Source organism: Ranitomeya variabilis, chromosome 4 (assembly GCF_051348905.1).
Source record: "Ranitomeya variabilis isolate aRanVar5 chromosome 4, aRanVar5.hap1, whole genome shotgun sequence".
In the NCBI taxonomy this organism is placed as follows: Eukaryota; Metazoa; Chordata; class Amphibia; order Anura; family Dendrobatidae; genus Ranitomeya; species Ranitomeya variabilis.
In genome coordinates, this window is record NC_135235.1 from 499,141,912 (window position 1) to 499,430,269 (window position 288,358).

Consider the following 288,358-nt stretch of genomic DNA (forward strand, 5'->3'; position numbering starts at 1 on the left):
TCGGCTCCGCTCTGGGTGCACGGCTCTGCTCCGCATGGGTCTGCTCCACACGGCTCTGCTCTGCACAGCTCTCTCCTCAGGCAATGGGGGCTCCTTCTATATGGCCCGTCGCCAAGTCAGTCCTCTCAAGTGGGGGATGCAGAGTGCACCGCTCTGCGAGCTGCTCTCTGTGCTGCCCTCTTGCTGCTCTGTGCTGCCGCCAGACTACTGTGCTTTGCATGCTTTCCTCCTGTTTTACTCCTTTGCTGCAAGTGCTTTTTGAGCTTTCCCTGACCTCCTGGGACAGCAGGAAGCTCCGTCCTGCTCAGGCTTCCCCCAGACAGCAGGGGAAGGTCCGCCCCATTCAGGCTTCCCCCCGGGAACAGAGGATGCAGCCTTTTTAGTTCCGATCAGCAAAGCTTTAATTATCAGTCAGAATAGTGAAGTTAAAGTGATACAAAAACTTAAAGATGGAACTGCAGCCACCTTACAGAGACGTGTAAGTGGACCATGGAAATTAACACCTAAACAGCCTCGATGATCTTTGGATGAAAAAGGTTGAAGAAAACTTATTTGAATTATTAATTTTGTCTAAAATCCTGATAAAAGCACAATGTTCATTGAAGAGAGAAGAACAGCAGCCATACTGTGCATAATTAAATGACATACGTCAAAACAAAACTTCTAATGTAGTGGTCTCTCAGGCTAAAAACACACAAAATTTGTCAGATAGCTTGATTGTTCTTCCCATAGGATTAATTTGAAAGCTAACAGTATCAATCAAATCTGGGACATTTAACACACTAAATTGTTGTTTGCAACATTTGAAAAGATATACAGATGTAGCAAATGCAATAATTTAAAGTGCTTTTCAATAGCCCTCCCCTCTCATTTCCAAAACCTATTTGTCTGAATGCAGTAAATTTCAATTTGTGCATTTCTGTTTTGTTCCCTGTCTTATAAGAGCCATAACTTTTATTTCTCTGAATGATTCAGAAAAAAATAATGCGGCACTCACCATGGCAGCTTGAATGAAAAGTCCTTTATTTTGTGACTTTCATATTAGATGGTAAGGTGCATCAGCAGGCAGAGGTGTGAAGGGAGAGAGGAGAGAGGACGACGGCCGTTTCGCGTTACCACGCTTCAACGGGTCCAGCATGGATTTTATGCTGATAAAGGCTCTATAATCCGGCTCAACTCCTCTGTACAAAGGATTATATGTTTTAGCACTGGTGCTGCTATTCACATTTCTTTGTAGCTTAGAAATTTTTATTTCTCTGCTGACATTGCCAAATGACGGCTTGTTTTTGGCAAGGCAAGATGTAGTTTTGAGTACAATCATTCGCTTTACCATACAATTAATGGCAAAATGGGAAAAAATTCCTACTGAAGAAAAGTGGTGAAAAAACACAGTTCCAACAATGTTTTTTGGGCCTTAACGGCATTCAGAGTACAGTAAAATGACTGGACAACATGATTATCCAGGTTAGTGCAATAAATGTGATAACACATATATATTTTTCTACTATTTTAGTGAAATCTAATTCTAAGCAATCACATATTACTGTTTGGGGGTACATTTGATTTTTTGTTTAATAGATCAGACTTTTAAGGACGTGCTAATGCTGAATTTGTTTTATTTTTTTTAACTTTTTTAATGTCTTTATTTTAACTGAAGAAAAGTGGGTGATTCAAAATTTAATTTTTTTATTTAATTTAAAAAAAATCATTTTCACAACAGTAAAAATAGTATAATAGGGACTGACAAGTCTTCCACTACACCCACTCCAGAAGATGGACCCCCAACCAGGAGTGTTCACATTTCCAAAAATTATTGGCAGACACCACCAAAGTGGCATAAATTTCACCACAGCATAGATAGTATAATAGGGACTGACTGGTCTTTCACTACACCCAATCCAGCAGATGGACACCCAACCAGGAGTGTTCATATTTCCAAAAATTATTGGCAGACAATGCCAAAGTGGCATCAATTTTACCACATTAGAAATAGTATAATAAAACAAGCCCAAAATAGGAAAATAAGTTGTAAAGCTCCTCCACATACTCACAGCCACAGTGGGGGAGTCAATCAGAAGGACAAATTTGATAAATTTAGGACACTCCCAAAGCCAATACAAAAAACCAGAAAAACGGAGTTTATGTCCAAGAAAAATACAAAATATTTTATTAAATTACAAGACATACTGATAAATAACAAACAACATGTAATAATACACTACAATATATATCAAAGTGGTAGAAAATGGTAAGTAGCACAGATAAAAAACAGTGCAGCACTCAGGCTGATGCCATGTACAAAAAAATATATATATCATCTGCGTTATGCATAGTAAGGTGCAGGTATTCAGCCAGGGGGTATAAGTAACACTATGTGGAGAGATATCAAGAGCCCTGTACACTGGCTCATGTCACGCCGAAAAAAGGAGCATAAGTCCCCACCCTGGATTCTTACCCACACACTGGCACCAGGACCGGACCGCACTGAACGCCCCAACGCGCGTTTCGCGTCGGCTTCTTCGGGGGGCGGTGCTGCTAACTACCCGGCGCTGTATTTTATGGGGTCACTGATTATATTAATACCGCCCACCTGTGGCGGCGCATATCCACGTGCAATCCGGCCGGGAGCTGCATCACGAGCGGCATCAAAGATGGCGCTGCGGTTCAACAGTGCGGTCAGGTGACCTCACTGAAACGCAAGCGTCATCAAGCGGCGCCGCCCACAATGCCCCGGGACTAGGACGTCACTGGGCATGCGCACGGTGGATCAGGTATCTATTATACTACAATGAGGAACAACGGATCGCATAGTGCCTATCATAGAAGAGGAAGAAATACAGAAAACAGGGGCAGGACCACAGAAATAAAAGTGAAAAATGGAGATACAACACATATAAAAAAAGGGGTATAAAATGACTAAACCAGGACCACCACGTTATTTGAACTCAATTAAGAGAAAAGTACCAAACCTAAATACAAATTCATATATTGAAAGTGACCGTGATATAAAATACAAGAATAAGGGCACAAATATATATAACCGATGAAGTGACAGATGTGAATAGTCATTTAGTGAAAAAAATACTTAAAATGAAATGAAATAAACAATATATATATATATATATGGTGCTGACAACGTCCAACTTCTTTTATGATCCCAGGATGTCTTGTGAATTGTGACACACCAACGTGAGCAAGATATGAGATAGACGCTCATCATTCCTCAGCATGATCTACGGACCATCCAGACCTTCAGCAGTGGAACAACCACAACGAAAGCGCCACAACCTAACATGAGGTACTATATAAAATCAAATCAAAAAATACAAATTAAAAAAATATAAAAAAGACAGACAGCAACACATGCAAATCACAAAAAACAATTTAAAATAAAGGAGAAAAACTTATCATAAAAAGGAGCTGAAGCTCAGGCTTTCATTCAAGCCAGCAGGGGCTATAGTATTCAGTACCGCTATCCAGCGGCACTCCCTTTGAGCCAATTTTTGTTTTGTTTAGCGTCACCTCCTCTTATGCCTACACGAATCCTCTCAATCCCCCATGCTTTTAAATCTTTGGGGTTGCACTTATGATGTTTCCGAAAGTGTTTCGGGATTGGTTTCAAACTTTCTACATCCTCAACATCACGTGCCCCTATTATATCTCGTACATGTTCGCGAATGCGAGTGCGTAACTCCCGTGATGTTAAGCCTATGTAGACAAGTTTACAAGTACACACTGCGTAGTATACGACATGTGTAGTATTGCATGTAATGTATTGATTTATCCGAAATTGCCGCCTCCCATCTGATGAGGAAAAAGTAAAAGTTCTAATGAGGTTCTTACAGGCAAGGCAACCACCACATGGGAAAAAACCATTCTTTTGTTTCCCTGCCTGGAACGGATCCGGTGTTTTGGCCACATAGTGGCTATGAACAAACATGTCTTTAAAATTATTGCTCCTCCGAGCAGTCATTAGAGGTTGGTCAGACAAAAATCTACCCAGCAAGGGATCCGTAGCAAGAACTGGCCAGTGTTTTCTTAGGATATTTCGCATTTCATCCCACTTGTGATTAAAGGTAGATATGAATCTTGGTTGTTCATCCCAAGATTTTCCCTGTGTTTTCCGCCTTTCCACCAAAAGGTCACTCCTCCTTGTTTTCTTGGCCCTTAGATACCCCTTCTTTATTGTACGGCCACTGTAGCCACGCTGTCTAAACCGCTCCCCAAGGTCCACAGCCTGCCTCTCAAAAAGTGTATCCGAGGCACAGATCCTCCGAGCCCGAAGGAACTGGCCGATGGGGATGGCTCTTATCGTAGAAATAGTATAATAGGGACCGAGAGACCTTCCACTATGCCCAATCCAGCAGATGGACACCCAACCTGGAGTGCTCACATTTTAAAAAATGAGGGCCTGACACCACCGAAGTGGAATAAATGTCATGAGAATAGAAATAGTATAATTGGGACCGACACATGTTCCACTACAGCTAACCCAGCAGATGTAGACCAACCATGACTGTTCACATTTCCACAAATTTGTGTTAACATTAGCAGCAGCAGCAGCCACTGCAGGCAAAGAAGCCACACTAAAGATATTACAGAGAGCAGTTACAGGACAATAATGCATCACACTAAAAAATGCAATATCATCTAGTCTGTACAGTCTGCAATTGGGGTGCAAAAGTCCTTGGAGATCCATGACTTGTTCATATTGATGAAAGTTAGACAATCTACACTCTCAGGGGACAGCCAGCTGCGCTTATCCATCAGGACACCACCAGCAGCGATGAAGACATGTTCTGAGAGAACGCTGTTTGCTGGGCATGATAAAACCTCCAAGGCATGTGAGGCGAGCTAAGGCCACTCATTCATTTTGGAAGACCAAAATGTGAAAGGGTCCAAACCCTCCCTGATGGTTTTAATATTCAGTTCTAGATACTCCTGCACCATCCTCTCCATTTGTTCACCACGTGTAAGACTTGGACTCTGCTGTCCTGCTGCACGAACTAGTCAAAAAAATGTGTCAAAGGACTCACAGAAATTGCTTCTTCCACATACACTACTGCTGCTGCTGCTAATGTTTTGATGAATTGACGTGTCGGAGGTTGAAAGTCTAGAGCTGTGAGTGACGCGAACTGTGTGCTTCACTGCTGTCTTGGGGAAAAGCTCTCTTAAGATTGTGTAAAAGCGCGTTTCAATACTATAGAATGAGCGGGTCCCTTTTCAGGGTGGGAAGCATCTGGCAAAATTTGGTTTTATAATGTAAATCTAACAGAGTGGCAACAGAGTCAGCAGTATTCCTAATCATAGCTATGCTAGGATCGTGTTGCAGATAATGCAGCAAGAAGGCACTCATATGTCGATCTCTACCATGAGGTTTAAGTCCCTTGGCACCCACCTGTGTGACAACAGTCTGGAACTTAGAGACAATGTTATCCCTTCTGCATCCTCCTCTGCTTCCTCCTCTTCTTCTGGGACCACTGTTATGATCTGGTGGCCTAGGAGCAGCATGGACGAGCTCTGGAGTAGGTGGCCTCTATACTGACCGCAGACCCCGAACTTAACACCGCAACTATAAGTAGCCGTGGGATGTTCCTGTCACTCCCTCGACACCTCGTCACAGCCGGAGGACTAATTACCCCTAAAGGAAGAAACAGGAAAACTATCTTGCCTCAGAGAAAATCCCCAAAGGAAAAACAGCCCCCCACAAATATTGACTGTGAGAGGAGAGGGAAATTACAAACGCAGACTGAAAACAGAATTTAGCAAAGGAGGCCACGCTACCTAGAAAGAAAAGACAGGACAGAGTACTGTGCGGTCAGTATTAAAATACTACAAAAATCCACCACAGAGAATACAAAAATCTCCACACCTAACTAAAGGCATGGAGGGTAACTCTGTTATGAACTGGTGGTTCAGGAGCAACATGGGACGTGCTCTGCAGGAGGTGGTACCTGTACTGACCGCAGTTCCTGAGCTTAACACAACACTAGAAGTAGCCGTGGGATGTTCCTGTCACTCCCTAGACACCTCGTCACAGCCGGAGGACTAACTACCCCTAAAGATAGAAACAGGAAAGCTATCTTGCCTCAGAGAAAATTCCCAAAGGACAGACAGCCCCCCACAAATATTGACTGTGAGTGGAGAGGGAAATGACATACACAGAATGAAACTAGGATGTAGCAAAGGAGGCCAATCTAGCTAGATAGATAGAACAGGACATAATGCTGTGCGGTCAGTATTAAAAACTAGAAAAATCCACCACAGAGTTTACAAAAATCTCCACACCTGACTAAAGGTGCGGAGGGTAAATCTGCTTCCCAGAGCTTCCAGCTTAACTGAATAAATCCATACTGACAAGCTGGACTAGAAAAAAAACATAGAATGTGCTGAACGATTAAGCCCACAACAAGTGGAAAGCAAAAGAACAAAGCAAGGACTTATCTTTGCTGAACTGGTCAGAATATCAGGGAAATCCAAGAGAGATGTGAATCCAAGCAGGAACCATTGACAACTGGCACTAGCTGAAGGATAGAGCCAGGATAAATAGCCGAGCCAGAATAGACGATCAGTGGAAGCAGCTGCTGACTGCTAAATCCAAGGAGCAGCAGTTCCACTTAAATCCACCAGAGGGAGCCCAAGAGCAGAACTCACAAAAGTGCCACTTACAACCACCGGAGGGAGCCCAAGAGCGGAATTCACAACATAACTCTGCGACTCAAGAGCTTCCAGCTTGGCTGAATAAATCCTTACACAGACAAAGCTGGACAAGAAAAAACATAGCAATTCACTGAACTATAAAGTCCACCGCATGTGGACTGCAAAAACAAAGCCAGGACTTATCTTTGATGATTTGGACAATCCAGCAGGAGAAACCAAGCAGAGATGTGAATCCTCCAGAAAAACAATGGACAACTGGCACTCACTAAAGGGTGAAGCCAGACTAAATAGCCCCGTTCAAAGTGGAAGCACCTGATGACTGCTGTGAAGGACAAACAGCAGCACTACCACTTATAACCACCGGAGGGAGCCCAAGAGCAGAACCCACAACAGAATTCACAACAGACCACCATCTCCCCGCAGGCTATTCAAAGTCTGCTCCAGCATATAGATGCCCAGAATAGTGATGCTGATGATGGCATCACATCATCAGCGCTAACCATCTTAGTAGCCATTTTGAAACTGTGCAGAAGTCCTTAATCTGTACCCACTCTGTAAACGTGATATGCGCCACATCCATACTGCATTGGCAAAGGCTATACGACATGACATACTGTGTCAGGGCTCATTGCTGCTGCCACAGTCACTGCAACATGTGCAGAGTGGAATTCCACAGTGTCGGCACATCGCATATCAACCTACTAACTGGCATGGACAAAGACCTCTGTATCGATGCAAGTCGATGACCTGAGGGTTGCCAATGGTGGAAATGAGCACAGCATAATTGACTGCCTGATTGCGGTGAGCCCTGGCTGTACAGTATGGAGGTGGTTGTGGTTCGCTAGGCACTGTTTGAATGCGTGTCTCATGAAGGCAGAGGTTGAGGGCTCAGTTGGAGGCCCTGAGGAGATAGAGAAAGCAAAACAGTGGAGGAAGTGTTAAATGTAGAGGTTTGTCCTGCAAGCTTTGGGGATTCCAAGACTTGTGGAGCAGAGCCTGTCCCCACAGTCACCCATAGCCCAGTCAGTGAGATGTAACACCCTTGACCATGCTTACTCGTCCAAGTGTCTGTGGTGAATTGCACCCTGGCAGACAGAGATTTTGTCAAGGAACGGGTGATGTTGTCTGCGACATGCTGGTGTAACACAGGCACAGCTTTCTTAGAAAAGTAATTGGTTCTGGGGGGCTGTGACGGTCATCAGCTTTCGGAAGCCATCTGTATATACCAGGCGGAAAGGCAGCATTTTTGTGGCCAACAGATTGGAGATGGTGGAGTTCAACCTCTTAGCTTTGTCATGCGTAGGAGGAAACAATCTTTTATGTGACCACAGCTGTGGAACTGTGGGCTGGCTGCAGTGCTTAGAGAGGGTGGAATACAGTGAACCAGATAACTGCTGGACCGTGAGAGAAGTGCAGGCAGTGATGTTATGGTGGATTGAGAAATTTGTGGTGTGCTCATTCTCTGATATCGGTCAAAAACAGCAGGCATGTCTGCTTCAGTTACAGCTGATGGCGAGCTCTCAGTCAGTGTGACTGGACCAGGTAAATAACCCGAGGTTCTGCGGTCGAAAACCTGTGTCTCAATAGTTGGCATGGTAACAGAAGAAGAGGAAGAAGCAGCAGATGCGATCGATGGGGTGGCTGATGTTTGTTGAGGTTCGCTGGTGCGCATTTTTGCGCAGTGGGATTCCCACAGTAACGCATGTTGATTGCGCATGTGAAGGTTCATACATATTATTGCACTTTTTACCTCTACCAAGTTTTTTTTTGCAAAGTTGGCAGATTACGTCAGTTGGCTCATCCTTTGCAATATCAAAAAAGGCCCAGGCTAGGCAAACCTTACCACCCCTGTGAGCTACAGACCCGCAGATGCTGCTGGCCACAGCCGCAGTTGTGGCTGAGGATGCATTGCTCATCGTGGCTGCATCACTATGTGTCTGCGACCTACGGCACAATGTCTTCCTCCACAGATGACCTATTCAACTGTGTGCCTCTATGTTCACGCCAACTGGGATCTAACGCCTCATCATCATCATCCTCTGTGTTATCACATTCCTCGCCCTTGAAGTCGCCCTCCTCCTCTGCCTGCCCTGACAGTACAGTACAGTCCGCTTGAGCCTCAGATATCTGAGTCTCATCAGGATCACCTCACCCCCCAGGGGTTAATGTCTTATGATGACGAGGGTCAGGATGCTGTTTGGACCCTACTTCGTCCTGTCCTGGATCCAAGCTACAAAAATTTTGGGCATCGGTGCAGATGATTTCCTCCTCTTGACTCAGTGAAGTACACTTCTGAGGAGCATGGCATAGAATATGTGAACAGCTTTTCAGACTCACCCATCTGTGGTTTCGCACAGTCAGTTGTACGGTTGGAGAGTTGGGACACGGGGAGAAGCAAGAGGAATTTGGGTGCCACCTCTGTGGACTGTATTGGGTGTGATGTTGAGGTAGAGGAAGAGGAGGAGAGGCCACTTGAAGCTGCGCTTGCCATCCACTCGAGCAAATGCTCTTTCTGGGCCTAATCAACAAGGCGTACCACTGTGCGTCTGCCAAAGAAAGGTAGTGGAGTAGCCCATCCAGTAACAGAAGTTGTCAGATGTCTTTGCATAGGATGTATCATTGTTGGTTCACTAGTGCTGCTTTCACTAACCTTACCACCTACCCCACGTACACCAAGCCTAATTCCCCTTTCTCCACGGCCTCGCTTTTTCCCAGGCACGTTGCTCAGATAGTGTAGTAGGAGCACAGAATTTGCAACAAAAAATTAGTTTTTAAACTCTGCATCACCTTTGCAAACAGTTGAATTTTACCGACAGTAAATTCCAAGATGAATTGCTGTATTGCGTTAGTCACAGAAGAAAGAATTGCTTGGATGAGGCCTGTGTGACAAATAAGATATGCTACAAACAATTTGAAAGTCAGATGTCCTCTACTGTATGACGTTAGGAACACAAGAATTTTTTGGTGGCCTCTGAATCAGGCCTCGATAACACACTAGATGCTACAAACTATTTTAAAGTCAGGTCCCCTACTGTATGACGTTAGGAACACAATCATTTTTTGGTGGCCTCTGGATCAGGCTTCTATAACACACTAGATGATACAAACTATTTAAAAGTCAGGTGCCCTACAGTATGACATTTAGCAAAATAATTTTTTTTTTCGTTACGTGCGTGAGATCTGCAGACAGCCTAATTTCAACCCAACAAAATGACAAAGTGTGATACGGCGGGCTGCCTGACTTTTTGCAGCTGAAAAATTATTATTTTTTTTTAATGTGTGTTAGGTCTGCAGACTGTTTCAAATCACCACAGCACTAAATGACAAGGTGGGATACAGCAGGCTGTTTCACATTTAGCTAGTAAAAAAAATAGTATTTAGAATCGAATTTACAATAGAAGCAGTGCACCACACACTTGTAGAACATGTGCCCTGCTGGCTTTGTCTATGGACCTCAGTAATGGCAACAAAAAAAAATGCTGGAAAGTAAATTTAACAGCCACGCTGGAAACTAGTTAGGCCTCTTTCACACTAGCATCATGCACTGCACGTCGCTATGCGTCGTTTTGCAGAAAAAACGCATCCTGCAAAATTGCGACGGTTGCGTCGGACCGTCACCACCAAAAAACTTTGCATGGAACGTTTTTTGGTGCGTCGTGTGCAGCATTTCCGACCGCACATGCGCGGCCGGAACTCCGCCCCCACCTCCCCGCACATCACAATGGGGCAGCGGATGCGTTGTAAAACTGCATCCGCTGCCCCCGTTGTGCAGCGCTTTCACAGTTTGCGTCGGTGCGCCTCAACGTCGCATTGCGACGTGCAGTGCACGACGCTAGTGTGAAAGTAGCTTTAGCTACACTATCTGACTGATATACAACTGCAGTGGTTGTCTTTCACTTACCACTGGCTTATCTTATCTTGCACTGGGCTGAGACACCTCTTGGCTGGCTGCTGTTTTCTATGTCTGTCAATACTCTAAACTTCCATATTTTTAATTTATTGTAAATGGTCACATTTTTTGTGGAAAACTGTGGTCTGCTGTCAAAATGAGAAATGAATGATTAAATTAACTGCATCTAAACCATCTAAAAACCATAAACATCCAGGTCATCTGCTTTATACTGTGCAGTGATGTTCTAAAATGTCACTGCATTGTAAGGCAGCTTCCCGCGATCATACAGCTGACGGAACAAGGAGTTGGCTGTACGGCACAGCCTAGCTCACCATAGGGAAGGCACAGATAGTTTATAATCATTTAGTTTTTTCTTATTTTTGTATACATGGTGCAAAACTAATGCTGTGAATAGAGTAGTAGGATAGCGCTTCTTCTTCCAGAACTAGCTGTCATGTGATCACAGAGTGTAAGGGGGAGCAGGAGCTACTGGGTCCTAGGTGTCCCAGTTTGCTCTGCTTTGCAGCCAGGAGGCTAAAATTCTATTTTAACTTGGAGCCAATATACCAGCCCGGGTTACATGTCTGACATATAAAAATAATTGTTAGGGAAATGGGAACAAATTAAAAAATTTATTTTAGTGGTTATTTGTGCTCATAGAAAAATATTCCCACCGATATTGGGAAAATAATGTTTGTATATGTTAATGAGATATTTTATGGCTCCTTACACTACATGTATGAAAAAAATCTGAAAATGTGTTGGGCCAGGAACGGGGGAGCTTTGAGAGGTAAATGGCTAGGACTAGAACTGGTTAAACAATAAATCTACTCACTATTATTACAAGATTCTGAATCAGCATGTTTTCCTGCAGAAAACACCAAGTTTGATCTGCTGTTGATTAGTTGCATCATAAGCTTTATTCAGAAGTCTGTGTTTTACTTACGTGTTCCATCTGTATTTTTCACAAATGCAATACTTGCCCATTATAATTTATGCTGCAATACAAATTACTGTATTTTTGCATGGACCGTGTCTGTGCAATGATCATAGAGACATGTTAGTTGTTTTTTTCAGCAGCACAGATGAAAAGTGTTAATACAGGTCTATGAAAAAGACGGACGGCACATGTAATGGCATCCTTGTGACATTTGTGATTTGTCCATATTTCACATTGCAAAGGAGGAACATAGGAGAAGATATATAATTATCCATATGTGAAAAACATTGATGAAACACTGATGACACACTGACCAAACACTGATGATCACATATCCAAAACAATGATGATCACATTACCATTTTTTTGCTTAAGTGAAAAATACTGACATCTGAATGAGGCAGATGACTGACTGAAGTGAAGCAAGTCAAGTCCCCTTGCCATGCTTGCACCGCTAATCAATCTTTTGTTCTACTTCAGAGCGGGCACAACTGGGAGATTTTTGCTGCAGCTAATTGCCTTACAGCCAAAACAAGACATAATATAGGGAAGGACAGGGCTAATCTGCTAAGAAAAAGGGAATTCCTATGTCTTTCTAGGTTTTAATTGCAATATGATCTAAACTAGGATGAAAAAAATAGAACAGAAGGGAGTGCTAAGATATGTTTTGGTATTTTTGTGCACAATGTGTGTTAAAGGAAATCTGTCAGCTGGATTTCATCCCCAAACTATTTATATGCACATGTACTGTAGCTTTACATGGCCAATAGATTCCTCCATTACTGAGAAATCAGTGTTATATGTGACATGCAAATGAGGCTGTAAGACTGAAGCTTGAATCTCTGACAGTGTCGGTCACTCCAGCTCTATTCTATGCCCAGGGCTGCCTCCTTCTTGACTGCAAATAAAGATAATTCAGAGTGCATTTGATGTCAGTGTGATGGAGGTGCAAGTAGCTCAGCGTGGGACCCTAAATTTTACTGAACACTCTCGGGATGATGCAAATAAGAAGATCTTTAATTAGTGATTCTACAAGTTTTGTAGAGATAACTCAGTACTCCAATCAAGTAGATGTACCAATGTTTTGACTCACTGTGTTGCAATTAAATCGAAGATGTGACTGCTATGGAGCTCCAGGGGAAATATGGAGATTGACACTGCCTCGTCTGGTAGGTGGCAAAGATTCGGGAGAGTCAAAACATTTCTTAAATCTTGTTTCCCACAGTACTGGATTTTTATCCATATTCCTTGTGGAACCACTAAATAAAGATATTATTATTTTCACAATTCTTCTGCTTGAGTGACAGCTCCTTGGCCTGAAGTCACACAGCATAGAGTCAGTCGGTCACGATGGAGGAAGTGGTGCTGGGCTGGAAATAGAGCTGGAGTGGCAGAGGCTTCAGATCTTTAGCTTAATTTGCACATCAATTCGATCACTGATTACTCAGTAATGGAGAAATGGGCTGGACATGTGTTAAGCTAATCACAACGCATGAACAGGCCTTGAGTCAAGCAAGCTCAGACATTCCAGGGTCAATACCAAAAGAGCACATAGTAAACCAAGGAAAAATAAGAAGTCGCAAGTCAGGTCACATTCTAGGGTCAGAATATGTTGTGAACTGTGTTTCTGGGCTCCCTCTGGTGGTCACTAACGGTATTGTGTTAGGTATGTCTTGTTGCAGGCCTGAGCTCCAGCTGTGTCGTTAAGCAGCGGGTGGTTCCTATTTGAGTCTCCTCTGGACTCAGTCTCTTGCCTGGCATCGTTGTATCCAGACCTATTTGGTCTCCTCCGGATTCCTTTCAGTCTGCCTCATGCAAGAAAAGCTAAGTCTGTTTTGTACAATTTGGATCGTTTGCATTATTCAGTGTTTTTGTCCAGCTTGCTTTACATTTGATTTTTGACTCGCTGGAAGCTCTAGGGGGCTGATATTCTCCCTCCACACCGTCAGTCGGTGTGGGGGTTCTTGAATGTTCAGCGTGGATGTTTTGTAGGGTTTTCTGCTAACCGCATAGTCCACTATCTATTTTCTGCTATCTAGACTATTGGGCCTCACTTTGCTGAATCTAGTTCATCTCTACGTTTGTGTTTTCCTCTTGCCTCACCGTTATTATTTGTTGGGGGCTTTCTATATCTTTGGGGTTCAATTTCTCTGGAGGCAAGCGAGGTCTTATTTTTTCCCTCTAGGGGTAGTCAGTTCTCCGGCTGGCTCGAGACGTCTAGAACCAACGTAGGCACGTTCACCGGCTACTTTTAGTTGTTTGTGTCAGGATCAGGTATGCGGTTAGCCCAGTTTCCACCTCCCTAGAGCAGTATTTATATTTTTGCTATCTTGCCGGAATATCAGAGATCCTCTGCCATTGGGATCATAACAGAATGCCAGGCCAAAAGAAAATGTTTAATGCATCGCAGAAGCGGGATTAAAAAGAAGTTCTGAGTTTTTTTTTTTTGTTTTTTTTGCTGCAGTTTGCCTAGCTTCTTCCATCCCCTTTTTCTCTGAGTGGCTGAAACTCTGCTGCAGATATGAATGTCCAGACTCTGACTTCTAGTGTGGATCAGCTTGCTGCTAGGGTGCAAAGCATTCAGGATTTTGTTATCCATAGCCCTATGTCTGAACCAAAAATACCTATTCCTGAGCCGTTTTTTGGAGATAGATCTAAATTCCTGAATTTTAGGAATAATTGTAAATTGTTTCTGTCTCTGAAACCTCGTTCCTCTGGTGATTCCGCTCAGCAAGTTAAGATTGTTATTTCCTTCTTGCGCGGCGACCCTCAGGATTGGGCCTTCTCTCTGGCGCCAGGAGATCCTGCATTGGTGAATGTTGATGCGTTTTTTCTGGCACTTGGTTTGCTTTATGAGGAGCCTAATCTTGAAAATCAGGCTGAAAAAATGTTGCTGGTTATCTCTCAGGGTCAGGACGAAGCTGAGGTATATTGCCAAAAATTTCGGAAATGGTCCGTGCTTACTCAATGGAATGAGTGTGCACTGGCCGCAAATTTCAGAAATGGTCTTTCTGAAGCCATTAAAGATGTGATGGTGGGGTTTCCTATCCCTACAGGTCTAAATGATTCAATGGCTCTAGCCATTCAAATTGATCGACGTTTGCGGGAGTGCAAATCTGATAATCCTTTGGCGGTGCTGTCTGAACGGTCACCTGATTCTATGCAATGTGACAGAATTCTGACCAGAGCCGAGCGACAAAATCATAGACGTCAAAATGGGTTGTGTTTCTACTGTGGTGATTCAACACATGTTATCTCAGCATGCTCTAAACGTTTAAAGAAAAAAGTTAATCCTGTCGCCATTGGTACTTTTCAGCCTAAGTTTATTTTCTCTGTGACTTTAATTTGTTCATTATCTTCTTACTCAGTTATGGCTTTTGTGGATTCTGGTGCTGCTTTAAGTCTGATGGATTTGTCATTTGCCAAGCGCTGCGGTTTTGTCCTGGAGCCTTTGGAAAATCCTATTCCTCTTAGAGGAATTGATTCTATGCCATTGGCAGAGAATAAACCTCAGTATTGGACGCAGGTGACCATGTGCATGACTCCTGTACATCAGGAGGTGATTCGTTTTTTGGTACTGCATAAAATGCATGATGTTGTCGTTTTGGGTCTGCCATGGTTACAGGCCCATAATCCAGTTTTAGATTGGAAAGCTATGACTGTGTCTAGTTGGGGGTGTCAGGGGATTCATGGCGATTCTCCATTGGTGTCTATTGCTTCTTCTACTCCTTCTGAGATCCCTGAGTTTTTGTCAGACTTTCAGGATGTATTTAATGAGGCCAGGTCCAGTGCCCTTCTTCCTCATAGGGACTGTGATTGTGCTATAGATTTGATTCCTGGTAGTAAGTTTCCTAAGGGACGACTCTTTAATTTATCTGTGCCAGAGCATGCCGCGATGTGGAGTTATATAAAGGAGTCTTTGGAGAAGGGACATATTCGCCCATCCTCGTCCCCTCTTGGTGCAGGATTCTTTTTTGTGGGCAAGAAAGACGGGTCTCTGAGACCTTGTATTGATTATCGTCTTCTGAATAAGATCACTGTTAAATTTCAGTATCCTTTGCCATTGTTGTCTGATTTGTTTGCTCGGATTAAGGGATCCAGTTGGTTCACCAAGATAGATCTTCGTGGTGCGTATAACCTTGTGCGCATAAAGCAGGGAGATGAATGGAAAACGGCATTTAATACGCCTGAGGGTCATTTTGAGTACCTGGTGATGCCTTTCGGATTATCTAATGCTCCTTCTGTGTTTCAGTCCTTCATGCATGACATCTTCCGGAAATATCTGGATAAATTTATGATTATTTATCTGGATGATATTTTGGTTTTTTCTGATGATTGGGAGTCCCATGTGAACCAGGTCAGGATGGTGTTTCAGGTTTTGCGGGAGAATGCTCTATTTGTGAAGGGCTCAAAATGTATCTTTGGGGTACAGAAGGTTTCTTTTTTGGGTTTTATTTTTTCCCCTTCTACTGTGGAGATGGACCCCGTTAAGGTCCGTGCCATTCATGACTGGACTCAGCCCACGTCTGTTAAGAGCCTGCAGAAGTTCTTGGGCTTTGCTAATTTTTACCGTCGTTTTATCGCTAATTTCTCCAGCGTGGTTAAACCTTTGACGGATATGACCAAGAAGGGTTCTGATGTTGCGAATTGGTCTCCTGCGGCCATGGAGGCCTTTCGGGAGCTGAAGCGTCGGTTTACTTCAGCGTCAGTCTTGTGCCAGCCGGATGTCTCTCTTCCCTTCCAGGTTGAAGTTGATGCTTCTGAAATTGGTGCAGGGGCTGTTTTGTCGCAAAAAAGTTCTGATGGCTCCGTGATGAAGCTATGCGCCTTCTTTTCAAGGAAATTTTCGCCTGCTGAGCGGAACTACGATGTTGGTAATCGGGAGTTGTTGGCCATGAAGTGGGCATTTGAGGAGTGGTGACATTGGCTCGAGGGAGCTAGACATCGTGTGGTGGTCTTGACTGATCATAAAAATCTGATTTACCTCGAGTCTGCCAAGTGCCTGAATCCTAGACAGGCCCGTTGGTCGTTGTTTTTCTCCCGTTTTGACTTTGTGGTCTCGTACCTGCCTGGTTCGAGGAACGTGAAGGCTGATGCACTTTCTAGGAGTTTTGTGCCTGATTCTCCGGGAGTCTCTGAGCCGGCTGGTATTCTCAGAGAGGGAGTAATTTTGTCTGCCATTTCCCCAGATTTGCGACGAGGGCTGCAAAAATTTCAGGCTGATAGGCCTGATCGTTGTCCACCAGAGAGATTGTTTGTCCCTGATGGATGGACCAACAGAGTTATTTCTGAGGTTCATTCTTCGGTGTTGGCGGGACATCCTGGGATTTTTGGTACCAGAGATTTGGTGGCCAGGTCCTTCTGGTGGCCTTCCTTGTCGCGGGATGTGCGTTCTTTTGTGCAGTCCTGTGGGATTTGTGCTCGGGCTAAGCCTTGCTGTTCTCGTGCCAGCGGGTTGCTTTTGCCCTTGCCTATCCCAAAGAGGCCTTGGACGCACATTTCCATGGATTTCATTTCGGATCTTCCGGTGTCTCGGAAGATGTCTGTCATCTGGGTGGTGTGTGATCGTTTTTCTAAAATGGTCCATTTGGTGCCCTTGCCTAAGTTGCCTTCCTCCTCTGATTTGGTTCTTTTGTTCTTTCAGAATGTGGTTCGTTTGCATGGCATCCCTGAGAATATTGTATCTGACAGAGGATCCCAGTTTGTGTCCAGATTCTGGCGATCCTTTTGTGCTAAGATGGGTATTGATTTTTCTTTTTCGTCGGCTTTTCATCCTCAGACTAATGGCCAGACCGAGCGAACTAATCAGACGTTAGAGATTTATTTGAGATGGTTTGTTTCTGCTGATCAGGACGACTGGGTCACCTTTTTGCCACTGGCCGAGTTTGCCCTTAATAATCGGGCTAGTTCTGCCACCTTGGTTTCACCCTTTTTCTGCAACTCTGGTTTTCATCCTCGTTTCTCCTCGGGTCAGGTTGAATCTTCTGACTGTCCTGGGGTTGATTCTGTGGTGGATAGGTTGCAGCAGATTTGGAACCATGTGGTGGACAATTTGAAATTGTCACAAGACAAGGCCCAGCGGTTTGCCAACCGCCGCCGCGGTGTGGGTCCCCGACTTCGTGTTGGGGATTTGGTTTGGTTGTCTTCTCAGCATGTTCCTTTGAAAGTCTCCTCTCCTAAGTTGAAGCCTCGCTTTATCGGTCCTTATAAGATTTTGGAAATCCTTAACCCGGTGTCTTTTCGCTTGGACCTTCCAGCGTCTTTTGCTATTCATAATGTGTTCCATAGGTCCTTGTTGCGGCGGTACGTGGTGCCTATGGTTCCTGCTGTTGAGCCTCCTGCCCCGGTTTTGGTTGAGGGCGAGTTGGAGTACGTGGTGGAGAAGATTCTGGATTCTCGTATCTCTAGACGGAAACTCCAGTATTTAGTTAAGTGGAAAGGCTATGGTCAGGAGGATAATTCCTGGGTTGTCGCCTCTGATGTTCATGCGGCTGATTTGGTTCATGCCTTTCACGCTGCTCATCCTGATCGCCCTGGGGGTCTTGGTGAGGGTTCGGTGACCCCTCCTCAAGGGGGGGGTACTGTTGTGAACTGTGTTTCTGGGCTCCCTCTGGTGGTCACTAACGGTATTGTGTTAGGTATGTCTTGTTGCAGGCCTGAGCTCCAGCTGTGTCGTTAAGCAGCGGGTGGTTCCTATTTGAGTCTCCTCTGGACTCAGTCTCTTGCCTGGCATCGTTGTATCCAGACCTATTTGGTCTCCTCCGGATTCCTTTCAGTCTGCCTCATGCAAGAAAAGCTAAGTCTGTTTTGTACAATTTGGATCGTTTGCATTATTCAGTGTTTTTGTCCAGCTTGCTTTACATTTGATTTTTGACTCGCTGGAAGCTCTAGGGGGCTGATATTCTCCCTCCACACCGTCAGTCGGTGTGGGGGTTCTTGAATGTTCAGCGTGGATGTTTTGTAGGGTTTTCTGCTAACCGCATAGTCCACTATCTATTTTCTGCTATCTAGACTATTGGGCCTCACTTTGCTGAATCTAGTTCATCTCTACGTTTGTGTTTTCCTCTTGCCTCACCGTTATTATTTGTTGGCGGCTTTCTATATCTTTGGGGTTCAATTTCTCTGGAGGCAAGCGAGGTCTTATTTTTTCCCTCTAGGGGTAGTCAGTTCTCCGGCTGGCTCGAGACGTCTAGAACCAACGTAGGCACGTTCACCGGCTACTTTTAGTTGTTTGTGTCAGGATCAGGTATGCGGTTAGCCCAGTTTCCACCTCCCTAGAGCAGTATTTATATTTTTGCTATCTTGCCGGAATATCAGAGATCCTCTGCCATTGGGATCATAACAGAATACCAGAGAAATAGCAGATAAGCAAAGGGGCAATAACAAACAGGTAATCAGAACACGGTCCAAAGGTCAGCAGCAGAAGATCAGAACTTACAGCCCAGGGATCAGGCAAACACAAACCAGAGAGCATAGGCTTTTGACTAGGATGACAGAGCTGTCCATCATTGAGTCCAGACACTCTGAGCAGAGGAATCCTGAGACCATGTAAAGGCATTGCTGGAATTATCTTTGTGTCACAGCGGCAACTCGCACAAGCAGTAAGTGCCACCCTACTCACTGCATGTAGCTGCTCTGCTCCTCCCAGCTGCTGCAGGCCTGGAGACTGCTCTGGAATGGTACCTGATGGCTACCTGCAGCAAAGCCTATTCTCACCATCAGAGGCTCTGGTAAATATCAGGCAGTCACTTACTTGCGCCCGGCCAGTGGCGCACTGGGTCCACATACATCCCTGTTACACTGTGAAAGAGCTTAATGCGCATATATATTTAGTTTGGGGTGAGAAATTCTGCTGACAGGTTACCTTTAAGTGCTTTTTTAATGGCACATTGAAACAATGGTTTTACTTATAAAACTGCACATCTTTTAACAATTTGACAACTGAGTCAAAAAGCATGTCAGCCTGGTTTCCATCTGCATTACAGTGGCATCTCAGCTGCCCAGCATACACTACTTGTGTCCACACCCAGCATGTCCATACTTTTTAACATCTGGATTTAATGGAAATCCCCTATCTCTGTTGTAACTTCCTGCTGACCTTGTAAGTAAGCACAGCAATAAATCCGAAATCTGCAGGTCGAAAATAGAGAATAACGGAACCTTTAATGAAGCAAAATGTGGATTACTGACTTTTCAGACTCTGTAGGCACAGAAGCTAAACTGAAGTCACACATTCAACACCTGTTCTAATGTGGCTCAGGTAAAAACCTTCAATTCGTACCTTAAGGATATGTGCACACGTAGAAAGGTGCTCTGCGGATTTTTCCACAGCGGATTTGAGAAATCCGCAGGTAAAAGCCACTGCGTTTTACCTGCGGATTTACTGCGGATTTACTGCGGTTATTATGCGGATTTTGTGCGGATTCCACTTGCGGTTTTAGACCTGCGGATTCCTATTATGGAGCAGGTGTAAACCGCAGCGGAATCCTCACAAAGAATTGACATGCTGCGGAATGTAACCCGCAGCATTTCCATGCGGTTTTCTCCGCAGCATGGGCATTGCGGATTGCGGTTTTCATAGGTTTACATTCTACTGTAAACGCATGGAAAGCTGCTGCGGACCCGCAGCTGCAGATCTGCTGCAGATCAGTAGCAAAATCCACAAAGTGTGCACATAGCCTCATGCCGGAGTCACACTAGAGAATTTTACAGACGTATGAGAGGCGCAAAAACTACGCATTGCACACGGACCATTGATTTTCTATGGGGCAGCTCCTATCTGCCGTATATTTCTCTGCCGTATTTTAAGGCGTAGAAAATTGCAGCATGCTGCGTTTGTCAGCGTATTGCGCATAAAATACGCCAATGAAAGTCTATGGGGGTGAGAAAAATATGGATTACACACGGACCATCAGTGTGACTTGCGAGAAATACGCACCGGTGTTCTAGAGAAAAGCCGGCAATTCAGTGGGATGTACAGTAAAATCACACTGACAGGTTAGAATAGAATAGATCAAATAAATGTCCTCACATAGTAGTATTTTCATGACTATGAAAATTGTAAATTCACACTGAAACTGAAGGCATCAAAACTATGAATTAACACTAGTGTTGAGCGATACCGTCCGATACTTGAAAGTATCGGTATCGGAAAGTATCGGCCGATACCGGCAAAGTATCGGATCCAATCCGATACCGATACCCGATACCAATACAAGTCAATGGGACTCAAGTATCGGACGGTATCCCTGATGGTTCCCAGGGTCTGAAGGAGAGGAAACTCTCCTTCAGGCCCTGGGATCCATATTAATGTGTAAAAGAAAGAATTAAAATAAAAAATATTGCTATACTCACCTCTCCGACGCAGCCTGGACCTCACCGAGGGAACCGGCAGCGTTGTTTGCTTAAAATTCGCGCGTTTACTTCCTTACGTGAAGTCCCGGCTTGTGATTGTGATCATAAGCCAGAACGTAATTTTAAAATCCTGAAGGACCTGAAATTACGTCACGGCTTGCTGTGATTGGTCGCGTCGCGGCCACATGGGCGACGTGACCAATCACAAGCCGTGACGTCACGGGAGGCAGGACACGCACGCATTTTAAAATGCGCGCGTGTCCAGCCTCCCGTGACGTCACGGCTTGTGATTGGTCGCGTCGCCCATGTGACCGCGACACGACCAATCATAAGCCAGAACGTAATTTTAAAATCCTGAAGGACCTGAAATTACGTCACGGCTTGCTGTGATTGGTCGCGTCGCGGCCACATGGGCAGCACGCGACCAATCACAAGCCGGGACTTCACGTAAGGAAGTAAACGCGCGAATTTTAAGCAAACAACGCTGCCGGTTCCCTCGGTGAGGTCCAGGCTGCGTCGGAGAGGTGAGTATAGCAATATTTTTTATTTTAATTCTCTCTTTTACACATTTTTACATTAATGTTGTTTCAATACCGATACCCGATACCACAAAAGTATCGGATCTCGGTATCGGAATTCCGATACCCGCAAGTATCGGCCGATACCCGATACTTGCGGTATCGGCCGATACCCGATACTTGCGGTATCGGAATGCTCAACACTAATTAACACATGTGGAATTATATACTTAACAAAAAAGTGTGAAACAAGTGAAAATATGTCTTATATTCTAGGTTCTTCAAAATAGCCACCTTTTGCTTTGATGACTGCTTTGCACACTCTTGGCATTCCCTTGATGAGCTTCAAGAGGTAGTCACCGGAAATGGTTTTCACTTCACAGGTATGCCCTGTCAGGATTAATAAGTGGGATTTCTTGCCTTATAAATGGGGTTGGGACCACCTGTTGTGTTGAGCAGAAGTCTGGTGGATACACAGCTGATAGTCCTACTCAGGGGTGGGATTCAGCCGGTACGACCCGGTACGGGGCAGCCGTTTACTAAAATTTCTATCTGCCAGCGTTCCGGTAATTGAAAATGCCCCCCCCCCCACCCCCGTCGCCGCTTATGCCTCCTGCTCCCTGTCTCATACTCACCTCACCTGCTCCAGCGGTGCCGGCTGGTCTGCTCTCAGCGACTGCACGACTGCAGCTCGCCCTGTGTGAGCTGTCACATGGTGCCGCCTCATTAAGGTGATGAATATTCATGAATATTCATCATCTTAAATGACCGTTACCACCTGACCGCGGCGCTCACACAGGACGAGGAGGACGGTGCAGTGCTGCGCAGGGACAGAGCGAGGTGGAGGATTCCGTTCCTCTGCTACGCGGTGTGTGAGCCTGTGAGGTGACTCAGGTCACGGTGAGTATGAATCATTCCAGCCAGGGAGGACGGGGGAGCCGGCGGGGAGGAGGAGGTCCGCGGTGGACGGCCAGGACGGGGAGCCATGCCCATGAATGATACAAGATGGGACTGGGAGCGTCGGGGAGCCGGCGATGAGCCACACATGGGGGGGGGGGGCGGCGGGATGAATCATGAATCATTCCAGGCAGCCAGGGAGGATGAAGGGAGCCGGCGGCGAGCATGTAGGAGGTCCGCGGTGGACGGGGAGCCATGATACAAGATGGGACTGGGGAGCCGGCGATGAGCCACGCATACGCCGGGGGGGGGAGATGAGCCAGTGCGTGGCTCATCCCCCCCCCCTGTATGCGTGGCTCATCTCCCCCTCCTGTATGCATAGGTGGGTCAGGCACTGGCTCATCTCCCATCCCCCCCCTGTATGCGTGGCCCACGCATACGGGGGGGGGATGGGAGATGAGCCAGTGCCTGAGCCACCCATGCATACAGGGGGGGGGGAGATGAGCCACGCATACAGGGGGGATGGGAGATGAGCCAGTGCCTGAGCCACCCATGCATACAGGGAGGGGGAAATGAGCCACGCATACGGGGGGATGAGTTACCTATGCATATAGGGAGGGGGAGATGAGCCATGCATACATGATGGGAGGGGGGCCATTATACAGTATGCATGGAGCATCATATGTGGCCTTTATACAGTATGGAGCATCATGTGTGGCCATTGTACAGTATAGAGCACTATGTGTGGCCATTATACTGTATGGAGCATCATATGTGGCCTTTATACAGTATGGAGCATCATGTGTGGCCATTGTATAGTATGGAGCATCATGTGTGGCCATTGTACAGTATAGAGCACTATGTGTGGCCATTATACTGTATGGAGCATCATATGTGGCCTTTATACAGTATGGAGCATCATGTGTGGCCATTGTACAGTATGGAGCATCATGTGAATCGTGCCACTGGGCGTGGCTTATTAGTATGGGCGGGGTTATTGAAAATGGGCGTGGCCAAAATTCCGGCCGCCGTGACTTAGAGGACCTGTTGTTAAAAATTTGAATCCCACCCCTGGTCCTACTGAATAGACTGTTAGAATTTGTATTATGGCAAGAAAAAAGCAGCTAAATAAAGAAAAACGAGTGGTCATCATTACTTTAAGAAATGAAGGTCAGTCAGTCCGAAAAATTGAGAAAACTTTGAAAGTGTTCCCAAGTGCAGTGACAAAAACCATCAAGCGCTTCAAAGAAACTGGCTCACATGAGGACCGCCCCAGGAAAGGAAGACCAAGAGTCACCTCTGCTTCTGAGGATAAGTTTATCCGAGTCCCCAGCCTCAGAAATCGCAGGTTAACAGCAGCTCAGATTAGAGACCAGGTCAAATGCCACACAGAGTTCTAGCAGTAGACACATCTCTACAACTGTTAAGAGTAGACTTTGTGCAGCAGGCCTTCATGGTAAAATAGCAGTGGTTTCCTAGCAGCTAAGGACAGGCAACAAACAGAAGAGACTTGTTTAGGCTAAAGAACACAAGGAATGGACATTAGACCAGTGCAAATCTGTGCTTTGGTCTGATGAGTCCAAATTTGAGACCTTTGGTTCCAAACACCGTGTCTTTGTGCGACGCAGAAAAGGTGAACGGATGGACTCTACATGCCTGGTTCCCAGCATGAAGCATGGAGGAGGAGGTGTGATGGTGTGGGGGTGCTTTGCTGGTGACACTGTTGGGGATTTATTCAAAATTGAAGGCATACTGAACCAGCATGGCTACCACAGCATCTTGCAGCGGCATGCTATTCCATCCGGTTTGCATTTAGTTGGACCATAATTTATTTTTCAACAGGACAATGACCCCAAACACACCTCCAGGCTGTGTAAGGGCTATTTGACCAAGAAGGAGAGTGATGGGGTGCTATGCCAGGTGACCTGGCCTCCACAGTCACCAGACCTGAACCCAATCGAGTTGGTTTGGGGTGAGCTGGACCGCAGAGTGAAGGCAAAAGGGCCAACAAGTGCTAAGCATCTCTGGGAACTCCTTCAAGATTGTTGGAAGACCATTTCCGGTGACTACCTCTTGAAGCTCATCAGGAGAATGCCAAGAGTGTGCAAAGCATTCATCAAAGCAAAAGGTGGCTACTTTGAAGAACCTAAAATATAAGACATATTTTCAGTTGTTTCACACTTTTTTGTTAAGTATATAATTCCACATGTGTTAATTCATAGTTTTGATGCCTTCAGTGTGAATGCACAATTTTCATAGTCATGAAAATACAGAAAAATCTTTAAATGAGAAGGTGTGTCCAAACTTTTGGTCTATACTGAACGTTTAAAAAAAATGGATTAAATTAGTCACCCATAGACTTTAACACACTGCTTAGTGTTAGATTATGGCTGTATATGAGACTCCAAAGAAATGTTCAACATTATTTTGTGGATTCAGTTAGACATCCATGCACTTTAATGTTCTGCTTGGAGTTACATTATGGTGCTATATAAAACTAAAATAAAAGTTATGAAAATAAATGGTTTGTCGTGCTAATATGCTTATGTATATTGGATATCAACCAGGGGTGGCTATTCAGAGGACACAATTTAAGTACTTTGCATTCACCACTTGTACTAAGATAGTTGCAATGAAAGTGTAACACAGATGCACAATATGTACTAGTTGGTACTTTAGGAGTGCAGTAAATTTAGTAAGGCTTGAGTTTATCAGATGCTCAGATTGTAAATCTTCAATCTTATACATTGATAAAACATAATATTCAATGATTAACATGTGGCTTTGTAACCTACCCTGCTGCACCGCTCAGACGTGATGCTGTATGGCTGCTTGGAAAAACTGACTTGATGGTGCTGTGCAAAAGTGGCAAAAGATGGGGTGTCCAATGCGATGCGGATCAAGGGATGCACGTGTAGAGCCAGGAACGCTCTGGCAGGAAGCGTACCTGGATACCGGGCAGGAAGAAGATGGCCAACAGTGCTGGAAACAGTGTGTGATGTCACAGGGGGTACGAAGTGTGTAAGACACCAAAAATCTAACCAATGTGTTTCAGAGAATCCACGGTTCCCCGTCCTCAGGGTAACTGTGTATAATAGCACAGAATGACGCTTTATATGCTCGTACCCCACCTGTTTCTCCCAGCACATGTTGATAAAGATCTCCCTTGATCCACCAATGTCTAAATAATGCACATTGTACACTGTTCTTAGTATAAAGCTTAGTGTAAAGTGCTGCGGAATATGTTGGCACTATATAAATAAAGATTATTATTATTATAGTATGATGGGACCTAATGCAGAAAGTTGCAGATTATATGAGCCTCTTTTCCTCCTTTGTCTTTCAATTGTAAATTCTACTAATAAAATAGTATAGTAGGCTAGTCTAAGGTTTTTTCCAAATTTCTTTATTAAATATATGTATGACTGGAAGGAAGAAAAGAAAAGGAAGGGCAAAAGGAAGGCAGGGAATGGGGAAAGGGGGGACAGACGAAAAGAGGACAGGGTATATGGTCTGGTTAAAAAAAGGGAAGTGTGTGATGGCCAACAACAGTTAAAATAGATATAAAACATATTTTACATTATACTTCAATTAACTTAACCCCTTAACGACCGCCGATACGCCTTTTAACGGCGGCCGCTAAGGGTACTTAAACCACAGCGCCGTTAATTAACGGCGCTGTGGAAAAAGTGAATAGCGCCCCCCAGAGTCAGATTTTCTCTGGGGTCTCGGTTGCCGAGGGTAGCCGAGACCCCAGAGAACATGATTCGGGGGGTTTTTACCGACCCCCGAGTTGCGATCGCCGGTAATTAACCGTTTACCGGCGGTCGCAACAAAAAAAAAAAAAAACGCGATTTGCCGTTTAATTTCTCTGTCCTCCGATGTGATCACACATCGGAGGACAGAGAAATGTGGTCCCCGATGGCCCCCAATAGCCCCCCGATACTTACCTACTTCCCCCGGTGCTCCTCGTGTCTCCCCATGGGCGCCACCATCTTTTTTCCGGGAAAAAATGGCGGGCGCACGCGCAGTGCGCCCGCCGCCCGGCACCCGGCAGATCTTTGGGGTCTCGGCTGCCGGGGGTAGCCGAGACCCCAAAGAACATGATCGGGGTCTGTTTGCACCGACCCCTGTTTTGCGATCGCCGGTAATTAACAGTTTACCGGCGACCGCAAAAAAAAAAAAAAAAAGCGATCTGTAATTCTCTGTCCTCTGATGTGATCGCACATCAGAGGACAGAGAAATAGGGGGATTCGGGGACCCTAACATACTCACCCGGTGTCCCTGGGTCCTCTTCTGTCTTCTCCTGCCAGCCGGCTTTTTCATCATGGCGGGCGCATGCGCAGTGCACCCGCCATCTGCTGCCATCTGCCGGCCGGCAGGAGAAGACGAGTTGGGGCTAAAATTAGGGTTAGGGTTAGGGTTAGAGTTAGGGTTAGAGTTAGGGTTAGGGTTAGGGTTAGAGTTAGGGTTAGAGTTAGGGTTAGGGTTAGGGTTAGAGTTAGGGTTAGGGTTAGGGTTGGGGCTAAATTTAGGGTTAGGGCTAGGGTTAGGCTACATTTCACACTAGCGTTTTTTGGCTTCTGTCGCAATGCGTCGTTGGAGAAAAAACGCATCCTGCAAAAGTGCTTGCAGGATGCGTTTTTTCTCCATTGGCTTGCATTAGCGACGCATTGCGACGGATTGCCACGTCGCATCCGTCGTGTGACGGATGCGTCGTGCTTTGGCGGACCGTCGGCACAAAAAAAGCTACATGTAACTTTTTTGTGCGACGTGTCCGCCATTTCCGACCGCGCATGCGTGGCCTGTACTCCGCCCCCGCCTCCCCGCACCTCACAATGGGGCAGCGGATGCGTTGAAAAAACAGCATCCGCTGCACCCGTTGTGCGGCGCTTACAACGCTAGCGTCGGTACGTCGGCCCGACACACTGCGATGGGCTGAGTACGACGCTAGTGTGAAAGTAGCCTTAGGCTTCTTTCACACTTGCGTCGGTACGGGGCGGTCGCAATGCGTCGGCTCGACGTACCGACGCACGTTGTGAAAATTGTGCACAACGTGGGCAGTGGATGCAGTTTTTCAACGCATCCGCTGCCCAGTCTATGTCCTGGGGAGGAGGGGGCAGAGTTACGGCCACGCATGCGCGGAAATGGCGGACGCGACGTACAAAAAAAAGGTTACATTGAACTTTTTTTGTGACGACGGGGGCTAAAGTTATGGTTAGGGTTGGGGCTAAAGTTAGGGTTAGAGTTGGGATTAGGGTTAGGGTTTGGATTAGGGTTGGGATTAGTGTTACGTTTGGGATTAGGGTTGGGATTAGGGTTACGTTTGGGATTAGGGTTAGGGGTGTGTTGGATTTAGGGTTTTGATTAGGGTTATGGTTAGGGTTGAGATTAGGGCTGTTTTGGGGTTAGGGTTGTGATTATCGTTAGGGTTGTGATTAGGATTATGGATCGGGTTGAGATTAGGGTTAGGGGTGTGTTGGAGTTAGGGTTGGAGTTATAATTTGGGGGTTTCCACTGTTTAGGTACATCAGGGGGTCTCCAAACACGACAGCCAATTTTGCGCTAAAAAAGTCAAATGGTACTCCCTCCCTTCTGAGCTCTGCCGTGCGCCCAAACAGTGGTTTACCCCCACATATGTGGCATCAGCGTACTCGGGATAAATTGGACAACAACGTTTGGGGTCCAGTTTCTCCTGTTACCCTTGTGAAAATAAATACTTGGGGGCTAAAAATCTTTTTTGTTGGAAAAAAAATATTTTTTTATTTTCACTACTCTGCATTATAAACTTCTGTGAAGCACTTGAGCTTTCAAAGTTCTCACTACATATCTAGATAAGTTCCTTAGGGGGTCTAGTTTCCAAAATTTGGTCACTTGTGGGGGGTTTCTACTGTTTAGGTACATCAGGGGCTCTGCAAACACAACATAACACCCACAGACAATTCTATCAAAGTCTGAATTCCAAAATGGCACTCCTTCCCTTCCGAGCTCTGCCGTGTGCCAAAACAGTGGTTTACCCCCACATATGGGGTACCAGAATACTCAGGACAAATTGGAGAACAAATATTGGTATCCAATTTTTCTTGTTACCTTTGTGAAAATAAAAATTTGGAGGCTAAAAAAATCTTTTTTGTGGGAAAAAAAATATTTTTTATTTTCACTACTCTGCATTATAAACTTCTGTGAAGCACTTGGGCATTCAAAGTTCTCACCACATATCTAGATAAGTTCCTTGGGGGGTCTATTTTCCAAAATGGGGTCACTTGTTGGGGGTTTCTACTGTTTAGGTACATTAGGGGTCTGCAAACGCAACATAACGCCAGCAGACAATTCTATCAAAGTCTGCATTCCAAAACGGCGCTCCTTCCCTTCCGAGCTCTGACGTGCGCCCAAACAGTGGTTTACCCCCACATATGGGGTACCAGCATACTCAGAACAAATTGGACAACAACTTTTGGGGTCCAATTTCTCTTGTTACCCTTGTGAAAATAAAAACTTGGGGGCTAAAAAATCTTTATTGTTAAAAAATATATATTTTTTATTTTCACGACTCTGCATTATAAACTTCTGTGATGCACTTGGGCATTCAAAGTTCTCACTACACATCTAGATAAGTTCCTTGGGGGGTCTAGTTTCCAAAATGGGGTCACTTTTGGGGGGTTTCTACTGTTTAGGCACATCAGGGGCTCTCCAAACGCGACATGGCGTCCGATCTCAATTCCAGTCAATTTTGCATTGAAAAGTCAAATGGCGCTCCTTTGCTTCCGAGCTCAGCCATGCACCCAAACAGTGGTTTACCCCCACATATGGGGTGTCGGCGTACTCAAGACAAATTGTACAACAACTTCTGGGGTCCATTTTCTCCTGTTACCCTTGGTAAAATAAAAATTTGGAGGCAAAAAGATCATTTTTGTAGAAAAAATGCGATTTTTTTTTATTTTCACGGCTCTACGTTATAAACTTCTGTGAAGCACCTGGGGGTTTAAAGTGCTCACCACACATCTAGATAAGTTCCTTAAGGGGTCTAGTTTCCAAAATGGTGTCATATGTGGGGGGTCTCCACTGTTTAGGCACATCAGCGGCTCTCCAAACGTGACATAGCGTCCGATCTCAATTCCAGCCAATTCTACATTGAAAAAGTAAAACGACACTCCTTCACTTCCAAGCTCTGCGGTGTGCCCAAACAGTGGTTTACCTCCACATATGGGGTATCGACGTACTCAGGAGAAATTGCACAACAACTTTTGTGGTCTAATTTCTCCTGTTACCCTTGTGAAAATAAGAATTTGTGGGCGAAAAAATCATTTTTGTGAAAACAAATGCGATTTTTTATTTTCACGGCTCTACGTTATAAACTTCTGTGAAGCACTTGGGGGTTCAAAGTGCTCACCACACATCTAGATAAGTTCCTTGGGGGGTCTAGTTTCCAAAATGGTGTCACTTGTGGGGGGTTTCCACTGTTTAGGCACATTAGGGGCTCTCCAAACGCGACATGGCGTCCGATCTCAATTCCAGCCAATTCTGCATTGAAACAGTCAAACGGTGCTCCTTCACTTCCAAGCTCTGCGGTGCGCCCAAACAGTGGTTTACCTCCACATATGGGGTATCTCCGTACTCAGGAAAAAATTGCACAACAAAATTTGTGGTTAAATTTCTGTTTTTACACTTTTGAAAATTAAAAAAAATGGTTCTGAAGTAAAATGTTTGCAAAAAAAAGTTAAATGTTCATTTTTTTCTTCCACATTGTTTTAGCTCCTGTGAAGTACGTAAAGGGTTAATAAACTTCTTGAATGTGGTTTTGAGCAGCTTGAGGGATGCAGTTTTTAGAATGGTGTCACACTTGGTTATTTTCTATCATATAGACCCCTCAAAATCACTTCAAAGGTGATGTGGTCCCTAAAAAAAACATGGTGTTGTAAAAATGAGAAATTGCTGGTCAACTTTTAACCCTTATAACTCCCTAACAAAAAAAAAAATTGTTTCCAAAATTGTGCTGATGTAAAGTAGACATGTGAGAAATGTTATTTATTAACTATTTTTTGTGACATATCTCTCTGATTTAAGGGCATAAAAATACAAAGTTTGAAAATTGCAAAATTTTAAAAATTTTCGCCATATTTCCATTTTTTTCATAAATAATCGCAAGTAATATCGAAGAAATTTTACCACTAACTTGAAGTACAACATGTCACGAAAAAACTATCTCAGAATAAGCAGGATCCGATAAAGCGTTCCAGAGTTATAACCTCATAAAGTGACAGTGGTCAGAATTGTAAAAATTGGCTCGGTCATTAAGTACCAAATTGGCTCTGTCACTAAGGGGTTAATTTGATAAAATAAAAACATGTAAAATAAAATAAAAATTGAAAACACAAAACAAAAATATTTTTATAATAAATTGTATATTAACTAATAAATGGGGGGAGAAGAGAAAAGGATTAAAAAGCATGTAGTCCCAAATCATGATTCAGACCTTTTGGAGCTAAACAATTTAATTTAAAAAAAAAAATCCATTTAGATTCTGCCCGTGTCATTTGATCTATATAGTTTCCACCTCTCTAATGTTTATGTATGATTTGGATACCAAAAAAGTGAAGACCCTTACAGGATTGGCTGTGATTTTCTTTTAAGTGTCTTGACAGAGGGTGTCCTAAAAACCTTTTTTTAATGTTAAGATGTAATTTTATTCTTTTTGACAATTTTCTTTTGTCCGTCCTACATAAATTTTATTGCATGAACACTTAATTACATAGATAGCCCCCCTAGTTGAACAAGTGATGATGGTATCTCTAATAAGGAACTTTTCAGTCCCTTCTGTATTACTAAAATTCATTATGTTTCTTCTACTATTAAGCTATGTCTCCACGTTCAGGATGGCCGGCGGTATCGCCGCAGCGGCGAAGCCGCTCGGCGCTAAGCCCCGCCCCCTTTCTGGGACGCGATCATGCCGGATGTGTTAACTCTTCACATCCGGGATGATCGCTCTCTCCCATAGGGCCCTGTTATATGCCTTGCGGGGACGCTGCGTCCCCGCAAGGTGTACGGACATGCTGCGATCTGAAAAGACGCGCAGCATGTCCGGAGTCGCAGGGCCGCCGCGTGCGGGTTTCCACGCATAGTGGAGACGGGATTTCATAAAATCCCCTCCACTATGCTGGAACATCTGGACGCTGCTTGTTTGACGCTGCAGCTCTGCGCAGCGTCAAACAAGCAGCGTTTCCTGACCGTGGAAACATACCCTTAGAACACTGTCTGCAGCATGAACAAAAACTACATGAAATAAAACCACCTTGTCTTAAAAGGCCAGGTTTCCATTTAATGGCTGGTAAATTAATGCCTTTATTAGTAGGGGAAATCTTTAAGCCCAAAGTGGGCGCATGTCTGTATACAAACTTATCGTGTGATGGTAAAAAATCTTCTATTTTGTTATCTTGTTGGAGGATATGCCAATATTTACATATTATATTTTTGAAGGCCTTATTGCTTGTATGGTATTGAGTGATAATAGGAATTTGAACAATTTGTTCTTGCAGATTTAATGATTTTGATGGTAATTTACTGTTATAGATTAAACTGTTTCTAGCTGTATTTTGGACCTCCTTTATAGTGGCTTCTAAAGAATCAATATTATAGCCTTTGCTTAAACATTCATTTTGTGGAGGAAGCTCAAACGGTGAAAAAACAGAGATTTTGGTACAGTTTTGTCTAAGACGGGTAAATTGACTTTTTGGAATATTTGTTAGCCAGGATCAAAGATGGCAGCTATTAATGGGAATATAACAATTAGAGTCAACTTCCTTTAGAAAACGTTTAGTGATTAATTTCCCTTGATCAACCATGATGGTTAGATCTAGAAAGTTGATGCTAGTAGAACTGATTGTGGGGGTAAAGATTAATCCAAAGTCATTGACATTTAAATTAGTTAGGAAATCTGACAAAGTATCATGAGAGCCTTCCCAAATAAAGATAATATCGTCAATGAAATGATTCCACAGAACTAACCCTGATGTAATTGTCCTTGATGGTAATGGCCATCTCTTCCCATCTACCTACATACAAATTAGCATAGCTTGGTACAAACTTGGTGCCTATAGCTGTGCCCCACATTTGAGGGTAACAATTCTGATTATAGGTGAAAAAATTATGGGGCAGGATAAATTTGGATGAATTGGATTTGGAAAGGAGTATAAATATCCTTTTTTTTTCCAAAAAGAAGTTAGCCGCTTTGCACCCTTTTTCATGTTCTATGATTATATATAGAGAAGTAATGTCTAGTGTGCCCAGAATGTAGTTGGGTTGCCATTTTTCTTTCTCCATTATTTGATAAGGTGGCATGTATCTTTTATGTAAGCTGGCAAGAGGGGTACACATTGTTGTAGGTGGTAGTCTACATAATGTGATAGATTGGCAGTAAGGCAGGTGATGCCAGAAATAATAGGTCTTCCAGGTGGATTGTTATATCCTTATGGATCTTGGGTATATGTTAAAAGAAAGGAATACTAGGAGTTCTATTCAGAAAGAAACTTTTGTTTAGCATTCCTTTACATCTACCCATATTAGCTAATTTGGTCATTTCCTGTAGAAACATAGTAGTTGGGTCTCGCTTAAGAATTTCATTAATAAAATACCTCTCCCTTTATCTGCAGGACGAATAATAATTTGATGGTTCTGTCGGAGCTTAATGATAGCCTGTTCCCTGGTCGATAGGTTATATCTATGATGGTTGTGTTTTTAATCCCATTTTTAAATTTTTCTAATATCCTCTGTCACCATATTTTCAAAAGTGATGAAGGCTTTCGAGTATTCATTAATGGGATGTAATTTGGATTTATTTGTTAGGTGGTATGAATAAATTCTGATTGTTCCAATATACCAGTTGGTTTACTAGATTGTTTGATAAAATGATTTTTAAGGGCTAAATTATGAATTTAAACCAGTAAACAGATGGAATTTATTTGAGACTGATTTAGAAGCGAATTTTAAACCTTTTTGCAGTAAAGACTCCTCCGTTGTGGATAGTCTATAATTGTTAAGAATAAATATTTTTTGAGGGTGTGCGAGATTGCTACTGTTTATTTTCCTTTTGGGGAGTTTCCTACCTCTAGGTAGGAAAGTGAATGCAAAGTTCTTAAATTGTATCCCCTGAATAGCCACCCCAGTTGATATCTAATATATAAGCATATTAGCGCGACAAACCATTTTTTTAAATGTTTTTTTCTTTGTTGAACCATTGGATTTGTCACACAGAATACAAAGTTTGTCTGCAGCTTATTGCTTTCCTGTTTCTCCTGTATTATTTCCATAGTAAGGGTGCTAATGTCATTTTTATTAGTCTTTTTTTAAAAAAAGTTCACATTTTTTTCTTCTGGATTCATTTAGTAGTGATGGGCGGACTTCTGACGAACATTTAAAAAAGTTTAGTTCTGAATTTCAGAATGGTACTCGAATTCGAACCCGAACCCGGACTCCATTCAAATGAATGGAAGGCCCTGAACATCTGTTATTTCCCAAGCTGTCATCTGTGTAACAGTTTGAGAAACACTGGTTCTGATGGGTGGCAAGTTCGTTACCGCTGGTCAGAGCGCTGGAGTTCCCATGCTGGCCTACAGATGACAGTGTGTGATACAGAAGGCGGTAAAAAAGGTTGACACGTTTCGACTGCACTATGCAAGCTTACCCATGACTCTTTTGTATGCACTATATTTTCTTTTGAAAAAAAAAAGGAAAATCCAATCCTGTTGAGCCGGGCTCCAATTTTTTTCTATTTTCCTTGATGTGAGGCCAGGGCGAGGCCGGTGTCTGAGCCCCAGGTGGATGAGCATAGAGCAACTGGGTGAGCTGGAATCAAGTTTCAATAATTGTTAAAAAGGTTACAGCTGGTCAGAGCGGTGCGGTTCCCATGCTCTCATAAAGGTCACAGTGTGGGAGCCAGCAGATGTGACCAGCAGTAAAAAAGTTACCGCTGACACAAATGTCGACTGATAAAGAGTACAACTCTCATCATCATACACCTGTTCTCGCTGATAGCAGCGAGGGCAGGCGTGCGCTGATGAAAGTTTACACGAGCCAGCGCCTATGCATAAAATAAATAAATAAGAGAAAAAAATGGTTTGGGAAACCTCTACTTTTGCTAACCAGCACAGTTAAGCTGTCAGCTTTATACTGGCTGGTTATCAAAAATAGAGAGGTCCCCGTGCTGTATTTTTTAATTATGTAAGAAAATGATTGAAAAACAGCATGGAGTCCCCCCATTTTTTACAACAAGCCAAGCTAAAACAGACAGTTGGGGCTGATATTCTCAGACAGGGAAAGGGCCATGGATATTGGCCCTCTCCAGCCTCAGAATTGCAGCCGCCCCAGATGAGCGCATCAATCAGATGAGCCAATTCTGGCACTAAGCCTGACACTTGCCCTGGTGTAGTGGCAAGTGGGGTAATAGTTGTTGGGTTGATGTCAGCTGTTTTATGGCCGCTGACATCAAGCCCAGGGAAAAATGATTGGGAGGCATCTATTGGACTCCCCCAATACTAGCCCCATAGTCAAATGTAATAAAAACATACACAGAGTAAAGTCCTTTAATTGAAATAAAAACACAGACTGCTTTATATGAAGCAAATACTGTATGCTGTATGTAAAATGCTGTAAAATTAAAAATAATAAAACACCATATTCCTCACCTCTCTGATGATAATCGATATGTCCCACAATGTAGTCCAACTCTGCTACATCTGGATTGCATGGCTGAGCAGTGGCATGATGTGACCACTCACCCGTGAATCCAGGAGACACTGAGCTGAGCCTGAGAACTCAATTTCAGTGCCAAGCACTGACGTCAAAAGATGACCGGAGTTCAATGACTTTCAACAAACTTTGTTCTGTCTGCCGAACCCGAACGGTAGCACAGACTTCCTGGAGAAGTGTTCTGGGTCCGAGCACGTATACTAGGTGTTCGGTATGTCCATCACTATCAATTGATCATCCATACAGTTTAGCATGGTTAGTGATCCATTAAGATGATATATAAAACTGGCAAAAACCATTCAGAATTTTTTTCAAGATTCAATTAGTCATCCATACAGTTTAACGTGCTCCTTGTAAAATTACAGTGGTTTAAAATTAAAAAAACGCTTGGCCTGCTACAGTTTACCACATTTTTTTGTTCTAAAAATTGGCTATTGTCATAGATACAGTTTAACCTGCTTTGTGTAAAATTACCGTGGTTTAAAATGTTTAAAAACTGCTTGGCCTGCTACAGTTGACCAAATTTTTTGGTGGATTAAAACAGTTTTGTTTCAATTAATAAAGGAAACTTGGTTTCCACAGCCCTATCGATTCGAAAATGCATAAGGCATGCTGTAACGGACGGGGAGTGGAAGTGCTGATGAAGGTGCATGCTGAAATCGTGGAAGTAGGGCAGGTGTGACTACGCCTGTTGCTGGAGCACAAGAAACATGCCCATCTACGACACATAGCTTCCTGTCCCACTTTGCAGGGAGGCACGGGACACTGTTGTGATTCGGTTCGTGGGCTCCCCCGGTGGTCTCTTGTGGTACTGGTGTCCTGCAAGCTTTGCCTTCTCAGTTCACCTGTTCCTATCAGGATGTGGGAGTATCCTATTTAACCTTGCTCCTCAGTCATTCTAATGCTGGCCATCAATGTATCCAGAGTGATTCTGTTGCATGTTCCTGCTCCCAGTTTTCTGCTCAGCTAAGTTGGACACTTTAGTCCTTAACCCCTTCCCGACCTTTGACGCATACGCTGCGTCATGAAAGTCTGTGCCAATCCGACCTGTGACGCAGCGTATGCATCATGGAATGATCGCGTCCCTGCAGATCGGGTGAAGGGGTTAACTCCCATTTTACCCGATCTGCAGGAACAGGGGGAGTGGTGCTTCAGCCCAGGGGGGTGGCTTCACCCCCCCGTGGCTACGATCGCTCTGATTGGCTGTTGAAAGTGAAACTGCCAATCAGAGCGATTTGTAATATTTCACCTAAAAAACTGGTGAAATATTACAATCCAGCCATGGCCGATGCTGCAATATCATCGGCCATGGCTGGAAATACTTAAGTGACCCCCCCCACACCCACCGATCGCCCCCCCAGTCCTCCGTTATGGGGTCCGGTCCCCTCCGTCCGCCTGCCGGCTCCCCCGTCCTCCTGTCCGCTCCCTCCTTGTTTGTATTCACCCCCCCTGTGGTCCGATCACCCCCCCTGTGCTCCAATCCACCCCCCCACCACCCCTTCATAGTTACCGATCCTCCCGGTGTCCGTACGACTCCTCGCTGGGCGCCGCCATCTTCCAATATGGCGGGCGCATGCTCAGTGCGCCCGCCGAATCTGCCAGCCGGCAGATTCCTTACAAGTACATTTTGATCGCTGTGATAGGTTCTATCACAGCGATCAAAATAAAAAAAATAATAAATAACCCCCCCCCTTTATCACCCCCATAGGTAGGGACAATAATAAAATAAAGAAAATATATATATTTTTTTTTTTTTTCGTTTTCCACTAGGGTTAGGGTTAGAACAAGGGGTAGGGGTAGGGTTAGGGTTATGGCATGTGCGGATTTGGCTGCGGATTGGCCGCGGATCCGCAGCGGATTGGCCGTGGATCCGCCCCGGATTTGGCTGCGGATCCGCAGCGGATTGGCCGCTGCGAATTCGTTGCAGTTTTCCATCAGGTTTACAGTACCATGTACACCTATGGAAAACCAAATCCGCTGTGCCCATGGTGCGGAAAATTCCGTGCAGAAACGCTGCGTTGTATTTTCCGCAGCATGTCAATTCTTTGTGCGGATTCTGCAGCATTTTACACCTGTTCCTCAATAGGAATCCGCAGGTGAAATCCGCACAAAAAAACACTGGAAATCTGCTGTAAATCTGCAGGTAAAACGCAGTGCCTTTTACCTGCAGATTTTTCAAAAATCGTGCGGAAAAATCTCACACGAATCCACAACGTGGGCACATAGCCTTAGGGTTAGGGTTGGAATTAGACTTAGGATTTGAAATAGGGCTTGGGTTGGAAATAGGGTTAAGATTAGGCTTGTGGTTAGGGTTACGGATAGGGTTAGGGGTGTGTTGGGGTTACAGTTGTGGTTAGGGTTGGGATTAGGGTTAGGGTTGGGATTAGGGTTAGGATTAGGGTTAGGGTTGGAATTAGGGTTACGGGTGTGTTGCGGTTAGGGTTGTGGTTAGGGGTGTGTTGGGGTTAGGGTTGTGATTAGGGTTATGGCTACGGTTGGGATTAGGATTAGGGGTGTGTTGGGGTTAGTGTTGAAGTTAGAATTGAGGGGTTTCCACTGTTTAGGCACATCAGGGGTCTCCAAACGCAACATGGCGCCACCATTGATTCCAGCCAATCTTGCGTTCAAAAAGTCAAATGGTGCTCCCTCCCTTCCAAGCCCCAACGTGCGCCCAAACAGTGGTTTACCCCCACATTTGGGGTACCAGCGTACTCAGGACAAACTGGGCAACAACTGTTGGGGTCCAATTTCTCCTGTTACCCTTGCAAAAATAAAAAATTACTTGCTAAAACATAATTTTTGAGGAAAGAACAATTATTTTTTATTTTCAGGGCTCTGCGTTATAAACTTCTGTGAAGCACTTGGGGGTTGAAAGTGCTCACCACACATCTAGATAAGTTCCTTCGGGGGTCTAGTTTCCAAAATGGGGTCACTTGTGGGGTGTTTCTACTGTTTAGGCACATCAGGGGCTCTGCAAATGCAACGTGACGCCTGCAGACCATTCCATCAAAGTCTGCATTTCAAATGTCACTACTTCCCTTCCGAGCCCTGACATGCGCCCAAACAGTGGTTTACCCCCACATATGGGGTACCAGCACACTCACAACAAACTGGGCAACAAATATTGGGGTCCAATTTCTCCTGTTACCCTTGTGAAAATAAAAAATTGCTTGCTAAAACATCTTTTTTGAGGAAAGAAAAATGATTTTTTATTTTCACGGCTCTGCGTTGTAAACTTCTGTGAAGCACTTGGGGGTTGAATGTGCTCACCACACATCTAGATAAGTTCCTTGGGGGGTCTAGTTTCCAAAATGGGGTCAATTGTGGGGGGTTTCTACTGTTTAGGCATATCAGGGGCTCTGCAAACGTAACATGATGCCCGCAGACCATTCCATCAAAGTCTGCATTCCAAAACGTCACTACTTCCCTTCCGAGCCCCGGCATATGCCCAAACAGTGGTTTACCCCCACATATGGGGTATCAGCGTACTCAGGAGAAACTGGACAACAACTTTTGGGGTCCAATTTCTCCTGTTACCCTTAGGAAAATAAAAAATTCTGGGCTAAAAAATCATTTTTGAGAAAAGAAAAATTATTTTTTATTTTCATGGCTCTGCGTTATAAACTTCTGTGAAGCACTTGGGGGTTCAAAGTGCTCACCACACATCTAGATTAGTTCCTTGGGAGGTCTAGTTTCCAAAATGGGGTCACTTGTGCGGGAGCTCCAATGTTTAGGCACACAGGGGCTCTCCAAACGTGACATGGTGTCCGCTAATGATTGGAGCTAATTTTCCATTCAAAAAGCCAAATGGCGTGCCTTCCCTTCCGAGCCCTGCCGTGCACCCAAACAGTGGTTTACCCCCACATATGGGGTATCATCGTACTCAGGACAAACTGGACAACAACATTTGGGGTCCAATTTCTCCTATTACCCTTGGGAAAATAAAAAATTCTGGGCTAAAAATCATTTTTGAGGAAAGAAAAATTATTTTTTATTTTCACGGCTCTGCGTTATAAACTTCTGTGAAGCACCTGGGGGTTATAAGTGCTCACTATGCATCTAGATAAGTTCCTTGAGGGGTCTAGTTTCCAAAATGGGGTCACTTGTGCGGGAGCTCCAATGTTTAGGCACACAGTGGCTCTCCAAACGCGACATGGTGTCCGCTAACGATTGGAGCTAATTTTCCATTCAAAAAGTCAAATGGCACGCCTCCCCTTCCGAGCCTTGCCGTGCACCCAAACAGTGGTTTACCCCCACATATGAGGTATCGGCGTACTCAGGAGAAATTGCCCAACAAATTTTAGGATCCATTTTATCCTGTTGCCCATGTGAAAATGAAAGAATTGAGGCAAAAAGAAATTTTGTGTGAAAAAAAGGTACTTTTTCATTTTTGCGGATCAATTTGTGAAGTACCTGGGGGTTTAAAGTGCTCACTATGCCTCTAGATAAGTTCCTTGGGGGGTCTAGTTTCCAAAATGGGGTCACTTGTGGAGGAGCTCCAATGTTTAGGCACACAGGTGCTTTCCAAACGCGACATGGTGTCCGCTAACGATGGAGATAATTTTTCATTCAAAAAGTCAAATGGCGCTCCTTCCCTTCCGAGCCTTACCATGTGCCCAAACAGTGGTTTACCCCCACATATGAGGTATCAGCGTACTCAGGACAAATTGGACAACAACGTCCATGGTCCAGTTTCTCCTTTTACCCTTGGGAAAATAAAAAAATTGTTGCTAAAAGATCATTTTTGTGACTAAAAAGTTAAATGTTCATTTTTTCCTTCCATGTTGCTTCTGCTGCTGTGAAACACCTGAAGGGTTAATAAACTTCTTGAATGTGGTTTTGAGCACCTTGAGGGGTGCAGTTTTTAGAATGGTGTCACTTTTGGGTATTTTCAGCCATATAGAACCCTCAAACTGACTTCAAATGTGAGGTGGTCCCTAAAAAAAATGGTTTTGTAAATTTTGTTGTAAAAATGAGAAATCACTGGTCAAATTTTAACCCTTATAACTTCCTAGCAGAAAAAAAATTTGTTTCCAAAATTGTGCTGATGTAAAGTAGACATGTGGGAAATGTTATTTATTAACTATTTTGTGTCACATAACTCTCTGGTTTAACAGAATAAAAATTCAAAATGTGAAAATTGCGAAATTTTCAAAATTTTCGCCAAATTTCCGTTTTTTTCACAAATAAACTCAGAAATTATCGACCTAAATTTACCACTAACATGAAGCCCAATATGTCACGAAAAAACAATCTCAGAATCGCTAGGATCCGTTGAAGCGTTCCTGAGTTATTACCTCATAAAGGGACACTGGTCAGAATTGCAAAAAACGGCAAGGTCATTAAGGCCAAAATAGGCTGGGTCATGAAGGGGTTAAGTCTATTTTTGTATGTTTTGTCCAGGTTGCACTTATGTGAATCTCTGCAGCTGGAAGCTCTTGTTGGGCTGAAATTACCACTCCGGTGTCATGAGTTGTCACATGAGTTAAGGTAATTTCAGGATGGTGTTTTGAAGGGTTTTGCAGCTGACCGCGAAGTCCTCTGTTGTATCTTTCTGCTATTTAGTTAGCGGGCCTCTCTGTGCTAAATCTGCTTTCATACTACGTGTGTCTTTTCATCTGCTCTCACCGTTATTATATGTGGGGGGCTGCTATCTCCTGTGGGGACATTCTCTGGAGGCAAGCCAGGACTGTGTTTTCTTCTACCAGGGGTAGTTAGTTCTCCGGCTGGCGCGCGGCATCTAGAGACAACGCAGGAATGCCCCCTGGCTACTTCTAGTGTGGTGTGTAGGTTTAGCATCGCGGTCAGCTCTAGTTTCCATCACCCGAGAGCTTGTCCGTTTATTCTATGCTTCTGATGTTTCCTTGCCATTGGAAACCATAACAGTATGGCCAGCCTGATGTTTCTCTTCCTTTTCAGGTGGAAGTTGATGCTTCCGAGATCGGAGCGGGGGCGGTTTTGTCGCAGAAAAGTTCAGATTGTTCAGTGATGAGACCTTGTGCGTTCTTTTCTCGAAAATTTTCGCCCGCCGAGCGAAATTATGACGTCGGTAATCGGGAGCTTTTGGCGATGAAGTGGGCATTCGAGGAGTGGCGTCATTGGCTTGAGGGTGCTAAACATCAGGTGGTGGTCTTGACTGATCACAAAAATTTGATTTATCTTGAGTCGGCCAGACGTCTGAATCTTAGACAGGCGCGCTGGTCGTTGTTTTTCTCCCGGTTTAATTTTGTGGTTTCGTATCTGCCAGGTACTAAGAATGTGAAGGCGGATGCCCTTTCTAGGAGTTTTGAACCTGATTCCCCTGGTAGATTGTTTGTGCCGGATGAGTGGACCAATAGAGTCATCTCGGAGGTTCATTCTTCTGCGTTGGCAGGTCATCCGGAAATTTTTGGTACCAGAGATTTGGTGGCTAGGTCCTTCTGGTGGCCTTCCCTGTCTCGGGACGTGCGTACTTTTGTGCAGTCTTGCGATGTTTGTGCTCGGGCCAAGCCTTGTTGTTCTCGGGCTAGTGGGTTGTTGTTGCCCTTGCCTGTTCCTAAGAGGCCTTGGACACACATCTCTATGGATTTTATTTCTGATCTCCCTGTTTCTCAGAAGATGTCCGTCATTTGGGTGGTGTGTGACCGCTTTTCTAAGATGGTTCATTTGGTGCCCTTGCCCAAGCTGCCTTCCTCATCTGAGTTGGTGCCCCTGTTTTTTCAGAATGTGGTTCGGCTGCATTGGATTCCGGAGAATATCGTTTCCGACAGGGGATCCCAGTTTGTGTCCAGATTTTGGCGGGCGTTTTGTGCCAGGATGGGCATTGATTTGTCTTTTTCGTCTGCATTTCATCCCCAGACAAATGGCCAGACGGAACGTACTAATCAGACCTTGGAGACTTATTTGAGGTGTTTCGTGTCTGCTGATCAGGATGACTGGGTCTCCTTTTTGCCGTTGGCTGAGTTTGCCCTTAATAATCGGGCCAGTTCTGCCACTTTGGTCTCCCCTTTCTTTTGCAATTCAGGGTTCCATCCTCGTTTTTCATCTGGTCAGGTGGAGTCTTCGGATTGTCCTGGAGTGGATACCATGGTGGATAGGTTGCATCGTATTTGGGGGCAGGTGGTGGACAATTTGGAGTTGTCCCAGGAGAGGACTCAACGTTTTGCTAATCGCCATCGTCGTGTTGGTCCTCGTCTTCGTGTTGGGGACTTGGTGTGGTTGTCCTCCCATTTTGTCCCTATGAGGGTCTCTTCTCCTAAGTTTAAGCCTCGGTTCATCGGTCCTTATAAGATTTTGGAAATTCTTAACCCTGTGTCTTTTCGTTTGGACCTCCCAGCATCCTTTGCTATCCATAATGTCTTCCATCGGTCATTATTGCGGAGGTATGAGGTACCACTTGTGCCTTCTGTTGAGCCTCCTGCTCCTGTGCTGGTTGAGGGTGAATTGGAGTATGTGGTGGAGAAAATCTTGGACTCCCGTATTTCCAGACGGAGACTTCAATATCTGGTGAAATGGAAGGGCTACGGTCAAGAGGATAATTCTTGGGTTACAGCTTCTGATGTTCATGCTTCTGATTTGGTCCGTGCCTTTCATAGGGCTCATCCAGATCGCCCTGGTGGTTCTTGTGAGGGTTCGGTGCCCCTTCCTTAAGGGGGGGGTACTGTTGTGATTCGGTTCGTGGGCTCCCCCGGTGGTCTCTTGTGGTACTGGTGTCCTGCAAGCTTTGCCTTCTCAGTTCACCTGTTCCTATCAGGATGTGGGAGTATCCTATTTAACCTTGCTCCTCAGTCATTCTAATGCTGGCCATCAATGTATCCAGAGTGATTCTGTTGCATGTTCCTGCTCCCAGTTTTCTGCTCAGCTAAGTTGGACACTTTAGTCCTTAAGTCTATTTTTGTATGTTTGTCCAGTTTGCACTTATGTGAATCTCTGCAGCTGGAAGCTCTTGTTGGGCTGAAATTACCACTCCGGTGTCATGAGTTGTCACATGAGTTAAGGTAATTTCAGGATGGTGTTTTGAAGGGTTTTGCAGCTGACCGCTAAGTCCTCTGTTGTATCTTTCTGCTATTTAGTTAGCGGGCCTCTCTGTGCTAAATCTGCTTTCATACTACGTGTGTCTTTTCATCTGCTCTCACCGTTATTATATGTGGGGGGCTGCTATCTCCTGTGGGGACATTCTCTGGAGGCAAGCCAGGTCTGTGTTTTCTTCTACCAGGGGTAGTTAGTTCTCCGGCTGGCGCGCGGCATCTAGAGACAACGCAGGAATGCCCCCTGGCTACTTCTAGTGTGGTGTGTAGGTTTAGCATCGCGGTCAGCTCTAGTTTCCATCACCCGAGAGCTTGTCCGTTTATTCTATGCTTCTGATGTTTCCTTGCCATTGGAAACCATAACAGGACACCACTTCAAAAGTCACACCAGAGCGAACAGGTGGTCGGTTGGATAGCAGGTAATGCTTCCATCATGCTTGCCATCACAACCCAGTCTCCCATATGGTCCAGTCTCACGGTCCAGTCTGAATCACATAATTCTCACCCTGATCCTCCTTCCACCCACCATGTTGAGTCCCAGGAGTCCAGTGATCTCACATTAAGAAACTCCGAGGAGCACTTTACAACATCATTTCTTGATTGTGGACTCTCATCCTGCATGTTCCAAGAGAGTCAAGAGGAGATGATGTGTAGTAATGCACAAAAGTTAGAGCAGCCACAGCCACAAGATGACATTGGGGAACGGTAAATTTTGTCTCGGGAGGTAGCTGATGATGAGGCACAGTTGCAAAAATTAATTGTCAACTTTATTAATGTGACAATACACAAAGACAAAACAATGATAAAATACAGGGAGAGAACAATGACCTCCAAAGGAAGGGGGCTGCATAGAAAAAAACTGAGTTGCCTCAAATACATGGAGGCAAACTGCTATAAAAACCATATATGCTATAAATAGAATACCCATATATCAAATGAGCAAGTGATCAAATTGAATATAGCTGCATTATATGGAAGCCACCTATAAATATAAGTAAAGTTCTAAGTGCCTTGGACATTGAACTTGGACATTAATAGAAACTGTGCAACTGATAACATATATTTACAAAGGCAGTAACTACTGAAAGGCATCAAAAGCTGATAAAGAAATTAGGACTGATCGAATAAGTCTTTGTTGTTGAGAAAGGATGTGGAAATACATGCAACAATCTACAAACTTATTATACGTTGGAGGAGTTACATTGCTGTGTCAGTAGATGGCGCTGTTGTAGCTGTTGATGCTTAAAAATATGTAGTGTATCTAACTGTTTCTCTTGTTTAAATTGCCACTCTACAGTATAGCAGCCATTTTATGATAGGTCTCGTTTTTTGTCTCCATTGATGATTTGTACAGTTCCTGTATGTTTCAAGTAAACTATTGCTTGTCCCACAAATGCTTGAGTGCTTTTACTTTTGCTGAAGTCGAACTAATTTGCAATAGGATCTGTGGGACCCCTGGCTGCATATTCTTGACAATTGGTGGCAGTGGTGGGATCTGTGCGACCCCTGGCTGTTATCCTTGACAATATTCTTTTGTCTAACGATAAAATTAAAGGGAACCTGTCAGTTGTTGCATGCTACCCAAACCATGGGCAGCATGACTGCAGCCAGGTATATTTCCTTCTGAAGTGCTATAGCTTATCAGACAAAGCATTGTTTGAAGAGGTGGATGGAGACCATAGGGAGATACCAGACTAGTCTAGCTCCAGCACCCTTCTGGCTTCTCCCAACACAGCTATAGTTCATTGTAAGGTATCCTCCGATTTTATCCCTTGGTAAAGATCTAATCAGAATAGTTGCAGGGAGAAGACGGCTGGTGGCTGGCGGCAGCGCTAGACTAGTCATATCTCTGTAAAGTCCATGGCCTCTTCAAAGTACGGCCTGGCTGTAGTCGTGTAGTCCTATACATGGTTTTGGCAACATATATCAACTGAGAGGTATCCTTTAGGCCATGTGCACACGTTCAGTATTTTTCGCATTTTTTTCGCGTTTTTTCGCTATAAAAACATGATAAAAACGCGAAAAAAACGCTTACATATGCCTCCCATTATTTTCAGTGTTTTCCGCATTTCTTGTGCAAATGTTGCATTTTTTTAGCGGAAAAAAAAGCGACATGTTCATTAAATTTGCGGAATTGTGGGGATTCCGCACACCTAGGAATGCATTGATCTGCTTACTTCCCGCACGGGGCTATGCACACCATGCGGGAAGTAAGCAGATCATGTGCGGTTGGTACCCAGAGTGGAGGAGAGGAGACTCTCCTCCACGGACTGGGCACCGTATAATTGGTAAAAAAAAAAAGAATTAAAATAAAAAATAGTCATATACTCACCTTCGATGGCCCCAGGAGTCTTCCCACCTCTCAGCGGTGCATGCTGCTGCTTCCGTTCCTATAGATGGTGTGTGTGAAGGACCTTCGATGACGTCGCGGTCACATGACCGCGATGACATCGCGGTCACGTGACCGCGACGTCATCGAAGGTCCTGCACACACCATCTATAGGAACGGACGCCGCTGAGGAGATCGGCTGTCTGCAGTGGGTAAGTATAACCATTTTTTAATATTTTTATTATTTTTAACATGATATCTTTTTACTATTGATGCTGCATAAGCAGCATCTATAGTAAAAAGTTGGTCACACTTGTCAAACAGTATGTTTGACAAGTGTGACCAACCTGTCAGTCCGTTTTCCAAGCGATGCTACAGATCGCTTGGAAAACTTTAGCATTCTGCAAGCTAATTTCGCTTGCAAAATGCTAAAAAAAAAAACGCGAAAAAAACAGGAAAAAAACGCAAAAAAAAATGCGGATTTCTTGCAGAAAATTTCCGTTTTTCTTCAGGAAATTTCTGCAAGAAATCCTGACGTGTGCACATACCCTTAAAACAGGATGTGACATAGATATCGTTAGGCTCTGAATAATTCCTACATTTATCTCCTTTTCTTTGTACCTAGGGATATGGCTGCAGCTAGCAACAAGCAGATGATATAACTGATTACTACGAGATAGATTCCTGTACAGTGATGAGTGCATTTGCTCGGAAAACAATTCAGCATGAGTATGGCACATTCGGATTCGTGATCAGAAATGAGCAAAATTTAATAAAATCTGAAAAAATCTGTAACATTTTCTAAAAAGTGTGGGAAAATATTTGCGCTGCCACAAAAGTATTTTCAGCACTTTAGCAACGATAATGGTGGTGTATTATGAGCGTTTGGCACATGTTTGATGAGGGGAGGGAGTTTGCAGAGCTCAGAGGCAGAGCGTTCTTGTAAACAGTATTTTTTTTCCCTAACTTTATGTGTGCACATTGTGGCTAGCCGATAAGGGCGCAGGAAACACCTACAATGTTCTGACACAACTGCTTGTGTTATTGGCTGCTGAAATCACATGTCCATCTCCATATAAAGAACAAACATCTTATTTTAGTGCCATTTTGACAATATAACAGCGCAGAGGCTGCTCCTGATGCTGGCACTGTAGGCAGCAAGATTTTAGCTAGTTAGCTAGGCAGTTGAATATCAGTCACATAGTGTAGCTAGCTAGTGTCCAGTGTGGCTGTCAAATTTACCTTCCAGTATTTTTTTTTTGCCATTACTGAGGTCCACAGACAAAGCCAGCAGGGCACATGACGCGCCCACAGGGCAGTGGGGTACTTGGTACCAGGTCCTGTGTTCAGAGGGGGATGTCACGGTGGCTGCGACCCGGTCCGTGGCCCTGGGCATCAACGTTAAAAGGGGAAAGGTCTTTAAAGGGAATAAAGTTTATGTTCATGACGCCACCTATGGTATTCGGTCAGTGGGGACCGACGCTGCTTTAAGGGGTCCTCTGGGGTGATGTTACAGCAGCTAGATGGTATAACTTCCCACAGGTGAAGTATATCCCCAGGGCTCCCGGTGTGTAGATGGAAGATGGTGAATGGCGCAGTAAAGAGTGAGGACACAGGTTTGCAGTCTCTTTACCTTGTTTACTGAAGTCTTCAGGCAGCCACAGTCCAGGGCACTAGATCACAGGGCAGGCAGGGTCCATCCGGCTTGGAGGCAAGTTAGGAGTCCCCTTATCCAGGTGAAAATCAAAGCCTTCCTCTAGAGCCGTAGTGTTGTAGTCCCTTACTGCCTAAGGCTTGAGATAAGGTCCTCACAGATGTTCTCTCTCTCTGTCCCCCATATAGGATAGGACATAACCCGTATGACTGGTGACTTGAGTCTGTTTATAGGGACTCTAGCACGCCCCGGGCTCTGAAGGTGTCACCGTGTCTCCTGGGTATTAGGGCGGACAGGTAATGTGAAGTTCAGCTGTCCTGCTGGTCTCTGATGTAAGTTGTAGAGCTCCTTACAACCTCGGTGTTCCAGCTACCGGTTTCTGCACCTCAGAAGGAGGCAGCCTGCTCGGGGCTGGTCTCCCCCTGGTATCCTCTCCTGTGCTTTGCTCTCCTGCACGCTCTCTGCAATCAATTCGGCTTTCTGTATAATCTCTTTCCGGGAACTGCTGCACTGTGGCTAAACAATTCCGTAAACCCTCTTCTGCCTCAGACTGATCCAGTCTGTTTCCTGGCAAGAACTGTTCTGACCTTTCCCTCCAAAACTACCTTATACAGGTCCTTCTCAAAAAATTAGCATATAGTGTTAAATTTCATTATTTACCATAATGTAATGATTACAATTAAACTTTCATATATTATAGATTCATTATCCACCAACTGAAATTTGTCAGGTCTTTTATTGTTTTAATACTGATGATTTTGGCCTACAACTCCTGATAACCCAAAAAACCTGTCTCAATAAATTAGCATATCAAGAAAAGGTTCTCTAAACGACCTATTACCCTAATCTTCTGAATCAACTAATTAACTCTAAACACATGCAAAAGATACCTGAGGCTTTTAAAAACTCCCTGCCTGGTTCATTACTCAAAACCCCCATCATGGGTAAGACTAGCGACCTGACAGATGTCAAGAAGGCCATCTTTGACACACTCAAGCAAGAGGGTAAGACCCAGAAAGAAATTTCTCAACAAATAGGCTGTTCCCAGAGTGCTGTATCAAGGCACCTCAATGGTAAGTCTGTTGGAAGGTAACAATGTGGCAGAAAACGCTGTACAACGAGAAGAGGTGACCGGACCCTGAGGAAGATTGTGGAGAAGGACCGATTCCAGACCTTGGGGAACCTGAGGAAGCAGTGGACTGAGTCTGGTGTGGAAACATCCAGAGCCACCGTGCACAGGCGTGTGCAGGAAATGGGCTACAGGTGCCGCATTCCCCAGGTAAAGCCACTTTTGAACCATAAACAGCGGCAGAAGCGCCTGACCTGGGCTACAGAGAAGCAGCACTGGACTGTTGCTAAGTGGTCCCAAGTACTTTCTTCTGATGAAAGCAAATTTTGCATGTCATTCGGAAATCAAGGTGCCAGAGTCTGGAGGAAGACTGGGGAGAAGGAAATGCCAAAATGCCTGAAGTCCAGTGTCAAGTACCCAGTCAGTGATGGTGTGGGGTGCCATGTCAGCTGCTGGTGTTGGTCCACTGTGTTTCATCAAGGGCAGGGTCAATGCAGCTAGCTATCAGGAGATTTTGGAGCACTTCATGCTTCCTGGCACCTGCTCACAGTGCCAAAACCACTGGTAAATTGTTTACTGACCATGGTATTACTGTGCTCAATTGGCCTGCCAACTCTCCTGACCTGAACCCCATAGAGAATCTGTGGGACATTGTGAAGAGAAAGTTGAGAGACGCAAGACCCAACACTCTGGATGAGCTTAAGGCCGCTATTGAAGCATCCTGGGCCTCCATAACATCTCAGCAGTGTCACAGGCTGATTGCCTCCATGCCACGCCGCATTGAAGCAGTCATTTCTGCCAAAGGATTCCCGACCAAGTATTGAGTGCATAACTGAACATTATTATTTGATGTTTTTTTTGTTTGTTATTAAAAAACACTTTTATTTGATTGGACGGTTGAAATATGCTAATTTATTGAGACAGGTTTTTTGGGTTATCAGGAGTTGTAGGCCAAAATCATCAGTATTAAAACAATAAAAGACCTGACAAATTTCAGTTGGTGGATAATGAATCTATAATATATGAAAGTTTAATTGTAATCATTACATTATGGTAAATAATGAAATTTAACACTATATGCTAATTTTTTGAGAAGGACCTGTATATGGGGAGTCACCTAGTAAATAGGATCAAAAGCTCCCCCTGGTGGCCTGGAGTGTGAATGTGTTGCATGCTTGTGTTTACCTGGTTACAGTTGTCTCTTCTTGCCTTCAAGCGTAACGTCACTCTCCCCGTGAGGAAAGCAATGCTACTGTGATGACCAGGACCCTGGGGCACCACACACGTCATGCAAGTGTGTTGTGCACTGCTTGTATTGTGCTCTATGCATGAGTATAACATTCTAAATAATATTTTTGCACTACCTAAATGTGAAACAGCCTGCTGTATCCCACCTTGTCATTTAGTGATGTGGTGATATGAAACTATCTATAGACCTAGGCACATAAAAAAATTATAATTTTTCTGATTTGAAAAAACTTAGACAGCCCGCCGTATCACACTTAGGATTTTGTTGGGTTGAAATTAAGCTGTAGAGGCCTGATCCAGAGGCCACCCTAAAATTCTTGTGTTCCTGGTGTCATACAGTAGGGGACCTGACTTTAAAATGCTCTGTAGCATCTAGTGTGTTATAGTGGCCTAATCCAGAGGCCACAAAAAAATTATTCTGTTCCTAGTGTCATAAAGTAGGGGACCTGACTTTAAAATAGGTTGTAGCATCTAGTGTGTTATAGAGGCCTGATACAGAGGCCACCAAAAATTCTTCTGGTCCTGGTGTCATATAATAAGGGAACCTGACTTTAAAATAGTTTGTAGCATCTAGTGTGTTCTAGAGACCTGATCCATAGGCCACAAAAAAATTCTTCTGTTCCTAGTATCATACAGTAGGGGACCTGACTTTAAAATAGTCTGTAGCATCTAGTGTATTATAGAGGCCTTATCCAGAGGCCACAAAAATGTTTTCTGTTCCTAATGTCATACAGTCTTTCAAATTGTTTTTATCACATTTTCGTTGTCATACTGGCCTCATCCACACTCAAACAATTATTTCTTCTGTGACTAACACGATACAGCACGCCATATTTCACCTTGGAATTTACTGTTGCTGAAATTCAGCTGTTTGCAGAGGTGGTGCAGAGTTTGAAATCTAATTTTTGTTGCTAATACTGTGCTCCTACCACACTATCTGAGCAATATGACTGAGAAAAAGTGAGGCCGTTGTGGAATGTCAATTAGGCTTGGTGTTCAAGGTGTATATGGTAATGTTTGTGAAAGCACTAGTGAAACAATGTCACATCCTATGCAAAGACAACTGACAACTTCTTTTACTGGACGGGCTACTCCACTACCTTTCCTTGGCAGACGCACAGTGGTATGCCATGTTGATGAGGCCCAGAAAGAGCATGTGCTTGAGAGGATGGCAACTGAAGCTTCAAGTGGCCTCTCCTCCTCTTCCTCCACCTTAACATCACACCCAGTACAGTCCACAGAGGTGGCACCCAAATTCCCCTTGTCCCAACTTTCCAACCGTACAACTAACTATACGGAACCACATATTGGTGATTCTGAAAAGCTGTTCACACATTCTATGCCATGTTCATCAGAAGTGTACTTCACAGATCATCAGTGGGTCTGCAGCTCACAGGGGTGGCAAGGGTTGCCTAGCCTGGGCCTTTTTTGACACTGCAAGAGATGAGCCAAATCACGTAATCTGCCAACTTTGCAAAAAAAAACTGTCATGGTAAAAAGTACAATAACTTGACTACTATGTGTATGAATATTCACATGTGCAATCAACATGCGTTACTGTGGGAATCCCACTTCGCAAAAATGCAGACCTCAACAACCATCAGTCGCCCCATTATTATTATTATTATTATTTATTTATATAGCACCATTAATTCCATGGTGCTGTACATGAGAAAAGGGGTTATGTACAGAGTTATAGATATCATTTACAGTTAACAAATTTACAATGACAGACTGGTATAGAGGAGAGAGGACCCTGTCCTTGCGGACTTACATTCTACGGGCCGTCAATCTTATCTGCTGCTTCTTCCTCCTCCTTGGTTACTGTACCAACTATTGAGATGCAGGTCTTCGACCGCAGAACCTCGGGTTCTTTACCCACTTGAGTCACACTGACTGAGAACCAGCCATCAGCTGTAATGGTAGCTGACATGCCTGCTGTTTTTGACCGATCTCAGAGAACGAGCACACCATAACTTTCTCAATCCACCATAACATCTCTGCCTGCACCTCTCTCATGACCCACAGTTTGTCTGGTTCACCATACTCCACCCTCTCTCAGCACTGCAGCCATCCCACGGTTCCGCAGTTGTGGTCACGTAAAAGATTGTTTCCTTTTATGCATGATAAACCTAAGAGGTTGAACTCCACCATCTCCAATCTGTTGGCCACAGAAATGCTGCTTTTACGCCTAGTAGATGCAGACGGTTTCCAAAAGCTGATGGCCATCGCAGTCCCCCAGTACCAATTGTCCAGTCGCCATTACTTTTCTAAGAAAGCTGTGCCAGCACTGCACCAGCATGTCGCAGACAACATTACCTGTTCCTTGACTAAATCTCTGTCTGCCAGGGTGCGTTTCACCACAGACACTTGGATGAGTAATTATGGCCAAGGGTGTTACATCTCACTGACTAGGCACTGGGTGACTCTGGTGGTTGTGGGTGCAGGCGCTGCTCCACAAGTTTTGCAATCCCCAAGACTTGAAGGACAAACCTCTACATTTAACACTTCCTCCACTGCTTCTGCCTCCTCCTCTATCTCCTCTAGGGCTTACACCTGCACCCTCAACCTCTGCCTTAGTGAGACGCACCTTCCAACAGTGCAGAGCAAATTCCTACCACCTCCGTACTGCACAGTGAGCGCTCACCACTATAAAGCAGTATTAAAATTGATATGCCTTGGAGATCACAGTCATACAGCTAAAGAGTTGTGGACAGCTCTCCAGGCTGAGTTTGATCAATAGCTGTCTCTGCAGGAACCTGTATCCAGGGAAGGCCATGTCTGTTAATGGTGTGATCCTGGTGGCAGCCCTATGGTGAGGCAAGCTCACACATATGCCTTGCATGGCTCACGTCCTCAAAATGGTGGTACAGCGTTTTCTCCACCACTATCCTGGCCTGGGTGAGCTGCTCCAGAAAGCACATAAGCTGTGTGCTCATTTCCGCTGTTCGCACCCCTCAGGTCATCGACTTGCATCAATACAGAGGTCTTTGCCCATGCCAGTTAATAGGTTGATATGCGATGTGCTGACATGGTGGAATTCCACTCTGCACATGTTGCAGTGACTGTGGAAGCAACGAGCCCTGATGCAGTATATCATGTCGTATAGCCTGGGCCAATGCAGTACGGACGTGGCATATATCACGCTTATGGAGTGACCACAGATTAAAGACCTCTGCACCCTTCTGCCAGTTTCAAAATGGCTGCTAAGATGGTTAGCGCTGACGCCGCCATCATCAGCATCACTATTCTGGTCACTTATATGCTGGAGCAGACTTTGAATAGCCTGCAGGAAGGGGATGGTGGTCCCAGAAGAAGAGGAGGATGCGGAGGGGATAACATTGTCTCTATATTTCAGAATGTTTTCACACAAGCAGATGCCAATGGAGGGTGGATTAATGCTATCAAAGTGGGCTAGTGATAAAACAAACTGTTATCGAAGGTGCAAGATCCGAAGAACAAATGGAGGAGGAAGAGGTGACGGGTGAGCAACTGTCAGATGAAGAGGATAATCCTCCCATTTTTGTTGTTCATGGTTGGTGGGAGGGGATGAAGGAAATTAACCTCATTGTTACCCGGTAACCAACACATTATGGGCTTGGACCTCATGGTAAGGCCTGACATATGAGTGACTTCTTGCTGCACTATCTGTAACATTATCCGTGCATAGTTATGATTAGGTATACTAGTGCTAACTACTGGGTTGCCACTCTGTTAGGTCCACGTTATGAAGCCAAAATTTGCTAGATGCTTCCCACCCTGGAAAAGGACCCGCGAATGCTGGCGTATTAAAATACGCTTTTACACAACCTTAAGAGAGCTTTTCCCCAAGACAGCAGTAAAGCACACAGTTTGCATTTAGCTTTATACAGGAAAGATATATACAGTCATATGAAAAAGTTTGGGCACCCCTATTAATCTTAAGCTTAATGTTTTATAAAAATTGTTTTTTTTGCAACAGCTATTTCAGTTTCATATATCTAATAACTGTTGGACACATTAATGTTTCTGCCTTGAAATGAGGTTTATTGTACTAACAGAAAATGTGCAATCTGCATCCAAACAAAATTTGACAGGTGCATAAGTATGGGCACCCTTGTCATTTTCTTGTTTTAAATACTCCTACCTACTTTTTACTGACTTACTAAAGCACTTTTTTTGGTTTTGTAACCTCATTGAGCTTTGAACTTCATAGCTAGGTGTATGCAATCATGAGAAAAGCTACTTAAAGTGGCCACTTGCAAGTTGTTCTCCTGTTTGAATCTCCTCCAAAGAGTGACATCATGGGCTCCTCAAAACAACTGTCAAATGATCTGAAAACAAGGATTATTCAACATAGTTGTTCAGGGGAAGGATACAAAAAGCTGTCTCAGAGGTTTAACCTGTCAATTTCCACTGTGAGGAACATAGTAAGGAAATTGAAGAACACAGGTACACTTCTTGTTAAGGCCAGAAGTGGCAGGCCAAGAAAAACATCAGAAAGGCAGAGAAGAAGAATGGTGAGATCAGTCAAGGACACTCCTCAGGCCACCTCCAGAGATCTGCAGCATCAACTTGCTGCAGATGGTGTCACTGTGCATCGGTCAACTATACAACGCACTTTGCACAAGGAGAAGCTGTATGGGAGAGTGATGCGAAAGAAGCCGTTTCTGCAAGCACGCCACAAACAGAGTCGGCTGAGGTATGCAAAAGCACATTTGGAGAAGCCAATTTCTTTTTGGAAGAAGGTCCTGTGGACTCATGAAACCAAGACTGAGTTGTTTGGTAATACAAAAAGGCGTTATGCATGGTGGCAAAAAAACACAGTGCGCTGTATAGTTGACCGATGCACAGTGACACCATCTGCATCAAGTTGATGCTGCAGCTCTCTGGAGATTGTCTGAGGATTGTCCTTGACTGATCTCACCATTCTTCTTCTCTGCCTTTCTGATGTTTTTCTTGGCCTGCCACTTCTGGCCTTAACAAGAACTGTACCTGTGTTCTTCCATTTCCTTACTATGTTCCTCACAGTGGAGATTGACAGGTTAAATCTCTGAGACAGCTTTTTGTATCCTTCCCTTGAACAACTATGTTGAATAATCTTTGTTTTCAGATCATTTGACAGTTGTTTTGAGGAGCCCATGATGCCACTCTTCGGAGGAGATTCAAACAGGAGAACAACTTGCAAGTGGCCACTTTAAGCAGCTTTTCTCATGATTGCATACACCTAGCTATGAAGTTCAAAGCTCAATGAGGTTACAAAACCAAAAAAGTGCTTTAGTAAGTCAGTAAAAAGTAGGTAGGAGTATTTAAAACAAGAAAATGATAAGGGTGCCCATACTTATGCACCTGTCAAATTTTGTTTGAATGCAGATTGCACATTTTCTGTTAGTACAATAAACCTCATTTCAAGGCAGAAACATTACTGTGTCCAACAGATATTAGATATATGAAACTGAAATAGCTGTTGCAAAAAAAACAATTTTTATAAAACATTAAGCTTAAGATTAAAAGGGGTGCCAAAACTTTTTCATATGACTGTATCTTGTTACCGTGTTAGCCAGTAGATAGAAAAATATTTAGAATTGAGAGTCCTCAGTGGTTGATACCTTTTAATGGCTAACTGAAAAGATGGTAACCAATTGCAAGCTTTCGAGACTGTAGTCTCGAAAGCTTGCAATTGGTTACCATCTTTTCAGTTAGCCATTAAAAGGTATCAATCACTGAGGGCTCTCAATTCAAAATATTTTTCCATCACAGCTTTAGACTTCCAACCTCCGGCATATCAATTCGTCAACGCCAAAACATTAGCAGCAGCAGCAGTGGTGTAAGTGGAAGAAGCAATTTCGGTGAGTCCTTTGACACATTTACTAGTTCGTGCACAAGGACAGCAGAGTCCAAGTCTTACACGTGGTGATCAAATGGAGAGGCTGGTGCAGGAGTATCTAGAACTGAATATTAATACCATCAGGGAGGGTTTGGACCCTTTCACATTTTGGTCTTCCAAAATGAACGAGTGGCCTTAGCTCGCCTCACACGCCTTGGAAGTTTTATCATGCCGGGCAGACAGCATTCTCTCAGAACATGTCTTCAGCGCTGCTGGTGGTGTCCTGATGGATAAGCGCAGTTGGCTGTCCCCTGAAAGTGTAGACTGTCTAACTTTCATCAAGATGAACAAGTCATTGATCTCCAAGGACTTTTGCACTCCAATCGCAGACTGTACAGACTAGGTGATATTGTATTTTTTAGTGTGACGCATTAATGTCACGTAACTGCACTCTGTGATATCTTTAGCATGGCTTCAGTGCCTGATGTGGCTGCTGCTGATGTTAACACAAGATTTGTGGAAATGTGAACAGTCATGGTTGGTCTACATCTGCTGGGTTAGCTGTAGTTGAAGACGTGTCGATCCCAATTATACTATTTCCATTCTCGTGACTATTATTCCACTTTGGTAGTGTCAGGCCCTCATTTTTTAAAATGTGAAAACTCCAGAGTGTCCATCTGATGAATTGGGCATAGATGAAAACCTGTCGGCTCCTATTTAACTATCTATACTGTGGTGAAATTGATGCCACTTTGGTATTGTCTACCAATAATTTTTGAAAATGTGAACTCTCCTGGTTGGGTGTCTAGCTGCTGGATTGGGTGTAGTGGAAGATCTGTTGGTCCCTATTATACTATTTCTACTGTAGTGAAATTGATTCCACTTTTGTGGTGCAAGGCCCTCATTTGTTTAAATGTGAACATTCTGGGTTGGGTGTCCATCTGCTGGATTGGGCGTAGTGGAAGACCTGTTGGTCCCTATTATACTATTTCTACTGTGGTGAAATTGATGCCACTTTAGTGGTATCTGCCAATAATTTTTGGAAATGTGAAAACTTCTGTTTTTTTGTCCATCTGCAGAATTGGGCATAGTGGAAGACCCCCTTGTTGATCATTCTCCCTCAAGAGACCTGTCAAGACCTGAAAACTCTCAATGTCCTCTGTTATGATCCTTATTGGCTGAGGATCACAGATTGGACTAGCTAAGTTACTGAACATAGAACAAGCTCTAGGGAGGTGGTAACTGGACTGACCGCAAAACCTGATCCTAACCAAACACACTAAAGGTAGCCGGTGAACGTGCCTAAATTCCTGGACGTCTCGACGCAGCCTGAGAAACTTGCTACCCCTATAGAGAAAGTAAGACCTCACTTGCCTCAGAGAAATGACCCCAAAGATATAGGAAGCCCCCAACAAATAATAACGGTGAGGTAAGGGGAAAATACAAACGCAGAAATGAAAACAGATTCAGCAAATGAGGCCCACTAATACTAGATAGCAGAAGACAGACGGGGAACTGTGCGGTCAGTAAAAAACCCTATACAAAATATCCACGCTGAGAATACAAGAACCCCCACACCAACTAACGGTGTGAGGGGAGAAACTCAGCCCCCTAGAGCTACCAGCAAGCAAGGAAATCACATATTAGCAAGCTGGACAAGGACAAATAAATAACCAAGAAACATATTGATCTCTGATGAGCAAAAAATAACCAAACAGAAACTAGCTTCTCTTGGCGAGACTGATAGCGAGGGAATTCAGGAGAGATCAAAATAGCACTGAATACATCGACAGCAGGCAACAACTAATAGTCCAGGTGAGCTAAATACGAAACCAGCTAACAGATAACGAGACAGCTGATCCAGCCTCAGACCTGCAGAATGACACAAAGAGCCACCAGAGGGAGCCCAAAGCCAGCACTCACACAGTACCACTTGTGACCACAAGAGGGAGCCTAAAAACAGAGTTCACAACAGTCCTCCTCAGATAAACCCAGCCATTTGCATTGCTCTAAATCATGCTGTTGAAAAAAGCGCTTCCACTTCAAATTAGGTCCAAATAAATGTAAATCTTTTACCCATCTAAAGCAGTCAAAGGAATTTGCTGGCACAAAATTAAGACCCTTCCACAGAACAGGAAAATCATAACCAGATAGCACATATGATGACAAATTAATAATCTGGCCCTGACTTATAATGGCCTTCTCCTCAAATCGTATCCCACTGTTGGTCCTCTGTCCAAAAAAGATTATGACGATGATGAGGATGACGAAGGTAAAGTCCTTGCCAGATTTGTTTGGGCTTCCCTTCCATTCCCCCTTTGCCTGTATTGATTCCTGGATGTACGCCATTTGCCTCTAGTCTGCCCCTACCACGATGGTTAAAAAAACTTTTAGCACGTTCGGTATCAATAACAGATGAGGATACCTCCACGGTACCCCTAGGCTGGTAATCGTATGCCCTATTGTCTTTGAATTCACTAATATCCACTGTGAATTGTGTGTGTTTACGATCTTTAACATTAGTTTGAAATTTCTTGATGATGTCTGTAAAATATTCTCACGTCTCACAAAGTCAGGGTCAGACTTATGCTTTTGTACCTTCTCAATAAGATTATTAAAGGGAACCTACCACCCCGTTTTTTAAAAATTAGATAAAAATAGTGTGAAATAGGGGCAGAGCTGGGCTTTACATTAGGGCCTTTTCGGTGCCTTTACACCCCCGTTAGGCTGCCCAAATACCTTTGTGAAGTGGCCGTTTTCTGCTGTCACTCAAGTGGGTCAGGTCGGATGGGCGTGGTCACAGCGCTGTTTGTCCCCCAGGATCCTGCTCATCATTACGTTGGTGGCGTAGTGGTGTGCGCATGTCCAAAGAAGATCCACTGCCCAGGAGATGAATAACGGCGCGGTCTTCGCTATTCAGCCGTTTACCGGTGGGCGCGGCCATCTTTCCTGTGGCCGCGCCTGCGCAGATGGAGCGCTCTGCTGCCCGGGACTTCAGGAAAATGGCCGCGGGATTCCGCGCGTGCGCAGATGGAGATCGCGGCGGCCATTTTCCTGAAGTCCCGGGCAGCAGAGCGCTCCATCTGCGCAGGCGCGGCCACAGGAAAGATGGCCGCGCCCACCGGTAAACGGCTGAATAGCGAAGACCGCGCCGTTATTCATCTCCTGGGCAGTGGATCTTCTTTGGACATGCGCACACCACTACGCCACCAACGTAATGATGAGCAGGATCCTGGGGGACAAACAGCGCTGTGACCACGCCCATCCGACCTGACCCACTTGAGTGACAGCAGAAAACGGCCACTTCACAAAGGTATTTGGGCAGCCTAACGGGGGTGTAAAGGCACCGAAAAGGCCCTAATGTAAAGCCCAGCTCTGCCCCTATTTCACACTATTTTTATCTAATTTTTAAAAAACGGGGTGGTAGGTTCCCTTTAAGTTGTTTGGACGATTCTTCAAATAGTTTCTGCTCCTCTGTGAGGAGAAGCTGCATGAAGCGAATTGAGGCCTCAATAGACTCCTTCGTCCAGGCTGCTAGAAAATAGGGATTAGCTGTACAGGGTAATGGTTGTAAATTAGGACAGAGACCTTTCAGAACAATTTTATTCTTTTTATAATTCTCCAAGCCCTTTATCTCCCAACTAGGACTTAATATTTTCTTTGAAGCCCAAATATAACTCCGTAAAAAGTGTCTTTAAAGACTATCCGTAGCAGCCCTTATTGAGAACTTGATTTGCGTCCTGTGCCCATGAATCAACATTAATGGGGTTTGACAAAAACTTCCCATATTAGAAGGCTTTCAATATATTCGTACCAAAATCATAAATAGAATCAAGGAATCAAATCAAAAGAAGTGAGCATATATTCCCTTAAAACTAATCTTTAATAATCCAATATTAAAAAACACCTACCCAGTGAACAAAGTGATAAAATACCAATGATATGAAAAACAACCACAAAAAAAGCCTACAAAGACCCTGCAATAAGCCTAGCTCAATGCCTGCCTTGCTGTGGAGGTTGGCACCCTAAAAACGAGTTTGGCGCCCCCACGCAACAAGGACTATCCCTCACTCCCCTCTCTCACCCTAACAATGAAGGTGGGAAAACAATGTTTATATAGGGAAGAGATGAAAAAAGCAGGGAAAATTATAAAAGAGCTTGCAGGTATATTGTAGACCGTAAGATATAGATGAAAACAATACTAGATTGTCATCCCACACAGTGATTAGGGCTCCAAAGATATCAACAATGGCATCTTAATGATTATTGCCTAAACCATAGGCCAGATACAGTTGATGCATTGGCAAAGCATACTATGATGCCACAATACAGAAATGCAAAGTTTAATTATCGTGCACAGGATGCGCCCCAACGCGTTTCCCTACTGTAACGGTTTATCAGGAGGCCACAATAGCGAAATCAGAGATGCCGGATGCCATGATGAAAAAGCATAGCCGGCAGTCAGAAATGGGTGGACTTAAAAAACCCAATCGATTGAAAGGCACTGATATGCTATGCCCCCCGATGGGCGGCGGAATATTGAAACTGGGTCACATAAATCCATATACACATATCACATACCCCAATGTATCAGGTCCAACATGTAGCTGCAGCGCGTGTCCCTATACTGCGCGTGACCGGAAGTACCAGCCCTGTCACCTCCGGCTGCTCATGCGTTCCATGATGTTGAATGCTGTAGCTGGCCATATGATTTATTAGCCCGGCATGCGTTCCAACACTTGGCGCATGACCGGAAGCACTTAGTACCTCACTTCCAGCTGCTCAGTGGAGTTTGCGTTCCACTTTGTGGAACGCATCAGCCAGCCAAATGTCATTTCCAGATAGTAAGACAAATACCGGATAGTGGGACATAAGGAACATCAATTGTGGGAATAAAGGGATAGCCCGATGACAGCATAATGACCCTCAATACCGTATAACATGAGCAATTCCTAAACAGTGCTATTATAACCAGATAAATTGTATTAAATAAGGACCTATAACAGGTAGTGATTATGAGTAAAGGTACCGTCACATTAAGCGACGCTGCAGCGATAGCGACAGCGATGCCGATCGCTGCAGCGTCGCTGTTTGGTCGCTGGAGAGCTGTCACACAGACCGCTCTCCAGCGACCAACGATGCCGAGGTCCCCGGGTAACCAGGGTAAGCATCGGGTTGCTAAGCGCAGGGCCGCGCTTAGTAACCCGATGTTTACCCTGGTTACCAGCGTAAAAGTTAAAAAAACAAACAGCACATACTCACCAGCGCGTCCCCCAGCGTCTGCTTCCTGACATTGACTGAGCTCCGGCCCTAACAGCACAGCGGTGACGTCACCGCTGTGCTTTCACTTTCAGTTTAGGGCCGGCGCTCAGTCAGTGTCAGGAAGCAGAGGCTGGGGGACGCGCTGGTGAGTATGTGCTGTTTGTTTTTTTAACTTTTACGCTGGTAACCAGGGTAAACATCGGGTTACTAAGCGCGGCCCTGTGCTTAGTAACCTGATGTTTACCCTGGTTACCAGTGTAAAATATCGCTGGTATCCTTGCTTTTGCTGTCAAACACGGCGATACACGGCGACCTAGCGACCAAATAAAGTGCAGACCTTCTAGCAGCGACCAGCAATTTCACAGCGGGATCCAGATCGCTGCTGCGTGTCAAATACAGCGATATCGCTATCCAGGTCGCTGCAACGTCACGGATCGCTGGCGATATCGCCTAGTGTGACGGTACCTTAAGATAAAATTGAAAACAATGTAGATAACACAAATTCAATAGAACAATACAATCCTTCAATGTGGAACATGTGAAAAACATGTGGTAATATGCAAAAACAATAACCCCCCCCAAATTTTTAGAGCACTGACGCAAGAAAAGCTCCAACATATAAATAACCATGGACTCTGACCACCGATTAGATAAAACATGTATAAGATGACACTTTTGTGGTGTCTGCCAATAATTTTTTGAAAGGTGAACACTCCTGGCTGGGTGTCCATCTGTTGGATTGGATGTAGTGGTATACCTGTCAGTCCCAATTATACTATTTTTACTCTAGTGAAATGTATGCCACTTATGTGGTGTAAGGCCCTCATTTGTTTAAATGTGAACACTACTGGTTGGGTGTCCATCTGCTGGATTGGGCGTAGTGGAAGACCTGTCGGTCCCTATTATACTAATTTTACTGTGGTGAAATTGATGCCACTTCTGTGGTGTAAGGCCCTCATTTGTTTAAATGTGAACACTCCTTGTTGGGTGTCCATCTGCTGGATTGGGCATAGTGGAAGACCTGTCGGTCCCTATTATACTAATTTTACTGTAGTGAAATTGATGCCACTTTTGTGGTGTCTGCCAACAATTTTTGGAAATGTGAACACTCCTGGTTGGGTCTTCGTCATGTGTGTTGCCTGTAGCAGTAGGCCTCCGAGACTGTCAGGCTTCCACTTCTTTGGACTCAACTACCTGTTTTACTATCCTTAAATTTTTCTGACAATGGTAATCTACAAAACTGATATTTATGCCACCTGAATGGTTCAACATGAAAGTAGGTAGAGGTGTTGCATGTGGTATTATTATTATTATTTATTTATTTATATAGCACCATTAATTACATGGTGCTGTACATGAGAAACAGTTACATCAACATACAAATATCACTTACAGTAAACGAACTAACAATGACAGACTAGTACAGACAGAAGAGGACCCTCCCCTTGCGGGCTTACATTCTACAGGATGATGGCGAAGGAGACAGTAGGTTGCGGGTTGCAGTAGCTACGATGGTGTTGAGGTAGCCGTGTGGTCATTACAGGTTGTAAGCTTCTTTGAAGAGATGGGTTTTCAGGTTCCATTTGAAGGATCCAAATGTGGTGGATAAATGGACGTGTTGAGGCACAGAATACCAGAGGAAGGGGGTTGTCGGGAGAAATCTTGGAGGCGATTGGGTGAGGAATGAATAAGCGTGGAGGAGAGAAGGAGGTCTTGGGACAACTTGAGATTAAGTGAGGGAAGATATTGAGAGATTAGTTCAGAAATATATGGAGGAGAAAGGTTGTGGATGGCTTTGTAGGTCAGTGTTGGTAGTTTAAACTGTAAATGCTGGGAAATTGGGAGCCAGTCAAGGGATTTGCAAAGAGGGGAAGCGGGAGTATAGCAAGGAGAGCGATAATGTGTACAAAACTGTAAAGCACTGCGGAATATGTTAGCGCTATATAAAAATAAAGATTATGATTAATATTATTATTAATTAGTAGGCAGCAGAGTTAAGGACGGACTGGAGGGGTGTGAGAGTGTTAGCAGAGAGGCTACAGAGGAGGATGTTGCAGTAGTCGAGGCGGGAGATGATTAGGGCACGCACAAGCATATTGGTAGACTGAGGGTTAAGGAAAGGACAGATTCTGGGAATATTTTTGAGCTGGAGCCGACAGGAGGTGGCGAGAGCTTGGATGTGCATTTTGAAGGACAGGGCAGAGTCAAGGGTTACTCCGAGGCAGCGGAATTTGGGGACGGACAGGGGACAGTGTGATTTCATTTATTTTGATAGATAGATCAGGTAGGGAAGTTATGCAAGATAGGGTAAAGGTTATTAGTTCAGATGTGTCCACATTGAGCTTGAGGAAGCGAGAGGAGAAGAAGGAGGATATGGCTGATAGACACTCTGGGATTCTGGAGAGCAGAGAGGTGACATCTGGGCCAGAGAAGTAGAACTGAGTGTCATTAGCATATAGATGGCACTGGAAGCCATTGGACCTTATGAGTTGTCCCAGGCCGAATGTATAGATTGAGAAGAGTAAGGGTCCTAGGACAGAGCCTTGAGGGACAGCAACAGAGAGGGGGCGAGATGAAGAGGTAGTATGGGAGTAGGAAATGCTAAATGTGCGGTTGGTAAGGTATGAGGAGATCCAAGATAGGGTAAGGTCTTTGACAAAAAAGGAAGAGAGGATCTGTAGTAGGTGGCAGTGGTCAACTGTGTCGAAGGCAGAAGACAGGTCTAGAAGGAGGAGTATAGAGAATTGTCTGTTAGCTTTGGCTGTAAGTCGTTAGTAATTTTGGTCAGGGCAGTCCCAGTGGAATGGTGGGGACGGAAGCCAGATTGTAGGTTGTCAAAGAGAGAATTAGATGCAAAGTGAGAGGAAAGTTCAGCATGGACGTGCTGCTCAAGGAGTTTGGAAGCAAATGGGAGCAAAGATATGGGGCGGTAGCTGGACATAGCACTTGGGTCAATGGATGGCTTTTTGAAGATAGGTGTGATTGTGGCATGTTTGAAAGCAGAGGGGAAGGTACCATAAGTTAGTGATAGGCTGAAGAGATGGGTTAGGAATGGGATTAGTGTGGTGGTGAGGTTGGGGAGGAGGTGTGATGGGATGGTGTCAAGCGCAAAAGTGGTGAAGTGTGATTTGGAGAAAACATGAGCAAGCTCCCCTTCAGTGATTTTGGAGAGGGAAGTTATGGGGTTAGGGCATTGGTCTGGCATACAAATGGGTTGTGGTGGTTTGACAACAAAGACTTGCCTTGTTTGGTCTATCTTATTTTTGAAGTGCGTGGCAAAGTCCTCGGCAACAATTAGGGAACTCGGAGGTTGCAGTGGTGGGTGGAGGAGGAATTTAAAAGTGTTGAACAACTGTTTGGGGTTGTGGGATAAAGAAGATACGAGGGATGTAAAATAGGCCTGTTTAGCAGAGGTGAGAGCTGATTTGAATGCGAGTGTTGCTTGTTTGAGTGCAGTGAAATCATCTTGCGAATGTGTTTTCTTCCAACGCTGTTCTGCAATTCTGGATACTTGCCGAAGCTGGTATCAGGGCTCTCAGCAAAGGAGGCCTACACCGATCCCTCACCAACCTCCCAGACCCTGATACCTCATGCATGGAGACCACTGAGCTCTTAGTTGAGTACTACAGAAATTCTGTTGTAACCTTGACCAGATCTGTGCCTTGCCACAATTTTGTCTCAGGGCTTCTTGGTCAGTTCATTTGACCTCATGATTCTCATTTGATCTGACATGCACTGAGAGCTGTGAGGTCTTATATGGACAGGTGTGTGCCTTTCCAAATCAAGTCCTATCAATTTAATTAAACACAGCTGGACTCCAAAGAAGGAGTAGAACCATCTCAAGGAGGATCACAAGGAAATGGACAGCATGTGAATTAAATATGAGTGTCTGAGCAAAGAGTCTGAATACTTATGACCATGTGATATTTCAGTTTTTCTTTTTTAATCAATTTGCAAAAATGTCTACATTTGTTTATTTTCAGACAAGATCGGGTGCAGAATGTACATTAAGAAAAAAATGAACTTTTTTGAATTTACCAAATGGCTGCAATGAAACAAAGAGTGAAAAATTAAAGGGGTCTGAATACTTTCCATACCCACTGTATATACAGTATATATACAGTGCCTACAAGTAGTATTCAACCCCCTGTAGATTTAGCAGGTTTACACATTTGGAATTAACTTGGCATTGTGACATTTGGACTGTAGATCAGCCTGGAAGTGTGAAATGCACTGCAGCAAAAAAGAATGTTATTTCTTTGTTTATTTTTTTTTAAATTGTGAAAAGTTTTTTCAGAGGGTCATTTATTATTCAACCCCTCAACCCCCCAGAATTCTGTTTGGTTCCCCTAAAGTATTAAGAAGTAGTTCAGGCACAAAGAACAATGAGCTTCACATGTTTGGATTAATTATCTCTTTTTCCAGCCTTTTCTGACTATTTAAGACCCTCCCCAAACTTGTGAACAGCACTCATACATGGTCAACATGGGAAAGACAAAGGAGCATTCCAAGGCCATCAGAGACAAGATCGTGGAGGGTCACAAGGCTGGCAAGGGGTACAAAACCCTTTCCAAGGAGGGCCTACCTGTCTCCACTGTTGGGAGCATCATCCGGAAGTGGAAGGCTTATGGAACTACTGTTAGCCTTCCATGGCCTGGACAGCCTTTGAAAGTTTCTCCCCGTGCCGAGGCCAGGCTTGTCCGAAGAGTCAAGGCTAACCCAAGGACAACAAGGAAGGAGCTCCGGGAAGATCTCATGGCAGTGGGGACATTGGTTTCAGTCAATACCATAAGTAACGTACTCCACCGCAATGGTCTCCGTTCCAGACGAGCCCGTAAGGTACCTTTACTTTCAAAGTGTCATGTCAAGGCTTGTCTACAGTTTGCTCATGATCACTTGGAGGACTCTGAGACTGACTGGTTCAAGGTTCTCTGGTCTGATGAGACCAAGATCGAGATATTTGGTGCCAACCACACAGGTGACGTTTGGAGACTGGATGGCACTGCATACGACCCCAAGAATACCATCCCTACAGTCAAGCATGGTGGTGGCAGCATCATGCTGTGGGGCTGTTTCTCAGCCAAGGGGCCTGGCCATCTGGTCCGCATCCATGGGAAGATGGATAGCACAGCCTACCTGGAGATTTTGACCAAGAACCTCCGCTCCTCCATCAAGGATCTTAAGATGTGTCGTCATTTCATCTTCCAACTGTTGTGAATTCCGTTCTCGGGCTCCCTCCTGTGGTCATGAGCGGTATTGTGTGAGTTTGTTCTGGGGCTCCCTCTGGTGGCCTTTAGCGATATGGCTGGTCTTGGCTGGGCTCAGCTTCTTCATTTCCTGGGGATTTGGTATGGTTGTCTTCTCGTTATGTCCCGATGAAGGTTTCCTCTCCGAAGTTCAAGCCTCGTTTCATCGGTCCTTATAAGATTTTGGAAATCCTCAACCCTCTGTCATTTCGTTTGGACCTCCCAACATCGTTTGCCATTCATAATGTGTTCCATAGGTCATTGTTGCGGAGATACGTGGTGCCTGTGGTCCCTTCTGTTGATCCTCCTGCTCCGGTCTTGGTCGAGGGGGAGTTGGAGTATGTGGTGGAGAAGATCTTGGATTCTCGTATTTCGAGATGGAAGCTTCAGTACTTAGTTAAATGGAAGGGCTATGGTCAGGAGGATAATTCCTGGGTTATCGCCTCCGATGTCCATGCGGCCGATTTGGTTCATGCCTTTCATTCGGCTCGTCCTGATCGGCCTGGGAGCTCTGGTGAGGGTTCGGTGACCCCTTCTCAAGGGGGGGTACTGTTGTGAATTCCGTTCTCGGGCTCCCTCCTGTGGTCATGAGCGGTATTGTGTGAGTTTGTTCTGGGGCTCCCTCTGGTGGCCTTTAGCGATATGGCTGGTCTTGGCTGGGCTCAGCTTCTTCATTTCCTGCTATGCTGAGGCCTATTTAATTCACCTGGTGTTATGACCCCAATGGCGAGGGTCTCAGAGGAACGTGGAAATCTGCAGAATACAAAAATCCAGCTCATAGGGCAGTGGTAACTGGGTTGACCATATATCTACTCCTAACGCCAACACTAGAAGTAGCCGGGGATCATTCCTACGTTGATTCTAGATGACACGCGCCAGCCGGAGAATCTAGCTACCCCTAGTAGAGGAAAACAAAGACCTTTCTTGCCTCCAGAGAAGGGGACCCCAAAGCTGGATAGAAGCCCCCCACAAATAATGACGGTGAGGTAAGAGGAAATGACAAACACAGAAATGAACCAGGTTTAGCACAGAGAGGCCCGCTTACTGATAGCAGAATAAAGAAAGGTAACTTATATGGTCAACAAAAACCCTATTAAAATCCACACTGGAAATTCAAGAACCCCCGAACCGTCTAACGGTCCGGGGGGAGAACACCAGCCCCCCTAGAGCTTCCAGCAAAGGTCAGGATATAGATTTGGAACAAGCTGGACAAAAATACAAAACCAAAACAAATAGCAAAAAGCAAAAGGCAGACTTAGCTGATATAACTGGAACCAGGATCAGTAGACAAGAGCACAGCAGACTAGCTCTGATAACTACGTTGCCAGGCATTGAACTGAAGGTCCAGGGAGCTTATATAGCAACACCCCTAAGTAACGACCCAGGTGCGGATAAAAGGAATGACAGAAAAACCAGAGTCAAAAAACTAGTAACCACTAGAGGGAGCAAAAAGCAAATTCACAACAGTACCCCCCCCTTAGTGAGGGGTCACCGAACCCTCACCACGACCACCAGGGCGATCAGGATGAGCGGCATGAAAGGCACGAACTAAATCGGCCGCATGAACATCAGAGGCGACCACCCAGGAATTATCCTCCTGACCATAGCCCTTCCACTTGACCAGGTACTGAAGCCTCCGCCTGGAGAGGCGAGAATCCAAGATCTTCTCCACCACGTACTCCAACTCGCCCTCAACCAACACCGGAGCAGGAGGCTCAGCAGAAGGAACTACAGGCACAATGTACCGCCGCAACAAGGACCTATGAAATACATTGTGAATAGCAAACGACACAGGAAGATCCAGACGAAAAGATACAGGATTAAGGATTTCCAATATCTTGTAAGGCCCAATAAAACGAGGTTTAAATTTGGGAGAGGAGACCTTCATAGGAACAAAGCGGGAAGAAAGCCATACCAAATCCCCAACGCGTAGTCGGGGACCCACACCGCGGCGGCGGTTGGCAAAGCGCTGAGCCTTCTCCTGTGACAACTTCAAGTTGTCCACCACATGATTCCAGATCTGCTGCAACCTATCCACCACAGAATCCACCCCAGGACAGTCAGAAGGCTCCACATGACCCGAAGAAAAGCGAGGATGGAAACCAGAGTTGCAGAAAAAAGGCGAAACCAAGGTGGCGGAACTAGCCCGATTATTAAGGGCAAACTCAGCCAACGGCAAGAATGTCACCCAATCGTCCTGATCAGCAGAGACAAAACACCTCAAATAAGCCTCCAAAGTCTGATTGGTTCGCTCCGTCTGTCCATTAGTCTGAGGATGGAAAGCAGACGAAAACGACAAATCAATGCCCATCCTACTACAAAAGGATCGCCAGAACCTGGAAACGAACTGGGATCCTCTGTCTGACACAATATTCTCAGGGATGCCGTGCAAACGAACCACGTTCTGGAAAAACACAGGAACCAGATCGGAAGAGGAAGGCAGCTTAGGCAAAGGAACCAAATGGACCATCTTGGAGAAGCGATCACATATCACCCAGATAACAGACATGCCCTGAGATAGCGGAAGATCAGAAATGAAATCCATGGAGATATGTGTCCAAGGTCTCTTCGGGACAGGCAAGGGCAAGAGCAAACCGCTGGCACGAGAACAGCAAGGCTTAGCTCGAGCACAAGTCCCACAGGACTGTACAAATGACCGCACATCCCTTGACAAGGAAGGCCACCAAAAGGACCTGGCCACCAGATCTCTGGTGCCAAAAATTCCCGGGTGACCTGCCAACACCGAGGAATGAACCTCGGAAATGACTCTGCTGGTCCACTTATCCGGGACAAACAGTCTGTCAGGTGGACAAGACTCAGGCCTATCAGCCTGAAATCTCTGCAACACACGTCGCAGATCCGGAGAAATAGCTGACAAGATAACTCCATCTTTAAGAATACCAACAGGATCAGCGACTCCAGGAGCATCAGGCACAAAGCTCCTAGAAAGAGCATCGGCCTTCACATTCTTTGAACCTGGTAAATACGAGACAACAAAATCAAAGCGGGAGAAAAACAATGACCAGCGGGCCTGTCTCGGATTAAGGCGTTTAGCAGACTCGAGATACATCAGATTTTTGTGATCAGTCAAGACCACCACACGATGCTTAGCACCCTCGAGCCAATGACGCCACTCCTCAAATGCCCATTTCATGGCCAACAACTCCCGATTGCCCACATCATAATTTCGCTCGGCAGGCGAAAACTTCCTAGAGAAAAAGGCACAAGGTTTCATAACAGAGCAACCAGGGCCTCTCTGCGACAAAACGGCCCCTGCCCCAATCTCCGAAGCATCCACCTCAACCTGAAAGGGAAGTGAGACGTCAGGCTGGCACAAAACAGGCGCCGAAGTAAACCGGCGTTTCAACTCCTGGAAAGCCTCCACGGCAGCAGGAGCCCAGTTAGCTACATCGGAGCCCTTCTTGGTCATATCCGTCAAAGGTTTCACAATGCTAGAAAAATTAGCGATAAAACGACGGTAGAAGTTAGCGAAGCCCAAGAACTTCTGAAGACTCTTAACTGACGAGGGCTGAGTCCAATCAAGAATAGCTCGGACCTTGACTGGGTCCATCTCCACAGCAGAAGGGGAAAAAATGAACCCCAAAAAGGGAACCTTCTGCACACCAAAGAGACACTTTGAGCCCTTGACAAACAAAGAATTTTCACGCAAAATTTTAAAGACCAACCTGACCTGCTCCACATGCGAATCCCAATTGTCAGAAAAAACCAAAATATCATCCAGATAAACAATCAAAAATTTATCCAGATACTTCCGGAAAATGTCATGCATAAAGGACTGAAAAACTGAAGGCGCATTGGAGAGCCCAAAAGGCATCACCAAGTACTCAAAATGACCTTCGGGCGTATTGAATGCGGTTTTCCATTCATCACCTTGCTTAATGCGCACAAGGTTGTACGCACCACGAAGGTCTATCTTGGTGAACCACTTGGCACCCTTAATCCGGGCAAACAAGTCAGACAACAGCGGTAAAGGATACTGAAATTTGACAGTGATCTTATTTAAAAGTCGATAATCAATACAAGGTCTCAAAGATCCGTCCTTTTTTGCCACAAAAAAGAATCCCGCACCAAGAGGGGAAGAAGACGGACGAATATGTCCTTTCTCCAGAGACTCTCTTCTGCAATGCATTAAACATTTAATACTGGCCTGGCAAACTGTTATGACCCCAATGGCGAGGGTCTCAGAGGAACGTGGAAATCTGCAGAATACAAAAATCCAGCTCATAGGGCAGTGGTAACTGGGTTGACCATATATCTACTCCTAACGCCAACACTAGAAGTAGCCGGGGATCATTCCTACGTTGATTCTAGATGACACGCGCCAGCCGGAGAATCTAGCTACCCCTAGTAGAGGAAAACAAAGACCTTTCTTGCCTCCAGAGAAGGGGACCCCAAAGCTGGATAGAAGCCCCCCACAAATAATGACGGTGAGGTAAGAGGAAATGACAAACACAGAAATGAACCAGGTTTAGCACAGAGAGGCCCGCTTACTGATAGCAGAATAAAGAAAGGTAACTTATATGGTCAACAAAAACCCTATTAAAATCCACACTGGAAATTCAAGAACCCCCGAACCGTCTAACGGTCCGGGGGGAGAACACCAGCCCCCCTAGAGCTTCCAGCAAAGGTCAGGATATAGATTTGGAACAAGCTGGACAAAAATACAAAACCAAAACAAATAGCAAAAAGCAAAAGGCAGACTTAGCTGATATAACTGGAACCAGGATCAGTAGACAAGAGCACAGCAGACTAGCTCTGATAACTACGTTGCCAGGCATTGAACTGAAGGTCCAGGGAGCTTATATAGCAACACCCCTAAGTAACGACCCAGGTGCGGATAAAAGGAATGACAGAAAAACCAGAGTCAAAAAACTAGTAACCACTAGAGGGAGCAAAAAGCAAATTCACAACACCTGGCCCTTCATTTGTTGCCTGCTGTCGGTGTATTCAGTCCTGTTTCTGAGAGCTCCTGAATATTCCTTGTGACCAGTCTCCTGCTGGAGAAGTTAAGTTGTTTATTCTTTTTGCTCATTATTTCCTTGAAAACGTTTCTCTGTACATGATGAGTTCAGTCCAGCTTGCTTATATGTGAACTTGCGCTTGCTGGTTAGTTCTGGGGTGCAGAGTGCGCCCCTCACATCGTGAGTCGGTGTGGGGGTTCTTGTATTCTCTGCGTGGTTTATTTTTGATAGTTTTTGTACTGACCGCACAGACTCCTATCTATTTTCAGTCTATCTAGTGTTAGCGGGCCTCATTTGCTTAACCTGTTTCATTTCTACGTTTGTCTTTTCCCCTTAACTCACCGTTATTATTTGTGGGGGGCTGACTAAATCTTTGGGGTTGTTTCTCTGAGGCTAGTGAGGTCTTTGCTTTCTCTCTAGGGGTAGTCAGTTTCTCAGGCTGTGAACGTGGCGTCTAGGATTTTAGGAACGCTCCACGGCTGCCTTTAGTGTTTGTGGATAGGATCAGGATTGCGGTCAGTATAGCTTCCACCTCCCCAGAACTGGTCCTATATTCTGGTCACATGTGTCAGGTCAGTTTTGAGATCCTACCACCGGATCATAACACCAACAAGACAACGAGCCAAAGCACACAGCCAAGAAAACCAAGGCCTGGTTCAAGAGGCAAAAAATCAAGGTGTTGCAGTGGCCTAGTCAGTCTCCTGACCTTAACCCAATTGAAAACTTGTGGAAGGAGCTCAAGATTAAAGTCCACATGAGACACCCAAAGAACCTAGATAACTTGGAGAAGATCTGCATGGAGGAGTGGGCCAAGATAACTCCAGAGACCTGTGCCGGCCTGATCAGGTCTTATAAAAGACGATTATTAGCTGTAATTGCAAACAAAGGTTATTCCACAAAATATTAAACCTAGGGGTTGAAGAATAATTGACCCACACTTTTATGTTTAAAATTTATAAAAATTTAACTGAGCAACAAAACTTTTTGGTTTGTAAGATTTATGCATCTGTTAATAAATCCTGCTCTTGTTTGAAGTTTGAAGGCTCTAACTTATTTGCATCTTATTAAACCTGCTAAATCTGCAGGGGGTTGAATACTACTTTTAGGCACTGTATATATTTTTTTTCATTGCTGCCTGTACAATACACATACAGCTTTGCTGCCCCTATACACAGTCCCACCGTCTGCTTGTTATACAGACAGACATACCTTACTGTTGACTCCACATTATTTGCACACAGCTCTGCTGTGTACAGATTGCACTCACACTTCTGCTTCCTATAAACAGTTTTTAGTGTTCAGACTGCTAACACAGCTCTGCTTAAATTAGTGTACATGTATTCCAAATTTTGCCAACAAAGGTTTATATTATTGTATATTATAAGAACACAGCAGAGCTGAGATATCTGCATATAGACAGCAGAATATTGCACATAGCTCTGTGCACTGCCCTGAACACTGGTTGTATTAGTGAACCAGTAAATGTTAAAGCTCAGACTTCTCTCTCTTCCAGTCATGAGCATTGAAAACGGACAGCAGCTGGTGTAGATTGTTTCAATCTCTATTCAAAGTTCCTCAGTCACTCACAGGCCAGTAAAACAAGAAGGACAGCTACAATATTCCTTCAGTCAGCCCCTTCCTCCTGACTGCCAACCCCTGTCCCACCGCTAAAACAAGAGAGATCTCCCTGCTGAGAGGAGTTTAGGTCACGTCTCCTTCTCCTGCTCTTGAGCTGAGCCCATCCTCTCACTACAACATAGGGGTTTCAGCAGAGTGAGGGGTCCACAACAGGGAGCAGCCCCTCTGGCAAATGCCAGAACTGCCAGATGACCAGTCTGGCCCTCCCTTTAAGGTGTTTTTTTTTATTTATTGGATTAGTTAATAGATACAATACCATTGCACTATTTTTGCTGATAAGGCGCTTAGAGGACAACGGCACTATTAGTACACCAGGTGGAATATGTAGCGGTGAGAAAAAAAAATTAAATCCATCCCAGCAGAGAAAATCACAGGAAATCCTAACTTTGGAGAAAGTTTTCCTCTTTTTACAACCACTCTCTATTAGTAACTAAAGGTACCTTCACACGAAACGACATTATAACGATATCGCTAGCAATCCGTGACGTTGCAGCGTCCTCGCTAGCGATATCGTTTCGTTTGACACGCAGCAGCGATCAGGATCCTGCTGTGATGTCGCTGGTCGCTGAATAAAGTCCAGAACTTTATTTGGTCGTCCGATCACTGTGTATCGTTGTGTTTGAAAGCAAAAGCAACGATACCAGCGATATTTTACACTGGTAACCAGGGTAAACATCGGGTTACTAAGCGCAGGGCCGCGCTTAGTTACCCGATGTTTACCCTGGTTACTAGCGTAAAATGTAAAAAAAACAAACAGCACATACTCACATTGCGTCCCCTGCAGTCTGCTTCCTCCTCTGACTCAGCGCCGCAAAGTGAAAGTGAAAGCAGCACAGCGGTGACGTCACCGCTCTGCTCTCACTGTACGGCGCTCAGTCAGTCAGGAAGTGGACGCAGGGGGACGTGAATGTAAGTATGTGCTGTTTGTTTTTTTTAGATTTTACGCTGGTAACCAGGGTAAACATCGGGTTACTAAGCGCGGCCCTGCGCTTAGTTACCCGATGTTTACCCTGGTTACCAGGGGACCTCGGCATAGTTGATCGCTGGAGAGCGGTCTGTGTGACAGCTCTCCAGCGACCAAACAGCGACGCTGCAGCGATCGACATCGTTGTCGCTATCGCTGCAGCGTCGCTTCGTGTGAAGGTACCTTTAAGCACCACATATCAAACTTGTTATCTGAAGTTATCTCTCTGTAAAATGTAAATCCTTCTAATAGCTGATAGTATATTTGCCTTCACTGCAAAATCCAAACTAATCTCTGATGTAATGAGATTCTAAAGATTTGATTCTGCTTGTAAAAACTTAAATTCCCAATGCTCAGTAAATGTGCCCATCCCTTGTTAATTTCTCTCAAGCAAAAGGAAGTGCCTGATCGCCGGTTATATGCACACGTCTGTGTCCGGACAGATTCGGGAAATTGCTTTCCTTCTAACACACACTAAAAGGATATATTCAAGATTAACTCTTTCTTTAGAAATGACACTTTCAGGCGACATCATACAAAACTAGAAATCTCTTATCTCGCATATAGTCTGTACCAGAAGAAATGGATATGTCAATTAAAGTGAGCCATGTCCATTGTCACAGTTTTGTGAATCAAAAAGTGAATCTGCGATATGTGGAATTTAAAATTTCCTTTTACCTAATAGATTATTACTTGCAAATAGTGATGGGTGAATCCGAACAGTAAAGTTCGGGGTCCGTACTGAACACCTAGTGTCCAAGCACTGACCATGAACACGGACTTCTCCAGGAAGCCCATGCTACAGTTTGGGTTCAGCAGCCCAATCATTGGGTGTTTCCCATGTTGTAATTTGTATGACAGCAAGAGAAACACTAAGACCACAAAAAACAAAGAGACAGCGCCACAATGGATGGTGAAAAAATAGGAGCTTACATTTATTCTGCCTCCTGTAGCGACGTTTCGGTCAACAGACCTTTATCAAGCTTGATAAAGGTCTGTTGACCAAAACGTCGCTACAGGAGGCAGAATAAATGTAAGCTCCTATTTTTTCACCATCCATTGTGGCGCTGTCTCTTTGTTTTTTGTGGTCTTGGTACTGTCTGGGATGGGCTCCCTGGTTTTGGACGTGCACTCTTGTGTCCGCTGAGACCTTCAATCTTTATATAAAAGGGTGCGGTTTTGACTTTCTTTTGTTTTGAGCAAGAGAAACACTGGCGGCTCTGATCGACGGTAAGTTCATTACTATCTGTCAGAGCTTTGTGGTTCCCACGCTGTCAGATGACAGCATGTGAGCCAGCAGCTTTGACCATTGTTAAAAATGTTGCTGCTGATCACAAGTGTTGGCTGATGAGAATACTACTGTAGCAGTGAGAGCAGGTGTAAGTTTGGGTTCAGCAGCCCAATCATTGGGTTTTTCCCATGTTGTAATTTGTGTGACAGCAAGTGAAACACTGGTGGCTCTGATCGACGGTAAGTTCATTACTATCTGTCAGAGCTTTGCGGTTCCCACACTGTCAGATGATAGCATGTGAGCCAGCAGCTTTGTCCAGTGGTGAAAAGGTTACTGCCGATCACAAATGTTGGCTGATGAGAATACTACTGTAGCAGTGGGAGCAGGTGTACTATGATGAAAGTATTAATTACCCGATGCCTGTGCAAAAAATAAATTTTTACAAATGCCATGAGTTCCCCTCTATTTTTGATAACTAGCACAGGTAAAGCTGACAGTTGTGGATGACAACCCCCACACACGTCAACTGATAAGAGTAGAACTCTCATCATCATACGCCTGGTCTCGCAGATAGCAGCAAGAGCAAGTGTGCTCTGATGAAAGTATATACCAGCCGGCACCTAGGGATAAAATACATTAAAAAAAATAAAAAAATGGCATGGGGACCCTTCTACTTTAGCTAACCAGCACAGATAAGCTGTCAGCAGTTATCAAAAATAGAGGTCCCCACCATGCTGTATTTTTTAATTATCTAAGGAAATAATTTAAAAAAATGCATGGGTTTCCCCCATTTCTGACAACCTGCCAAGCTAAAGCAGACAGCTGGGGAATGGTATTGTCAGACTGGGAAGGGGCCATGAATGTTGGACCTCCCCAGCCTAAAAAAAGCAGCCCACAACTGCCCTAGAAAATTAAAGATCAAACTTTTACTGTAAACTTCTTTATTAGCAAATAGGCACTAAATCGAAGGTGAAGTTAATTACCCTTAGGGCAGACTGATGTCTCCAGCCCCATACCAGCAGCACATGGCTCAATGGAAATGCAGTGTTTAGCTATCACCCATGACAGCACCATAAGAGAGGGGATCTGCGCACCAAAAACAGGAAACCTAAAGGCTAAAAAGGTTGGCACCTCTCTCCTGCATCAGTTTAACCTGATACAGGTTTACCTGTGAAGATTGTTGAAGATTTCTTGCAAGCCTAACTGACCTGTTCAGGCAGGGGTCCTTTCTCTGCCTCAGCTGGTGCAGGACTCATAGAGGTGTCATGGTGGGCTCAAAGGGGCTTGCACATGTGTGCAGTCACAGAGTAAGCAGCGTCCCTTGCAAGGGGACAGCGGCTCTGGCGTGGCTTATGCGGCAGGTGTGTTGTGCCTGCCATGCCTTGCATTTCCTCACAAGTATGAGGTGGTCATAGCAGGAAGTACCGCACTTCTAGCAGAGGGGTGGGCGGAGGACGAGAGGCTGGTGCCGCGGCCAGTGACTTCATCGGGATGTGCACTTGACGTGACAGGTGATGCGCCCAGAGGTCACACCTGAAACATTGGAGATAGCGGAGAGGCCTTCTCCGCTGAGAAGAGACGGATGTGTAGTCCTGATAATGATGACCCGGGGGGGCACCAATAGGGAAGATTCTGGAGTTTCTACACAGGGGCATTGAATTAGGATTATCCACCAGAACCCTAAAAATAAAGGTGCCGACTCTCATGGCTCTGTATAGCTGTGATTTGGAGGGTAACTATTGGGTGTCAGTAGACAGTGTCATCAAGGATGGCCGGCAGCGTTGATTCTGTTAGTTGGTGCTGTTCGCTGAATCGTAAGCTCGGGTTAGCTACATGAAGTGTATCATGTGGGATTTGATATGCTTAGGGGAACCCCATGCTGGGCTTAGTTGAATGTACGCCTGAAAAGCAAGGATTTGGAGACCACAGATAGACCAGGCTTCTGACTGAGATATCAGACTGTCTCAATATGTGGCCTGTATTTTTTAAAAAAATTTTAACCACAAAATACTATATAGACCAAGGGTAGCAGACAAAAATATTTAATGTATGCCTGAAAAGCAAGGCTTTGGAGACCACAGATAGACCAGGTGTCTGACCAAGATAACAGACTGTTTCAATATGTGGCCTGTATTTTTTAATTCTTTTTAACCACAAAATACTGTATAGACCAAGGGTAGCAGACAAAAAACTGGAATGTATGCCTGAAAAGCAAGGATTTGGACACCACAGATAGACCAGGCGTCTGACTGAGATAACAGACTGTTTCAATATATGGCCTGGATTTTTAAAACATTGTTTAACCACAAAATACTGTATAGACCAAGGGTAGCAGACAAAAAACTGAAAACTGGAATGTATGCCTGAATACAAGGATTTAGAGACCACAGATAGACCAGGCGTCTGACTGAGATCACAGGCTGCTTCAATATGTATTTTTTAAAATATTTGTAACCACAAAATACTATATAGACCAAGGGTAGCAGATGAAAAACTGGAATGTATGCCTAAAAAGCAAGGATTTGGACACCACAGATAGACCGGGCATCTGACTGAGATTAACAGACTGTTTCAGTTTGTGGCCTGGATTTTTTTAAAAAAATTTTAACCACAAAATACTGTATACGCGAAAGGTAGCAGACAAAAAACTGGAATGTATGCCTGAAAAGCAAGGATTTGGAGACCACAGATAGACCAGGCATCTGACTGAGATAACAGACTGTTTCAATATGTTGCCTGGATTTTTTTTTTAAAAAATGTAACCACTAAATACTGTATTGACGAAAGGTAGCATACAAAAAACTGGAATGTATGCCTGAAAAGCAAGGATTTGGAGACCACAGATAGACCGGGCGTCTGACTGAGATAACAGACTGTTTCAATATGTGGCCTGGATTTTTTTAAATGTATTTAACTACAAAATAATGTATAGAACAAGGGTAGCAGACAGAAAAAAGTGGAATGTATGCCTGAAAAAGCAAGTATTTGGAGACCACAGATAGACCAGGTGTCGGATGGAGGTAACAGACTGTGGCCTTGATTTTTTTTGGCCCACCAAACTTGTGTCAATAAGTAGGCTATGACACTGAAAAAAGAAATTGTAGTACTAAAATTGTAAAATATTTAGCGCAATGGTATGCGATGCGTGTGGCGTACAAATCACAATGATAAATATAAGAACTGTAGTTAAATGTTTTCGGGCCAGATACAGATTTTTTGGTCAGCAAAATGGTGTCCAAAAATGGTGTAAGACACTCCAAAAAATACTATAGTACCAAAAAAAAGGCCAGAATTTTCTGCGCACTCACATCTGATGCCAGGGACAACATTTTTTTTTTTAAATTGTTAGATTTTCACACTCTTGTATAATAAAATTAGCAGGTATAAGGTGCAAAAAAAAAATCCTAGCCACGGATACCTGAAGCTACCTATCTATAAAATACACAGCAGCAGACAATAATGGAGCTTTTTGATGTATGTAGTGAGATCTATATACTCACATACAGTGCCTGCATGCCTTGCACTGATGTGGATATGTGCACATCGACTCCCCTGCCTACCTAGCCCTGCAATCTATGTACCTCCGCATTAGCCCTAAAAAGGACTGTTGGTTTATCATGTAAATTGCCTCTTCTGAGAAAAAGAGGACTTAAACTCTATAGCGCCACCTGTTGGTAGTAGCAATCCTACAAGTCACAATCAACCCTTTAACGAGTTGTGCAATATGACTTAGGATAAAAGCCAAATCAGTATCTCAATTCGCAGACACGGTGTTTCGGGCTGTTGGCCCTCGTCAGTGTGAAGCATGAGAACTGATTTGGCTAGGTGAGAGGCTCTGGACTGGGGTCTAAGGGGTAACGTTTCTCCTTAGGGAGAGTGACATAGCAGCTCTGGCTTGTCAAGGTAAGGAGGCTTATTCGCCGTGCAATGCTCCTCTGGGAAAGTAAATATGCAAATTGCCTCTTCTGAGAAAAGGAGGACTTAAACTTTATAGTGCCACCTGTTGGTAGTAGCGATCCTACAAGTCACAATCAACCCTTTAACGAGTTGTGCAATATGACTTAGGATAAAAGCCAAATCAGTATCTAAGGTCTAAGGGGTTGGTTTATCAGAATCTGACCCTATCTCAGCAGCAGCTCTCCCTACACTAGCTGAATCTGGAGCAGAATGCGGTGAGCAGGGAGACGCCAAGTCTCTAAGGCTACTTTCACACTAGCGTCGTTTTGAATACGTCGCAATGCGTTGTTTAGGAGAAAAAACACATCCTGCAAAGTTGTCTGCAGGATGCGTTTTTTCCCCATAGACTTACATTAGGGACGCATTGCGACGTATGGCCACACGTCGCATCCGTCGTGCCAAAAAAGAGTTACCTGTAACTTTTTTTGTGCGTCGTGTCCGCCATTTCCGACCGCGCATGTGCGGCCGGAGCTCCACCCCCTCCTCCCTGGACATTACAATGGGGCAGCGGATGCGTTGTAAAACTTCATCCGCTGCCCCTGTTGTGCTACTTAACACACTGTCCATCGGTACGTCGGGTGACGGTTTGCGACGGCCCATACCAATGGACTAGTGTGAAAGAAACACACTGTGCCCTGCTGGCTTAGGCCTCTTTCACTCTTTCCGTCTTTTCAGATCCATTTAGTTAGTCTGTAGATCTCAGTGATGGCAAAAGAAAAAGAAATGCTGGAAGGTAAATTTAACAGCCCCACTGAACATTAGCTAGCTACACTATCTGACTGATATACAACCACCTAGCTAACTAGCTAAAACTTGGGATACAGCAGGCTGTTTCACATTTAGCTAGTGACAAAATATTATTTAGAATGCTATACTCGTGCATGGAGCACAATAGAAGCAGTGCACAACACACTTGTAGGACATGTGCCCTGCTGGGTTTGTCTGTGGACCTCAGTAATGGAAAAAAAATGCTGGAAGTTAAATTTAACAGCCACACTGGACACTAGCTAGCTACACTATCTGACTGATATACAACCGCCTAGCTAACTAGCTAAAATCTTGCTGCTAACAGTGCCAGCATCAGGAGCAGCCTCTCTGCGCTGTTACACTGTCAAAATCGCACTAGAACAAGATGTCCGCTCTTTTTTTGGAGAGGGACTTGTGATTTCAGCAGCCAATGACACAAGCTGTTGAGTGAGGACATTGTGGGTGTTTCCTGCACCCTGATTGTCTAGCAACAATGTGCACACATAAAGTTAGGACAAAAAATGACTGTTTACAAGAACGCCGCGTCTCTGATCTCTGCAAACCCCCTTCCCTCATCAAACATGTGCCAAACGCTCATGATACACCACCATTATCGTTGCTTAAGTGCTGAAAATACTTTTCTAGCAGCGCAAATATTTTCACGCACTTTTTACCGAATGTTACTGATTTTTTCCGATTTTATAACATTTTTCTCGTGTTTCCAATCACAAATCCAAATGTGCCATATTCATGCCGAATTTATGTTCATCGATCGTTTTCCGAACAAATTCCCCCATCACCATTAGTAATGGACTTCTGCCACCAGAGAAAGTTTACGTACAGTTGTGATGTCACACATTACAAGCTCTCGTCTTCTCGACCCTGTGGTATGACAGCCACGCTACTGCATGGAGCCCTGATATGGGTAAAATATTGGACACCATGTTGACCCAGTTGCGCACCTTGCATGAGACACTATGAGCACAATTACACTCAACACTATTATTATTAGAAAATTGACTGTGGATACCGAACCCCTAGCAAAACCACTCACTGCAATTAAAGGTAATTGCCTGACATAATTGCATATGGTATTTTCTGTGGATTAGTATTTTTATTATTATAATTATTAATTATTTATACAGCACCATTGGTTACATGGTGCTGTACATGAGAAGGGGTTACATACAAATTACAGATATTACTTACAGTAAGCAAACTAACAGTTACATACTGATACAGTGGGGCGAGGACCCTGCCCTTGCGGGCTTATATTCTACAGGATGGTGAGGAAGGAGACAGTAGGTGGAGGGTTGCAGTAGCTCTGGTGTTGGTGAGGCGGTAGCTCCGGTAGTGGTGAGTAGACAGCGTGCTCAGTGCAGGCTGTAAGCTTTCCTGAAGAGGTGGGTTTTCAGGTTCCATCTAAAGGATACGAATGTGGTTGATAGTCGGATGTGTTGGGGCAAACAATTCCAGAGGATGGGGGATATTTGGGAGAAGTCTTGGAGGCAGTTGGGTGAGGAGCGAATAAGTGTGGAGTAGAGAAGGAGGTCTTGGGAGGACCGGAAATTACATGAGGGAAGATATCGGGATATTAGTTCAGAGATATATGGAGGAGACAGGTTATGGTTGACTTTGTGGGTCAGTATTAGTAATTTGAACTGGATATGCTGAGGGAATGGGAGCCAGTGAAGAGATTTGCAGAGGGGTGAAGCGGAGTAGTAGCGAGGAGAGAGATGAATTATTCAGGCAGCAGAGTTAAGGATGGACTGGAGAAGTGCATGGGTGTTAGCAGGGAGGCCACAACTACAAAGGATGTAGTAGTACTTGAGGCGGGAGATGATGAGGGCATGCACAAGCATTCTAGTAGATTGACGGTTGAGGAAAGGACGGATTCTGGAAATATTTTTGAGCTGGAGGTTACAGGAGGTGGAAAGAGCTTGGATGTGCAGCTTGAAGGACAGGGCAGTCAAGGGTTACTCTGAGGCAGCAGACTTGAGGAAGAGAGAGGAGAAGAAGAAGGAAGATATGGCTGATAGACACTCAGGGATTCTGGACAGCAGAGAGGTGATGTCTGGGCCAGAGAGGTAGATCTGAATGTCATCAGCATAAAGGTGGTACTGGAATCCATGGGACTTTATGAGTTGTTCCAGGCCAAGTGTATAGATTAGGAAGAGTAGGGGTCCTAGATCAGAACCTTGGGGGACTCCAACAGAGATAGGGAGGGATAAGGAGGTAGTGTGGGAGTGGGAGACGTTGAATGTGCAGTTGGAAAGGTATGAGGAGATCCAGGATAGGGCAAGGTCTTTGATGCCAAAGGAGGAGAAGATCTGTAGTAGGAGGCAGTGGTCAACTGTGTCGAAAGCAGAGGACAGGTCTAGAATGAGGAGTACAGAATATTGTCCTTTAGCTTTGGCTGTAAGTAGGTCGTTAGTAATTTTGGTCAGGGCTGTCTCAGTTGAGTAATGGGGGCGGAAATCAAATTGTAGATTCTCAAAGAGCAAGTTAGATGAGAGGTGGGAGGAAAGTTCAGCATGGACGTGCTGCTCCAGGAGTTTGGAAGAGAATGGGAACAGTGATATTGGGCAATAGCTGGACATAGCAGTTGAATCGAGGGTAGGCTTTTTAAGGATAGAAGTGATTGTGGCATGTTTGAAAGCAGAAGGGAAGGTGCCAGAAATTAGTGATAGGTTGAGGAGGTGGGCTAGGCATGGGATAAGAGTGTCGGTGAGGTTGGGGAGGAGGTGGGATTGGATAAGGTCAAGCGCACAGGTGGTGAGGTGCGATTTGGAGAGGAGACAATTAAGCTCCCCTTAATTGGATTGTAAGTATTTATGATTTTATGAATAAAAAGTCTGAAATGTGCCATGTCTGTTACAGACACTCATGCTGGATAATAATATGGGGTATATTTAGATATTTTGCTTGATTTTATACCAACTCTTATTTGGCTTATTTTGTGCTACTTGTTTATCCTGAATGCGTGCATAATTTGTCATCCAGTGTTAAGCCATGCTCCTTTTCTTCTAAAGGTACCGTCACATTAAGCGACGCTGCAGCGATAGCGACAACGATGCCGATCGCTGCAGCGTCGCTGTTTGATCGCTGGAGAGCTGTCACACAGACCGCTCTCCAGCGACCAACGATGCCGAGGTCCCCGGGTAAACAGGGTAAACATCGGGTTACTAAGCACAGGGCTGCGCTTAGTAACCCGATGTTTACCCTGGTTACCAGCGTAAAATGTAAAAAAAACAAACAGTACATACTTACATTCGCGTCCCCCGGCGTCCGCTTCCTGCAATGACTGAGCGCCGGCCCTAACAGCAGAGCGGTGACGTCACCGCTGTGCTGTACTTTCACTTTCACTTTACGGCGCTCAGTCAGTGTGGGAAGCAGACGCCGGGGGATGCGAAGGTGAGTATGTACTGTTTGTTTTTTTTACATTTTACACTGGTAACCAGGGTAAACATCGGGTTACTAAGCGCGGCCCTGCGCTATGTTTACCCTGGTTACCAGTGTAAAACATCGCTGGCATCGTTGCTTTTGGTGTCAAACACGACGATACACGCCCAAATAAAGTTCTGAACTTTAATCAACGACCAGCGATATCAGAGCAGGATCCTGATCGCTGCTGCGTGTCAAACACAACGATATCGCTATCCAGGACGCTGCAACGTCACGGATTGCTAGCGATATCGTTTAGTGTGACGGTACCTTAAGTCCTGTCTTTTGTCAAACAAGCTAAAAAAAAACACATTATAAATTGCTCTTAAACTAAATTTGAAAATTTTCAATGCAATCCATTTACGTCAAAGCTCATTCACAATAGTAAATCTGCCCTATTGTACGGAAGGTGAGTGACAATTATCATGTACTGAGATACAAAACAATATATCCACAGAGGAAAGATTTTTATCTGAGTAGACATCCATCTATAGATCAACATATGGAAATTATATTCACTAGGATGGAAGCTGAATTCTCCAGTGTGTTCTGTGACCTCATCTTATCTCATAAGACACTGCAAGTATTACAAGGGTTACAAGAGTTTTCGCTACATTGCAAACTTTTGTAAGACTGAGCACTAAAAAGGTAATTTTACAAACAAAGCTTATGAAAATGTGGGGTATATTTTCATATGCACAAATTTAATCTCTTTTTAGGTTTCTCAAGCACAAATGTTAGTGAATACTTTGGAAATCCGAATACTGGCATAAGTTACATTAAATAATTAATAGGTTAAAAGGCAATGAATCTAAGACATAAAATATAGTACTTGCTAGGTAAGTACTTAAAGGGAGTTATCCAGGGCTTTTGTGCTTATTGTTAACTATGAGGCTATTAAATTACTGTCAGGTAGGGATCAGCAAACCCGAAATGTAAAGTTCAGGTTTCGTACCTGACACTTAGTGTCCGGTGCTGAACTCCGAACACAAACTTTTTTCCAGATGTCCGTTTTACTGTTCGGGTTCGGTGCTAAATAAAGTTTGTTGACAGGTTGCAGCCAATCAACATGCTTTTTGGCTGTGGGCACTTCTGGAGCTATCATACCCATGCCAAATTTTGGCATGGCTGTAATTGGCTGGCACAACACGTGACCTGAATAAATGCTGGATCACAGGTTGTGCTGCCATTTTAGTCTCAGCCTGGGGCAGAATGCCATAACAGCATGGTGTAGCATGTTTTATCAGCCTAGTCCAGTGTACTCTAACAGCCTGATGCACAGTGCCATAACAGCTTCATACAGAGTGCCATAACAGGCTGATGTAGAGTGCCCTAACAGTCTGGTGTAGAGTGCCCTAACAGGCTGGTGCATCGTGCCACAACAGCCTGGTGTAGAGTGCCCTAACAGCATGGCGCAGCATACCCTAACAGCCTGGTGCAGCGTGCCACAAAAGCCTGGTGCAGCGTGCCACAACAGCATGGTGCACTGCACCACAACAGCCTGGTGCAGCGTGCCCTAACAACCTGGTGCAGCGTGCCCTAACAGCCTGGTCCAGCGTGTCTTAACAGCCTGGTTGCCACGGGGTTACTGTAACAGAGAGGAGCCAGAAGGCCACAACGTCTGATTGCTCCTACTCCTGCCCTGAGAAGAAGTACTTCTCCTTTGTTTGAATGGTTTTTATTTCTTTTGGCAGAACAGGGGTTAATTGACCATGTTGAAAACTCTGAGCTCTTATCTGAGCCACTCCTATCCACTTTATAATCTGAGTCCCGATTCAGATCCATGACAAAGCTAGCATTTGCTGCATGGCTTAGGAGGAGAGGTGTACTGTTCATATGAGAAGGAGTTTTAGAGTAGTTAACTGTGACATGGTTTGTAAGTGTGGTTATTCCTTTCCCTCTTCTACTTTGTTTTTTCCCCATCCTTCACTCCCCGCTGCATTTCTCTGTTATATGTGGAGTGAATATTTTGTATGCCTGTTGTTTTCAGTTAACCCTTGTTTGTGCAGCCTTGTTTGTCGGGTTGGTGTACTGCAGTGCACAGTAGCACCCCTCTTCCCTGGGATGTGGAAGAGAAACAACAGAGGGCTGAGTCAGGAAATAAGGCAAGGGTGGCAGCCCCTGCCATCTTCACCTTCAGAAGTATCCCGGCGAGTAGGGCAAGCTAGGGCACCCCCCCCCCCCCCAGTGATAGGGACAGGGAAGGAGTCACTGGTCCCTGGTCACCTTACAGCTGAACTGAATTAAACATGAACATGAACTGAACATGAAGTGAACTTGCACTACAACTGAACCATGTCAATTGCACACAGGAATGAAACAGATGCTGAGTATAAAACCCTGACTAGTGTTGAGCTTGCTTTGAAACTCCACTGTGCTAACCGCACACATGTAGGTATCAGATGCTAAGCCAAGCGACTAATTGCCCCACTGATGCCTCCATGTACAGTCTCAAAGCTAGGCAGACATACAACACATGCTGACAGAGTGGAGACGTCTCCACTCATATAGCCACACATAAATGATACTAGCGGACCGCTAGGGGTCTTTTATACCTTAGGCTCCACCCCAAACACTCATGCCCAGTCAGCCGAGGCATTGTCCACGGGCCAATCCGGAACTGCCACGTCATCAGGGCAGCATACGTCCGACTACCAATGAAAAGCGCCACAACACGGGCATGCTCAGTAAGGTGATTTCTGGACTTAGACCTTAGACTACAGGGCGTCAAGCTGCAGGTGCCTATTGCTGGTTACCATAGACTTGGCTGGGGAGCCAGCAGCAACCAAACAAATACCACGAGCCTGAGCAAGATGCTGGGACGAAGTCTATGCTGAGCAGCACCTGCAGTGGCAGTACCTGAATGGGAGACCGCAGAGACAGATAAGGCTTAGGATCTATCCTGAGCAGCAAGAGAATCCTGTCTCCTAACAGTTAGTGGCTGGATGAAAGATGCAAGAGTCCGTCTGGATCCCAGAAACTCACTCAACTTTTATTCACACACACTGATTACAAGCAAACAGGTCACAGGTGCCTTTTAGCCATTGAAACCGATTTGTGTCAACTTCTGTGCATGTCATCATTCCAAAATTACCAGGGTATGTAAACTTTTGATCAGGGTCATTGGGATGTTTTGGGTTGTCATTATGATTTAAAAAGAGAAAACACAGTAGTTTGACAATAAATGGCTTCACCCAACTACTAACCATGAGTGGAGAAAAAATTTTGGTGTTATCATTCATATTCTCTGAAAAAAGGCAAATAAAGCAAAAATTCTGCCGGGGTATGTAAACTTTTGAGCACAACTGTAGATATAGTGTTGGTATCACTGGGTGAGTGGTAGTAAGAAAATCTCGTTCCTTGTTTTTAGGCTGTGGTAAGAAGACGGTCAATTTGGGCCTTGAAAACCACAGTTGGGTCTGAGGGAAGAAACTTATAGTGGGATCTAGTGAGCAGTTGTCGCTTTTCCTCAGCCACATACATATCCTTTGTCCAAAGGACTATGTTACCCCCTTTGTCCTCCTCCTTTATAACAAACATATCATTACATTTCAGGTTGTCCAAATCCATCCTCTCCTCTCTTGACAGATTGTTAAATCTATCACTGTCCAAATTGAGTCTCTGGATATCCTCCTTGCTAACAGTTTAAAGAAAGATCTGCACAGCAGGGAAGAGGGAATAGGACTGTGTGGCTTGAGACAGCAATCTGCCCATAAATCTCCCAAATTTACCTCTTCCACTCTCATTTTCCTCCAGCAATTCAAGCAGGTCCCGGAAGGTCTGTCTCTCATCATCAGGTAAGGTGTCTATAACAAATGGTTTGTGGTAGAACAATTTGATTGTCAATTGCCTGCAGAAGAGGTACAAGTCCTTAATTAATTCAAATTTGTCCATTGGATAAAAAGAAAGCCCCTTCATGAGTAAAGATTTTTCTGCTGTTGTAAGAATGTATGATGACAAATTGATAATCTGTAACTCACCGGATTTCATATTGCCAGAGTTTGAAGTGTCAATTCCTAAAGGTCTGGACATCAATAGAGCCATCCTATTATAATATTGACGTTTAGATCCCTTTGATTGGTCTGCACTACAGTCTGAGTGTACATACTCCCTTTCACAGGGAATGGTCCTCTGCTTTCTTGGTGATTTCTATTATGCATATGTGTATAACTGTACATCTTTAATTACATGAATGTAATAGGAAAGGCACATTGATCTTTTTGTGGATGTTGATGGCCTCTTTGCGTCGTCTGTATTCAGGGATATGAACTATAATTGGCAATGACCCTTTGCGTCTTCCATACTTAGGGATATTTCTTTATATATAAAAAAACAGGAGTCTAATTGAGAATGCTTACCAATTTATAGTATTTGGTTGGGCATTGATGACCCCACTGCATGATTAATGTTTTCTTCTTTTGTTCTTATTATTATCTGGACACATATCCATTGTTGCTGTTTTATCTACCTGTATATAAAAAATATGTGAGCTCTTGCCTTAAGTATGGTCTGGATGTACAGATAAATCTCTTTTCTTATCTATATCCTTATACATATATTGTTCCTGCTACTGAATGCCGTTACCCAACCCAAAAGACTCATAAATATCAAAGCTTAATATTTTTGGAAGTTGGAGTTGGGTTTTTTAGATTTGAGTATCTTAGGCGGATATCTGTTGGTGCAGGTAACTATTACTGTGCCAAATTATTAGGCAACTTAATAAAAACCAAATATATTCCCATCTCACTTGTATATTTTCACCAGCTAAACCAATATAACTGCGCAAAATTTAGAAATAAACATTTCTGACATGCAAAAACAAACCCCAAAAAATTAGTGACCAATATAGCCACCTTTCTTTATGATGACACTCAACAGCCTTCCATCCATAGATTCTGTCAGTTGCTTGATCTGTTTACGATCATCATTGCGTGCAGCAGCCACCACAGCCTCCCAGACACTGTTCCGAGAGGTGTACTGTTTTCCCTCCCTATTGAACTCACATTTTATGAGGGACCACAGGTTCAGATCAGGTGAACAAGGGGGCCATGTTATTATTTTTTCTTCTTTGAGACCTTTGCTGGCCAGCCACGCTATGGAGTAGTTGGAGGCATGTGATGGAGCATTGTCCTGCATGAAAATCATGTTTTTCTTGAATGATACCAACTTCTTCCTGTACCACTGCTTGAAGAAGTTGTCTTCCAGAAACTGACAGTAGGTATGGGAGTTGAGCTTCACTCCATCTTCAACCCGAAACTGTCCCACAAGTTCATCTTTGATGATACCAGCCAAAACCAGTAGCCCACCTACACCTTGCTGGCATCTGAGTCAGAATGGAGCTCTCTGCCCTTTACCTCTGGCCCATCCATCTGGCCCATCAAGAGTCACTCTCATTTCATCAGTCCATAAAACCTTTGAAAAGTCAGTATTAAGATATTTCTTGGCCCAGTCTTGACATTTTATCTTATGTTTCTTGTTCAAAGGTGGTCGTTTTTCAGCCTTCCTTACATTGGCCATGTCCCTGAGTATCGCACACCTTGTGCTTTTTGTTACTCCAGTAACGTTGCAGCTCTGAAATATGGCAAAACTGGTGGCAAATGGCATCTTGGCAGCTTCCTGCTTGATTTTCCTCGATTCATGGGCAATTATTTTGCGTCTTTTTTGCCCAACACACTTCTTACGACCCTGTTGGCTATTTGCCATGAAACGCTTGAGTGTTCGGTGATCACGCTTCAAAAGTTTGGCAATTTCAAGACTGCTGCATCCCTCTGCAAGACATCTCACAATTTTGGACTTTTCAGAGCCCATCAAATCTCTCTTCTGACCCATTTTGCCAAAGGAAAGGAAGTTGCCTAATAATTAAGCCACACCTTATATAGGGTTTTGATGTCATTAGACAACAACCCTTCTCATTAAAGAGATGCACATCACCTGATTTACTTAATTGGTAGTTGGCTCTCAAGCCTGAATAGCTTAGAGTAGGCCAACGTGTATAAAAAGTATCATGTGATCAAAATACAACTTGCCTAATAATTCTGCACACAGTGTATGTACCATTGACTTCCGGCCTATATGTCCGCAACACATGCGCACCTTGAGCTTTGGGTGTTGCGCACTGCATCTTTTAATACCTATGACATCAGATCCTCCATCACTTCCGCCCCTGATGTCACCTACACATTTTGACCACGGACACACGCGTACCATTTGTGAAATGCCATGCAGCCCTCCACCGGTGGGTAATTATTATTGTTGATTATTTACAACTTATAAGCGTATGGGGAGCACCCCACTGTATCACAAACTACCCCTGAGGAAGACACTTGGTGTTGATATGTGTGGGGTTCCACTCCCACTATGGATGGCATTCTATGTGCATAGGGGCACTCATCTTACACAAATGCTAAGTATTGTTTACAGCTGTCCTTTGAATTGCTTATGATTACTATCATTATCCTTTCTAATTTGTTAATATTCTATCTTATATGTTTTCCTTTGCATTCTCTATGACATTCAATATGACAGTCTGCAGGATGTAGATTGTTTGGAATCTTACATATTCAACACAGTGCACCTACTGAACCTGACAAATTATGCACTTTACTGTCTGTACTCATGCATGCATAGATCTGTATTTTTTGAGGAGCTGTTAACACATGCATATAGATTTATCTTTGTGCTCATTGGATACTTGGCGATATTGCACTTTACTTTATTGTCCATGTTTACCTGCCTTGCCCCCTAATTTTTGCCTACAGTCTAGTTTTGGAACCTACAATGGCCATATCATAGGCTGTTTCTGGTGTGTGGTTCTTGTTAGCCATGATTGGCTTTTTAGATGTTTTTAAATTTTTGTTTCCAAATATGTTGTCCATGAATTAATAAAAATCTTGGTATTTGTATTACTTGGTGATCGCGTGTTTCTTGCATACCCCTTTCTCTCTTTGCCAACGTCATTTTGTTGCTTATTTTCTTGCTTGTAGTACTGCAGTTCATTGTAGGATCTCTCGTAGCCTGCATAGGTTGATTGATGTAGTGGATCTGGGTTGTCGTCTGTTCTGGGATGCTGGTAGATATACTCTGAGACGCATTGTGCTGTATCTTGTTGATCTAAGTCTGGTCCGAGTATATGACTGCATTTCTCATATTCGGTAAACTCCATGCCTTTTAGGAACTCTGCCTTGGCTATTACGGCTGTTGCCTCTTTCTCTGCTGCAAGTTTTTTCAGAGATGCTTGCAGGTGTGCTCTCTCTCTGCTTCTTGATCGGCCTGCAGACATGCTCTTTCTACTTCTTGGTCAACTTGTTTTAGCTTTATATGCATCTTTAGTGCAGAAAAGGAGGAACTGACTTTAGCAGCCTCAGCTTCTGCACAAGCAAACACAGCACATTTTCTTATTGAAGACTTGTTAGAGCAGCTTGCTTGGGAACTCGTCCTGACTGAAGATGCTCAGCTAGCAGACATTGCGGGTCTGTATGCAGACTGCTGAATGTCTTTGTGCAGATCTGAGTCCAGGTAGGAACAGACTTCAGGACAGTCTTGTTGTGTTGCACTTACTGGAGGGCTGCACTCTCGCTACTTGTGACTGTATGGCAGCCGCTGCAATACCCATACGCAGTACAGTGTGGATGATGGCGGCTCCGTATAGTCCAATCCACAATCTCTTGCGACTAGCACCTGTTTTACTGTTCTGTCTTCTTACACATTCTCACGGTGTGCAATCTGACATACAGCATAAACCTTCTCTGTCTTCCAAAATAAGCAAACCGTTCTCTGTAGTCTAACTTTTTTTAATATTACAGTCATGAAGCACCAATATACTCTGTATAACTGAGTGGTAAGTACCAACTCTCTCTAGGCACTCCTCGGGTGCCCTTCTGGGACTACTCCAAACCAATACATAGACAAAAACACGGAGGAAAAAAGTCCACTTCAACATATTTAGAAAACAATATACAAAAGATTTATTAAGTAATCAATACAAATACAAATATGTAAAATACAAAACATGGGTGTATTGTTAATACCGCCATATAGCAGAAGACACATAGGAGGAAATGTGGCAATGACCAAGTCAGGGGGGGAGTTCACATATACACCTTTTGGGTGGCAGCGTCAGCTCAGAAAGTAAAGAGAATGTACGACCAAATACAATCACTACGTCTAACTCACATGGCACAAGTAGCCCAAAGTGCAAAGGTCATATCTTCATAAGCACATATAATTGCTGCTTACCCATTATGGATCAGGTGTGTTCTCCCCACCTCACTCGGTCCCCCCGGACGCGCGTTTCGCGTGGCTTTTTCAACAGGGTTTATCCATAGTGTGTCTCATTGTGTTTAAATATCATAGACCCGGAAGTAGAATCGGTGACGCCGGCGCATGCGCAGTAGCGTCCAGAGTGCATTGTTCAATAGGGCCATCACAGTGGGGAGTGTATGAGAGGCGGAGCTCCACCTTCCAAGCACAAGAAGTGTAGCACTCCCCACTTGTAAGTGATAGGTCCACAAGAAGATGGCTACAATGGACGACACCGGGCATGCGCACCACCAATTCTCAAAAAAAGCCCTGGCTACAGCCATTTTTTTAGTGATAAAATTAAGATCGCTCAAAAAAACACAAAAAAAAACAGAACGCCGCAGCGTCCCGAAATATACGTAAACCGGAACGCTAGATAGATTAGAAAGTCCCCAATAGAGTGAAAAAGCGGGACGCTAAAAAGATGCAGAAAATAGTAACGCACCTCATATGTTTAAAGTGTGTACAGTTACATAGAAACAATAACAGAAAAAGAAAAAGAAAAAGAAAAAGAAAAAGAAGAAGAAAAAAGGAACGTTATAATAAGAAGACAAAATACAAAAAAGAAACAATAACATACATATAAATATGTGAACAAAACATATATCATGCGTGTGAAGCATATATGTGATTCCGTGTATATGTAATAAAACAGACCCCACAACACACTGGGGAATAAATTGTACTATGTGTTAGTTGTCGCTTACAGTCCCAAAGTACATATTCAATGTCAAAGGGTCCATCCCACTGTGATGGCCCTATTGAACGATGCACTCTGGACGCTACTGCGCATGCGCCGGCGTCACCGATTCTACTTCCGGGTCTATGATATTTAAACACAATGAGACACACTATGGATACACCCTGTTGAAAAAGCCACGCGAAACGCGCGTCCGGGGGGACCGAGTGAGGTGGGGAGAACACACCTGATCCATAATGGGTAAGCAGCAATTATATGTGCTTATGAAGATATGACCTTTGCACTTTGGGCTACTTGTGCCATGTGAGTTAGACGTAGTGATTGTATTTGGTCGTACATTCTCTTTACTTTCTGAGCTGACGCTGCCACCCAAAAGGTGTATATGTGAACTCCCCCCCTGACTTGGTCATTGCCACATTTCCTCCTATGTGTCTTCTGCTATATGGCGGTATTAACAATACACCCATGTTTTGTATTTTACATATTTGTATTTGTATTGATTACTTAATAAATCTTTTGTATATTGTTTTCTAAATATGTTGAAGTGGACTTTTTTCCTCCGTGTTTTTGTCTATGTCTGTAGTCTAACTTGTTTATTGGTCAAGAGATGAAAGTATAGAATCACAATGTTTGAATGTGGATGGTAAAACAGATATACATTATCTAGGATAATGGAGTGTTAGCAACATAATGCAGGAGAAAGTTTTACACAACTGTTCTGCTAGACTGATTCTTACAAAATTACTGCTTCACTAGGACCTTCTTACTCAACATACATTTGTTTTTCCCACAATGCAACTGACTGCTTAACAGAAAAACAACTTGTAATACAATTAAACATGACGAGATGGTGCTATTACCACATCAGACATCACTAACAGAGTATTACATATTATTACAGTGACCACAGTAATTTTAGCCTCGTCTTTTGTCCTAATCAGCAGGACTGTAATACTATATTATCGTTTTACCAGTACTGGAAATGCATTTAAATATATTACTTCTCTGTTTACAAATATTACCTAAAGGGGTTGTACGACCTTAGGATACAAGTCTGCAGTCACTCTATGTGACTGCAGACTTGTGAAGCCTAACATCATGCGGACTGCACTTCGATGCCAGCAGCAGGTGGTCATGTGACTAAGTAGACGATATGCATACTCTCAGATGCATTTCGACTAGATGGGTGTGGCCCTGCTCAACGCAAGTGTATTGAATGAGGCTGGAAACAGTAATATTTTGGGTCCCACAACACCTTCTATATAATATAATGAATTGTCCAGCATTTACAGCAAGAAAATGGGACAAGGTACAGCAACAGACATTAAATATTCTGAAATGGCTGCCAAAGCCATAGTTCAGGATACTATTAGTATGCTATAAAAAAAAAATCCCCCACAGATTCTTTTTAAGAATACAATAACGTTAATAGGGTTGTCTCCCGTTTTTTTTTTCCAAGGGGCCTGTGTGTGCTCTAAAAATAATAAAGAAACAAATCTGTTAATCAATTCATAACTGTTGCAGCCATTTACTGGCTATATTGCATATAGAGCGTTCAGCTTAAATGAGTGCACCCGAACAGATTTGTCAGATAACATTTAATTTCCTTTCAAAATCAACATTCACTATGGGATACCATACTACAATATATTTTCCCAAATGTGGGCTATTAATTGCAAACAAAACTTGCTATTTTGCAGACCCAAAAGAAGTATTTGTCCTAACAAATTAATTCAAGACCATGTTGCAAGAATTAGTACACCCAAATGAATCTCGTAGGAGCAAAGCTAAAGTTTAGACTACAAAATTCTAATTAACAAGAGCTCAACCACATGTAAGTCTAGATGTTCATTAAACAGATGTCCAGCAGACTGTTGACTATAAAAGGGTGTTACTTATCAAAGACAAGCCGTTCCGATTTCATGATGTAAGCAATGGCACCACATGGAAGAGAAATGTCACAAAACCTGAGAAAGAAAATAATTTCTTTAAACAAGAGAGATGAAGGCTATTAGGTTATGTGCACACGTTGCAGATTCCATTGCGGATTTTTCCGCACTGATTCCTGCATTTTATCCGTGGATTTTGCATAGATTTAGTGTGGATTTCGCCTGCGTTTTTACACCTGCGGATAACTATTGTGGAATAGGTGTAAAACGCTGCAGAATCTGCACAAAGAATTGACATGCTGCGGAAAATAAACCGCAGTGTTGCAGCACGGAATTTTCTGCAGCATGTGCACTGCGGATTTGGTTTTCCATAGGTTAACATGGTACTGTACAATACATGGAAAACTGCTGCAGATACGCAGGGTCAAATCCATTGCGGATCCGCATCCAAATCCACAACGTGTGCACATACCCTAAGGAGTTTGGCAAACCTTTGCTTATCAGTCGGAAGACAGTATGAAAAGTAATAATAAAATGTAAAGATGGAACCGAAACAATCTAACAGATGTTTAGGCAGACCACACAAGTTAACATCAACAGGAGTGTCTTCAGATAAGAAAAGTTGAAGAAAATTGACATGCAACTCACTGCTAGTGTTGAGCGATACCTTCCGATATTTGAAAGTATCGGTATCGGATTGGATCAGCCGATATCCAAAAAATATCGGATATCGCCGATACCAATACCCGATACCAATACAAGTCAATGGGACACAAATATCGAAAGTGATCCTGGATGGTTCCCAGGGTCTGAAGGAGAGGAGACTCTCCTTCAGGCCCTGGGATCCATATTCATGTAAAAAATAAAGAATAAAAATAAAAAACATGGATATACTCACCCTCGGACGGGCCCTGGCTGTCACCGCTGCAAGCGTCTGCCTCCGTTCCTAAGAATGCAGAGCGAAGGACCTTCGATGACATCGCGGCTTGTGATTGGTCGCGTGACCGCTCATGTGACCGCTCACGTGACCAATCACAAGCCGCGACGTCATCGCAGGTCCTACACTCACTGCATTCTTAGGAACGGAGGCAGACGCTTGCACTGGTGAGAGCCAGGGCCCATCCGAGGGTGAGTATATCCATATTTTTTATTTTTATTCTTTATTTTTTACATGAATATGGATCCCAGGGCCTGAAGGAGAGTCTCCTCTCCTCCAGACCCTGGGAACCATACGCACCGCACATGCCTGGGAACTTATAGGAACTTCCGATTCCGATTTCCGATATCACAAAAATATCGGAACTCGGTATCGGAATTCCGATACAGCGAATATCGGCCGATACCAGATATTTGCAGTATCGGCATGCTCAACACTACTCACTGCAGTTAGCCAAAGAAGTCAAAAGCCAAACCGGGGTGAATCTTTACCATAACACAATATGGCGTAAACTGTAGAGGAATGGCATGCATGGGTGTCATTCACGAAGAAAGCCTCTCCTGAAGTCCACCTACAATTTGCCACAGCCTATGCTGAAAAATATGAAGACTAGTGGGACTCTATTCTCCGGAGTAATGAGATCAATATAAAGGGTTTTGTAACTGATGCCTTTTAAACTTTCTGACATCGCAAAGGTAAGGAATGCAAAGAAAAATGCATGGTGACTACTGTGAAAACATGGTGGTGATAACAGTATCGTTATAGCTGCTGGTATCAGGGAGCTACATTTCATAGATGCACTGGTCTATATACTAAATGAGAACATCCTACCATCCTTTTCGTGCTCTTAGTAAATGTATACTTTCTGACGTGACAATGATCCAAAATACACATATAAGGCCACTGGTGTATTTCTAATGAAGAACAGGGGATGAGTGATTAGGTGACCAAGTATGTCTCCAGATCTGAACACAATTGAACACCTGAAGAGACAAGTTGATAATTAGTGATGAGCGAATATACTCATTACTCAAGATTTCCTGAGCACGCTTGGGTGTCCTCCGAGTATTTTTTAGTGCTCAGAGTTTAGTTTTTAGCACCGCAGCTGAATGATTTACATCTGTTAGCCAGCATAAGGACATGTGGGGATTCCCTAGCAACCAGGCAACCCCCACATGCACTTATGCTGGCTAACACATGTAAATCATTCAGCTGCGGCGCTAAAAACTAAAAAATACTCGGAGGACACCCAAGCGTGCTCGGGAAATCTTGAGTAACGAGTATATTCGCTCATCACTATAGATAATTATTCTACATCCAGCTTCCAGGTCATTCTTGACTGGAAAACAATAGATGCTTTCTCATTTTTACTATGCAGCGGAATAAAATAAATTCCTGAATTGCTGGTTTTTGTTCATTCTGCCTCCGAAAAATCAGAATAGAAAGTGATCAAAAATTGTGAGACTGAAAATGGTACCAATAAAAACGTAAACTCATCCAGCAAAAAACAAGATCTCACATGACTCTGCAAAGCTATAGAAAAATTATAACTCTCAAAATGACAATACAAAAATGCATCTTTTAGTGTGTGACAGCAGCCAAACAGAAAAAAATATATAAATCTGGTATGTAATAGCTGTAGTCACACTGACCCAAAGAATAAAGTTGTCTAATCTTTTATACAACACGAGGAATGGCATAAAAAATAAATAAACCCAATTCTTCACCTGCTGTTGATTTCTTCATTCTGTCTCCCAATGATCGCAGTAAGACTCGGCTGATCTTTATCCTGCGCTCTGTGCTGAGCACTTAAGCCGGAACCCCCGGAAGAAGATTCCCTGATGGGAATACTATGGACATCGCCTTGTCTAGGATCCATCGGTGTTCGTCTTTTTAGGCGTGCATAAAAGCACAGTCCGCAACAGTTTTATGCATTTCTGAAAAGGAGGACACCACTGAAAGAGGCCAGACGGAGTCCAGAGTAACTCTACTGCCTCATTATAGTGAATGGATCCCTTGGGGGTTTCATCTGAATCACGTCACTTGGAAACTTCAAACTAAGTGCTCATCGTAGAGAGCAGGATAAATATGATCACAAATGTTACGTAAAATGTTCCTAACAAAAGGTTGAAATCAATCCACAAAAAATGCAAGTCCCCACTCAGGTCTGTAGCTACTAGTACACAAAGGTTCTGGAAAAGCGCTGTGGCTCCTTGCCCCCAAAAGAAATACAGCAGATTCTCGGCTTCCAAATCCAAATGCCCCCTCCCTTCTGAGCCCCACAGTGTTCCTAAACCACAGTTAGCATCCACATGTTTGGTATTACTGTAGTGATGAGATCCCACCTAATTTACAGGTGCATGTCTCCAGAAGCATGGGCACAATATATTACAATGTGCTGGGCACTACACTGGCAGATTGGCAATTTTCACTCAGCAACATTCACTACTGCTTGCTTCTGGCAAACGCCAATGAAGTCAAAATCATCACTATACCTGTAGCTAAATTCCCAGAGGGGTGTAATTTCCAAAATTGTGTCACTTGAGGGGGATTCTGCTCTTCTAGTGCCTGCTGTCCTTTTTCTGTGGGCATAATACTACTCAGACAACAAAGAGTGAGGGTAAAACAGTGTGGCAATAATTTATTCAACCATGAACAAACAACATGCTGAACTGTCCCAGCAATTACCCAAGATGGTACACTTTACAGTCTCGCCCCTCCGCTGGCTTTCTGGGATTAGAGCACCTGCAACTTTGGGGCTTCCAGGGCCAACTACCTACAGCAGTAGCACCCCACTTTTGTTGGGCACCCACCGAGAGGAGATAGTGACAAGATTAGGAAGCTACTGATGTAGCTGTGGGAAAAACAGCCCAAAATAGGGTCTCATGCAGTGGTTATTACAATTATCTGCTCAGATTATACTAACCTGATATATCCAATAATAGAGCGAAAATCATCAGGGAAATGTCAGCTGCAGCAGATCCACAGATCAACAAGTGACCATATCAGACTTCAGAATGAAAGGAATATTGTGATATATTACCCGCGCTGCTGAATAAAGTTCCAATCCAAACTAAATAATTTAAAGATGTTGGTTTATTCTACTCGTTTTGATGTATTCAATTACTTGTTCATCAGGAAATCAGGTATACATATGGCGATTTCCTGATGAAGAAGTAATTGAAAACTTTGAAACACATAGAATAAACCACCATCTTTCACTTATTTCGCTTGGATTGGAATTTTACTCAGCAGCGCGGGTAATATCCACAATATTCCTTTCATTCTGAAGCTTAGGAAGCTGACAGGCCATTTATGTACGAGGCCAAGTGACCTGATTGTCCCAACCTGGATTCTTTAAACCTCATTGAGGGTTCAGTAATGGTTAATGAAGCAGCTCTGTATTTATTCAGTTAGAGCTATGATGCTATGGCTACTGTAACGCAAAGTCTCTCTAAACACAGGAAGATCCTCCTCTTTATCCTTCACAACTTCTCATTCAGGCATTCCTCCACAGGCTTGGTGGAAGGAGGTCATCCCTCACTGCTAGAGTGTTCAAACAACATGCATAGATTGCCCTTCATATTTGCAGAGCACCAATGGGTAGTCAACATATTAACTAACATTGTTCAATTATCATGTACATTTGTTTCCCAAAGATAGTAGAACAATACTAAGACAGATACAATAGCTAATCAGCAGCCATTCAACAATTGGCAGCCATTGAAAATTAATTAAATTGATAATAAGCAGAGTTGATCGAATAGCTTCGGATAAGTGTTTATCCGAATAGCTATAGCGCTTACCGAATAGCTGCCTCGGTAACCTGGATACCTGGAACGCTCCCGATAATCAGCTGTTGGCGCCGCAACTGCATGTGTTGCAGCTGTGTGACAGTCACAACACACGCATGGAGAGCCTGTTTGTTGGGCTCTCCATGCATGTATTGTGACTGTGAAACAGCCGCGACACATGCAGCTGCGGTGCCGAACAGCTGATTATCGGGAACGCTCCAGGTATCCAGGTTACCAAGGCAGCTATTCAGTAAGCGCTATATCTATTTGGATAGGCACTTATCCACAGCTATTTGATCAACCCTAAAAATAAGTCAACATTCATTCTCACATGAATGCTAGCTCATGTCCCTGGACTACTGAAATTATCGTCTGAATAAATAAGAATAAATGCTGTGTCACAAGGGCTCTGTATATGGAGCCTGCAAACTATTCTATGATAATTTATTCTCTAAAGAGTCAAATAACGCTACGACCCCCCCGAGCCTCGCTGTGTGTGTCTAAGCAGTACAGTACAGCCACATCTTTAGCATTGCCACGTTGTGTGACAAATTTTGGTGCCATTTTTACCCTTTTTCCCGTGTGATAATGTAAAATCTGGGGCTAAACAAAATTTTTGTGGTAAAAATGTAATTATTTTTTCTTTACTACCCAATGGTGCAAGGTTCTGTGACACACTTGTGGTGTCAATATGATCACTGCACCCCTAGATGAATTCATTTAGAGGTGTAGTTTGTAAAATGAGGTAACTTATGGGAGATTGGACATAATTTCATATAAAACCCCAAAAATGGGCCGGACAAAATTGTTGGCATCTTTCCAAAATTGTGAGTGAACAACTTTGCTTCAAGTATGTGAAGCTGAATTTTTCGGACCATAAGACGCACTTTTTTCCAAAACTTTTTTTGGGAAAATGGGGGTGCGTCTTATGGTCATAATATACTTACAAATCCTGGAGGCGGTCCCGGTGGCGGAAGTCCCAATGCAGCTGGTGCGGCTGTAGCTGTGCTTTGTGGTGCAGTGGTGTCGTGGCTCTGTGGTGTGGCAGCAGCAAGGCTCTGTGCTGCGTGGGGGGCTCCGCTGACATTTCATTAAAGCCTGGAAGCCCCCGCAGCTCTGTTGCTGCGACACTGTGGCCTCCGGAAAGATGGCCGCGGGGGGCGGCGCATGCTCAGATTCAAATCTCGGCAACGAGATCTCATTGCCAAGATCTGAATCTGAGCATGTGCCACCCCTGGGGGCCATCTTTCCAGAGGCCTCTGCATCGCAGCAATCAAGCTTTGGGGGCTTTTGGGCTTTGACAAAATGCCGGCAGAGCCCCCCACGCAGCACAGAGAGCCACTGCCGCCCCAGCACAGAGCCCCAACATCACTGCCCCACAGAGCCCCGCTGCCCCACAGAGCCCCTCAGCCCCACAGAGCACTGCAGCCCCACAGGCCACTACAGCCTTGCAGAGCCCCTCCGCCCCACAGAGCCCCTCCGCCCCACAAAGCCCCAAAGCCCTACAGAGCACCGCAGCCCCACAGGCCACCGCAGCCCCACAGAGCACTGCAGCCCCACAGGCCACTGCAGCCCCACAGAGCACTGCAGCCCTACAGGTCACCGTTGCCCCACAGGCCACCGCAGCCCCACAGGCCACCGCAGCCCCACAGAGCAGTAGCACCACCGCAGCAGCCTTGGATGGGATTTCCAGGAGGCCACCGCTCCAGCCTGGACCACCGAACAACTTCTGTGACTACTCCTCAGCCAGTGCCAAAACCCCCTCCCCGGGATGCTGAATTCAGACTGTAAGTCGGACTCCATTTGACACTTTTTTTTCCCTATTTTCCTTCTGAAAATTTGGGGTGCGTCTTATGGTTCTGTGCGTCATATAGTCCGAAAAATACGGTATTTCTTTCTGTATCCATACTGTAAAAACACTGATGTCACTAAAGGTAAAAACGGACACATAGATTAAACACTGATCACACACTCTTGGGAAACAATGACATTTGTACCGATTTTTCACATACGTGTTTTATATGGTCGTGTGAAGGAGGCCTTACATGGAGTGCATGTTAGCACCTAGCATATAGAGGACCAGAGGAGACATAACATTGGAGCAACCTATGTGGCCGCACAGGGGCCCGAGAGGTAAGAGGACAAATTCCAACACCAGTGCAGGTGTAATTGTGCATTATGATGAGCTATTGGACTGCAGAGGATGCATATACTGTTTTTACACATTAGCCTTCTGTCTGTGTCCGACATCTGCAAAGACTACTGTATATGTCATCTATGTGCAAATTGTATCAGTTATCGCTACTGATTATCACAGTGCCATATGTCATCTATGTGCAAATTGTATCAGTTATCGCTACTGATTATCACAGTGCCTGACAGTAACGGAACATTCCTGAAAAAAGTTGAACTTTCATCCTGGATAGAAATCGGACTTTACAGTTTCAGCCTCAAAATCTCTTGAAGAACAACTATTCTAACCGCAATTACCGCTCATGCAGAACATGTATCTACAACATGTGGTTAAACGACACATTTGGAACACCCGCCAGGGCCGTGGGGTACTCCGTACTAGGTCAGGTACTTAAAGGGGGATGTCACGGTGGCGGCAACCCAGTCCGTGGCCCTGGGCTTCCATATTAAAGAGATTGTCCTTAAAGGGGTTTGGAATAAAGTTTGTGTTAGTGATGCCACCTGTGGTTCTCGGTCAGTGGGGACCGAAGCTGCTTAAAAGGGGTCCTCTGGGGTGATGTTATGGCAGCAAAGATGGTATAACTTCCCACAGGTGAAGTAGGTCCCCAGGGTTCCAAGTGCATAGATGAGAATGGTGAGTGGTGCAGTAAAGAACGGAGGGCACAGGTTTGCAGTCTCTTTACCTGGTTTACTGGAGACTTCAGGCATCCACAGTCCAGGGCACCAGATCACAGGTACAGGCATGGTCCGGCCGGCTTGGAAGCAAGTTCCCTCTACCAGGTGGAGTTAGAAGCCTTCCTACCAGCGCTTTGGTGTAGCCCCTTGCTGCCTGTAGCTTCTATCAAGGTCCTCACAGTTCTCTCTGTCCTCCTTATACGTACGACACAAAACCCATATGACTGGTGACTCGAGCCTTTTCACAGGGTCTCTATCACATCCCAGGCTCTATGTGCCACTGTGCCTCCTGGGTATTAGGGCGGACAGGTTATGTATAGTCCAGCTGTCCTGCTGGTTTCTGCTGTGCCTCTTAGAGTCCGACACAACCTCGGTTCTGGCTACTGGAATCTGCGCTCTGCAGGGAGGGAGCCCAATCACAGCTGTCCTCCCCAGGTGTCACTGTCCTGCGCTTCGCTCTCCTACATGCTCTCTACAAATTGGTTTATCTTCCTATGCTCTCTTTCTCCAGGAGCTGCAGCACCCTCGTGGCTGCACGGCCCCTCCAGTCCTTCTGACTGCTCTCTTCTCTTCTTGCCAGGAGTTGCAGACTCCCATGTCTGCTCAGCTATACTCCTTGCTTACCAGCTCCGCCTAAGCTGAAGTTCCTTGACCAGCTCCACTTTGGCAATCTCTGACTCACTGTCTGCCTCTGGCAGACTGTTCCAGTCTGCTGTCTGGCACTCACTGACTTTCCCTCCAGACCAGAATGTATATATATGGAAGTTCCCTTTAAACCGGGTTTAGAGCTCCCCCTTCTGGCATGGAGTGTGAACATGTTGCATGTTTGTGTATACCTGATAGAGAAGATCTTTCTCTCGCTTCCAAGCATGACATCACTCTCCCCATGAGGAAAGCAATGCCGCTGTAACAACCAGGACCCTGGGTGTATTACACCCCCCTACCGGTAAATCCAGTACTCCCTGACTGGGAAAAGAAAAACAACAATAACAGGTTAATAAAGATGTACAATATTGTGGGGAAATGTATTTCAACACGTAAAAAGGATATAAAACTTGGTCTTCCCTTAATGCGGGGTAATTAATTTTTAAACGTTACATAACTTATTATAATGTATAAAATAACTTTGCAAAAATATAGAACTTTCCAGTAACATACTATGAAATGGCGACTACCCTTTACTGGTATACTATCTTTAGGACTCTCTTCCATCAAAGTGCAAAAATATTAACTTTACTTCCAATCTACAAACTCTCACCATTAGATTTAATACTATCTGCATACTTTAACTATCTTGCATATAAAACACTATTTACTTCTCTTACAGGGTAACTTCTCTGACTGCATTAAACATTATCACTTTATTAAACTAAGTGCAACTAATTTTTAACATGTTCTATACTGAGGTAGTATATTTAAAGGTGCAATTTATATTTAAGTCACTAACTCAATAACAGTTAAATAACAACAACGATGTGAGGGACCCATTTCACAAACCCCTTGGGCGGGCGACAAGGCGTATCATCCTGACCTGGTCTTCAGCCACACCAAACGGGTTTTTCTTCACGTCTCTGTAAAACAAATCAACTTTCAAGACAATTTTAGCAATAGTTTCTTTAAAGATTCTTTGTAAAACCAGTAGGAAGCACCTAAGTAGGTGCCAACTATTTACAGAGAAAGTTTGTGGACCATTCACTGTCCATGGCCTCAGTGTCTTTAAACAAATGAAATCTTAATGCAAAAACCTTGCCAAGTTAAACGAAACTTTCAAACTTTTCACAGTCATGTCATCTTTCTGATTTAATTCTTCTTCTCCCGGGGTAGCATCTGGACATTACAGTCTCCTAGCCAGGAGTTCAAGCGTATGCTAGGTACAACGTAAAGCTCATCAGTACACACAATGGGAGTTTGTGTGCATTTTGAACGCAGTTCCACTGTAGCCTGAGTAGCCCTGGAACACATGGTGGTTAGTTCTCTGCTGGGTGCAGGTGCAGGGGTTACTCTGTCAGGTAATGATGCTGTGGACTTAGGTGGTGGTTACTGGCGGTTGCTCTGGGTCACTTGCAGGTGACCTAGGTATTGCTCCTTTTGGGTCACGTTTGTGTACATGCAGCATGTACCACCCTTTTCCTCCCCAATATCTGATGTAAGTTACGCGGTCTCTGGGGTAAATGTCCCTGTCCGGGTGTCCCTCTAATAGGTGGGCTTCCACATCATACCTGGTGACAAATACCTCCAGCTGCAGGCCAGGTTCTTTAATAAAGCCCCAGCTGGATTTGATGCGAAATGCTACTACAGCCCCATGTCTCCGTGGGCCCCTGTCCTCATGGTGTATCCTCCTGGCCTGGGGTTCAGCCTGCAGATCTCTCTCTTTCGCGGCCTAGTATCGGAGGTCCCACTCTTGGTCCTCCTGCTCCTGTTTGAGCAACTGCTGCTACAGTACTCCTTCTGGCTAATGACCTCTAAATGTTCTCCCCTGGGAACCCCATCAAGTTGGTGCCGGAGTGCTCCCACTGGAAGGTCACCCATTCTCTGTGTATTTTGTGGGCCTCTTTCGTCGGCTGCAACGGGGCTTCAGAGGTATGTACGATCTCCCAGGGCTGTTCCCAATCAATTATTCTGCACACCCGGCCAGGTCGGGCCCTATCAGGGTGTCCTCAGCTACCTGGGCAGGGTCAGTCTTCTTACCTGCCGCCGTGTCGTCTCCGGTGCCATACTCCTCCATCGCAGGCTGAGATACCGGAAGCTGGCTCCCCTGATGCTCCCACGCTTTTGCAGACAGCACAGCTCCTCCACTTATGCTCTGAGATCCTCCGGGTTCATCGCTGACGGTGGGTCAGGAGCTGCAGACTCCCACATCTGCTCAGTTATACTCCTTGCTTACCAGCTCCGCCTAAGCTGAAGTTCCTTAACCAGCTCCTCTCTGGCAATCTCTGACTCACTGACCCCAGGTGTCACTCTCCTGCGCTTCGCTCTCCTACATGTTCTCTACAAATCTGTTTATCTTCCTATGCTCTCTTTCTCCAGGAGCTGCAGCACCCTCGTGGCTGCATGGCCCCTCCAGTCCTTCTGACTGCTCTCTTCTCTTCTTGCCAGGAGCTGCAGACTCTCATGTCTGCTCAGCTATACTCCTTGCTTACCAGCTCCACCTAAGCTGAAGTTCCTTGACCAGCTCCACTTTGGCAATCTCTGACTCACTGTCTGCCTCTGGCAGACTGTTCCAGTCAGCTGTCTGGCACTCACTGACTTTCCCTCCAGACCAGAATGTATATAGGGAAGTTCCCCTTAAACTGGGTTTAGAGCTCCCCTTTCTGGTCTGGAGTGTGAACATGTTGCATGTTTGTGTATACCTGATAGAGAAGATCTTCACTCGCTTCCAAGCGTGACATCACTCTCCCTGTGAGGAAAGCCATGCCACTGTAACAACCAGGACCCTGGGGTGTTACACATTGAAACAATGGCTAGGAGACATAAATACTATTGTGCTTCGAGGAAGATTTTCCAATCTTTATTTTACCAAATGTAAGTCCTATTTGAAAGGATACAAGCCATCCTGAAACTTGTTTAGGAAATAGATGATTAGATAAATCTGTTTGTACTGGTTTGGCTTAGGCAGAAGACTTTGATAAATCAGCCTCTCTGCGCCCTAATATTTAACACAGATGCTGAGGCGCAGCCACGACAGTAACTGACAAGGTTACATTGAACTGTTGTAAACTTCTGGTGCAGAAAGCCCCCTTTTTTGCACGTCACGTCATATATGTTCAGTGACGGGTCTCCCGGTGGGAGGTCTGTTTCTAAGGCAGTGCTGAGTAATCTCATTATTTACACGAATTCTGTATTTGTGCAGGAAAAGGCTCCGCTTCCTGAAATTCTGTTCTCGCTTAATTCCCACTCAGCTGCTTGTGCTGTTTTAATAAGCTCAGAGAGAGGATGGAGAGTACGATTCTGTGCATGCTCACAAGCACGCTGTGTCTGTTCACTTGGGGTAAGCTTGTTTGTCCTGCCATGTCTCCATTTCCATTTAGACATAGATTTCTCAGCACATCTGTTTAGTGTAACTTTTTTTATTGCGTTTCTTGATCTCATTTCCTTGAAAGTTGGATTCTAGGAAAAAACGTTCAAAGAGAACAACTTTTGGAAAGCATCTTTGCATTGTTATGCATTGTCTCCCACATGCATGTTGCAGCCTTCTTCCATTGTAATCCTCCACTTTGAAACTAGCAGCTTTCTCAATTAAAAAAAAAAAAGCTGCAATTCAAACAGGTCTATTGACCTTACTATCTTGTGGTTAACACTTCATCTGCTGGAAGAGGTAAGCACCATGTTTTGTTGAGCTATTAGAAAGTGTCATTTCTGCTCCAGGGGATTTTTCTTGTAGGAAGCAGCATGCTTTATTGTTCTCCCAAGCTGGTAACCTCTTGCTGAAGAATCACAGAGCTGCTTTTAATTATAATTGTTTAAAGACCATGTTTGCCTGTTTGCATGAACTTGCATACGACAAATGGATTAGTGCATTTGTATGATCCTCTTTTCTCCTTGCAGCCTTTTTTTGTGTTATGTAGGGTAAAAAGTTTTCTCCATGAAGTGAGTGGCTCAATTTATGGAAGAGTTATTTGTATGCAAAATATTAAGTGTGAAGATGGTTGATTTTCAAATAAAAGACCTATTTGGCCAAAGAGTCAAACTCATATGTCCAACTGATGAGAAAGTGGTAAATTGACTCTCTTATGAAATACGCCTACAAATTTCTACTGCTTGGTACACTTGTCTTTGTGGATCAACCTCAGATGTAGTAATTTATTATTGCTGATCTCTTTGATAAAGCAAATCCTAAGCATGCAGCATACATTACAAATGCAGTGTGTATCTAATAAACAGGAGGAGAAAGTTTTGGATCTTTCAGATGCCCATGATAATTGTTCCAATGTCAGATCGCAATGCACGGACTGGCTGCACGTTTCTTGACCCGAGCATGAAAGCTTCGTATCTATACGAGATGTGCATTGTGATCTGACATCGAACCGACTATCAGGGACATGTGAAAGAGAGGCTCTGTCGGCAACAGTGTTATGGCTTCCAATTATAATGCAGCCATGACAGATATGGGCGACATAATTGGGGTGTTTTTAAAGCTTGTACAGACTACACTTTTCATGCCATGAAAAAGAGCACAAACCCTGACAAAATAGCCAGAATATGTACTATATACAGAACCTTAGGTTTTTCATTGGATGCTTCTGAAAAGTATTACTATCCAGTTATATTGTCACAAACTCTATATGCTTTAATTTTACCATGTTCTATATTTTCTGTACAGTTAAAAGTTTACAACTATCCTCCTTTCTGCTATAGGACTCCAATAACATCAAATAATGATTTCATAATCTTGCACCTAAACTTGAATGATGACATCTATTGTCTTCATGGCTCAACTTAACCAGAGAATAATCGAATAAGCTAAGGTCGATTTCCCTTGGCAATATTTAGATCAGTCCTTTTAGGCCAAAACTGAGACATGACTCTACAGAAAGAAAGTAGAATGAACAGATTTGCACCTCTTCCAAGTTTAGGACCTACTCCTAGTTTTGGCTTATATGGACTGATGCAAAATATTGGCGAAAATACTATCTAAGTTAAAGGCCGCAAGGTTTTATATTGGTTTTAAACTGGCAATCATTATACTTCACTTTTCCAGAAACTGTATGCATATTATTCACCGCTTTACAGCAACACTAAGATGTAATACTTATTATCCACAGCAGATTATACAGTACATACACAATGAAGTATCAATCATTTCCTTGTATTACAGAGTCTATCAAGCTGGATTAATTAAATACAAGCATCACAAAGTAAAAAAAACCAAAACTTATTTTCTTCATACAGAGCCTTTATTTTTATGGTCATACGGATATCTTTGTTCTATTGGATCAGATTGTAAATTAGAGCTCTAAATTGCAATGGAGGTTCCTCAAGTTCCTTTATCAAACATCTCATTATGGAATTCTGCAGTACTAACCTAAAAACTGCACATCTTTAAAAAAAATCAGGTAGTAATAGCTAAAATGGACACACGTGGCTTTAATGTGTCCATAGAGAATCCTATTAAAATAGTTCCCCTCTGACAATTGCACATAGTGATAATTTCATGAGCTTTGAAAGACTGTAACCACAGTGTACTTTTTTTGTCAGAGCAATTTAGGCAAGAAATTGTGTCAGAAGGCTTCTTACGTTATGAAATTGTGCCATCAGGCTATATTGCAACCTGTGGGGGGTGAAGGGTGGTAAATGGCGCTAAGCTTCCTGAGTCCACTTTGCAAGTTTCTTGCTTTCCACTTTCCAAGTGAGCACATAGGTCAGCACAGTGCAGTGACATAGAAAAGTAGGATGGATACAAACTAAGTTTGAGCAAAAATAGTTAAATGATGATTACCGTATATATATAAAAAAAAAACACCAGATATTCTTCAATTCCACCATGCACTTTCTGTTACCATTTGGCTTATAAATGGTCCCAAATGGCACCTGTTCTCCACAGAGAGTTATAGAGAGGTCCTACCCATATAGGAAGAGATCATTGCCTCCTGGTGATCACAATCTGAATTTTAATACAATATTTTAGGTACAATTTGCTGTTAGTTTGTACTTATTTGTTCCTTTAGAGCCTTTTGACATACTATAAAGTCTGAAAATGCTTCTCCAGTGTCCTTGCATAATACACTAGAGATTGGTATTAAGGCTGCTTCTAGTAAAATCACAATATAGGTCTCAGAGATTAAAACCTTATGCAGTGATAAATTATAATATTAAAAAAAGCAATTCTTACCTGCTGGAAACAATAGAAACATTATACACAAGCAAAAATGCAGCACGGGATTACAGACAATTATGTAAGGTACAATCAATCAGAAAAATTACTTTATCATATGCAATAGAAATAGTCAGTGGTAGAGACATGTTCCATGTTATCACGTGCATCTCCTATGTATTATATTGAGAATCCCTTCTGGGATGTCTTTTACACATAGCATTTATTGGAAAAATGCAGAATTACTCTCTGGACAGAAATTGACTATAATTCAATGAAGCTATCTTCTACTGCCAAAGAAATCCAAGTACAGCATTCAACTATTTTCCACAAGCCCAAAGATAATGAATGGATAAAAAGACAATGAATGGCGTAGAGGCTGAGCGCACCTACACGTTATTATTATTATTATTATTTATTCAAGGCGGAGCTCAACAGACCCCAGTTACCAAGAACTCAGGGGGATTCCCAAGTCATCCTGTATCTTGTAATGAGGGATAACTTTTGATTCTGGGAATAACCCTTTAAATTCTATATATAAAAAAGCATTTTTTACTTTGGTGTTTTTCATGCACTTTTGGTTCAGTGGTATTTTTTTCAAGTGTAGCATGCTATGATTTGCCAATTTTTAGCCCGTTTGTAGCCATTTTCTCCACCGCATATCCCCCATGTAAAAGAAAAAACGCATGTATTAACATGCCGTGACATGCCATGACATTTTTTATTTCAGGAGCCTTTAAATCACATGATATGCCATAAATGTACAAGATTGGCAAATCTCTTTACCCTTTCTGATCAGCCTTTTACATGCACTCAGAGGTAAAAGCGTACAACAATACCAAGTCCACCCAAGAAATACCAGCAAGAGATTTAGTTCAAGGACCCTTCATGTGAAGCCGTGATACTGTTACTTTAAAGGGGTTGTCTGGGAGTCTAGCGTTAAAGGCCTATCGTCAGGATAGATCATCAATGTCTGGTCAGTTGGGGTATGAAATCCAGTATACCCTGCTGATCAGATGTTTTGGGTGATGACAGTGGCTGGAGCTGCTCAGTTATGGAACTGCACAGCACAGCTCTGCCAACTGTATAGTGGCTGCAGCGGGGTGTGGCATATCCACTCATTATTCAAATCAGTAGGGGGTAGTAGTGCAGTATACAACACTGGCCACTATTGCACTGCTGTGCTGCGCATCTCCGTAACTGAGTAGTTCCGGCCATCGCCAACACTGGGAACAGATGATCGGCAGTGGTGCCGGATGTTGCACCCCACCAATCAGACATTGATGACCTATCCTAAGGATAGAGTAATGTTCAATCACCACACTCTTGATAGATGCTTGTGAAGATTTTATTATACAGATGTGAATGCAGCCATAGCACAATTCATGAATAAGGAATTTGTGCAGGGATAGAGAAAATGGTGAGGCGACAAGAACATAACGTTTCGACCCTCATAGGGTCTTATTCATATAGTCGCTGTTGGCAAAGTTCACTGAACGGTGTAAAGAATATCCTGCTTGCAAAAGGACACCTGCGTCCTTGGTAGGTCCGGCGCACCTGTGCCTTGGATTGTAGGCTGCAATGTGAGCCTACAATCCAAGGCGCAGGTGCGCCGGACCTACCCAGGACCCAAGTGTCCTTTTGCAAGCAGGATATCCTTTACACCGTTCAGTGAACTTTGAACTTTGCCAACAGTGACTATATGAATAAGACCCTGTCACGGAGTTACAGCGACAGAGCATTACCAGAAGACTGCAGCGTCTGATGGCTCCTGCTTCGCCGCTGAGAAGAAGCACTTCTCCGGTGTATTAAATGTGTTTGTTTTCCTTCAGCAGGACAGGGGTTAATGAACCATGTGGAAATCCCTGCTTTCAGCTGTGCTCGGTTATCCACTCCTCTCTCCTATAAAAGCTAGGCCTTCCGGCCAGATCCTTGTCTGAGTTAGCACTTGCTAGATAGACCTGGAGAGTGAAGAGCTGGTGTCTGGAGAGCTGGAGGAGTTTATTGTGCAACTGTTGCTTGATTTGTACACTTGGAAATTCCTCATCCTTACCTGCCTTATTTTCTTCCCCCCCATCCTTCACACCCTGGCGAATACCTCTGTTATTTGTGAGAGTATATTTGTGTGAGTGGAATTTTCTTTTACCATTGTCTTTGTTCCCCTGTCTGTCGGGTTGGTATACTGCGGTACGTGGTAGCGCCTCTCTTCCCCTGGAGGGGAAAAGGGACAGATGCAAGGCTGCAGTTAGGAGACAGGGCTAGGGCGGAGGCCCCGACATCCTCGCCATCTCAGGTATCCCGGGGAACAGGGCAAGTTAGGGTGCATTCTAGTGCTAGGGCCAGGAAAGGTGCCCCTGGTCCCAGTGTACTCGCCAGTCCTATCGTGACAGACCCTATGAGGGTCGAAACGTTATGTTCTTGTTGCCTCACCATTTTCTCTATCCCTGCAGCAATTCCTTATTCATGAATTGTGTTATGGCTGCATCCACATCTGTATAATAAAGTATTCACAAGCATCTATCAAGAGTGTGCCGTGATTGAACTTTACTGTGTACGGGGGTTGCCATCCCACTTCACCAGCATCTCGGATCTCAGCAAGAGTGCTCACCTCACTACCCGTCTATCCTAAGGATAAGCTATCAATGTTAATAACAAGGACAACCCCTTTAATGGGTGCACACATTGCAGGATGTTATTTATTTCCAGCAGCAACATATTGTAGTTGTGTGACAGTTTTGAATGGAACCAGAATAACTGTGCTAATCATTGCACTTTTTGCACTGGTCGTCTCTTGTGGCTCTCACAAAGATCCTGCTGCGTTTTGCTCTCACATATTAGAGAATATAGTAAGAAAAGCATTTACCGTATATACTCGAGTATAAGCCGACCCAAGTATAAGCCGACCCCCCTAATTTTTCCACAAAAAACTGGGAAAACTTATTGACTCGAGTATAAGCCTAGGGTGGAAAATGAAGCAGCTACCGGTGAATTTCAAAATTAAAAATAGATGCTCCATACCGTTCATTATGGCCCCATAGATGCTCCACATAAAGCTGTGCCACATATAATGCTCTGCACCGTTCATTATGGCCCCATAGATGCTCCACATAAAGCTGTGCCATATATAATGCTCTGCACCGTTCAGTATAGCCCCATAGACGCTCCACATAAAGCTGCCCCATATATAATGCTCTGCACAGTTCATTATGGCCCCATAGATGCTCCATAGAAAGCTGTGCCATATACAATGCTCTGCACCTTTGATTATGGCCCCATAGATGCTCCATAGAAAGCTGTGCCATATACAATGCTCTGCACCTTTGATTATGGCCCCATAGATGCTCCATAGAAAGCTGTGCCATATAAAATGCTCTGCACCTTTGATTATGGCCCCATAGAAAGCTGTGCCATATACAATGCTCTGCACCTTTGATTATGGCCCCATAGATGCTCCATAGAAAGCTGTGCCATATAAAATGCTCTGCACCTTTGATTATGGCCCCATAGAAAGCTGTGCCATATACAATGCTCTGCACCTTTGATTATGGCCCCATAGATGCTCCATAGAAAGCTGTGCCATATAAAATGCTCTGCAGCTTTGATTATGGCCCCATAGATAGCTGTGCCATATACAATGCTCTGCACCTTTGATTATGGCCCCATAGATAGCTGTGCCATATACAATGCCCTGCACCTTTGATTATGGCCCCATAGATAGCTGTGCCATATAGAATGCTCTGCACCTTTGATTATGGCCCCATAGATGCTCCACATAAAGCTGTGCCATATATATAATGCTCTGCACCGTTGCCCCATAGATACTCCACATAAATCTGTGCAATATACAATGCTGCTGCTGCTGCAATAAAAAAAAAACACATACTCACCTCTCTTGCTTGCAGCTCCTCAGCGTCCCGTCTCTCCGCACTGACTGTTGAGGCAGAGGGCGGCGCGCACACTATATGCGTCATCGCGCCCTCTGACCTGCACAGTCAGAACAAGAAGATGCGAAGACAGAGCGGCGTTCGGCGTGTGGAACGTGGACAGGTAACTATGACATACTTACCTGCTCCCGGCGTCCCTGGCTCCTTCTCCCGGACAGCTGGTCTCCGGGTGCCGCAGCCTCTTCCTCTGTCAGCGGTCACGTTACCGCTGATTAGATGAATGAATATGCGGCTCCACCCCTGTGGGAGTGGAGTCCATATTAATTTCTCTAATGAGCGGTACCATGTGACCGCTGAACAGGGGACGAGCTGCGACACCAAAGACCGTGGGATGGGCAGGGGGAGCGCCCGGAGCGCTGGGACTAGGTGAGTATGCAACAGTCCTCTCTCCCCCTCACCCGCCGACCCCACCGCCGACCGTGACTCGAGTATAAGCCGAGAGGCGCACTTTCAGCCCAAAAATTTGGGCTGAAAATCTCGGCTTATACTCGAGTATGTACGGTAATAGCCCCTCTGGTGGTTAACGTATGCCCTTATTTTGGCCATTCCAACAGTCTTCCTCTGACCCATTCAATCAGCAGTGGGCTTCTCTGAACCATAGCCATACACCCAACAAGCATTTGGCACCAATTACATGTCTTAGATCAATTCTCCATAGACTCTCCCCAAACATTTAAACCTATAAAAATGACTACCGCAAACAAAATTTAATACAAATAATTAATCTTTTTGCAGTATTAGTTCATGCAACTATTTAGAACCAATTAAAAACCAGTGAATCGTCAGGTTAGCAGTAATCAAAAGGGAGTGTACATAATTATTGTTCAGACATGGTAATAAAGCTCATATCAAGGGCTCCACTGGTGATAAATATTATGGGGCTATTAATGTAGCTAGGAGCTTCCTCAATGGTACAAACGTTATTTAAAGGGAACATGTCGCCAGAAAAAATGCTATTAACCTGAAGATATGGGCTTAGTCTGCAGGTTAATAGCGTTATTAATCTGCCTGGTGCTCGTGTTTAGCCAAACACTGCTGGGAGAAAATGCAGGTTAGTAGCGTTTTTTTCTGGTGACAGGTTTTATTTAAATAAAGTATAGATGCATACATGCAAATGATTAAAAATAATATTGTCCATAAAGAAACACACATTGGCGCTAAGTGCTTTACATTTATAGAGCTCCATACAAAAGATGCAAGGACTACAAGTGAAATGCCACCGATTGGCTGCATGACTCGCAAGGCACAAGAAATGTCATGCGAACTGCGGCAGACCAGGCACCAACAATGCTGGAACAGCTGCAGCACCAGAGGGGAGTATACACTTTTTTTTTCTTTTTTTTTACATGAATATAGCAATTAAGAAGGGGTTGTCCAAGTAGTTGACAGACCCTTTAAATACACAGGGCCCAGGACACTGCACATTAAGGAAGTGTGATAGCAGCACCAGGGAGATTGAAACTGGATTCTTGGGTCATGCAGACTGCGTGATCATTCCCATAGGTATTTTAAAACTGCTCTCGACCTATATAGGGGCGTCATCAGTTTGAAGCGGTCAGAACTGCTGATTGACTCTCGTAAATCCTGAATTTGCATGTAAATTACATTTATGTCTTTATAAGCCAAAAACAACATAGTGTAGAAAATGTACTAAAGTCTGTGTAATGGAAATGTATTTATTATTATTATACATTTTTATAGCGCCCTTTATTCCATGGCGCTTTACATGTGAAAAGGGGCAAATATAGACAAATACAATAAACATGAGCAAAAAAACAAGGCAATAACAGGTACAGAAGGAGGGAGGACCCAGCCCAGGAGGGCTCACAGTCTGCAGGGGATGGGTTAGGATACACTAGGAGAGGGTAGAGCTGGTTGTGCGGCGATTCAGTTGGTTGAGGATCACTGCTGGCTGTAGGCTTGTCGGAAGAGGGGAGTTTTCAGGTTCTTTTTGAAGGTTTCTATGGTAGGCAGGAGTCTGATGTGTTGGGGTAGAGAGTTCCAGAGTATGGGGGAAGCAGGGGAGAAGTATTGGATGCGGATGTGGGAAGAAGAGATAAGAGGGGAGTAGAGAAGTAGATCTTGTGAGGATCGAAGGTTGTGTGTAGGTAACTACCGGGAGACCATGCCACAGATGTATGGAAGAGACTGGTTGTGGATGGCTTTGTGTGTCATAGTACGGGTTTTGAACTGGAGTCTCTGGACCATAGGAAGCCAGTGAAGGGCTTGGCATAGGGGAGAGGCTGGGGAGCAGCAGGGAGACAGGTAGATTAGTCGGGCAGCAGAGTATAGGATGGATTGGGGTGGTGCCAGAGTGCTAGAGGGGAGGCCAGAGATTAGGAGGTTGAAGTAGACACGGTGGGAGATGATAAGGGCGTGCACTAGTGTTTTTGTGGTTTCGTTGTCGAGGAATGTGCGGATCCAGGAAATATTTTTGAGTTTGAGATGGCAGGAGGAGGCAAGGGCTTGGATATGTGGTTTGAAAGTGAGGGCAGAGTCGAGGATCACCCCGAGGCATCGAGCATGCAGGACTGGGGAAACTGAGCAGCCATTGACCTTAATGGATAGGTCTGGTGGAGAGGTAGAGTGAGATGGGGGAAAGATGAAGAATTCTGTTTTGTCCATGTTCAGTTTTAGAAAGCGAGCTGATAAGAAGGCTGAGATAGCAGACAGACAGTGTGGGATTTTGGTGAGTAAGAAGGTGAGGTCAGGTCCGCATAGGTAGATCTGCGTGTCATCGGCATAGCGATGATACTGCAAACCATGGGATTCTATGAGCTGTCCCAGGCCGAAGGTGTTAATGGAGAAGAGTAGGGGTCCTAGAACTGAGCCTTGACGAACACCGACAGACAAGGGGCGACGTGAGGAGGTGGTGTGGGAGAGGGAGACACTGAAAGTTGGGTCTGTTAGATATGACGAGATCAAGGATAGGGCCAAGTCTGTGATGCCAAGATATGATAGAATCTGTAGCTGGAGGGAATAGTCCACAGTGTCAAAGGCAGAAGACAGGTCCAGGAGAAGGAGGACAGAGTAATGTCGCTTGCTCTTGGCGGTTAGTAGGTCATTGGTGACTTTAGTTAGGGCAGTTTCAGTTGAGTGATAGAATCGGAAGCCAGATTGTAACCGGTCAAAGAGGGAGCAGGAGAAGAGGTGGGAGGAGAGTTCAAGATGGACATGCTGTAGAATGTAGAACCCAATGTGATCAAATATGGAAACTTCTATTTCATTGGCCGAAATGGGCAACGGTATCTTTTATACATACACACTAGGTGTTCCAGAAAAAATGTACTTATGTGGGAAAAAAAACTAAACATTTAAATATTAAGCATTAAAATATAATTACTCTACATCTGATATCTAAATTCTATGTTTGCTAGAAAGCTCCAACCTAAAAATAATACAATATAATATTAAGACTGGACTTACTGTGCTTTTAATGCACCTCCTGAAAAGTTTCCAAAATGAGGTAGAGCAAATCAAATGTAACCTAAGGAACAGGCCAAATTTGGCATTAGAGGCCCTTACAAATGATACATTTAAGTTCTTAATATAATGAAATTCACCTGGCGATGTAATTACTGGAGAAATAAGGAGCAGATGAATAAAAACAAGAGGAAATCTCTTCCACGGGCTGCCAAGGGTAATAGCTTAAGGTGACTCAAATACACATTCAGTTTTGTAATTTTCTGATGATAAGAATCTCTCATCAGTAACGAAAGCAATCCTTATATAAGGAAAAATATACAGACACCAGGAATACAAAGAGTTTCCCATCTAGGTCTGACATGTATTGCCACAATCACCTAGACATCCATCATGTTCAAAGGGTTTATGTAAATTTTCATCTTTGAACTCACTTTGCTCAAAAGTTTTCTAACTGTGTACAAATGTTGCTTTTCTGTAACTGATAGAGGTGCCTATATTACAGTCCAGAACTGCAGTTACAACTCTTTAGTCTTCCAAGCTGATATCTCTCAACCAGCTTTGTGGGTTTAGTGTTTCTATGAAGCTCGCTTTGGTGTAGATTTTGCCTTTTGTATTGTAAAACTGACAAACTATGAATTCGGCAATCTGCAGCATGTAAATGAGATTTATAAAAAATATGTATAGTACTATATATTGTTGCAGATTTTCAGTGTAGAAAATGCACAAAAGATCTGGAAACAAACCGCCACGTCTAGACAGGGTGTTATTTGTTGAAGAATTGTGATGCAGAATATACATCCCAGGATTATTTAACTTGCAAGTAAATAGTCAGTTTGTGTGACCCGTGATTAACAGAATGACAATACTCTTGAGGTGCATTTACAATGGCCGACCAGTGGTTTTTAAACAACTACTGAGCTGCTACATAGAAGACAATCTGCAATTGTCTGATATCCTGCTTAGACAGGTTGACCATGCTTCCAGGCACATAGAACAATCGTTAATACAATGGTTCTCTGTTCATAGAATAACCTCGTTCTTGGCAGCACATGTCCTGTGTACAGAGGACGATGTGCTGCCGAGATCAATTATTTTTAAGCAGCTTGAAAATCATTTCCCCTGACAAACAAGCACTTTGCATTTTTGTTTGGTGTTTGTCAGCACATTTAGGTCTTTAATCAGGAATGAACATTCCTAGGAATGAATGTTTCCCAATAGTAGGCCAGATTAAATGTACCCTTAGGCTATGTTCACATGTTATTAACACTAGATAATTTTTTGTCACTTTCTAAACTTAACAAACTGTGGCCAAATTGCTACAATTTATCAGTCTACTATATGTGACTGCACCACATGCTGTCAGGATTCTCCAGTATTATTGTTGAGGGCAATGTGTTTTTAACTTATTCTTTGTATCTCTACTAGTGATGAGCGAGTATACTCATTACTCGAGATTTCCTGAGCATGCTCAGGTTGTCTCCTTGTAATTCAGCGTGCTCGAAGATTTAGTTTATGTCGACGCAGCTGCATGATTTGCGGTTGCAAGATAGCTTGAGTACATGTGGGGATCGCCTGTATGTTAGGCAATCCCCACATATATTCAAGCAGTCTAGCAGCCGCAATCATGCAGCTTCATCGACATAAGCTAAATCTCCGAGCTTGCCAAAATACTCAGAGACCACCCGAGCATGCTCGGAAAATCTCGAGTAATGAGTATACTCACTCATCACTAATCCCTACATTAACCCCTTAACCCCAAGGGTGGTTTGCATGTTAATGACTGGGCCAATTTTTACAATTCTGACCACTGTCATTTTATGAGGTTATAACTCTGGAACGCTTCAACGGGTCCTGATGATTCTGACACTGTTTTCTCATGACATATTGTACTTCATCATAGTGGTAAAATTTATTTGATATTACCTGCATTTATTTGTGAAAAAAATGGAAATTTGGCGAAAATTGTGAAAATTTTGCAATTTTCCAACTTTTAATTTTTATGCCCTTAAATCACAGAGATATGTCACACAAAATACTTAATAAGTAACATTTCCCACATGTCTACTTTACATAAGCACAATTTTGGAACAAAAATTTTGTTTTTGTTAGGGAGTTATAAGGGTTAAAAGTTGATCAGCAATTTCTCATTTTTATAACACCATTTCTTTTTAGGGACCACATCACATTTGAAATCACTTTGAGGGGTCTATATGATAGAAAACACCCAAGTGTGATGCCATTGTAAAAACTGCACTACTCAAGGTGCTCAAAACCACATTCAAGAAGTTTATTAACCCTTCAGCTGTTTCACAGGAATTTTTTGAATGTTTAAAAAAAAATGAACATAAAAATTTACTTCAGCTCCAATTTGTTTTATTTTACCAAGTGTAACAGGAGAAATCGGACCCCAAAAGTTGTTGTACAATTTGCCCTGAGTACGCTGACATGTGGGGGTAAACCACTGTTTGGGCGCATGGCAGAGCTCGGAAGGGAAGGAGTGCCGTTTGACTTTTCAATGCAAAATTGACTGGAATTGAGATAGGATGCCATGCCACGCCACGTTTGGAGAGCCCTTTATGTGCCTAAGCATTGAAACCTCCCACAAGTGACACCATATTGGAAAGATGTATTGTGAGAACTTTGAACCCCCAAGTGTTTCACTACAGTTTATAACGCAGAGCGGTGTGTTAGGAGTCGAGTTCCCACCGCTGCACAGGGGGAATCTTGAACCATGTCTGCTGCGGTCTCCCATTCTGCATCGGCCGCAGTGGAGCCTGCTCAGCGGAGACGTCGGTCCCAGCGTCTCACTGAGTCTGATACTGTGCAAAGGGTTACTGCTGCCTCTCCAGGCTCTGCTATTGTACCCTGCACTGATCTGCGGCGAGCAGGCTTTTCTGGGACTAAGTCCTGCTTTGCACACACTGAGCATGCCCAGGGTAAGTTCTCTCAGTGGAGATCAAGGGTCACATGCTCAGGTACTGCAGCAACTTCCATTGGTCCTCCAGGAAGGTCCTGTACCTGATCAAGTTCTGTAGCAGCCTTCCATTGGTCCTTCTTGGAAGGTCCTGTAGGTGCTACAGCTATTAAAGGTTCTCATGACCGCACGGCCATGCGCTAGTGTCAAATATGTACGAGCTCAGCGCCAGTGTGGTCATGTGTGTGGTCAGGGACCTGGCTTAAATAAGCCCCTAGAATGCTGGCACCTCCGGCGAGGAGTTTTGTGTATGCAGTCAGGGACCCGGCTGAAATAAGCCCCTAGAATGCTGGCACCTCCGGCGAGGAGTTTATGTGTGTATTCAGGGCTGGCTAATAGCCGATAGAATTCCGGCTCCACCGGAGAGGAGGTGTGTTGGTTGGACTGCATGACCACTGTCGCCTCTACACAGTAGTTGTGTCCCCTGTGAGCTAAACAGGGCACAGCGTTCTCTTTACTACGGGCTCTGTGAAGTAACAGAGTTCGTTTGTTCTAATTTGCTTCGCCACCTTACTTAGCAGCAGGTTCTTTCCTGCAAGGTGGATCCCGGGTTGTGAACGCACCTATCCCATCTAATAAATATATTCGGTGCATTCCGCCAACCCTAACAGTACACTTGCGCCAGGATCTGGCTAAGTAATGGTGGATGAACAGCGATTGCAGGGGTACATCCAGCTGCTGGAGGGCTGGTTGGCATCTCTTGAGCGTGCAACCTTGGCGGTGGATGTTACCGCAATAGCTGTTCAGGCTGCTAGCGTGGCAGCTTTACCCACTGCCACCTCTGTTCCGACTTTATCTCACCTCCCATTGCCTGAAAAATACTCTGGGGACAGTAAGTTCTGTAGGGGTTTCGTGAGCCATTGTGGTATACACCTCGAGCTCCTGGCTGCACGTTTTCCCACAGAGTGGGCAAAGGTGGGATTCATAATCTCTCTCCTGTCGGACAGAGCTTTGGAGTGGGCTATGCCGCTGTGGGAGCGCACCGATCATGTGGTGCGGAGTGTTCCTCGGTTTCTGGACACTCTGAAACAGGTCTTTGTGGGACCTCAGGTCACCCATGATACAGCGCTTCAACTGCTGGCTTTGACTCAGGGTTCAACCATGGTCAGCCATTTTGCCGTTCACTTCCGGACATTAGCATCTGAGTTGGAATGGCCAGATAAAACCCTCATTCCCGTATTTTGGAGGGGGCTGGCTGATCATGTGAAGGACGCTTTGGCCACTAGGGAGATTCCCGCCACACTGGAGGAGGTCATAGCTGTATCAACTCGCATAGACCTTCATTTTCACTAGCGAAGGTTGGAGCGAGCCCAGTGTAGGCAGAGGTTTCGGCTGGCTCCCACCTTCGCCAGACCTTTGGAATCTCCAGTCCAGGCGTCCGAGTCACATGAGGCCATAGAGGTGACATGAGCGGGATCCAAGTCCCAGTCCGCTCATGCACTTAAGGTCTTTCATGTTTGCCGGCAGTCAGGACATCTTGCCTCCAAGTGTCCCCAGCGGTCGGGGAAACATCAGCGTCTAGTGGCAGTTGGAGGAGGAACACTAGACACGGCGATGTTTCCCTCTAAGTTGTCCTTCAAGGGGACAATTACCATAGGCCCATCCACTCTTATGGTAGAGCTATGCGTGGACTCTGGGGCGGAGGGTAATTTTATGTCATCCGCTTTTGCCCAGCGTCACGCAATACCCCTGGTGATGCTCGCCAAACCAGTAGCCGTTCGAGTGGTAAATGGGTCGACACTTCCCTCACAGATTACCCACCAAACCATTCCTTTCACTCTTTCTGTGTCTCCATCACATCAGGAGAATAAATCTCTATTAGTGATTCCTGAGGGAATTGATGAGGTCCTGTTGGGGATACCATGGCTACGCTATCATTCTCCTCATATAGAGTGGTCCTCAGGGAGAATTTTGGGATGGAGTAAATCCTGTGAGGGTAGATGTCAGAGGGAGTACGTTCAGGTTGCTACAACAGAGGTACCCCCAGATCTTTCCTCTCTCCCCAAGCACTATTGGCCCTATGCGGACGTGTTCTCCAAAAGGGCTGTGGAGACCCTTCCGCCTCACCGCCCCTATGACTGTCCTATTGACCTCTTGCCTGGTGCTGAGCCTCCCCGGGGTCAAGTCTATCCGTTATCTCTCCCGGAGACGGAGGCAATGTCTCAGTACATCCAAGAGAATCTGGCATGAGGATTAATTAGGAAGTCAGTGTCACCTGCAGGGGCTGGGTTCTTCTTCGTACAGAAGAAGAGTGGAGACTTACGTCCATGCATAGACTACAGGGGTCTTAACGCCATCACCGCTAAGAACAAGTACCCATTACCTCTGATATCTGAGCTTTTTGATAGGCTACGGGGAGCAAGGGTATTTACAAAATTAGATCTGCAGGGTGCTTACAACCTGATTCGCATCCATGAGGGGGACGAATGGAAGACGGCTTTTAACACCAGGGATGGGCACTATGAATATCTGGTGATGCCCTTCGGGCTCTGTAATGCCCCAGCCGTTTTCCAAGACTTTGTGAACGACATCTTCCTGGAGATGCTCACCACCTCGGTCATAGTCTATCTGGATGATATTCTCATCTACTCTCCAGATATTGACTCCCATCGGAGAGATGTTCGCAAAGTCTTCGACCTCTAACGGGCAAACTCCCTCTACGCCAAGTTGGAGAAGTATGTGTTTGAGCAGGAGTCCTTGCCTTTCCCTGGTTATATCATCTCTGCCCAGGGTTTGGCTATGGATCCTGCCAAGCTACAGGCTGTGATGGACTGGCAGGAACCCCATTCTCTTAAAGCGGTGCAGCGCTTTATGGGGTTCATTAATTACTATCGTCAGTTCATCCCACACTTCTCAACTTTGGTAGCTCTCTTGGTTGCCCTCACCAAGAAGGGAGCAAATCCCAAGTTGTGGTCGAAGGATGTCTCCAAGGCCTTCCTCTCGGTTAAGGCACACTTCGCTAGCGCTCCCATTCTACATCGCCGCGATGTAGATAAGCCATTTATCATGGAGGTGGATGCCTCATCCGTTGGTGCTGGAGCAGTCCTTTTCCAAAAGGATGCTCAAGGTCGGAAGCATCCTTGCTTCTTCTTCTCCAAGACCTTCACACCGGCGGAGAGGAATTATTTCATCAGGGACAGGGAGTTGCTAGCCTTGAAGATGCCTTTCTCAGAGTGGAGACATCTCTTGGAGGGAGCTCGCTTTCCCTTCCAGGTTTTCACTGACCACAAAAACTTGGTATATCTACAGATGGCTCAGTGGCTGAATTCTCGTCAGGCTAGATGGTCCCTGTTCTTCTCCCAGTTTCATTTTACTTTTCATTTTCTCTCCAGGGAGAAGATCATTCACGCCAACGCTCTCTCCCGCTCGATGCTCTCATCATCATCTGAGGAGGAGGAGTTGCTTCGGTTTATTGTCCCTTCTGAAAGCCTGAGAACTGTATCTCCGGTTTCGGCAGAGTCTGTACCCCCGGGCAAGACATTCGTGCCAGCGAATTTGCGACCAGAGGTTCTCTCTTGGGCTCACTTGTCCAGAGTAGGTGGGCATTTTGGGACCAAAAGGACATCCGAGCTTATGGCGAGAACGTACTGGTGGCCGCATATGGCCCGTGATGTCGGGGACTATATTCGGGCGTGCGTTTCCTGCGCCCAGAATCGGTCTCCTCGGCAACGGCCTGCTGGGTTGCTTTACCCCCTACCGGTGGCAGACAGGCCCTGGGAAATGGTCGGGATGAACTTCTTGGTGGGCTTACCCAAGTCGCGTAGCTGCACCGTTATCTGGGTTGTCACAGATCATTTCTCTAAGATGGTGCACTTGGTGCTGCTTCCACGGTTACCTTCTGCACGGGCCTTTGCGGCGTTATTCATAAAGCACATTTTCCGTTTACATGGAATGCCTGATAAAATTGTTAGCGACCGGGGTCCCCAGTTCGCGTCTCGGTTTTGGAGAGAGCTCTGCCATTTACTCAGCATAGAGTTGAATCTCTCTTCTGCATACCATGCCGAGACGAATGGGTTGGTAGAGAGGACCAACCAGAGTCTGGTGACATACTTGTGACATTTTGTCTCTGCTAGGCAGGATGACTGGGCATCTTTGCTACCTTGGGCGGAATTTGCCTTGAGCAACGCCATAGCCGATTCCACTGGGCAGACTCCTTTTCTCCTTAATTATGGCTAGCATCCGCGTGTCCCTGTGCCCATGCCCATGTCATCCACCGATTCTAGGGTGGCAGACTGGGTGGTGGAGGCACGTGACAATTGGGACCGCACACAGGATGCCATCCGGGCCGCCAAGGAGAGAATGAGGGTTTCTGCTGATACACACCGGCGCCCCGCTCCGACCTTTGCTCCTGGCAACTTAGTGTGGCTCTCCGCCGTAACATCAGGCTGCGAGTTGAGTCCACTAAGTTTGCGCCTCGCTACATTGGCCCGTTCAAGGTTCTGGAACAGGTCAACCCTGTGGTCTACCGTTTGACTATTCCTCCACGCCTTGGTATCACCGACACTTTTCACGTTTCCTTCTTAAAGCCCGCTCATTTGTCCTGGTTTTCTGAGTCATCTGCTGGGACATCGGGTTCATCCATGGATGAGTTTGAAGTGAATGCTATCGTGGGGTGCAAAGTGGTACGTGGCAAGAAATTTTATCTGGTGGACTGGAAGGGTCACGGTCCAGAAGATAGAACCTGGGAACCTGTGAAGCACATTCGGGCTCCGCTGCTCATTGCAGCTTTTGAGCGTAGCGAGGCCATGTTAGGAGTCGAGTTCCCGCCACTGCACAGGGGGAATCTCGAACCATGTCTGCTGCGGTCTCCCATTCTGCATCGGCTGCAGTGGAGCCTGCTCAGCGGAGATGTCGGTCCCAGCGTCTCACTGAGTCTGATACTGTGCAAAGGGTTACTGCTGCCTCTCCAGGCTCTGCTATTGTACCCTGCACTGATCTGCAGTGAGCAGGCTTTTCTGGGACTAAGTCCTGCTTTGCACACACTGAGCATGCCCAGGGTAAGATCTCTCAGTGGAGATCAAGGGTCACATGCTCAGGTACTGCAGCAACTTCCACTGGTCCACCAGGAAGGTCCTGTACCTGATCAAGTTCTGTGGCAGCCTTCCATTGGTCCTTCTTGGAAGGTCCTGTAGGTGCTACAGCTATAAAAGGTTCTCATGACCGCACGGCCATGCGCTAGTGTCAAATATGTATGAGCTCAGCGCCAGTGTGGTCGTGTGTGTGGTCAAGGACCTGGCTTAAATAAGCCCCTAGAATGCTGGCACCTCCGGCGAGGAGTTTTGTGTATGCAGTCAGGGACCCGGCTGAAATAAGCCCCTAGAATGCTGGCACCTCCGGCGAGGAGTTTATGTGTGTATTCAGGGCTGGCTAATAGCCGATAGAATTCCGGCTCCACCGGAGAGGAGCTGTGTGTTGGTTGGGCTGCATGACCAATGTCGCCTCTACACAGTAGCTGTGTCCCCTGTGAGCTAAACAGGGCACAGCGTTCTCTTTACTACGGGCTCTGTGAAGTAACAGAGTTTGTTTGTTCTAATTTGCTTCGCCGCCTTACTTAGCAGCAGGTTCTTTCCTGCACGGTGGATCCCGGGTTGCGAACGCACCTATCCCATCTAATAAATATATTCGGTGTGTTCCGCCAACCCTAACACCGTGAAAATAAAAATTCTTTTTTTTTCCACAAAAATTCTTTTTTAGCCCCTAGTTTTGTATTTTCCCAAGGGTAACAGGAGAAATTGGACCACAAAAGTTGTTGTCCAATTTGTCCTGAGTATGCTGACACCCTATACGTGGATTGGACCACTGTTTGGGTGCATGGCAGAGCTCGGAAGGAGTGCCGTTTAGAATGCAGACTTAGATGGAATGTTCTGCAGGCGTCACATTGCGTTTGCAGTGCCCCTTATGTACCTAAACAGTAGAAACCCCCCCACAACTGACCCCATGTTGGAAACTAGACCCCCCCAAGGAATTTAGCTAGATGTGTTGTGAGAACTTTGAACCCCCAAGTGTTTCACTACAGTTTATAACGCAGAGCCATGAAAATAAAAAATCATTTTTTTTCTCGCAGAAATGATTTTTTAGCCCCAAAATTTTCCCAAGGGTAACAAGAGAAATTGGACTCCAAAAGTTGTTGTCCAATTTGTCCTGAGTATGCTGATACCCCATATGTTGGGGTAAACCCCTGTTTGGGCGCACGGGAGAGCACAGAAGGGAATGAGCACTGTTTTACTTTTTCAATGCAGAATTGGCTAGAATTAAGATCGGACGCCATGTTGCATTTGCAGAGCCCTTGTTGTGCCTAAACAGTGGAAACCCCCCAATTCTAACTGAAACCCTAACACAAACACACCCCTAACCCTAATGCCAACCCTAACCATAACCCTAACCGCACCCCTAACAAGAACACGCCCCTAACCCTAATCCCAACCACACCCCTAACCCCAACATACCTCTAACCCCAACACACCCCTAACCCTAATCCCAACCCGAACCACACCCCTAACTCCAACACACCCCTAACCCTAATCCCAACCATAACCCTAAACACACCCCTAACCCTGACACACCGCTAACCCTAATCTCAACCCTAATCCCAACCGTAAATGTAATCCAAACCCTAACTTTAGCCCCAACCATAACCCTAACTTTAGCCCCAACCCTAACCCTAACTTTAACCTCAACCCTAACTGTAGCTGCAACCCTAACTGTAGCCCTAACCCTAACTTTAACCCCAACCCTAACCCTAACCCTAATGGGAAAATGGAAATAAATTCATTTTTTAAATTTTATTATTTTTCCTTAACTAAGGGGGTGATGAAGGGGGGCTTGATTTAATATTTATAGCTGGGTTTTTAGCGGATTTCTATGATTGGCAGCTGTCACACACTAAAACACGCTTTTTATTGCAAAAAATAGTTTTTGCGTCTCCACATTTTGAGAGCTATAATTTTTCTATATTTTGGTTTTATTGGTACCATTTTCGGGCCCGTGACATTTTTTGATCGCTTTTTATTCCAATTTTTGTGAGGCAGAATGACCAAAAACCAGCTATTCATGAATTTCTTTGGGGGGGGGGGGGCATTTATACCGTTCCACATTTGGTAAAATTGATAAAGCAGTTTTATTCTTCGGGTCAGTACAATTACAGAGATACCTCATTTATATCTTTTTTTATGTTTTTATACGATAAAAACTATTTTATATAAAAAAGAATTATTTTGCATCGCTTTATTCTGAGGACTATAACTTTTTTATTTCTTCGCTGATGACGCTGTATGATGGCTCGTTTTATGTGGGACAAGATGATGTTTTCAGCGGTACCATGTTTATTTATATCCGTATTTTTGATCGCGTGTTATTCCACTTGTTGTTCGGCGGTATGATAATAAAGCGTTGTTTTTTGCCTCTTTTTTTTTACGGTGTTCACTGAAGGGGTTAACTAGTGGGACAGTTTTATAGGTCAGCTCGTTATATACATGTTATTTCCTTTGTGTATATTGAAACAACACAAAACAATTGAGAAAAAGAAGGCAAATTGGACATAATTTCACACAAAATCCCCAAAATGGGCCGGACAAAATTGTTTGCACTCTCAACTTAATAATTGGTTTGTAATAATTAACTGCGATCAATCGCTTCCTATAACCATAAATAAGCTTCTTACTCCTCTCAACTGGAATTTTGGACCACTGTTCTATTGCAAACTGTTCCAGGTCTCTCATATTTGAAGGGTGTCTTCTCCCAACAGCAATTTTAATATCTCCCCACAGGTGTTCAATGGGATTTAGATCTGGACCCATTGCTAGGCACATCAGAACTTTCCAGCGCTTTGTTTCCATCCATTTCTGGGTGCTCCTTGATGTATGTTTGGGGTCATTGTCCTGCTGGAAGACCCATGACCTAGGACACAAACCCAGCTTTCTGACACTGGGCATTACACTCCGACCCAAAATCCTTTGGTAATCTTTATATTTCATGATGCCTTGCACACAGTCATGAATGTCGACAGATAGTTTGTGCTGACACTAATGCACCATGACCTGTAGGACAGCTTGATTTTTTTTTATTTGATTGGGGCTGCTTATCCACCACCACCCGACTACTGTATCCTGCATTGCAACCTTTCACCAATTTTTCTTTGCCATTCACATTTAGGGAGATTAGTTACTGTGCCATGGGTTGTAAACTTCTTGATTGTGTAGCGCATTATGGACTAAGGAACACCAACCTCTCTGGAGATAGACTTGTAACTTTGAGATTGTTGATATTGTTCAACAATTTTGGTTCTCAAGTCCTCAGACAATTCTCTTTTCCTCTTTATGAACTGCAATGGTTAGTGTGGCACACAGAGACACATAATGCAAATATTGAGTTTTTATCTGGTTTCAGGTGTGATTTTCATATTGCCCACACCTGTTACTTGCCACAGGTGAGTTTAAACGAGCATCACATGAACATAAACATGTGTATAACAAAACATGAATAATTGAAATAATTATTACTTCATTTTCTGTAATAATTTCAAGGGTACCAACACTTTTGGCCATGACTATATAACTGTGATTCTATCATAAATGCGGCAGCCTGTATACTAAGTGATACATTGCTGGAATCCAGCAACTTGTCTCTGACTAATGTAAATAGGTTGCAGTATGCAGTGACGCAAGGGTGACAGAGCAGGGGTTAACAATATAACAATTTGACACAAAATAAACTCGCAGGGAGATAAACAGCAAATGTAAGATGACAGCAGTCCAATTATCAAACTTATCGTGTCCTTATGGTTCTCCACCACAGATGATCCGCTGAGGGTTGTAGTACTGGCAGCGGCCGGAGTAGTGTCCACAGATGGGGTCCCACAGACGGCGATCCAGCTTCTAACGTTAAAGGCAGTCTCTGGTTTTACCCGTTGAGCCCCTAGTCCATGAGCCTGAGCAGCCAAAGCAATGAAGGCTGCACCAATTCCGGAATCAAACGTGAGCTCAGGCATGCTGTCCGACATACGGTACCACGGCTTAATGTCATGCAACCAGCCCACACTTCTTGGATGTGCGTGGCCCTAACTGCATCTGGGCGCGCAGTGCTTTCTATACGCACTGTCCTGCTGACATTACCCGGAGGTGTCAGCTGCCGTACATCGCAGCGCCGGGGCTCAGGGTGCGGAGCACGCTTCTTACCCTGCTGTGCGCTCCCTGATGGCGGTAAACTGTTACTTTATGTGCTTTTTTCTCTGTTTCCAGCTTAAACATGCCCCCCTTCCTGGGTCATGTGACCTGTCTGGTCCCCTATTCCTTCCCCCGGGCAACATGGGATGCAGCCTCGACAGATCCGCTCGCCATTCCATGGACGAGAGTTCTTTCAGGAAACATTGACACTCTTCCATTTTTTGAACAATCCATTGCCAAATAAACTGATCCTGTTCATAACTAGTGGGAGGTATTCCCGCGGTCGTCCGCTCAGTTTGGTGTAGTTCTTGTTGAGTGGTAGAGTCAGGTTAAGGGGTATAAGACAGGAGCACATATGGGTCCAATGAATCAGCCATCTCTGGAGTTTCAGGGCTACACACTTCCCTTGGACTGGCGGGCACGTCTGAGAACGAGGCAAGTGGTTCATTCTCATCATAATCAGGAGCCGTGGGAGTGAGCATTTTGGTGGGGCTTCACTCCCTCTCCTCTTCTTCAGAGTCCCGTGACAGGCAAGGAAGCAACATGCTCTCGTAGACTATTCTGGTAGGTGCCTCCTTCTTCCCTTCGGGTTGCACTTCATACACTAGACCATCAGCTCCAACTTGACGTTTCACCAGATACAGAGTTTTTTCCCATCGATTCTCTAACTTGCCCCTAGGCCTCTTGTCTCAAACCAGCACCCGGCCTCCTACCTTTAGAGCAGTCCCTCGAAGGGGTGGAACTTCATGGTGCTCGAGATCTCGAAACTTGGTCTGCACCAACCGATGAAGAGTCTGCAACTGATGTCTATGTTCTCAGACCCAGGAAGACACCCCCGTCCGTGGGTAGTCTTCTTCTGGATCTAATTCCAGTTCTGTAATCTCCTGTCCTTTTTGCCTGAACAGCAGGGTATATGGAGTGCATCCTTTGGTACTGTGCACTCGATTGTTGTACCCCGAGACCAATTCAGCTACGTACTCAGGCCATCATACTTTCCAATCTTCATCCAATATTCTCAACATCTGAATCAGCATTCGGTTGAAGCGTTCACAGGCTCCTTTCCCCTGACGATGGTAAGGCGTCTTTTTTGACTTGTCAATCTGGAACAGCTGATGTAACTCTTTCATCACTCGGCCTTGGAAACAAGAACCTTGATCGGAATTCTCTTCGGACAACCATACACCTGGATGAAGTCTCGACAGATAGCTTGCGCAGCTGATTCGGCAGACTGATCCCGGGTCGGAGTCACCACAGTGAATTTGGTAAAGTGGTCGGTCATCAACAGACAATGTTGATATCCGAGATGAGCTGGACCCATGGTAAAGGAGTTGATCATCAACAACTCTAATGGGGCAGACATCACAATGGTCTGTGTGGAGGCTCTCTGTACTGGAGATTTAGCCAGTTTACAGCTCCAACATCACTGAAAGGCCTCCTTTACTGCAGTCTTCAATCAAGGGTGATAGACCAGCTTCTGTAACCACTGGAACGTGTTTTCAAGCCCAAAGTGAGCCTCTCTCTCATGGTCCTCCATGGCCACTATGCCGATCAACTTCTCTGGGAGTACCACTTGCCTGGTGATCCCCAACTCTCGTACTAACTGTATTTTTCGATACAGAATGCCGTCTTTCAGTTGGAGCCTCTCCCACTCCCTGAGAATCTGCAGAGTACCCGGAGACAGAGAGCCTCTTTCACTTTGACTGGGAAGTCGCTTCAAAGCCACCCATTGTCTCAACTGGGCAGGCTCCCTATCTTCCTGCTGTAATTGCACCCAGTCATCCCGAGGTTGTCCTAGCATTTGTTCTCCCTGTTCTCCCAATGCCTCCCCGATCTGTCCCTGCACCACCACCAATGACCTGGCGAGGTCCCGGAAGCCAGGTATCTCTTCTGCCTCCAACTCTTCATCTCAGTCACATCCTGGTAGCTCATGAGTCATTCAGGACAGAGCGTCAACATTCATATTCTTTGGTGCTTTCTGATATGCATTCATATATCGATACTTCGCCATTAGGGCCACCCTTTGCTCCAGGGCCCCTAGTTTGGCATTTTCTAACTAGGTGGGCCAGAGGATTGTTATCGGTGCGCACCAAGACTTCGAACCCAAGTATTCAGCAAATTTTTTGGTCATTGCCCACACGAACGCCAGCAATTCCAACTTGAAGGAGCTGTAATTGTCCGGGGTCCATTCGTTCCGAGTCATGGAGGGACCAGCTCGCATAAGCAATCACTCATTCTCTCCCTTCTTGCATTTGCGATCGCACAGCCCCCAGACCATGGAGACTTCCATTGGTGTGTAGAATGAAGGGCTGAGAAAAGTCTGCGTAGGTGAGTATTGGAGCCTCAGTCAAGACCATCTTCAAGGCTTGGAAGGCTTCCTCTTGGCTATCTCCCCACTGAATGGTCTGATTCTTTGCACCAGACAGCACCCCTTTCAATAGTTCCAGCAGCGGATTAGCGATGCCAGAGAAATTCTTCACAAACCTTCGGTAGTTCCCTGTAAGCCGCAGGAATGCCCGAACGTCCTTTACTGTCTTCAGGGTGGGCCAGTCCTGGATTGCCACTATGTTCTCATGTGCAGGTCTCACCCTTTCAGTGGAGATGACGTGTCCCCCCACGTACTCGATTTGCTTACGGGAGAGGTGAAATTTTTGGTGCTTCATGTTCAGGCCGTGCTTCTGCAATCGACTCAACACTTGCTTCAGCCGCCGCAGGTGGTCTTTAGAAGTGGCTGCATAGAAAATGATATCGTCTAGGTAGATAATTGTTGCTTCGAAGTTCAGATCCCCAAACACCTTTCCATCAATCGCTGAAACATTCCAGGAGTGTTAGTCAGGCCGAAGGGCATCTGATTAAATTTAAAAAATCACATGGGCAGTATGAATGCTGTCTTCGGCCGGTCATGTTCAGCCATGGGCACCTGCCAGTATCCACTGGCCAGATCCAGGGACTAGAAATACTTTGCATTTCTCAAGGCAGATAGCGACTCCTCAGTTCTGGGTAAGGGGTAAGAGTCCCACACCATACAGGCATTCAGTCACCTATAGTCGACACAAAAATGTAGTGTCCTATCTTACTTCCAAACTAGGACAATGGGAGCTACCTACGGGCTCTGGCTCTCCCGTATAACTCCACTCCATAGCATGTGTGCCAACATTTCTTTCACCTCCTTGTACATCTGAGGGGGTATCTGCTGGTATCTCTCCTGGATCGGTGCTGCACTTCCTGTGGATATTTCATGGGTTATAGCTATAGTGCACCCAAAATCATCTTCGTGATGGGTGAAGACATCCTGGTAACGCTCCAGTACAGCTTCCACCTGTTGCACCTGTTGCGGTGAGAGTCTCATCAATTCAGCCCGCATCTGCTCCAAGAATCAGCGCCCCTCCTTCATACTTCCAGGCAGGTGCTCCAGAGTCATTGTAATGGCTACAGTCCATGGATCTCCTTGTTTTACGGCCACCTGAGCAGCCTCCGGCTGCATCAATTCTTCCAGCATGCTCAGCACCTGTGCCACTTCACTCTTGGGCAAGATAGTAAGAATTTTGTGCAGACTGCTTGGTCAGCGAAAGATCACAATATTTGAACAACCCTACTCACTATTTAGGAATGAGCGCTATCTGTGAAAAACACAGATAGCACTCGTACACAAAAAACTGTGAATGAGCCTTCAAAGGGAACCTGTCACGCTGAGCATACAGTACAGTATGGTCTGATTTGTCAGAATTTTATAGGACTAGAGAAGCCGAACAAATTTATATATATATATATACAGCTTTGGCAAAAATTAAGAGCCCACCACATCAAAACACTGTGTAACAACTCTGCTGGCATCACGGCATGGCCTCTCACCTCTCACACTATCTTACCCACTGCTCCAGGCCATGATGTGGTTTCTGTTTCTTGCCAGCTCCATATTCTGTTCCTCTGCTCTCTGCATGCTTCCTGGCTGTGTGTATAGGGGGGCGGCGCCTGAACTCTCTGGTTCTTATAGGAATCAGGTGCACCTGTCTAATCTGTTCCTGACCAATTACCAAGAGGCCTCCAGTATTTAGTGCAGCTCCACCCAGTGGACTGTGCCTGTGCAATGTGTTAGCTCAGTTTGTGCTTAGCTTCTGAGTTTGCCAGGCCTTGCTCTGTGTTACTCCCTCTCTAGAGGCTTTTCTCAGTGTTCTTGCCTTGATCTTGTTGTCCGCCCTCCAGAAGGCAGAATATCCTGGTCCCTGTGTCTTTGTTCTTGTTCCTTGTCTGAACTTAGTCTTATCTCACTCTCCTTGTCTGTGGCTTCCTTCCCTGCTGTGTCTTTCCTTGTGTTCTCAGTCTGCTTACATTCCGCACTCTTGCGGCTCTGCCTGCTCTGTACCTTTGTGGCTTTACCTCTGCTTCGCACTCCTGCGGTTTTGCTCCGTTCTACTCTGCTCTGCTCCCGTTGCTGCAGTAATCTCTTGCTGCAGCTCCTCTCTGCATTCCTTGCGGTTCTGCTCTGCTTTGCTGCTGCAGAAACCTGTTGCTACAGCTCCTCTCCACATTCCTTGTGGCTCCGCTCTGCTTAGCTTCTGCTGCTGCAGCAATCCCTTGCTGCAGCTCCTCTCCACATTCCTTGTGGCTCTGCTCTGCTTAGCTTCTGCAGAAATCTCTTGCTGCAGCTCCTCTCTGCATTCCTTGCGGTTCTGCTCTGCTTAGCTTTTTCTGCTATGCTATCTCTTGCTGCTCTTCTGCTCCTATCTGCAGCCTTGCACTTCTCTTCCTGTGTGAACAGGTCTCAACCTATTCCTTCACACTCCATTCCTTAATGCTTGTTTCCATATCTGCATCTCCTGTGTGAACAGGTCCCAACCTGTTCCTTCATACTTCATTCCTTTCTGCTTGTCTCCGTACCTGCACCTCTTGTGTGAACAGGTCCCTACCTGTTCCTTCATAAACCATACCAGCCAGCCCTGTGTTCTCTGTGCCGTGCCTGCCAGCCCTGTGTTCTCTGCCATGCCTGCCAGCCCTGTGTTCTCTGCCGCGCCTGCCAGCCCTGTGTTCTCTGCAGTGCCTCTGCCAGCTCTGTGTCTCAGCCGTGCCAGCCTACTCATCTGAATCTCATCCGTGCTCATCTACCAGTCCTGCCTGATACCCGCACCAATCCTAGTGTTCCTGTCTCCCAAGTGGGATCAGCAGCCACAGCCAGACACCACCCTGGAGTAGTACCTGGCAGCTGCCTGCTGTACAAGCCTGACCTCACCATCAGAGGCTCCAGCGTAAACCCAGGCAGCTGTCATAGTCACGCCCCTTCCAGGGTAGTCTGGTTTGTGGCACAGTGGGGCCACAAACCCCCCGAGCTCACGCACACCAGTCAGGGCGTGATTGTGACACCCTGTGGGGCAGCCCAAACTCCAGACCTGAACCCCATTGAAAACCTCTGGAATGTAATCAAGAGGATGATGGATAGTCAAAAGCCATCAAACAAAGAAGAACTGCTTTCATTTATGCGCCAGAAGCAGTGAGAAAGACTGGTGGAAAGCATGCTAAAACGCATTAAAGCTGTGATTAAAAATCATGGTTATTCCACAAAATAACTGTTCCTGAGTTAAAACATTAGTATTGCTTCTAAACGATTATGAACTTGTTTTCTTTGCATTATTTGAGGTCTGACAGCACTGGATTTTTGTAATTTTGACCACTTTTCCTTTTGAAAAATTTTTTTATTTAAATGTATTGCTTGGAAATTCAGAGACATGTTGTCAGTAGTTTATAGAATAAATGAAAAATTTACATTTTACTCAAAACTATACCTATAAAGAGAAAAATCAGATAAACTGAACATTTTGCAGTGGTCCCTTAATTTTTGCCAGAGCTGTATATGTTTGTAAGAAATAAGTTTGTATTCATTGAAATCCCTGCTCATTGTGGGCTCAGCAGTCAAGGAGCTGGTCTTAATTAGTGATCGACAGCCTAGCCTGCGTGTTTAACCCCTTAACTTCCAATGAGGGATATAGCCGACATTGGAACCCTCCCCCTGTTTGGTGCAAGCTCCGGCGATGAACCCGCACCTTTTGCAGCACATGACAGCTGATCTGATCAGCTGTCATGTGCCCCTAACAGCCGCGGGAGGAATTGCGATCTACCCACAGCTGTTAACTTGTTAAATGCTGCTGTTAAACTCTGACAGCGGCTTTTAACATGCACACGCAGGAAGCACAACATTAATCCCGCCCATCAGCGCCTGTGTCACATGACAACCCGGGGGTCTGCAGGAGACCCCTGTGGTAGTCATATGGATAGTTATGAGCACCGCCTAGTTTGAACAAACAAAAAACCAGAAATGGAGTACAGTTCCATTATCAATAGCTGAAGTATTCATGCATGGTTGCTTGCTTTGAACAATAATTTTTTCAAAGGAGACATTTTGGGCCGCTAGGAACCTAATGCAACAGCATTGAGGAGGCATCCGAAGGAAAAGCGTCTGGGACTGGTGGCAGCAAGCCTCTAGGTCGGACCTCTATCTGTATACAGAATCAAACTATAAGTTTTTTTTATCTGTGGCTGCTCTACTGCATGCTACTGAAGAGAGTTTGGCTTTGTGGGTAAAATTTGTAAGCTGCTAATGTAGAAGTATTGTGCCCCATGCTCTTTGGGTGAAATTTGGAAGCTGCTTCTGAGTGGGGACTCTGCCCCATGCTCTGTGGGTGAATTTTATTATAAGATTCTCTAGGGGTACTGTGTGCCATGCTCTGTGAGCGACATTTGTAAGCTCCTTTTGTGGGGGTACTCTGCCCCATACTCTGTGTGTAAAAAATGTAACTGGACTAGCAAGTAACGAACCTCAGTCTCTGTGACTGTCAGGCTGGGGTCACACATGCGTGTTTTACGTACGTAAGAGCGCAAAAACTACGTACGTAAAACTCGCATTACATACGGCACAATGATTCTCAATGGGGCTGCTCCTATCAGCCGTATATTACGGTTCAGTATTATACGGCTTTCTACGGCCGTACAAAATCGCAGCATGCTGCGTTTGTCAGCGTATTGCGCAAATAATACGCCAATGAAAGTCTATGGGGGCGAGAAAAATACGGATTCCACACGGACCAGCAGTGTGACTTGCGAGAAATACGCAGCGGTGTTAGTGAAAAGTCGGTAATTCAATTGCCGGCTTTTTCCTTCTCCTGCACAAACCCGACAGGATATGAGACATGGTTTACATACAGTAAACCATCTCATATCCCCATTTTTTTTGCATATTCCACACTACTAATGTTAGTAGTGTGTATGTGCAAAATTTGTGCACTGTAGCTGCTAAAATAAAGGGTTAAATGGCGGAAAAAATTGGCGTGGGCTCCCGCGCAATTTTCTCCGCCAGAGTGGTAAAGCCAGTGACTGAGGGCAGATATTAATAGCCAGGAGAGGGTCCATGGTTATTGGACCCCCCGTGGCTAAAAACATCTGCCCCCAGCCACCCCAGAAAAGGCACATCTGGAAGATGCGCCTATTCTGGCACTTGGCCACTCTCTTCCCACTCCCTGTAGCGGTGGGATATGGGGTAATGAAGGGTTAATGCCACCTTGCTATTGGAAGGTGACATTAAGCCAGATTAATAATGGAGAGGCATCAATTATGACACCTATCCATTAGTAATCCAATTGTAGGAAAGGGTTAAAAAACACACACACACACATGATTTAAAAGGATTTTAATGAAATAAACACAGCGGTTGTTGTAATAATTTATTGTTCTCGCAATCCATTTGCAAACCCTCGCTTGGCAAAATAATAAACGCACAAGATACATACCTTCTGATGTCAGATCACGTCCCACGATGTAATCCATCTGAAGGGGTTAACTAATATTACAGGCAGGAGCCCTGCAAATGCAGCTGTGCTCCGTGCTTGTAATTCCCCAGCGAATGAATGAAATGTAGGTCATTGACCTACATTTCCTTCAGTCGCGGTGATGCGCCCCCTGGTGGATGTCCTCATATGACCTGGAGCGTGGGAAAAAGTTCCCAGGCTGCAGTTCATGAGAACATCCACCAGAGGGCGCCTCACCGCGACTCAATGTAAGTACAGATCCTGCTTTCCTTTCAGCACCCGGGGATTACAGGCACGAGCGAGTGGTTTACCGCAGCTCTGCCTGTAATATTAGTTAACCCCTTCAGATGGATTACTTCGTGGGACGAGACGGTTCACCAGAAGGTATGTATCTTGTGCGTTTATTATTTTTCCAAGCGAGGGTGTTCCTGATGGATTGAGAGAACAATAAATTATTACAACAACCGCTGTGTTTATTTCATTAAAATACTTTTAAATCATGTGTGTGTGTGTTTTTTAACCCTTTCCAACAATTGGATTAATAATGGATAGGTGACATAATTGACGCCTCTCCATTATTAATCTGGCTTAATGTCACCTTCCAATAGCAAGGTGGCATTAACCCTTCATTACCCCATATCCCACCGCTACACGGGAGTGGGAAGAGAGTGGCCAAGTGCCAGAATAGGCGCATCTTCCAGATGTGCCTTTTCTGGGGTGGCTGGGGGCAGATGTTTGTAGCCACGGGGGGGCCAATAACCATGGACCCTCTCCTGGCTATTAATATCTGCCCTCAGTCACTGGCTTTACCACTCTGGCGGAGAAAATTGCGCGGGAGCCCACGACAATTTTTTCCGCCATTTAACCCTTTATTTTAGCAGCTACAGTGCACAAATTTTGCACATACACACTACTAACATTAGTAGTGTGGAATATGCAAAAAAAATGGGGATATGAGATGGTTTACTGTATGTAAACCATGTCTCATATCCTGTCGGGTTTGTGCAGGAGAAATGAAAAGCCGGCAATTGAATTACCGGCTGTTCACAGATATCGCGCTGAATGAAATCTAAATACAGAATATATATATATATATATGTGTCTCAATGACATATATATATATATACTGTATATATGTTTTAATGAACATTTGAGCACATAAATCCATTAGATGTCGGTTTTGCAAGCCTGCGAGAAAATCTCGCAGTACGGATGCCATACGGATTACATACGGAGGATGCCATGCGCAAAATACGCTGACACACCCTGACTACGGATCAATATTTTGGGAACATTTCTCCGTATTACGGCCGTAGTACGGACGTATAATACGTGGCGTATTGTCTTACGCCATGTGTGACCCCAGCCTCATTCATTTACTTCTTATTTTACCATGATTGCTATGTTGACAGAACCCCTTTAAGTCATTTTCCTATCCACATTTCTTTGCATGGCATTTGTCCTGCTCTTATCGCTATTTAGCTTCCTTTTGCAGCCCCCATAGTCCCGTCTATGACCATTTTACAACCATTTTAAAGCATCATTGACTTCAATTCACTTCGGGTCCGGGGCCAAGTTCGGACACTAATCGAACTTTTTTACTGTATGTTCGTCAAACCCTGGCGAACCCAAACATCTGCGTTTTCTCACCTCTATTTATCATGTCTCTCATATCATTCTTGTATGATTTTTGCAATGTGACAGTGCGCATTATCCTTCTGAGAGATGCCATTGCCATTCAGCAACACTGTTTCCCTGAAGTGGTGTACATGGTTTACAACATCAATGCCAGATCCCACCCTTCCTCCTCTGCTTTGCTTTTTAATAATAGTGGATTCTGGACCAACCCTTCACATGAGATCAGGCATTCTAATTCTCACCTTCTCACAGTAAGAATCTTCAGCAGTAGAAAGGGGTCAATATGGGTAGTCTAGCCAGTCTGTGGCCATGCACCCCATACACAACAGGCTGCAATGCACTATCATAGCTAGCATTAACTTTTTTTTTAGCAATGTGTGCTACAATAGCTAACCACTGCATAATAGGAACATCATACATGACTTGTCATTTTGGAGATGCCCTGGCTCATCTAGCAAAATTTGGCCTTTTTCAAAAGTGCTCAGATCATTCTTTTTGCCCTTTTTTCCTGCTTCTGAAACTGAGTGCTCAACTGTTTCATAGTACATGGTGGGCCATGTATATGGATACACCTAAATAAAATAGGAATGGTTGGTGATATAAACTTCCTGTTTGTGGCACATTAGTATATGGGAGGGGGAAAACTATTCAAGATGGGTGGTGACCATGGTGGCCATTTTGAAGTCGGCTATTTTGGATCCAACTTTATTTTTTCCAAAAGAAGGTCATGTCACATCAGACTTATTGAGAATCTCACAAGAAAAACAATGGTGTGCTAGGTTTTAATTTAACTTTATTCTTTCATGAGTTATTTACAAGTTTCTCTTTGTTTACAGCCATTGACATGTCGCAGAGGTTAACACATGAGGAGCGGATAGAAATTGTGTTGTTGTCTGGTGAACACAGTACCTAGGTTATTGCAGCAGATTTCAATGCAAGACACCCTACGCAAGAAAACAAAAATTGGAACAGGACCGTCAGTTTACACAGAACATTATGTTCAGTGATGAGGCAAACTTTTTTGGGGTGGGCCATTTATATGGATACACCTAAATAACATGGGAATGGTGACAGTTTTCTTGCTTAGGGTGTCTTGCATTGAAATCTTCTGCAATGACCCGGGTACTGCGTTCACCAGACATCAACACAATTTCTATCCGCTCCTCACGTGTTAACCTCTGCGATATGTCAATTGCTGTAAACAAAGTGGAACTTGTTAATAACTCATGAAAGAATAAAGTTATATTAAAACTAAGCACACCATTGTTTTTCTTGTGAAATTCTCAATAAGTTTGATGTGTCACATGACCCTCTTCCCATTGGAAAAAATAATATTGGATCCAAAATGGCTGACTTCAAAATGGCTGCCATGGTCACCACCCATCTTGAAAAGTTTTCCCCCTCCCATATACTAATGTGCCACAAACAGGAAGTTGATATCACCAACCATTCCCATTTTATTTAGGTGAATCTATATACATGACCCACCCTGTATATCTATTGACAGTGGGCATTGTAGATAAATAAAGGGATTGCCCAAGATTTATATATTAATAATCAACAGATTGGTCATCAATATCAAATTGGTAGGGATCCAATACCTGGCAACTCCACGATCAGCTGGATGAGAACAGTGCACACAGCAGGAACGTGCAGAACACTGTGTAATAGCCATATTCAGGTACAGCTGTTCTGCTCCCATTCAGTTGAAAAGTGACTGGGCTTTACCTAAGGGTACCGTCACACAGTGAAATTTCCATCGCTACGACGGTACGATTCGTGACGTTCTAGCGATATCGTTACGATATCGCAGTGTCTGACACGCAGCAGCGATCAGGGACCCTGCTGAGAATCGTACGTCATAGCACATCGTTTGGAACTTTCTTTCATCGCTTGATCACCCGCTGACATCGCTGGATCGTTGTGTGTGACAGCGATCCAGCGATGTGTTCGCTTGTAACCAGGGTAAACATCGGGTAACTAAGCGCAGGGCCGCGCTTAGTAACCCGATGTTTACCCTGGTTACAAGCGTAAACGTAAAAAAAACAAACAGTACATACTTACATTCCGGTGTCTGTCCTCCGGCGTCTCAGCTTCTCTGCACTGTGTGAGCGCCTGCCGGCCGGAAAGCGAGCACAGCGGTGACGCGGTGACGTCACCGCTCTGCTTTCCGGCTATGGCGCTTACACAGTGGAGAGAAGCAGAACGCTGGGGGACAGACACCGGAATGTAAGTATGTACTGTTTGTTGTTTTTACGTTAACGCTGGTAACCAGGGTAAACATCGGGTTACTAAGCGCGGCCCTGCGCTTAGTAACCCGATGTTTACCCTGGTTACCCGGGGACTTCGGCATCGCTCCAGCGCCGTGATTGCAAAGTGTGACCGCAGTCTACGACGCTGGAGCGATATTCATACGACGCTGCGACGTCACGAATCGTGCCGTCGCAGCGATGGAAATTTCACTGTGTGACGGTACCCTAAGAAGGGCCACTGCACAATGTACAGAGATGTGGGGTTCTGAGAGTGCACATCTGACCACCACAGGGACTAAAAACAGCTCATCATTGAGGGTGCTTGATGTCATATATTCATGAACTACCCTCATGAATAGGTCATCAATACATAGTATAAGTCCTGGAAAACCCTTTAATGTTATTAACTTCACCTGTCAATGGTCAACAATTTTGTTTTTATGCCTGATTGTTGTGATGTATAACAGTTTCAGAGCAGTGTTTCAGGTCTTTTGACCAAAACCTTAAATGTCATCATTTTGCCTGAGGATAGACTTTACGTTACCAAAATAAAACCCAGCTGTATCCAGTTATTAGATTATGCGGCTGTTATACAATATGGCATTAAGCATAGCTCAATCGATAATACAAATACAGGTGCATTCAGAAAGGAAAATCCATTAAACCTCACCGCACTATATGGCTATAGGCTTAAAGAAAGACGAAACGTTGGAAATTCACATCCCAAGCGATTTCTTCCATGGAGACACATTTCAGGCAAACCCATAAATACTTCAACTCTGTCCTTTCATTTTTCTTCTAAAGCAACATCTCGTTCAATGTGTGAAGTTTAAAGAGCAGGAATCTCGGTCAAACTCAGCTATGGTTTCAGGCTCATGCGAAAATAAAAGCTACAAGAAATATGTGAACAATTTTTGGATATGTGTTTAAGCAGATCATCTGTTCCTCCTCTCCCGCCCAAATACCTACCTTTGGCTGCTTTACAACTGACAGCAACACTGCCCCAAACTGTGTGCAACAGGAGCCCAGGCATGATAAGATTGCTGCTTAGTGAACCCCTGTCAACATTGACAGTCTACCAGCCAAAAAATGGAAGTAGGCAATGGAAATTATTTTGTTTCAGTATTAGCATGAATCCAACTCACTGACAAAGACTGTGACAAAGTCTGTTAAGGGTGTTATATGAGGTTCCCATGTGGGGTTTTCCTTTGCGTTCCTTACCAGGTTACAATAATGTAAGTGGCACCTGCCCTAGAACCAAATCAAAGGGGTGTATCAACCACAAGGTAGAAAAGGGTTAATATTAACCTGATTTATTGGTTGGGAGGACCATAATTTACCAATGATGGTGGTGTAACCCTGATGTACAATAACCATTAATTAGATTGTGAATAATGGGAATGATTTAACATAAAGAAATATTATTCTCCCATTTAATACACCACCATCCAATGTAGGCTCTGGTCGACCCGAGGCTGCAGGCAATCATTGGCCTAAATGGCAATTTCTGCATGTACAGCATAAGAGTTCTAAAGCCATTGACTAGCTTCAACACTCATGAGGATAGACGGCATATGGTTATCCATAAAGAGGAAACTGATTGGGGGCATAAAAGTGGTGGGGGATTAAATATGTGAATAATGATTGATTTTTATATTTCAAAGGATTACATATGCCAAATTCAAACGTCTGTGCATGAACTGTGATGTAGAGACTGGCAGTAGATATCCTACTGCCTAAAACTTAGCAGACTCAGGCTAGGTGCAGAAGAACGTGTATTCTCTCAACCGAGAGAATTGGGTCAATTATGCAAATCACACTCTGATCAAACTCTAGGAAGCCCACACGAAACGCGCGTTGGGGCGGCGTTTGTCTGACCTTTGCCTGGACGAAATTGGGTGAGATGATATTTTAATAGAGAGTTCAGCTCTGTCTATACCGTTGTTACACACATAGGGTTATAACCACATTGGCATTATGCTTGCGTTATTTTTATTATGGTGGTTAGACAGTGGTATGATATACTTTATATAGTATGATCTCAGACAACCCAGTCCTGTGATATATGCAATTGTGTCGGACTGTTCTGTTCTGTGTCCTTCACATCATACATTTCTTTGTCTTTTGAAAAGTATTGTATAATTATGTAATTGGTGATATTATTGATATTTAATAAATATTTGCTATACTTCTAATATATGGGTGTTCTTGTACTCCGTGTTTCTCCTTGTATAATATTGCATTCTGGGGTATTTTAGCCTGTTTTTTTAACAGTGCAATTTTTTAAAAGATTTTTTCTGGGTTTTTATTTTATAGACTTTGATCAGAGTGTGATCTGATTCTCTTGGGTGAGAAGAAGATGGGGAAAAAAATCACTATCTTCTTCATGGTGTCAGTCCATGGAAATTGGACTGCACTCAGATATAATCCCAGTGCAGTCCAGTGTTTCCCACTCCCTTATAATCTTGCATTACCAAGTGCCAAAAATTGGACATGTAAATGGCCCCAAATAACAATATTGGTCGGAGTGCTATCCATCAAAATGACAAATGGATAGCACTCGTCCAATTATGACAGTCAACTGCTCTGCGCAAGCCCACATACACATATATGAGGTTGTTGAGAGTGAGTCAGTAGGCTCGCTCTAGTCCGTATATCATGATCTATATAGAGTTCATGTTTCACAGATGTCTGAATTTGGCCTTATATAATAAGATTAACAAAAGACACAAATTCTCGTAGCTGAACAAAGGGCTGGGTGAGAATAAAGAGGAGTATACGTCCAACCATAATGCATGAACCCAGAGTCAGACTGGGCCACCGGAGAACCTGAGGATTCTCCGGTGGGCCCAGGCACTGACACCTGTTGGCATACAGGACCGGCAGCTGCCTAGGGCCCCCATTGCTCCAGGGGGCACCAGCCAGTGGTGTGTCGCTAATAGCGGCACAACACGCAGCTGTCATGGGGCCCAGTGCCAGCAAAGCAGCAGCAGGTGACAAGAGGCAGAAGCCGGCTGCTGTGGCTAAAGCCTGTCCCCACTGCTAAAGACTAACACTGCCCGCTAACAGGGCCGGCAGACCAGGGCCCCCACTCCCCCAGGGGCCCCCAGCCCATGTGACCTCTATGGGGCCCATAAGTCAAGGGGGCCTGGCGCCAGCTGTTTGCCAAGGAAGAATGGGCAAGAATTTCAGTGTCTTGATGTTCAAAACTGATAGAGACATAGCCCAAGCGACTTGCAGCTGTAATTGCACAAAAGGTGGTGCAACAAAGTATTAAGTTAAAGGGGCTGAATAATATTGCACGCCCCAATTTTCAGTTTTTGAATTTCCACAAAAATGTTAAATAACCAATACATTTTGTTCAACTTCACAATTGTGTTCCACTTGTTGTTGATTCTTCACCAAAAATTTACATTTCGTATCTTTATGTTTGAAGCATGATATGTGGGAAAAGGTTGAGAAGTTCCAAGGGGCAGAATACTTTTGCAAGGCACTGTAACAGGCTGCTGAAATTACACCCTGACACTGACTGTCAACCAGCTCGACACTGATGCGCTTCTATAACTGAAAACCGTAGGCTGTAGGGAGGAACTACACTCACCGGCCACTTTATTAGGTACACCATGCTAGTAACGGGTTGGACCCCCTTTTGCCTTCAGAACTGCCTCAATTCTTCGTGGCATAGATTCAACAAGGTGCTGGAAGCATTCCTCAGAGATTTTGGTCCATATTGACATGATGGCATCACACAGTTGCCGCAGATTTGTCGGCTGCACATCCCAAAGATGCTCCATACAAGGCAGGATGGATCCATGCTTTCATGTTGTTTACGCCAAATTCTGACCCTACCATCCGAATGTCGCAGCAGAAATCGAGACTCATCAGACCAAGCAACGTTTTTCCAATCTTCTACTGTCCAATTTCGATGAGCTTGTACAAATTGTAGCCTCAGTTTCCTGTTCTTAGCTGAAAGGAGTGGTACCCGGTGTGGTCTTCTGCTGCTGTAGCCCATCTGCCTCAAAGTTCGACGCACTGTGCGTTCAGAGATGCTCTTAGGCCTACCTTGGTTGTAACGGGTGGCGATTTGAGTCACTGTTGCCTTTCTATCAGCTCGAACCAGTCTGACCATTCTCCTCTGACCTCTGGCATCAACAAGGCATTTCCGCCCACAGAACTGCCGCTCACTGGATTTTTTTTCTTTTTCGGACCATTCTCTGTAAACCCTAGAGATGGTTGTGCGTGAAAATCCCAGTAGATCAGCAGTTTCTGAAATACTCAGACCAGCCCTTCTGGCACCAACAACCATGCCACGTTCAAAGGCACTCAAATCACCTTTCTTCCCCATACTGATGCTCGGTTTGAACTGCAGGAGATTGTCTTGACCATGTCTACATGCCTAAATGCACTGAGTTGCCGCCATGTGATTGGCTGATTAGAAATTAAGTGTTAACAAGAAGTTGGACAGGTGTACCTAATAAAGTGGCCAGTGAGTGTATGTTCATTTCCTCCTGGTAGCGGGGTCATCAGTGTGGCGGCCGCATGTATTTAGAATATTATTAACCAGCAGATTAACTCCATATCTGCAGGTTAATAGAGTTTTGGGACATGAGAGGTTTCCTTTATTAGATTCAGGGTTCCTTTCAGGGTGCATGTGAAAAAGCAAATAGTTAATAGCCTTGTGTTTGCAAGAAAAATGTGGAAAAATGAAAACACGATCAGTTGTATTGATAGGCATAAGTGGAAAAAAAAGTGTTTGCATAATTTTATTTTTATTTCGCTTCTTGAAAGTCTGAACAGGGAAGTCAGCAGGGAAATTAGAAAAACAATTTGAATTTTGTAGCTGATAGCTTATACATTACTATTCTATATTTGACGACAATGGCCACTGTATTAAACTTATAGGAATGTGGTTGTCCCTGTTTGAGGCTAGCGCTAAACAAAAGTGCCTCCTTAATGCTACAGATGAGCCTCACAACATATGCATATATCTAAGAAAAATAACCAACTTAATACCTTACATAGCCTCCATAATATAGAAATGGCAGCATTACGTTCATTTTCTTTCTTTGTGCTTTGTAGCTCTCCTATTTCTAATAGCGTCTGTGAAGTACTCAGCGTCTTACCGACACAAGACCCTGTTTTATTTTGAAAAGGATGTTCCCATTTATCTGAGTGACACGGAAAGGATGTTTGAAATAGAAAATAATAGTTACATCCTCTGTGTGCCAGACTAAATGATACAGACATCCTTCCTACACTGTCATATAATGCTGACTTCTGCCTTCTCTGCTCACAGGAGACAATGTCATCAGATTTGCTTAAAAGGGTAAGGGTGCAGAGTGATGGGCATAGTGAGAGTCAATGTTATAAGAACGCAGCAAACATTTTCTCATATTTCCCTCATGTAGTTTGAGCAAACCAATAAACACTAATTACTTCTTGTAAAGTTCGGTATAATTTTGCATGTATTGTAAATACCTTATTACCAGGGAAGATTAAGATGTAATTCATCCATGCTGACACAACTTAGTATCTGTATTATGACAGCAACACCTAGACTTCCGGTAATGCAGCTAAATTAAACCCTATAATGAAAAATACAGCAGTTACATGAAACATAGGAAACAATAGACTGCTCTTGTCCATTGACTTCTATTGTAGAGTTTTCTAGACATGTTCTAAGATCTGTGCAGAGATCATCGTGCAGAGAGGGAGAGGAGGTGAGCTGTGACATATCCTAATTGTGAATGTTGGATGCTGTACCTGTTGTAATAATGTCTGTGATAATGAAAACATTGTTTTATATCTGAAACAGAAAAGTTAGCATTAGAATATGCGATTATTGACTTATTGAGATTATTTTTAATACAGACACTTACAAACTTTGAAAAAAAGCTTCAAAATTCAGAAAAATATATTTAATTTATACTGGATTGAAGCAAAAAGTTATTTTCTGGTGACCCATTCCCTTTAACGACTCAGGAGTTTTAAGTTTTTGCGCTTTTGTTTTTTCCTCTTCTTCCTCCAAGAGCAATTACTTTTTTTTATTATTATTCCTTCAACATAATCATATGTGGTCTATTTTTGTGTTTTGATCACTTTTTTTTTTGGGGGGGAGCAATGTATTGAGCGTATGTATTGATGTACTAAGTGGCGTCCGACCGCATTCTGCTTTTCCCAAGCATTCTGTGCCTTTCTGTACTGTGTGGCCCTCTGGCCTGTTCTGCCTTCTTCTAAATCCAGGTCTCCAGCACTTTCTAAGGTTATGTGCACACGTTGCAGATTTGGCTGTGGAATTTTCTGTGCAGTTTCTGCATTTCATGGCAGAAAACGCAGGTCAGAATCTGCGCCTTTTTTGGTATGTGCACACCTTGCAGATTTTTGTGCAGATTTCTTCCTTTTTTTACCCCTGCAGATTTCTATTATGGAATGGGTGCAGAAACGCAGCAGATCTGCACAAAGAATTGACATGGTCCTTTTCTGTGCCAAATATTAAAGGGAACCTGTCAGCAGGATTGTGTAGACTAACCTACAGACAGTGTCAGGTCGGTGCCGTTATACTGATTAAAATGATACCTTGGTTGATGAAGTCCGTCTTGAGGTTGTTGAGCTGTGCTCTGCTTTACTGCCGGCACTGACACATTCAGTGCAGGAAGCTCTGAGCAGCAGCGCGTAACCCTGTGGACGCCGGGGGACGTGACAGACATCAGAATGTGAGTATGTACTGTTTTTTTTTTACTTTTACAATGGTAACCAAGGTAAATATCGGGTTACCAAGCGCAGCCCTGCACTTAGTAACCCGATGTTTACCCTGGTTACCCGGTGCTGCAGGGGGACTTCGGCATCGTTGAACACAGTTTCAATGATGCCGAAGTTGTTCCCCTGATCGTTGGTCGCTGGAGAGAGCTGTCTGTGTGACAGCTCCCCAGCGACCACACAACGACTTACCAACGATCACGGCCAGGTCGTATCGCTGGTCGTGATCGTTGGTAAGTCGTTTAGTGTAACGGTACCTTTAGTGGGTAACACCCCAGGGTGCTAACAACTATCTGGCAGGATAAGACATATAAGTTTAGCGCATTAGTCCCCTCAACATGTTTCACCACTTCTATGGTGTCATCAGGGGATGGGACAGTGGCTTGGTTACAGATAGGTGTTAACACCCCAGGGTGTTACCTATTAAGTTAGAAATACTAAGCATTGAGAAATATATTATAGATAAATCGAGGCAGATTAGGGACATAATTTTGTATACCCTAAAGCATTTTTATATAGCAATAAAGCAATAAAAGTTAAATTTCAAGGCTTTATGGTGAGGGTTATTTGAGGTTCTCCCCAATTTGTTAACAATTGATGTATACCTCCAAAGGCTTTTTCTTTATCCTCAAATGTTCAGTTTGCTGTCTGTCTACATGCTTCCATGGATGTGGAGCCCTTGGACGGTGTCTATGAACACCAGTCCCCTGCAGCTCCCACAGATCAGTTGGGTTGAGTAGCACCCCACCGCTGCCATCAAGTGTGGGGATACAAGGATCAGTAGGTGCTTGGGTCCACTGGCCTGGCTATCTTTAGAAAGACTGCATGGACCAGGACTCAACCCACAGAATACCTGTTGTAATAATTATAGGGGATAACTCAGGAGACTCTTTGCGTGGAACAAGACAACTACAGGACACAGTTTTATAAGTGGTAAAGTCTATATTATCACACGGTGATTCAAACAGGTGCAGAGAGAAACTCAAGTCCACAACACTTTGTGCAAATAATAAACGCAGCTTAGCAGTCTATAGGAAACTTCAGAGGAAAATACAATCAAGCAGAAAGTCTATGAAGCACAGTTATTCTTGAGGATACTTGACACGAATAAATCCTTGTCTTAGTCCAGGCACAGATAGATATGCTTATTAGGCAGTTCAAATCATATCTTAGCTCAACCAGGGAGGCCTGGTTAATAGTCTCAGGTTATTGCAAAGCAGAAACAACTTACATGTCCAGCAAATGCAGATAGAAGTAAACACGAACAGCAGATGAAGGAGGATTACTGGAAACTTGTGTATGCAGCAGGAACTCAGAGCTGAGTAGCAGGATCACCACACAGGTTCACAGGAGCAGGTGTATAGCCAGGGAGTAATCAGAGGTCAGGAGCTGGATGCAAGGCAGAATACTCTAGCACAGACTGAAGGCTGGGGTGGAGTTTTATAGCAGGAAGACACAGTGCACATGAGACCAAAGACGCCATCTTGGAAAAGGGCAGTAATGCACAAAAGGTAAAAAATGTTCAGAGTCCTGACACCCGTACTTATTTCCTGTAGGCAGAATACTACTCAGACAACACAGGATGTGTGTTACACACTATGGTAATAATTTATTGGATCACCAGCAGTCAACAACATAAAGTACACACTCAGCAAATACACAAGAGTATGCAAACAACAGCTTACCCTTCAGCTGGCTCACCCAGAATCTATTACTTCAGGCCTTCCAGGGCCAACTACCTCAACCAATGAAACTCTGATTTTGGTGTGCATCCACAGAGAAGAGGTAGCTTCAAACTTTGGAATCTTACAGGGTACATTGAGGTATGTGACCAGGTGACCTTAATGTCTCAACCTGGGTTCTCCAAATGTCTTTGAGGGTTCTGTGATGGTCAGTGGAGCAGATCTGTATTCCTCCAGTTTGTGCCATGGTTCCTTGGTTGCTGTCCTGTAGAGTCTCTCACTGGAGAAGGAGGAGGAGAGAGGACCCTTTTATACCCACAGCTGGCATTTGAAGCATTATCCACAGGTTTGGGGAAAGGTGGGAGGAGGTAATTCTCTCATTGTTCAATTGTTTAATTAATCTGCGTCTTTGTCCTCCAAGGATAGTAGAATAATAAACTGCAGGGGCTCATACAATAGATAACAAGCAGCCATACAACATACAACAAACATCGATTGTTCAATTAACCTGTGTCTTGTCCTCCAAGGTTATTTAGAACAATAAATTGTAGGGGCTTATACAAAAGATAATCAGCAGGCCTTCAAAAAATCAACAACTAGTCAATATACAAGAGTCAAAGTGACTTTGATCTTAAAATAATGTACACATATATTTATTTTTTGCCAATGTAACCATATTTAACAAACAAGAAGAAAAGAAATGGAGAACTGATGCGGTCTTTCTTGTTGAAATTCCTTTAATCCATCTTGGATAATATCAACATCTCAATAAAGTGCATGGTGCGGTGTGCAGGAGACAGGGGAGTGATCATGATGGATGACAGCCGCTTCCCGCTATTGCTGCGCTTTATTGAGATGTTGATATGATCCAAGATGGATTAAAGGAATTTCAACAAGACCGGGTGAGTGCTCCATTTCTTTTCTTCTTGTTTGTGCAATATACCATTACTCTATGTGTAGGCACCACCCAGAAGAGGTCCTTAATACTATAAGTGTAAGGTATCACTGGAAGTGAAAAAAGCACAGTCATCAGCTGATATATTTGGTGCCTAATCTTCCAAGTGGATAATCATATTTAAATCTGTCCTATTTTTCAAAGATGCCCATCCCAGCTATATTTACCCTCCAGGTGCAATTGGAACAGTCCTTTAGTTCCAGTGACCCTGGTCGATCCTACGCAGTGAAGTCTCTCTGTCAGCTGGCATCCTGCCAGGATAGCTATGCTGTGTCTAGCACCATGTCTCAGGATGGACTGTATATAGATGGAACAAAAAGGAGAGATATGCTGCAGGATGGGTTGTACAAAAGGACTGAGATGAGATATAGACTGGAATATGGGGAAAAAATACACAAAGCATCCTCCAAGAGATACTTTATATTGGGCTTAGTCTGTATATTAACAATACGTATGTATTTCCTGTGCTTTGTGAAAAATAATGTGACTCTAGAAAAAACCTTAAATAATAAGTGCTACGTCTACGTGCTAAGTACAATGTTGATTCTGAACAAATGAGAAGTGCAAAGGGAAATTTACTTTCCCAAACTGAACATGTAATTGCAAACATATGAAGTGTGTTGGGGAAACATATTTGCAAATGTTGCAATAAAGTCAAAGAAGATGTTTCATTTCAGATATATTTTATCCTTAAAGACTTTCCTTTCCTCAGTGCTTGTGGCAGCACCAGAAAAAAAGCCTTTGAGGAGGTCCTCATCTGCTCCATCAGCTAAATAATATGTCAAAATCCAAACTTCAAAACAAAACTTTATCACAAGCTGGGCTTCATTCATACTCTTTCTTGCAAATATGAAAACAAATGTGGTCTGGGGAAACAGTAAAAAGAGAGTTTTCCCCAGAGGTAAAATTTCATTTGTAGTTCTAAACATGAGTGTCATTACTCCTGGGTGTGTTCAATGGTGACATTGCCAGGCACGTTTCTCCACTGCCAGGAGAACATCCCACCCAGCATAACTGAAAAGATAGTACTCAGGAGCCAATTAGAGTCTGTCCACAATTGTTGTCTTGGAACTAATGCTGAAAATAATAATAGAAAAGGATCTGCAGCTGTTTCGTCTGCTAAAGGCAACAATTTAAATTGGGAAAAGGAGCCTATGTCACTATTGACTTATGACTCCCATCTTAAGCACTTTTAACATATCCCCACACTATAACATAATTGCCTACTATGTATGACTTCCAATTCTGAATCCAGAATTGGCCAGCAGTCAATTGCTGGCCATTGGCCAAGTATGCAGTATTTAATTCTGTTACAAACATAGGTCCAGAATTATCATAGTGATTATTCTGGCTGAAATCGCTTTGAAAAATCTCAAAATGCTTTAGCAATTTGGAGTTGCACAAACATTTTGCAACTTTTTCACTCAGCTACACCAACATGAATGGAGCAGGGGTGGGACAGGGAAAAATGGGGCGTGACATCGCAGCGTGTCCAATTCATGACAAACTGCAGCATGTCTTATACCACAAATCTTATGCCAGTTACTGACCGACATGAGATATGTGGCGAGGTGTACAATTTTCAGATGTGCCTGATTCATTTAGAGGTGTGCACAAATTAATGAATCAGATGCCTTTGAATTTGCTTGATCAATCTGGGCCATAGACTTTAATGAAAATGATGCATACATGGCCACATCACTGTTGGACTGTATGCAGAATGAAACTGCTGAAAGTTGGCACATGAGGGTCACCGGTCCCAAGCTTTCCCAATAGCTAAGGGTCCCGGAGGAAGAAAAATCTCTTTGTTCTGTATGAATTATTGTAGAAAAAAATATCCCTCACAGAATGCAAAGCATACAAATAAGAATATTAATGAGTCATTATAATATAAATTGTGCAAAATATCTTAGAAAGCATTTTAAGAAGAGATGTTTAAAAAAATATATGTACAAGTTGCAGATCAAGAAATTCTATTATGAGACAGATCTCATTAAACCCTTAAGGACCAGTGGTATTTCCGTTTTTGTCTTTCAATTTTTTGTTCCCCTTCTTTCCAGAGCCAAAGCTTTGTTATTTTTCTGTAAACATATGTGAGGGCTTTTTTTTTTGTGGGACGAGTTGTACTTTTGAACGATATCATTGATTTCACCATATCGTGTACTGGAAATTGGGTAAAAAAATTCAAAGTGCGGTAAAATTGCAAAAAAAGTGTAATTCCACATTTATTTTTTAAATTTTTTTACCATGTTCACTAAATGCTAATACTGACCTGCCATTATGATTCTCCAGGTCATTACGAGTTCGTAGATACCAAATATGTATAGATTATTTTTTCTGTAAGTGGTGAAAAAAAATCCAGTTTGTAAAAAAAAAAATCACCATGTTCTGAGACCTTTAGCGTCTCCATTTTTCAAGATCTCGGGTTGGGTGAGGGCTTATTTTTTGCATGCTGAGCTGACGTTTTTATTGATACCATTTTTGGTGTAGAAACAATCTTTTGATCGGACATTATTGCATTTTATTGCAATGTTGTAGTAACCAAATCAGTTGTCATGCATCAGAAGGGGTGAGGGTTCATCACCGAAGCCTGCACCAAAAGCTAGAGGTGTCCAATGTCAGATATATCCATCATTGGACATTAAGGGGTTAATTAGAATCATTTATCGAAGATCGTCACAGCATTGTTTTTCAGTTGCGGTTAATTAAAGCATGTTTTCACTTGTTTTTCCAAAAAATGCCATGTAATGCTAGTGAAACACCTTTCTACAATCAAGTGCCATGAACGCTGTAAGTAGCATTAGGCCACATCCACTGGTTCAGTATTTGGTCAGTATTTGACCTCAGTATTCGTAACCGTAAGCCAAAACCAGGAGTGGGTGATAAATACAGAGGTGGTGCATATGTTTCTAGTATACTTTTCCTCTGATTGTTCCTCTCCTGGTTTTCTTTTTCAATACTGATGTGAAATACTGAGCAAATACTGAACGTGTCAACGTGATCTATGGTGTACACTCTCCGAACTTTTTTAATAAATCAAGATAAACTCTCATTAAGAGAAAATGCATAAAGTGTACTTTAAACTTTACTTTAAACTTAAAGTGTAAAAAGTTGTGCTTTAATAATTTTCTGATGTAAAGTAAGAAGATTACAGGTCACATAAAAATACACAAATCTCTGATAATGTCTGTAACGCTGTGTGGAATTAGGTGCTATATAAAGAAAGATAAATAAAAATAAATCAATCTCAATAGAAAATTACATTCCATATGACAATCTAGATTCTAGAGTATAATGCGGTCTGTGGCTGCAAGGAATGGGTAGCCATGACCACAGTACACTTACAGATCTCTGTGGGTAAATTAATGCCTTAAATTGAATTTGTCACCCCATTTTAGGCCTATAAGCTAAGGCCACTGCCATCAGGGGCTTATCTACAGCATTCTATAATGCTGTAGATAAGCCCTCGCTCTAAGGGTACTGTCACACCGTGCAATTTTCGTCGCTACGACGGCACGATCCGTGACGTCGCAGCGTCGTATGAGTATCGCTCCAGCGTCGTAGACTGCGGTCACACTTTGCAATCACGGCGCTGGAGCGATGCCGAGGTTCGCTGGTAACCAGGGTAAACATCGGGTTACTAAGCGCAGGGCCGCGCTTAGTAACCCGATGTTTACCGTGGTTACCAGCTTAAAAGTTAAAAAAAACAAACCGTACATACTCACCATGTGATGTCCGTCAGGTCCCTTGCAGTCTGCTTCCTGCTCTGACTGAGTGCAGCCGTACAGTGAGAGCAGAGCGCAGCGGTGATCACCGCTGTGATCTGCTCTCACTTTCCGGCCGGCGCTCACAGTCAGAGCGGGAAGCAGACTGCAAGGGACCTGACGGACATCACATGGTGAGTATGTACGGTTTGTTTTTTTTTACTTTTACGCTGGTAACCACGGTAAACATCGGGTTACTAAGCGCGGCCCTGCGCTTAGTAACCCGATGTTTACCCTGGTTACCAGCGAACGCATCGCTGGATCGCTGTCACACACAACGATCCAGCGATGACAGCGGGAGATCCAGCGACGAAAGAAAGTTTCAAACGATCTGCTACGACGTACGATTCTCAGCAGGGTCCCTGATCGCTGCTGCGTGTCAGACACTGCGATATCGTAACGATATCGCTAGAACGTCACGAATCGTACCGTCGTAGCGATCGTAATTGCACTGTGTGACAGTACCCTAACCTGAAAGATAAGAAAAACAAGTTAAGGTACCTTCACACGAAGCGACGCTGCAGCGATAGCGACAACGATGCCGATCGCTGCAGCGTCGCTGTTTGATCGCTGGGGAGCTGTCACACAGACCGCTCTCCAGCGACCAACGATGCCGAGGTCCCCGGGTAACCAGGGTAAACATCGGGTTGCTAAGCGCAGGGCCGTGCTTAGTAACCCGATGTTTACCCTGGTTACCAGCGTAAAAGTAAAAAAAACAAACAGTACATGCTCACCTGCGCGTCCCCCAGCGTCTGCTTCCTGACACTGACTGAGCTCTCAGCTCCGGCCCTAACAGCAGAGCGGTGATGTCACCGCTGTGCTTTCACTTTCACTATAGGGCCGGCGCTCAGTAAGTGTCAGGAAGCAGATGCTGGGGGACGCGCAGGTGAGTATGTACTGTTTGTTTTTTTTACTCTTACGCTGGTAACCAGGGTAAACATCGGGTTACTAAGCGCGGCCCTGCGCTTGGTAACCCGATGTTTACCCTGGTTACCAGTGTAAAACATCGCTGGTATCGTTGCTTTTGCTTTCAAACACAACGATACACGGCGATCGGACGACCAAATAAAGTTCTGGACTTTATTCAGCGACCAGCGACATCACAGCAGGATCCTGATCGCTGCTGCGTGTCAAACTAAACGATATCGCTAGCGAGGACGCTGCAACGTCACGGATCGCTAGCGATATCGTTACAAAGTCGTTTCGTGTGAAGGTACCTTTAGATTATACTCACCTAGGGGCGGTCCCGGTTCGGTCCGTTTCGATGGGCATCACGGTCTGTGTCCGGCGCCTCCCATCTTTATACGATGACTTCCTCTTCTTTGCTTCCTGACGTGGCTCCTGCGCAGGCATACTTTGTCTGCCCTGTTGAGGGCAGAGCAAAGTACTGCAGTGTGCAGGCGCCGGGAAAGGTCAGAGAGGCCCAGCGTCTGTGCACTGCAGTACTTTGCTCTGCCCTCAACAGGGCAGACAAAGTACGCCTGCTCAGGAACTGCGGCAGGAAGAAAAGAAGAGGATGTCATCATATGAAGATGGGAGGCGCCGGACCCGGACCGCGACATCCATCGGACCGGACCGAATCAGGACCGCCCCTGTGTGAGTATAATCTAACTTGTTTTTCTTATCTTTCAGGTAACATTGGGGGCTTATCTACAGCAAGAAAAAGTATTGAACACGTTTACTGAAATTTATTTACTACTGCACAAAAGCATTTGCTGGTGATAACAGCTTAATGACGCCTCCTGTATAGAGAAAATAGTCACATGCATTGCTCGGGTGTGATTTCGGCTCATTCTTCCACACAAAAATGCTTAAAATCCTTAAAGTTCTGTGGGCTCCCTTTATGAACTCTGAGCTGTAGTTCCTTCCATAAATTTTCTATTGGATTCAGGTCAGGTGATCGGCTGGGCCATTCTAGAAGCTTAATTTTCTTTCTCTGAAATGAATTGAGAGTGTCCTTTGTTGTGTGCTTGGGATCATTGTCTTGCTGAAATGTCCACCCTTATTTTCTCTTCATCATCCTGGTAGATGGCGCCAGATTTGTATCAAGAATGCCTTGATACATTTGTCCATTTATCCCTCCTTCAATTATATGAAGATTGCTTGAGCTGAAAAACAGCCTACATCATGATGTACCTTACTCCAAACGTCACTGTTTTTTATGGTGTTTTAGGGGTGATATGTAGTGTTGAGCGATACCGTCCGATACTTGAAAGTATCGGTATCGGAAAGTATCGGCCGATACCGGCAAAGTATCGGATCCAATCCGATACCGATACCTGATACCAATACAAGTCAATGGGACTCAAGTATCGGACGGTATTCCTGATGGTTCCCAGGGTCTGAAGGAGAGGAAACTCTCCTTCAGGCCCTGGGAACCATATTAATGTGTAAAAGAAAGAATTAAAATAAAAAATATTGCTATACTCACCTCTCCGAGGGAACCGGCAGCGTTGTTTGCTTAAAATTCGCGCTTTTCTTTCCTTACGTGAAGTCCCGGCTTTGTGATTGGTTGCGTCGCAGTCACATGGGCGACGCAACCAATCACAGCAAGCCGTGACGTAATTTCAGGTCCTTAAGGATTTTAAAATTACGTCCCGGCTTTGTGATTGGTTGCGTCGCAGTCACATGGGCGACGCAACCAATCACAGCAAGCCGTGACGTAATTTCAGGCCCTTAAGGATTTTAAAATTACGTCCCGGCTTTGTGATTGGTTGCGTCGCAGTCACATGGGCGACGCAACCAATCACAAGCCGTGACGTCACGGGAGGCTGGACACGCGTGCATTTTAAAATGCGCGCGTGTCCAGCCTCCCGGCTTGTGATTGGTTGACCGCGATGCAACCAATCACAAGCAGGGACGTCACGGGAGGCTGGACAAGCGCGCATTTTAAAATGCGCGCGTGTCCAGCCTCCCGTGACATCACGGCTTGTGATTGGTTGCGTCGCCCATGTGACTGCGACGCAACCAATCACAAAGCCGGGACGTAATTTTTAAAATCCTTAAGGGCCTGAAATTACGTCACGGCTTGCTGTGATTGGTTGCGTCGCCCATGTGACTGCGACGCAACCAATCACAAAGCCGGGACGTAATTTTAAAATCCTTAAGGACCTGAAATTACGTCACGGCTTGCTGTGATTGGTTGCGTCGCCCATGTGACTGCGACGCAACCAATCACAAGCCGGGACTTCACGTAAAGGAAAGAAAAGCGCGAATTTTAAACAAAGAACGCTGCCGCTTCCCTCGGTAAGGTGCAGGCTGCGTCGGAGAGGTGAGTATAGCAATATTTTTTATTTTAATTCTCTCTTTTACACATTTTTACATTAATGTTGTTTCGATACCGATACCCGATACCACAAAAGTATCGGATCTCGGTATTGGAATTCCGATACCCGCAAGTATCGGCCGATACCCGATACTTGCGGTATCGGAATGCTCAACACTAGTGATATGTAGTGCCTTTTGGCTTTCAAACATGGTGTGTTATGGCTTTCAAATACTTTAATTTGGGTCTTATCTGACCAGGCTATATTCTTCCAGTATTTAACAAATGCTATTGAGCAAACTTTAAAGACACTTGAACATTCTTTCTGCTCAGTAATGTAGTCTTGCATGGTTAGCGTGCATACAGGCCATGGAAGTTGAATGCTTTACTTATAGCTTTCTTTTAAACAATTGTGCATGCTGATTCAGGTCTTTTTGTAGCTCTCCATTAGGTGTTCTTGGCTCTTGGGCAACTCTTCTGGCATTTCTTTTCATTCTTCTGTCTGAAATCTTTCAGGGAGCACCTTGTTGGGGCTGCTTTATGGTGAAATTATGTTCTTTTCACTTCCGGATTATGGCCCAAACAGTGCTCACTGGAACATTCAGTAGTTTAGAAATGTTTATGCAACCAAGGTCATCAGTATGCTTTGCAATAATAAGGTTGATAAGGTCTTGAGATATCTCACTGGTTTTACCTATCATGAGATGTTTTTTGTGTGGCAACTCAGTAATGAGACACCTTTTTAATAGGCCATCAGTTGAACCAGCTGATATTTTTCACTAAGCGGCAGGATTGCTTTCTAATTACTGATGGATTTCAGCTGATGTCATGACTTTCCATGGTTCTTTGCACCTCTCCTTCTTCATGTGTTCAATACTTTTTCCCTGTGTCATTTCTCATTACTACATATAACTTTATTAATGGACATCTATGGTTTTATTACGTTGCCTGTGTGGATTTACCTTTAGAAATTTTACCTTTAGAAATACACACACATATATATATATATATATATATATATATATATATATATACACAGGGGTTGGACAAAATAATGGAAACATTAACAAAAGTTAGTGTAATATGGTGTAGGTCCACCTTTTGCGGCGATTACAGCCTCAATTCTCCGGGTATTGATTCATACAAGGTGTGAATTGTTTCCAAAGGAATTTTAGCCCATTGTGCAGTTAAAACACCCTCCAGTTCTTTGAGCGACGATGGCGGCGGAAATCAACGTCTAACTTGAATCTCTAAAATCGACCATAAATGCTCAATAATGTTGAGGTCTGGGGATTGTGGGGGCCAGAGGAGATGCTCAACTTCATTAGAATGTTCCTCATGCCATGCTTTAACGATTCTAGCTGTACGAATTGGTGCATTATCATCCTGAAAGATGGCGTTCTCCTCCGGGAACAGTGCTTAAACCATTGGATGCACTTGGTCGCCCAAAATGCCTAAATAATCTCGGCTGTTAATTCTTCCATGAAGGGATATCATTGGCCCAGTGGATCTCCATGAAATAGCACCCCAGATCATCACAGAACCTCAAACATGTCTTACGGTTGGGAGAAGGCAGTCAGGATGCAATGCTTCTTTCGGCTGTCTCCAAACGTACACTCGGCCAGAGGTCGGAAATAGGGTAAACGATGATTTGTCTGAGAATATCACTTTTCCACTGCTCGAGGGACCAATTCTGGAGGTTTCTACACTACTCTAAACGCTTGGAAACATTTGTCATTGAGAGCAGCGGTTTTCTAATTGCAGCTCTTCTGTGGAATCCCAATTTGTGCAGCACCAGACGAACAGTTTTCGTGGAAACTGGATTATGCACGTGTTCATTGAGCTCAGCAGTGATTTTCGGTGCTGTGGTCTTGCGATTCTCTCACAGTTCGCTTTAGAGTCCGACGGTCTCTCTCAGTCAACTTTGACTTTCGGCCGGACCTGTGCTTTGCTGTGGACGTTTTTCTTTCTCTTTCAAATGCAGTCATTACTTTGGAGACAGTGCCTCTTGACACGCCAAGCATTTGGGCACTTTCTGTTACACTAGCACCTGCCATACGAGCACCAACAATTTGGCCTCTTTGAAAATCCGAGAGGTCTGCCATTGGTATCAGGTTCTTATCAATGTTCTTACAATTATGCAAAACAAACAGTTAATTTACATACACATCACATAACACAAATAATCAACTACAAAACATTACCATATGTCACGGTTTGCATGTTTATCACATGTTCGAAGATTATGATGCCAAAACGTTAGGTGTTTCCATTATTTTGTCCAACCCCTGTATATATATAGTGAGATTGCGCTCACTGCATGTGTTGGGGGACACTCGCTTGGCAACGGCATAAATGCACACGGTTTTTAACACAAAACGGTCTATTTGGTTTATTCAGGTATCATAAACCATAGAAACATGTATCAAAGGCAAACAGTCATTACATAAGGCTTCACATCATTAGTTTGCGGCAACTAAACATGCTGGTCCGGCTCTGACCAGTTGCCGTGTGCGACTGCACAGTTTATGAAACATCATAAGCACCATGAGTCTGTGGAGGTATCTTATGGGAGCTTCTGCTCCACCTGCTGACTCCTTGTCAGTCCTCTCTCCTGGGAAAACTGCCTTACGGGGATCACCAACTTGCCTGGCAGGCACACTTCAGTCAGTCCAGACCTACCGAAGGACGATGGCTTCCCCAACATAGACCGTCCAGGTCCACGGTCTCTTTAGGTGCTCCAGGAAGACTCTACTCACAGAAGGTTCCAACACAGACCATCTCACTGTGAGCTATTCAGGGCATCCATTCCCACCTGGGACTGTCCAACACACAGGCATGTGGCCTATCCGGGTGCTATTCAGGACGTTTGTCCAACACCCCAGGCCACCAGGTCCAAAGCCCCATCACATGCTATTTGGGGAGATAGCAATCCCAACACATAGGCTCTTTCAGGACATACAGCACAGACCATTCAGGTCCACACTCAGAGATCATGTGACCAGACCTCAGTCACATTATATGGTTGTAACCACTCCCCTAGATGGGAGTGTGGGTGCTAGTTAGACCAGCCCATCTCTCATAACCAGCCCTGCCAGCCTTTGTCACGGCGCCACCTGCCGCCGTGCCTGCCGTTCACTCTCCGCACTGACAGACTTACCCGTTCCAGCGTGCTCCAGCGGTGTGCGCGCCTTCCGGTCTCTTCTCCTGACTCGCCGCCGGTCTCTGGCTCTCGTTGGGTGCGTGCCTCTCACTGCGCACGCGCACTTCCTCTCTCTGGCCTGCAGACGCTCCGTTCCTCCACTCTATGATTCTGGAGGATCTTGACCCAGAAGTTCTGCAGCACTCAGTCTATTTAAGGTAACTCCTTCCTCTGCTCCATGCCTGATTGTCATTTGTCCTCATTTGACCCAGGTCCTTCTATGCCTTGCTTTGTCCCGTGTCTCCGCCATACCCTGCCTGTACTGTGTCTCCATCATACCCTGCCTATCCTATGTCTCCGCCATCCCCTGCCTGTCCTGTGTCTCCGTCATACCCTGCCTGTCTTGTGTCTCCGCCATACCCTGCCTGTCCTGTGTTTCTGCCATACCCTGCCTGTCCTGTGTTTCCGCTATATCCAGTTTGTCCTGGGCATTCGCCATAACCTGCCTGTCCTGGGTTTCCACCATATCCAGTCTGTCCTAGGCGTCCGCCATATCCTGCCTATTCTTAGTCTCAGTCATTGCCAGTCTGTCCTGCGTCTCCGTTATAGCCAGTTCTGTGTCTTTTCCGCTCCTACTTCCTGTCCCCGGGTATCAGCTTCTGCGGCAATAGTCTCCCTCAGGCCTTCTCCTAACACTCCCTGTATTGGGGGTGGTCCACCAGGCCAGCTCACCCTTGGGAGGTTCATTGTCATGGTTCTGTGGGTTCACTTTAGGAGTTCTAAAAGATCTGATAGCCTCCCTTCATACTTATACCAACAACTATACTTGTGGGACTACAGGTCTCAGAACAACAACATTGCTTTAAGCTGACAACGCAGAGTATCTTCCTCTGCGACACACATACCGGCAAATCACAATACTGCTGGATTTTAACTCATTTCCACCGTTATGCCTGCAATTGCCATGCATTCCTATGGCCGCAATACGCCTCCATGCGTATTCTGGGGAGACCTTGTAGCGCCCCCTACCTGTAACAGGGGTCACTGCATCATAATATATACACTGCTCCAAAAATTAAAGGGAACACTCAAATAACACATCCTAGATCTGAAAGAATAAAATATTCTCATTGAATACTTTGTTCTGTACAAAGTTGAATGTGCTGATAACAAAGTCACACAAAAATCATCAATGGAAATCAAATTTATTAACCAATGGAGGCCTGGATTTGGAGTATAATGTGGAATGTAATGTCCTTAAAACAAGTCAAAATGATGCTCAGCATTGTGTGCTGCCTCCACGTGCCTGTATGACCTCCCTACAACGCCTGGGCATGCTCCTGATGAGGCGGCAGATGGTCTCCTGAGGGATCTCCTCCCAGACTGGGAATAAAGCATCCGACAACTCCTGGACAGTCTGTGGTGCAATGTGATGTTGCTGGATGGAGCAATACATGATATCCCAGATGTGTTCAATCAGATTCAGGTCTGGGTAATGGGTGGGCCAGTCCATAGTTTCAATGCCTTCATATTGCAGGAACTGCTGACACACTCCAGCCTCATGAGGTCTGGCATTGTCTTGTATTAAGAGGAACCCAGGGCCAACCGCACCAGCATATGGTCTCACAAGGGGTCTGAGGATCTCATCCCGGTACCTAATGGCGGTCAGGCTACCTCTGGTAAGCACATGGAGGGCTGTGCCGCCCTCCAAAGAAATGCCACCCCACACCATTACTGACCCACTGCCAAACCGGTCATGCTGATGGATGTTGCAGGCAGCAGATCGCTCTCCACTGCGTCTCCAGACTCTGTCACGTCTGTCACATGTGCTAAGTGTGAACCTGCTTTCATCTGTGAGGAGCACAGGGCACCAGTGGTGAATTTGCCAATCCTGGTGTTCTGTGGCAAATGCCAATCGTCCTGCACGGTGTTGGGCTGTAAGCACAACCCCCCATCTGTGGATGTCAGGCACTCAGACCATCCTCATGGAGTCAGTTTCTAACTGTTTGTGCAGACACATGCACATTTGTGGCCTGCTGGAGGTCATTTTGCAGGGCTCTGGCATTGCTCCTCCTGTTCCTCCTTGAACAAAGGCTGAGGTAGCGGTCCTGCTCTTGGGTTGTTGCCCTCCTACAGCCCTCTCCAAGTCTCCTGGTGTACTGGCCGGTCTCCTGGTAGTGCCTCCAGCCTCTGGACACTGTGCTGACAAACACAGCAAACCTGTGTTTTTTTATGTTTTTGGGTTGTTTTGCTGCCTCCGGTACTGGGTGCTTTGACTATGTGCAAGGATTTTGGGTTGCAATGAAGTGCCCGGTGTCCAGCAAGACAATGACCCCAAAAATAACCCCAAGCACCCAGAAATGGATGAAACAAAGTGCTGGAAAGTTCTGAAGTGGCCAGCAATGAGTCCAGATCTAAGTCCCATTGAACACCTGTGGAGAGATCTTAAAATAGCTAATGGGAGAAAGCACCCTTTAAATTTGAGAGATCTGGAGCAGTTTGCAACGGAAAAGTGGTCCAAAATTCCAAACGAGAGGTGTAAGAAGCTTGTTGATGGTTATAGGAAGCGATCGATTGCAGTTATTTATTCCAAAGATTGTGAAACTAAACATTAAGTTGAGGGTGCCAACTATTTTGTCTAGCCCATGTTTGAGCTTTTGTGTGAAATTTTGTCCAATTTGCCTTTTTTTCTCTGTTGTTTTGAATTCCAGTAAATACAATGGAAATAACCATGTTCATAACAAACCATGTGTAATTGCAACAATTTTCTGGGAGAAATACTTCATTTCCTGGAACAATTTCAAGGGTGCCAACACTTTTGGCCATGACCGTATATACAGCTCTGGCACAAATCAAGAGACCACCACATCAAAACCCTGTCATGGGCAGCCCAATCTCCAGACCTGAACCCCATTGAAAACCTCTGGAATGTAATAAAGAGGATGATGGATAGTCACATGCCATCAAAGAAGAACTGCTTACATTTTTGCGCCAGAAGCAGTGTGATAGACTGGTGGAAAGCATGCCAAGACGCATGAAAGCTGTGATTAAAATATTGATTTCTGAACTCTTTGTGAGTAGTGTTGAGCGATACTTTCCGATATCGGAAAGTATCGGTATCGGAAAGTATCGGCCGATACCGTCAAAATATCGGATCCAATCCGATACCGATACCCGATCCCAATGCAAGTCAATGGGACGAAAATATCGGAATTAAAATAAACCCTTTATAAACTTGTAGGTTCATTCTACATGAAGGAAAACAACTAAGAATAATGTAGGATGTATTGGGGGACGTGGCGGAGATATTAAAGGGACAGAGGTTTAGCCCAATGTAATAGAATAGCAGGATTTTTAATTTTTTTTTATGAAGTTCGGCGTTAGAAAGAATTTGACTATGTTATTTATTTTTTTTTTTATGTCAGATATTGATGTTTCACTACTTCCACGCCCTTCACCTTCTTTTTTACTTCTCCCACGCTTTCTTCTTAATTATCCTCATCATCAGCTTCTTTGACATCAACTTCTTCACCTTATTCATCTTCTTCTTCATCTTCTACCTATTATTTTTTGGGTTACATTGTTCATATTCTTTTTATTTTACTATTATCTTCATCATATTCAACTTCTTCATCATATTCTTATTTGTGACAGGCATTCCCGTAGTTGTTATCTATAAAAGTTTGAAGATTACACCTTCCGTTCTGCCTGTCACAAACCAGTTACATTTGTCCGCGTTCAGTTTGGCCTGCAGCATCAGGCTTTATCCAGGGGCACCACGAGGAGGAACGGACTCACCCCCATACACTGCTTAGTCTTCTTCTGCTTATAATTTACATAATATTTTTTTGCTCTGATATTTTGTGTTATGCTTAATGTCCTTCTGCTCTTTGTTCTGCAGCCTCTTGTTCTTCTGCTTCTCGGTCTTCCAGGTCGTCGTCGTCTCCAGGGTCGTCGTCTCCGGGGTCGTCGTCATCGGGGTGGTCTCCGGGGTCGTCGTCATCGGGGTGTTCTTCAGGGTCATCGTCTCCAGGGTCGTCGTCATCACGGTGGTTGTCGTCTCTGGTGTCGTCGTCATCTTAGGGGTGTTCTTCCGGGTCATCGTGTTTAGTCTCTTGAACTTGGAAATGTAGCAGAAGGTACAAGAAGGCTGAGAAAATGCCGAGAACCAGCTGATGGAACTGGAACTCGGATGGCTACCCGAAGGTCCAAGAGCCAATGGAACTACCGAGGACCAGCTGACGTTACTGGAACCCGGTTACTAAGCAGGAGGTACCCGTGCCTGAAAGCACTACCAAGGACCACCTGACGTTGGTGGAACTCGGATACCCAGAGGGAGGCACCTAAGCCAAAGGCTCTGCCCGGAACCAGCTGACGGTACTGGAACCAGGATGGGGAGCAGAAGGTACAAGAGCAAAAGACACTGCCGAGAACCAGCTGACGGTGCTGGAACCCGGATGGGTAGCCGAAGGTCCAAGAGCCAATGGAACTACCGAGGACCAGCTGACGTTACTGGAACCCGGTTACTAAGCAGGAGGTACCCGTGCCTGAAAGCACTACCAAGGACCACCTGACGTTGGTGGAACTCGGATACCCAGAGGGAGGCACCTAAGCCAAAGGCTCTGCCCGGAACCAGCTGACGGTACTGGAACCAGGATGGGGAGCAGAAGGTACAAGAGCAAGTGTCTGCGTGGCTTTTGCAGGACACGATGCCGGCTGCACAGCAGGGGAACAGCTGGCGGTGCTGGACCCCACTGACACATTGGCGAGGTGTTTTTCTCTGTGCAGCTAGCACATCTGGGCCCCAACTGGCGGTTTGTTAGAGCCCAGGGTCAGCAGGAGGAGGAGCAGGAGGAGGAGGAGCAGGGGGAGGGGAGTGTAGGCCGAAGCCTGCACTGGCGGCAGCTTTGGGTCTGTTGTGTCTGCGTGGCTTTTGCAGGACACGTTGCCGGCTACACAGCAGGGGAACAGCTGGCGGTGCTGGACCCCACTGACACATTGGTGAGGTGTTTGGCTCTGTGCAGCCAGCACTTCCGGACAGCAACTAGCGTTGTTGGAGCCCGGGCTCTGCAGGTGGAGCAGAGTGTAGGCCGAAGCCTACTTGAACCGATTTCAAAGGTCACCTTTAACCCCCCCTCAGGGGTTAGAAAGTAGAAGAGCCACAGCTTATGCAGCAGTAGTGCTGCACAAGTCAAAGGTTGCTCTTTTAATTTTTCTCCTTGCACACGCTGAATGAAACACGTATAACATTTAGCCCTTTATACAGTCAAACTGTGTTGGAGGCGCGAGTTCCCTTTGTAATGAGACGCAGCACAGGTGTCAAGAATCCCACCTTGGTGCTGGGTGCAGCCTCCCGAGCGTTGTTATTTGCTGTACAGGAGTCTGCGCTGTCGTGTTATCCCCTGGCCTAGCGCCGTTAGCGCTGCCCATCTTCTGGCATCATGTAATGTCGGCCGGTGCGGTTCGCGATGACCATGAATCCCAGCCCCGCAGTGTCTTAACATTGTTAAAACACTGCGGGGCTGGGATTCAGGGCCTGGCGCAGCACATATGTTGGCCTCTCACACTCGGGTCCTTACACCCGCTTCAGACTGTGCGGCGTCATCTGATCCCTTATCGCATGCCACGGCCATGAAGCCGCACAGTCCGAAGAAGGCGGAAGGAGAGGAGGGACAGGCGAACTGATGCACTGATCCTGCCCATCAATCACACCCTCGCAGTCCCAATAAATAAGACAACGAGGGGCGTTGTGTGGGTCAGGGCGGCCGCAGAGGCGCAGGCAGCCAAACAATGATGCCAGAAGACGGGCAGCGCTACCAAGGGGGTTGCAGCGTGTCATTACAAAGGAAAGTCACACCACCGGGACGGTTAAATGGTCACACAGAGGACACATTTCAGACGTGTTTTCAGTTCCACATGTGCGAGGAGAATACGTTTCTGAGCCACCTTGCACACATGCAGCATTACCGCTGTACAAGGTGGCTGGATAACGTAAAAACGCCTGGGGGAGGGGGGACAGGTTCCCTTCAATTTCAGTTCTTGTGTCTGCGTGGCTTTTGCAGGACACGTTGCCGGCTGCACAGCAGGGGAACAGCTGGCGGTGCTGGACCCCACTGACACATTGGCTGGTGTTTTTCTCTGTGCAGCTAGCACATCTGGGCAAAAACTGCCGGTGTGTTAGAGCCCAGGGACAGCAGGAGGAGGAGCAGGAGGAGGAGGAGCAGGGGGAGGGGAGTGTAGGCCGAAGCCTGCACAGGCGGCAGCTTTGGGTGTGTTGTGTCTGCGTGGCTTTTGCAGGACACGTTGCCGGCTACACAGCAGGGGAACAGCTGGCGGTGCTGGACCCCACTGACACATTGGCGAGGTGTTTGGCTCTGTGCAGCCAGCACTTCCGGACAGCAACTAGCGTTGTTGGAGCCCGGGCTCTGCAGGTGGAGCAGAGTGTAGGCCGAAGCCTACTTGAACCGATTTCAAAGGTCACCTTTAACCCCCCCTCAGGGGTTAGAAAGTAGAAGAGCCACAGCTTATGCAGCAGTAGTGCTGTGCAAGTCAAAGGTTGCTCTTGTAATTTTTCTCCTTGCACACGCTGAATGAAACACGTATAACATTTAGCCCTTTATACAGTCAAACTGTGTTGGAGGCGCGAGTTCCCTTTGTAATGAGACGCAGCACAGGTGTCAAGAATCCCACCTTGGTGCTGGGTGCAGCCTCCCGAGCGTTGTTATTTGCTGTACAGGAGTCTGCGCTGTCGTGTTATCCCCTGGCCTAGCGCCGTTAGCGCTGCCCATCTTCTGGCATCATGTAATGTCGGCCGGTGCGGTTCGCGATGACCATGAATCCCAGCCCCGCAGTGTCTTAACATTGTTAAAACACTGCGGGGCTGGGATTCAGGGCCTGGCGCAGCACATATGTTGGCCTCTCACACTCGGGTCCTTACACCCGCTTCAGACTGTGCGGCGTCATCTGATCCCTTATCGCATGCCACGGCCATGAAGCCGCACAGTCCGAAGAAGGCGGAAGGAGAGGAGGGACAGGCGAACTGATGCACTGATCCTGCCCATCAATCACACCCTCGCAGTCCCAATAAATAAGACAACGAGGGGCGTTGTGTGGGTCAGGGCGGCCGCAGAGGCGCAGGCAGCCAAACAATGATGCCAGAAGACGGGCAGCGCTACCAAGGGGGTTGCAGCGTGTCATTACAAAGGAAAGTCACACCACCGGGACGGTTAAATGGTCACACAGAGGACACATTGCAGACGTGTTTTCAGTTCCACATGTGCGAGGAGAATACGTTTCTGAGCCACCTTGCACACATGCAGCATTACCGCTGTACAAGGTGGCTGGATAACGTAAAAACGCCTGGGGGAGGGGGGACAGGTTCCCTTCAATTTCAGTTCTTGTGTCTGCGTGGCTTTTGCAGGACACGTTGCCGGCTGCACAGCAGGGGAACAGCTGGCGGTGCTGGACCCCACTGACACATTGGCTGGTGTTTTTCTCTGTGCAGCTAGCACATCTGGGCCCCAACTGGCGGTGTGTTAGAGCCCAGGGACAGCAGGAGGAGGAGCAGGAGGAGGAGGAGCAGGGGGAGGGGAGTGTAGGCCGAAGCCTGCACTGGCGGCAGCTTTGGGTCTGTTGTGTCTGCGTGGCTTTTGCAGGACACGTTGCCGGCTACACAGCAGGGGAACAGCTGGCGGTGCTGGACCCCACTGACACATTGGCGAGGTGTTTGGCTCTGTGCAGCCAGCACTTCCGGACAGCAACTAGCGTTGTTGGAGCCCGGGCTCTGCAGGTGGAGCAGAGTGTAGGCCGAAGCCTACTTGAACCGATTTCAAAGGTCACCTTTAACCCCCCCTCAGGGGTTAGAAAGTAGAAGAGCCACAGCTTATGCAGCAGTAGTGCTGCACAAGTCAAAGGTTGCTCTTTTAATTTTTCTCCTTGCACACGCTGAATGAAACACGTATAACATTTAGCCCTTTATACAGTCAAACTGTGTTGGAGGCGCGAGTTCCCTTTGTAATGAGACGCAGCACAGGTGTCAAGAATCCCACCTTGGTGCTGGGTGCAGCCTCCCGAGCGTTGTTATTTGCTGTACAGGAGTCTGCGCTGTCGTGTTATCCCCTGGCCTAGCGCCGTTAGCGCTGCCCATCTTCTGGCATCATGTAATGTCGGCCGGTGCGGTTCGCGATGACCATGAATCCCAGCCCCGCAGTGTCTTAACATTGTTAAAACACTGCGGGGCTGGGATTCAGGGCCTGGCGCAGCACATATGTTGGCCTCTCACACTCGGGTCCTTACACCCGCTTCAGACTGTGCGGCGTCATCTGATCCCTTATCGCATGCCACGGCCATGAAGCCGCACAGTCCGAAGAAGGCGGAAGGAGAGGAGGGACAGGCGAACTGATGCACTGATCCTGCCCATCAATCACACCCTCGCAGTCCCAATAAATAAGACAACGAGGGGCGTTGTGTGGGTCAGGGCGGCCGCAGAGGCGCAGGCAGCCAAACAATGATGCCAGAAGACGGGCAGCGCTACCAAGGGGGTTGCAGCGTGTCATTACAAAGGAAAGTCACACCACCGGGACGGTTAAATGGTCACACAGAGGACACATTGCAGACGTGTTTTCAGTTCCACATGTGCGAGGAGAATACGTTTCTGAGCCACCTTGCACACATGCAGCATTACCGCTGTACAAGGTGGCTGGATAACGTAAAAACGCCTGGGGGAGGGGGGACAGGTTCCCTTCAATTTCAGTTCTTGTGTCTGCGTGGCTTTTCCAGGACACGTTGCCGGCTGCACAGCAGGGGAACAGCTGGCGGTGCTGGACCCCACTGACACATTGGCTGGTGTTTTTCTCTGTGCAGCTAGCACATCTGGGCCCCAACTGGCGGTGTGTTAGAGCCCAGGGACAGCAGGAGGAGGAGCAGGAGGAGGAGGAGCAGGGGGAGGGGAGTGTAGGCCGAAGCCTGCACTGGCGGCAGCTTTGGGTCTGTTGTGTCTGCGTGGCTTTTGCAGGACACGTTGCCGGCTACACAGCAGGGGAACAGCTGGCGGTGCTGGACCCCACTGACACATTGGCGAGGTGTTTGGCTCTGTGCAGCCAGCACTTCCGGACAGCAACTAGCGTTGTTGGAGCCCGGGCTCTGCAGGTGGAGCAGAGTGTAGGCCGAAGCCTACTTGAACCGATTTCAAAGGTCACCTTTAACCCCCCCTCAGGGGTTAGAAAGTAGAAGAGCCACAGCTTATGCAGCAGTAGTGCTGCACAAGTCAAAGGTTGCTCTTTTAATTTTTCTCCTTGCACACGCTGAATGAAACACGTATAACATTTAGCCCTTTATACAGTCAAACTGTGTTGGAGGCGCGAGTTCCCTTTGTAATGAGACGCAGCACAGGTGTCAAGAATCCCACCTTGGTGCTGGGTGCAGCCTCCCGAGCGTTGTTATTTGCTGTACAGGAGTCTGCGCTGTCGTGTTATCCCCTGGCCTAGCGCCGTTAGCGCTGCCCATCTTCTGGCATCATGTAATGTCGGCCGGTGCGGTTCGCGATGACCATGAATCCCAGCCCCGCAGTGTCTTAACATTGTTAAAACACTGCGGGGCTGGGATTCAGGGCCTGGCGCAGCACATATGTTGGCCTCTCACACTCGGGTCCTTACACCCGCTTCAGACTGTGCGGCGTCATCTGATCCCTTATCGCATGCCACGGCCATGAAGCCGCACAGTCCGAAGAAGGCGGAAGGAGAGGAGGGACAGGCGAACTGATGCACTGATCCTGCCCATCAATCACACCCTCGCAGTCCCAATAAATAAGACAACGAGGGGCGTTGTGTGGGTCAGGGCGGCCGCAGAGGCGCAGGCAGCCAAACAATGATGCCAGAAGACGGGCAGCGCTACCAAGGGGGTTGCAGCGTGTCATTACAAAGGAAAGTCACACCACCGGGACGGTTAAATGGTCACACAGAGGACACATTGCAGACGTGTTTTCAGTTCCACATGTGCGAGGAGAATACGTTTCTGAGCCACCTTGCACACATGCAGCATTACCGCTGTACAAGGTGGCTGGATAACGTAAAAACGCCTGGGGGAGGGGGGACAGGTTCCCTTCAATTTCAGTTCTTGTGTCTGCGTGGCTTTTGCAGGACACGTTGCCGGCTGCACAGCAGGGGAACAGCTGGCGGTGCTGGACCCCACTGACACATTGGCTGGTGTTTTTCTCTGTGCAGCTAGCACATCTGGGCCCCAACTGGCGGTGTGTTAGAGCCCAGGGACAGCAGGAGGAGGAGCAGGAGGAGGAGGAGCAGGGGGAGGGGAGTGTAGGCCGAAGCCTGCACTGGCGGCAGCTTTGGGTCTGTTGTGTCTGCGTGGCTTTTGCAGGACACGTTGCCGGCTACACAGCAGGGGAACAGCTGGCGGTGCTGGACCCCACTGACACATTGGCGAGGTGTTTGGCTCTGTGCAGCCAGCACTTCCGGACAGCAACTAGCGTTGTTGGAGCCCGGGCTCTGCAGGTGGAGCAGAGTGTAGGCCGAAGCCTAATTGAACCGATTTCAAAAGTCACCTTTAACCCCCCCTCAGGGGTTACAAAGTAGAAGAGCCACAGCTTATGCAGCAGCAGTGCTGCGCAAGTCAAAGGTTGCTCTTGTAATTTTTCTCCTTGCACACGCTGAATGGAACACGTATAACATTTAGCCCTTTATACAGTCAAACTGTGTTGGAGGCGCGAGTTCCCTTTGTAATGAGACGCAGCACAGGTGTCAAGAATCCCACCTTGGTGCTGGGTGCAGCCTCCCGAGCGTTGTTATTTGCTGTACAGGAGTCTGCGCTGTCGTGTTATCCCCTGGCCTAGCGCCGTTAGCGCTGCCCATCTTCTGGCATCATGTAATGTCGGCCGGTGCGGTTCGCGATGACCATGAATCCCAGCCCCGCAGTGTCTTAACATTGTTAAAACACTGCGGGGCTGGGATTCAGGGCCTGGCGCAGCACATATGTTGGCCTCTCACACTCGGGTCCTTACACCCGCTTCAGACTGTGCGGCGTCATCTGATCCCTTATCGCATGCCACGGCCATGAAGCCGCACAGTCCGAAGAAGGCGGAAGGAGAGGAGGGACAGGCGAACTGATGCACTGATCCTGCCCATCAATCACACCCTCGCAGTCCCAATAAATAAGACAACGAGGGGCGTTGTGTGGGTCAGGGCGGCCGCAGAGGCGCAGCCAGCCAAACAATGATGCCAGAAGACGGGCAGCGTTACCAAGGAGCTTGTTGCGTGTGTCAATACAAAGTCAAATCACACCTGAGGGACGTTTTAATGGTCACAGAGGACACATTTTAGACGTGTTCACTTCAACATGGGCAAGGAGAATAAGTTTCTGAGCCACCTTGAACACATGCAGCATTACTGCTGTTCAAGGTAGCTGTAAAACATAGAAACACCTGGGGGAGGGGGGACAGGTTCCCTTCAATTTCAGTTCTTGTGTCTGCGTGGCGGTCGCAGGACACGTTGCCGGCTACACAGCAGGGGAACAGCTGGCGGTGCTGAACCCCACTGACACATTGGCTGGTGTTTTTCTCTGTGCAGCTAGCACATCTGGGCAAAAACTGGCGGTGTTAGAGCCCAGGGTCAGCAGGAGGAGCAGGGGGAGCGGAGTGTAGGCCGAAGCCTGCACTCGAGCAAGTTGAAAGGAAACCTTTAACCCCCCCCCCCCCCAGGCGTTTGTAGCTGAAAGAGCCATTGTGTACAGCACTAATGCTGGAAAAGGTAAACTTAGCTCTTTTAATTATGGTCCTTGTACATGCGGAACCAAACATTTATGAAATGTGTCTCCTCACAGCGTTAAACCGTCCGGTAGGTGGAACTTTCCTTTGTCGTGTGACGCAGCACAGCCATCATTTTTACCCCCTTGGCGCCGTGCGCCCCCTCCTCAGCGTTGTTTGAATCTGTCCCGGAGCCTGCGCTGTTAGGTTAGCCCTTGGCCATGCACACATGTTGCGCTGCCCGTCTTCTGACCTCATTTGGTGTCAGGCTGGCTGCGCCTGTGCGGGTGCGCTGGCCGAGATCCCGCCTCGCAGTGTCGTCTAATGTAATCCCACCGCGGGCCTGTGATCCGTGCCCGTGCGCAGTGCATATCCTCTCCTCTCACTCCCCTCCCTACGGCTTCTTCAGACTGTGCGATGTCAGCTGGTCCCTAATAGCATGCCACGGCCGTGACACCGCACAGTCTGAAGAAGCCGTAGGGAGGGGAGTGAGAGGAGAGGATATGCACTGCGCACGGGCACGGATCACAGGCCCGCGGTGGGATTACATTAGACGACACTGCGAGGCGGGATCTCGGCCAGCGCACCCGCACAGGCGCAGCCAGCCTGACACCAAATGAGGTCAGAAGACGGGCAGCGCAACATGTGTGCATGGCCAAGGGCTAACCTAACAGCGCAGGCTCCGGGACAGATTCAAACAACGCTGAGGAGGGGGCGCACGGCGCCAAGGGGGTAAAAATGATGGCTGTGCTGCGTCACACGACAAAGGAAAGTTCCACCTACCGGACGGTTTAACGCTGTGTGGGGACACATTTCATAAGTGTTAGGTTCAGCATGTGCAAGGAGCATCACGAAAAGAGGCACTTTTTCCCTTTGCATTATTACTGCTGCACAAGGTGGCTCCTTCAGTAACAAACGCCTGGGGGGGGGGGGGTCAGGTTCCCTTACATTTAACTTGTTGTGTCTGCGTGGCGGTCGCAGTACACGTTGCCGTATACACAGCAGGGGAACAGCTGGCGGTGCTGAACCCCACTAACACATTGGCGAGGTGTTTGGCTCTGTGCGTACAGCACTTCTGGACGGCAACTAGCGGTGTTGGAGCCCAGGGACAGGTGGAGGAGGAGGAGGTTGGAGGAGGTTGGAGGAGGTAGGAGGGATTGCCACACACACAGCAGGGGAACAGCTGACGTTACTGAACCCCAATAACAGAGGAGGGACTGTTGACTGTGCGTACAGCACTTCTGGACGGCAACTGGCGGTGTTGGAGCCCAGGGACAGGTGGAGGAGGAGGAGGTTGGAGGAGGTAGGAGGGATTGCCACACACACAGCAGGGGAACAGCTGACGTTACTGAACCCCAATAACAGAGGAGCGACTGTTGACTGTGCGTACAGCACTTCTGGACGGCAACTGGCGGTGTTGGAGCCCAGGGACAGGTGGAGGAGGAGGAGGTTGGAGGAGGTAGGAGGGATTGCCACACACACAGCAGGGGAACAGCTGACGTTACTGAACCCCAATAACAGAGGAGGGACTGTTGACTGTGCGTACAGCACTTCTGGACGGCAACTGGCGGTGTTGGAGCCCAGGGACAGGTGGAGGAGGAGGAGGTAGGAGGAGGTAGGAGGGATTGCCACACACACAGCAGGGGAACAGCTGAAGTTACTGAACCCCAATAACAGAGGAGGGACTGTTGACTGTGCGTACAGCACTTCTGGACGGCAACTGGCGGTGTTGGAGCCCAGGGACAGGTGGAGGAGGAGGAGGTTGGAGGAGGTAGGAGGGATTGCCACACACACAGCAGGGGAACAGCTGACGTTACTGAACCCCAATAACAGAGGAGCGACTGTTGACTGTGCGTACAGCACTTCTGGACGGCAACTGGCGGTGTTGGAGCCCAGGGACAGGTGGAGGAGGAGGAGGTTGGAGGAGGTAGGAGGGATTGCCACACACACAGCAGGGGAACAGCTGACGTTACTGAACCCCAATAACAGAGGAGGGACTGTTGACTGTGCGTACAGCACTTCTGGACGGCAACTGGCGGTGTTGGAGCCCAGGGACAGGTGGAGGAGGAGGAGGTAGGAGGAGGTAGGAGGGATTGCCACACACACAGCAGGGGAACAGCTGACGTTACTGAACCCCAATAACAGAGGAGGGACTGTTGACTGTGCGTACAGCACTTCTGGACGGCAACTGGCGGTGTTGGAGCCCAGGGACAGGTGGAGGAGGAGGAGGTTGGAGGAGGTAGGAGGGATTGCCACACACACAGCAGGGGAACAGCTGACGTTACTGAACCCCAATAACAGAGGAGCGACTGTTGACTGTGCGTACAGCACTTCTGGACGGCAACTGGCGGTGTTGGAGCCCAGGGACAGGTGGAGGAGGAGGAGGTTGGAGGAGGTAGGAGGGATTGCCACACACACAGCAGGGGAACAGCTGACGTTACTGAACCCCAATAACAGAGGAGGGACTGTTGACTGTGCGTACAGCACTTCTGGACGGCAACTGGCGGTGTTGGAGCCCAGGGACAGGTGGAGGAGGAGGAGGTAGGAGGAGGTAGGAGGGATTGCCACACACACAGCAGGGGAACAGCTGACGTTACTGAACCCCAATAACAGAGGAGGGACTGTTGACTGTGCGTACAGCACTTCTGGACGGCAACTGGCGGTGTTGGAGCCCAGGGACAGGTGGAGGAGGAGGAGGTTGGAGGAGGTAGGAGGGATTGCCACACACACAGCAGGGGAACAGCTGACGTTACTGAACCCCAATAACAGAGGAGCGACTGTTGACTGTGCGTACAGCACTTCTGGACGGCAACTGGCGGTGTTGGAGCCCAGGGACAGGTGGAGGAGGAGGAGGTTGGAGGAGGTAGGAGGGATTGCCACACACACAGCAGGGGAACAGCTGACGTTACTGAACCCCAATAACAGAGGAGGGACTGTTGACTGTGCGTACAGCACTTCTGGACGGCAACTGGCGGTGTTGGAGCCCAGGGACAGGGGGAGGAGGAGGAGGTAGGAGGAGGTAGGAGGGATTGCCACACACACAGCAGGGGAACAGCTGACGTTACTGAACCCCAATAACAGAGGAGGGACTGTTGACTGTGCGTACAGCACTTCTGGACGGCAACTGGCGGTGTTGGAGCCCAGGGACAGGTGGAGGAGGAGGAGGTTGGAGGAGGTAGGAGGGATTGCCACACACACAGCAGGGGAACAGCTGACGTTACTGAACCCCAATAACAGAGGAGCGACTGTTGACTGTGCGTACAGCACTTCTGGACGGCAACTGGCGGTGTTGGAGCCCAGGGACAGGTGGAGGAGGAGGAGGTTGGAGGAGGTAGGAGGGATTGCCACACACACAGCAGGGGAACAGCTGACGTTACTGAACCCCAATAACAGAGGAGCGACTGTTGACTGTGCGTACAGCACTTCTGGACGGCAACTGGCGGTGTTGGAGCCCAGGGACAGGTGGAGGAGGAGGAGGTTGGAGGAGGTAGGAGGGATTGCCACACACACAGCAGGGGAACAGCTGACGTTACTGAACCCCAATAACAGAGGAGCGACTGTTGGGACTGTGCGTACAGCACTACCAGGCAACAACTAGCGGTGTTGGAGCCCAGGGACAGGTGGAAAAGCAGAGGAACACAATGTAGGCCGAAGCCTGAGAAAGTCGAAAGGGAACCTTTAACCCCCCCCCAAGGCGTTTGTAGCTGAAAGAGCCAGCTTGTGCAGCACAAAAGATGCAAAAGGAAAAGGTGGCTCTTTTCATCATGCTCCTTGCAAACACAGAACTAAACACTTATAAAATGTGTCCCCTGCAACCGTAAAACCGTCCCGGAGGTGGGACTTTCCTTCGTAATGTGACGCAGCCCAGCCGTCATTCCTACCCCCCCGGCGCCGCGCACCGGCTCCTCAGCGTTGTTTTATTCCGTCCAGGAGCCTGCGCTGTTATGTTATCCCGTGGCCAGGCACACTTAGCGCTGCCCGTCTTCTGGCATCATTTGGTGTCTGGATGGCTGCGCCTGTGCGGCCGCGCTGGCAGAGAGCCCGCCTCGCAGTGTCTTCTGATTTAATCCCACTGGGGGCCTGGGATCCATGGACATGCGCAGTGCATATCTGAACCTCCACCTCTCACTCATCTCCCTATGGCTTCTTCAGACTGTGCGGTGTCACGGCCGTGGCATGCTGTTAGGGACCAGCTGACACCGAACAGTCTGAAGAAGCCATAGGGAAATGAGTGAGAGGTGGAGGTTCAGATATGCACTGCGCATGTCCATGGATCCCAGGCCCCCAGTGGGATTAAATCAGAAGACACTGCGAGGCGGGCTCTCTGCCAGCGCGGCCGCACAGGCGCAGCCATCCAGACACCAAATGATGCCAGAAGACGGGCAGCGCTAAGTGTGCCTGGCCACGGGATAACATAACAGCGCAGGCTCCTGGACGGAATAAAACAACGCTGAGGAGCCGGTGCGCGGCGCCGGGGGGGTAGGAATGACGGCTGGGCTGCGTCACATTACGAAGGAAAGTCCCACCTCCGGGACGGTTTTACGGTATCAGTGGACACATTTTATAAGTGTTAAGTTCTGCGTGTGCAAGGAGCTAAACAAAAATAGCTACCTTTTCCTTGGGCAGCATTACTGCTGCACAAGGTGGCTCTTTCAGTAACAAACGCCTTGGGGGGGGGGGACAGATTCCCTTACATTTCAGTTGTTGTGTCAGCGTGGCGGTCGCATGACACATTGCCGGCTACACAGCTGGGGATCAGCTGACGTTACTGAAACCCAATAACACTGGGTCGTATGTTTTGACTGTGCAGACGGCACGTCTGAGCCTCAACTGGCGGTGTTGGAGCCCAGGAATTTAAGTTCAGGTGGTAGAAAGATGAACACAACAGGAGACCTGGATAACGTATACAGTGACCTAATTATTCAATCAGGAGGAGGAGTGGCAAATTCCGGCGAGATCCAGGCCTTGTTCATTTTCAGGAAAGTAAGCCGGTCAACGTTATCGGAGGATAGTCGCATGCGACGGTCAGTTAGTACACCACCTGCAGCACTAAAGACACGTTCCGATAATACACTGGCCGCAGGGCAAGACAGCACCTCCAATGCATACTGGCTTAGCTCTGGCCATGTATCCAGCTTTGAGACCCAAAACTTGAAAGGGGAAGAGCCGTCTGGGAGTACAGCAAGAGGGCAAGACATGTAGTCTGTCACCATCTGACGGAACCGTTGCCTCCTGCTGACTGGAGCCGTCTGTGATGGTGTAGACTTTTGTGGCGGGCACAGAAAACTGTGCCACAGTTCGGCCATACTGGTCTTGCCTTGGGCAGAGGCACTGCTTCTGCTCCCTCTTTGTGCAGAGCCTCCACCACGGCCTGGACGCACTGAGCTGCTTTGGAATGCACTAGCAGCACTTCTCTCAGTTGGAATGGAGAAGATGATGGAATTGACCAGTGTGTCTTGGTACTCCCGCATTTTTCGCTCCCGGTTCAACGGTGTGATGAGGCTTTCTACGTTGTCCCGGTAGCGAGGATCGAGGAGGGTGAACACCCAATAATCAGACATGTTGAGAATGTGGGCGATGCGGCGGTCGTTTCTCAGGCACTGCAGCATGTAATCCACCATGTGCTGCAGACTGCCAACTGCCCAAGAAACGCTGTCCCCTGCTGGAGGCGTGATCTCTGCCCGCTCGTCATCACCCCACCCTCGCTGTACACACTGAGTACTGGACAATTGTGTAACTCCCTCCTCTGGACGGATGTCTTCCTCCTCCATTGACTCCTCCTCATCCTCCTCACAAACGGTCCCCTGCCTACGCGTTTGTGAGGAACCACGTGGCGCTGACTGTCCAGAAGATGATGGAAATGGTGAATCCTCATCCTCCACCTCTTCCACAACATCATCCCTTAGCGCTTGCAGTGATTTTTCAAGCAGGCAGATAAGGGGGACAGTCATGCTGACTAGTGCATCATCTGCACTCGCCATCCGCGTGGAATAATCAAAGGGACGCAAAACCTGGCAGACGTCATTCATAGTGGCCCACTCTGTGGTTGTGAAGTCTGTACGGCGCTGACTGCGACTTTTTTGCGCCTGAAGCAGCTGGTACTCCATTACAGCTTGCTGCTGCTCACACAACCGCTCCAACATATGTAACGTGGAATTCCACCTGGTAGGTAGGTCACATATGATGCGATGTTCCGGCAGGCGGTGTCAGCGCTGCAGAGCCGCAATGCGCGCTTTTGCCGTGCTGGAACGCCGCAAGTGAGCACACTCTAGACGGACCTTGTGCAGCAGTGCATCAAGATCCGGATAGTCCCTCAAAAAGCTCTGCACGACCAAATTGAGCACATGTGCCAGACATGGGATGTGAGTGAGGTTGCCGAGGCCCAGAGCTGCCACCAGATTTCGGCCATTATCACACACTACCATGCCTGGCTGGAGATTCGCTGGCACAAACCACACATCGCTCTCCTGCTTGATGGCATTCCAGAGCTCCTGCGCTGTGTGGCTACGATTCCCCAAGAAAATTAATTTCAAGACGGCCTGTTGACGTTTGGCCATGGCTGTGCTCATGTCGGTCGTAACAGGTACACGTTCATCACGGGTCCATGTGGAGATGGACTGTGACGGCTCCTGCAGCGATGATTCTGAGGAACTGGTGTAAGAGGAGGAGTCAATGCGTACAGAATGGATTCCTGCAATCCTTGGAGTGGGCAGGACACGTCCTGCGCCACTCGCACGGTCTGTACCCGGCTCAACGACATTAACCCAATGGGCAGTGAGGGAAAGGTATCGCCCCTGTCCATGTTGACTGGTCCACGCATCGGTGGTGAGGTGGACCTTGCTACTGACGGCGTTCAGTAGCGCGTGTTTTATGTGTCCCTCCACATGCTTCTGCAGGGCAGGGACGGCTTGCCTGCTGAAGTAAAAGCGGCTGGGCACATTGTACTGTGGGACTGCCAATGACATCAAGTCACGGAAGCTGTCAGTCTCCACCAGCCTGAATGACAGCATTTCCAGTGACAGAAGTTTGGCAATGCCTGCAGTCAGAGCCTGTGCTCGTGGGTGGTTTGACGAGAAAGGCCGCCTTTTCTCCCATGCCTGTACTACCGATGGCTGTAGACTGGGCTGGGAGTGTGTGGATGACTGGGAAAGTGGCGCTGCGGGTGGAATTACAGCGGGTCTCTGGACAACAGGGGCAGAGGTTCTTCCACGGCGATCCTGGGAGGACGCCGAACCAGCTGCGTGTGAGGTAGAGGAAGAGGCAACACGAGCTGAAGAGGTGGTAGCTGCCGCTGTTGGTTGGCCTACCTCTTCAGTGTGTTTTTCTAACTCCGCCGGGTGCCTGTTGCGCACATGTTTCCACATGTTGGAGGTATTGAGGTTGCTGACATTTTTCCCTCTTTTGACTTTTTGATGACACACGTTGCATCTGACATAGCAAATGTCATCTGCAACTGTGTCAAAAAAGGACCAGGCACTGCAAGTCTTGGGAGCGCCCTTTTTGGCTTTTGGAAGAGACATGCTCCTAACGGGTGCCAAAGCGGAGGCTGCAGGATCCGCAGTCTTCCCCCTCCCTCTCCCTCTTTGGGCCGTACGGGGAATCTCTTCCTCAGAGCTGCTCCCACCACCTTCCTGTCCCTCACGCCAAGATGGGTCGAGGACCTCATCATCTACACTACCCTCTGCCCCCAACTGCTCCTCCTGGGTAGTCTCAGCAGCAGAGCACGCACCAGTAAGTGGCACCTGAGTGTCATCATCAGCTGATGCGGCCTGCGATGTGGTGACCGGAGCCACTGGCCCACCCGCCTCTTCAGAGGAAGACAGAAAAAGCTGTTGGGCATCACTGCACCCTGCCTCTTCTTCCATTTCTCCAATGCTGCTTGGCTGGCCCCCTGTTTCCAAGCCAAGAGATTCAGAGAACAGAAGTAGAGACGGCTCCTGTCCTGGGCTCTCTGTCTGCCTGGGCAATTTGGCAGGTGGTGAAGAGACAGATGGCTGCTCTCCAGTGCTCTGTGTCTGAGAGGATGTGGCACTAATGGAAGTTGATGCATTAGCTGCCATCCATCCGACAACAGCTTCAATTTGTTCTTCACGCAGCAGCGGTGTACGGCGCTCGGACACAAAGCTTCGCATGAACGACTGTTGCCTGGTGAAAGTGGGTGCTGATGAGTCACCGGTGCCCGCAGCAGGCACAGAATCCCCACGTCCCCTCCCTGCTCCGCGACGGCTCCCACGCCCCCGTGCCTTACTCACTGCCTTCTTCATCTTGGTTGACTGATAAAGATAAGCAGAAAAGTACTAACGGATTTGTGTGCTTATTCCTGAGCAACTCCTCCTAACAGGTATAAGAAGCACTAATTATCTAAAGTGTGGACTAGACTTTAATATGAGCTAATGTGGCCTACAGAAATGTAAAGTGGTGTAACTGGTGTGTTTGGTGAACTTTATTATTTATTTATTTTTTGGGGGCTGAACTGACAACAGATAGAGCTGCAGTCACACGGAGACCGTGCAGACAGACGTAAACGGCGCTACAAGGCCCAAAAACCCTCCTCTACTTTATCCTATGTAGTGTTTTTCCACAAATTAGCTGGAGACGGGTGGAAAGACACTAATAGGATTTTTTTGAATAAATTAGCAGCAGACTACACTATTTGGAAAAAAAAGAAAATTGATTTGGCGGTATGACGCAGTGAAAAACCCTGAGCTGGAGACAACCAGGCTATAGCTGCTCACAGATTACAGGGCGAGCTGCAGTCACACGGAGACCGTGCAGACAGCCGTAAACGGCGCTGCAAGGCCCAAAAACCCTCCTCTACTTTATCCTATGTAGTGTTTTTCCACAAATTAGCTGGAGACGGGTGGAAAGACACTAATAGGATTTTTTTAAATTAATTAGCAGCAGACTACACTACTTTGAAAAAAAAGAAAATTGATTTGGCGGTATGACGCAGTGAAAAACCCTGAGCTGGAGACAACCAGGCTATAGCTGCTCACAGATTACAGGGCGAGCTGCAGTCACACGGAGACCGTGCAGACAGCCGTAAACGGCGCTGCAAGGCCCAAAAACCCTCCTCTACTTTATCCTATGTAGTGTTTTTCCACAAATTAGCTGGAGACGGGTGGAAAGACACTAATAGGATTTTTTTAAATTAATTAGCAGCAGACTACACTACTTTGAAAAAAAAGAAAATTGATTTGGCGGTATGACGCAGTGAAAAACCCTGAGCTGGAGACAACCAGGCTACAGCTGCTCACAGATTACAGGGCGAGCTGCAGTCACACGGAGACCGTGCAGACAGCCGTAAACGGCGCTGCAAGGCCCAAAAACCCTCCTCTACTTTATCCTATGTAGTGTTTTTCCACAAATTAGCTGGAGACGGGTGGAAAGACACTAATAGGATTTTTTTAAATTAATTAGCAGCAGACTACACTACTTTGAAAAAAAAGAAAATTGATTTGGCGGTATGACGCAGTGAAAAACCCTGAGCTGGAGACAACCAGGCTACAGCTGCTCACAGATTACAGGGCGAGCTGCAGTCACACGGAGACCGTGCAGACAGCCGTAAACGGCGCTGCAAGGCCCAAAAACCCTCCTCTACTTTATCCTATGTAGTGTTTTTCCACAAATTAGCTGGAGACGGGTGGAAAGACACTAATAGGATTTTTTTGAATAAATTAGCAGCAGACTACACTACTTGGGAAAAAAAAAAAAAAAAGGAACAGTATGAGGCAATGAACCACCCTCCCTGAACTGAATACAACCAACTATGGATGGCCTATGTGGCTGCACTCAGACTGGAGACTGGGCTGCACTCACACACACACACACACAGACCCTGCAGATCGCTGTGAAAACAGCGCTACAAGGCAAAAGCAAGGTGAATAGTAGGTGAACACAGCGGTTGCTAAATTAGCCTTTGGAAAGCACAAAGAAGCAAATCGCTATCTCTAAACTGTCCCTCAGTCAGCAAACAGCGTCCTGTCACTAACTGAATTCACAGCAGAGTGATCGCAAAATGGCGCCAGCGACTTTTAAACTGCATCATGACATCATTACACCAGCCAATCACAGCCTTGCCAGTAGTTTCATGCCCTCCATGCTAAACAGGATGTGCCCACACTTGGAATCAATCTCATTGGCTGAATTTCTGCTTTTTGAATCTTAGAACTTCCGATTCCGGTATCCGATACGCGGCAAGTATCGGAATCCCGGTATCGGAATTCCGATACCGCAAGTATCGGCCGATACCCGATACTTGCGGTATCGGAATGCTCAACACTATTTGTGAGTTAAAACATTAGTATTGTTGTTTTTAAATGATTATGAACTTGTTTTCTTTGCATTATTTGAGGTCTGAAAGCCCTGGTTTTTTTTTCTAATTTTGACCATTTTTCTTTGTCAGAAAAAAATACAAAAATTATTGCTTGGAAATTCGGAGACATGTCAGAAGTTTATAGAATAAAAGAGCAGTTTACATTTTACTCAAAAATATACCTATAAAGAGAAAAACTAGACAAACTGAACATTTTACAGTGGTCTCTTAATTTTTGCCAATATATATATATATATATATATATATATATATATATATATATATATCTGTAAGCCTCTCACTAAATCAGAATATCATCAAAAAGTTATTTTATTTCAGTTCTTCAATACAAAAAGTGAATCTTATGTATTACATAGGGTCATTACAAACAGGGTGATCTATTTCAAGTGTTTATTACTGTTCATGTTGATGATTATGGCTTACAGCCAATGAAAACCCCAAAGTCATTATCTCTATAAATTAGAATCTAATATATAATTGCCTAGAATACTACTTCCTGCAATTTGTGCCAACTTCCGTGGCTTTGTCCGGAGCTAATGTCCGGAGCTAATATCCGGAGCTAATGTCCGGAGCTAATGTCCGGAGATAAGTGACGTCACCAGTGTCCTACACCCAGGCAGAGCACAGGGGCCCCAGGCAGCATATGGGGCCCCAGTCACAGCACAGTGGCCCCAGGCAGAGCACAGGGACCCCAGGCAGCATATGGGGCCCCAGGCAGAGCACAGTGGTCCCAGGCAGAGCACAGGGGCCCCAGGCAGCCTATGGGGCCCCAGGCAGAGCACAGGGGCCCCAGGCAGAGCACAGGGGCCCCAGGCAGCATATGGGGCCCCAGGCAGAGCACAGGGGCCCCAGGCAGCATATGGGGCCCCAGGCAGAGCACAGTGGCCCCAGGCAGAACATGGGGCCCCAGGCAGAGCACAGGGGCCCCAGGCAGAGCACAGGGGCCCCGGGCAGCATATGGGGCCCCAGGCAGAGCACAGGGGCCCCAGGCAGAGCACAGGGGCCCCAGGCAGCATATGGGGCCCCTGGCAGAGCACAGGGGCCCCAGGCAGCATATGGGGCCCCAGGCAGAGCACAGTGGCCCCAGGCAGAGCACAGGGGCCCCAGGCAGAACATGGGGCCCCAGGCAGAGCACAGGGGCCCCAGGCAGAGCACAGGGGCCCCAGGCAGCATATGGGGCCCCAGGCAGAGCACAGGGGCCCCAGGCAGCATATGGGGCCCCAGGCAGAGCACAGTGGCCCCAGGCAGAGCACAGTGGCCCCAGGCAGAGCACAGTGGCCCCAGGCAGAGCACAGGGGCCCCAGGCAGCATATGGGGCCCCAGGCAGAGCACAGTGGTCCCAGGCAGAGCACAGGGGCCCCAGGCAGCTTATGGGGCCCCAGGCAGAGCACAGTGGCCCCAGGCAGAACATGGGGCCCCAGGCAGAGCACAGTGGCCCCAGGCAGAGCACAGGGGCCCCAGGCAGAGCACAGGGGCCCCAGGCAGCATATGGGGCCCCAGGCAGAGCACAGGGGCCCCAGGCAGCATATGGGGCCCCAGGCAGAGCACAGGGGCCCCAGGCAGCATATGGGGCCCCAGGCAGAGCACAGTGGCCCCAGGCAGAGCACACACCAAATCGGAGGCCGAGGGGCCCCGCCAACCAAATCGGAGGCCGAGGGGCCCCGCCAACCAAATCGAAGGCCGAGCGGCCCCGCCCACCAAAGCGGAGGCCGAGGGGCCCGGCCCCGCCCACCAAAGCGGAGGCCGAGGGGCCCCGACCACCACATCGGAGGCCGAGGGTCCCCGCCCACCAAATCGGAGGCCGAGGGTCCCCGCCCACCAAATCGGAGGCCGAGGGGCCCCGCCTACCAAATCTGAGGCCGAGGGGCCCCGCCCACCACATCGGAGGCCGAGGGGCCCCGCCCACCAAATCGGAGGCCGAGGGTCCCCGCCCACCACATCGGAGGCCGAGGGTCCCCGCCCACCAAATCGGAGGCTGAGGGTTCCCGCCCACCAAATCGGAGGCCGAGGGTCCCAGCCCACCAAATCGGAGGCCGAGGGTCCCCGCCCACCAAATTGGAGGCCGAGGGTCCCCGCCCACCAAATTGGAGGCCGAGGGGCCCCGCCTACCAAATCGGAGGCCGAGGGGCCCCGCCCACCAAATCGGAGGCCGAGGGGCCCCGCCCACCAAATCGGAGGCCGAGGGTCCCCGCCCACCAAATCGGAGGATAAGGGGCCCCGCCCACCAAATCGGAGGCCGAGGGGCCCCACCAACCAAATCGGAGGCCGAGGAGCCCCGCCCACCAATTCGAAGGCCGAGCGGCCCCGCCCACCAAAGCGGAGGCAGAGGGACCCCGCCCACCAAATCGGAGGCCGTGGGGCCCCGCCAACCAAATCGGAGGCCGAGGGTCCCCGCCCACCAAATTATTCTTACATTTGAATAAATAAAGTATATATGGATTCTAGACTCCCGATTCTTTAGAATCGGGCTGCCATCTAGTACTTTATAAACACCAAATTGAAAAATTATCTTAAAATTCGAAATGTTGGCCTACTGAAATGTATGTTCATTAAATGCACTCAATACTTGGTTGGGGCTCCTTTTGCATCAATTAATGTATGAATGCAGCGTGGCATGGTGGCGATCAGCCTGTGGCACTGCTGAGGTGTTCTGGAAGCACAGGTTACTTTGAAAACAGCCTTCAGCTTGTCTGCATTGTTCGGTCTGGTGTCTTTCACCTTCCTCTAGTCTTGACAATACCCCATAGACTCTCTATGGAGTTCAGGTCAGGCAAGTTTGCTGGCCAATCAAGCACAGTGATAGTGTTGTTTTTAAACCACATATCGGTACTTTTTGCAGCGTGGACAGGTGCCAAGTCCTGCTGGAGAATGAAATTTCCATCTCCAAAAAGCTTGTCGGCAAAGGGAAGCATGAAGTGCTCTAAAATTTCCTGGTAGACGACTGCGCTGAATTTGGTCTCAATAAGTGGACCTACACCAGCAGATGACATGGCTCCCTAAACCATCACCGATTGTGGAAACTTCACAATAGACCTCCAGCAGCTTGGATTGTGTGTCTCTCCACTCTTCCTCCAGACTCTGGGACATTGATTTCCAAATGAAATGCAAAATTTACTTTAATCTGAAAACAACACCTTGGACCACTGAACAACAGTCCAGTTCTTTTTCTCCTTGGCCCAGGTAAGATGCTTCAGGCGTTGTCTATTGGTCATAAGTGGCTTGACCCAAGGAATGCAACACTTGTAGCCCATGTCCTGGATACGTATGTGTGTGGTGGCTCTTGAAGCAATGACTCCAGCAGCAGCCCACTCCTTGTGAAACTCCCCAAAATTTTTGAATGACCTTTTTTTAACAATCCTTTCAAAGTTGCGGTTATCCCAGTTGCTTGTGCACCTTTTTCTTCCACACTTTTTCCCTTCTACTCAACCTTCCATTAATATGCTTAGATACAGCTTCTTTAGCAATGAAATGACATCTTGTGGCTTACCCTCCTTGTGTAGTCTGTCAATGACTGCCTTCTGGACATCTATCAAGTCAGCAGTCTTCTCCATGATTATAGAGCCTTCTGAAACAGACTAAGGGACCTTCTTAAATGCTTAGGAAGCTTCTGCAGGTGTTTTTTGATAATTAAAATATATAATAAAAAAATCTAATAAAAATATAATAAAAAAATATATAATAAAATAAAATATAATAAAAAAAATATATATATAATAAAAAAGTCAATTCATGCGACTTTATCGGAATTGCTCGAGAATTGAAGATTTTAATATGGAGGCTGAAACAATGAGAAAAAAATTCTTGCAAAAAGGGTATAAGCAGGACGCATTGGGAATGTCTAAAGATAGTGTCCTGACAAAACCACGTCAGGATCTGATTAATCCTATCGGAAAACAGAAGGCAAATAATGAATTTACCCCCATAATCACTCAATATAACACCAACTCACATCTATTACGTAAAATAGTAAATAAACATTGGCATCTATTAAAAGATGATAAGATTATAGGGGATAAAATATCTACTTGTCCCAGATTCATATATAAGAAGGCTCAGAACTTGGGAAACATGGTTGCTCCTACTATTCAGAATAGACTCCTCCCTCCATAATTCTCTTTTTCAGAATTTATTAAAAGGTTTTTTTCCGTGTCGGAGGTACAATATGTGCAAGCAAACTAAGACACATAAAATCACTAGTATAGAGAAAGGGAATTTGAACTTTAAGATAAAGGACTTTATTACTTGTTCAACAACAGGAGTAATCTATACCATCAAGTGTCCATGCAAGAAGCTGTACGTGGGGCGTACAAAAAGACCCCTTAAAGTCAGAATTAATGAGCACATACCCAATATTAAGAAAAAGTTTACAGGTCACCCACTCTCCAAACATTTTATAGAAGTACATGGAGGAATGGTCCAAACAATGGAAATCTCTGGTATTGAAATTGTATATCCACACTGGAGAGGTGGCAACTATATAAAATCCATGTCTTGGACTGAGAGTAAGTGGATTTTTTTAATAGACACATTGATTCCCAGATGACTTAATTGTGGAGTCGAGCTGTTTGGCTTCTATTAACAAGCAGGATCGCGGAGGCTATAAAAGGACCCTTAAGCTGGGCAAGGACCAGCCCTGTGGAAGAAAACAGTCGTTTTCGAAACGCGTTGGCTTTGTTGGTCCTTACCGCGATCCGTACTGAATGCTCTAGTCACGTGGGGCGGTCACCTGATCCACTACGTCACGCACGTCCTAGAAGCGCCGCACACACCGTTCGCACCTCGCGGCGCTGCCAGCCCAAGACGGTGTATCTCCGCCCCCTGCTGGAGTTTGGTACATGGAGCAGCTGCCACCGGCTGGGGCAGCCCTCCGGTACTATATTTGTTGAAGACTGTGCTCGTGCCATCCAGTAATTCTGAGAACTTACGGAAACCGGCAGATGATTCAGCTCTACCTCTCAAGGTACTGACTATTAATTGATTTTATGTGACTTTCATATTGGAGGCTTAAGCAGCAGGCTGTAGCGTCCACAACATTTGGCTGTAGCGTCCATCTTTCCGTACAGATACGGATTATGAATTGACTCAGTGCACCAATACGATGTATGTGTAGATAATATATGCACCGTAGGAGGTAGCTACATTTACTATATATATACAGTGTGGGTTTGTTGGTCACAAGACCATACCTGTCCTTTTTTGACAAAATTTTAGTTGTCTATTTATCTCTAATATACACCTAGGGTATACCAGCGCAAATTTTTCTTTTATTATATATTTTATTTAGCATTTTTTACAATCTTGTGGTGATTGTTTAATTCGCTGCAGGTAATTTCATACCCTGCACCATCAGCGCCGCTTTCACTTTTTATTTATGGTTTTTTGATAATTATTCTAATTTACTGAGATAATGACTTTGGGTTTTCATTGGCTGTAAGCCATAATCATCAATATTAACAGAAATAAACACTTGTAATAGATCACTCTGTTTGTAATGACTCTCTATAATATATGAGATTCAAATTTTGCATTTAAGAACTGAAATAAATTACCTTTTTGATGATATTCTAATTTAGTGAGAAGCACTTGTGTATGTGTATATGTATATATATATATATATATATATATATATATATATATATATATATATATATATATATATATATATATATATATACAATGCCTACAAGTAGTATTCAACCCCCTGCAGATTTAGCAGGTTTAATAAGATGCAAATAAGTTAGAGCCTTCAAACTTCAAACAAGAGCAGGATTTATTAACAGATGCATAAATCTTACAAACCAAAAAGTTTTGTTGCTCAGTTACATTTTTATAAATTTTAAACATAAAAGTGTGGGTCAATTATTATTCAACCCCTAGGTTTAATATTTTGTGGAATAACCTTTGTTTGCAATTACAGCTAATAATCATCTTTTATAAGACCTGATCAGGCCGGCACAGGTCTCTGGAGTTATCTTGGCCCACTCCTCCATGCAGATCTTCTCCAAGTTATCTAGGTTCTTTGGGTGTCTCATGTGGACTTTAATCTTGAGCTCCTTCCACAAGTTTTCAATTGGGTTAAGGTCAGGAGACTGACTAGGCCACTGCAACACCTTGATTTTTTGCCTCTTGAACCAGGCCTTGGTTTTCTTGGCTGTGTGCTTTGGGTCGTTGTCTTGTTGGAAGATGAAATGACGACTCATCTTAAGATCCTTGATGGAGGAGCAGAGGTTCTTGGCCAAAATCTCCAGGTAGGCCGTGCTATCCATCTTCCCATGGATGCGGACCAGATGGCCAGGCCCCTTGGCTGAGAAGCAGCCCCACAGCATGATGCTGCCACCACCATGCTTGACTGTAGGGATGGTATTCTTGAGGTCGTATGCAGTGCCATCCAGTCTCCAAACGTCACGTGTGTGGTTGGCACCAAAGATCTCGATCTTGGTCTCATCAGACCAGAGAACCTTGAACCAGTCAGTCTCAGAGTCCTCCAAGTGATCATGAGCAAACTGTAGACGAGCCTTGACATGACGCTTTGAATGTAAAGGTACCTTACGGGCTCGTCTGGAATGGAGACCATTGCGGTGGAGTACATTACTTATGGTATTGACTGAAACCAATGTCCCCACTGCCATGAGATCTTCCCGGAGCTCCTTCCTTGTTGTCCTTGGGTTAGCCTTGACTCTTCGGACAAGCCTGGCCTCGGCACGGGAGGAAACTTTCAAAGGCTGTCCAGGCCGTGGAAGGCTAACAGTAGTTCCATAAGCCTTCCACTTCCGGATGATGCTCCCAACAGTGGAGACAGGTAGGCCCAACTCCTTGGAAAGGGTTTTGTACCCCTTGCCAGCCTTGTGACCCTCCACGATCTTGTCTCTGATGGCCTTGGAATGCTCCTTTGTCTTTCCCATGTTGACCATGTATGAGTGCTGTTCACAAGTTTGGGGAGGGTCTTAAATAGTCAGAAAAGGCTGGAAAAAGAGATAATTAATCCAAACATGTGAAGCTCATTGTTCTTTGTGCCTGAACTACTTCTTAATACTTTAGGGGAACCAAACAGAATTCTGGTGGGTTGAGGGGTTGAATAATAAATGACCCTCTGAAAACACTTTTCACAATTTAAAAAAAAAAATAAACAAAGAAATAACATTCTTTTTTGCTGCAGTGCATTTCACACTTCCAGGCTGATCTACAGTCCAAATGTCACAATGCCAAGTTAATTCCAAATGTGTAAACCTGCTAAATCTGCAGGGGGTTGAATACTACTTGTGGGCACTGTATATCCTAAGGGACAACATTTACCATCCAGAAATATCATATTTTCCTCTATCACACTTTCACCTCCAAATGACAGAGTTACATCATCATCCTGAAATTTTAGTCCATTCTGTTTCATTTAATTCTACCCCTCCTGTAGGGTAGTTCAGTAATTATTCAGTTGCTACCATGCACTCATTTCCTAACATTTCAACAGTTTAACTGCTCATTAATAACTCATCACTTAGCTGTTTCATACTTTCTTCAATTAAGCCAGCTATGGGTTCAACAGCTGGCTGCGCGACCTGTGTGGTTAGGGGGTTGAGCAAAATGAAATGTTATAACATGCAAATCTGTTGCCGCACTTGGATGTTCTATTGTGCAGATGTTTTTTAAGGCAGCGTAGTTTACAAAGCAGATGTAATACCATTTGTCTTTTAAAAAGAATGGCAGGTCAGGCGTGCTGACTTTTGCAGAATCCTATGAATGGTTTATGTTTTAAGAGAATTGGTGAGTTGAAGGATTTATGCAATCAGCGCATCTCCATGCTCAGCTATTCCTAAGCTACAGAAATGCCTAAGGCTACGTTCACATTTGCGTTGCGTCGGGCGCAGGTTCTGCGATGCATAGCGAAGCATGCGTCATGCGCCCCTATATTAAACATGGGGGCGCATGGACATGCGTTGTCTTGCGTTTTGTGACGCATGCGTCATTTTTGGCGCAAGCGTCAAGCGTCAAGGCGCAGAGGACGCTGCATGATGCAGTTTTTTTGCGCCAAAAATCATGCCAAAAATGGACACATGCGTCACAAAACAATGCATTTTGCATGCGTTTTGCATGCGTTGTGCGTTGCGTCGCCGACGCAACGCCCAACAATGCAAATGTGAACGTAGCCTAAGTGAGAAATAAATTGGAGCCAAAGTGGTCAAAGGCTGCAACTAAAGAACATCTCCAGTGATCCACTTACAAAAGTCTTAAAATATGCATCTCAGTGTATAAAATTTAAGTTTATATTCAGAATACTTAAAGGGGTTGTCCGTTTTTTCTTTATTTTAACATATGTGTGGGGACATTTGTGTACATTTACTATTATATAACTAAGACATGTTCTCCTCCTGCATTTGTTAGTGCATCCTTCCTCACAGAGTCCACAGATAGTAGCTTTCTTGTCCACAAAATGGCTGATGAAGGAGCATGTGACCATCGGTCCATCAGCCTTGGTCAATGGAAAACAATTAACATGGGAAAGGTCACAGGAACTATTTTGTGGACAGGAAAGCTCAGTCTGTGACAAAAGCTGCACTATCAAGAGAAGCAGGAGAACTTACATACTTATACAGTATAATAGTAAGTGTCACAAAATCACGCCCCAAAAACTTTTGTTAAAATGAAGATAAAGTGGTCAATGCCTTTAAATCACTGCAACTCTTTCCTCTCTCCAGAGAGAGAGCCCTAATTTCCTTGAATATCTTAAGCAAAGATGGACTGTAGTAGAGATAAGCAGATCAGGCAAAATTCAAATTCACCTGCTTGCGCAGTCTTTCACTGGAAAATTGATTCACGAAAAAGTTATTCTCAAATGTAATGTCTCTACAGACCCCAGCATATAATTTGTTTATTTATTTATTTTACTCGCTTATTTAGCGCCATTAATTCCACAGCACTTTACAGACATTATCAGAACTGTCCCCATTGGGGCTCACAGTCTAGATTCCCTATCAGTATGTCTTTAGACGGTGGGAGGAAAACGGAGTACCCAGAGGAAACCGACACAAACACGGAGAGAACATACAAACTCCTTACAGATGTTGTCCAACGTGAGATTGGAACCCAGGACCCCAGCGCTGCAAGGCTGCAGTGCTATAAATGTAATATATGTATAAAAAAAGTAAAAATCGCCACCTGTATAGTCCTCGCTGCATCTTCTGATCCCCCACCGCTCATGCTTTAATTTCCTGGTTGCTCACACTGAGTTGGCACTTCCAGCTTTCATGAGAGCCAAAAAGGTTCTGGGAAAATGCTCGTAAGGTCATGACGGCATCACAATCTGCGCCGTCATTTTACCAGTACATGTAAAACTTGCCTGAGTCTCATGAATGCTGAAAGTCCTGGCTTAGTGTGAAAGAATTCCAGTGTGAGTGGCGGGTGATCAGAAAATGCAACAAGGACTGGATGGGTGGTGGTGAGTAGTGGATTGCTCAAAGAGGCAAAGAGGTGAGCACTAAGGTGAGCATAAGTATTTTTCGAATTTTTTGCTGGCATCTTTATGGCTCAGAAAAATGTTAGCCAGCAGCTGCCAATTTGCTGAATCCATGCAGAAGTGAAATACAAAAAATCTACATTTTGACAAATGTGGATTTTTGCAAAATTTGAGTAGAGTTCAATTCCACTCAAATTATTTCACTAATTTCTTACTTACTAGCAGACCATGTGCTTCCTAAGGGAACATGCTAATTTATTTATTTGTTAATAAGGTCACCACACTTCAGGCTCACTTCCACTGGCCAATGGCAGGAGTTCAACAATCACTGATCGGGTACATTTTCTCTGATACGTAGTCGTTTATTAGCTTTATTATTTATTAAATCTATGGTTTAGAAAGGCCAACTGCATTTGCAATATGCACAGAACGATCAGTAACAGTTCTCTGTTTGGGCATAGACTGTCATGGTTCTCAGCTGCACATGTCCCGTTTACATGATATTTACAAAGCACACGTGTTGCCGAAAATTAAGATTTTTAAGTAAGCTTAAAAAAAATGTCCCCAATAATTAAGCGTTTTGTTCTTTTTTTGGGTGATTGGCATGTGTTCACTGGTCAATTATCAGGAAACAGGTGTTCCTAGGAATACTGGTTTTCGATAATTGGCCAATCTAAATGTACCCTTAATAATGCAGGCAGCTTTGTTAAAGGACAGAGGAGAGAAATGGCAAATGTAACAAATTTTAGCAGCCTAGTAAAAAAAAGTGACAGTGACAGGGTTGCAGTTCCACTGTCTGTAACTGTGAAGTCAATGAGGCATATTTACCAACTGTGCCAGAATTGTAGCCTAATTTGTGCCCAAAAAACTGCTGTTCATGATTTGTACTATATAGAATGTGTTTCAGACTTGTTCAAGAAGGGATGTAGTCTTGCCGAAGATGCATATGATTTATCAGAAAAGCAGCGTGTTTTGGTGCACATTTGATAAAATAAGCTAACTAATGGTGGCCATAAACTTAGGGTTCGTTTACATGAGCTGACAGTCTTTTAAATCATTTAAATGATGAATGATATGATCACAACTCATGACTAGCAAACAAATGACAAGTGTTTACACTAGCTGAGAATTGTGAATTAAATAGTTGCATAGCGATCGTTACATCGTAATATCGAACATTGTGTATTGTGTTCACACGGACAGATAATCTGAAATGTAGGTGTCCACAACGTTCAAATCCAAAAGTGATGCTATTTATTTTGAATATGCTCATTCATAAACTATTGTACAAACATTTCTGCTGACTCTCTGCAAAGAAAATATACTCAAATCAATTTATCTCTTTGATAATCACAAATATGTACTTGTGCCAATGTTCCAACTGCTACTGTTATTGCCTTGTAACACAATTAACCCTATTAAGGACTTGAATTTCCATTCCTCCTTTTTGATAGTCAGACTGTTGAACAATCGTACAATCTTCATTTACATTACACTATTTTTGAAAGTTGAATGAGAATTTATTTCCTTTGCTTAAACAATTTTATGCAAGATGAAAACATTTTTAGACAGATCATTTGGACAATAGCCCATTCACATTACACAATTATTGTGAATGATGTCGTCGTTACTAGGGTTGAGCGACTTTTGCTTTTTTAGGATCGAGTTGGGTTTTGTGAAACCCGACCTTCTCAAAAGTCGGATCGTGTGAAATCGGCCGATTCTACTGTAAAGTCGGGTTCCGGTCCCGGAACACGAAACCCAATGCAAGTCAATGTTCTTTCTCGTTCTTTTTCTCTCTCTCTCTCTCTCTCTCTCTCAGCCCAAAACGGTAATATGGCTGAACCTATGTCATCACGCTGCCCACAATTAATTGGCTGAAAAAATGGCGGGGAAGGCGTCATTCAAAACGCGACTTTGGCGCCAAGATCGCGTACCGCATGGTCGACCCCACGCTGGGATCGGGTCGGGTTTCATGAGACGCCGACTTTGCCAAAAGTCGGCGACTTATGAAAATGACCGATCCGTTTCGCTCAACCCTAGTCGTTACCATTAGAATCTGACAGATGCAACTTTACAGTAGACAGTCTTACAATTCGACAGGTTTATCAAACCGCATTAACCACTTTGATAAATTTGGCACCTCTACGACTGTCTAGTCTAAAGGTCCGTTTACATGTTCTGACCACCTGCATTAAATGGTGTGCACTTACTGGCCTGTAATAGATTGTACAGTGAATATAAGCTGCCATTGTTCTCTCTAGTGGAAGTTTTCTTTAAGCAGAATAATGTACTGCTGAGAACAACAATCTCTTATGCAAAACAAAAGATCATTTCACCCAATAAACAAGTGTTTGTGTGTTTGTCGGGTGATCAGCCTCCTGTTCAAACTGCTAGATTATCGCCAAATGTACTTTCCTATGGAAACACTTGTTTGCAATAATCGTGCAGTGTAAATGTAGCTTGTTTGTACAGTCTAAGAAGTAGACTGTACTTATAATTATGTCCCAATGATTAAAAATTCCTGTTCATAGTTTGGAAGGAGGTTCAAGAGATTAGGAGATGTTCTGCAGTACTCAGTAGCAGCCACTACACTTTGAATGGTTATGAACATTGCAGCTTCATTCAATATGTTTACATCCGGTCACCAGCGAATCAGTGGAAAAGTAAGATATCGGCCCCCCATCAATCTGATATTGATAATCTATCCTAAGAATAAGTTATTAATATGTAGTTACCGAACAATCCCCTCAAAATGGTCAATACTCTATTGGCTTGCTAGTTTTCAGAAGATTGTTTTACATACAAAATTAGTGATTAAATTCAACATACCTATTTCTGACCTTAAGTCGGTCAATATAAGTAAATGGAGGGGCTGTAATTATGCTTAAAATTAATGGTCTGAAAATCAAAACAAAAACATGTATCATTCACTGTATAAACATGTTCACCAAAACATAAAAATAACCCAGTAAAATGCTTCACATTTAAAATGTTTCAGAATAATACATGAATTGTGGAAATGAAGGTTATTGTTTTAAATTAGATATGGTTTTAGCAAAGTTTTCTAGAAATACTACAGTAACATATTTAACAAAAAGAAAACCCACAATAAAGCCTTTACCTTCCCCCTCTCCTCACCCGTAAGGAAGGTTGTATGCTAACCAGAGCCCTTTTTCCTGTACAACTACAAAAGGGTTTTTGATATAAAAATGAATGAGATTACGGGAAGTCTTCTAGACCAGCAGCTGGAATACATTTATTAAAGAGAAATTTGTCAAAACATGAATCTGGGAGTTGCATTTCTATGGTTTTAACACTGAACTTTGGTATGATTTGTCTAATGTAATTGAGAGATGTAACCAAAGGCCATGGCTGTGTAACCCACATGCAGAACCAAAGGCTTAAAGAGTAACCGTCATTTTATTTTTAAATAGTAAATCAATAGTGCATGTGAAAATAAGCAACTTTGTAATATATCTTATCAGAGAAATCTGCTTCTTTCTCTGCCAGAATTGATCAGTCGTTCTCAGAATTTGCAGTCCTGAGGTAAAATTATTATTATTATTATTTATTTATATAGCACCATTGATTCCATGGTGCTGTACATGAGAAGGGGTTACATACAAATTACTGATATCACTTACAGTAAACAAACTAACAATGAATGACTGATATAGAGGGGTGAGGACCCTGCCCTTGTGGGCTTACATTCTACAGGATGGTTGGGAAGGAGACAATAGGTTGAGGGTTGCAGGAGCTCCAGTGTTGGTGAGGCGGTAACTTCGGTAGTGATGAGGAGGCAGCGGGGTCAGTGCAGGCTGTAGGCTTTCCTGTAGAGATGGGTTTTCAGGTTCCATCTGAAGGATCCGAATGTGGTTGATAGTCGGACGTGTTGGGGCAGAGAATTCCAGAGGATGGGGATATTCTGGAGAAGTCTTGGAGGCGGTTGGATGAGGAGCGAATAAGTATGGAGGAGAGAAGGAGGTCTTGGGACGACCAGAGATTACGTGAGGGAAGATATCGGGAGATTAGTTCAGAGATATATCTGTATTTGGTGAAGACAAACTGTCCCATTACTGAGACAGGAGATGGCAGATGCTATGGATATAATTCTATATAGACAGGAGCTGGAGACAGAGCTCCTCCTTCTCCCTAGATAGCTGCCATCTCCTATCTCAGCAATGAGGAGTAGTTCTTCACCGAATACAGATTTTACCTCAGAATTGATAATTTTGATAATAACTGATCAATTCTGGCAAGGAAAGAAGCAAATTTCTCTGATACAATATATTACAATGTTTCATATTTTCATGTGTACTATAAATTTATGACATAATACTTACTCTTTAAGCTTAAAAATAAATTGGTTGAAAAATACAAATAACTACTATGCATTTTACAAGTCAATTGCCCTGTTTTGAAAACATTGGTTTTGTTGAGGTTTGGGGTTGAGGGCAAGTCACCTGATTCATTAAGAGACACTTGCCCCTTCAGGAATCAGACAAGGCACGAAGTGTTGTGCTCCTCTGTGTGCTCCTTGCCACAAATGTTACTCCAGTAAGATTTCTGGCATAAGGAATGCCGATAAATGTAATAAATTTGATGAGTTGGGGTTGTCACAATCTGTTCCGCCACAGCCCATCCGCGTTTTCAAAGCTGGGCGTAAAAGGTATTAAAACACTAAAAGTTGCAACAATTTTGTGCAGCCTCAGATTTAGTAACTTTTTAAAGCTTTTTACAACAGTTTTTTGTGATAGAAACCAATTTATGGGTCAATGTTTTTAGAGTGTACTGTTTAAAGATCCATGTATTATGATGGCAGAACATTAAACATTAATTTATTGCAGATAATGGCCATTAGCTTGACACCAAACCATTTTTTCATGGTTGCATTTGTAATCTATATCACATAGATCTCAAATATGGTACCCATAAAGATCAGTGAACACATAATGTACTTTTGTTTTCCCTATGCACAGCTATTCAAGACATTTCTTCAACATCTTAAATGGGAAAAATTGCAAAGTGATTGTAAAAATAAGCAACTTCGCAATTCAATACCCGTGTAAACTAACTTTCACTCATCACTCATCATCACTTTCTTACCGCTCGGAGCTCCACTAATCCCAAGAACAGTGCTCTGAGATGCCCCACTGGCATGGAGTTTTCCAGACATTCATTGTCTATAGTGCACTAAAGACTATGGCACTCCTAGGTTGCAGTCAAGAAAATGTTATTAAGCATAAAATGTTCAGTGGTACCACACTTTACAAGATGATCAACGTTTCAGGCTACCTGGACAGTGATCACGGTCTGTAATGAGCAGTGTGGTGGGCACTTCATAGAGAGGCAGTAGGACCCAAAACATTGGCCACCTTGTAAAGTGAAGTACTCTTAAACATGACGTGTTGACAAATAAATACTTCACTGCAACTAAGGTCTGACGTGATCTTTCATGCATTATTTTCTAGATCATCCATCCTACTAATGAACACCACCATCCACCTGGAGTGCTCACTAGAGTTGAGCGAATTTTTCAATATTCAGTTCCGATTATGATCGGCAGCGAATATTGTTTTTGCAACATTCGCTGAACACAGCCAAATGTCATTGGAGTCAATGTGGCTAGAAATGGATGAATATTTTGGAACTGATCATCAAACATACATTCGGCATGACTAGGTTACCAATATGGCACTAATATGCCAAATTCAGATTTGTCAACCGATTCCGAACATATTCTCTCAACTCTAATGCTGACCATAATCTTTCTATGCTCATTATCTATAAGACAGCCAGAGATAGCACACCAGCGCACAGCTATTTCTGGGATGTTTGGCCACCACTTTATTCCAAACAGCATTTCAAAACCCTGATCTAAGGATTGTTAGAGTCCCATGACTGGATAGGTCATATCTTGCCAGGAAATGAATACCTTTAAGTGATGGTTTCACCTGGCACATTCCAATTACAACTGCGGTTCTTCATATCAGATTGTGTTTCGTAGTTTACAATTATTCCAGTTTACAGCCAGACAGCAATTATGGATGGCAATATAAGCTATCAGACAGCTACTTCCTGTTTCATAATGTAAAGGTATTAAAAGCTTAGGGCATAAGCAGCTGAACTTACATTTCAAGAATTATGTTTTTGCCATGAGTAACACAAATAACGCAACTCAAATCTTAAAGCAGTCAGACACTAATGAGCAGCAGTACTTACGTGTTCCACTTTTAGAATCTTTTGATATGTGGCCTGATATAATTCACCTCGCCCAATTTCAGCAATGCGTACTGGGGCCCTGTTCCTAGATAACCTAGCAATTACCGTCTCTTGCTTCAATATACTGATGCTACCCTTCTGCTTTGGGCCACAGTTCTTCAGCTGAAGCTGAATGGCAGCATCAGCTCGGCTAGCTGGTTTAGGATGGAATTGCATTACTTATTGATTTGCTTCTTTAGCCTGATGTCCTCGGTTTCAGTCTATGGCTAGGTTCCTTGGTTTGTTCGTATGCACCTGTTGTTCTATTTCTGCACTGACCTTTGGTGCCATTCCTATCTATACTTCTGCCTCGTCCTCTTGTTTGTCACATCCTTCTCAGTGATTACCCTTGACTTAATAACTGACTTTGCTACTTTTGCATTAGGGCTACTGCTGTCACTTAGGCCGGTTTCACACTGGCGTTTGGAGCAGCTGCGGAGGGCTGCGGACTTCCACCATGAAGCCCCGCCCTCCGCCGCTAGCTCCGCCTACTTCTGCATGCGGCCGGCATGCGGCCTGTGTACCTATCTTTAACATTAGGTACGCAGGTCGTGCGGCTGTATGCGGAGGCTGCCGCATGCGTCGTTTTGACGCTGCAGATAAAAAAATGCTACAGGATGCGTCCTATGCTGGTCGCCGCAGCGTCAAAACGACGCATGCGGCAGCCTCCGCATACAGCCGCATGACCTGCGTACCTAATGATAAATATAGGTACACAGGCCGCATGCCGGCCGCATGCAGAAGTAGGCGGAGCTAGCAGTGGAGGGCGGGGCTTCACGGAGGAAGTCCGCAGCCCTCCGCAGCTGCTCCAAACGCCAGTGTGAAACCGGCCTTAGTGATCATAACTGGGCACCATGACATTGGGATCCTCGTGCAGCATGTTAAGGGTAAATATTAGGGAATCCTTTACATTTTGCACCACAGTCTACCCAGAATCAAACAAATTTAGGATTGAAGTTTCTAGTGTAAGATTAAAAAATGAGTGCTCTATGCAGGTTTATAGCTTAAATCACTGACTGCCTACAGAGGGGCATAGAGATATGATTTATAGAGGTAGTAAAATCCTTTTACAGGAGTGTTCTGTTTTTAACCTTCAGTTGTTCAAAACCATGACCCATAGTATATTGAAATAAGAAAATCATCTTAAGTTACCACTTGATGTTCCAGTGTCGCCTCTCCACTGCTAGACAATGGCTGCAGCAGAGACATCACGTCTGTAGCACATGACTGCTTCAACCAATCACTAGATTCAATCTGGTGATGTCTACATCAGCATCAGCAGCGGAAAGGCAGTCCTGGAGCAACAGTTGGTAATGATGATTTTATTGTTTTCCTCCAGATATTGCCTTTGAACTATTGAAAATTAAAGCAGATATCCCATTCAGTCAAATGTAAAGGTAATGTAAGGCGTTTTGTAAACTCTCTACATGATTAGTTATTCTGCTAATAACTGCTGTTAATTAAAGGAGTTATTAGGTCACCAGATATTGATACCCTTTTTTATAAAAAACTTTGGGGTCCAGCACCCAACCACCCCCCTGATCAACTGTTATAAGCTACTGTATGTTGGCAAACAGATGTACACAATGCACGGTACCATTCAATATATAGTGGCCAGTGCCACTGCTGGGAAATGCAAAACAGCTCTTTTTCCCTTACATATGTGCAGAACCTGACAGTGGCCAATACATGTCGAATGATTGGTGGGGGTGCTGGGTGTAAGTTCTCTTGAATAGGACCTGCAACACGTCATAGCAACCTCTACACATTGACCAAAGTTGAACATTGCAACTCCATTCGATGCATTTACATCTGGCCAACAATGAGCTGCTAACAGCTGCTTGGTGGGCGATCCCAACCAATCTGATATTGATGACCTATCCTAAGCAAAGGTCTTCAATATCTGGGGAAAGGACAACCACTTTAAATCCTGAAAATTTGCAGATCATAATCAGTTAAGCTGTAAAAGTACATATATTAATTTCATCAAATTTAAACATCTTTCACTGTACCAAAAGTAAAAGGAATGTTATACCCATGATAATAATGTGAAGTGATTTTGCTTGAATCTAATTTCCTATTGCACCAGGGAAACAGATAATAGAAACCACCTTGATTGTTTGCAGACCACTGTCTATGTTCACTAATGCATTACATATGCAGTGCTTTTCTCAGTGCATTGGCTTACTTGGTGATCCCCTTGTGAGTTCAACCTTCCTTTGCTTTCCTGCCAAAGGAAAGGGGAGGACTTGCAAGAAATCTTGGTAGTGTCTATTTCGCATTCACTCTGTATGCCTTCACAGAAAAATTTAAGAATTATGTAATTTCAAAAGAAAAGAGGTAAAAAAATGATAAAGTTAAAGAAAAAGGCTGAATTATAAAAATAAGCCTTGGAGGGGTAACATGAGTGGGGAGGTTACAGGAACATTCACATACATTAATGGCGGGAAGGAAATAAAGCTCAGGAAAGGAGGTGTCAAAACAAGGTCATGCTCTTAAACTGAATGCTGGAAGGTACAGGGGAAGTGTGTTTTAATATGTGATATATAAAAGCAAATATGCTTGTATAACCGCTTGCCAGAGCGGGAACCCTGCTACAGTTACTTCAGAAGACAGAAATTCTATTTCAAATATACATATCTAGTGTTCAACATATCTAGTGATGCTCATTAAATTTCTCATAATTTACAACTTGGTGTTCTTCAGAAAAAAGTAGAAATCATATGCTAAGATAAAGGTGAAATTGTACACATAACCCACTGCACGAGAAGCAAGAAAAGGAGACATTCACTTATGAGCCATAATTTGAATCAACTGGCAGGTGGAGGTCATAACAATCATGCGACAATGATACCTTAAGGCTTCTTTCACACATCAGTTTTTTGCCATCAGTCAAAATCCGTCGAATATTAAAGAAACGGATCCGTTGCAGATTGTGAAAAACTTATGCAACGGATCCATTTTTCGCCGGATCCGGCTATCTGATCCAACTAATTGGATCCTAAAAAAATCGGAGCATGCTCAGTTAAAAAAAACGGAATCCGTCACCAGATTCCGCCATTTGACGGATCCGGCACCATAGGTTTCCATTCTAGCAAACGACGGACGGCGACAGATCCATCGCTGTACGTTCTTTCGACGGACACAAAGAACGTTACTATGTCCGTTTTCTCCGTCCGCCGGATAAACAATTTTCAACGGATCCGGCGAACGACGAATGAAACGTGAGGCCATCCGTCGCTCATACAAGTCTATGAGAAAAAAACGGATCCGGCGGCAACATTGCCGTTTTTTCCAAAAGTCACCGGATTGAGACTGACGGCAAAAGACTGATGCGTGAAAGGGGCTTTAGAGGTAGGATATATTAGGAAGTGAAAACACAAGGAGAAACAATAAATAAATATATATATATATATATATATATATATATATATATATATATATACAGTGCCTACAAGTAGTATTCAACCCCCTGCAGATTTAGCAGGTTTACACATTTGGAATTAACTTGGCATTGTGACATTTGGACTGTAGATCAGCCTGGAAGTGTGAAATGCACTGCAGCAAAAAAGAATGTTATTTCTTTGTTTATTTTTTTTTTAAATTGGGAAAAGTTTTTTCAGAGGGTCATTTATTATTCAACCCCTCAACCCCCCAGAATTCTGTTTGGTTCCCCTAAAGTATTAAGAAGTAGTTCAGGCACAAAGAACAATGAGCTTCACATGTTTGGATTAATTATCTCTTTTTCCAGCCTTTTCTGACTATTTAAGACCCTCCCCAAACTTGTGAACAGCACTCAAACATGGTCAACATGGGAAAGACAAAGGAGCATTCCAAGGCCATCAGAGACAAGATCGTGGAGGGTCACAAGGCGGGCAAGGGGTACAAAACCCTTTCCGAGGAGTTGGGCCTACCTGTCTCCACTGTTGGGAGCATCATCCGGAAGTGGAAGGCTTATGGAACTACTGTTAGCCTTCCACGGCCTGGACAGCCTTTGAAAGTTTCCTCCCGTGCCGAGGCCAGGCTTGTCCGAAGAGTCAAGGCTAACCCAAGGACAACAAGGAAGGAGCTCCGGGAAGATCTCATGGCAGTGGGGACATTGGTTTCAGTCAATACCATAAGTAACGTACTCCACCGCAATGGTCTCCGTTCCAGACGAGCCCGTAAGGTACCTTTACTTTCAAAGCGTCATGTCAAGGCTCGTCTTCAGTTTGCTCATGATCACTTGGAGGACTCTGAGACTGACTGGTTCAAGGTTCTCTGGTCTGATGAGACCAAGATCGAGATCTTTGGTGCCAACCACACACGTGACGTTTGGAGACTGGATGGCACTGCATACGACCCCAAGAATACCATCCCTACAGTCAAGCATGGTGGTGGCAGCATCATGCTGTGGGGCTGTTTCTCAGCCAAGGGGCCTGGCCATCTGGTACGCATCCATGGGAAGATGGATAGCACGGCCTACCTGGAGATTTTGGCCAAGAACCTCCGCTCCTCCATCAAGGATCTTAAGATGGGTCGTCATTTCATCTTCCAACAAGACAACGACCCAAAGCACACAGCCAAGAAAACCAAGGCCTGGTTCAAGAGGCAAAAAATCAAGGTGTTGCAGTGGCCTAGTCAGTCTCCTGACCTTAACCCAATTGAAAACTTGTGGAAGGAGCTCAAGATTAAAGTCCACATGAGACACCCAAAGAACCTAGATAACTTGGAGAAGATCTGCATGGAGGAGTGGGCCAAGATAACTCCAGAGACCTGTGCCGGCCTGATCAGGTCTTATAAAAGACGATTATTAGCTGTAATTGAAAACAAAGGTTATTCCACAAAATATTAAACCTAGGGGTTGAATAATAATTGACCCACACTTTTATGTTTAAAATTTATAAAAATGTAACTGAGCAACAAAACTTTTTGGTTTGTAAGATTTATGCATCTGTTAATAAATCCTGCTCTTGTTTGAAGTTTGAAGGCTCTAACTTATTTGCATCTTATTAAACCTGCTAAATCTGCAGGGGGTTGAATACTACTTGTAGGCACTGTATATATATATACAGCTCAGGCAAAAGTTAAGAGACCACTGCAAAATGTTCAGTTTGGCTGAATTTTTTCTTTATAGGTATATTTTTAAGTACAATGTAAATTGTTCCTTTAGGCTAGAAACTTCTGACAACATGTCTCCGAATTTCCAAGCAATAAATTTTGTATTTTTTTTCTGACAAAGAAAAATGGTCAAAATAAAAAAAGAACAGTGCTTTCAGACCTCAAATAATGCAAAGAAAACAAGTTCAAAATCATTCAGAAACAACAATACTAATGTTTTAACTCAGGAAGAGTTCAGAAATCAATATTTTGTGGAATAACCATGATTTTTCATCACAGCTTTCATGCGTCTTGGCATGCTTTCCACCAGTCTTTCACACTGCTTCTGGTGCAAAAATCTAAGCAGTTCTTCTTTGTTTGATGGCTTGTGACTATCCATCATCTTCTTGATCACATTCCAGAGGTTTTCAATGGGGTTCAGGTCTGGAGATTGGACTGCTCATGACAGGGTTTTGATGTGGTGGTCTCTTTATTTTTGCCAGAGCTGTATATACATATACAGTGGGGGAAATAAGTATTTGATCCCTTGCTGATTTTGTAAGTTTGCCTACTGTCAAAAACATGAATAGTCTATAATTTTAAGGGTAGGTTAATGTTAACATTGAGAGATAAAATATAAAAAATAAAATCTAGAAAATCACATTGTATCAATTATATAAACGTATTTGCATTTTGCAGTGAGAAATAAGTAGTTTATCTCTCTGGCAAACAAGGGTGGCAAAACTCTTGTTGGCAAGCATAGCAGTGAGAAGTTTTTTGCAGTTGATGATGAGGTTTGCGCACATGTCAGGAGGAATTTTGGTCCACTCCTCTTTGCAGATCATCTCTAAATCATTAAGATTTTGATGCTGTCGCTTGGCAACTTGTAGCTTCAACTCCTTCCATAAGTTTTCTATGGGACTAAGGTCTGTAGACTGGCTAGTCCACTCCATGAACTTAATGTGCTTCTTTTTGAGCCACTCCTTTGTTGCCTTGGATGTATGTTTTTGGTCATTGTCTTGCTGGAAGACTCAGCCATGACCCATTTTTAATGTTCTGGCGGAGGGAAGGAGGTTGTCACTCAGGATTTTATGGTACATGGCTCCATCCATTCTCCCAGTAGCCCTGTGCCCTTAGCAGAGAAAACCCCCCCTAACAAAATGTTTCCTCCTCCATGCTTAACAGTGGGGACAGCTGTCATGTTCTCAATGGCAAGAGAACATAGCATCAGCATATATAGGAACTAGCTCTTGGAAGATGGGAACTGAGCTGACCATGAACTAAACCTAACGCACAACTAGCAGTGGCCGGGTAGCATGCCTACGTTGATTCTAGATGCCCAGCACCAGCCGGAGGACTAAATAATGCTAGCAGAGGAAAATATTAGTCCTAGCTCACCTCTAGAGAAATACCCCGAAAGGAGACAGAGGCCCCCCACATGTATTGGCGGTGAATTAAGATGAAATAACAAACGTAGTATGAAAATAGGTTTAGCAAATTTGAGGTCCACTTACTACATAGCAGAAGACAGAAAGGACACTTTCATGGTCAGCTGAAAACCCTATCAAAACACCATCCAGAAATTACTTTAAAACTCTGGCATTAACTCATAACACCAGAGTGGCAATTCCTGTTCACAAGAGCTTTCCAGACACAGTAACGAAACTACAGCTGTGAACTGGAACAAAAATGCAAAAACAAACATGGACAAGAGTCCAACTTATCTAGTAGTTGTCTAGGAGCAGGAACAAGCACAGAGAGGCTTCTGATAACATTGTTGACCGGCAAGCAACTAACAGAGCAGCAAGGTTATATAGCGACTCCCACATCTTGATGGGAACAGGTGAACAGAGAAGATGAAAACACCAGTTCAATTCCACCAGTAGCCACCGGGGGAGCCCAGAATCCAAATTCACAACAGTACCCCCCCCTCAAGGAGGGGGCACCGAACCCTCACCAGAACCACCAGGGCGATCAGGATGGGCCCTATGAAAGGCACGAACCAGATCAGAGGCATGAACATCAGATGCATTCACCCAAGAATTATCCTCCTGGCCGTATCCCTTCCACTTGACCAGATACTGGAGTCTCCGTCTGGAAACACGAGAGTCTAAGATTTTCTCCACAACGTACTCCAACTCACCCTCAACCAACACCGGAGCAGGAGGCTCAACGGAAGGCACAACCGGTACCTCATACCTGCGCAATAATGACCGATGAAAAACGTTATGAATAGAAAAGGATGCAGGGAGGTCCAAACGGAAGGAAACAGGGTTAAGAATCTCCAATATCTTATACGGGCCGATGAACCGAGGCTTAAACTTAGGAGAAGAGACCCTCATAGGGACAAAACGAGAAGACAACCACACCAAATCCCCAACACAAAGCCGAGGACCAACACGACGGTGGCGGTTGGCAAAAAGCTGAGTCTTCTCCTGGGACAACCTCAAATTGTCCACCACCTGCCCCCAGATCTGATGCAATCTCTCCACCACAGCATCCACTCCAGGACAATCCGAAGATTCCACCTGACCAGAGGAAAATCGAGGATGAAACCCCGAATTACAGAAAAACGGGGACACCAAAGTGGCAGAGCTGGCCCGATTATTGAGAGCGAACTCTGCCAATGGCAAAAAAGCAACCCAATCATCCTGGTCAGCAGACACAAAACACCTCAGATATGTCTCCAGGGTCTGATTAGTCCGCTCGGTCTGGCCATTCGTCTGAGGATGGAAAGCGGACGAAAAAGATAAATCTATGCCCATCCTAGCACAGAATGCCCGCCAAAATCTAGACACGAATTGGGTCCCTCTGTCAGAAATGATATTCTCAGGAATACCATGCAAACGAACAACATTTTGAAAAAACAGAGGAACCAACTCGGAAGAAGAAGGCAACTTGGGCAGAGGAACCAAATGGACCATCTTAGAGAAACGGTCACACACCACCCAGATGACAGACATCTTCTGAGAAACAGGCAGATCTGAAATAAAATCCATCGAGATGTGCGTCCAAGGCCTCTTAGGAATAGGCAAGGGCAACAATAATCCACTAGCCCGAGAGCAACAAGGCTTGGCCCGAGCACAAACGTCACAAGACTGCACAAAGCCTCGCACATCTCGTGACAGGGAAGGCCACCAGAAGGACCTTGCCACCAAATCCCTGGTACCAAAAATGCCAGGATGACCTGCCAACGCAGAAGAATGAACCTCAGAGATGACTCTACTGGTCCAATCATCAGGAACAAACAGTTTATCAGGTGGGCAACGATCCGGTCTATCCGCCTGAAACTCCTGCAAGGCCCGCCGCAGGTCTGGAGAAACGGCTGACAATACCACTCCATCCTTAAGGATACCTGTGGGCTCAGAGTTACCAGGCGAGTCAGGCTCAAAACTCCTAGAAAGGGCATCCGCCTTAACATTCTTAGAACCCGGTAGGTATGACACCACAAAATTAAACCGAGAGAAAAATAATGACCAGCGCGCCTGTCTAGGATTCAGGCGCCTGGCGGTCTCAAGATAAATCAAGTTTTTGTGGTCAGTCAATACCACCACCTGATGTCTGGCCCCCTCAAGCCAATGGCGCCACTCCTCAAAAGCCCACTTCATGGCCAAAAGCTCCCGATTCCCAACATCATAATTCCGCTCAGCGGGCGAAAATTTACGGGAAAAGAAGGCACAAGGCCTCATCACGGAGCAGTCAGAACTTTTCTGCGACAACACTGCCCCAGCTCCGATCTCAGAAGCGTCGACCTCAACCTGAAAAGGTAGAGCAACATCAGGCTGACGCAACACAGGGGCAGAGGAAAAACGGCGCTTAAGCTCCCGAAAGGCCTCCACAGCGTCAGGGGACCAATCAGCAACATCAGCACCCTTCTTAGTCAAATCGGTCAATGGCTTAGCAATATCCGAAAAACCAGCAATAAATCGACGATAAAAGTTAGCAAAGCCCAAAAATTTCTGAAGACTCTTAAGAGAAGAGGGCTGCGTCCAATCACAAATAGCTTGAACCTTGACAGGATCCATTTCAATGGAAGAGGGAGAAAAAATATATCCCAAAAAGGAAATCCTCTGTACCCCAAAAACACACTTAGAACCCTTCACACACAAAGAATTAGACCGCAAAACCTGGAAAACCCTCCTGACTTGCTGGACATGAGAGTCCCAGTCATCCGAAAAAATCAGAATATCATCCAGATACACAATCATAAATTTATCCAAATAATCGCGAAAAATATCATGCATAAAGGACTGGAAAACTGACGGAGCATTTGAAAGACCAAAAGGCATCACTAAATACTCAAAGTGGCCCTCGGGCGTATTAAATGCGGTTTTCCACTCATCCCCCTGCCTGATTCGCACCAAATTATACGCCCCACGAAGGTCAATCTTAGAGAACCACTTGGCCCCCTTTATGCGAGCAAACAAATCAGTCAGCAACGGCAATGGGTATTGATATTTTACAGTGATTTTATTCAAAAGCCGATAATCGATACATGGTCTCAAAGAGCCGTCTTTTTTTGACACAAAGAAAAAACCGGCTCCTAAGGGAGATGACGATGGACGAATATGTCCCTTTTCCAAGGACTCCTTTATATATTCTCGCATAGCAGCATGTTCAGGCACAGACAGATTAAATAAACGACCCTTTGGGTATTTACTACCCGGGATTAAATCTATGGCACAATCGCACTCTCGGTGCGGAGGTAATGAACCAAGCTTGGATTCTTCAAAGACGTCACGATAGTCAGACAGGAACTCAGGAATTTCAGAGGGAATAGATGATGAAATGGAAACCACAGGTACATCCCCATGAGCCCCCTTACATCCCCAGCTCAACACAGACATAGCTCTCCAGTCGAGGACTGGGTTGTGAGATTGCAGCCAAGGCAATCCTAGCACCAAATCATCATGTAGATTATACAGCACCAGAAAGCGAATAATCTCCTGGTGATCCGGATTAATACGCATAGTTACTTGTGTCCAGTATTGTGGTTTATTATTAGCCAATGGGGTGGAGTCAATCCCCTTCAGAGGAATAAGAGTCTCCAAAGGCTCTAAATCATACCCACAGCGTTTGGCAAAGGACCAATCCATAAGACTCAAAGCGGCGCCAGAGTCGACATAGGCGTCCGTGGTAATAGATGACAAAGAGCAAATCAGGGTCACAGATAGAATAAACTTAGACGGTAAGGTGCAAATGGAAACAGATTTATCAAGCTTTTTAGTGCGCTTAGAGCATGCTGATATAACATGAGTAGAATCACCACAATAGAAACACAACCCATTTTTCCGTCTAAAATTCTGCCGCTCGCTTCGGGACAGAATTCTATCACACTGCATACTCTCTGGCGACTTCTCAGTGGACACCGCCAGATGGTGCACTGGTTTGCGCTCCCGCAAACGCCTATCGATCTGAATAGCCATTGTCATGGACTCATTCAGACCCGCAGGCACAGGGAACCCCACCATAACATCCTTAATGGCATCAGAGAGACCCTCTCTGAAAGTCGCCGCCAGGGCGCACTCATTCCACTGAGCAAGCACAGACCATTTACGGAATCTTTGACAGTAAATTTCCGCTTCATCTTGCCCCTGAGATAGGGACATCAAAGTTTTTTCTGCCTGAAGCTCCAAATGAGGTTCGTCATAAAGCAACCCCAAGGCCAGAAAAAACGCATCCACATTGAGCAACGCAGGATCCCCTGGTGTCAATGAAAAAGCCCAGTCTTGAGGGTCGCCCCGGAGCAAGGAAATCACAATCCTGACCTGCTGTGCAGGGTCTCCGGCAGAGCGAAATTTCAGGGACAAAAATAATTTGCAATTATTTCGAAAATTCTGAAACCCAGATCTATTCCCCGAGAAAAATTCCGGCAAAGGAATTCTCGGCTCAGATACAGGTGCATGACAAACAAAGTCTTGCAAATTTTGTACCTTCGTGGCGAGATTATTCAAACCTGCAGTTACACTCTGAAGATCCATTACAAACAGGTGGACACAGAGCCATTCAAAGATTAGAAGGAGAAAAAAAAAAAAAAAAAATTCTCAGCAGACTTCTTATTTCTCTCCTTTCTCAGCCAAGGATTTTAACCCTTTAGTGTCCGGTCAAACTGTCATGTTCTCAATGGCAAGAGAACATAGCATCAGCATATATAGGAACTAGCTCTTGGAAGATGGGAACTGAGCTGACCATGAACTAAACCTAACGCACAACTAGCAGTGGCCGGGTAGCATGCCTACGTTGATTCTAGATGCCCAGCACCAGCCGGAGGACTAAATAATGCTAGCAGAGGAAAATATTAGTCCTAGCTCACCTCTAGAGAAATACCCCGAAAGGAGACAGAGGCCCCCCACATGTATTGGCGGTGAATTAAGATGAAATAACAAACGTAGTATGAAAATAGGTTTAGCAAATTTGAGGTCCACTTACTACATAGCAGAAGACAGAAAGGACACTTTCATGGTCAGCTGAAAACCCTATCAAAACACCATCCAGAAATTACTTTAAAACTCTGGCATTAACTCATAACACCAGAGTGGCAATTCCTGTTCACAAGAGCTTTCCAGACACAGTAACGAAACTACAGCTGTGAACTGGAACAAAAATGCAAAAACAAACATGGACAAGAGTCCAACTTATCTAGTAGTTGTCTAGGAGCAGGAACAAGCACAGAGAGGCTTCTGATAACATTGTTGACCGGCAAGCAACTAACAGAGCAGCAAGGTTATATAGCGACTCCCACATCTTGATGGGAACAGGTGAACAGAGAAGATGAAAACACCAGTTCAATTCCACCAGTAGCCACCGGGGGAGCCCAGAATCCAAATTCACAACAGACAGCGTTTTTTGGGTTATAGGCAGCATTTCTCTTCCTCCAAACATGGCACCTTATCCCATTCACTCACAGAATCATCCAGGTGTTCATTGAAAACTTCAAACGAGCCTGCACATTTGTCTTCTTGAGCAGGGGGACCTTGTGGGCAATGCAGGATTTTAAACTTTTACAGCGTAATGTGTTACAAATTGTTTTTTTGGTGACTGTGGTCCCAGCTGCCTTGAGATCATTAACATGTTCTCCCGTGTAGTTTTAGGCAGATCTCTCACCTTCCTCATGATCATGGATACCCCACGAGGTGAGATTTTGCATGATGCCCCAGATCGATGTCAATTGACAGTCATTTTGTATTTCTTCCATTTTCTTACTATTGCACCAACAGCTATCTCCTTCTCACCCAGCGTCTAACTTATGGTTTTGTAGCCGATTCCAGCTATGTGAAGGTCTATGATATTGTCCCTGACATCCTTATAAGCTCTTTGGTCTTGCCCATGTTGTAGAGGTTAGAGTCTGACTGATTAATTGAGTCTGTGGACAGAAGTCTTTTATAAAGGTGACTATGTAAGACAGCTGTCTTTAATGCAGGTAAAGAGTTGATTAGGAGCATCTAACTGGTCTGTAGGAGCCAGAACTCAATGGTCTCAATACTCAATACTTATTTCTCACTGCAAAATGCAAATACATTTATAGAATTTATACAATGTGATTTTCTGGATTTTATTTTTGATATTCTATCTCTCAATGTTAAAATTATCCTACCCTTAAAATTAAAGACTGTTCTGATCTATGTGTTTATTGTTATGCTGTAATGTCTATTGTATGTACATTTCCCCTCTAAAATGTAAAGTGCTGCGGAATATGTCGGCGCTATAGAAATAAAATTATTATTATTATTACCTGAAACCAGATAAAAAGGGGACTCAAACTTGGCACTGTGTGTCTCAATGTGCCACACTAAGCATGGAGAACAGAAAGAGAAGAGAACTGTCTGAGGATTTGAGAACCAAAATGGTTAAAAAATATCAACAATCTCAAGGTTACAAGTCCATCTTTAGAAATTTTCATGTTCCTTTGTCCATAGTGCGCAACATAATCAAGAAGTTCATAACCCAACTAGATGGTGGCCCGATTCTAACATATTGGGTATTCTAGAATATGTAGGTAGTATATAGCACAGGCTACTACTATATTGCACAGTGACGTAGTATATAACACAACCGACGTAGTATATAACATAGCTACGTAGTATATAACAGAGCTACGTAGTATGCAACACAGCATCTAGTATATAGCAGAGCTATAGTATATAACACAGTCACATAGTATATAACATAGCCACGTAGTGTTTTGCACAGGTATGTAGTATATTGGTCAGCCACGTAGTATATTGCACAGCCACGTAGTATATAACACAGTCACGTAGTGTATTGCACAGCTACGTAGTGTATTGCACAGCTACGTAGTGTGTCATGAATCCCCAATGGCTAGGGATAGCACAGGATGAGCAAAGTATAATAAATATCGGACGAGCTCTAGGGTGATGGAACCTGGGCTGACCGCTGCCCTACGCCTGACAAACGCAACTAGAGATAGCCAGGGAGCGTGCCTACGTTGGTTCTAGACGCCACGCACCAGCCTAAGAGCTAACTAGTACTGCAGAGAAAACAAAGACCTCACTTGCCTCCAGAGGAATTAACCCCAAAGATATAGTTGCCCCCCACATGTATTGACGGTGAAATGAGAGGAAGGCACACACATAGAGATGATGTATATAGCTTTAGCAAATAGAGGCCCGCTGAAAACTAGAAAGCAGAATGACACAAAAGGGGACTGAGCGGTCAGCAAAAAACCCTAATCAAAAAAACCATCCTGAGATTACAAGAACCCATGTGCCAACTCATGGCACATGGGGAGAACCTCAGTCCACTAGAGCAACCAGCTAACAAAGAGACATTCTAAGCAAGCTGGACAAAAAACCAAACAACTGAAAATCAGCACTTAGCTTATCCTGAAAGATCTGGGAGCAGGTAGGCAGGAACCAAACAGAGCACATCTGAACACATTGATAGCCGGCAAGGGAAATGACAGAGAGGCCAGGTAAAATAGGAAACACCCAGCCTCTGATGGACAGATGGAAACCAAAGGCCGCAACCCACCAAAGTCACCCAGTACCAGCAGTAACCACCAGAGGGAGCCCGCAAACAGAATCCACAACAGTACCCCCCCTTGAGGAGGGGTCACCGAACCCTCACGAGAACCCCCAGGGCGATCAGGGTGAGCTCTATGGAAGGCGCGGACCAAATCAGTCGCATGAACATCGGAGGCGACCACCCAGGAATTGTCCTCCTGACCATAACCCTTCCACTTAACCAAATACTGGAGTTTGCGTCTGGAAACACGAGAATCCAAGATCTTTTCAACAACATACTCCAATTCTCCCTCCACCAGCACCGGAGCAGGAGGCTCGACCGAAGGAACAACAGGCACCTCATACCTCCGCAACAACGACCGATGGAACACATTATGAATAGCGAACGATGCTGGGAGATCCAAACGGAAAGATACAGGGTTAAGAATCTCCGAGATCCTATAAGGACCGATGAACCGAGGCTTGAACTTAGGAGAAGAGACCTTCATAGGGACAAAACGAGAAGACAACCACACCAAGTCCCCAACAAGAAGTCGGGGACCCACGCGGCGACGGCGATTAGCAAACTGCTGAGTCTTCTCCTGAGATAACTTCAAATTGTCCACCACCTGATTCCAAATGTGATGTAGCCTGTCCACCACCACGTCCACTCCAGGACAATCCGAAGACTCCACCTGACCAGAGGAAAAACGAGGATGAAACCCCGAATTACAAAAAAAAGGAGAGACCAACGTGGCCGAACTAGCCCGATTATTAAGAGCAAATTCGGCCAGTGGCAAAAAAGCAACCCAGTCATCCTGATCAGCAGAAACAAAACACCTCAAATAAGTTTCCAAGGTCTGATTAGTTCGCTCCGTCTGGCCATTCGTCTGAGGATGGAATGCAGACGAGAAAGACAAATCAATGCCCATCTTGGCACAAAACGTCCGCCAAAATCTAGACACAAACTGGGATCCCCTGTCAGAAACGATATTCTCCGGAATCCCATGCAAACGAACCACGTTCTGAAAAAACAAAGGAACCAACTCAGAGGAGGAGGGCAACTTAGGCAAGGGCACCAAATGAACCATCTTAGAAAAGCGGTCACACACAACCCAGATAACGGGCATTTTCTGTGAAACCGGGAGATCAGAAATAAAATCCATGGAAATGTGCGTCCAAGGCCTCTTCGGGATGGGCAAGGATAACAACAACCCACTAGCCCGTGAACAGCAAGGCTTAGCTCGAGCACACACTTCACAAGGCTGCACAAAGGTACGCACATCCCTAGACAAGGAAGGCCACCAAAAAGACCTGGCCACCAAGTCTCTAGTACCAAATATTCCAGGATGACCAGCCAACACAGAAGAATGGACCTCGGAGATGACTCTACTGGTCCAATCATCCGGAACAAACAGTCTTTCTGGTGGACATCGATCCGGTTTATCCACCTGAAACTCCTGCAATGCGCGTCGCAAGTCTGGGGATACGGCGGACAATATTACCCCATCCCTAAGGATACCAGCAGGCCCAGTGTCTCCAGGGGAGTCAGGCACAAAACTCCTGGAAAGAGCATCTGCCTTCACATTCTTTGAACCTGGCAGGTATGAAACCACGAAATTGAAACGAGAAAAAAATAACGACCAACGAGCCTGTCTAGGATTCAAATGCCTGGCAGACTCAAGGTAAGTGAGATTCTTGTGATCAGTCAAGACCACCACGCGATGTTTAGCACCCTCAAGCCAATGACGCCACTCCTCAAATGCCCACTTCATGGCCAAAAGCTCCCGATTACCCACATCATAATTGCGCTCGGCGGGCGAGAGTTTTCTAGAGAAGAAAGCACATGGCTTCATCACCGAGCCATTAGAACTTCTCTGTGACAAAACTGCCCCCGCTCCAATCTCGGAAGCATCAACCTCCACCTGGAAAGGAAGTGAAACATCTGGTTGACACAACACAGGAGCAGAAGAAAACCGGCGCTTAAGTTCCCGAAAGGCCTCCACAGCCGCAGGAGACCAATCAGCAACATCAGCACCCTTTTTAGTCAAATCAGTCAAAGGTTTAACAATACTGGAAAAATTAGCAATGAACCGACGATAAAAATTAGCAAACCCCAAGAACTTCTGAAGGCTCTTAACAGATGTAGGTTGTGTCCAGTCACAAATAGCCTGAACCTTAATGGGATCCATCTCAATAGTAGAAGGAGAAAAAATGTACCCCAAAAAAGAAATCTTCTGGACTCCGAAGAGACACTTTGAGCCCTTCACAAACAGAGAATTGGCCCGCAAAACTTGAAACACCTTCCTGACCTGTAGAACATGAGACTCCCAGTCATCAGAAAACACCAAAATATCATCCAAATACACAATCATAAACTTATCCAGATATTCATGGAAAATATTGTGCATAAAGGACTGAAAGACTGACGGAGCATTGGAGAGTCCAAAAGGCATTACCAAATACTCAAAATGGCCCTCAGGCGTATTAAATGCGGTTTTCCACTCATCACCCTGTTTTATCCGCACCAGATTATACGCACCACGAAGATCTATTTTAGTGAACCACCTAGCCCCCTTAATGCGAGCAAACAAATCAGTAAATAATGGCAATGGATACTGGTATTTGACTGTAATCTTATTCAGAAGGCGATAATCTATACAAGGCCTCAGAGAACCATCTTTTTTTGCCACGAAAAAAAAACCCTGCTCCCAGAGGGGACGAAGATGGACGAATATGTCCCTTTTCTAAGGACTCCTTAATATAATTCCGCATAGCAGTATGCTCTGGCAGTGACAGATTAAATAAACGACCCTTAGGGAACTTACTGCCAGGAATCAATTCTATAGCACAGTCACACTCTCTATGGGGAGGGAGTGAATTGAGCTTAGGCTCCTCAAAAACATCCCTATAATCCGACAAAAATGCAGGGATCTCCGAAGGAGTAGATGAAGCTATAGAAATCGGAGGTGCATCATCATGAACCCCGTGACATCCCCAGCTTAGCACAGACATTGTTTTCCAGTCCAGGACAGGATTATGAGTTTGTAACCATGGCAGACCAAGCACTAGTACATCATGTAAATTATACAGTACAAGGAAGCGAATCACCTCCTGATGAACGGGAGTCATGCGCATGGTCACTTGTGTCCAATACTGCGGTTTATTCATAGCCAATGGTGTAGAATCAATTCCTTTCAGAGGAATAGGAACTTCCAGAGGCTCTAGACTAAAACCGCAGCGTTTAGCAAATGACCAATCCATAAGACTCAGGGCAGCGCCTGAATCCACATAGGCATCGACGGAAATGGACGACAGTGAAAAAATCAGAGTCACAGACAAAATGAACTTAGACTGCAGAGTATGCAAATGGCAAAAGATTTATCAACCCTTTTTGTGCGTTTAGAGCATGCTGATATAACATGAGCTGAATCACCACAATAAAAACACAAACCATTTTTCCGCCTATAATTTTGCCGTTCACTTCTGGACTGAATTCTATCACATTGCATAGTCTCAGGTGCCTGTTCAGAAGACACCGCCAACTGGTGCACGGGTTTGCGCTCCCGTAAACGCCGATCAATCTGAATGGCCATAGCCATAGACTCATTCAGACCTGTAGGCGCAGGGAACCCCACCATAATATCCTTAATGGCCTCAGAAAGACCATTTCTGAAGTTTGCAGCCAGGGCGCACTCATTCCACTGAGTAAGCACCGACCATTTCCGAAATTTCTGACAATATATTTCCGCTTCATCATGCCCCTGAGAGAGGGCTAATAAAGCCTTTTCAGCCTGAATCTCTAGGTTAGGTTCCTCATAGAGCAATCCCAATGCCAGAAAAAACGCATCCACACTGAGCAATGCAGGATCCCCTGGTGCCAATGCAAATGCCCAATTCTGAGGGTCGCCCCGTAGGAACGATATAACAATCTTGACCTGTTGAGCAGGGTCTCCAGAGGAGCGAGATTTCAAAGAGAGAAACAATTTACAATTGTTCCTGAAATTCAGGAAGGTAGATCTATCTCCAGAAAAAAACTCTGGAATAGGAATTCTAGGCTCAGACATGGGAGTGTGAACAACGAAATCCTGTATGTTTTGAACCTTTGCCGCGAGATTACTCAGGCTGGAAGCCAAACTCTGAACATCCATGATAAACAGCTAAGATCAGAGCCATTCAAGGGTTAAGAGGAGGTAAGAAGCAGCTAGACAGCAATTAAGGGCTAGGCAGCAAAACTCTGAAGGAAAAAAAAAAAAAAAAAAATTTTCCTTGAACACTTTGCGGGCCGGCTATACTGTCATGAATCCCCAATGGCTAGGGATAGCACAGGATGAGCAAAGTATAATAAATATCGGACGAGCTCTAGGGTGATGGAACCTGGGCCGACCGCTGCCCTACGCCTGACAAACGCAACTAGAGATAGCCAGGGAGCGTGCCTACGTTGGTTCTAGACGCCACGCACCAGCCTAAGAGCTAACTAGTACTGCAGAGAAAACAAAGACCTCACTTGCCTCCAGAGGAATTAACCCCAAAGATATAGTTGCCCCCCACATGTATTGACGGTGAAATGAGAGGAAGGCACACACATAGAGATGATGTATATAGCTTTAGCAAATAGAGGCCCGCTGAAAACTAGAAAGCAGAATGACACAAAAGGGGACTGAGCGGTCAGCAAAAAACCCTAATCAAAAAAACCATCCTGAGATTACAAGAACCCATGTGCCAACTCATGGCACATGGGGAGAACCTCAGTCCACTAGAGCAACCAGCTAACAAAGAGACATTCTAAGCAAGCTGGACAAAAAACCAAACAACTGAAAATCAGCACTTAGCTTATCCTGAAAGATCTGGGAGCAGGTAGGCAGGAACCAAACAGAGCACATCTGAACACATTGATAGCCGGCAAGGGAAATGACAGAGAGGCCAGGTAAAATAGGAAACACCCAGCCTCTGATGGACAGATGGAAACCAAAGGCCGCAACCCACCAAAGTCACCCAGTACCAGCAGTAACCACCAGAGGGAGCCCGCAAACAGAATCCACAACAGTAGTGTATTGCACAGCTATTTAGTATATTGGTCAGTGACATAGTATATAGCAGAGCCATGTAGTATATAACATAGCCACGTAGTATATTGCACAGCCACGTAGTATATAACAGAGCCACGTAGTATATTGCACAGTCAGTGTAGTATATAACAGAACCGACACACCCACATAGTATATTGCACAGCTATGTAGTATATAACACAGAGCACGTAGTATATTGCACAGCCACGTAGTATATTGGACAGTCACGTTGTATATTGCACAGTCACATTGTATATTGCCCAGCTACATAGTATATAGCAGAGATGTTGTATATAACAGAGCCCATGCAGTATGTAACAGCCCACATAGTATATAGCAATGTGGGCACTATATGCGTGGTTAAAAAAGACTTAAAATAAAAAATAAACATATACTCACCTTCCGAAGGCCCCTTGAAGTCCTGGCGTCGGTGTGCGTTGCACGCGGCAGCTTCCGGTCCCTGGGAGTGCAGGACCTGTGATGACGTCCCAGTCACATGACCATGATGTCATGGCAGGTCCTTCTCACATAGCATCCTTGGCACCGGTACCTGCCGCTTGCACTGCCGAGGACAGCGCGCGATGTCGGACGGTGAGAATAACCTTTTTTTATTATTATTATTATTATTTGTAACATTAGATCTTTTTACTATTGATGCTGCATTAATAGGAAAAAGTTGGTCACACAGGGTTAATAGCTGCGTTAACGGAGTGCGTTACACGGCGGTCCGTTAACGCTGGCATTAAGCCTGTGTGAGCACTCAGTGCTGACTGCAGGGCAGTAAAGCCGCGGCCATTTCGCTGCCAAACTATGGCCATCACTGATTGGTCGTGCCAATGGTCGTAGGTGTTTTGCCACGACCAATCAGCGACTTGGATTTCCATGACAGACAGAGGCCGCGACCAATGAATATCCGTGACAGACAGAAGGACAGACAGAAAGACGGAAGTGACCCTTAGACAATGATATAGTAGATGGCACTGTAGCTAATCTATCGGAATGTGGATGGCAGAGAAAAATTGATGAAAGGTTGCAACGCAGGATAGTCCAGATGGTGGATAAGCAGCCTCAGTCAAGTTCCAAAGAAATTCAAGCTGTTCTTCAGGCCCAGGTTTGTATTTTTTCATCATGGAGACAGCTCTGTATGGGAACTCTAGACACACAAAAAGTATGTGTTTAATAAAGATTATTTAAGCTCTTGTTTCATGTCATTAGACTACTTTTTTAATACATAAAAAATTATCTTTGCAGTTTTCTTTAAAGACCTCATTCATAATCAACAATTGTTCCAACAGCTTTAGGCTCGATGGCAGCAGTTGAGAATGCTACACCGCCTACAGTCAATGTGAGAACAGCTCTAGGCTCGATGGCAGAAGTTGAGAATGCTACACAGCCTACCGTGAATGTGACAGATTCTTATTGGAGGACATCAAATTCAACAATATGCAAAAAACCTTTAAATGGTAAGTATAGCCTATAATTTTAATAAAGATAATATGATAACCAGCAATTGTCAAAATTTCCATAAGTAAAATATAATAAGGACATGTTCACCTTTTATAAATGTAAACGTAATCCAGCTTTTTGTTCCTTAAAATCCATTATTTATTGAAGAAATACTTTAAAAGCAGCCTAATACCACCCAGCATAGATATCACTAGCCTGTCAAGGGATCAATAAGCAGACGCGTTTCAAGCTTTGTGGCTCTTATTCATTGCCTAACATATTAGTTTTTTTGTCTGCCTTATATACTAAATCTTGACATGGTCAGTTATTAAGAAGTTACTAATCAATCAAATTTAATTAATTTTCACCTGTTCAAAAGGCTGTTATTAATTCCCACTAGCAAGGTTTAAGTATTTAAGGATATCATAGAATAATCAACGTAATCCTCCTATAACACCAAGTGAAAATGTAAAAACAATATCGATAATTAATGGTAAAAAAACAAGTAAGAAATCAGACAAAACTTACTAAGAAAATGTTGAGAAAAAAAGAAAACAAGAATTAGATAGATGTGGTCATATAACTGTAAATTATAACTGTAATAATAATTGTAAATTATAACTGTAAATTATAACTGTAAATTATATATACATATAAGGTCCTGTTTAATATTCATTCCCATGGTGGTTCTAGTTTTTAAGCTATAAATCCACCAGGATTCTCTGTTCATTAATTTTCTTTGATGGTCACCCCCCTTAGCGGTTTAAAAACCCTTTCTATCAATGTAATTTTATATCTCCATTATGATTAACCGCAAAATGTCTTGAGGCTGCCGAACATTTGGATATTTTTTTATTAGTTGCATCAGAAAGGTGACGTCTGATCCTGACTTTTAATTGGTTTGTAGTGCAACCTACATATTGTACATCACAAATTAAACTTAAAAATGGTATACGATGTGTGAGGTATTGCAATTAATATATGACTTAATCCTATATTTTTTCTCAATAACATTAGACCTGAATTCCTTTGTATTCACCATATAGTTACAACATAAGCATGTACGATGACAACTTTTATAATTGCCTGTAACATCTAACCATGTCTTCTCTGTTGTAACAGTATTATTTATGAATAAACTTGGCGACAAAGTGTCCCCTAAAGAAGGGGCTTTTCTAGATGTAAATCTTATAGGATTATGTAGAATATTTTTTTTAATTTTTCATCCTATTTATAATAAGATTTTTTATATCTGTGAACTGTGGACTATATTGCGTTACGAATGTAATTGGATTATGTCCCTGATGGATCACTTTTGTTTTCTCTGTCAATCATCCACCGTGAATAGTCGCTTGCCTTTAATCTATTATTAATTTTAATAGTTTCTTTCTGATAAGTTATATCCTTAGAGGTGTTTCTTTTTATCCAAAAATGTTCTCCCAGTGGAACTTTTTGTATAGTTTTTTTGAGGTAGCAAGAGGTAGCATACAGGGTGGAGCTAGATGCGGTTTCTTTTCTAAAGGGGGCGGCTATTATACTTTTTTCTGAAAAATTCAAAGTAATGTCTAAGAAATCAATTAATTTATCCTGGATATTCCAAGTAAATTTTAAAGGGAACCTGACTGTGCCTGCGCGGCCGCGCAGGCACAGTCAGCTGGACTGCATATGAGGACAGACGGGCAGCGCTCACTGCGCCTGCCCAAGGCAGGGGAAAAGAGCGCAGGCGCCGGCACATTTGAAAACTGCGGCGAGCAGGAGGCGGCGCCCGGCGCCAAGAAGATTTGAGTGATGGCTGTGTGGCGTCTGAAGCAGGGGGAAACGCCTGCCTCCTTGACTGAAGACAAGGTATTTAGAACAAATTATAAAACTGATTATTTCAGTAGTTACAGCACCCAGAACTAAAAGAGCCACCTTGTCAGAATGCAGCATTACTGCTACACAAGGTGGCTCTTTTAGTTAAAAACGCCTGGGGGGGGGGATGACAGGTTCCCTTTAAGTTCATATCATTATCATTTAATAATTTAACAAATTCATTAACTGCCTCCTCAGTCCCATCCCATATCAGAAAGGAGGTTGTCAAAATAATGACTATATGACCTGATATGGGATCGAAGTTCAGACGCAGCCCCAAAAATATGGTTCTCTTCCCGTATCTTAAAATAGTTTTATCTTAAAAATAGTTGACATGTCACCCTACATGTAATCATTTAAAAAATAATTAAATATATCCAAATTATTTTATCTTAAAAAGACAAAACAATTCTAGGAGTGATGCATTAATTAGCTATCTATATTAGCTAGCTTTCAGGGTACACAAACACCTTTATCAAGCAAGTTTACAAATGAATGACTGAAATAAAAGCACATTTAAAAAAAGTGTTAAAGTAAGACAATGGTACATGTTGTGGATAGGGTGATGCATCATAATGATAAGCCAAAGTAATAAAACTGATGTTTTTGTTGGAGAGGTAATAGAGGTGATAACTTTTGAGTTTAAAGATCTGGAGCCAGTCTGTTAGAAGGGTTGGAGTGAGTGCATGTAGTGCATCTTAAACCTAGGTGTTAGATTGAGTCCTTGAAGTCAAAGACTTAAAAGATTGAATTCCTATATTTTTCTCCCTCTGTTGTTCATAACATGATCTTTCAGTATTAAGACTTTTTAATCTGTCATATGTGTCCTAGTCCAGAGATATATACACATGTGCAATCATCTCTTTCATGTGTATGAGGCCCCCACAGTAACTCTCACATTGTATGAGGGTCCACCATTGTTTATGGTGCCCCAAATTTTAATTAACCCCTTAACGACCGCCGATACGCCTTTTAACGGCGGCCGCTAAGGGTACTTAAACCACAGCGCCGTTAATTAACGGCGCTGTGGAAAAAGTGAATAGCGCCCCCCAGAGTTGGATTTTCTCTGGGGTCTCGGTTGCCGAGGGTAGCCGAGACCCCAGAGAACATGATTCGGGGGGGTTTTACCGACCCCCGAGTTGCGATCGCTGGTAATTAACCGTTTACCGGCGGTCGTAACAAAAAAAAAAAAACGCGATTTGCCATTTAATTTCTCTGTCCTCCGATGTGATCGCACATCAGAGGACAGAGAAATAGTGTCCCCGATGGCCCCCAATAGCCCCCAATACTCACCTATCTCCCCCGGTGCTCCTCTTGGCTCCCGATGGGCGCCGCCATCTTTTTTCCGGGAAAAAATGGCGGGCGCATGCGCAGTGCGCCCGCCGCCCGGCACCCGGAAGATCTTTGGGGTCTCGGCTGCCGGGGGTAGACCCCAAAGAACATGATCGGGGTCGGTTTTTACCGACCCCTGTTTTGCGATCGCCGGTAATTAACTGTTTACCTGTTGATCTGCAATTCTCTGTCCTCTGATGTGATCGCACATCAGAAGACAGAGAAATAGGGGGATTCGAGGACCCTATCATACTCACCCGGTGTCCCCGGGTCTTCCTGCGTCTCCTCTTGCCGGCCGGCTTCTTCCTCTGCAAAGAAAATGGCGGGCGCATGCGCAGTGCACCCGCCATCTGCTGCCATCTGCCGGCTGGCAGGAGAGACGAGTTGGGGCTAAAATTAGGGTTAGGGTTAGGGCTAGGGTTAGGGTTAGGGTTAGGGCTAGGGTTAGGGCCAGGGCTAGGGTTAGGGATAGGGCTAGGGCTAGGGCTAGGGTTAGGGTTAGGGCTAGGGTTAGGGCTAGGGTTAGGGTTAGGGTTAGGGTTAGGGCTAGGGCTAGGGTTAGGGCTAGGGTTGGGGCTAAATTTAGGGTTAGGGCTAGGGTTAGGGTTAGGGCTAGGGTTAGAGTTAGGGTTAGGCTACTTTCACACTAGCGTTTTTTGGCTTCCGTCGCAATGTGTCGTTGGAGAAAAAACACATCCTGCAAAAGTGCTTGCAGGATGTGTTTTTTTCTCCATTGACTTGCATTAGCGACACATTGCGACGGATTGCCACACGTCGCATCCGTCGTGCGACGGATGCGTCGTGCTTTGGCGGACCGTCGGCACAAAAAAACGCTACATGTAACTTTTTTTGTGCGACGTGTCCGCCATTTCCGACCGCGCATGCGCGGCCGGAACTCCGCCCCCGCCTCCCCGCACCTCACAATGGGGCAGCGGATGCATTGAAAAAACAGCATCCTCTTCACCCATTGTGCGGCGCTTACAACGCTAGCATCGGTACGTCAGCCCGACACACTGCGATGGGCCGAGTACGACGCTAGTGTGAAAGTAGCCTTAGGCTTCTTTCACACTTGTGTCGGTACGGGGCGGTCGCAATGCGTCAGCCCGACGTACCGACGCATGTTGTGAAAATTGTGCACAATGTGGGCAGCGGATGCAGTTTTTCAACGCATCCGCTGCCCAGTCTATGTCTTGGGGAGGAGGGGGCAGAGTTACGGCCACGAATGCGCGGAAATGGCGGACGCGACGTACAAAAAAAAGGTTACATTGAACTTTTTTTGTGACGACGGTCCGCCAAAACACAACGGATCCAGTGCACGATGGACGCGACGTGTGGCCATCCGTCGGTAATACAAGTCTATGGGCAAAAAAGGCATCCTGTGGGCACATTTGCAGGATCTGTTTTTTGTCCAAAACGACGGATTGTGACGGATGCCAAACGACGCAAGTGTGAAAGTAGCCTTAGGGTTAGGGTTGGGGCTAAAATTAGGGCTAGGGTTAGGGTTAAATTTAGGGTTAGGATTGGGGCTAAAGTTAGGATTAGGGCTAGGGTTGGGGCTAAAATTAGGGTTAGGGTTAGGGTTGGGGCTTAAGTTAGGGATAGAGTTGGGATTAGGGTTAGGGTTTGGATTAGGGTTGGTATTAGGGTTACGATTGGGATTAGGGTTACGTTTGGGATTAGGGTTGGGATTAGGGTTAGAGTTGGGATTAGGGTTAGGGTTAAGGTTAGGGTTGGGATTAGGGTTAGGGGTGTATCGGGATTAGGGTTAGGTTTGAGGTTAGGGTTGAGATTAGGGTTAGGGGTGTGTTGGATTTAGGGTTTTGATTAGGGTTATGGTTAGAGTTGAGATTAGGGCTGTTTTGGGGTTAGGGTTGTGATTATCGTTAGGGTTGTGATTAGGATTATGGATCGGGTTGAGATTAGGGTTAGGGGTGTGTTGGAGTTAGGGTTGGAGTTAGAATTGGGGGGTTTCCACTGTTTAGGTACATCAGGGGGTCTCCAAACACGACAGACAATTTTGCGCTAAAAAAGGTCAAATGGTGCTCCCTCCCTTCTGAGCTCTGCCGTGCGCCCAAACAGTGGTTTACCCCCACATATGGGGCATCAGCATACTCAGGATAAATTAGACAACAACTTTTGGGGTCCAATTTCTCCTGTTACCCTTGTGAAAATAAAAACTTGGGGGCTAAAAATCTTTTGTGGGAAAAAAAATATTTTTTTATTTTCACTACTCTGCATTATAAACTTCTGTGAAGCACTTGAGCATTCAAAGTTCTCACCACATATCTAGATAAGTTCCTTAGGGGGTCTAGTTTCCAAAATTTGGTCACTTGTGGGGGATTTCTACTGTTTAGGTACATCAGGGGCTCTGCAAACGCAACATAACACCCACAAACAATTCTATCAAAGTCTGAATTCCAAAATGGCACTCCTTCTCTTCCGAGCTCTGCCGTGTGCCCAAACAGTGGTTTACCCCCACATATGGGATACCAGCATACTCAGGACAAATTGGAGAACAAATATTGGTGTCCAATTTCTCTTGTTACCCTTGTGAAAATAAAAATTTGGGGGCTAAAAAATCTTTTTTGTGGGAAAAAAATATATTTTTTATTTTCACTACTCTGCATTATAAACTTCTGTGAAGCACTTGGGCATTCAAAGTTCTCACCACATATCTAGATAAGTTCCTTTGGGGGTCTATTTTCAAAAATGGGGTCACTTGTTGGGGGTTTCTACTGTTTAGGTACATTAGGGGTCTGCAAACGCAACATAACGCCAGCAGACAATTCTATCAAAGTCTGCATTCCAAAACGGCGCTCCTTCCCTTCCGAGCTCAGCCATGCACCCAAACAGTGGTTTACCCCCACATATGGGGTACCAGCATACTCAGGACAAATTGTACAACAACTATTGGGGTCCAATTTCTCTTGTTACCCTTGTGAAAATAAAAACTTGGGGGCTAAAAAATCTTTTTTGTTAAAAAAAATAATATTTTTTATTTTCACGACTCTGCATTATAAACTTCTGTGATGCACTTGGGCATTCAAAGTTCTCACTACACATCTAGATAAGTTCCATGGGGGGTCTAGTTTCCAAAATGGGGTCACTTTTGGGGGGTTTCTACTGTTTAGGCACATCAGGGGCTCTCCAAACGCGACATGGCGTCCGATCTCAATTCCAGTCAATTTTGCATTGAAAAGTCAAATGGCGCTCCTTTGCTTCCGAGCTCAGCCATGCGCCCAAACAGTGGTTTACCCCCACATATGGGGTGTCGGCGTACTCAGGACAAATTATACAACAACTTCTGGGGTCCATTTTCTCCTCTTACCCTTGGTAAAATAAAAATTTGGAGGCAAAAAGATCATTTTTGTAGAAAAAATGCGATTTTTTATTTTCACGGCTCTACATTATGAACTTCTGTGAAGCACCTGTGGGTTTAAAGTGCTCACCACACATCTAGATAAGTTCCTTAAGGGGTCTAGTTTCCAAAATGGTGTCATTTGTTGGGGGTTTCCACTGTTTAGGCACATCAGGGGCTCTACAAATGCGACATGGCATCCGATCTCAATTCCAGCCAATTCTGCATTGAAAAAGTCAAACGGTGCTCCTTCACTTCCAAGCTCTGCGGTGCGCCCAAACAGTGGTTTACCCCCCACATATGGGGTATCGACGTACTCAGGAGAAATTGCACAACAACTTTTGTGGTCTAATTTCTCCTGTTACCCTTGTGAAAATAAGAATTTGTGGGCAAAAAAATCATTTTTGTGAAAACAAATGCGATTTTTTATTTTTACGGCTCTACGTTATAAACTTCTGTGAAGCACTTGGGGGTTCAAAGTGCTCACCACACATCTAGATAAGTTCCTTAAGGGGTCTAGTTTCCAAAATGGTGTCACTTGTGGGGGGTTTCCACTGTTTAGGCACATTAGGGGCTCTCCAAACGCGACATGGCGTCCGATCTCAATTCCAGCCAATTCTGCATTGAAACAGTCAAACTGCGCTCCTTCACTTCCAAGCTCTGCGGTGCGCCCAAACAGTGGTTTACCTCCACATATGGGGTATCGGCGTACTCAGGAGAAATTGCACAACAAAATTTATGTTTAAATTTCTGTTTTTACACTTGTGAAAATTTAAAAAAATGGTTCTGAAGTAAAATGTTTGCAAAAAAAAGTTAAATGTTCATTTTTTTCTTCCACATTGTTTCAGTTCCTGTGAAGTACATAAAGGGTTAATAAACTTCTTGAATCTGGTTTTGAGCAGCTTGAGGGGTGCAGTTTTTAGAATGGTGTCACACTAGGTTATTTTCTATCATATAGACCCCTCAAAATGACTTCAAAGGTGATGTGGTCCCTAAAAAAAATGGTGTTGTAAAAATGAGAAATTGCTGGTCAACTTTTAACCCTTATAACTCCCTAACAAAAAAAAATTTTGTTTCCAAAATTGTGCTGATGTAAAGTGGACATATGGGAAATGTTATTTATTAACTATTTTTCATGACATATCTCTCTGATTTAAGGGCATAAAAATACAAAGTTTGAAAATTGCAAAATGTTTAAATTTTTTGCCATATTTCCATTTTTTTCATAAATAATCGCAAGTAATATCGAAGAAATGTTACCACTAACTTGAAGTACAATATGTCACGAAAAAACAATCTCAGAATCAGCGGGATCTGATAAAGCGTTCCAGAGTTATAACCTCATAAAGTGACAGTGGTCAGAATTGTAAAAATTGGCTCGGTCATTAAGTACCAAATTGGCTCTGTCACTAAGGGGTTAAAAGAAAAACAACATATACTCATCTAATATAGGTGCCTGATGACTCCAACGGCATCGCCCCAGCGCACGCATGGGACATCAGAGTGTGATGAAGTGTGTTGATGTGACAGTGCATGCACTCTGATGTTTTGGGTTTGTGCTGGTGCCTTGGCCATTCAATAGACCACAGGCTTAAAATGACCTGCTGTCTACAGAATAGAGAGCAAAAGTGCAGGGAAAATGTGTTCTACCGCAGAGCGCAAATGTATCTGTGTACTGCTGCTGGGGCTCTCAGCTGCCCACTCTATTCCCTCCCAGTAGCTATGCTACTGTTACAGGGAGATTGTCAGTCTGAGGCTTATACACTCACCGGCCACTTTATTAGGTACACCTGTCCAACTTCTTGTTAACACTTAATTTCTAATCAGCCAATCACATGGCGGCAACTCAGTGCATTTAGGCATGTAGACATGGTCAAGACAATCTCCTGCAGTTCAAACCGAGCATCAGTATGGGGAAGAAAGGTGATTTGAGTGCCTTTGAACGTGGCATGGTTGTTGGTGCCAGAAGGGCTGGTCTGAGTATTTCAGAAACTGCTGATCTACTGGGATTTTCACGCACAACCATCTCTAGGGTTTACAGAGAATGGTCCGAAAAAGAAAAAAAATCCAGTGAGCGGCAGTTCTGTGGGCGGAAATGCCTTGTTGATGCCAGAGGTCAGAGGAGAATGGGCAGACTGGTTTGAGCTGATAGAAAGGCAACAGTGACTCAAATCGCCACCCGTTACAACCAAGGTAGGCCTAAGAGCATCTCTGAACGCACAGTGCGTCGAACTTTGAGGCAGATGGGCTACAGCAGCAGAAGACCACACCGGGTACCACTCCTTTCAGCTAAGAACAGGAAACTGAGGCTACAATTTGTACAAGCTCATCGAAATTGGACAGTAGAAGATTGGAAAAACGTTGCTTGGTCTGATGAGTCTCGATTTCTGCTGCGACATTCGGATGGTAGGGTCAGAATTTGGCGTAAACAACATGAAAGCATGGATCCATCCTGCCTTGTATGGAGCATCTTTGGGATGTGCAGCCGACAAATCTGCGGCAACTGTGTGATGCCATCATGTCAATATGGACCAAAATCTCTGAGGAATGCTTCCAGCACCTTGTTGAATCTATGCCACGAAGAATTGAGGCAGTTCTGAAGGCAAAAGGGGGTCCAACCCGTTACTAGCATGGTGTACCTAATAAAGTGGCCGGTGAGTGTATATTAGATATTATATTATATATATTATAACTAGGAATCTGAACTTACAACAGGGCCCCTTGGTTTGCATCCACAGAGTAGCTTCTGGCTGGAAGAGAGAGCATGAAGCAAGGCTAGCCAAACAAGCTGGGTTAGTAACAGAGGGAACAGGACCAGAAAGCTAAAAACAGATGATGGATCATGAAGACAGATGTAGTCAAGGTCGAGGTCAGTGAAGAACAAGATGAGTATAAAAGAAGACTAGCACAAGATTACAGGGCATAAACCAAGCACAATAAATTGGCAGCTCTCAGCAGTATGCTCGCAACTCTCAAAAGTATTTCCGCAACTCTCAAAAGTATGCCTAAAGCTCCGATTTGTGTGCGTCTTAAAACCATCACTCTAGGTGTCTCCAGCTTAGATAAAGATCTCTGTGCATTGTATGGTTTTGTCTTTGCCACAATTCATATCAACTTTCAAAATGTTCCCGTATCAATATTCATCTTTCCACATTGTCTTGGGGTATTCTTGACTGTTCCATGAGCATAAAACTTTTTGCTAACATTTTTAAATGCTTAAGGCCGGTTTCACACTTGCGTTTGGAGCAGCTGCGGACTTCCTCCGTGAAGCCCCGCCCTCCACCACTAGCTCCGCCTACTTCTGCATGCGGCCGGCATGCGGCCTGTGTACCTATATTTAACATTAGGTACGCAGGTCGTGCGGCTGTATGCGGAGGCTGCCACATGCGTCGTTTTGACGCTGCGGCGACCAGCGTAGGACGCAGCCTGTAGCTTTTTTTTTTTTATCCGCAGCGTCAAAACGACGCATGCGGCAGCCTCCGCATACAGCCACACGACCTGCGTACCTAATGTTAAATATAGGTACACAGGCCGCATGCCGGCCGCATGCAGAAGTAGGCGGAGATAGCGGCGGAGGGCGGGGCTTCACGGAGGAAGTCCGCAGCCCTCCGCAGCTGCTCCAAACGCAAGTGTGAAACCGGCCTTAGCTGGAATGTGAAGGAATTTGCATATAGTCTTGCACCCATTAGGCTGTATTCACGTGTCCAGTAGTTAGATTCAGCAGCAATCCGTAGGCAATAAAGTTGTACAGACACAACTTTTCGGTCACTTTTTAAAAAATTGATTTCAGCTGGGTCCGCTATTTTAACAATGGAGTCTATGGAAAACATATCTGTTAAATTGCTATCTGTAATCTTTCATTTGAAATGGATCCAGTAAGCAAAAAACAGATCCTTTTCAAATGAAAGAAAAACAGCTATTTAAGACTTCAGTGTTAAAAAACGGATCGAACTGAAATCAGTTTTTTTTTACAAATGGACAAAAAGTTGTATCTGCACAATTTTTTTGCCAATGGATTGCTGCTGAATCCATTCTAACGGATCATTACTGGATATGTGAACATAGCCTCAGACTGCTTTTGCTAAGTGATAGTACAATTTCAGATCTTCTGAGACGGTTATCTTTAACACTGTGAACAGAATTCATTTTTAAATTATAACAGTTTAATCTGATTTTGTCCTTTGTTTCAAACTCAACAAAGGATCGTGTCCTGGCATTATTTTCAATTTTGTATCCTTTTTTATCTGCTAAGATTATATTCATTTATTTTTTCATCTGATGTTGTTCTATATCAAATATATGAGTTTGTATATATCCATACAGTTACACTAAGCTTTTCTTCGAGAGATATTCAGGGGCACTAGTAGTTTTATTTCATTATGTGTTGTTGTGTGTGTTGAGTGGACCTAGTAGCATTATCTTTTGCTCCTGGGGGTATTTCTAAACTTAGGTGAGTGATATAGCCATGAATTGACTGTTAAACTATTTTTTTAAATTTCCTTTTAGTAGATTCATATGACGAACATGTTGAGGAGTGCTGGGAGTCTTTTAATGCTGCAATGTTCAATATTGCACAAGAACACTGGTGCAATTGGAATTACATTTTCAGGTATGGACTGTGAAGCAAATACATATTTGACTTGGTGTCACACATGGCAATATAATAGACAATATTACAGTAAGTATGAGAAAGTACAACTGATCAATAGGGATTTTGGCCCCTTATCTCAAAACACAAGGGTTAACTGGGATACCTATCATGGGTCATCAGGGACTCAATGCAGCACCAAACTAATAGACTTTCAAGCCTGTGGTGACAAATAACTAGGTACTGGGAAGTGACTAGGGCATCAACGAGTGGACTAGTTTATTAGGACTACTTGCTATGTCTATGTGGCACTATCCTAATATGATTATATCAGATTTCAAATTCCAAGTAAATTTTTCTAATTTTTGTCCTACTAAAGCTGCAATAGCATACTGCATGCATTTGGCAACCTAAGCCACATGTGTCACAATCAGCTGTCGTAGTATACTGAACTCCGCAAATTTAATTGAGCCTTTCCTCTATGACCTGCAGACACAGGAACACAGAACCAGATGGTGGCATGTCGCTTATTTCATACTTGCAACTTCATCTCCACTGAATGGAACTAGTATTTGTGCCTTTATCCTTTGCAGTCTGCTAAGGAATAATGCTCTACATGACACTGCTATGTATGTACAAGGAAGAGATGGCACCCCTGAAGAGCCCCTATGTGACATGACATTTGAGTGGAAAGACTATCATCTGCAGGCGGTATGAAATCGAGCGGAACCAATATAGCACCAGAAGAATTTCATGGGGGACCAGTTCTTGTGCGGAACCTGGTCTGGTGCCTCGCATAACAGAGTTCCTGGGTATAAAAGCTATGTGTTCCAGGCAGCAGGAGGATTTTGCACCCAGGAGAAAAGTGCAGTGGATGCGTACCAGGGCGGTTTTGAGGCCAGCGTGACAGGTCACAGGATAAAACACACACCACCAAGATCCAGTCATTGCCAGACAAAGTCCAGATGATGCTTGGTAAGATATAGAGGCCTGACTACGATGGTCAAGATCCAGAGTTCTGAACTTCGCCTGTCAAGAGCCAAATTCCAGACTGTGGAGATCAAGACCAGAACCTTCGCCCTACGCGCATCAAGGTCCAGAAGTCAGATGACACACATCAAGAATTACACATTACATTTGACATAGTCGACAGGATGCAAAATTCAAACACAGAGATGGCAGACCAGTCCATGACCAAGTCCATCAGGGGAAATATACCCCTGGGGGCTATGCTATGCAACCGTTCCAAGTCATGGGAGGCAGTGCATTGGCCAGGTCAGTGCTTTGTAATCACTGGACAGGAGTTTTGCTAATGTCTTACCTCCAGGGATCCCCAGCATTACGTTTAAATAGGTGGGCTGACGTGATGTAATTTGTGTGACATGCCACAATAATGTCATCATTCCAGCTCAGGTAATCAAAAACTGCAAAGGAATTCTGGAAGGTAAGAGATTTGCAAGCCTCCTTTCTAGTTGTCAAAGAATGTTACCTGGCCAATGGATGGAAGTGCCATGAATCAATCTAACCAACTGTAATTGTAAAAAAACAAAAGTAATGTATTTTACTGTACGATATATTTTTCCCATACAGTACAGACCAAAAGTTTGGACACATCTTCTCCTTTAAAGATTTTTCTGTATTTTCATGACTATGAAAATTGTAAATTCACAATGAAGGCATCAAAACTATGAATTAACACATGTGGAATTATATACTTAACAAAAAAGTGTGAAACAACTGAAAATATGTCTTATATTCTAGGTTCTTCAAAGTAGCTACCTTTTGCTTTGATGACTGCTTTGCACACTCTTGGCATTCTCTTGATGAGCTTCAAGAGGTAGTCACCGGAAATGGTTTTCACTTCACAGGTGTGCTTTGTCAGGTTTAATAAGTGGGATTTCTTGCCTTATAAATGGGGTTGGGACCATCAACTGTGTTGAGCAGAAGTCTGATGGATACACGGCTGATAGTCCTACTGAATAGACTGTTAGAATTTGTATTATGGCAAGAAAAAAGCAGCTAAGTAAAGAAAAACGAGTGTCCATCATTACTTTAAGAAATGAAAGTCAGTCAGTCCGAAAAATTGGGAAAACTTTGAAAGTGTCACCAAGTGCAGTTGCAAAAACCATCAAGCGCTACAAAGAAACTGGCTTACATGAGGACCGCCCCAGGAAAGGAAGACCAAGAGTCACCTCTGCTTCTGAGGATAAGTTTATCCGAATCACCAGCCTCAGAAATTGCAGGTTAACAGTAGCTCAGATTAGAGACCAGGTCAATGTCACACAGAGTTCTAGCAGCAGACACATCTCTGCAACAACTGTTAAGAGGAGACTTTGTGCAGCAGGCCTTCATGGTAAAATAGCTGCTAGGAAACCACTGGTAAGGACAGGCAATAAGCAGAAGAGACTTGTTTGGGCTAAAGAACACAAGGAATGGACATTAGACCAGTGGAAATCTGTGCATTGGTCTGATGAGTCCAAATTTGAGATCTTTGGTTCCAACCACCGTGTCTTTGTGCGACGCAGAAAAGGTGAACGGATGGACTCTATATGCCTGGTTCCCACCGTGAAGCATGGAGGAGGTGTGATGGTGTGGGGGTGCTTTGCTGGTGACACTGTTGGGGATTTATTCAAATTTGAAGGCATACTGAACCAGCAAGGCTACCACAGCATCTTGCAGCAGCATTATATTCCATCCGGTTTGCGTTTAGTTGGACCATCATATATTTTTCAACAGGACAATGACCCCAAACACACCTCCAGGCTGTGTAAGGGCTATTTGACCAAGAAGGAGAGTGATGGGGTGCTACTCCAGATGACCTGGCCTCCGCAGTCACCAGACCTGAACCTAATTGAGATGATTTGGGGTGAGCTGGACCGCAGAGTGAAGGTAAAAGGGCCAACAAGTGCTAAGCATCTCTGGGAACTCCTTCAAGATTGTGGGAAGACCATTTAGGGGGACTACCTCTTGAAGCTCATCAAGAGAATGCCAAGAGTGTGCAAAGCAGTCATCAAAGCAAAAGGTGGATACTTTGAAGAACCTAGAATATAAGACATGATTTCAGTTGTTTCACACTTTTTTGTTAAGTATATAATTCCACATGTGTTAATTCATAGTTTTGATGCCTTCAGTGAAATTTACAATTTTCACAATCATGAAAATACAGAAAAATCTTTAAATGAGAAGGTGTGTCCAAACTTTTGGTCTGTACTGTATATATTCAAGATATGTTATACAGCTTTTTCTAAAGTCTGATGCATTAGAAATCTTTGGAGGGAAGCATCATCCAAATACACAAATACACATTACACAATTATCATGTTTAGAAGTCTTAAGGTACCGTCACATTAAGCGACGCTGCAGCGATAGCGACAACGATGCCGATCGCTGCAGCGTCGCTGTTTGATCGCTGGAGAGCTGTCACACAGACCGCTCTCCAGCGACCAACGATGCCGAGGTCCCCGGGTAACCAGGGTAAACATCGGGTTGCTAAGCGCAGGGCCGCGCTTAGTAACCCGATGTTTACCCTGGTTACCAGCGTAAAAGTAAAAAAAACAAACAGTACATGCTCACCTGCGCGCCCCCAGCGTCTGCTTCCTGACACTGACTGAGCTCCGGCCCTAACAGCACAGCGGTGACGTCACCGCTGTGCTTTCACTTTCACTTTAGAGCCGGATCTCAGTCAGAGCAGGAAGCAGACGCTGGAGGACGCGCAGGTGAGCATGTACTGTTTGTTTTTTTTACTTTTACGCTGGTAACCAGGGTAAACATCGGGTTACTAAGCGCGGCCCTGCGCTTAGTAACCCGATGTTTACCCTGGTTACAAGTGGAAAACATCGCTGGTATCGTTGCTTTTGGTGTCAAACACAACGATACACGGCGATCGGACGACCAAATAAAGTTCAGGACTTTATTCAGCGACCAGCGACATCACAGCAGGATCCTGATCGCTGCTGCGTGTCAAACTAAACGATATCGCTAGCGAGGACGCTGCAACGTCACGGATCGCTAGCGATATCGTTTAGTGTGACGGTACCTTAACTACCACTGGAGAATATCTCCATAATCTGTTGCAGAAATTTCTGCAAATATTGTCTAAATGGAATTATTTGTCCAGAAGTAACGTGAATTTCTGTCAAATATATTCAGATGAACAATACAGGTGCAGACATCTCAGCAACAAAATGGACACATTTGAAAATACTCATACATTACTGTAAATGCATGATGTATCTTCAATGTTATGCAGCTTGTCACCAACTTTTATTTTGTTTCCTTCCACTACAGAATTTACGACTTCTTACAACTATGCTTGGAGTTCAATGCCGACAGGCTTTGCATTTCTTTCCCAAATGAACTAGCCCATAACACATTTTTGAAAGCCCACATGTATTATTTTACAAATTGCAGTCTTTTGTCTGAAGAACTCATGGACCCTCCTGAGAATATCTTGCTTGGATTAATTTTTGCTCCCATCTGCATAATACCTTTCCTGGTCACTCTTGTTGTCTACAAGAGCAACACTATCAGGCCGCAAATCTAAGTATTCACTACTGACATTACCAGACAATGTAATTGCGTTTTCTAACTGCTTGTAATAGCAGAAGGCTTTGATAGTCTTTGGTCAATTTTATGACCATGCCTGATCCTTAATGCTCAACTACAACTCAGAATCCACTTCCATTTTGGAATGAACACAACCTCTCACTTCCTCCCTCTTCCGGAGTGATGATATAAAAAGTGTATATCAACATCTTGCAAAGACTTTTCATTCTTTGACCACCTTGACTGGTAGATTCAACTTCAATCACATTCCAAGTTTTTTTAAAGAATTACTAAACAAATGAAATATTTTCAGAGAAAATATGAAGCAAGAAAGTCATCTTAATGAAAAAAAGGACTGTACAGAAGTCTGGATATGTGTCAAAACTGTTACCCAGATATTTTTTACATTTAAAAAAACTTAATAACCTATTGATAAGACAAGTATCCTCCTTGGAAAGAGCCAATAACAACTAGGAGTTGGAGCAACGTGGTTCCAAAGGCCAACTGTGATATCAATGAGCATTGTGGCATTATTATAATGCCTTGTTATATTGTAAAATATCTTGTCTATGTGAAGATACTCATACAATGGAATACTGGAAGCTTATCGCATATTTTTCTGCTTTATTTTGTTTGGTAATATTTATAAGAATGTGTATTTCAAAAATACAAATGACATGTAACGAAAGGCTTGCCTTCAGCCTGAGGAATTGGACAATTTATGTTTAATTCTGTTACTGAAGAATGAAATTGTGCGTGTGTGTGTTTGAAAAATGGAAATCTGCACCCTTTTATTATAGTAAAAAATAAAATATTGACCTCAAATGAAGCAAACATGATCCATGCAAATCAAAGCCATTTGGATTTAAAGGGACTCTGTCACCTGAATTTGGAGGGAACAATTTTCAGTTATATTGGTGGGGTTTTCGGGTGTTTGATTCACCCTTTCCTTACCCGCTGGCTGCATGCTGGCTGCAATATTGGATTGAAGTTCATTCTCTGTCCTCCATAGTACACGCCTGCGTAAGGCAAGATTGCCTTACGCAGGCGTGTACTACGGAGGACACAGCATGAACTTCAATCCAATATTGCAGCCAGCATGTAGCCAGCGGGTAAGGAAAGGGTGAATCAAACACCCGAAACCCCCGCCCATATGACTGAAAATTGTTCCCTCCAAATTCAGGTGACAGAGTCCCTTTAAAGCATATATGACAATATATGAAAATACTGTACATTACAAAATATTGTAAAATATAAGTTATTTTCAGTGAAGCATTTGGACCTTAAAACTCCGAAGTTTTGACATGGTTGGTAACCCCTTTTTGACCATCAATTTTTCATTTTTCCATTTTTGTTTTCTCCTCTCCTTCATCCAAGATTGATTTTTTTTTTCATTTTTTTATTTGATGACGTAGCTGTACAAAGGGTTTTTTTTTCCAGGATGAGTTGTAATTCTGAAGTACACCTTTCGTATAATGTACTGAAAAGGGGAAATAAATCAAGTCAGATTAAATTGTTTGAAATCACAATAATTACATTTTTTTAAAGGGTTTAGTTTTTATTGTGTTGATTGTGCGATAAAGAATATTATTATTATTTACTTGTTTATATAGTGCCAATAATTTCACTGCACTTTACAAACATTATCAGCAACATTGGGGCTCGCAAGCTAGATTCCCTATCAGTATGTTTTTGGAGTGTGGTAGGAAACCAGAGAATCAGGAGGAAACCCACGCAAACACAAGGAGAATATACAAACTCCTTGCAAGGTGAATTACACCTTGGTGGGATTTGATCCCAGGACCCCAGTGCCACTGCAAAGCAACAGTGCTAAACGCTGAGCCACCACCCTGCTTAGAAAAAAAACCTGTCAATATGATTCTTCTTGTCAATACAATGAATGCAAAACAATACTTATTTAAGTGATTAAACAGCAGCAAGTAGAGCAAGTTCTGATCGCTGCCATTAGAGGTAGGAACTGGCAGCATTGCACAGCCAACACCTACTCTGCATGGAACAGGCTCAGCTTCTGAGTTTACTGTATACACCTACACCGGACATGTGACATATATATATATATATATATATATATATATATATATATATATATATATATATATATATATATATCACATGACAGGAAGTGGTTAATTGATTTTTCTAGCCAAAGCCGGCAGTGTACCCATAGAGAGGGAAATCCTAAGGATTTATACTACTACTTTTCTCTAAAAATCACAAAAAACACACTCTACATGAAAACTGCACAATGTAGACAAAACCTTATAGTTGATGTAAAGTATAGTAAATATTTAAAGGGAATCTGTCACCTAATTTTGGCCCTATAAACTGCGGCCTCTGCCATCAGGGGCTTATCTACAGCATTCTGTAATGCTGTAGATAAGCCCCTGATGTAACCTGAAAGATAAGGAAAACAAGTTAGATTATACTCACCAGGGGGCGGTCCGGTCCGGAGGGCGTCATACGATGTCATCCTCTACCTTGCTGCTGTCATGGCTCCTGCACAGGCATAATTTTCTGCCCTGTTGAGGGCAGGGCAAAGTACTACTGTGCGCAGGCGCCGGGAAAGGTCAGTGAGGCCCGACGCCTGCGCACTGATGTACTTTACACTGCCCTCAACAGGGCAAATCAGTATGCCTGCACAGGAGCTGCAACAGAAGCAAGGAGGATGACAACATCGTATGAGGATGGGAGGCGCCAGACCCGGACGGCGACACCCATCGGACCCAAACCGAATCGGGACCGCCCCTCGGTGAGTATAATCTAACTTGTTTTATCTTTCAGGATACATCGGGGGCTTATCTACAGCATTACAGAATGCTGTAGATAAGCCCCTGATGGCCGTGGCCACAGTTTATAGGGCCAAAATTAGCTGACAGATTCCCTTTAAAACAAGCAATTAAGCAGTTTTGCATTTTACAGATTATGCTTGCATCTTGTAGATTGTGAGCCCTCGTGGGCAGGGTCCACTCTCCTCCTGTACTAGTTGCGACTTGTATTGTTCAGGATTATTGTACCTGTTTTTATTATGTATACCCCTCCTCACATGTAAAGCGCCATGGAATAAATTGTGCTATAATAATAAATAATAATAATCTGTTTTGGAATTTCAAATATGCACTGATAGTGAACCAGTCAAAATGATTTTGCTAAAGAAATCTTGGTATAACTGCATAGGTCATTGAATGACAGCTAGCATATCAAAGTACTACAAGACAGGCCTAATTGTAACTAAGAGAAATAAATGTTGGAAGAAAAACGACAATTAGCCTGGAAGTAAATTTTGGGTGTGTGGGTGCACTCTGAGTGCATCCGTCTTCCTCATTATTCTCTTTTTCAGCACCATCTTGATTGACAGCTTCTTGATTGCCAGTCAAACATTATACTTAGCAGAGAACAGAGTTGTTAAAAACAATAAGGTAGTCTGCAACTTGCTTTAGATTTCATTTATCAGTGCTGGCAGTTTGGTTTCGTACAGTGCAGATATTTTCATATTGTACAATGACCTAAACAATGAAAAATAGATGATTTAATAATATTCCCTAAAAATGACAATTTAAAACTGTGATTTAAAAGGATTGTCTGGTCAAAACTGATAAGTCTGCAGTCACACAGAATTACTGCAGACTTATGAATCCCCCCCCCAACGCACACACTGTTTCAGACCTGGGAACGGAGGGTAAGTATGCGTTATACATACCCCCGGCCTGTGGGCACGCCCTCGTTCTCCATACACTTGTATAGAGAGAGGCTGCGCCCAGTGACGTGGATGGCCAGTGAGCATATCCGACTAGAGGGCATGCCCTTGCTCCATACAACTGTATGGAGAGTGATGGTACATCCACAGGCCGGGGGTATGTATAACTCATACTTACCCTCTGTTCCCAGGTCTGAAACTGAAGAATCCTGCAGACTTATCTGTTTTGACCAGACAACCCCTTTAAATAAAAGAGAATTCCATATTAAAATTTTTCTCTGATAACAGTCATTAATCCAAATCAACAATTATAAATCTAATGTAAAAAACTGAAAAGCAAAAGAGTCGTTGGAAGGTGAAATGCAGCTGCATTCAATCTTTTTGTTTCAATGACGCAGCTTGGGGAATAACATCTGATTGGATCAAAACACAAAAAGATCTCAGCTTCAACGTCATACCAGGAACACCCTATTCACTCATCAATCACCAAGAGTGAAAATGTCAATTTGACATAGAAAAGAAGAGGGATGGAAAAAGTGCCAAAATCTGCAGGATATAAACATTTGTGGCTGCATCTTACACAGCTTTTTTGAATAAATATGTACTGTATGCTTTGAACCTAAACTAAAGTTTTATATTGTGGAAATGGTCTGATGACATTCCAGCCTTTTCAGATCAATAAAAGTGAAAAAGAGTAAAGAATCGTGTTTTTTTCGCTTCACCGCTTCTTTTACCATTTCCCTTTGCTCATCACGGGTTATTCAAGTTTTGGTCTTATAATTTCTTTGATTCATAACCAACGTTCTACTAAGAACGTGAACCCACAGTCTATGAATGTATGGCATAAAAGACCACTCATTTATGACTGTATGCATCCTTCCTTATATCTCACATGTATATCCTTCTTTTTGTCGCACATGCATCCTTTCTTATATTGCGCATGCATTCTTCCTTATATCGCGCATGCATCCTTCTTTCTAGGATTCTAGAGTATATTCTTTCTAGAATTCTAGGATGTGTTACAAGAAGCATGGAGTCTAGATCACGTGAAGTAATTATCCCCCTCTACTCCTCCTTTGTCAGACCTCATCTGGAACACTGTGTCCAGTTCTGAGCACCATATTTTAATAAAGACATTGAAAAACTGGAGCACATTCAGAGAACAGTCAACAGAATGGTGAGCGGACTGCAAAGTATGTCCTATGAGGAATGGTTAAAGGATCTGTGAATATTTAGCCTGCAAAAAAAAGGATAAGAGGAGACTTAATAGCTGTCTACAAATATCTGAAGGGATGTCACAGTGTAGTGGGATCATCCTTATTCTCATTTGCACATGGAAACACGAGAAGAAACAAACTGAAACTGAAAGGGAGAAGATACAGATTAGATATTAGAAATTATTTTTTGACAGTGATCAACGAGTGGAACAGGCTGGAACGAGAGATGGTGAGGTTGGACAGACATCTGTCTGAGATGGTTTAGTGAATCCTGCTTAAAGCAGGAGGGTGGACACGATGAATCTTGAGTTTCCTTCCAACTCTAATATTTTATGATTCTATGATTTTATGATTGGTGAAGGTTTTCAAAACCCACAGCAAATAGCAGTTACCATTAATTTTTATGGTCTTTACCAGGGGGTTTTGCTCACAGGGTAAATGTGAAGATCAGCCTGAAAACAAGGCTCCCAGAGAATCCTGTAGAAAATGCCCTTTTTAAAATCATTTAATAAAATTAGTTGAGTTAGCACACTTCCCTACTATCCATTCCTGACGCTTGAACATGACAACAGGAATTTTCACCTGCTAATTTGATGGAAATTGTAGAAATTAGTAATATTTAAGTTAAACGATTTGTGTGGAAAAAAATGTTTCCTTGTGAAATCTGTTTCGGCATTGACAAATAAACAGTCGACATTTGCTCGGTGTGGTGTGGCCACTTCCTTTCAATATGACCGTGCATAGATGACAGGGAGGGTCCTTTTTATTATACTCCACAGTTGTAAAAATGATGGTTAACAAATCTGACACATGTACTGTACACAGACTGCCAGTAGAATTATACAATCTTGTATCGTTTAGTGCCAATTCTTCATGGGTATTTGATAAAATGTTAAGACATGTTCAAATCTGAAAATATTATACATAGAATTTATATAACCATCCATAAAATATACTTAAAATACAAAAAAAACTTCAGACATCAAAGTTTGAAGGGGTTTTTCATGAATTTATTTTTTTAACTGAAAAGGAATGCCGAGATTAAAATTAACAAACTAAGTTTTACTCACCCACTGCTCCCTCTCTGCTGCTGCCAAGATCTTTTTGGACAAGCAGAAGTGATGATGCAATGACTACAACCCGTGACCTCTGTATATCCAATCACTGAGTTCAACTTTTCTGTGCTAAGCTCTGCCATTGCCTGCAGTCACCAGGTGCTGTAGTCGTAATGTCACCACTTGCCTGTCAACGAACACCAGCAGAGTAGCAGCAATGCAGCCCTGGAGCAGCTGTGGATGATTAAACCTCAGCTTGTATTTTTAATCTTGGCAAGTCTATGCAGTAAAAAGTATTTAAAAAGTTACTTAACCTTTCACATAACTCACTGCCATGCTGGCTTTGAGGTACAATGTGACCATTTCTGTGGCACATTCACAACAAGGCTTCCACGGATGCAGACAATTGGCAGCAAGGCCCACTATAATTGGCATACTATGTGGGTAGTGAGTGGGCAAGGTCAACGATTTCCTTTATATAAGGGTGCAGTCAGATGGAAGTATACATTGGACTGAGATCGAACAGTAATGCACGGACTGGCCAGCAGCTCTGCCGACCCGAGCGTAACTGTTTCAAATATTTTTATGCAGCTGTCACGCTCGGGTCGGGAGAACTATGGCCAGTTTGTGCATTGCTGTTTGATCTTGGTCAGATTTATACGACCATCTGAATGCAACCATAGTCTAATAGAGGGAAGTAAATTGTTCATTGGCTGATGTGATTGATGATCACATTTGATCTGTTTTAACAATGCATTCAATTAATTTGGTTCATTAACCTTCAACTGGATGCCATCAGATGCCATCAGAATTCATTGAATTGTGCAGAAAGTTATAGCATACATAGACATAAAACCACACAACAACACTACTACAACAAAAATAAAAATATTAACGTGAAAAAAACTGTATTAGTAATTCGACTTAGAGCTGATTTGATGCAGAATATTAGAAAACAAACATGAAAAGGCTGGATAAACATACATTATACTTCTGCCTAAAAGTCCAAGCAAATTGAACTTAAATAGCATTAACAATAACAATACTTCAGAATGAACAAACACTATGAGATCTCCGTGATGGAGAACTGCCAAGCTCATCATCCTGGGAGTGAACAGATCAACCCAATGGCTGAATTTATATATCTGGCTCCACTACAAACCCAGATTATGGCCAACAGTGAAACAATCAAAATACTTAACCATCAAAACCTCCGGAGGTTTCAGCCAGTATTTCTACAGGGCATGTCTGCTTTACCTCCAAGACTGCCGTAGTCATCTGTAAATTGTAGACAAATCCAAGGCCAATACCATATATCTTTATGGTCTAGATGATAAATACTGAATGTATTACTTATAAAGAATTCTCTAAGGGAAATATCAGTCAGGACAACCACAGTAAGTACAAAGAACTAATAAGATTCATATTAAATTGGATTTGATATGTGCGGCTCCATGGTTATTCATTAGGTTCCTTAATCTATTTTTTCTTGCCCCTTTGAGACCACATGTTCTGTCTGAATAATTTTTACATCTGCTTTCAGCAGAGCGAACACTTTCTTGGCTTAAAGGAAAATAAATGTAATAATAACAATTTGTAAATTATTGTTTATGGCACTCATAAGGTCTTCTGTCTAAATCAACAGTCTCCTTGAAAAAAGAGGCTTGACCAATTTTGTATTATTTTCAGTAATGTATTGGTGATACCATGAGATAACTTTGAGACTGAAATCTGATGTGTTCTTTTTAAGAAGGTCATAAGAAAGTCCAATGGGTGGGACCATTTATTTTCTCAAACTCAAATGCTACCATTTTTTATACTACAATTCCACTTAATCCTGTTATGATTATCAGAAACTGAACAAATTGTACATTAAATAAGGGTCAAGCACAAAATAATTAAGGATCATAAAGAGAAAAAAATTTGCAAAAAAGACCAATAGAAAAACGTAACAGAATATAAACAAAAATGTATTAGAAATAATTAAATGTAATACAAATTATATATATATCTATATATATATTGCGATGCAATGACCCATGATGCAGCCAGGGGGCGTTGTGTGGGCTCCTCAGGATAGGCATGGAGGAGTAACTGGGTTTGTGAAACAGGGTCCAGCATGATTGTAAATGGCCGGTATGTGTCGCAGAGGGAGTCTGCGCTGTAAGCCAGTATTGTTGTTCTGGGACCTCTAGTCCCACAAGTATTTGTATAGCTTTAAAGGGAGGCTTACAGGGTTAGATGGAGAGCAGGGCGGGACTGACTAAACACACACCTCCCATCTATGGGTGTGGTTACAGGTACATAATGTGACCAGGGTTTGGGTCACATGTTCAGACTGTATGGACTGGATTAGTCAGTGTGTAATGTCCTGGATGGCCTGTGTGTTGGAATGTCCTGAAGTGGACTGGATTCCTAAAAGCACATGGTGAGCCCATGGACTGATGGCCTGTGTGTTGGAAGTGCATGGGACTGAACTTCCTGAATAGCGCACAGAGAGGCCATGTCTGCAGAGTCTGTGATGGCTATTCTGTTGGGGAAGCTACAGTTCCGTCTGCGGGTCTGGACTATCTGAAGTGCCCTGGTCACAAGGACAGTGATCCCAGTTCAGCAACTTCCCTGGGAACAAGGACTGACAGAAGTCAGTGTGTCGAGCAGGAGCTCCTGTAAGGAAACTCCAGATAAAGGGGGTTATGGGCAGAGAATTATCTGCCATTGGAACAGACTGTGGTTGGTTAATGTGTTCCATTGATGTATATAATGAACTGTTTGTGAAGCGGTTTATGAATCTAAATAAACTGGAATAGACTGTTTTTGTGAGAATCCATGCCTCAGTGCTTTAATCCCATTGCCAAGCGAGTGTCCCCCTATGATACTTATACTGCTATTTGATTGTGCTGCTATACAGTTTTACAAAAACTTTTTACTGGGCATTTTGGCAATATTACTTCTGTCTTTGGGGATTCATTGTACTCCTCTTTTGTAATGTGCGCCACCACCTGATTCAGCTACTTATTATATATACAGTACAGACCAAAAGATTGGACACATCTTCTCCTTTAAAGATTTTTCTGTATTTTCATGAATATGAAAGGCATGAAAACTATGAATTAACACATGTGGAATTATATACTTAACAAAAATCTACAGATTCCTAAAGATCAACTGGCCAAGCCAGAAGTCTATGGCATCAATGTTTTGTGGACAGAAGAGATGAAAATAAAGCATTTTTGTTTAAATGAGAAACGTTATGTTTGTAGAAAGAAAAGCTCTGCATTACAGCAAAACCAAAACATCATACTATCTATGAAAAACAAAGGTGGTATCTTGTTTCATTCTTGTATTGATACACATGGGCCAGGATGATTACTCATTATTGATGAAACAATGAATTCTGAATATTATCAACAAATTGTAAAAGGAAAATGTCAGAACATCTTACCATGAGTTGATTCTCTAAAGAATGTGGTCACTGAAACAACAGAATTACGCGCGTTTCGCCTGTTCTTCTTCCGGGGGCGTATCTGGCTAGGGAGGTGTGTGCTCTATTTAAGTGACCGGGGGCCAATCAATGGCAAGCGTGGTTTGGCAGCAGTAGCTAGGTGAAGGCACACGTGACTAGGGTATGACGGCGCATCCGGTGCTCAGCCGAATGTGGTCACTGTAGAAAGACAGTGAAATAAGGCACACATTATTCTACAAACAGTCTACGCACTATCAAATTATGGTCTAAAGCCTGCCTTGCCTGCCTTACTGTAGTGAAGGTAAAGTACTTTCATTCACACCAGAAAAGTCCATGCTTAATGTAAAATAACATGAGATTTGTCATGTAACCGGAAGTGCAAAAAAAAGAGAAGAAATAAGAAAAGACAAAAATGGAAAGTTGTTTTAAATGAAGAATGAAGCTGGGTGACAGTTAGAAAGAGGGGTAGAGGGAAGAGTGCCAGGGAGGCTAGTCCTTATCTGGCACATCCCAATAAGTTTGCTAAGTTGGTTGATGAGGAGGGTGCCAGTACAGGCAGAGCACTACTGCAGCCAGGCATGTCCTCTGAAAGCCGGAGGAATGTCTGTTCCAGTAAGGGGGGAAATAGGAGAGCAGTGCAGGCCAGACAGGTGCTGGTAGTGGGGGACTCAATTATTAGGGGAACAGATAGGGCAATCTGTCACAAAGACAGGGATTGTTGAACGGTGTGCTGCCCACCTGGCGCTCGAGTCCGACACATCGCTGATCGGGTGGACAGATTACTGGGAGGGGCTGGTGAGGACCCAGTGGTCATGGTGCACATTGGCCCAAATGACAAAGTTAGAGGTAGGTGGAAGGTCCTTAAAGATGATTTCAGGGAATTAGGTTGCAAGCTTAAAGCAAGGACCTCCAATGTGGTATTTTCCAAAATACTTCCTGTACCACGTGCCATGCCAGAGAGGCAACGGGAGAGTAGGAAGCTTAATAAGTGGCTCAAGAATTGGTGTAGGAAGAAGGGGTTTGGGTTCCTGGAGAACTGGGCCAACTTCTCATTTGGCTACAGGTTCTACGATAGAGATGGGCTACACCTCAATGGGGATGGTGCAGCTGTGCTGGGGGAGAAAATGGCTGGAAGGTTGGAGGAGTGTTTAAACTAGGGATTGGGGGGAGGGTATTCATTTTATAGAAGGGGAAGTGTTATGACCCCAATGGCAGAGGGTCTCAGAGATTATTACCAAGTCTGCACACACAAAAAAACAGCTCATAGGGCAGTGGTAACTAGGCTGACCGTATAACTGATCCTAGCACAACAAATAGCAGTAGCCGGGGAACGTACCTACGTTGGTTCTAGACATCTCGCGCCAGCCGGAGAACTAACTAACCCTAAAGGGAAACAATAGACCTTTCTTGCCTCCAGAGAAAAGACCCCAAAAGTTAGATACAAGCCCCCAACAAATAATAACAGTGAGGTAAGAAGAAAAGACAAACGTAAGAATGAACTAGGTTTTAGCAAAGAGAGGCCCACTGACTAATAGCAGAATATAGGAAGATGACTTATACGGTCAGCAAAAACCCTATCAAAATTTCCACGCTGAATATTCAAGAACCCCCGAACCGTCTAACAGCATGGGGGGAGAATATCAGCCCCCTAGAGCTTCCAGCAATATCAGGAATCACATTTAGTACAAGCTGGACAAAAATAAGAGCAATGCAAATAACCAAAAAATAAGGAAGCAGGACTTAGCTTATTTTGCAAAGAACCAGGACCAGCAGACAGGAGCAAACAGAAAGGAACTGATTACAACGATGCCAGGCACCAGACTGAGAATCCAGGGAGTTTAAATAGCAACACCCCTGGACTAACGAACCAGGTGGGTACCAAGCTGGGGAAAGAAAATCAAAGTGTCATGTCACTAGTGACCACAAGAGGGAGCCAAAAAGTTCAATTCACAACAGTACCCCCCCTTAAGGAGGGGTCACCGAACCCTCACCAAGACCACCAGGGCGATCAGGATGAGCAGCGTGAAAGGCACGAACCAAATCGGCCGCATGAACATCAGAGGCGACCACCCAGGAATTATCCTCCTGACCATAGCCCTTCCACTTGACCAGATACTGAAGCCTCCGTCTGAAGAGACGAGAATCCAAGATCTTCTCCACCACGTACTCCAACTCGCCCTCAACCAACACAGCAGGAGGCTCAACAGAAGGAACCACCGGCACAACGTACCGCCGCAACAAAGACCTATGGAACACGTTGTGAATGGCAAATGACACCGGAACATCCAAGCGAAAGGACACTGGATTAAGGATTTCCAAAATCTTATAAGGACCGATGAAGCGAGGCTTAAATTTAGGAGAGACCTTCATAGGAACAAACCGAGAAGACAGCCACACCAAATCCCCAACGCGAAGTCGGGGACCCACACCGCGGCGGCGGTTGGCAAAAGGCTGAGCCTTCTCTTGTGACAACTTTAAGTTGTCCACCACATGATTCCAAATCCGCTGCAACCTATCCACCACAGAATCTACCCCAGGACAGTCAGAGGGCTCAACATGTCCCGAGGAAAAACGAGGATGAAAACCAGAGTTGCAGAAAAATGGCGAAACCAAAGTAGCGGAACTAGCCCGATTATTAAGGGCAAACTCAGCCAATGGCAAGAAGGTCACCCAATCATCCTGATCTGCAGAAACAAAACACCTCAAATAAGCCTCTAGAGTCTGATTTGTTCGCTCAGTTTGGCCATTAGTCTGAGGATGAAAGGCAGATGAAAACGACAAATCAATGCCCATCTTAGCACAAAAGGATCGCCAGAACCTGGAAACAAACTGGGATCCTCTGTCAGACACGATATTCTCAGGAATGCCGTGCAAACGAACCACATTCTGAAAGAATAGAGGAACCAGATCGGAAAAGGAAGGCAGCTTAGGCAAGGACACCAAATGGACCATCTTGGAAAAACGATCACATACCACCCAGATGACAGACATGCCCTGAGACACCGGAAGATCTGAAATGAAATCCATGGAAATGTGTGTCCAAGGCCTCTTCGGGACAGGCAAGGGCAAGAGCAACCCGCTGGCACGAGAACAGCAAGGCTTAGCTCGAGCACAAGTCCCACAGGACTGCACAAACGACCGCACATCCCGTGACAAGGAAGGCCACCAAAAGGACCTAGCCACCAAATCTCTGGTGCCAAAAATCCCCGGATGCCCTGCCAACACCGAGGAATGAACCTCGGAAATGACTCTGCTGGTCCATTTATCAGGAACAAACAGTCTGTCAGGTGGACAAGAGTCAGGTCTACCAGCCTGAAATCTCTGCAACACACGTCGCAAATCCGGAGAAATGGCCGACAAGATAACTCCCTCTTTAAGAATACCAGCTGGCTCTGAGACTCCAGGAGAGTCAGGCACAAAGCTCCTAGAAAGAGCATCAGCCTTCACATTCTTTGAACCTGGTAGGTACGAGACCACAAAGTCAAAACGGGAGAAAAACAATGACCAACGGGCCTGTCTAGGATTCAGGCGTTTAGCAGACTCGAGATACATCAGATTTTTGTGATCAGTCAAGACCACCACACGATGCTTAGCACCCTCGAGCCAATGACGCCACTCCTCAAATGCCCACTTCATGGCCAACAACTCCCGATTGCCAACATCATAGTTCCGTGTTATGACCCCAGTGGACAGGGTCTCAGAGGATCGTGTAAGTCTGCAAGATACAAAAATCCAGCTCATAGGGCTGTGGTAACTGGGTTGACCAAATAGCTACTCCTAACGCCAACACTAGAAGTAGCCGGGGATCATGCCTACGGTGATCGCTAGATGACTCGCGCCAGCCGGAGAATCTAACTACCCCTAGGAGAAGAAAACAAAGACCTCTCTTGCCTCCAGAGAAAGGGACCCCAAAGCAAGATACAAGCCCCCCACAAATAATAACGGTGAGGTAAGAGGAAATGACAAACACAGAAATGAACCAGCTTCAGCAAAGAGAGGCCAGCTTACTAATAGCAGAATAAAGCAAGATAACTTATCTGGTCAACAAAAACCCTATAAAAATCCACGCTGGAGATTCAAGAACCCCCGAACCGTCTAACGGTCCGGGGGGAGAACACCAGCCCCCTAGAGCTTCCAGCAAAGGTCAGGATACAGATAGGAACAAACTGGACAAAAATACCAAACAAAACAAAAGCAAAAAGCAAAGAAGCAGACTTAGCTTGAAAAACAGGAACCAGGATCAGAGGACAAGAGGACAAAAGATTAGCTCTGATTTCAACGATGCCAGGCATTGAACTGAAGGTCCAGGGAGCTTATATAGCAACGCCCCTGAACTAACGGCCCAGGTGAGGATATAGGAAAAGACAGACGCTCCAGAGTCAAATCACTAATGACCACTAGAGGGAGCAAAAAGCAAAATCACAACAGTACCCCCCCCCCCTTAGTGAGGGGTCACCGAACCCTCACCACGACCACCAGGGCAATCAGGATGAGCGGCGTGAAAGGCACGAACTAAATCGGCCGCATGAACATCAGAGGCGACCACCCAGGAATTATCTTCCTGACCATAGCCCTTCCACTTGACCAGGTACTGAAGCCTCCGCCTGGAGAGACGAGAATCCAAGATCTTCTCCACCACGTACTCCAACTCGCCCTCAACCAACACCGGAGCAGGAGGCTCAGCAGAAGGAACCACAGGCACAACGTACCGCCGCAACAAGGACCTATGAAACACGTTGTGGATAGCAAACGACACAGGAAGATCCAGGCGAAAGGATACAGGATTAAGAATTTCCAATATCTTGTAAGGACCAATAAAACGAGGTTTAAATTTGGGAGAGGAAACCTTCATAGGAACAAAGCGGGAAGAAAGCCACACCAAATCCCCAACACGTAGTCGGGGACCCACACCGCGGCGGCGGTTGGCAAAGCGCTGAGCCCTCTCCTGTGACAACTTCAAGTTGTCCACCACAAGATTCCAGATCCGCTGCAACCTATCCACCACAGAATCCACCCCAGGGCAGTCAGAAGGTTCCACATGACCCGAAGAAAAACGAGGGTGGAAACCAGAGTTGCAGAAAAACGGCGAAACCAAGGTGGCGGAACTAGCCCGATTATTAAGGGCAAACTCAGCTAACGGCAAGAAGGTCACCCAATCGTCCTGATCAGCAGAGACAAAACACCTCAAATAAGCCTCCAAAGTCTGATTAGTTCGCTCCGTCTGTCCATTAGTCTGAGGATGGAAAGCAGACGAAAACGACAAGTCAATGCCCATCCTACTACAAAAGGATCGCCAGAATCTGGAAACGAACTGGGATCCTCTGTCTGACACAATATTCTCAGGGATGCCGTGCAAACGAACCACATTCTGGAAAAACACAGGAACCAGATCGGAAGAGGAAGGCAGTCTAGGCAAAGGAACCAAATGGACCATCTTGGAGAAGCGATCACATATCACCCAGATAACAGACATGCCCTGAGACACCGGAAGATCAGAAATGAAATCCATGGAGATATGTGTCCAAGGTCTCTTAGGGACAGGCAAGGGCAAGAGCAACCCGCTGGCACGAGAACAGCAAGGCTTAGCTCGAGCACAAGTCCCACAGGACTGTACAAATGACCGCACATCCCTAGACAAGGAAGGCCACCAAAAGGATCTGGCCACCAGATCTCTGGTGCCAAAAATTCCTGGGTGACCTGCCAACACCGAGGAATGAACCTCGGAAATGACTCTGCTGGTCCACTTATCAGGCACAAACAGTCTGTCAGGTGGACAAGAATCAGGCCTATCAGCCTGAAATCTCTGCAACACACGTCGCAGATCTGGAGAAATAGCTGACAAGATAATACCATCCTTAAGAATACCAACAGGTTCAGCGACTCCAGGAGCATCAGGCACAAAGCTCCTGGAAAGAGCATCGGCCTTCACATTCTTTGAACCTGGTAAATACGAGACAACAAAGTCAAAACGGGAGAAAAACAATGACCAGCGGGCCTGTCTAGGATTCAGGCGTTTAGCAGACTCGAGATACATCAGATTTTTGTGATCAGTCAAGACCACCACACGATGCTTAGCACCCTCGAGCCAATGACGCCACTCCTCAAATGCCCATTTCATGGCCAACAACTCCCGATTGCCCACATCATAATTTCGCTCCGCAGGCGAAAACTTCCTAGAGAAAAAGGCGCAAGGTCTCATAACAGAGCAACCAGGGCCTCTCTGCGACAAAATGGCCCCTGCTCCAATCTCTGAAGCATCCACCTCAACTTGAAAGGGAAGCGAGACATCAGGCTGGCACAAAACAGGCGCCGAAGTAAACCGACGTTTCAACTCCTGGAAAGCCTCCACGGCAGCAGGAGCCCAATTAACCACATCGGAGCCCTTCTTGGTCATATCCGTCAAAGGTTTCACAATGCTAGAAAAGTTAGCGATAAAACGACGGTAGAAGTTAGCGAAACCCAAGAACTTCTGAAGACTCTTAACTGACGAGGGCTGAGTCCAATCAAGAATAGCTCGGACCTTGACTGGGTCCATCTCCACAGCAGAAGGGGAAAAAATGAACCCCAAAAAGGGAACCTTCTGTACACCAAAAAGACACTTTGAGCCCTTGACAAACAAAGAATTTTCACGCAAAATTTTAAAGACCATCCTGACCTGCTCCACATGCGAGTCCCAATTATCAGAAAAAAACAGAATATCATCCAGATAAACGATCAGAAATTTATCCAGATAGTTCCGGAAAATGTCATGCATAAAGGACTGAAAAACTGAAGGGGCATTAGAGAGCCCAAAAGGCATCACCAAGTACTCAAAATGACCTTCGGGCGTATTGAATGCGGTTTTCCATTCATCCCCTTGCTTAATGCGCACAAGGTTGTACGCACCACGAAGGTCTATCTTGGTAAACCACTTGGCACCTTTAATCCGGGTAAACAAGTCAGACAACAGCGGCAAAGGATACTGAAATTTGACAGTGATCTTATTTAAAAGCCGATAGTCAATACAAGGCCTCAAAGATCCGTCCTTTTTAGCCACAAAAAAGAATCCCGCACCAAGAGGGGAAGAAGACGGACGGATGTGTCCTTTCTCCAGAGACTCCTTGATATATGAACGCATAGCGGTATGTTCAGGTATCGACAGATTAAACAGTCTTCCCTTAGGAAACTTACTGCCTGGAATCAAATCTATTGCACAGTCACATTCCCTATGAGGAGGCAATGCACTGGACCTGGACTCGCTAAAGACATCCTGATAATCAGACAAGTACTCCGGAACTTCCGAAGGCGTAGAAGAAGCAATAGACACAGGCAGGGAATCCTCATGAATACCACGACAGCCCCAACTAGACACTGACATAGCCTTCCAGTCAAGGACTGGATTATGGGTCTGTAACCATGGCAGCCCCAAAACAACCAAATCATGCATTTTATGTAGAACGAGAAAACGTATCACCTCGCGGTGTTCAGGAGTCATGCACATGGTAACCTGTGTCCAATACTGCGGCTTATTTTCTGCCAATGGCGTAGCATCAATACCCCTAAGAGGGATAGGATTTTCTAATGGTTCAAGAATAAAACCACAGCGCTTAGCAAATGAGAGATCCATAAGACTCAGGGCAGCACCTGAATCTACAAACGCCATGACAGGATAAGATGACAGTGAGCAAATCAAAGTTACAGACAGAATAAACTTAGGATGCAAATTACCAACGGTGACAGGACTAACAACCTTAGATATACGTTTAGAGCATGCTGAGATAACATGTGTAGAATCACCACAGTAGTAGCACAAGCCATTCCGGCGTCTATGAATTTTCCTCTCATTTCTAGTCAGGATTCTATCACATTGCATCAAATCAGGTGTCCGTTCAGACAACACCATGAGGGAATTTGCGGTTTTTCTATCACATTGCATCACATCAGGTGTCTGTTCAGACAACAACATGAGGGAATTTGCGGTTTTGCGCTCCCGCAACCGCCGGTCAATTTGAATAGCCAGGGACATGGTATCATTCAGACCTGTGGGAATGGGAAAACCCACCATAACATTCTTAATGGCCTCAGAAAGGCCATTTCTAAAATTAGCGGCCAGTGCACACTCGTTCCAATGTGTCAGCACGGACCATTTCCGAAATTTTTGGCAATACACCTCAGCCTCGTCCTGGCCCTGAGACATAGCCAGCAAGGCTTTCTCTGCCTGAATCTCAAGATTGGGTTCCTCATAAAGTAAACCGAGCGCCAGAAAAAACGCATCAATATCAGCCAATGCCGGATCTCCTGGCGCCAACGAAAAAGCCCAATCCTGAGGGTCACCCCGTAAGAATGAAATAACAATTTTTACTTGTTGAGCAGAGTCTCCAGACGAACAAGGTTTCAGGGACAAAAATAATTTACAATTATTCCTGAAATTCCTAAACTTAAATCGGTCTCCTGAAAACAGTTCAGGAATCGGAATCTTGGGTTCAGACCTAGGATTTCTGGTAACATAATCTTGTATACCCTGCACACGAGCGGCAAGCTGGTCCACACTTGTAATCAAGGTCTGGACATTCATGTCTGCAGCAAGCTTAAGCCACTCTGAGGTAAAGGGGAAAAGAAAAAAAAAAAAAATGAGAGAGGGAAAAAAAAAACTCAAAATTTTCTTTCTTATAATCCCACTTCTGCAATGCATTAAACATTTAATACTGGCCTGGCATACTGTTATGACCCCAGTGGACAGGGTCTCAGAGGATCGTGTAAGTCTGCAAGATACAAAAATCCAGCTCATAGGGCTGTGGTAACTGGGTTGACCAAATAGCTACTCCTAACGCCAACACTAGAAGTAGCCGGGGATCATGCCTACGGTGATCGCTAGATGACTCGCGCCAGCCGGAGAATCTAACTACCCCTAGGAGAAGAAAACAAAGACCTCTCTTGCCTCCAGAGAAAGGGACCCCAAAGCAAGATACAAGCCCCCCACAAATAATAACGGTGAGGTAAGAGGAAATGACAAACACAGAAATGAACCAGGTTCAGCAAAGAGAGGCCAGCTTACTAATAGCAGAATAAAGCAAGATAACTTATCTGGTCAACAAAAACCCTATAAAAATCCACGCTGGAGATTCAAGAACCCCCGAACCGTCTAACGGTCCGGGGGGAGAACACCAGCCCCCTAGAGCTTCCAGCAAAGGTCAGGATACAGATAGGAACAAACTGGACAAAAATACCAAACAAAACAAAAGCAAAAAGCAAAGAAGCAGACTTAGCTTGAAAAACAGGAACCAGGATCAGAGGACAAGAGGACAAAAGATTAGCTCTGATTTCAACGATGCCAGGCATTGAACTGAAGGTCCAGGGAGCTTATATAGCAACGCCCCTGAACTAACGGCCCAGGTGAGGATATAGGAAAAGACAGACGCTCCAGAGTCAAATCACTAATGACCACTAGAGGGAGCAAAAAGCAAAATCACAACAGTTCCGCTCTGCAGGCGAAAACTTCCTAGAAAAAAAAGCACATGGTCTCATTATAGAGCAACCAGGGTCTCTCTGCGACAAAACGGCCCCTGCACCGATCTCATAAGCATCCACTTCAACCTGAAAGGGAAGTGAGACATCAGGCTGACACAAAACAGGCGCCGAAGTAAACCGGCGCTTCAGCTCTTGGAAAGCTTCCACGGCTGCAGGAGCCCAGTTAGCAACATCAGAACCTTTCTTGGTCATATCCGCCAAAGGTTTAACAACGCTAGAAAAGTTAGCGATAAAACGACGGTAGAAGTTAGCAAAACCCAAGAACTTCTGAAGACTCTTAACTGACGTGGGTTTAGTCCAATCATGAATAGCTCGGACCTTGACTGGGTCCATCTCGACCGCAGAAGGGGAGAAAATAAAACCCAAAAAGGGAACCTTCTGCACTCCAAAGAGACACTTTGAGCCCTTGACAAACAAAGCATTCTCACGCAAAACCTGAAACACCATCCTGACCTGCTTTACATGGGAGTCCCAATCATCAGAAAAAACCAGAATATCATCCAGATAAACGATCATAAATTTATCCAGGTACTTCCGGAAAATATCATGCATAAAGACTGAAACACTGAAGGGGCATTAGAGAGCCCAAAAGGCATCACCAAGTACTCAAAATGACCTTCGGGCGTATTAAATGCAGTTTTCCATTCATCTCCCTGCTTAATGCGCACAAGGTTGTACGCACCACGAAGATCTATCTTGGTGAACCACTTGGCACCCTTAATCCGGGCAAACAAGTCCGACAACAGAGGCAAAGGATACTGAAATTTAACAGTGATTTTATTCAGAAGCCGATAGTCTATACAAGGTCTCAAAGATCCGTCCTTCTTGGCCACAAAAAAGAATCCCGCACCAAGAGGGGAAGAGGATGGACGAATATGCCCCTTCTCCAGAGACTCCTTGATATATGAACGCATTGCGGTATGCTCAGGTACAGACAGATTAAATAATCTTCCCTTAGGAAATTTACTACCCGGAATCAAATCTATAGCGCAGTCACAGTCCCTATGAGGAGGAAGAGCACTGGACCTGGACTCGCTGAATACATCCTGATAATCAGACAAATACTCAGGAACTTCCGAAGGAGTAGAGGAAGCAATAGACACCGGCGGGGAATCGCCATGAATTCCCTGACAGCCCCAACTTGACACAGACATTGCCTTCCAATCCAAAACTGGATTATGGGTCTGTAACCATGGTAGACCCAAAACGACCAAATCATGCATTTTATGCAGAACCAGAAAACGAATCACCTCCCGATGTTCAGGAGTCATACACATGGTTATCTGTGTCCAAAACTGCGGCTTATTTTCCGCCAATGGCGTAGCATCAATACCTCTAAGAGGGATAGGATTTACCAACGGCTCAAGAACAAAACCACAGCGTTTGGCAAATGAAAAATCCATAAGACTCAGGGCAGCACCTGAATCCACAAACGCCATAACAGGGTAGGAAGACAATGAGCAAATTAAAGTCACAGACAAAATAAATTTAGGTTGCAAATTACCAATGGTGACAGGACTAACCACCTTTGTTAAGCGTTTAGAGCATGCTGATATAACATGTGTAGGATCACCACAGTAAAAACACAACCCATTCTGACGTCTATGATTTTTCCGTTCATTTCTAGTCTGAATTCTACCACATTGCATTAAATCAGGTGTTTGTTCAGACAACACCACCAGAGGATTTGCGGCTTTGCGCTCCCGCAAACGCCGGTCAATTTGAATAGCCAGCGCCATGGAATCATTCAGACTTGTAGGAATGGAGAAACCCACCATCACATTCTTAATGGCTTCAGAAAGGCCATTTCTGAAATTTGCAGCCAGAGCACACTCATTCCACTGAGTAAGCACGGACCATTTCCGAAATTTTTGGCAATACACTTCAGCTTCATCCTGGCCCTGAGAGATAGCCAGCAAAGCTTTTTCTGCCTGAATTTCAAGATTGGGCTCCTCGTAAAGCAACCCGAGCGCCAGAAAAAACGCATCAATATTTGCCAATGCCTGATCTCCTGGCGCTAACGAGAAGGCCCAATCCTGAGGGTCGCCCCCCAAGAAAGAGATAACAATTTTTACTTGCTGAGCTGAGTCTCCAGACGAACGAGGTCTCAGAGATAGAAACAATTTACAATTATTCCTGAAATTCCTAAACTTAAATCGGTCTCCAGAGAACAGTTCAGGAATAGGTATTTTAGGTTCTGACATAGGACTACAAGTAACAAAATCTTGAATGCCCTGCACACGAGCAGCAAGCTGATCCACACTAGTAATCAAAGTCTGGACATTCATGTCTGCAGCAAGCTCAAGCCACTCAGAGATAAAGGGGAGGAAGAAAGAAAAAAAAAACTCAGAATTTCCTTTCTTATAATCCCACTTCTGCAATGCATTAAGTATTACTTTTGGCCTGGCATACTGTTATGACCCCAATGGCAGAGGGTCTCAGAGATTATTACCAAGTCTGCACACACAAAAAACCAGCTCATAGGGCAGTGGTAACTAGGCTGACCGTATAACTGATCCTAGCACAACAAATAGCAGTAGCCGGGGAACGTACCTACGTTGGTTCTAGACGTCTCGCGCCAGCCGGAGAACTAACTAACCCTAAAGGGAAACAATAGACCTTTCTTGCCTCCAGAGAAAAGACCCCAAAAGTTGGATACAAGACCCCAACAAATAATAACGGTGAGGTAAGAAGAAAAGACAAACGTAAGAATTAACTAGGTTTTAGCAAAGAGAGGCCCACTGACTAATAGCAGAATATAGGAAGATGACTTACACGGTCAGCAAAAACCCTATCAAAATTTCCACGCTGAATATTCAAGAACCCCCGAACCGTCTAACGGCACGGGGGGAGAATATCAGCCCCCTAGAGCTTCCAGCAATATCAGGAATCACATTTAGTACAAGCTGGACAAAAATAAGAGCAATGCAAATAACCAAAAAATAAGGAAGCAGGACTTAGCTTATTTTGCAAAGAACCAGGACCAGCAGACAGGAGCAAACAGAAAGGAACTGATTACAACGATGCCAGGCACCAGACTGAGAATCCAGGGAGTTTAAATAGCAACACCCCTGGGCTAACGAACCAGGTGGGTACCAAGCTGGGGAAAGAAAATCAAAGTGTCATGTCGCTAGTGACCACAAGAGGGAGCCAAAAAGTTCAATTCACAACAGGGAAGATAATGCAGTCAGAGACCTGGGCACAAATAATGAAATTGGGGTGGGGGTGGCATGGGGGGTGGGGTTAGAACAGTTAATAATTTTAGAAAGAGTAGAGGTACAGAGAGATACATAAAGTGCATGTATACTAATGCCAGAAGCCTTGAAAACAAAATTGAGGAATTAGAACTAATGTTGTTGGAGCATAATTATGACATGGTGGGGATATCTGAAACATGGCTGGATGAGAGCCATGACTGGGCTGCTAACTTGTTGGGCTAGAGTCTGTTCAGAAATGACCGTACAAGGGCAAGGTGTGTGTCTATATGTAAAATCATCCTTAAAACCCATGCTGCGTGATAATATATGTGAATCTAATGAAAATGTGGAGTCCCTGTGGGTGGAGACAAGGGGAGGGGGAAAAAATAATAAATTACTCATAGGGTTTGGTTATAAGTCCCCAAAAATAATGGAAGCAACTGAGAATATCCTCGCAAAGCAAATAGATGAACCTGCGACTTAAGGAGAAGTCATTATTATGGGGGACTTCAACTACCCTGAAATACACTGGGGAACAGAAACCTGCAGTTCCAGCAAAGGTAATCAGTAGGGTTGAGCGAAACGGATCGGTCATTTTCATAAGTCGCCGACTTTTGGCAAAGTCGGCGCCTCATGAAACCCGACCCGATCCCTGTGTGGGGTCGGCCACGCGGTACGCGAACTTGGCGCCAAAGTCGCGTTTCGTATGACGCGTTTAGCGCCATTATTGCAGCCAATGAAGGAGCGGCAGAGTGATGACATAGGTGTCAGGGGGCGTGCACAGCTAATCGCCATTTTTTCGCTTGTATGTTGCAGCGATTTGGAAAGTGTAATGCCAGCCTTAAAACCAGCCTTCGGGGGGGGGGGGGAAGAGAGAGAGAGAGAGAGAAAAAAAAAAAAACACAACACACAATTTCTTCATTGGGTTTCGTGTTTCGGCCGATCCCTGACTTTTCACGGTGGTCTGCCGATTTCACTCGACTCGACTTTTAGGACAGTCGGGTTTCGCGAAATCCGACTCGACCCTAAAAAAATAAAGGTCGCTCAACCCTAGTAATCAGTTTTTGACAACTATGAGAGACAATTACCTATTACAACTGGTTAAGGACCCAACAAGATGGGGCACTGCTAGACCTAATAATAACCAACAGGCCAGACCGCATAGCAAATATAAGGGTTGGGGGTCACTTGGGGAATAGTGATCACAAAATAATAAGTTTTCATGTATCCTTTAATAAGATGTGTAAATCGCTGAATAGGAGGATTTGTGGGTTATTATCCACACTACCAGCTCATCCAGAAACAGACAAAATGTACAATTGAACAGTGGTTTATTCTACTCGTTCTGGAGTGCATATGATTCCGTCTTCAGGAAAATACCACAAGTACAGACAACACTTGTTACAGACTTTAAATAGGTTCAATTTTCAAATAAAGGTGCCAGAAATCTCCCCTGACAGATGACGTCACAGGTGCTGATGTATTAGCAAATGATAAATATATGTGTTTATAGGATATTTCTCTGAGAATTTACAAGATGTTTAGCGTGAGTGTAAATTCTCAGAGAAATATCCTATAGACACTTGGAAAAGGAAATTTTTCGTTGTAGCTCGAGGCTTATATGGATGAGAGTGGACATGAGATCCAATTCTGTGGGTTCTTGCCTTCCCCTCTCTTTTTTTTTCTTTTTTCTTTCTTCTGTATGATTGATTTTTCTATATTCCTGGAAAAGATAAGTAGGTATTTATGACGAATTGAATTATTTTATACACCATTTATTATTCACTTGTCACTTAATATTTTTATTATGTGCTAATACGTCAGCACCTGTGACGTCATCTGTCAGGTGAGCTTTCTGGCACGTTTATTTGAAATTTGAACCTATTTAAAGTCTGTAACAATTGTTGTCTGTACTTGTGGTATTTTCCTGAAGAAGGAGTCATATGCACTCCGAAACGCGTAGAATAAACCACTGTTCGATTGTACATTTTGTCTGTTTCTGGATGAGCTGGCAGCGCGGATCATAACCCACAAATCCTCCTATTCGCATGTCGACCAGTGGATCTGCGGCAGCCAGCACTATATGCCTATGAATCTTCCACATCAGGTGAGCAGTTACATTACTGGTGAATCTTCCTTTAAATCGTGAGATAAGACATTATCTGCGCTTTTTCTTTCCTACAAGGTATATTACTATTAATAAGATGTGTAGTAGAGGGGTTACAAGGACACTAAACTTCAGGAAGGCAAATTTCCAATGGATGAGAGATGTTTTTGGTGCAATTAACTGGGACGATATCCTGAGGCATAAAAGTACAGAAAGAAAATGGGAGACATTTATTAGCATCCTGAATAGGACCTATGCACAGTATATACCGTATGGGAATAAACATACTAGAAATAGGAGGAAACCAATATGGCTAAATAGAGCTGTAAGGGGCGCAATAAGTGACGAAAAGCATTTAGAGAATTAAAGGAAGTAGATAGTGATGAGGCATTAAATAAACACAGAAAATTAAATAAATTCTGTAAAAAGCAAATCAAGGCAGCAAAGATTGAGACAGAAAGACTCATTGCCAGAGAGCGTAAAAATAATCCCCAAATATTGTTTAACTACGGAAATAGTAAGAAACTAAAAAATGATAGTGTTGGCCCCCTTAAAAATTGACTGGGTGAAATAGTGTATGAGGATGAGGAAAAAGCCAATATGCTAAATGACTTTTTTTCAACAGTATTTACACAAGAAAATCCCATGGCTGACAAAATGATCAGTGAGAAAAAACATTCCCCATTAAATGTCACCTGCTTAACCCAGCAGGAAGTACGTTGGCGTCCAAAAATCACTAAAATTGACAAATCTCGAGGTCCGGATGGGATACACCCTCGAGTACTGCAGGAATTAAGTATAGTCATTTATAACCATTATGTTTAATCTTTAAAGATTCCATAATAACAGTGTCTGTACCACAGGACTGGCGTATAGCAAATGTGGTGCTAATGCTCAAAAAAGGGACAAAAACTGAACTCGGTAATTATAGGCCTGTAAGCTTAACCTCTACTGTGGGTAAAATCCTTGAGGGTTTTCTAAGAGATGCTATACTGGAGTATCTGAAGAGGAATAACCTCATGACCCAATACCAACATGGGTTTACTAGGGACCGTTCCTGTCAGACTAATTTGATCAGCTTCTATGAAGAGGTAAGTTCCGGACTGGACCAAGGGAACCCAGTGGACGTAGTGTATATGGACTTTTCAAAAGCTTTTGATACGGTGCCACACAAAAGGTTGATACATAAAATGAGAACAATGGGGATAGGAGAAAATATTTGTAAGTGTAACCCACTCAGCTGGCTCAGAGATAGGAAACAAAGGGTGGTTATTAATGGAGCGCTGTTATGACCTGGTGGTTAAGGAGCAACATGGGACAAGCTCTGAGGAGGTGGTATCTGTACTGACCGCAGTTCCTAATCCTAACACCAACACTAGAAGTAGCCGTGGGATGTTCCTGTCACTCCCTAGACACCTCGTCACAGCCTGAGAACTAACTACCCCTAAAGATGGAAACAGAAAGCTATCTTGCCTCAGAGAAAATCCCCAAAGGAAAGATAGCCCCCCACAAATATTGACTGTGAGTGGAGAGGGAAATGACATACACAGAATGAAAACAGGATTTAGCAAAGGAGGCCAATACTACCTAGATAGACAGAATAGGAAAGGATACTGTGCGGTCAGTATTAAAAGCTAAAAAATCCACGCAGAGTTTACAAAAATAATCTCCACACCGACTCACAGTGTGGAGGGCAAATCTGCTTCCCCAGAGCTTCCAGCTAAGCTGAAAATTTCATACTGAAAAGCTGGACAAGAAAAAACATAACATGAGCTGAGCGATTAAGCCCACAGCAAGTGGACAACAAAAGAACAAGCAAGGACTTATCTTTGCTGAAATGGACAGGCAATCAGAGAAATCCAAGGAGAGATCTGAATCCAACCAAGAAACATTGACAGCTGGCACTGGCTGAAGACTAGAGCCAGGCTAAATAGCAGAGCCAGGAGAGACGATCAGTGGAAGCAGCTGCTAATGCTAAACCCAAAGAGCAGCAGTTCCACTCAAAACCACCGGAGGGAGCCCAAGGGCAGAATTCACAAAAGTGCCATTTACAACCACCGGAGGGAGCCCAAGAATGGAATTCACAACAGTACCCCCCCTTGAGGAGGGGTCACCGAAAAGCACAAACCAAATCGGCAGCATGGACATCGGAGGCAACAACCCAAGAATTATCCTCCTGGCCATAACCCTTCCACTTGACCAGATACTGAAGCTTCCGCCTCGAAAAACGAGAATCCAAAATCTTTTCCACCACATATTCCAACTCCCCCTCAACCAACACCGGAGCAGGAGGATCAACAGAGGGAACCACGGGCACCACATATCTCCACAACAAAGATCTATGGAAAACATTATGGATGGAAAAAGAAGCTGGAAGGGCCAAACGAAAAGATACCGGATTGATAATTTCAGAAATCTTATAAGGACCAATAAAGCGAGGCTTGAACTTAGGGGAAGAAACCTTCATAGGAACATGACGAGAAGATAACCAGACTAAATCCCCAACACGAAGCCGGGGACCAACACACCGACGACGGTTAGCAAAACGTTGAGCCTTTTCCTGAGACAACGTCAAATTGTCCACCACATGAGTCCAAATCTGCTGTAACCTGTCCACCACAGAATCCACACCAGGACAGTCAGAAGGCTCAACCTGCCCTGAAGAAAAACAAGGATGAAAACCAAAATTACAAAAAAAAGGTGAAACCCAAGGTAGCCGAACTAGCCCGATTATTAAGGGCAAACTCGGCCAACGGCAAGAAGGTCACCCAATCATCCTGATCAGCAGACACAAAGCATCTCAAATAGGTTTCCAAGGTCTGATTGGTTCGCTCAGTTTGGCCATTTGTCTGAGGATGAAATGCTGAAGAAAAAGACAAATCAATGCCCATTCTAGCACAAAAGGACCGCCAAAACCTAAAAACAAACTGGGAACCTCTGTCAGACACAATATTCTCCGGAATGCCATGCAAACGAACCACATGCTGAAAAAACAATGGAACCAAATCAGAGGAGGAAGGCAACTTAGGCAAAGGTACCAAATGGACCATCTTAGAAAACCGGTCACAAACCACCCAGATAACAGACATCTTCTGGGAAACAGGAAGATCTGAAATAAAATCCATGGAAATATGCATCCAGGGCCTCTCAGGGACCGGCAAAGGCAAAAGCAACCCACTAGCACGGGAACAGCAAGGCTTGGCCCGGGCACAAGTCCCACAGGACTGCACAAAAGAATGCACATCCCGCGACAAGGAAGGCCACCAAAAGGACCTAGCAACCAAATCTCTGGTACCAAAAATCCCAGGATGACCAGCCAACACCGAACAATGAACCTCAGAAATTACCTTACTAGTCCATCTATCAGGAACAAACAGTTTCCCCACTGGACAGCGGTCAGGTTTATCAGCCTGAAACTCCCGAAGCACCCGCCGTAAATCAGGGGAGATGGCAGAAAGAATCACCCCCTCCTTGAGAATACCAACCGGCTCAAGGACTCCCGGAGAATCAGGCAAAAAACTCCTAGAGAGGGCATCAGCCTTCACATTCTTAGATCCTGGAAGATACGAGACCACAAAATCAAATCGGGAGAAAAACAGGGACCATCGAGCTTGTCTAGGATTCAACCGCTTGGCAGACTCGAGGTAAATCAGATTCTTATGATCGGTCAAGACCACAATGCGATGCTTGGCTCCCTCAAGCCAATGTCGCCACTCCTCGAATGCCCACTTCATAGCCAACAACTCCCGATTGCCGACATCATAATTACGCTCAGCAGGCGAAAACTTTAGACGAAGGCACACGGTTTCATCAAAGAACCATCAGAACTTCTCTGAGACAAAACGGCCCCTGCCCCAATCTCAGAAGCGTCAACCTCAACCTGAAAAGGAAGAGAAACATCCGGCTGACGCAACACAGGGGCAGAAGTAAAATGACGTTTAAGCTCCTGAAAGGCCTCAACAGCCGCAGAGGACCAATTCATCACATCAGCGCCTTTCTTCGTCAAATCGGTCAGGGGCTTAACCACACTGGAAAAGTTAGCAATGAAACGGCGATAAAAATTAGCAAAGCCCAAAAATTTCTGAAGGCTCTTCACAGATGTGGGTTGAATCCAATCATGAATGGCCTGGACCTTAACAGGATCCATTTCTATAGCCGAGGGAGAAAAAATGAAACCCAAAAAAGAAACCTTCTGAACTCCAAAAAGGCACTTAGACCCCTTCACAAAGCATTAGCACGAAGGATCTGAAATACCATCCTGACCTGTTTCACATGAGACTCCCAATCATCGGAAAAAACCAAAATATCATCCAAATATACAATCATGAATTTATCAAGATAATTCCGGAAGATATCATGCATAAAGGACTGAAACACAGATGGAGCATTAGAGAGCCCGAATGGCAACACAAGGTATTCAAAATGGCCTTCGGGCGTATTAAATGTTGTTTTCCATTCGTCACCCTGTTTAATACGAACAAGATTATACGCCCCTCGAAGGTCAATCTTAGTAAACCAACTAGCCCCCTTAATCCGAGCAAACAAATCTGAAAGCAAAAGTAAAGGGTGTTGTGAACTCTGTTTTTAGGCTCCCTCTAGTGGTCACAAGCGGTACTGTGTAGTGTTGTCTTTCTGCAGGTTGGCTGCATCAGCTGGTTCGTTATCCTTGGTTGGTTTCCTATTTAACTCACCTGGATACTCAGTTCCTTGCCTGCTATCAATGTATTCAGTGCTCTTCAGATTCCTTGTGATTACCTTGCTCCCAGCCTCTCCAAGACAAGCTAAGTTTTTGTCCATTCATTTTTTGATTATTAGCATTCATCATGTTTCTTGTCCAGCTTGCTAAGATGCGATCTCCTCGCTTGCTGGTTGCTCTAGGGGACTGAGTTTCTCCCCCCACACCGTTAGTTGGTGCGGGGGTTCTTGAAATCTCAGTGTGGATATTTTGTAAGGGTTTTTTACTGACCGCTCAGACCCCTTTACTATTTTCTGCTATCTAGTATTAGTGGGCCTCATTTGCTTAATCTGTTTTCACCCCTGTGTATGTGCCTTCCTCTTACCTCACTGTTATTATTTGTTGGGGGCTTCTATATCTTTGGGAATTATTTCTCTGGAGGCAAGAGAGGTCTTTCTTTCTCTCTCGGGGTAGTTAGTTCCTCAGGCTGGCTCGAGACATCTAGGATTTTTAGGCACGTTCACCGGCTACTTCTAGTGTGTTTGGATAGGTTCAGATTTGTGGTCAGTCCAGTTTGCCACCTCCCTAGAGCTTGTCCTATGTTTGTTACTTAGCTGGAGTAATTCGTGATCCTCAACCACTAAGGATCATAACAGTATAGCAGGCCAAAAAAGTGTTTAATGCATCGCAGAAGTGGGATAAAAAGAAGACCTGAGTAAAATTTTTTTTTTTCCTCCCGCTTTTCCTTTGCTGCAGTCTGTTTAGCTTCTTTCATCCCCTTGAACTCTGGGTGGTTTTGAGCTCAGCTGCAGACATGAATATTCAGACTCTGACTTCTAGTGTGGATCATCTTACTGCACGGGTGCAAAGTATTCAGGATTTTGTTATTCATAGCCCTATGTCAGAACCAAAGATACCCATTCCTGAGTTGTTTTCTGGAGATAGATCTAGGTTTCAGAATTTTAAGAATAATTGTAAGTTATTTCTGTCTCTGAGACCTCGTTCCTCTGGTGATTCCGCTCAGCAAGTTAAAATTGTTTTCTCCTTGTTGCGTGGCGACCCTCAAGATTGGGCCTTCTCTCTGGCGCCAGGAGATCCTGCATTGCTTAATGTAGATGCATTTTTTCTGGCTCTTGGACTGCTTTATGAGGAGCCTAATCTTGAGAATCAGGCAGAAAAAGCGTTGCTGGCTATCTCTCAAGGTCTGGATGAAGCAGAGGTGTATTGTCAAAAATTTCGGAAATGGTCGGTGCTTACGCAATGGAATGAGTGTGCCCTGGCTGCAAATTTCAGAGAAGGTCTTTCTGAGGCCGTTAAGAATGTTATGGTGGGGTTTCCCACCCCTACAAGTCTGAGTGATTCTATGGCTTTAGCCATTCAGGTTGATCGGCGTTTGCGGGAGCGCAAATCTGCTCATCCTTTTGCGGTATTTTCTGAACAGAGACCTGAGTCTATGCAATGTGACCGAACTCTGACCAGAATTGAGCGACAAAGTCATAGACGTCAAAATGGGTTGTGCTTTTACTGTGGTGATTCTACTCATGTTATCTCAGCATGCTCTAAACGTTTAAAAAAAAATCGCTAAACCTGTCACCATTGGTACGATACAGCCTAAATTTATTTTGTCTGTTACTTTGATTTGTTCTTTGTCGTCCTACCCGGTAATGGCTTTTGTGGATTCGGGTGCTGCCCTGAATCTGATGGATTTGTCATTTGCCAGGCGCTGTGGTTTTGTCCTGGAGCCTTTGGAATTTCCTATTCCTCTGAGGGGAATTGATGCTACGCCATTGGCTGAGAATAAGCCTCAGTATTGGACGCAAATGACCATGTGCATGACTCCCGTACATCAGGAGGTGATTCGCTTTCTCGTTCTGCATAATTTGCATGATGTTGTCGTTTTGGGTCTGCCATGGCTGCAGGCTCATAATCCAGTTTTAGATTGGAAAGCTATGTCTGTGTCAAGTTGGGGTTGTCATTGTTTATGGCGATACTCCGTTGGTGTCTATTGCTTCTTCCACTCCTTCTGAGGTCCCTGAGTTTTTGTCTGACTACCAGGATGTATTTGATGAGCCCAGGTCCAGTGCCCTGCCCCCTCATAGGGATTGTGACTGTGCTATAAATTTAATTCCTGGTAGTAAATTCCCTAAGGGACGACTTTTTAATTTGTCTTTACCAGAGCATGCCGCGATGCGGAGTTATATAAAGGAGTCTTTGGAGAAGGGACATATTCGCCCATCCTCTTCCCCTCTTGGTGCAGGATTTTTTTTTGTGGCCAAGAAGGACGGTTCTTTGAGACCTTGTATAGATTATCGTCTTCTGAATAAAATCACAGTCAAATTTCAGTATCCTTTGCCACTATTGTCTGATTTGTTTGCTCGGATTAAGGGGGCCAGTTGGTTCACTAAGATAGATCTCCGTGGTGCGTATAACCTTGTGCGCATTAAGCAGGGAGATGAATGGAAAACAGCATTTAATATGCCCGAAGGCCATTTTGAGTACTTGGTGATGCCTTTTGGTCTCTCTAATGCTCCTTCTGTGTTTCAGTCCTTCATGCATGACATCTTCCGAGAATATCTGGATAAATTTATGATTGTTTATCTGGATGACATTTTGGTCTTTTCTGATGATTGGGAGCCCCATGTGAAGCAGGTCAGGATGGTGTTTCAGGTCCTGCGTGCTAATGCTTTATTTGTAAAGGGCTCAAAATGCCTCTTCGGAGTACAGAAGGTCTCCTTTTTGGGTTTTATTTTTTCTCCTTCTACTGTGGAGATGGACCCAGTCAAGGTCCAGGCTATTCATGACTGGACTCAGCCCACGTCTGTTAAGAGTCTTCAGAAGTTCTTGGGTTTTGCTAATTTTTACCGTCGTTTCATCACTAATTTTTCTAGCGTGGTTAAACCTTTGACGGATTTGACCAAGAAGGGTTCTGATGTGACTAATTGGTCTCCTGTGGCCGTGGAGGCCTTTCGGGAACTGAAGCACCGGTTTTCTTCAGCTCCAGTCTTATGTCAACCAGATGTCTCTCTCCCCTTCCAGGTCGAGGTTGATGCTTCTGAGATTGGAGCAGGGGCTGTTTTGTCACAGAGAAGCTCTGATGGCTCTGTGATGAAGCCATGTGCTTTCTTTTCAAGAAAGTTTTCGCCTGCCGAGCGGAATTATGATGTTGGTAATCGGGAGTTGTTGGCTATGAAGTGGGCATTTGAGGAGTGGCGACATTGGCTCGAAGGAGCTAAACATCGTGTGGTGGTCTTGACTGATCACAAAAACCTGATTTACCTCGAATCTGCCAAGCGCCTGAATCCTAGACAGGCTCGTTGGTCGCTGTTTTTCTCCCGTTTCAACTTTGTGGTCTCATACCTGCCTGGTTCGAAGAACGTGAAGGCTGATGCACTTTCTTGGAGTTTTGTGCCTGACTCTGAGTTTCTGAGCCGGCTGGTATTCTCAGAGAGGGAGTGATTTTGTCTGCCATTTCCCCAGATTTGCGACGAGTGCTGCAGAAATTTCAGGCGGATAGACCTGACCGTTGTCCACCAGAGAGACTGTTTGTCCCGGATAGATGGACCAGCAGAGTTATTTCCGAGGTTCATTCTTCGGTGTTGGCGGGTCATCCTGGGATTTTTGGTACCAGAGATTTGGTGGCTAGGTCCTTCTGGTGGCCTTCCTTGTCGCGGGATGTGCGTTCCTTTGTGCAGTCTTGTGGGATTTGTGCTCGGGCTAAGCCTTGCTGTTCTCATGCCAGCGGTTTGCTTTTGTGTTGTGAATTTGGATTCTGGGCTCCCCCGGTGGCTACTGGTGGAATTGAACTGGTGTCTTCATCTTCTCTGTTCACCTGTTCCCATCAAGATGTGGGAGTCGCTATATAACCTTGCTGCTCTGTTAGTTGCTTGCCGGTCAACAATGTTATCAGAAGCCTCTCTGTGCTTGTTCCTGCTCCTAGACAACTACTAGATAAGTTGGACTCTTGTCCATGTTTGTTTTTGCATTTTTGTTCCAGTTCACAGCTGTAGTTTCGTTACTGTGTCTGGAAAGCTCTTGTGAACAGGAATTGCCACTCTGGTGTTATGAGTTAATGCCAGAGTTTTAAAGTAATTTCTGGATGGTGTTTTGATAGGGTTTTTAGCTGACCATGAAAGTGTCCTTCCTGTCTTCTGCTATGTAGTAAGTGGACCTCAAATTTGCTAAACCTATTTTCATACTACGTTTGTTATTTCATCTTGATTCACCGCCAATACATGTGGGGGGCCTCTGTCTCCTTTCGGGGTATTTCTCTAGAGGTGAGCTAGGACTAATATTTTCCTCTGCTAGTTTTATTTAGTCCTCCGGCTGGTGCTGGGCATCTAGAATCAACGTAGGCATGCTACCCGGCCACTGCTAGTTGTGTGTTAGGTTTAGTTCATGGTCAGCTCAGTTTCCATCTTCCAAGAGCTAGTTCCTATATATGCTGATGCTATGATCTCTTGCCATTGAGATCATGACAGTTTGACCGGCCCACTAAAGGGTTAAAATCCTTGGCTGAGAAAGGAGAGAAATAAGTAGTCTGCTGAAATTTTTTATTTTTTTTTTCTTTCCTTCTAATCTTTGAATGGCTCTGTGTCCACCTGTTTGCAATGGATCTTCAGAGTGTAACTGCAGGTTTGAATAATCTCGCCACGAAGGTACAAAATTTGCAAGATTTTGTTTGTCATGCACCTGTATCTGAGCCGAGAATTCCTTTGCCGGAATTTTTCTCGGGGAATAGATCTGGGTTTCAGAATTTTCGAAATAATTGCAAATTATTTTTGTCCCTGAAATCTCGCTCTGCCGGAGATCCTGCACAGCAGGTCAGGATTGTGATTTCCTTGCTCCGGGGCGACCCTCAAGACTGGGCTTTTTCATTGACACCAGGGGATCCTGCGTTGCTCAATGTGGATGCGTTTTTTCTGGCCTTGGGGTTGCTTTATGACGAACCTCATTTGGAGCTTCAGGCAGAAAAAACTTTGATGTCCCTATCTCAGGGGCAAGATGAAGCGGAAATTTACTGCCAAAGATTCCGTAAATGGTCTGTGCTTACTCAGTGGAATGAGTGCGCCCTGGCGGCGACTTTCAGAGAGGGTCTCTCTGATGCCATTAAGGATGTTATGGTGGGGTTCCCTGTGCCTGCGGGTCTGAATGAGTCCATGACAATGGCTATTCAGATCGATAGGCGTTTGCGGGAGCGCAAACCAGTGCACCATCTGGTGGTGTCCACTGAGAAATCGCCAGAGAGTATGCAGTGTGATAGAATTCTGTCCCGAAGCGAGCGGCAGAATTTTAGACGGAAAAATGGGTTGTGTTTCTATTGTGGTGATTCTACTCATGTTATATCAGCATGCTCTAAGCGCACTAAAAAGCTTGGTAAATCTGTTTCCATTTGCACCTTACCGTCTAAGTTTATTCTATCTGTGACCCTGATTTGCTCTTTGTCATCTATTACCACGGACGCCTATGTCGACTCTGGCGCCGCTTTGAGTCTTATGGATTGGTCCTTTGCCAAACGCTGTGGGTATGATTTAGAGCCTTTGGAGACTCCTATTCCTCTGAAGGGGATTGACTCCACCCCATTGGCTAATAATAAACCACAATACTGGACACAAGTAACTATGCGTATTAATCCGGATCACCAGGAGATTATTCGCTTTCTGGTGCTGTATAATCTACATGATGATTTGGTGCTAGGATTGCCTTGGCTGCAATCTCACAACCCAGTCCTCGACTGGAAAGCTATGTCTGTGTTGAGCTGGGGATGTAAGGGGGCTCATGGGGATGTACCTGTGGTTTCCATTTCATCATCTATTCCCTCTGAAATTCCTGAGTTCCTGTCTGACTATCGTGACGTCTTTGAAGAATCCAAGCTTGGTTCGTTACCTCCGCACCGAGAGTGCGATTGTGCCATAGATTTAATCCCGGGTAGTAAATACCCAAAGGGTCGTTTATTTAATCTGTCTGTGCCTGAACATGCTGCTATGCGTGAATATATAAAGGAGTCCTTGGAAAAGGGACATATTCGTCCATCGTCATCTCCCTTAGGAGCCGGTTTTTTCTTTGTGTCAAAAAAAGACGGCTCTTTGAGACCATGTATTGATTATCGGCTTTTGAATAAAATCACTGTTAAATATCAATACCCATTGCCGTTGCTGACTGATTTGTTTGCTCGCATAAAGGGGGCCAAGTGGTTCTCTAAGATTGACCTTCGTGGGGCGTATAATTTGGTGCGAATCAGGCAGGGGGATGAGTGGAAAACCGCATTTAATACGCCCGAGGGCCACTTTGAGTATTTAGTGATGCCTTTTGGTCTTTCAAATGCTCCGTCAGTTTTCCAGTCCTTTATGCATGATATTTTTCGCGATTATTTGGATAAATTTATGATTGTGTATCTGGATGATATTCTGATTTTTTCGGATGACTGGGACTCTCATGTCCAGCAAGTCAGGAGGGTTTTTCAGGTTTTGCGGTCTAATTCTTTGTGTGTGAAGGGTTCTAAGTGTGTTTTTGGGGTACAGAGGATTTCCTTTTTGGGATATATTTTTTCCCCCTCTTCCATTGAAATGGATCCTGTCAAGGTTCAAGCTATTTGTGATTGGACGCAGCCCTCTTCTCTTAAGAGTCTTCAGAAATTTTTGGGCTTTGCTAACTTTTATCGTCGATTTATTGCTGGTTTTTCGGATATTGCTAAGCCATTGACCGATTTGACTAAGAAGGGTGCTGATGTTGCTGATTGGTCCCCTGATGCTGTGGAGGCCTTTCGGGAGCTTAAGCGCCGTTTTTCCTCTGCCCCTGTGTTGCGTCAGCCTGATGTTGCTCTACCTTTTCAGGTTGAGGTCGACGCTTCTGAGATCGGAGCTGGGGCAGTGTTGTCGCAGAAAAGTTCTGACTGCTCCGTGATGAGACCTTGTGCCTTCTTTTCCCGTAAATTTTCGCCCGCTGAGCGGAATTATGATGTTGGGAATCGGGAGCTTTTGGCCATGAAGTGGGCTTTTGAGGAGTGGCGCCATTGGCTTGAGGGGGCCAGACATCAGGTGGTGGTATTGACTGACCACAAAAATTTGGTTTATCTTGAGACCGCCAGGCGCCTGAATCCTAGACAGGCGCGCTGGTCATTATTTTTCTCTCGGTTTAATTTTGTGGTGTCATACCTACCGGGTTCTAAGAATGTTAAGGCGGATGCCCTTTCTAGGAGTTTTGAGCCTGACTCGCCTGGTAACTCTGAGCCCACAGGTATCCTTAAGGATGGAGTGGTATTGTCAGCCGTTTCTCCAGACCTGCGGCGGGCCTTGCAGGAGTTTCAGGCGGATAGACCTGATCGTTGCCCACCTGATAAACTGTTTGTTCCTGATGATTGGACCAGTAGAGTCATCTCTGAGGTTCATTCTTCTGCGTTGGCAGGTCATCCTGGCATTTTTGGTACCAGGGATTTGGTGGCAAGGTCCTTCTGGTGGCCTTCCCTGTCACGAGATGTGCGAGGCTTTGTGCAGTCTTGTGACGTTTGTGCTCGGGCCAAGCCTTGTTGTTCTCGGGCTAGTGGATTGTTGTTGCCCTTGCCTATTCCTAAGAGGCCTTGGACGCACATCTCGATGGATTTTATTTCAGATCTGCCTGTTTCTCAGAAGATGTCTGTCATCTGGGTGGTGTGTGACCGTTTCTCTAAGATGGTCCATTTGGTTCCTCTGCCCAAGTTGCCTTCTTCTTCCGAGTTGGTTCCTCTGTTTTTTCAAAATGTTGTTCGTTTGCATGGTATTCCTGAGAATATCGTTTCTGACAGAGGTACCCAATTCGTGTCTAGATTTTGGCGGGCATTCTGTGCTAGGATGGGCATAGATTTATCTTTTTCGTCCGCTTTCCATCCTCAGACGAATGGCCAGACTGAGCGGATTAATCAGATCCTGGAGACATATCTGAGGTGTTTTGTGTCTGCTGACCAGGATGATTGGGTTGCTTTTTTGCCATTGGCGGAATTCGCTCTCAATAATCGGGCCAGCTCTGCCACTTTGGTGTCCCCGTTTTTCTGTAATTCGGGGTTTCATCCTCGATTTTCCTCTGGTCAGGTGGAATCTTCGGATTGTCCTGGAGTGGATGCTGTGGTGGAGAGATTGCATCAGATCTGGGGGCAGGTGGTGGACAATTTGAGGTTGTCCCAGGAGAAGACTCAGCTTTTTGCTAACCGCCGTCGTCGTGTTGGTCCTCGTCTTCGTGTTGGGGACTTGGTGTGGTTGTCTTCTCGTTTTGTCCCTATGAGGGTCTCTTCTCCTAAGTTTAAGCCTCGGTTCATCGGCCCGTATAAGATATTGGAGATTCTTAACCCTGTTTCCTTCCGTTTGGACCTCCCTGCATCCTTTTCTATTCATAACGTTTTTCATCGGTCATTATTGCGCAGGTATGAGGTACCGGTTGTGCCTTCCGTTGAGCCTCCTGCTCCGGTGTTGGTTGAGGGTGAGTTGGAGTACGTTGTGGAGAAAATCTTAGAATCTCGTGTTTCCAGATGGAGACTCCAGTATCTGGTCAAGTGGAAGGGATACGGCCAGGAGGATAATTCTTGGGTGAATGCATCTGATGTTCATGCCTCTGATCTGGTTCGTGCCTTTCATAGGGCCCATCCTGATCGCCCTGGTGGTTCTGGTGAGGGTTCGGTGCCCCCTCCTTGAGGGGGGGGGTACTGTTGTGAATTTGGATTCTGGGCTCCCCCGGTGGCTACTGGTGGAATTGAACTGGTGTCTTCATCTTCTCTGTTCACCTGTTCCCATCAAGATGTGGGAGTCGCTATATAACCTTGCTGCTCTGTTAGTTGCTTGCCGGTCAACAATGTTATCAGAAGCCTCTCTGTGCTTGTTCCTGCTCCTAGACAACTACTAGATAAGTTGGACTCTTGTCCATGTTTGTTTTTGCATTTTTGTTCCAGTTCACAGCTGTAGTTTCGTTACTGTGTCTGGAAAGCTCTTGTGAACAGGAATTGCCACTCTGGTGTTATGAGTTAATGCCAGAGTTTTAAAGTAATTTCTGGATGGTGTTTTGATAGGGTTTTTAGCTGACCATGAAAGTGTCCTTCCTGTCTTCTGCTATGTAGTAAGTGGACCTCAAATTTGCTAAACCTATTTTCATACTACGTTTGTTATTTCATCTTGATTCACCGCCAATACATGTGGGGGGCCTCTGTCTCCTTTCGGGGTATTTCTCTAGAGGTGAGCTAGGACTAATATTTTCCTCTGCTAGTTTTATTTAGTCCTCCGGCTGGTGCTGGGCATCTAGAATCAACGTAGGCATGCTACCCGGCCACTGCTAGTTGTGTGTTAGGTTTAGTTCATGGTCAGCTCAGTTTCCATCTTCCAAGAGCTAGTTCCTATATATGCTGATGCTATGATCTCTTGCCATTGAGATCATGACACTTTTGCCTTTGCCTGTCCCGAAAAGGCCTTGGACGCACATTTCCATGGATTTTATTTCGGATCTTCCAGTATCTCAGAAAATGTCTGTCATCTGGGTGGTGTGTGATCGTTTTTCCAAGATGGTCCATTTGGTGCCCTTGCCTAAGTTGCCTTCCTCCTCCGATTTGGCTCCTCTATTTTTTCAGAATGTGGTTCGCTTGCACGGCATTCCTGAAAATATTGTGTCTGATAGAGGATCCCAGTTTGTGTCCAGGTTTTGGTGGACTTTTTGTGCTAAGATGGGCATTGATTTATCTTTTTCGTCGGCCTTCCATCCTCAGACTAATGGCCAAACCGAGCGAACTAATCAGACGTTGGAAACTTATTTGAGATGTTTTGTTTCTGCTGATCAGGATGATTGGGTGGCTTTTTTGCCATTGGCCGAGTTTGCCCTTAATAATCGGGCTAGTTCTGCTACTTTGGTTTCGCCTTTTTTCTGCAATTCTGGTTTCCATCCTCGTTTTTCCTCGGGTCAGGTTGAGTCTTCTGACTGTCCTGGGGTGGATTCTGTGGTGGATAGGTTGCAGCAGATTTGGAACCATGTGGTGGACAATTTGAGGTTGTCACAGGAGAAGGCTCAGCGCTTTGCCAACCGCCGCCGCGGTGTGGGTCCCCGACTTCGTGTTGGGGATTTGGTGTGGCTGTCTTCTCGGTATGTTCCTATGAAGGTCTCCTCTCCTAAATTCAAGCCTCGCTTCATCGGTCCTTATAAGATCTTGGAAATCCTTAACCCGGTGTCTTTTCGGTTGGATCTCCCAGCATCGTTTGCCATTCATAATGTGTTCCATAGGTCTTTGTTGCGGAGGTATGTGGTACCTGTGGTTCCTTCTGTTGAGCCTCCTGCTCCGGTGCTGGTCGAGGGAGAATTGGAGTACGTGGTGGAGAAGATTTTGGATTCTCGTATCTCTAGACGGAGGCTTCAGTATTTGGTGAAGTGGAAGGGCTATGGTCAGGAGGATAATTCCTGGGTTGTCGCCTCTGATGTTCATGCGGCCGATTTGGTTCGTGCCTTCCACGCGGCTCATCCTGATCGCCCTGGGGGTCTTGATGAGGGTTCGGTGACCCCTCCTCAAGGGGGGGGGGGTACTGTTGTGAACTCTGTTTTTAGGCTCCCTCTAGTGGTCACAAGTGGTACTGTGTAGTGTTGTCTTTCTGCAGGTTGGCTGCATCAGCTGGTTCGTTATCCTTGGTTGGTTTCCTATTTAACTCACCTGGATTCTCAGTTCCTTGCCTGCTATCAATGTATTCAGTGCTCTTCAGATTCCTTGTGATTACCTTGCTCCCAGCCTCTCCAAGACAAGCTAAGTTTTTGTCCGTTCATTTTTTGATTATTAGCATTCATCATGTTTCTTGTCCAGCTTGCTAAGATGTGATCTCCTTGCTTGCTGGTTGCTCTAGGGGACTGAGTTTTTCCCCCCACACCGTTAGTTGGTGCGGGGGTTCTTGAAATCTCAGTGTGGATATTTTGTAAGGGTTTTTTACTGACCGCTCAGACCCCTTTACTATTTTCTGCTATCTAGTATTAGTGGGCCTCATTTGCTGAATCTGTTTTCACCCCTGTGTATGTGCCTTCCTCTTACCTCACTGTTATTATTTGTTGGGGGCTTCTATATCTTTGGGAATTATTTCTCTGGAGGCAAGAGAGGTCTTTCTTTCTCTCTAGGGGTAGTTAGTTCCTCAGGCTGGCTCGAGACGTCTAGGATTTTTAGGCACATTCACCGGCTACTTCTAGTGTGTTTGGATAGGTTCAGATTTGCGGTCAGTCCAGTTTGCCACCTCCCTAGAGCTTGTCCTATGTTTGTTACTTAGCTGGAGTAATTCGTGATCCTCAACCACTAAGGATCATAACAAAAGGGTATTGGAATTTGACCGTGATCTTATTGAGAAGGCGATAATCTATACAGGGTCTCAAGGAGCCATCCTTCTTGGCAACAAAGAAGAATCCAGCTCCCAACGGTGACGAAGACGGGCGAATATGCCCCTTCTCCAAAGACTCCTTTACATAACTCCGCATGGCGGCATGCTCTGGCACAGACAGATTGAAAAGTCGGCCCTTAGGGAACTTACAGCCAGGAATCAAATTAATAGCACAATCGCAGTCCCTATGAGGAGGAAGGGAGCTGGACTTGGGCTCATCAAATACATCCTGGAAATCCGACAAAAACTCAGCAACTTCAGAAGAGGGGGAAGAGGAAATTGACATCAAAGGATCATCACTATGTATCCCTTGACAACCCCAACTAGTCACAGACATAGATTTCCAATCCAGCACTGGATTATGTACCTGTACCCATGGAAAACCCAGCACAACAACATCATGCAAATTATGCAACACCAGAAAACGACAATCTTCCTGATGTGCTGGAGCCATGTACATGGTCAACTGTGTCCAGTACTGAGGTTTATTCTTGGCCAATGGTGTAGCATCAATCCCCCTTAAGGGAATAGGGCTCTGCAAAGGCTGCAAGGAAAAACCACAGCATCTGGCGAACTCTAAGTCCATTAAGTTTAGGGCTGCGCCTGAATCCACAAATGCCATAACAGAAAAGGACGATAATGAGCAAATCAGGGTAACAGACAAGAGAAATTTAGGCTGTACAGTACTAATGCTAACAGACCTAGCGACTCTCTTAGTACGCTTAGGGCACTCAGAAATAGCATGAGCAGAATCACCACAGTAAAAACAAAGCCTATTCTGATGTCTGAATTCCTGCCGTTCTGCTCTAGTCAAAATCCTATCACATTGCATAGGCTCAGGACTCTGCTCAGAGGACACTGCCATATGGTGCACCACCTTGCGCTCGCGCAGGCGCCGATCAATCTGAATGGCTAGAGACATTGATTCGTTCAAACCAGCAGGCGTGGGGAACCCCACCATAACATCCTTAAGGGCTTCAGAAAGACCCTTTCTGAAGATTGCTGCCAGGGCATACTCATTCCATTTAGTGAGCACAGTCCACTTTCTAAATTTCTGGCAGTATACTTCTGCCGCTTCCTGACCCTGACACAGAGCCAGCAAGGTTTTTTCTGCCTGATCCACAGAATTAGGTTCGTCATACAGCAATCCGAGCGCTTGAAAAAATGCGTCTACATTGAGCAATGCAGGATCCCCTGACTCAAGGGAGAATGCCCAGTCCTGAGGGTCTCCACGCAGCAGAGAAATGACAATCTTCACCTGCTGAATGGGGTCACCAGAGGAACGGGGTCTCAAAGCAAAAAACAATCTGCAGTTATTTTTAAAGTTTAAAAATTTGGATCTATCCCCAAAAAACAAATCAGGAGTAGGAATTCTAGGCTCTAAAGCCGGAGTCTGAACAACATAGTCTTGGATACTCTGTACCCTTGCAGCGAGTTGATCCACACGAGAGAACAAACCCTCAACATCCATGTCAGCGCTAGAATCCTGAACCACCCAGAGATTAAGGGAAAAAAAAGACAAAACAGGCTGCAGAGAAAAAAAAATGGCTCCGAACTTTTTTTTTCCCTCTTTTGAGATGCATTCAACACATTGTTGGCCAGCTGTACTGTTATGACCTGGTGGTTAAGGAGCAACATGGGACAAGCTCTGAGGAGGTGGTATCTGTACTGACCGCAGTTCCTAATCCTAACACCAACACTAGAAGTAGCCGTGGGATGTTCCTGTCACTCCCTAGACACCTCGTCACAGCCTGAGAACTAACTACCCCTAAAGATGGAAACAGAAAGCTATCTTGCCTCAGAGAAAATCCCCAAAGGAAAGATAGCCCCCCACAAATATTGACTGTGAGTGGAGAGGGAAATGACATACACAGAATGAAAACAGGATTTAGCAAAGGAGGCCAATACTACCTAGATAGACAGAATAGGAAAGGATACTGTGCGGTCAGTATTAAAAGCTAAAACCACGCAGAGTTTACAAAAATAATCTCCACACCGACTCACGGTGTGGAGGGCAAATCTGCTTCCCCAGAGCTTCCAGCTAAGCTGAATATATCATACTGAAAAGCTGGACAAGAAAAAACATAACATGAGCTGAGCGATTAAGCCCACAGCAAGTGGACAACAAAAGAACAAGCAAGGACTTATCTTTGCTGAAATGGACAGGCAATCAGAGAAATCCAAGGAGAGATCTGAATCCAACCAAGAAACATTGACAGCTGGCACTGGCTGAAGACTAGAGCCAGGCTAAATAGCAGAGCCAGGAGAGACGATCAGTGGAAGCAGCTGCTAATGCTAAACCCAAAGAGCAGCAGTTCCACTCAAAACCACCGGAGGGAGCCCAAGGGCAGAATTCACAAAAGTGCCATTTACAACCACTGGAGGGAGCCCAAGAACAGAATTCACAACAGAGCGCACTCTGACTGGGTCACAGTTAGCAGTGGGGTACCACAGGGGACAGTATTGGTCCCGCTTCTTTTTAACATATTTATTAATGACCTTGTAGGGGGCATACAGAGTAGTATTTTAATATTTGCAGATGACACTAAACTCTGCAGGGTAATCAATACAAAGGAGGACAATTTTATATTACAGGATGATTTATGTAAACTAGAAGCTTGGGCTGATAAATGGCAAATGAGCTTTAATGGGGATAAATGTAAGGTCATACACTTGGGTAGAGAAAATAAGATGTATAATTATGTGCTTAATTGTGAAACACTGGGCAAAACCGTCAATGAAAAAGACCTGGGTGTATGGGTGGATGACAAACTCACATTTACTGGCCAGTGTCAGGCAGCTGCTGCAAAGGCAAATAAAATAATGGGATGCATTAAAAGAGGCATAGATGCTCATGAGGAGAACATAATTTTACCTCTATACAAGTCACTAGTTCGACCACACTTAGAATACTGTGCACAGTTCTGGTCTCCGGGGTCTGCAATAACAAGACAGGTTATTACACTTGGGGATATTTAGCTTGGAATAACAAAGGTGAAGGGGTGATCTTATTTTAATGTATAAATATATGAGGGGACAGTACGAAGACCTTTCTAATGACCTTTTTACTCATAGACCTGAGACCAGGGACAGTTTTAGGCAAAGTGGGGCCCTAGGCAAAAGTTTAAAATGGGGCCCCAAATGCTAACATATTGCTCATCACACAGAAGCATTTCTATTGTATTTACGTGCGCTGAGTTCAGGGCGCTAAACGAGTGTGATCGACAATATTGAAATCGTTCAACGCTTGTTTCCCGACCTCTTTCCACCGTCTGAGAAAGAATGATGGGGACAGATCAATCACTAACAGGTCACCATGCAGTATCATGTTATCAGCAGCACATCTACAGGTTACACTAGGCGATGTGCTGCTGAGAACAATGATTTCTGTTCCGGCATAAACAATCCACTCACTTGATGAATATGCAGCATTTAGCTTGTTTAGTATAATACACCCCATAGTACTCAACATAGTATAATGTGCACCACAGTCCTCCATATTGTAAAATGCACACCCCATAGTCCTCCATATAACATAATACACTCTCCATAGTAGTCAATATAGCATAATACACTGCCTATAGTCCTCCATATATTAAATTACATCCCCCAGTCCTCCATATAGTGTTATACACTACCCATAGTTCTCCATATAGTATAATACACTTCTCATAGTCCTCCATATATTAAAATACACTTATCAGTCCTCCATATAGTATAATACATTCCTCAGTCATCCATATAGTACAATACACTCCTCAGTCCTCCATATAGTATAACACATTCCTCAGTCCTTCATATAGTATAATACACTCCTCATAGTCCTCCATATATTAAAATACACTCCTTAGTCCTCCATATAGTATAATACATTCCTCAGTCCTCCATATAGTATAATACACTCCTCGGTCTTCAATATAGTATAATACACTGCTCATAGTCCTCCATACAATAAAATACACTGCTCAGTCCTCCATATAGTATAATACACTCCTCATAGTGCTCCATATAGTATAATGTACCGCCATAGTCATCGATGTAGTACAATTCACTTCCCATAGTATAATGCACCCCATAGTTCTTCAAATAGTATAATGTATTCCCTATAGTCCTCGATACAGTATAATGCTGCTACCCCACAGAGTATAATGCAGTCACCCCACAGAATATAATGTAGCCACCTGAGTATAATGCAGCCCTGCCATACAATGTAATGTAATCCCCCATAGAATATAATGCAGCCCCCTCATATAGTATAATGCAGCCCCTCCATAGAATATAATGTAGCCCCTCCATATAATACAATGTAGCCCTCCTCCTATAGTATAATGCAGCCTGTTGTGAATTCCGTTCTCGGACTCCCTCCTGTGGTCATGAATGGTACTTTGGTTAGTTCTGCTTTTGGACTCCCTCTGGTGGCTTTGAGTGGAACTGCTGGTCACTGAGGTTGGCTTTCTCAGCTGCCCTCGTTTATTGCTATGCTGGCTTTCTTATTTAACTCCACTCAGATCGTTACTTCATGCCAGCTGTCAATGTCTCAGTATTGGTTCAGATCTCTCTTGGGCTTCTCTGAGGACCTGTCTACTCCAGCAGAAGCTAAGTCCTTGCTAGTTCATTTGTTGTTACTGCTTCCTGAATATATTTCTTAGTACTTCTAAATTCTAGTCCAGCTTGCTATTATTATATTTCCTTGCTAGCTGGAAGCTCTGGGGGTGCAGAGTGGCACCTCCACACCGTGAGTCGGTGTGGAGGTATTTTGCATACTCTGTGTGGTTTTTGTAGTTTTTTGTGCTGACCGCATAGTTCCCTTTTCTATCCTCTGACTATTTAGTGAAGTCTGGCCTCCTTTGCTAAAACCTGTTTCATTCCTGTGTTTGTGACTTTCCTCTTAACTCACAGTTAATATATGTGGGGGGCTGCCTTTACCTTTGGGGAATTTCTCTGAGGCAAGGTAAGGCTTCTATTTCTATCTTTAGGGGTAGTTAGCTCTTAGGCTGTGAAGAGGCGTCTAGGGAGAGTTAGGTACGCTCCACGGCTATTTCTAGTGTGTGCGATAGGAGTAGGGTTTGCGGTCAGCAGAGTTCCCACTTCCCCAGAGCTAGTCCCGATTTCTAGTTTACTCATCAGGTCATTCCGGGTGCTCCTAACCACCATGTCCATAACAGTACAGCTGGCCCACAAAGTGTTAATGCATCTCAAAAGAGGGATAAGAGAAGTTCTGAACCCATTTTTTTTTCTTTGCAGTGTGTTTTGTCTCTCTTTTCCCCTTAACGTCTTGGTGGTTCAGGACTCAGGTGTAGATATGGATATTCAAGGTCTGTCCTCTTGTGTGGATCAGCTCACTGCAAGGGTACAAAGCATTCAAGATTATGTAGTTCAGAATCCTATGTTAGAGCCTAGAATTCCAATTCCTGATTTGTTTTCTGGGGATAGATCTAAGTTTCTGAATTTCAAAAATAATTGTAGATTGTTTCTTGCTTTGAAACCCCGCTCCTCTGGTGACCCCATTCAGCAAGTAAAAATTGTTATTTCTTTGTTGTGTGGCGACCCTCAAGACTGGGCATTCTCCCTGGCGCCAGGAGATCCTGCATTGCTTAATGTAGATGCTTTTTTTCTGGCGCTTGGATTGCTTTATGACGAACCGAATTCAGTGGATCATGCAGAGAAAATCTTGCTGGCTGTGTGTCAGGGTCAGGATGAAGCGGAGGTATATTGTCAGAAGTTTAGAAAATGGTCTGTGCTTACTCAATGGAATGAGTGTGCCCTGGCAGCAATTTTTAGAAAGGGTCTTTCTGAAGCCCTTAAGGATGTTATGGTGGGGTTCCCCACGCCTGCTGGTCTGAATGAATCAATGTCCTTGGCCATTCAAATTGATCGGCGTTTGCGCGAGCGCAAGGTTGTGCACCATTTGGCGGTGTCCTCTGAGCAGAGGCCTGAGCTTATGCAATGTGAAAGAACTTTGACCAGAACTGAACGGCAAGAACACAGACGTCAGAATGGGCTGTGTTTTTACTGTGGTGACCCCACTCATGCTATCTCTGATTGTCCTAAGCGCACTAAGCGGTTCGCTAGGTCTGTCACCATTGGTACTGTACAGCCTAAATTTCTTTTGTCTGTTACTCTGATTTGCTCTTTGTCGTCCTACTTGGTTATGGCATTTGTGGATTCGGGCGCTGCGCTGAATTTGATGGACTTGGAGTTTGCCAGGCGCTGTGGTTTTTTCTTGGAGCCTTTACAGTATCCTATTCCATTAAGGGGAATTGATGCTACGCCTTTGGCCAAGAATAAAACTCAGTACTGGACTCAGTTGACCATGTGCATGGCTCCTGCACATCAGGAAGATATTCCCTTTTTGGTGTTGCATAATTTGCATGATGTGGTCGTGTTGGGTTTGCCATGGCTACAGGTTCATAACCCAGTATTGGATTGGAAATCAATGTCTGTGTCTAGTTGGGGTTGTCAAGGGGTACATGGCGATGTTCCGCTGGCGTCAATTTCTTCTTCCACTCCTTCTGAAGTCCCTGAGTTTCTGTCGGATTACCAGGATGTATTTGACGAGCCCAAATCCAGTGTGCTACCCCCTCATAGGGATTGTGATTGTGCTATAAATTTGATTCCTGGTAGTAAGTTTCCTAAGGGCCGACTTTTCAATTTGTCTGTGCCAGAGCACGCCGCTATGCGGAGTTATATAAAGGAGTCCTTGGAGAAAGGGCATATTCGCCCGTCTTCATCACCATTGGGAGCAGGGTTCTTTTTTGTGGCCAAGAAGGATGGTTCTCTGAGACCCTGTATAGATTACCGCCTTCTCAATAAAATCACGGTCAAATTTCAGTACCATTTGCCTCTGCTGTCTAATTTGTTTGCTCGGATTAAGGGGGCTAGTTGGTTCACCAAGATAGATCTTCGAGGGGCGTATAACCTTGTGCGTATTAAACAGGGCGATGAATGGAAAACAGCATTTAATACGCCCGAGGGTCATTTTGAGTACCTGGTAATGCCATTCGGGCTTTCTAATGCTCCATCTGTGTTTCAGTCTTTTATGCATGACATCTTCCGAAAGTATCTGGATAGATTCATGATTGTATATTTGGATGATATTTTGGTCTTTTCGGATGATTGGGAGTCTCATGTGAAGCAGGTCAGAATGGTATTCCAGGTCCTTCATGCTAATTCCTTGTTTGTGAAGGGGTCTAAATGTCTCTTCGGAGTTCAGAAGGTTTACTTTTTGGGCTTCATTTTTCCCCTTCTACTATCGAGATGGATCCTGTTAAAGTTCAGGCCATTTATGATTGGACTCAACCTACATCTGTGAAGAGCCTTCAGAAATTCCTGGGCTTTGCTAATTTTTACCGTCGCTTCATCGCTAATTTTTCTAGTGTGGTTAAACCTTTGACTGATTTGACAAAGAAAGGTGCTGACGTGGTGAATTGGTCCTCTGCGGCCGTTGAGGCTCTTCAGGAGCTGAAACGTCGTTTTTCTTCGGCCCCTGTGTTGCGTCAGCCAGATGTTTCGCTCCCTTTTCAGGTCGAGGTTGATGCTTCTGAGATTGGAGCAGGGGCTGTTTTGTCTCAAAGAAGTTCTAATGGCTCTGTGATTAAGCCATGTGCCTTCTTTTCTAGAAAGTTTTCACCTGCTGAGCGTAATTATGATGTTGGCAATTGGGAGTTGCTGGCTATGAAGTGGGCATTCGAGGAGTGGCGACATTGGCTTGAGGGAGCCAAGCACCGCGTGGTGGTCTTGACGGATCACAAGAATCTGACTTATCTCGAGTCTGCCAAGCGGTGGAATCCTAGACAGGCTCGATGGTCGCTGTTTTTCTCCCGTTTCGATTTTGTGGTCTCATACCTTCCGGGTTCTAAGAATGTGAAGGCTGATGCCCTTTCTAGGAGTTTTGTGCCTGACTCTCCGGGAGTTCCTGAGGCGGCTGGTATTCTCAAAGAGGGGGTAATTCTGTCTGCCATCTCCCATGATTTGCGGCGGGTGCTGCAGGAGTTTCAGGCTGATAGACCTGACCGTTGTCCAGCGGAGAAACTGTTTGTCCCTGATAGATGGACTAGCAGAGTTATTTCTGAGGTTCATTGCTCGGTGTTGGCTGGTCATCCTGGAATTTTTGGTACCAGAGATTTGGTGGCTAGGTCCTTTTGGTGGCCTTCCTTGTCGCGGGATGTGCGTTCTTTTGTGCAGTCCTGTGGGACTTGTGCTCGGGCCAAGCCCTGCTGTTCTCATGCAAGTGGGTTGCTTTTGCCCTTGCCGGTCCCGAAAAGGCCCTGGACGCATGTTTCCATGGATTTTATTTCAGATCTTCCTGTCTCTCAAAGGATGTCCGTCATCTGGGTGGTTTGTGATCGCTTTTCTAAGATGGTCCATTTGGTACCCTTGCCTAAATTACCTTCCTCCTCTGATTTGGTGCCATTATTTTTTCATCATGTGGTTCGTTTGCACGGCATTCCGGAGAACATTGTGTCAGACAGAGGTTCCCCGTTCGTCTCTAGGTTTTGGCGGTCCTTTTGTGCTAAGATGGGCATTGATTTGTCTTTTTCTTCGGCTTTCCATCCTCAGACAAATGGCCAAACCGAACGAACCAACCAGACTTTGGAAACCTATCTGAGATGCTTTGTTTCTGCTGATCAGGATGATTGGGTGACCTTCTTGCCATTGGCTGAGTTCGCCCTTAATAATCGGGCTAGTTCGGCTACTTTGGTTTCGCCTTTTTTTTGCAATTCTGGTTTTCATCCTTGTTTTTCTTCAGGGCAGGTTGAGCCTTCTGACTGTCCTGGTGTGGATTCTGTGGTGGACAGGTTGCAGCAGATTTGGACTCACGTAGTGGACAATCTGACGTCCCAGGAGAAGGCTCAACGTTTCGCTAACCGCCGTTGCTGTGTTGGTCCCCGACTTCGTGTTGGCGATTTGGTTTGGTTGTCTTCTCGTTATGTTCCTATGAAGGTTTCTTCTCCTAAGTTTAAGCCTCGTTTCATTGGTCCTTATAAGATTTCTGAAATACTCAACCCTGTGTCATTTCGTTTGGTCCTTCCAGCTTCTTTTGCCATCCATAATGTGTTCCATAAGTCGTTGCTGCGGAGGTATGTGGCGCCTATGGTTCCCTCCGTTGATCCTCCTGCTCCGGTGTTGGTTGAGGGGGAGTTGGAGTATGTGGTGGAAAAAATTTTGGATTCTCGTATTTCGAGACGGAAGCTTCAGTACCTGGTTAAGTGGAAGGGCTATGGTCAGGAGGATAATTCCTGGGTTGTTGCCTCCGATGTCCACGCTGCCGATTTAGTTCGTGCCTTTCATTTGGCTCGTCCTGATCGGCCTGGGGGCTCTGGTGAGGGTTTGGTGACCCCTCCTCAAGGGGGGGGTACTGTTGTGAATTCCGTTCTCGGACTCCCTCCTGTGGTCATGAATGGTACTTTGGTTAGTTCTGCTCTTGGACTCCCTCTGGTGGCTTTGAGTGGAACTGCTGGTCACTGAGGTTGGCTTTCTCAGCTGCCCTCGTTTATTGCTATGCTGGCTTTCTTATTTAACTCCACTCAGATCGTTACTTCATGCCAGCTGTCAATGTCTCAGTATTGGTTCAGATCTCTCTTGGGCTTCTCTGAGGACCTGTCTACTCCAGCAGAAGCTAAGTCCTTGCTAGTTCATTTGTTGTTACTGCTTCCTGAATATATTTCTTAGTACTTCTAAATTCTAGTCCAGCTTGCTATTATGATATTTCCTTGCTAGCTGGAAGCTCGGGGGGTGCAGAGTGGCACCTCCACACCGTGAGTCGGTGTGGAGGTCTTTTGCATACTCTGCATGGTTTTTGTAGTTTTTTGTGCTGACCGCATAGTTCCCTTTTCTATCCTCTGACTATTTAGTGAAGTCTGGCCTCCTTTGCTAAAACCTGTTTCATTCCTGTGTTTGTGACTTTCCTCTTAACTCACAGTTAATATATGTGGGGGGCTGCCTTTACCTTTGGGGAATTTCTCTGAGGCAAGGTAAGGCTTCTATTTCTATCTTTAGGGGTAGTTAGCTCTTAGGCTGTGAAGAGGCATCTAGGGAGAGTTAGGTACGCTCCACGGCTATTTCTAGTGTGTGCGATAGGAGTAGGGTTTGCGGTCAGCAGAGTTCCCACTTCCCCAGAGCTAGTCCCGATTTCTAGTTTACTCATCAGGTCATTCCGGGTGCTCCTAACCACCAGGTCCATAACAGCAGCCCCCCATAGAATAATAATGTAGCCCCCCTCATAGAGTATAATGCAATTGCCCCTCATAGAATATAATAAATTTACTACATAGAATAAATTTAATGCATAGAATGTAATGTAGCCTCCCATAGAATATAATGCAGCCCACCTCCCCATAGAATATAATGTAGCCCCATAAAAGAGTATGATGCAATCCTCCCTCATAGAATATAATACAGCCCCCCATAGAATATAATTCAGCCCCCCGAGAATATAATACAGTCCCCCATAGAATATAATATAGCCCCAGAGAATATAATACAGCCCCCCATAAAATATAATGTAGCCCGCGGAGAATATAATACAGCCCACCTCCCCATAGAATATAATGTACCCCCACAGAATATAATACAGCCCGCCTCCCCATAGAATATAATGTAGCCCCAACAAAGAGTTTTATGCAGTCCTCCCCCATAGAATATAATACAGCCCCTCACAGAATATAATGTAGCCCCCCAGAGAATATAATACAGGCCCCATAGAATATAATGTAGCCCCAGAGAATATAATACAGCCCCTCACAGAATATAATGTGGCCCCCCAGAGAATATAATACAGCCCCCATAGAATATCATGTAGCCCCAGAGAATATAATACAGCCCTCCCCCATAGAATATAATGTAGCCCTATCAAAGAGTATGATGCAATCCTCCCCCATTGAATATAATACAGCCCCCCATAGAATGTAATAGAGCCCCCCACAGAATATAATACAGGACCCCATAGAATGTAATACAGCCTGCCGTAGAATATAATGTAGCCCCATCAAAGAGTATGATGCAATCCCCCCTAAAATATAATACAGCCCCCCATAGAATATAATTCAACACCCCATAGAATGTAATATAGCCCCCGTAGAATATAATACAGCCCCCCCATAGAATATAATACTGGCCCCCCATAGAATGTAATACAACCCCCATAGAATGTAATACAGCCAACCATAGAATATAATACAGCCCCCATAGAATATAATACAGCACCCCATAGAATGTAATACAGCCCCCCATAGAATGTAATACAGTCCCTCCATAGAATGTAATACAGCCCCCATAGACTATAATACAGGATCCCACAGAATGTAATACAGCCCCCCATAGAATATAATGTAGCCACCCCCCTTATAATAGCCCCACTGTCCAGTAATCACTCATTGATAGATTTAAAAAAACACACAGTCCTCACCTCTCCTCGTGCCCCTAGCTTCTCCCGGCTTCGGTCTCAGCAGCTAAAGTCTGCCCAGGAGTCGGGACACAGCAGGTACACGATGATGTGACATCATCGCGCACCCGCAGTGTCAGATGGGAATGATGGGAGAGGGAACGGCAGCTGACTCACTCTCATCCATCATTGCATTGAACTGTACCTGCATCATAGACGCTGGTATAGTTGAATGTGTCGGCGCTGGTGTGGGGTAGTCGGTGCTGGCAGTAGGCGACTGGCTGGGGGCCCCTGGGGGAGCGGGGGCCCTAGGCAGCTGCCTGGTCTGCCTGCCGCTAACATCGGCCCTGACAGGGACAAGGGGGGCATCCTTTATGTCTGGAGGAAAGAAGGTGTAAGCATAATCACAGATGCAGATTCTTTACTGTAAGAGAAGTGAGACTAATGAACTCTCTGCCGTATGATGTGGTAATGAGTGATTCGCTACTAAAATTTAAGAGGGGAATGGATGCCTTTCTAGAAAAGTATAATGTTATAGTTTATATACACTAGTTTCCTTGATATTGTGTTGATCCAGGGAACTAGTCTGATTGCCGTATGCGGAGTTGGGAAGGATTTTTTTTCCCCAATGTGGAGCTTACTCTTTGCCACATGAGTTTTTTTTTTTTGCCTTCCTCTGGATCAACATGTTTGGGCATGTTAGGTTAGGCTATGGGTTGAACTAAATGGACTTAAAATCTTCCTTCAACCTTAACCTCTTTCTGACCTCGGACGGGATTCGAGGTCAGATACTGCGCTTTGATGCAGGGCTCCGGCGGTGAGCCCGCGTCAAAGCCGGGACATGTCAGCTGTTTTGAACAGTTGACATTTGCCCGCAATAGCAGCGGGTGAAATCGCAATTCACCCGCCGCTATTAACTAGTTAAATGCCGCTGTCAAACGCTGACAGCGGCATTTAACTGGTGCTTCCGGCCGGAAATGAGCGCATCGCTGACCCCGTCACATGATCGGGGGTCAGCGATGCGTCAGGATAGTAACCATAGAGGTCCTTGAGACCTCTATGGTTACTGATGCTGGCCTGCTGTGAGCGCCCCCCTGTGGTCGGCGCTCATAGCACACCTGCATTTCTGCTGCATAGCAGTGATCTGATGATCGCTGCTATGTAGCAGAGCCGATCGCGCTGTGCCTGCTTCTAGCCTCCCATGGAGGCTACTGAAGCATGGCAAAAGTAAAAAAAAAGTTACAAAAAATGTGAAAAAAATAAAAAAAATATAAAAGTTTAAATCACCCCCCCTTTCGCCCCATTCAAAATAAATCAATAAAAAAAAAATCAAACCTACACATATTTGGTATCGCCGCGTTCAGAATCAATCTATCAATCAGAATCGATCTATCAATAAAAAAAAAGGATTAACCTGATCGCTAAACGGCGTTGAGAGAAAAAAATTAGAAACAACAGAATTATATTTTTTTGGTCGCCGCGACATTGCATTAAAATGCAATAACGGGTGATCAAAGAAACGTATCTGCACCAAAATGCTATCATTAAAAACGCCAGCTCAGCACACAAAAAATAAGCCCTACCCGACCCCAGATCATGAAAAATGGAGACGCTACGGGTATCGGAAAATAGCGCAATTTTTTTTTTTTTTTTTTTTATAGCAAAGTTTGGAATTTTTTTTCACCACTTAGATAAAAGAGAACCTAGACATGTTTGGTGTCTGTGAACTCATACTGACCTGGAGAATCATAATGGCAGGTCAGTTTTAGCATATAGTGAACCTAGCAAAAAAGCCAAACAAAAAAGAAGTGTGGGACTGCACTTTTTTTGCAATTTCACCACACTTGGAATTTTCTTTCCTATTTTCTAGTACATGACATGCTAAAACCAATGATGTCGTTCAAAAGTACAACTTGTTTTGCAAAAAATAAGCCCTCACATGGCCATATTGACGGAAAAATAAAAAAAGTTATGGCTCTGGGAAGAAGGGGAGCAAAAAACGAACACAGAAAAATGGAAAATCCCAAGGTCATGAAGGGGTTAATAACTATGTTACTATGTATTTTTCTGCCACCCTTAGGACTGGTTCAGTATGGAAATTTGGCCCTTGAACCAAAAAATGTTGTGCACCCTTGAGTTAAGCTGTGAGGTAAAGAAGGGTGACATGGTCTTTCTGCACTACCGCTCGCTATTCTGTAGACAGCATGTTGCTTTAAGCCTGCAGTCTGCAGAACTGATGCACTCTCCAAGGCTCCGATGCTCGAACAGAATCAGCATGTCAGGTCAGGGTCTTGGTGCTGTGACATTATTGCGTCTTGTTGGGACTATTACAGCGCATTAATCTGCACTGAACTTGTCAGTATCTGTAATTAGGTGAGTATATGATGCTTTTTATTTTAATTAAAACTTGTGGTGTAACTGAGGGGGTATCTTACAGTGTTGTGGCCCTCATCATTGAAGGGACTACTGTGGGGGCCATTATACAGTTTGTGGGCTAATGTGGAGGCCATTATAAAGTTGGGGGCTACTGTGGAGGCCATTATGCTGTTTTGGGGAGCAGAACTGTGGTCCCACAATATTGTGTGTAGGGAAGCAGTGGGCGCATCATACTGTATATAGGGAAGCTGTGGAGGCATTATATTGTGTTTAGGGAAGCTGTGGACCACAATACTGTATATATGGGAGCTGAGTGGACATCACACTCTGTATAAGAAAAGTGAATGACTATCAGAAAGAATGTCAATGAAACAATATATATAACTGTGCTATAATCACTTTCATGTTCTCCAGGACTGGAATCTACCATTGTATGGTCACCATATGGTGATATCACTGTTGATTCTTGTGTATAGATTTATTTTATGTAATAGCATGGTCATCTGCTGAGGTTCACCTATGGTGAGCCACCATAGTTGCAATCATGTCTGCCGGATAGGGGCTCAATCAGATGTCTCCCCCACCCAAGATGAACTCCTAGCTATGCCTCTGGGATGCGCTGTTACAACTACCGTACACAGACAGAAAAGGGACCCTACGCAAGAACAGTATATGGACCCTTTGCTGCCCAGTAACTCATCTTAATGTACAATTCCACCTGCTTTGGAAGTGTGTTGTGAACTCTATTTTTGGGCTCCCTCTAGTGGTCACAAGCGGTACTGGGTAGTGTTGTCTTTCTGCAGGTTGCTTCATCAGCTGGTTCGTTATCCTTGGTTGGTTTCCTATTTAGCTCACCTGGATACTCAGTTCCTTGCCTGCTATCAATGTATTCAGTGCTCTTCAGATTCCTTGTGATTACCTTGCTCCCAGCCTCTCCAAGACAAGCTAAGTTTTGTCCGTTCATTTTTTGATTATCAGCATTCATCATGTTTCTTGTCTAGCTTGCTAGGATGTGATTTCCTCGCTTGCTGGTTGCTCTAGGGGACTGAGTTTCTCCCCCCACACCGTTAGTTGGTGCGGGGGTTCTTGAATCTCAGTGTGGATATTTTGTAAGGGTTTTTTACTGACCGCACAGACCCCTTTACTATTTTCTGCTATCTAGTATTAGTGGGCCTCATTTGCTGAATCTGTTTTCACCCCTGTGTATGTGCCTTCCTCTTACCTCACCGTTATTATTTGTTGGGGGCTTCTATATCTTTGGGAGTTATTTCTCTGGAGGCAAGAGAGGTCTTTCTTTCTCTCCAGGGGTAGTTAGTTCCTCAGGCTGGCTCGAGACGTCTAGGAATTTTTTAGGCACGTTCACCGGCTACTTCTAGTGTGTTTGGATAGGTTCAGATTTGCGGTCAGTTCAGTTTGCCACCTCCCTAGAGCTTGTCCTATGTTTGTTACTTAGCTGGAGTAATTCGTGATCCTCAACCACTAAGGATCATAACAGAAGTGGAAATGAGTCAACTTACATCTTGTGCTCCTGTGCGACCGCACAGACTACACCGATGATGTGTTTGCCCCTGATTATTACAATACTAACCAACAGCTGAACAGCAAAACCTGAACCTGACTGTAGGGGTAAATTTTCACTCTTTACGTTGG

At 44.8% G+C, this 288,358-nt stretch overlaps 1 protein-coding gene across 3 annotated transcripts; it reads left to right on the forward strand.

The window, feature by feature from the left end:
* Positions 1 to 104,926: 104,926 nt before the first annotated feature.
* Positions 104,927 to 233,632, forward strand: RAMP2 (receptor activity modifying protein 2). Of its 3 annotated transcripts, none has more exons than XM_077257653.1 (4): positions 104,927 to 105,059; positions 216,838 to 217,005; positions 228,036 to 228,138; positions 232,405 to 233,632. In XM_077257653.1, exons 1-4 carry the CDS (start codon positions 105,005 to 105,007, stop codon positions 232,658 to 232,660), a joined length of 582 nt encoding a protein of 193 aa, XP_077113768.1. In that variant the 5' UTR covers positions 104,927 to 105,004; the 3' UTR covers positions 232,661 to 233,632. The 3 variants fall into 3 exon arrangements, with proteins under 3 accessions (XP_077113768.1, XP_077113769.1, XP_077113770.1); XM_077257654.1 differs by having other exon boundaries at positions 228,039 to 228,138; XM_077257655.1 differs by lacking the exon at positions 104,927 to 105,059 and adding an exon at positions 105,220 to 105,386.
* Positions 233,633 to 288,358: the final 54,726 nt, after the last annotated feature.

Coding starts and splice junctions, on each gene's coding strand:
- RAMP2 (XM_077257653.1), top strand. CDS start 105,005: ATGGAGAGTACGATTCTGTGCATGCTCACAAGCACGCTGTGTCTGTTC. Junction 105,060..216,837: donor GCTGTGTCTGTTCACTTGGG/GTAAGCTTGTTT, acceptor TTGTTCCAACAG/CTTTAGGCTCGATGGCAGCA. Junction 228,139..232,404: donor AATTGGAATTACATTTTCAG/GTATGGACTGTG, acceptor CTTCCACTACAG/AATTTACGACTTCTTACAAC.